This window comes from Candoia aspera, chromosome 16, assembly GCF_035149785.1.
Source record: "Candoia aspera isolate rCanAsp1 chromosome 16, rCanAsp1.hap2, whole genome shotgun sequence".
Classification (NCBI taxonomy): domain Eukaryota; kingdom Metazoa; phylum Chordata; class Lepidosauria; order Squamata; family Boidae; genus Candoia; species Candoia aspera.
The window spans coordinates 12081658-12358788 of record NC_086168.1 but is presented as its reverse complement, the minus strand read 5'-3'; the positions used below and the strand labels follow the sequence as shown (position 1 = coordinate 12358788).

General features: G+C 50.5%; 16 protein-coding genes and 1 long non-coding RNA gene across 37 annotated transcripts; 5 read left to right on the top strand and 12 right to left on the bottom strand.

The window, feature by feature from the left end:
• Window positions 1-1168: 1168 nt before the first annotated feature.
• On the bottom strand, window positions 1169-7208 carry ALAD (aminolevulinate dehydratase). The gene is made up of 11 exons (XM_063316268.1): window positions 7024-7208; window positions 6638-6688; window positions 5112-5208; window positions 4853-4988; window positions 4110-4193; window positions 3782-3870; window positions 3222-3277; window positions 2914-3001; window positions 2109-2195; window positions 1894-2023; window positions 1169-1477 (listed from the first exon to the last, which is right to left on the bottom strand). The coding sequence occupies exons 1-11, from the start codon at window positions 7134-7136 to the stop codon at window positions 1410-1412; spliced, it is 999 nt and encodes a 332-aa protein (XP_063172338.1). The 5' UTR covers window positions 7137-7208; the 3' UTR covers window positions 1169-1409.
• A 964-nt stretch (window positions 7209-8172) lies between these two features.
• ZNF618 (zinc finger protein 618) lies at window positions 8173-70876 on the bottom strand. Of its 11 annotated transcripts, none has more exons than XM_063316359.1 (14): window positions 70441-70876; window positions 43020-43072; window positions 40467-40726; window positions 35605-35682; window positions 34551-34589; window positions 33527-33616; window positions 30875-30952; window positions 29377-29466; window positions 26129-26320; window positions 22774-22857; window positions 19017-19061; window positions 16548-16625; window positions 14899-15000; window positions 8173-14059 (listed from the first exon to the last, which is right to left on the bottom strand). In XM_063316359.1, the coding sequence occupies exons 1-14, from the start codon at window positions 70768-70770 to the stop codon at window positions 12546-12548; spliced, it is 3033 nt and encodes a 1010-aa protein (XP_063172429.1). In that variant the 5' UTR covers window positions 70771-70876; the 3' UTR covers window positions 8173-12545. The 11 variants fall into 11 exon arrangements, with proteins under 11 accessions (XP_063172429.1, XP_063172427.1, XP_063172428.1 ...); XM_063316357.1 differs by having other exon boundaries at window positions 40458-40726; window positions 70441-70875; XM_063316358.1 differs by having other exon boundaries at window positions 22774-22854; window positions 40458-40726; window positions 70441-70875.
• Window positions 70877-85966: 15090 nt separating this feature from the next.
• Window positions 85967-126861, bottom strand: RGS3 (regulator of G protein signaling 3). 3 transcript variants are annotated; one of them, XM_063316265.1, is made up of 23 exons: window positions 126484-126861; window positions 122868-122918; window positions 122395-122453; window positions 120517-120611; window positions 120213-120281; window positions 119873-119933; window positions 118939-119029; window positions 117912-117985; window positions 114394-114475; window positions 113515-113620; window positions 112958-113309; window positions 112497-112536; window positions 109538-109722; window positions 108106-108189; window positions 104922-105033; window positions 103758-103801; window positions 101956-102087; window positions 95550-96200; window positions 91952-92022; window positions 90296-90397; window positions 88823-88884; window positions 87791-87957; window positions 85967-87217 (listed from the first exon to the last, which is right to left on the bottom strand). In XM_063316265.1, exons 1-23 carry the CDS (start codon window positions 126758-126760, stop codon window positions 87032-87034), a joined length of 3153 nt encoding a protein of 1050 aa, XP_063172335.1. In that variant the 5' UTR covers window positions 126761-126861; the 3' UTR covers window positions 85967-87031. The 3 variants fall into 3 exon arrangements, with proteins under 3 accessions (XP_063172335.1, XP_063172337.1, XP_063172336.1); XM_063316267.1 differs by lacking the exons at window positions 122395-122453; window positions 122868-122918; window positions 126484-126861 and having other exon boundaries at window positions 120213-120271; window positions 120517-120586; XM_063316266.1 differs by lacking the exons at window positions 117912-117985; window positions 118939-119029; window positions 119873-119933; ... (3 more) ...; window positions 122868-122918; window positions 126484-126861 and adding an exon at window positions 116586-117445.
• A 4398-nt stretch (window positions 126862-131259) lies between these two features.
• Window positions 131260-143957, bottom strand: C16H9orf43 (chromosome 16 C9orf43 homolog). Its single transcript, XM_063316482.1, has 13 exons — window positions 143924-143957; window positions 142782-143427; window positions 141904-142082; window positions 139291-139471; window positions 138928-139027; window positions 137754-137887; window positions 137121-137199; window positions 136564-136652; window positions 135410-135614; window positions 133826-133886; window positions 133630-133739; window positions 132865-132967; window positions 131260-131843 (listed from the first exon to the last, which is right to left on the bottom strand). The coding sequence occupies exons 1-13, from the start codon at window positions 143955-143957 to the stop codon at window positions 131584-131586; spliced, it is 2181 nt and encodes a 726-aa protein (XP_063172552.1). The 3' UTR covers window positions 131260-131583.
• POLE3 (DNA polymerase epsilon 3, accessory subunit) lies at window positions 143139-146319 on the top strand. The gene is made up of 5 exons (XM_063316194.1): window positions 143139-143213; window positions 143993-144067; window positions 144258-144343; window positions 144851-144969; window positions 145694-146319. Exons 2-5 carry the CDS (start codon window positions 144002-144004, stop codon window positions 145927-145929), a joined length of 507 nt encoding a protein of 168 aa, XP_063172264.1. The 5' UTR covers window positions 143139-143213; window positions 143993-144001; the 3' UTR covers window positions 145930-146319.
• Window positions 146320-146976: 657 nt separating this feature from the next.
• LOC134506353 (cholesterol 7-desaturase nvd-like) lies at window positions 146977-155228 on the bottom strand. Its single transcript, XM_063316519.1, is given in 10 exon segments — window positions 146977-147155; window positions 149745-149856; window positions 149858-149919; window positions 150183-150264; window positions 150266-150300; window positions 150788-150913; window positions 151295-151473; window positions 151988-152176; window positions 154878-155054; window positions 155057-155228. Coding segments are annotated over 10 exon segments (1281 nt in total). The 5' UTR covers window positions 155214-155228; the 3' UTR covers window positions 146977-146993.
• A 4830-nt stretch (window positions 155229-160058) lies between these two features.
• On the top strand, window positions 160059-195019 carry GRIN1 (glutamate ionotropic receptor NMDA type subunit 1). Of its 3 annotated transcripts, XM_063316522.1 has the most exons (22): window positions 160059-160692; window positions 166872-167006; window positions 168073-168249; window positions 171446-171508; window positions 172385-172485; window positions 175865-175986; window positions 176453-176627; window positions 176896-177040; window positions 177296-177379; window positions 177772-177907; window positions 178441-178568; window positions 179521-179685; window positions 180317-180435; window positions 180889-181001; window positions 181271-181419; window positions 181828-181985; window positions 182503-182664; window positions 183378-183487; window positions 184634-184779; window positions 187013-187078; window positions 187539-187649; window positions 194129-195019. In XM_063316522.1, the coding sequence occupies exons 1-22, from the start codon at window positions 160444-160446 to the stop codon at window positions 194195-194197; spliced, it is 2883 nt and encodes a 960-aa protein (XP_063172592.1). In that variant the 5' UTR covers window positions 160059-160443; the 3' UTR covers window positions 194198-195019. The 3 variants fall into 3 exon arrangements, with proteins under 3 accessions (XP_063172592.1, XP_063172593.1, XP_063172594.1); XM_063316523.1 differs by lacking the exons at window positions 187013-187078; window positions 187539-187649; XM_063316524.1 differs by lacking the exons at window positions 171446-171508; window positions 187013-187078; window positions 187539-187649; window positions 194129-195019 and having other exon boundaries at window positions 184634-185040.
• Window positions 167451-168667, bottom strand: LOC134506357 (uncharacterized). The gene is made up of 3 exons (XR_010068793.1): window positions 168554-168667; window positions 168060-168227; window positions 167451-167722 (listed from the first exon to the last, which is right to left on the bottom strand). It is a non-coding gene; the product is annotated as an uncharacterized LOC134506357 (long non-coding RNA).
• A 3544-nt stretch (window positions 195020-198563) lies between the features above and the next one.
• LRRC26 (leucine rich repeat containing 26) lies at window positions 198564-202165 on the bottom strand. Its single transcript, XM_063316186.1, has 2 exons — window positions 200958-202165; window positions 198564-199436 (listed from the first exon to the last, which is right to left on the bottom strand). Exons 1-2 carry the CDS (start codon window positions 201625-201627, stop codon window positions 199216-199218), a joined length of 891 nt encoding a protein of 296 aa, XP_063172256.1. The 5' UTR covers window positions 201628-202165; the 3' UTR covers window positions 198564-199215.
• Window positions 202166-202848: 683 nt separating this feature from the next.
• On the bottom strand, window positions 202849-222535 carry LOC134506037 (uncharacterized). Of its 6 annotated transcripts, XM_063316017.1 has the most exons (31): window positions 222436-222523; window positions 222011-222162; window positions 221605-221729; window positions 221180-221304; window positions 220595-220765; window positions 220189-220293; window positions 219512-219652; window positions 218646-219053; window positions 217982-218207; window positions 217570-217787; window positions 217142-217330; window positions 216419-216603; window positions 215966-216158; window positions 215547-215701; window positions 215135-215244; window positions 213998-214122; window positions 213219-213563; window positions 212656-212813; window positions 212367-212448; window positions 211443-211661; window positions 210651-210791; window positions 210150-210316; window positions 209496-209608; window positions 208989-209107; window positions 208531-208691; window positions 208060-208172; window positions 207388-207512; window positions 206463-206678; window positions 205610-205714; window positions 204433-204522; window positions 202849-203188 (listed from the first exon to the last, which is right to left on the bottom strand). In XM_063316017.1, exons 1-31 carry the CDS (start codon window positions 222500-222502, stop codon window positions 203040-203042), a joined length of 4998 nt encoding a protein of 1665 aa, XP_063172087.1. In that variant the 5' UTR covers window positions 222503-222523; the 3' UTR covers window positions 202849-203039. The 6 variants fall into 6 exon arrangements, 5 of the variants coding, with proteins under 5 accessions (XP_063172087.1, XP_063172088.1, XP_063172091.1 ...); XM_063316018.1 differs by lacking the exons at window positions 222011-222162; window positions 222436-222523 and adding an exon at window positions 221884-221938; XR_010068769.1 differs by lacking the exons at window positions 202849-203188; window positions 204433-204522; window positions 205610-205714; window positions 206463-206678 and having other exon boundaries at window positions 207453-207512; window positions 208531-208765; window positions 222436-222534.
• Window positions 222536-225033: 2498 nt separating this feature from the next.
• RNF224 (ring finger protein 224) lies at window positions 225034-230054 on the bottom strand. Its single transcript, XM_063316481.1, has 4 exons — window positions 229972-230054; window positions 228833-229112; window positions 228602-228677; window positions 225034-225946 (listed from the first exon to the last, which is right to left on the bottom strand). Exons 1-4 carry the CDS (start codon window positions 230052-230054, stop codon window positions 225366-225368), a joined length of 1020 nt encoding a protein of 339 aa, XP_063172551.1. The 3' UTR covers window positions 225034-225365.
• A 130-nt stretch (window positions 230055-230184) lies between these two features.
• Window positions 230185-231786, bottom strand: CYSRT1 (cysteine rich tail 1). The gene is made up of 2 exons (XM_063316175.1): window positions 231701-231786; window positions 230185-230745 (listed from the first exon to the last, which is right to left on the bottom strand). Exon 2 carries the CDS (start codon window positions 230624-230626, stop codon window positions 230231-230233), a length of 396 nt encoding a protein of 131 aa, XP_063172245.1. The 5' UTR covers window positions 230627-230745; window positions 231701-231786; the 3' UTR covers window positions 230185-230230.
• Window positions 231787-239012: 7226 nt separating this feature from the next.
• Window positions 239013-240119, top strand: RNF208 (ring finger protein 208). The gene has a single exon (XM_063316044.1). The coding sequence runs from the start codon at window positions 239190-239192 to the stop codon at window positions 239988-239990; it is 801 nt and encodes a 266-aa protein (XP_063172114.1). The 5' UTR covers window positions 239013-239189; the 3' UTR covers window positions 239991-240119.
• Window positions 240120-247416: 7297 nt separating this feature from the next.
• LOC134506262 (uncharacterized) lies at window positions 247417-248907 on the bottom strand. Its single transcript, XM_063316395.1, has one exon. It carries the CDS (start codon window positions 248644-248646, stop codon window positions 247486-247488), a length of 1161 nt encoding a protein of 386 aa, XP_063172465.1. The 5' UTR covers window positions 248647-248907; the 3' UTR covers window positions 247417-247485.
• Window positions 248908-249755: 848 nt separating this feature from the next.
• NDOR1 (NADPH dependent diflavin oxidoreductase 1) lies at window positions 249756-267623 on the bottom strand. 2 transcript variants are annotated; one of them, XM_063316392.1, is made up of 16 exons: window positions 267477-267623; window positions 267321-267379; window positions 263553-263687; window positions 263030-263107; window positions 262539-262636; window positions 261216-261314; window positions 260725-260826; window positions 259891-260100; window positions 259381-259502; window positions 258508-258728; window positions 256973-257080; window positions 255924-256038; window positions 255078-255224; window positions 254326-254447; window positions 252013-252107; window positions 249757-250283 (listed from the first exon to the last, which is right to left on the bottom strand). In XM_063316392.1, the coding sequence occupies exons 1-16, from the start codon at window positions 267529-267531 to the stop codon at window positions 250139-250141; spliced, it is 1911 nt and encodes a 636-aa protein (XP_063172462.1). In that variant the 5' UTR covers window positions 267532-267623; the 3' UTR covers window positions 249757-250138. The 2 variants fall into 2 exon arrangements, with proteins under 2 accessions (XP_063172464.1, XP_063172462.1); XM_063316394.1 differs by lacking the exon at window positions 261216-261314 and having other exon boundaries at window positions 249756-250283.
• On the top strand, window positions 265474-266370 carry TMEM203 (transmembrane protein 203). Its single transcript, XM_063316396.1, has one exon. The coding sequence runs from the start codon at window positions 265546-265548 to the stop codon at window positions 265960-265962; it is 417 nt and encodes a 138-aa protein (XP_063172466.1). The 5' UTR covers window positions 265474-265545; the 3' UTR covers window positions 265963-266370.
• An 872-nt stretch (window positions 267624-268495) lies between the features above and the next one.
• TPRN (taperin) lies at window positions 268496-275820 on the top strand. Its single transcript, XM_063316391.1, has 4 exons — window positions 268496-270538; window positions 273341-273518; window positions 274112-274239; window positions 274522-275820. The coding sequence occupies exons 1-4, from the start codon at window positions 268511-268513 to the stop codon at window positions 274582-274584; spliced, it is 2397 nt and encodes a 798-aa protein (XP_063172461.1). The 5' UTR covers window positions 268496-268510; the 3' UTR covers window positions 274585-275820.
• Window positions 275821-277131: the final 1311 nt, after the last annotated feature.

Sequence of the window (277131 nt, the reverse complement as noted above, 5' to 3'; positions counted from 1 at the left end):
GCTCTCGGACCTCTCCGAGCCTCTCGCCAAGCGCCCGCGCGGCCCCGCCCGAGGGCAGCCCGCCCGGGCCTCGCCCCCACGAGGGCCGGAGCGCCGCTGCCGGGCGACCGGGCAGGTAGAAGGCCCCTCAAGCCGCAGCACCGAGCCTCCTTACCTGGCCTGGGCGGTCCGAACAGGGCATGCGCGTCCGCGGAGCCGCTTCGGCCTCGGGCGGGGCGCCGGAAGGAGTCCAGCGACGCCGCCGAAGGTTCCGTGTCTCCCTCCGCAGCGAGGAGCCCCACCAGCGCATGCGCAGACCCGTTTGCGAGCCTTGCAGTTCATGCCTTCTAAAGCGCCAGGCTGGGTAGGCACAAAATACCTCCGGGCAGAACTCTGGCGGCGCGCGAGGCCCGCCCCTCGCCTGCTGCCCAAAAGCCCTTCCCCGACGGCCCGTTTCACGCGGCCTCCGGAGGACTCTTCCTCCAGCCTCAACGGCGGGTGTGGCAGAGCCCCAGCCCGCCCTTTGGTAACTGTGCGGGTCCCAGAGAAGTTTCCAGCCAGCCCCTGCTGTTGAAATGGGGCTGAACCAGCATTAAGTATCGAAGTGAATTCGGGTAACTGTCATACCATACGAAGGGAGTGGATCATTTGGACAGTTGTGCCTGCCCATGCTACATTCAAGTTATAAAACAGAATCTATCTTACATATATAAACCACAAAATAGGTCCCATTGAATACACCCTTTCCTCTGGTCCAGAGCAAGAGCAGCAGGCTGGCCACGGCACCCATGGATTACTTTCAGCCAGCCTCTTGGGATTCAAGCCTACCATGGGTTGACAGACAAAGCTTGGAGAGGACAGGATGAGGCAGTAATTCTTTTCCTTCATCTCTAGGCCAGTAAGAGACCATTTCTTGCACCTAAATCCTAGAAAATAAGCACCCTTGGGGGAGGATACCAAGCTGCTTAAGAGCTTACAAGTTAAAGGGAAAAAAAACTTTTCTCCTCTTTCTTCCTTTTGGCCGAGGATGAGTTTTTCTGTCCCTCACAAGGCCCGCTGCAATTGCAGGGCAGTTCTCAGGCTAATCGTTCCCTGAAGGGAGGGCTTTGCTTTTTGGCCCATACATGTCTCTGGACATTTTGCAAGTAACCAGCATGGATAGCCTGGCAGAGCAAGGAGCAGTACAGTGTTGGAAGTATTTTAAAAGGGAATTTAAAAGAGAAACTGTATTAGCAGGGGACTGGAAATTCTGTTACAGCGTCACTTGAAGTGGCAAAATCCCTTTAGTTTATCAGGGGCTTTTAAGGCAGAGCTATGCAGAGTTTGAAGCAACATCTTCTAAGAGTTGAAAAGACCCCTAGTTTCCCGCCTTTAGCCCCCCAGTCCTTTCCAACATGTTTCACGTTTCCCTCCTGGAAGGGGAGCCAGCTTCACGCCTGCTCTTCTTTCAGCCACTGCAGAAGCTGAGGCACGTAGTAGGTGATGATGATATCCGCTCCTGTAAGAGAAGCGTTTCCAAAATGAAATGCCACAAAATGCTTCCCTACTAAAAGCTCTTTCCTAGACTCACAGAGAAAGCCAGGCTCAAAGCAGATTCAGCCAGAGCAGGAATCCAGCTTCTGTTTAATACCTCCAGCGAAGGACCATTGGCTTTATCTTCCAGGAACCCAACGTGTCCCTCAGCCCTATTGGCACCCACAACTTCCTCTCTCCCTTCCTCCCCGCCCGTCTGCTGTGCACTGGTGTTGGACTGAGCTCTGATGGGACTGACCCTCAAATGTTCAGCTGTCTCCCTTTGGTCCTCCACTGTTGCACCCCCTCCTCAGAAGGGAATTCAAGGGCACCAACCAGCACTGGAACAACGCTGGCTGCATTGGCAGGATCAGCACTGGTCTCTCCTCCTTTCTCGCTCACCTGCTCGCTTGAACCCGGCCATGGCCTCCATCACCGCTGCCTTCAGGTCAAAGGCCCCGGCCTGCGCTCCGTGCCACAGCATGGCGCACTCTCCTGAGACGTGGTACACAGCCAGGGGATGGCTGGGATGCTGGGGAAACACACACCCATGTTTCTCAGCAAGGGGAGGGGAGCCTCCGCACCAATCAGCTACCACTCGCTCTCTGGTGACTTACTTTGTCCTTCACGTCCCGCACGAGGTCAAGGTAGGGCATCCCAGGCTTCACCATCAACACATCCGCCCCCTCCTGCACGTCCCGGTCCTGGGAGGGAGGGAAACGCAGCAGAGGGAGGCTGTCAGAGGGGACACGAAGCACAGCCACCTCTTTGGGAAGCCGGGAGCCGAACCCGAGGCCCTCGCTCACCGGGCAGCCATGCGATCTGGGGCAGGAGGACAGACAACATTCACATTCCTGAACTTCCAGTCTGGCCAGTCTGGCCTGGCTCTGCCAGTATGCGTGTATGTGCATACTGCTTATTTTCTGGGTTAGAGCCTACAAGCATCCTGCCCCCTTTTCTGCCCTCTCCCCTCAGCTTTTTGGGACATTGGTAACACACACCATGGGGCCTGTCCGGTAGCATTCCCTTCTTGGGGGGCAGGGGAGAGGGGATGTTGCCTGTTCCCCAACAGAAAAAGTCCACCAGTGCTTTAAAACACTTTCTCAGACAGAGCAGAGGCCTGTTCTAGTAACAAGAGGAATTATCTAATGTATTTATTTCTCTCAGCACGGCAAGATGTGTGAAGACTTTTACCCGGTCCCTTGCAGGAAACGGTCTCTCAGGGCACTTCTGGCTTTCTTTGCACAAGTTCCCAGGCCTGAACCTTCGAAGTACGGGATCTGCCCATGCCACCCCCCACTAAATGTGTCCCAAAAGGAAAACACCCTTGGAGAACATCCAGGAGGAGAAGCAGCAGCCCCGTCAGGGCCACAGGGCCCGTTTGCTCCACAAGCCCAGCCAGCCTCCCCCAAAGCCACTCACCACTGCCCGCAGAGCCAACCCTCGAGATCCCGGAGGAAGCTGGTAACACCGCCGGTCCCCAAAGGCGGGCTTGGACAAGGCCGCATCTCTACCCAAACCAGAAGGAAACAGAGGTGACTTCCCTTCACTCCCCAGCCGCCAAAGGGGCCCCGCTGAGGAGGGCAGCCTCAAAACTCAGCTGGTCGGCCCTTCCCTCGCCCCAGCCACAGGAAAGAGCCAGGGGCCCAGGGGGGCCACTGCACCTTTGGACACGGGGATCCCTCCCCCAAGCCCAGTGGACGGGCAGAAACAGCCCTGGCTGCTCTCACCTGAAAGGGCCGTAGAAGCAGGAGGCAAACTTGGCGCTGTAGCTCAGGACCGACACCTGCGGATACAACGGGGCAGCGGTAACACCCCACACCTCCCCAGGCCAGACTCACTCCTGCCAGCCCCCTCAATGCCCCCATCAGGCTAGAAACCAGGGGGCTGAGAGTTCCAGTCCCGCCTGAGGCACGAAAGCCAGCTGGGTGACCTGGGCCAGTCCCGCCCTCTCAGCCCAACCCACCTGACAGGGTTGTTGTTGTGGGGAAAGTAGGAGGAGGAGGAAGTATTAGGTTTGCTGCCTTAAGTTATTTATAAAAATAATAAAGGCGGAATTTTAAAAAATCTAAATAAAATAAAGAGCCCTTCGGCACCTTCCCCCACAGCTGCTCGCAACCCAGAAAGCCGGACTCTTGGAGCCGCAGAAAACGGCTCTGCTCCTGGATCTTGGGACTGGATCTGCATGTTCCAGCAGCTCGCCTTGGTGCTTGGATTTGCAAAAGGAAATGGGGCCTTATGCAAGGCCTGGCCACGCTCATCCGGGACTCCGCCAGCCCCCCACGCCCACCTTATTGCCCAGGTCATTCGCCAGCAAGGCCTCCTTGATAGCACGGATGCGCCCATCCATCATATCCGAGGGGGCCACGATGTGGCAGCCTGAGGGAGGGTGAAAGGAGGCATGAACTGGCAGCAGCTTCTCCGACCGGGGTTCCTCCCTCTCAACCCACAATGACAGGGAGCAGCCCCACCACTGGGGAGCAGCAATGCCAAGGGTCTTCCCAGGGTAGGGGTCTTGCGGTCAGCAGAGAGCCAGCCCCCACCTCAGCTAAGGAGCCCCCAGCTTACTCCCAGCAGCCACTCCAGAGGGCAGTGCGGAAAGAGTGGGAGAGCCTCACCTGCCTTGGCATAGGCCAGGGCCACCTCGGCTAGCCTCTGGCAGCTCGCCTCATTCTGGAGGGTGCCGTCTTGCCGAAGGAGGCCTGCAAGGGAAAGAAAGCACTACTCTCCTTTTCTTCCCATGCCCTCCATTCTTCTGCACCATCAGGCCCCCAGGTCAAAAAGGAGAAGAGGGCACCTTTCCCAAAAGCACATGTGCTTATTGCCTATGACTGCTATTAGGCTATTTGGGCATCTGAAAATCAAGCTTCTAGTCCTTGAGGCAGTAAAAATGAGAGCCAGTTTGGTGTGATGGTTAAGGTGCCAGCCTGGAACCTGGGAGACTGGGAGTTCCAGACCTCCCTTAGGCATGAAAGGCGGCTAGGTGACTTTGGGCCAGTCACTCTCTCAACCCAGCCCACCTCACAGGGTTGTTGTGGGGAAAATAGGAGGCAGGAGTGTTAGGTATGTTCACAACCTTGAGATGAATGATTGAATGAATGAATGAACAAAATCAAACAGTTGGATAAAAATCTAATAACAATAATGATAATAGCTGGGGGGGGGGGTGAAACCTAGAAGCATGCGGATGGGAGAACGAAAGGTGAACAGAACATCAGTGCACTGTCCCCCAATGAGCCTCCACTAGGCCCACTTGCACTGTTGGCCCAAAGACACTTGTCTGTAGGAACCAGGGCATTTGCATTAACAGCCCTCACAGCTTTCCAACCCGCCTTCAGGGCTTCAACACAGCAGCACTCACCGCAGTGCCCATGCGAGGTATAAGGGCAGAGGCAGACATCGCACGCAACCAGCAGCCCAGGGAACAAAGCGCGGATCATCCGTACAGCCTGGATGATGGGCGTGTCTTCGGCATCAGCTGCAGAGCCACGCTCATCCTGTGAGGCAGAGAGAGAAGCAACTATGTGCCTGCCTGCCTGGCGGAAGCTCAGTTTAGAAGGGCAGCCCGCTGCTCAGGGGCACTGGCTCAACCCATGGCTGAACCGTGGCTCAGGTCGCACCTTCGGGGCCCGGCTTGGGACGCCAAACATCAGCACGCACTTCAGCCCATTGGCCACCAGGGGGGCCAGCAGCTCCTCCAGCTTGTGGATGCCGTATCTGGGGGGGAAGAGTCAGTTGTGAGCTGAGAGGGGGCACATAGTAACAGAAGGGGGGGCAGACCCAGAAGACCCAAGGGCCCACCGAGCCAAGGGGTTTGAGGCCCTGGGACTGCGCAGGACATGCCGGCATGAGAACAGCAAGGGGCACAGAGCCTTTGCTGCATCCCTGGTCTTCCAGAGAGACCCAGTAAGACTCGGGAGCATTACAGGCTTGGCTGGCCAACTCCAGCTCTCCTCCATAGGGTTCCTCGGAATAAAAGAATAAGGACCATGATACATAGAGCAGAATCCACCCCACTCCAGTTCCTTTAGGATTTCAAGCCTGCTGGTAATTTAAAATTTAGCAAATCAATTTTGCTTTTCACATGGCTCTTGCTACTTTCAGGATACTACGTGCAACAATCTAATGTGGTTGATTGCTTTGATTATTTTACAAGCAGAGAAGCATGCTGCATGGCCTCAATTCTTAAAAAAACCATCAGCAGCAAGCAGCAGCAGGGTTCAAAGCAGTAGAGCGTGTGGCAAGGAAGAGGGTGGGAGACCTCTCTGAATACTGAGCACCTACGCACCTTTCTTGCACAAGCAGCCAAGGGAGTAACAGGCACACCCTGCCATCTCCCCAGGGCTGGGCTGGGCTGGGATTTCCACAGGCATGTTATCTCCAAAGGCCAGGCACCGGGGAGAGCTCTTCTCAGAGGAGAGAAGAGCCCCTCCAAGGCCTTTTCTCTCCCAGGCCACCCACAGGGTACAGGCCAAGGACCCCAACTTATCTCTGGTTTCAGTTGTCTTTTTGTGTGCCTCCTTTTTTCTCCCCAAAGAGCAGCAGCTTTATAGGGCAATTCAAGGAAAAGCCAAAGGAGCAGATTAGGAAAATACTTTCTGCTCCTCTACTCCCCTCCCAGGACTTCTGCTGCCTTCCTCCGGACACCAAATCCCAGTACTTTCTTCTTCTGCCTTATATTCCCCTTTCTCAACAGGCGTCCCCCCAACACAATCTCCAGCTTTACCCTGCACTCCACTCATCTTACGAACTCAACTGGGAAGTGGGCAAGCAACTTCCTATGCGCTACCTTAGCGCAGAAAAACCAGGAAGAACATAAGGCAGCGCAATTTTACACTGGTTGCCGCATACAGGAAGGGAAACCTCTTCAAGAGGGAGTCATGGCCGGTTTCGGGGAGCTGACGAGGTATGAACCACGGCCTAGACGACCACCTCTCCCCCCACCCCGCGCGCATGCTTAGGCGACAGAGCCTGGCGACGATGACCGGATGCGCCTGTGGCAGGACAGGCCTTGCCCCGAGCCCCCGCAGTCGGGGCTCTTACAGGCAAAGGGCAGCTGCCCACCTGGACAGGAGGCGCCAGGCCGAGCGACGCAAGACGCCCCCTGCACCCCCGGCCGGAGGCGCGCGCGCGCGCAGCTGCTTACCGAGCTTGGCCGGGCAGGCTGGCGATCGGCTCCACGGCATCCGGGGCGTCCCTGGAAGGGTCAAGCAGGGGAGGGGCCGTCAGAAGGCACGGCGGCCACGAAGGGGCCTCTGCGAAGTCCAAGGCCCCGCACCGCCCTGCGGGCCCGGGACAGCGGCCGGAGAGGAGAGCCGCGCGGCCCGGCGCCAAGGGACCCCTTCCGGCTGGGCGCCCGCAAGACTGAGCGGGCCTTTCGGGGCTCCCGGGGAAGCTGAAGGGCGTCGCAGCTGAAGCTGCAACCGCAATCGCGGCCGCTTCGGCTCGCCCCCCCCCCCCTCCGCCACCGCCACCGCCACCGCCACCGCCCCGGGCCTCCTCCGCGCGGAGCGGAGCTGCCGAAGCACTCACGAGACGAAGATCGGGTAGACGAGATGCCGGGCGTCGAGGGCAGCGGCCGCCGCCTGCCAGGAGCGAAGCACCGGGTGGAAGTACCCGCTGTGCAGGGGCGGCTGGGCCTGCATCGCGCGGCTCCCGGGGCTGGGCGCAGCTTGCACGGGAGCGCGAGTGGCTCAACAGAGCAGCCCCCGCCCGTTCCCGCGCGCCGCCGCGCTGGGGGCCCTCCAGGCGAGCCGGGCGGCTCCTCCTCCCCGCAGGCCCCGCCCCGAGCGCCGCGCCTGCCCGTCCCCCCCGCGGGGGACCCCGCTCAGTCTCCTTTCACCCCCCCTCCAAGCGCAGGTCGCTCCGATCGCGCGCCCCCAAGGGGCGTACAAAGCCTCCCCCGCCCGGGTCTGTTGAGCGGGAAATGGCCAAGACACGTGCACGCCGGTAGCAGCATCAAGCCGCGGGTCCCCGTGCAACCCGCGCTAACCGGGTTGCCGTCCCGATCCTCGCCGCCTTCGCTCGCGGCCGGCCCGTGAAGGCCAGCTCCCTCCCGGGCCCTGCGGCTACCGCACGCCCAGAGCGCTCCTACCAGAGGCTGGATCGCTCCCCGGCGGCTTCCAGCGCGCCGCGTCGAGCGCGGCTTCCCGAACCGCTCTCCCCCGTCCGCGGCTCTGCCCTTCCGGGAAAGCGCGACCATTTTCTGGCCACTTGATGCCTCGGAGAAACGTCACGGCGCCGTCACAGTTCGACACCATTTCTCCCACTTTTAGGCTATACATACATAAAAGCTTGCTTGTTTTTAAAACCACAGGCTCTCAGGAGCCAGGCTGCTGGGCACTGCAAGAAAAGCCCCCCCCCCCGGTCCTCTTTTAGATTTTTAAACGCCACTTCGGGCTTTGAAACCCTCCGACCATATACCCAAGTGACCGAATGGCCTTTCCGAGCCCACCGAATCTCAACACAGCATCCTCGGCAAACAGCACAATCTTCCGCAGTTACTTGGAAGTCCACCCAGCTCTCCCCAGGCGTTATGCATGGTTTGCTCCCAAACTCTTTCCTCCGTTCTGCATTCGGAGCCCTACAAGCATCCCATCTCTTTCCAAAAGAAAAATCGCCCACGTCGCCCACTCCCCATATACGCCTTGCCAGCATTTTTACAGAAGACACAACACTGCACAAGTTTCCTTTTTGTTTATTAACACACAGCAAGCGTGACAGTAGATAACTTTTCTCTTTTTAAATACAGTACATGGGTCAGCACATCGCCCTCACACAATTCCCCCCCTCACGAAGACAAGCCAGTGGTGGCATTTTTATAAAAATAGTGTGTCGCTACAAAAGTATAAATTAATGCTACCGGTATTAAGAAATATTAAACACAGTAAAACTTATGAGGATTAAGAAAAATATTCATTAATACCTGTAGAAAACTCTGGCCTAAAAAATATTTTTTGTATATACTTTTTAAACTCTTCTGTTATCTCTTCTTTAAGATGACATGTAGATTTCTGTAACTCTCCAAGGTAACAAGATGCATGCTAGGAAGCATCTCCTCATATTGCCAGGAACACCAAGCTATCAAACACAGGTGTAACGTGCATGCATCGCTGGTCTTCCTACATGCCAGGCCTGGCTTGCCTTCCTGCGCCACCACCCCCACCCCCCAATTCACAAGGGGGAGGGGGGCAGCAGGCAGGCTGACTGTTGCTGGCTTTGGCTCCTGCTAACATTTGCAACAGTTTTTACCCCCACTTCATGGAAAGCATCAAAGATGGGTGTCCACCCTAACAGAGTGGCTGAAGACCAAACCACTTTCTGTAAAGGCAGTTGGCAGTTGACAGAGGAAGCTCTCAGTAAACACTGAAGAGGTAGAAAAGGTGGGGAGGGGTCATCTGTCCAGGCTAGCATCGGACACATCCACTGATTGGGCTTTATAGTTTATGCGGTCAGAACAAGGCCTTCCATTACCCTTTCAACCCCTGCCCACAAGAACTGCTGTGAGCCCTTTCCCGTAAGCTAAGAAGTTTCTCCACCCTTCTGCTTTACCCACCCCCCTAGGGACCCACTGAAGTTCTCCCCTCTCCCATGCTGAAGATGGCTGCAGCAGCTTCAGCCCGCAAGTGACTGGTTGCTGAGGTAAGCAGTCTCCCGCTCCTTGATCACTTTGGTACCCAATCAATCAATCAATCACACTCATTTCCGTCTTAGGAAATGTGCATTATCTACAAAACTCATCAGCTCAGCCATCTTGGAAGTTGGCCGCCTAGGAGTGAGAGAAAGGGGGAAATGACTTCTCAGGGATCACCTGCAACGATGCCACCCGGCATCACCTCCACTAAGTCCTTCACCGTGATACGGAATCACCAATTTTGAGAAGCAGGGATGGGTTCAATTGGAAGGCGCCCCTCCAGCGATGGAACGTGGCTTCCGAGGAGCAACTCCCAACTCAAGCCAGGTGGCACAGAGAGAAACCCTGGGCCTGAGCCGCAGCAGGAGAAAAGCAGGCACGGCCAGCCAGTCCTGGGCAGAGCCCACTTTGGCGGTTGCTTGAGAACCGGGGCACGTGAGCCCAAGCAGATGGAGCACAAGGGGGCCTCCCGAAGCCGCTTCTCAGGCATTCTGCTCCTCTGCTTCAGAGCCCAACCAAGGTGCCTCAAGGGAGGCCCCACCCTGCAGGCACGACTGACCGCCGTCCTCTTCCGCTACTGCTGGTGGGGGGGGGCCACCTGAGGCAGACGGACCACAACTTCCTCACCAGTCAGAGGGGCTGGCTCCCCATGCCCATTTCCAAGCCACCTTCGCAAAGGCAACAGGGGCACCAACCCTGGAGTCTCCCAGAATGTTGCTCCAGATTCTGTCTGTCCCACCTTCCTCCTCAGGAGGCCACCTGAGGTTTCTCCTGATATGTTCCTGCTCTGGCATTCCTGCTGCTTGTGAAGTTGTTGCAGTGTAACACCCACACAATTGCTGTTTCAGCACAAAGACTCAATTACATTCTATCCCGAACTTGAGACGTACTCGGGGCTTCCATGCACATCTGACTGCCATCTGCCCCCAGACCCGAGTCCCTGGAGTCTCAGAGTTAATTGTAGAGGAGACAAGGCCTGTCCACCCCACAAACAGAGTGGCACCTGTGAGCATTTTGTTCTCTTGAGGATCTTGAGTGTGCATTTAAAAAAGAAATAAAAATAAACTCAGAATTCTGGAATTTTAAAACAATTCCAATGATTTGGTATGGAGTTCTCGTATCATCATACCGATTGTGATGGGTGTGTTTTGTGACAATGAAAACTCGTAATAACCAGATCCATGAGAACATCTAAGGCAGATTTAACATATTAAGTAATTGCCTTTGTGGATTAAGTTTCAAAATCACCTGCTTAGTTAATTACTGCTTTAGAAACCTTTTCCTTACTCTGGATCAGGGCTGTCATGTGGCTAGAAAACCCTAATCTACCATTTATTGGTAGATTACCCACAGGTAGGAGGATGGTGTGGCACTATCTCAAAATGGCAAAGTTCTAATAATAGGAATTCCAGAATTCCAGCATCAAAAGTTAACCATGCAAAACCCTGTGCTCACAAGAACCCCAGTGTTCCAGGGAAGGAAGGGAAGGAATACAAAGAAGAGACCAGCAGAAGAAACATATCCCATCAAATTTTCAAAAACCACCCCCTCCAATGAGAAGTCCCATCCAGGGATTTGATGCTGGAAAAGAAACAACCATGTTCAAAGGCCCTTTACCATTTAAGCCATGTGACAAACACGGTTTGGTAAGACTAGAGTTACTATAATCTAAACATCACCAAAGATCACATTAACCTCCTGGTGGAGGCGCTGCCTTGCCTGAGCAGAATATAAAGCCTAGAAGTGCACCACGGAATGGGGCAGCCCCTAACCCACACTCAGAGGGAAAAGATCTGCACAATCCGCCTTCCCTCGGTGTTAAACAGGGGGCCTCTGCAAAACCCTCACAGGCTGTATGGCAGCAAATGCTGCAGTGGACCACTCTGGGCTTTAATCGGGCGGGGGGGGGGCGACCCACTGTTCTCCGATGGCCAGCAGGGCCAGAGTACAGGCAGCTTCACACTCCAAGCCACTTTCAGTCGTCCCTGGCAGCTGGTTGGTTTCCAGCCTGGGGTCGGTGGGAGGAGTGTGCGTGTGAAAGAGAAGGGAAACAGGGCAGGTCTCTTCCAAGCCAGGCTCAACTGAAGGCCAGGCAGTGCACACTCCTCTCCAGCAAGGAAACCCCCCTCCGCTGCTGGTGAGTCCAGAGCCCCCCCAGCAGCAGCAGGTGAGCGGAGCCAAGACCAGGACAAGCCCCGTCCACTCCTCTTGCCAACATTTTTGAAGAAAAACAAAACCATGACAAAGCTACACCCTGCCTCCCCCAGCCACCAACCAACCGATGTTGCAGTTTGGACCTGCCTAACCAAAATGCCACCACCAGGTGCCATCCAAGAGAAACCACCAGGCCCCGGAGCAGGTGTGCCAGCAGCCCAGCATCTTGGCTCTGCTCTTACCTTCTGCCACCTTGCCAGGAAGAGTGAAGCCAGAAACGCGATGTGCGAAAGACAACTGCCTTGAGGTCAACTATTGCTCTGAACGTGGAGACTGGACAAGAATATCAAAAGGAAGTTCTTACATTGCAAAGTGTCTTTGGAGGTCAGGAGATGGAAAGAGGTGGCGCAGGCCGGCTGGGGGGGAAGATACTCCTATTGATGCTTCACTGCCAGCACCTCGAGGCAACGAGAAACTCCTTCCCAGGCCCCTCCCAAGCCGACAAGAGAGAGACCCAAACAGCCACCAAGTTTAGACAGAGTAGCTAACAGGGACTTTAACAGGAGGGTTGGGCATTTTTGACTGCAAAATATTATTTCAGGTTTTAACCACCACCCTTTTTTCTTTTAAGAGAAGTCAAGTCACTGGTATCAAAGTCAGGTAGCTTTTTTCCCTCCTGGATTTTTTTCTTTTTAATTCTTCAAGTCTCCATTCCTGACTTGGAGGTTTCTGAAAGACAGCTGCCTGCAAACGTGAAATGTTTTTATGTTGCCAAAGAGGAAAGCACAAATGCCCCTGTGGGGACACGCGGCTCCTAAGAGCCATCCAGTGTGGCCAGAAACTGGCGGAAATCAAGGCGGACGGTCCCCGGCATCAGGGCTCAGAAGAGGTGGGGGGGAGGGTTATTCTCAAAGAGGGTAATCGTGAAACAACCATTCAAGTTAATTTAGAAACTCAGCTGCCTAAAGACGTCAGACTAACCGGCCCGCCCTCTCGAAGAACAGGAGGGTGCTTTATCGAGTTCGTGCAGAAACCTAGAGGAAGGAGTGTGTTTCTAGCAGAGGTGTGCTTCTCACCCACATTCCTTTCCACTGAGCTTTTTATATACATATTAATATAGATATCGATATATGTATAAAAAGCACTTTTTATTTCCCAGGGCGTTCCGAACGAGGTCCACAGTGGATTCTGGGTTTGGAGCAGTGTCTGCGTGTGGCGGGGACGTGTTCCGGAAGGAGGCCGTTCCCTCCCCAACCCCACCCTAGTTCTAAAGCATGTTGGACTTCAGGAACATGAGCTTGTTCATATCCTCAGGGCTGAGCAGCCGCCGCCTCTTGATCAAGAGGGCCTGTTCACACATATTGACGCAGTTGCTCCTGGCCCCCACGGCGGGCACCGCGAGGAGCCAGAAGGCCAGCCTGGCCAGCTTGGTGTGTTTCTGCGTCACACAGGACCAGTACTGGAAGAGGTCGGGGGGGGCCTGGAAAAGGGGCTCTTGCAAGTAGTCGTAGACCTCACTTTTGCCTGACCGGTCGTCCTCCCGAGCAGGCGAATTCTCACTCGAGGTCCGGGACTTTTTGGAGGCAGGCTCAAAGTCTGGCTCCTCGGCCCAAGACTCCTTCACCTCGTGGATCAACTCACACACCTTGCTGATGATCTCCTCGTGTTGGTACGGCGGGACCGGACGCAGTTTCTGCTGAGGGTCCAGAATCATGGCCACCTTGTGTGCCGAGTGGACCTTGAAGTTCTCTTTCAGGGCTTCCAGGAAAAGGTGGCACAGCTTGCTGACAATGCCTGCATCGTTGGCCTTTGAGGTGAAGAGTTTCTCCAGTTTCACGTAGGTGGGCAGCACCAGCTGCAGCGTGGGCCGGCTCTCGTTGCTCAGTTCGATGACGGCCTGCTTCACCGGAGCCAGGATGGCCGCTAGGTTGCTCAGCAGGTGCTTGTTGAGGTTCTGGATAAGGTTCAGCTTCTTGGCCCGGCTGTAAAATTCGCAGATCTGCTCATAGCGTTCGTGGACAAGCAGCAGAGAATCTGTGATGGAGTTCCAGCAGGGGGGAGGTGAGGTCTCCTCCAGGGAGCCAAAGGTCTCCTTGGAGATCCCCGCTGAGCCCGCCAGGTCCTCACAGACATTCAACAGCTCAACGACCTCGTGCATGTTGCGTGCTTGGAGGGTGCGCTTGTTAAGCACACTCTGCACCACGGAGGTCAAGGCACACGCAGAGCAGCGCAAACACATGCCCGCCTTGGAAAACGCAGAGGAATTCACTTTGCAGTCTGTGACATACACGGTCCGGATCTCAGACATAACGAACTCGGAAAGCACGTTCTGCACCCAATGGTGGACCAAGTCCCCGTTATCACGAACGTCCACCCCCTTGATCCCCAGGACGTAACTCTTGATGCTGCTGCCTTCCGCCTGGTACGCAGTCAGAATGTAGCAGGAATCAGGGCCAACGCTCTGTGAGTGACAGGTAACGCCAATGCCCAAGCAGGCATTGCTACCGAGAGCACAGGTAACCTTCACTTTCACCTGGTTGTACATCCTGGGCAAATGCTTGAGGGCTAGCGTGTTGAAGTTGCCGAGGATCTCCGTGACAGAGAAGGCGCCGTAGCGGGCACCGTTGTCCACAAGAGTTTGCGCCAGCTTAATGAACTCTTTGCCGCTCACCACACTCAGCGTCCCCAGATCGGCACACATCACCCTCAGCAGCCTCTCCGCTATGTTCTGCCGTTCCTTCTCGGGTATTGGGCTATTCGGGAGGGAACTGCCAGTTGACGCTGCAGACAAAGAAGGGAAAATGGTGGCAGCAGGGACTGATGTGTGAGGACTGCAAATCAATTAAAATTGCCAACAAAAGCTACAGAAGATATTTTTTAAAAAAGACCAACAGTCACTTGTGACCAGAAGAGGCACATTCCATCCCTCTGGCATGAAAAAAGGGAAGTATTTCATTGGGGAGGATATACAGTAATTGTCAGTCCAATAAACCCCCACCCCCATTAAAAATATTCTGCCTTAACAGGGGTTCTTTATCAGGCAAGGAGGAGCAAATACTGCGGCCCTTTTTTTTTAATCCCCCTCCTCGAACATTAGGTTTCCCAGACTCAGACTGTTTCATCATTTCCACCCCCCCAACCCCAAGTAGCTAAGAAAAAATGGCACGCATGTGACTGCCCACCGACAAGGGCACCAACTGGTCAACCTGGGCAATGGGGAGAATGACCAGATAAATCTGTTCTAGGCAGAATGGCAAGGGAGAGGGCTGTTATCCTCAGCCCTGGCAGCATCTGAAGCGCTTTGTCAAGCCTCAAGAAGGCCTCACCTCAGAGCAAGGAGCACAGAGGGAAGTATTTTCCATAAAGGAGGGAGTCTGTGCTCCCTTTGGACTTCCGAAGAGAGATGGGGAACCTGGATCCTCCAGATGCTAGCAACCCCAGCTGGTCTATACAGTGGGGAAGGGATGCTAGGAGCCTTGGCCTGGGAGGCTAAGCAGGTAACCAGTGCATGAGAATCAAGATTCCTTGGGATCCAGTGTGATGCTACTCAGGGCACCCCAGAAACCAGCTTGCCATTTCCTCCTACTCCACTGGTTCTCCGGAGCACCGATGGTACGTACTGTTGTTGGAGTTGTTCCTCTGTGGCTGTGGCTTCCACTTCTCTTCCACCACAGCTGGAGGTGACCTGGGCTGGTTTGAGGCAATGTTGTTTTCATTGTCAGCTGAGGGGCAAAATACAGAGGAGAGGAAGTCACTGCGTACACAGACATATCACTATGTTTATGCCTCATGGCAACAGAAAGGGAGCAGCAATTCAACTCAGCCTTCCCAACCCACAAAATTCCAAACACCTCCCCAAAGTCAAAAAGCCCAACAGTTGCCAATGCCCGACGCTTCCCTTGACTGCCAGAATTCAACCGCTGGAAGCTGCCTTTGACCAGGCCCATCCCGTGTCTCGACCGAGTGTGACTACAGCCACACAGAGACGGATTTTTCCATACTCCCTTTCAAAGGGAGAAATCCAGGGCTGAAGCAGGACCCCTGGGAAGGAAAAGCAGGTCTTAACAGAAATCTGTAATAGAGGAGTGCACCATGTGCCATGTATTCCAATACTGGCAGGTTTATTATTTTTGCTTCTTTCCTTGAAATTTGAGTTTTCCATAGCAGCAACGCACACTCTAAGCTGCACTTGAACCACAGAGCATCATACTAGTGAAAGTTACTCAACTGTCTTGAGAGATGCAGATGCATTTGAAGGGAGAGACTGGAATCCTTACACCACCACCACCACCACCACCACACACAACTGTATACAGATTATAGTTTTACTTTCAACGCCCTACACCAACCATCCTAGAAAAGAGAGGATTAGCCTCTCTTGATGACCCAAATTTGCTTGTGTTAGAAACAGCCTTGCTAAAGGCCTGGGGGACATGGTTTGCTCATCATTATTCCCCATCATAATCCTTCAGGACCCCAAGTGAGCCTTGGCCATTTTTCTGCAATTTTTTTCCAAAGATGTAAAATTCAGCCTGAAAACACTGGTTTGCCTTGTGCTTTTATCGAATGATGGATTGGTCACATTTATACAGCCGCCCGTCTTACTAAAAGCAATTCTTTCCCAATCATGGCAATGTTTAAATCCAGCCTTTCCCATTCTTGTTTGAAGCCAAAGGGGGAAGCCAGCAGAGGATGCAACGGGGCCTGGAAAAGCATTTGCTACTTGGAGTTTCAATTCTCACGCCACATTCAAATATGCTACTCATGATGGTATCCTGACATTTTCCAGGGTTGCCCTGCCTTTGACATGGCACTTTTCCCAACAGGAGCTACTTAATCTTCTCTGCCAACTAGCAATCATTCAGTCCTGAACTTCTCTCCCACCATCCTCCCCTCTTGCTCGAATGTTTCCAAAAACAGGATCATCTGTTTCACCAAATTTCAATGATGCCACCCACCAAAAGTTGAAGCTTCTGACAGGTTACTTAACTAAAGGCTTCTATCTCAGCCTTAATCTCTCTGCTGGCCAACATTCACTGTTGGAAGAGAGGACAACTGCTTGGATACTGTCCTTACTTATGGAAAGGGGCAACGCACATTTTGAGGAGAGAGACAAACTTTGCCACAGACCATTCTACCAAACTGCAGAGATCATTCACCTCCAGTAAGAGATCTCTTGTGGATCTTGGCGCTCCTCCCTAAAGTACCTCACAGATGTGTTAACTTGTCCCCTGGAATGAGTGAGAATTAGAGCAACCGAGAGACTTACCTGCATGGGACTGCATGTGCTCAAGGAGATTGTTGTAGAACTGGAACTGAATGCCACAGGCCCCACAGGTGTATGGCTCTAAAAGAGGGAGGCCAAGAGAGAGCATTAGAGGACCTTAGCTTTGGCCAAGGAGCCTTGGAACTGAGCTGCATCCCACTATATTCAGGTAACAGTGGTGTGGTCTTGAACTCTAAGCCATTTAGGAACAAAATTAATACTAATTAATTAAAGACCTGTCTTCCAGGCCTTTTAAGATTCAGCTCCCACAGCCTAGCCCTGGCCACTGCCCAGGGTGGCTAGGACTTATGAGAGTCATAGTCTAAAAACATGCCCACTCAGCAAAGACAGGAGTCTCATGCAGGGGAGAGAGATGTGTATGTGCAAAAGAGAGAGTGAGACCAATCCCATCCTCCCTGGTCCTTAACTATTAGCAGAGTAAGAGAGGAAGAAGCCTCCCTCGTGACCAGAGCACCTCTCTAGCTTCCTCCTGCTCCCACCTCAAAAACCATCCTCCCAGAACTGAGAAACACATCTCTCTGCAGTCTGTTCCAGGAGCTATACTGAATCAGACCAAAAGCCCACTGAGTGCAGTACCCACCCAGGTCAGGCAGTGGGTCCTGATGCTGCCCCCCAACCAGCACACAGTCCCAAGGCAGTTTACTCAGGTATGGCCAGATGTCTCCTCCTCCGTGCATGGCTGAACCTTCCTTTGACACCACCTAGAGCTCTGGCTACCTCTGCACTGATAGCAGTCAATTCACTGATCTGCAGTTCTGTACATTCCTATTTTATCATCATTTTTTACTTATGCATGTCTTCCTGGGCCAGTCTTCTGTTACCCAGATCAGTATTACATTATTTTTGCTGTTTCTGCTATTCTGTAAAAGATCATGTATGCTGAGGAGCCCACAGTAATTATAAGAAAACGTAACTCATTAGTGTTTAATAATGGTTTCCGTGTGTTGGGGAGAAACAATGGGTCAAATAACCAATTTGCAAATATAGTATTAAATCAAATCCTGAGTTTTTGAGTGCTTTTGTTAATTCTTGTTTTGGATTTTTAATGGTTTTTGGTCCATGTTTGTTCAAGAGAAGCAAGAAAGCATTTAGACCAATGATTTGCCACATCCTGACGCTGGTTTTCAGATAAGGCCATTTTTAAGAGCTTTGACCCCAGGAGAAAGCCAAGTTCAGAATTATGAATTCACTTAGACCGGTAACATCAATGCAGCAACAACTGCATTCAGAATAGGAGCTCAAACTGAAATGTTGCTAGTCTGGCAACTGGAGAAGGAGGAAATTCAACAGACATAAAAGTAAAGCATTATGCAGAGAGGTAAAAAACCTAAAATGCCCAACACAGGACTGTAGTAAGTAGACCACCATTCAAAGTATTGAAAAGGATTTAGGACATAAACTGTACTTAAGATAAAATGCAAAGACTTGGCAGTAAAAGACCAACTCCAGGCTATATTAAGGGGAACTATGGCCTCTCAGGTTTAGACTGGCAGCATCTAAATCTAGTGTTAAGTCCTCAGGTGGTAGGACAGGACAAACCCAGAGTGCAGACTGTGGGAAGCCAAAACTGGTGTGCATGTTAGCACAGAGCAGAGCACCATGAAGACACTTCTACCAAACAACCTTGCGAATCTTCTGAAATCTACGTCCACCTACGACCGCCGTCCAGGTGCGTAAGAACGTCAGAGGCTACCCTTCTGGAAGTAATGCAAGCAAGACAGGCACGGACCTCTGAGGACGACCCTGCCCCAGCTAAAATGTCAGGCCTTGCTTTTGTGTTTTGTTTCCATTCTGGGGGAGGAGAAGCTTACAGGACTGCTAGGGAGCAGCCAGGGAAAAGGGGCACCACAGCTGCAGAGCTTTTGCAAAGCAGAGCCCAGCCCACCTGTTGGCAGGCTGATGTGAAGAAAAGGCAAAGGCTCCTTCACCAATCAACAGCTAATCCAAACTATGCCACCGATCTGTGTGACTTGGTTACTCGCTGGCACGGTTTGTCCCAGGACCTCAGGGCCTCCTGCAGACCAGCACGACTCCCCTCACGCGGCGCCCCCCCAAACCACACTCGTGACAGGCCTGCCCAAGCCAAGCGCAGACCCCGGTGGCAACCCTTGAGCACACCGGCCTCTCAGGAAACGGCCCCGCCGCTCAACTGCCCAGAGCCCACGGCGGCAGAGTCCGCTGCTTCTGAGGAAAGGGAGGGGCCTGTCTCAGAAGCCCGTGGCTGAAGAGGAAGGGGGTGCAGGGCTGACGACACCGACTCCAAGCAAGATCGCCATTCGGCTTAGGTCATTAATGCTAACCACACATCTGAGCTGAATCAGCAACTTGAGCTGAAGCAAATCGTGTGGGCAAAAGGCTCCCACGTGTGTTGGGCGGGGAGGGGTGTGATTTAAGGGGGGCCAGGCGCACGCACCCCCCGGACACAGCTGCGTGGATGTCTGTCGCACTTACTTTGCAAAAGCGGCAAAGGGTTTGAAACCAGAGGACTGGCGGTTTCTGCAAAAAAGAGAGAGATGCAGACATTGAAACCAAGGTCAGCCCTGCCCTTCCCCACTCCGGATGCCTGCTTGTTTCTCATCTGGGGCCTGAGGCAAAACCTCCAAGGAGGGGACGGAGCACACAAGGCATCGGGGCGGGTGTGGCAGTCAATCTGGCCAAGGGCTACGCGGGCTGGGTTTAGCGGTGCTCACAGACTGCCAACGTCGGGGCGGTTTGGAGGCTGTTCTAAACTGCTCTGAAGAGGGCACAGATCCGGCCAATCAGCAGGCAAAAGGCGGCAGGGGTGGCGGCGGCGGCTCTAGCAGCAGAAGGGGAGTCCCCTGGCCCTTCAGCTTCGCCCCAGCCCCTTTCGGACACAGGAGCGTTCCTTATTCCTTCCAGAGCAGGCCAAGAGGGAGTGGCAGAGCACACTGGTTCGAACCGATTCCTGTCCACCTCAGGGTGATGCCTCCTCATTCACACCAGCTCCTCGCTTTCCTGGATTCACCCTCCCAATTCGCTGCTGTAATTCAGTGCATGGATACTCTAGACAGCGCGGGGGGACAGGGGTGCCCTTGGTCCCCCCTTTTCCTATTTTCCTTCAACGGCCCAAGGGGGCACAACACACTTGCTCTTCCTTTTCCTCCCACAGTAGTAGCTCTATGGGGTGGGCGGGCTGGGCTGCCGGTTCCAAGTCACCCCGTGAATAAGGCAAGCTCTACACTGAGGACTTAAGAGCACCAGAGCCCCAAAACTACCAAGTAATTGTGCATTTCAGGAAGTGACTGATTTTAAGACCTCTGCTGAGAACTTGTCAACTGAAAAGCAATCTTGGACAAGTGCATACAAAAGCCACCTACGTCTACTAAGTCCGAAGACCTGGAAAAACTGCCTCATTCCTACATTCGCCCAAACGTTTAGAAAAATGGAAGCAGCGTGTTACAACAGGGTTATTCTAAAACTGCTGTGGGCTTCTAGAAAGATCACCCTGGCTATTGGATGGATATGGCATCTCTCAGATCTCACCAGAGCAACCAATCTGTCCTTGTCCTCTTTGAAAGACACCTAAGCCAACTGCCACACCCCACCTCTTGGGCCAACAAATTTCACAGTTATGCTGTGCATTCACCATAAAGACACACGTCCTCCTTCTTACTAAGCCATGCAACTGTCTCTTGCTCAATGCTATGGACAGTATCATTACTCCTGTGCGGAGCAACGAAGCTGGTGATAAGACTCCCCCGTGCCTGAAGATCTCCGGTAGCCAAGCCCAAGCCAAGAGACTCTTCTGCATTTAATGAGGCTTCTTGTAATGTGGAGGACTTCAAAACTGGACAAAACAGATGGATAGTGTATATCAAACTCCACCAGGTCTCCATTTCAATCTGCATTCCAGAAAGGAGTGTCAGTGTGTCACCTTCCTCTCCCCCATGGTCACACAAGAAGTGTCCACTTGTCTATCGCAAGCAACAAAGGTTCTCCACAGTGAACTTGAGAGGCCTTCTGCTTGTACTGCAGGTGTCCCACTAGAAAGCAGCAGACACCCATCTCAGCCCTATCTGTTGCAACTGCTCTTTCCTGACCCACCAAAGACGAGGTGCCGAGTGGACACTCAGGTCTCTCTGGAGCCAATTCTGTAATGGAATTTGCTGCGTTGAAAGTTTCCTTCCATTAAGATACAAGCAGCACTAAGGATCACAGTGTAATCAGGCCTCCCCAGTGCATAACAGGGAGGGGGTGCGCCCTTTAACCAAATGTACCTGGTACAAAGAGAGACCACATGATGATGGAAGCTTAGCACTGTGCTGTAGGAACTTTTGAAAAAACAGCGGGAAAGCCATACAAGCTGAAAAGCAATGGAACAGAAGGAGTAATTGAAAAGCTACTGCTGTGGTGATCAAGAGAGAACTGAGGAATGCTGGGGAGTGCCCACACTATGGGTGCTGCGGAACGAGGCAGGGCTTCCACCAAGCGTTAGACTTTGGAACGTTACTGGGGACCAACTTGTGAATCACAGAGATTACGAGGAAGAATCCTGGACTTTCCCCATTCTCCGTTTCCCTTAAACTTCACCCCCTCCCTGGCAAAGGAGCATCAGGATTTCTTGCTGCCATCTTTCCCACCTTCCCCAAGTCATAAACAGGGGTTCCCTGTGCCTAGAGTGAGGCACAATACCCATAGCAGGCAGAGAAGTCATCCTTTAAAAATCTCAAAGAAAAAGGGTTAATTTAGTGCATCTCAGTTCTAGCTCATGTTACAGCTGCTTTTGCAGAAATCACCTGGAACTCAAACAGGGTGCCGCATAAAGACGCCAAGATGGTTTTTATTTCCCAGGGAATTTAAATCCAGGGTTGCAGCATTTAGTTAACCAATCCATTTAATTTAAAAGATTCTCTTTTTTTTCCCCCCCACACTGCCACTGTTACCACCATTAACAAGCCAGTATGTTTCCATTCACTGCTTTCAGTGCAGCTGATTCCCAGGGAAGCAGACCCAGGATTACAGAACACCTCAAAATGCAGGTGGGGCTTCGCCCTCGGACAGCCACGCGTTGGAGGGGAGGCGTTTTCTGGGATATCTGCCACAACACACAGATGCATCGCCATTCTGCCAAGGAAGTGGGGGGCTAGAGATGTTTTAGTGAAAGAGTTTCTCTTTGCAACTCTCGTGCTTTGGACAGAATACCTTTCTCTGAGTATGCACCATCTCAAAACTAGGAAACTATGAGTGGTCGATCAGTAGGCTTATTTTATTGATTGGAAAGTATAACCACATTAATTAATTAAAAAGCTCAGGATTTCTTTTAGCGAGGCCAGATCATCCTTCACGCTGTTCCAGTCTTCCCTCCCCTTTCCCAGCTGGCTTCTCCCCAGATGGCTGCGGTGTGCTGGGGACGGACGGGGCAGCTGAGCAGAACATGAGCAGGTTACCGCTATCAGCACGCTGACCCATCAGCCCCACACCACATGACCCCACCGGCATATGGGATCTGCAGGGAAAGAGCAGGTTTGAGCTGCATCCTGAAGAGCAGTGCAGTTCCTGCTTCCCAAAAGGCATCTCCGCACGCACACATGCAACTCAGCCTCCCGCTGGCCAGACAGTGGCCTTGCACAGGATGTCTCCAGTGAGAGAGACCATCTTCTGATTCAGCCGGCAAAACCTCTGCACCTTGACACAGACCCACGAAGGAGGAAAAAGGCTCCGCTGCAACAGACTTGCCACAGCCTCCCACTGGGCCTTTTTCCACAGCACCTGCCCTCTCGAGTGAGATTCTCCCCAAGATCTGGATGGCCCCCACTGCTGTTTCTCAGAAGAGCTGTAAAGACCTGGCTCTTCACCCAGGCCTTTGGCAAAGGAGATGAAAACCCCTCACGCCATTGCGCTTGCCATCTTTTATCTGTAGTTTTTAATGTTGTATTGATTTTATTGAAATTTCTTCGTTTGACTGTTGCAAGCCGCCCAGAGTCACTGAGAGTGGGACGGCGTACAAGTTTAGTAAATTATTATTATATTCTACAGTTGGAAAGATCAAAAAAGAAAGAAATCCCTTGACACCAATTGACAGGGGCAACTGCAAGAAACACCAAGGAACCAGGAATGTCCCTCCTTGCCCAACTGTTGCTCGGGGTCCCCTTTAAGACCAGATCTGGATCCTCCTCTTTGCTTGTCCTTGGGGGAAAAGGGACATTTGCAACACCGCAATCGTGTCCGGGGAAGCGTGGGTACTTACCACTAGAGTTTTGGGAGCTGCTGTTAGTTTCTTCAAAGTTGTTTTGCATTTTGCTTTCCACTCTCCGACTGAAAGCGCTTTCTGCTGGGAGGGAGAATAAGGAAAGACACAAAGGGGCTGGTGAGTGCTGATCCCCAGCAGTCACATAGGGTGGGGAGCAGGAAAGGAGGAGAACTGTTCTCTTGGGCTGCTTAAAACACCTTGACATCTGGCTTCCTGGGAAATAGGACCAGGGTCATTACCAGGCTGTAAGCAGCTGGAAGGTTCTGCCAAAGACATTACCGAGCAGCCGAACAGGTGGAGAGTCCTGCTTTGGTAGAGTGTACCAACTTCAGATGCAAGTGGCAGAGGAGTATCATTTTTAAACAACTTGCAGTGTTTTTGTGTAATTTCACTGGAAGTTAAACCAGTAGTAGAGCAGTACATAAAAGTTCTAACTCATTCCAATCTCTGCGGACTGCTTTTCTACTTGAAGAACCCAGTAATCAGATCCGTCATATATCACTACCATACCTGCTTTGCCTTCACAAGTGCTACGGCCCATCTAAGCAACCCGGAATTGCTTGTGCAATTGTGCTGTGTGCAAATGCACCGCGTGAAAGTACAGACCCATGGGCTCTGGAGAGAAGTTGAGATCATCCCATCCTAACCCTCCGCAGCCTGGGCTTAATTGCAAATCAATGTTATGCTCCATTTTGGTATTGTCTTTCTGTTTTTTCAGTTTGCCGCAAGTCCAGATGACTCTCATTATTGAGAGGATTAAAAATATAACAAAGATAAAACTATATAAATGTTATTAAGGTTTGGAATGCCCTCTTAATCCTGAAGAAGAAACAACAAATCACAGTTTGATGCAATTGGTGATCATGTCCTAGGCACAAAACCAGGCCATAAACTATCTTCCCCCTCATCTCCCCCTCTGCAAAGTAAGTAAAATTTCTGAAGACATTTCGCTCACTCTTAGCTGGACACCTAAGGAATCTTTTAAATAATTTGGGTATCTTAACCAGTGTCTTCACCATCCAATCATTCCCTTCTATCCCTCACTAAGAACTTGGGCTTAGCCATCTACTGAGATCCCGGAAGGGCCATCAGAGATGAAAACCTGCTCTTTCTAGAACTCAGTCCAAATAACCTGCCTCTGGAAGGTCCACAAACATTCCAAGTATTGCTGTGACATCATCATACCCAGATTTTTCCTCACATAGCGATTTTCCACAGATGGGGAGCTGCTGTATTAAGAGCAAAATGTCTTAGAGAGTTTTTAAGGTCATGTGTTAAAGGCCCAAATCAAGGATGGTTCTGTGATGCCAAAAGGAGCTACTTTTTTTTTTTTAAGGCAGTTGTGAAATTTAGCAAGCAAACGTAATTATCACAGACCTGAATGTTCTTAAAGCAAGGAGGCTGTTCTTAAAATAATTGAGTGAGGCTTTTGGAATAGCTGAACAGACCAAGTAGGAATCCCAAAGTGTTTTTTCACAACCGCTTCCCAATTCAACACAGGACAGGCAGCACCCACTTCAGTCTTCCCAGGCATGGACATGAGACCACAGGCACAAGTGAGACGGGCCCCTCAGCAGATGCTGCCCAGGGTGCACCCTCTTCTTCCAAAACAGGTTCTACCCCAATGCCACATGATGTTGTGAGGCGCATGATGACACACTGGCTCACTCCTACGCTCAGCTTTCGGCACTGGAAGGCCACCGTCACAAGGTACAGCAGCAGACTCCCCTCTTTACAGCTTTGGTCAGGAGGATCCTTCATAATTAAGACACCAGATGCTTGAAAAAGATCAGGGCTTCTTTCGTATGATTACTGTATGCCCAGACACCCACTACCACCCTCCACTGTACAATTCCCGCCCCCGCCGTTGCCACCTCCTCTCTCGTTCTCAGGGAAACGTAGCAGTCCTCACACCAAGCCTGCCCCTTCCTTGAGTTTTTCCAAGGCGCTCTCCCACAGAAGCAGCCCCAACTCCCTACAGAAGACTGAGGGCTCCCAGAAGGCGCCTGGTTAGCCAGCTGAGAGGCCCACCGCAATTCAGTCCAGCAGCACAACCCAGGACCGCTTGAAAGCAGCCCCCAGCCAGGGCTCAGCTTGGTTGAGGAGCAGCACCAGTGACAAAGCCGCCGTTTCCTACTGCAGGGAAAGGGCCGGCCTGCCGAGAGTTCGAACCCCAGACCCCTTCCAAAAGCAGTCGCTGGAGCTGGCAGAAATTCTGGCAGTTCAGTCCCATCATGCTGAAAGAGGCCCGGATGGGAAGAGGGTTTCACCATTCTCTATCTCGTATCAGGCAAGAAAGGAGAAGGCTTCGAATCAAGGTGGGTGTACTACGAAGAAATGACCATCCCTCCGTCTTTTTCTGCTCCGTCCGCCACGTGAACACACACAGATCCCCCAAAACCTTGCATGCTCATCCTGGCCCATCACTGAAGGAGCAATTAAAAATATCTGCCCCCCACCAAAAAAAAAAAAGATGGGAAAAGGCCTTTCCCAACCCTCAACCGAAGTGGCAAGTGGCACCACTCTTACATTCAGAGAGGAAAGAGGATCCCACCATCAACCAAACCCTTTCCTCTCCTCCTTCCTCTACCCTGCTGCTAATCCTGAAAAAGAACATACAGTAGGCACTGCCCTCTACTACCTTCTTGATTCCACTACCTTCGGGTTGGTCTGGAAAGTTTCTTGGGGAAGAAATGAGAGTTCTGGGGGACACGGAAATAATACTTTTGAAATAATACTAAGTACAAGGACATAATGCCTATTTCTTTCCTGAACAGGTAGACAAAAAGGCCCAGCAAAGAATTATATACATAAACCAATTACCATAATCTTTGGGGGTTTTTTAAATATGCCTCCAGTTGAACATTATTAAAATGGCATTCAAGATTTATCAAAGATTATGCTTATATTGCTTGTATTTTTTAAGAAATACAAAACACTAAAGTAAAAGGGAATCCAACAGTATTCTGTTCTTTTTTTCCAATAAAAATAATACGGTCAATATAAAAATAATCTCAAATGTTGGATCTCTGTAACATGAGATTATTTATGAACTATTACCACTCATCTTCCCCACTCAATTTAAAAATGCCTTTTCTTCAGTCTACAGCTTCTGATATTCTGCTCCTCACCCTGCCCATATTCCTTGGCTTTGCTAAAAAAAAAGTAGTAATTTTTCTGCCAGGTTCTTTGGGGACTTATTAGACCCTTGTGGGCTCCTTTGGTGCCCAGGTACCCTGTCAAGGGGTCATGCCTCCCCAGGGAACGACTGACGCCATCCCTTTGGGGCCTGGGGGCACACAGGCAGTTAGGTGGGTTAATAAGTCGGGATGGTAGAAAGCACAATTGGTACCTGTGGTGGCCTTGCTTCCTGGGGATCCAGAATTTGGAGCGCGGAACATCTGTGACTGGGATGCCGGTGGGATACCGGAGGGAGTGCGGTGGAGGAGGGTGGAACACCGGATTATGGACGCCGTCGGCGTTTTTTTTCCCGATTGGCTCGCTTGGGTCTTCACAGCCACGAAGAGTGGAGATCGAGAGTACTCTGGATATGAACACTCAGAACTAGTGCCGGGATAGACAAGTCAATGCCCAGAACCTGCATCTGCTGGGGCGCTTTCCCCTTTCTACAAAACGTTCATACTCCCCCTACCCAAAGTCTTTTCAAAACTGGGCCCCGCTTCAGCCACCCACTGTAAATTCTCAAGCATCACATAATGCATTTGAATTTCCTGCTTCCCCTGTGGGCCAAATTCCTTCAGCTTTAGTGTCAACTGCAGACCCCCTCACTGGTCTTCACAAGACAACGGGCCTTTTGGAAAAGGGAGACAGGCTCCCTTCTGCAGGCCTCTCTTGCCTTCTGCTGTTCAATACTGAAGCTCAGTATTTGTGGAAACCTACAATGCCAACCTTACATTAATTAACTGTTAAAATACAGAGATTAAACATTTTCTTACTATACTAAATCTTCTACCGAAAAGCATTACTTTTGATAAAAATGCACAAAACATGGCACCTGACAAGAGGCCTCTCTCACAAAGGGAATGTTATCTTGACATGGGCTTGCTGTGATGTACGGTCACACTAAGAACCAAAGGAAGTGTTTTTGTTCGAAACTGTCATATTCAAATCTACGCACATAAATCATCAGTATACTGTTGACCACAAAGAATTTGATTTCTTTAGCCAGATGGAAATTCTAAAAATACCTGGGTTCATCATGTCTCTCTTGAAAAAAAGGAGTCTTCCCTCTGTCCCCATCTTAGAAAACAGTAACTTTCTGTGCCAACTCTCTCCTTTTAGGTCCTGTCAATCAGTCACGTGAACTGGGAAGGCAGAGAATCTCAAGGAATTCTCACAGCCCGATATTTTGGAAGTCAGCTACCCATAAAATTTATATTTATATTTATATATATTCATTCTTTTCTGTTTCACTAACCCAAATTTGCCTGAAAGTTAACTATTTGGGTGAATCATTAGGAACTTACAGGGTAGGTGTCCATTTTCTGCCACATCTAATCAAGAGTTACTACAGAAGACAATCCCACAGGGACATTTTTAGTTCATTATTCTATCTTTCATTGCTCCAATCAATCCACGCACATATGAAGAAAATAAAAAATATGTGTAACATTCTACACTTCAAAACATTATTTAGTACTCTATTCAGTTATTTATAGCTTGCATTTCTGCCAGCAGCCTAGACAGTACTGTCTCATCCACTTTCCCCCCCCACCCCACAACAACCATTCTATAATATGATCCAGATTCTAATCAAACCCTTAGCCATCATATCTTGATTTTTTTCCCCCAAGAAGCCACAAATAAAAGACAAGTACAAATTCGCCTTGTGATGGTATTTGTTTTTTATTTTTAAGAAACCACTGGAGATGCCCTAGTTCCTCCAAAACACAGGCTGGGTGGGAAATATCACTGTAAACAGCACAACAACGCTCCCCTCCCCAAGCTTTCCGGCACACCTTCCAGAACGCTCCCCCTTTGCGGTGCAGGAGAGCAGTGTGAGCGAGGCAGGGTGGGGCGGCCAGCCTGGCTAAGTCGCTGCTGCCTTTCCACATCCCTTCCTGCTGAACAACATGGCCCTAGCAAAGGCTTTGCACCAATCTGACATCTCAGCCATTTGGGGAATGTCAGGAGGGGGGAAAGAGAGACCAAAAGGACTGCACACAATCCTAAAGCATCATGGAAAAAACCTGGACTTTCCTCTGGGGGGAGGGGACACGCTGAGGAGGGGCTGTTCAGGAAAAAAAACTGCACAGAATAGAGCACAAAGCTGTTCTCCCTCTTACAACATTAGGGTAACTCAGAAAGCTTGGCAGAAGACGCAGGACAGGAGGGAGAACAGACATCTTCACATCGCGTGCCACTAATTTAAGGTGGCACAAATCCACAAATCTAGCAGCAGGCCTTCAACAGGAGGCGAAACAAGTCCATCAACGGCTATCGGCCACGAGGGCTAATGAGGTGGCCTCCCTCCAAAATTCCACTTGGAACGGCACAGGATGGGCAGCTTGCAGGCTCAGCGAACCCTGCCGAGTTGGCCCCCATCAAGGCACACGACTGTAGACAATCTTCTCCCCACCACAAGAAGACCGGAGGAGCGCGCTGAATCTGACGCCACCCATCTGCCCAAGAAGCTGACGCAGGCAGCTCTTCCAAACCAAACCCCAGACCAAAGGGCTGGGGCTACTCAGGCTAGAAAAAGAGTGACCGGCTGGGTGAAGAAGTGGAGAGAAAGATGCCCTTCTCCCCCTCGAGAGAGCAGCCCCAGCAGTTCAGGAAAGGCCAATGGGTGTCCTTCCTCGGGGAGATGAACGGTGACTTACAGAACTTGCTTCCTCAGGGTGAGGTGCTGGCCACCAGCCTCAAGGGACTGAAAAGCAAGCGGAGGGGACTGGTTGCCACAGGCTTCCTACTGCCTGGGGCAACGAAGGGGAGATGCTTGAGCTGAAGGGTGCAGGTGTCTTCCTGTCCTGCTTCTGGGGCTCCCCAACCGGTCACATCCAAAGCCAAGTTCCAGCAGGCTCTCACCGGCCAAGGGTGCCAAGTCTACAACTGAGATCCAGAGGGCAAAGCACCCTGGGTTGCTTACATAGAGAGGTGGTGGCGGGCAGAGGCACCAAGCTCACCCATTTGTCCGGGCACATGTCCAGAGGGGAAAGGGAACTCAGGGAATAAGTTGAGGGCTACCAAGTAGACACATGGGGTTCCCACGCCTTTAAATATCTCCATGTATTGAGACACCAGCTATGTTATGTAAGCCATAAGCAGCTGGCCAGTCCAGCTGAAATATCTACATTGTCATAAATCTCTAGACTACAAAACATGTGCATAGTTCTATTTATAGAATAATAGTATTAACAAATATGGGCAATCTGGCCTGAATAGCTGCACTGAAGTATGAACAACTACATCTGTCAAAGTATACCCCAAAGGTACAGCTATCAGGAAGACGTGCTAGAACTGGTCTGTCCCTTGCAACCTCTTCGGTTGTAAGTTTGGTCTCTGCCTGTCCAGCCTCTGCCTTGAAAGAGAGTGGATCCCAGGTTCTCCCCTGCTGCCATGTCACAGCTGGATACTCACTGATTGGTGCGTGAAGGGCCACGTGTTCCTGGTACGGAGTGTAGTACTTATACTGCTTGCCACAGAATTCACAGGTATAGTTGCCCGTTTCTGCAAAGCAAGAGAACAATTTTCAGAAGGAGAAAAGATTTTCCCATAACCTCTTGACCCAAACGTGGATCGCACTTCAGAGCAAGGCAGGGTGGACGCTTCCCACATTGCCTCATAAAATGAATTACACGTTTTCTTGACCAAAGGGGCTTCTGGGCACCATTTCAATAGCAACCGGTTTCCTCTGTTTTGCCCAGACTCTCTTTCCTGGAAAGCTGAAAAGAAACAGCTGCTGCAGAGGAACAGCCTAATGACCGATCCTGCAGACAGCGCGGAGGCCAAGACCCAGAATCTCCCTTTTGCAGAACTGGCATTTGGGAGCGGAATGTATAAACCATCATCAACAGGAAAGGCTGATACACTCTCCAATGAATATCAGTGCTTATAAGAAATAGTTATCATCTTAGATCAAGATCAGTTTCTAGTTTCAATATTCCTCCCCACCCCCAGACAATTTTCCCTCTATTCTGGAAGAAAAATTAGTAACATAAGAAGGAATACAGTAGGAATCAAATTAGAACACAGCAAATTTTAATTGACTTTTTTTTATCCTAGAGGACAATACTTAGGCAGTATCTTCCCCCTTAATGAAGAGCTCTTTGTGAGCACTAAAATTAACATGTAAGGAAAACATGTGAAATGCAAGTGGAATGTTTTTCAAGTAATGTTTTGCATATGTCTGAATATAATAATTAAAATAAATAACATGCACTTAATTCCTTCTCTCTGCCATAAAATACTTCCATCTAAATACTTCGGGCAAATTGGATTTTTTTTTTACCAGATGCTTATAAAAGTATGTAACATTAACAACATATATTTCTAAAATTCCCCAAACAAACTGTTTGTTCCTTCCCTGTGTCAAACGGGGAAGACTACTTTTTTGTTTATCTAGGAATGCTATTTGCTCGTCTCGCGCCAAACAGCCACAGTCCGAGCGTCGAGCTGTTGCTTTGCGTGCAAAAGGTCCAGGTTCACCCCCTGCACCCCCAGGGCAGGGGTGGGAAAGGCCCCTCCGCTTAAATGCCCGCAGAGCCCTGCAGCCAGTCAGCGCCAACGGTACCGGGACAGATGGACCAATGAGAGGACGTGACACCAAGCAGCTTCCAGGCATCCTAGGATTCACGCTGCTTGCTGCCCCTTGAGGAACCCAGGGCTTTCTACTGGTGCCCCTTCAGTGAGTTCTGTGGACCACGGTGAAAGATACATCAGAGGAAGATCCTCCTGGCTGTGGCACCAGCCATGCCAAGAAAAGCAGAGCTGGGGTCCCGCAGGGGTAGAGAACACGCTCCCCTCTTTGGCTACAGCGAGGGCTTCGTGCCTCTGCGGCATCTGGTCCACCCCTGGCTTGGGCCTGAGACGCTGAAAGCTAGTTAATCACTGAAGCTGCAGACTCGGCAAGCCATACTTGGACCAATCTTCTGAAAGGGTTCGGGCTCCTCTTCTTTCACCTCCTCCTTGGCAATCACTGCTTGGTCGTAGGGGTCTGCAGGGGGAGAGAAGGAGGAGAGAGCTGATCGGGGCACGTGGAAACCTCTCCCCTTCCTTCCTTCCTTCCTTCCTTCCTTCCTTCCCACTCGGGACCTACTCTCATCCTCCGACACGGATCACACCTTCAGTAGAACTTGCAGTGAAAGAGTGAGAAGCCTGACAAAGTAAACGCAAGCAATTCTTCCAGTGCTCCTGCTCCTGCTTGAAGCGTTTTAAAAGCTTGTTTAAAACTTGGGCAAAAAGCAAGAAAAGGCCAAAGAGATTATAAGCAAAAACAAGAAAAGAACCATGGTACTGTTGTGATGTTTTCTATGGGCTAACGCACATTTTGCAGATGTATAGTATTTTTCACTGATAATATTTTTCTTGATAATCTGCCTGTTAAAGTGACTAAATGACAAGCTTAGGGGCTTTTTTAAAGGGTTAGGATTAGGGTGGTTATATCCCAATGCAGGATATAAAATCTGCACTTTTTTTTTTAAAGTGTGACAACTTAATGGCAAAGAACTGCAGCCATCCTCACAAGAATCAAAACAGTTCCAAAGGAGCCACAAGCGAGACACCCCAACGCTCTCCTATCCAGAGACACTCTCTTCCCACCAGCTGAGCAGATTAAGCTCTGCACACCTGCACATGCTTCAAATCGCAGCGAGGCAGGCTTCCCAGCCTGCTCTCCGCAGCTCCATTCTCCCAGCCGCCAAATCCACAACTGAAGGCCAGAGCCCAACAGGACCAAGAGCCGGGCGGCCAGCAATGCACAGACCCAGCCTAGGAATCAGCACCTGCACAGAGCGCACGCTTCCAGGGAGCCGAAGCACAGCTGTCAACCAGCAGGGTCTGTTCTCTGTGGAGGGGCTGGAGAGGAGGAGCCGTGCTGGTGCAGGGAAGGGTTCTTGTCTCAGCTATGCATTCTTTCCTTCAACCTTAACATCCCAAGCACGGATGGGCTGGGGGTTGAAGAGAGCCACCCTGAGCCACTGCTACCCTCAGCAGCAGAACAAGTTACTTTATCCAGAAGCAGAGCTTTGATAAAAGGCAATTACCAACTGCAATCCACCGAAAGACACGAGGGGAGCTGTTGCAGCTGGAAATCTGGTCCCTGCACCCACACCAGCAGTATTCTTAGTACTGTCAGGCCTTTCCCTTCCTGAGTCACCCCCTGGGGGGTGGGGGCTGGCAATGATCCTCTGGGACTCCTTGGCTGTGACCACAGGCCCTCTGCCACAGGCAATGGGAGAGAAGGCCTGCAGGAACATCTCTTCCTGAGCTCCTGAACCCTACTGCCAGAGGCTCCTGAACTCTCGCCAATCACAGGGGTTGGTGAACTTCAACCCCCAAGCCTGGGAAAACTCACAGGCAACCACAGGCACCCCCCGGTCCTCCTGGGCCTGACTCTTCCCAGCTGTCATACATTAAAGCGGCTGGCCTCTGATTGGAGGATGGGGGGTGCTACAGCAGTCTTCTGCTGTGGCACACTCCCTTCCTGTCCGGTCAAGGCAGGGCACCTCTGGCGATACCTGCAGGATTTGGCGACAGACTAAGACGGTCCACCCCGACTGCCTCATGGATCCAGATGAATCTGCAATCTGCAAAACTTGGTCAACCACAGAATATGGAGGTGACCGCAGCCACTCTCCCTGTTTGCTGATCCTGGGTGCAAGTGCCAGCTGAGGATGACCCAAAGCCACAGATGCTCAAGTCTACACAGTGGCAACAAGGGTGGGGAAGCGATAATACTTCTCTGCCATCAGTGCAGCAACAGAATGTTTTCTAGTGGCCTGGTTTAAAGTTGCCCTGCCCCTGTTGGGAGGAGCGAGGATCCACCAACAGGCTGCTCGTGTGCAACACTGAGCTGTGCTGCCCAATTACTCCTCAGCCAGTTTTCCCAAAGTGTTGGAATACCTAGTTAATATTCTGACTTGTGAAGTGGAATTGGTTTAGCCAGAAGTCCCCACTGGGTGCAATTTTATTGCCAGAAGTTGTATGGTGCTGCGTGGTGCTTCTGCTCTGCCTCTAAACCAGCTGGGTACGTGTAGATAAAGAACAATTCTAATGGGTTGCCTTGGATTTTGGTTTTTTGCAGGTGGTACTCCGCTACAGCCTAGGACTGCACAATGGTGTCAACAACAGCAGTGCACAAACAGCTCCCCTCCCCAGCTTCTATAAAACGCTGGCCAGGTTTACCTACCGATACAGGACTACGCAATACCTCAACACTCTGAGAAAGGGTCTGGGGGGCCGGCAGGCCTGCCCGCCCCTTGCCTTCTTTCCCTTTCCTTGGGAGGAGATGAGAAGCCCTGCTCCTTACGTTGAACAACTATTATACTCAAGCCATGCTTGGCTTAAATTAAGATTTCCTTGAAACAAACCAGGCCTAAAAGGCAAACCTGGCTTGTTTTGATAAGCCGCTGCTTAAAGTTAGCTGTTAATATTTTCCAGCTCCTGCACCAAACTTCACTTGGAGGGTGGGGTGGAGGGCTGGGTGCGCTCAAGGCTGGCCGGCCAGTTGTGCTCCTGCTTAGCAGTCTTGGCACTCTTCGTGCCAAGTGATCCAGACATTGACACTCACCATCCACTGCATGCAGATCTCTGTGCTCTTGGAAGCAACTGTAGTATTTGTACTTCTTCCCACAAATGTCACACGTGTACCTAAAGTTATCTGTGGGGAGGAAAGAGCACAACGTTCGAGCAACTCCAAGAAGAACCAAGGGTTTCCCCGAGGAGTCCCCACTGACAGACCCTCAAAGAGCCTCTGTGCTTTCAACCAAGACACTCTTCTGCTGCTGTCTGCTCGTAGCACACCTCAACCCCAACAAACACCACCACCTCTAATCTGGAGCAAGGACTGGAATTGTCTCAGGGGCTCAAAATCTTCTATGGCTTTTGAAACTCTTGTCACCCCAAGGAATTTTGTAGGAGAGAAAATCCATGCTCCATATCAAGGAAAACAGTATTTCTCTTGTTCTGTTTTGATATGGGGGGGGGGAGACATGGTGGTAGAGTCACTGAAGGCTCCCCCCGCCCCCGTCCCTGTGGAGATAACCATCCCTAATAGTACCCAGATGAAAAGAGGATCAGAAGTAAGGAACACTAGTCCACTGAGTCCATGTTATCCTGATTATTGATGAGGTTGTTTCCTGCCTTCATTAAAGTATTTTTCCAACGCGGAAAACAATTTAGCAAAAAGTACAAAGCAAGGAGCGCAAGCAGTGGAAAAGAAGATCAGCATGGACACAAGACAAGAGAAAGACAAAGACAGTCGCCAAACTAGGGAGCCTGTTCTTCGCTAGCGCAGGGCGCCATGGCGCAACAGCTGCATTTCACACAGACCAGCAGGCAGCAAAGGGGGCTTTCCCAACTGGCCCCTCAGGGGTCCTCTGCAGTCGACTGGTGGCAGCTGACCTGCGGGCTTTGAGTCAGCTTTTGGTCCATCTAGCCCAAGCTGCAGACTCTGACCGGCAGCAACTCTCTGGTACCTCAGGTGAAAGGACGCCTTCCCTCTCCTCTCCCAGAAATCGGAACTGGAACCTTTTGCTTGCAAAGCATCACCTCCACCTCTGCTCTAGGTATTCAAGACGTGCGTTTGTACTTACTTCCGGGGGATGCTCCTTCGCCTGATGCCGCTTCTGTGTCTATGCGAAGAGAAAGCCCAAGATGAAGAACCCCACTGAAAATGCGTTCCTAGGAATAAGCGCCCTCCCATCCTGGTCTTTGTTTACAGGCTTGAGCCCAAAAGGCCTCCTTCCCAGATCCAAAGCCAAAGGAACTTGTCTGTTTGAGATAAACTGGCCTCAAGATCCCCATCTCATGCAGAGCCCCTCACTTGGCAGCAAAGTTCTGAGGGTGTGCCAGTTACCTTGGCAGTGCCTAGAGAGGCAACATCCGAATCCCCTCCCTTCACGATAAGCAAAACCAAAAGAAAAGGCAGAATTATGCAAAACAGGCCACGTAAATCTGTGTCATTGATTTAAGGCTCATGAAAGTGGTAGCGCCTCACATCTCACTGCAATATTCTAACTTTCAGGATGTACTATTTGGGCTGGGGGGGAGGGGTGGGGGGGGGCTTCTGTCCTCAGTGGCATTTAATATTCTGCAGTGAAGCAGAAAGAGAAGAGAAGCCGTGCTAACGAGGAGGCCCTTAAGCATGAAGGCCTCTGCCTCTACCTGCCAAAGGGGTTATGCGTTCCCATCAGTGCTGGAGGCTCATCTAAGTGAATGCCAGCTTTACACTGGGGGAGGAGATTGGTCAGTGGGAAAGGACAGGCTAACAGCAATTCTTGTAGCTTGCTCTTTGCAGCACTTGATGCAATTTAAATCTCTTTGTGAACACGCACTGTATGGCTTACATCTTAAGACTGCTCCACAACCAATGGTGGGGGGGCTTTTCTGCTTCTTCCCCGTCGTTATTTTGTTCAGTATTCTGAATGGATACTAAATTCACCGATCTGTAGCATATTTCCCTGATTTGTCTAAAAAACATTAAACTGGCGGTGGTCTCTGAGCACTGATGTGACTGGACAAAATCCTGGGAACCCCGACTTATGAATGCAAATACTATCCCAGGAACACTTTTATGGACTAACACCCTCCCACCCACGTTTCTTGATTATTCCCAGAATCCCTCGATAGTGCACAAGAGATCAGTACCTCTGTGCGCTCGAACGTGGGTCTGGAAACAATTGTAGTACTTATATTTCTTTCCACATATTCCACACTCATATGACCCTGGAAAAAAAATCACACAGACGTATTAGAGCAGCTGTAAACAGAGAGACACAAAACCCTCTACCAGATCACTCACACCTAAATCATATCTAAAGTGGCGGAGTTTTGATGAAACACGTTATCAGGTCTCTTCCTCCTCCCGGCCCTCTCCAAAAGCAGAGCACAATTCCCATCATATCCAGACCAGCCTCAGGAGGCCATCTTTGCTCCCCCTTCAAGCCTTCTGGTATATAGATCCAAACAGCAGATAAATTCACAATCCGCCTACCAGGCTGAAACTGAGGTGGATCTTAAGTCTTGGAGAACATCCTCCCACGGCTTCACTTCCTAAGGCATTGTGCACTTATCCCCTGCCCTTTAAGAGTAAAGCACTTTTAAGGCAACCCCAAGGATAAAATACAATACTGTAAACGCAGCATGCGAAAGGGCTACGATGCCCACACCCAGCCCAAAGGGCTGAGGCACTGAAAGCCCAGCTCTGCCACCTAGCAGTTTTCACCAGGACCCATGCAACAAGCATGCTGTTGGCTGTGACGGGCAAAGGCAGCCATTCAAAACCAAGGACTTGAGCCCCACCGGCAGCATGTTCAGCCTGAGCAGGGACGCACGCTCACAGAGATCTCCCCCAATGGACCACCACCTGACTGCTGCTTCCCCTCCTCTGCCTCGGTTTCCACACAGCCTCTAAGCACAGCCCCACCCAAACAGCATGAAGTCAAATGGCCTGCTCATTCTCTGGGGCTGTCTTCACCCGATGCCAGCCCCATCTTTCATCTAGGAACTCAAGGCAATGTTTGCAGCACTTACTCCTCCAGCTTTGCCCCACAACAGCAACCCTGCAAGGCAGGATGGGCTGAAAGGAAGTCCCACAGGGAGCTTCCAGGGTTCCCTGGTCCTAGTCTAACACCATATCCACCATGCTCGGCTGCTTTAATTTTTTTTTAATTCCCCCTTTCTGGCTTTCAGCTGAAAAAGTGAGATAGCCAAGTGTTTCTGTAAGTAGAGGTTTCATTATTTGCTGTTTTTTATGTATTGTTATTTTATTATATAATTTGCTGTTTTTACACTGTAAGCAGCGCTGGGAGAGCAGGGCAGAAAGCTCCTATCAGGCTTGAGAAGAGCTGGGTTCCTCTGGGAGCGGGTTTGGAAAGGCCCAGCCCAAAGCAACAACAGCCGGCTTGGGGGCCCTTGCCCGGACAAGGCCGCAGACGGACCAGACAAGAGGCTCGTGATACGAAGAGAAGGGTGGAAGACAGGGCGCAAAGAGGCAAGCACCAGATGAAAGCAGGCTGGAGAAGAGAATGACTGGGGTGCAGAACTTCTCCAGCTGTGGGTTCCCGTCTCTGAAGGCTTTCAAGAAATGACTGGACAGCTACCTATCGTGGGCAGCGGAAACCCTTCGCTGGCACACCGCAGACAACCCCCGTGCTCGGGCAGTCCCCAGTTACGAACAGCACCCATTCCAAAGTCTGTCTTTGAGTTGACTTGGTAGGTAGGTCAGAGCAGGCGCACCCAGCAGGGTTAATGGCCACGCGATCTGACTTGAAATGGTGGACGGCGGGCAGATGGCGCTCTCCTTCGGCCGACGCACCGCTGAAGCCGCGGAATGTTTTCATGGGCGTCACAAAGTAGCGTGCGTGTGCGTGCATTATTACGAACCATTGCATTTAACTCAATTTTTTAATATAATAGGCTTTATGGCAGTCTGTTCGTAAGTACGAGTTGCCTGAAAGCCAGATGTTCTTAACCCGGGGACCGCCGTAATTCTAAGAAAGCGGGGCAGCAGGAGGTCAGCAGAGAAAATGAGCATAAAGAGAGCAAGAACGGAAAAGAACCCTCCGCGCACACCAAGAGGAGGCAAACCGTCACAGGGGGAACTTCTGGACTGCCAAGGGCCCCCTGCAACAGAAGGCCAGGTCGTTGCCGACATGCTGTAAGAGCTTAAACCAGGACCTGCCTGCCGAGGCAGCTGTTTAGGCTGGAGTGGCTGAACAGATGTGCTGAAGCACCTCAGCAGTGCCCAAGAGAGCAGGGAAGGAAGAACCCACCAAGGGAAGGTGCTCGCTCGCTCACTTTCTCTCTCACACACACACACACACACACACAAAATCTTCAAAAACACCTGGATGGCTATCACGTGCCTGCTCTGGGGTAAACCCAAGAATAGCATACTTTGGAAAGTGTGGTGGGGGGAGTTCTATCTGCCAGAAGATTTGTAATACTGAGATCGCTTACGCACAGGTCCATGCCTCTATCACTGTGGCAGGAGGGGGAGCTCATGTGCAGCTTTCAAAGAAGCAGTTAATAGATCCTTCCTCCATACCAACGCTTATTTTCCCTTCTGCGCGCGCGCACACACACACACACACACACACACCTGCTCCTTTGTCTCCAAGCTATCAAAACAAAAATCTAGGATGCCAGCAATGGCTGAAAGCAATGCAGCCAAAGGGAGATGGGTTTGCCAAGCAAGGCCTCATCTCCAGACAGCCACTATAGCAAATGCTGAGTTAGAAAGTCCTAGTGGCAGCATCTCAGGTTAGGTTAGGATGACATGAACTAAAGGGAAGCCTGGCTCAGCTATGAGGCCTCTGACCCCCTCCAGTGTCACAGCCAGGGTTTCTGGCTACCAAGAGAACACCGGTGAAAACCCTCCACACTTCAATTATGCTGCTGAATCCAGCACGGAGGGCTTTTTGCATGGGGGAAAAGGACAGGGAGCTCCCTTAAAGTTCTGACAGCCAGAGCAAACTACTGCCTGCAAAATTCTGCATCTGTTTGCTTCAAGAAGACAGAGAGCACTTCTATGAAGCAATTGTTCTGCCTTAATCTCAGAATATTGTGTGACTTGGACACCATTCCATCTTATTCCACTGTTTCGTCTGTTATTTTCTTTCAAGAAAAAAGGAATTAAAAGAGGGGAATATAGAACAGTTATACCACAAGCATCCAGAATCATCTAAGCTAGTAGAGAAGGAACCTCTTCTGGGCTAGGTTTACCAAATTCCCAAGACCATTGATTTTAAATGCCAAGAACTGTCTTCTGGATAAATCTCAACTCTAGCATTATACTGTCCACACAAACACACCAGGAAGCCATAAAGGTAATAGATTATCCAAGGAAGACTGCTTCAGAACATGAAGGATGATTTACCCATGCAAGACAACAAGCCACTGGTCTTCTTCTGCCTGAAACTGTCCCATCACTGAAGGACATTAAAAAGTATTCTGATCCAACTCCTGGCTGTAGGCACCCAGAAAAGAATACGCATCTTGTTTCCAGAACAGTTGATCAATACCTCTGGAGGCTCACATGTATCTTGTAACAATGAAATCCACATGTTAATGAAGTAAGTGACTTTCTTTTTGTCTTTTGAGCACTGCCAACTGTCCTGGATCCTGGTTCAGAGGCAGCTCCCGGCAGCCCCAGCAGCCCCTCTCTCCTCAACCGGTGTGGTGGTGGTACTTTGAAGAGCCCTCCACCTGTGTTCTTGAGTCTCCCAGAGACAGAGCGAGGCACCAAGAGAAAGGAACACCCTCTCTGCAGCCTCCCGTCGTCACCAAGAAGCTGCCCCGGCTTTAGGGAAGAGAAGCTGCTGAATTCTTTGCTCCGGGCCATTTGCCTACGCAAATTCCTTCATGCACACTCCCACCTCCTTGTGTTTGTCTATTTTTTCTCCTCCAGAAGGGAACTGGAGGTCGGGGAGTGATTTTCAGGGGCTCATGGAGGAAAGGGCTCCTCTGTAACCACCCTGCATCTTCTCCTCACTCCCGAATGCACCTGCAGCTGCTTCACAAGAGACGTGCTGTGGGGGGAAAGACTCCCAGAACAACAGGGAAGGTATAACTGCACTCCAACTGAGGAAGATTCTTATATAACCACTAATGAAGGGCGCACTTGGAACTACAAAGTCCATCTAAGCCAACATTCTGGAGCACATGGGCCTGAACAGAAGCACTGAACAGAAGAAGGTCCCAAGCAGGGCAGAAAACAAGAACTCTTGTCCAGTCTTGTTCCAACAATCTGGTACTTCAGGGATGCTCCTATGAAGCAGCCTAGGGCCAGTAAGACCAGCAGCTATCGAGGGCCCTGTCCACCGTCAGTTTATTTAGCCTCTTTTATAAGTGTCCAGACTGGCTGCTAATCAGTAGATCTGGAATCAATGAATTCCGTAGTTTATCTGTTAGATAAAAAAGTTATCACCTTTATTGTTCCTGAATTGTTTTGTGTTTAATAGATGACCTTGAATTCTAACATGGTCAGAAAGGGAGAGAAACTTTATTTTCTGCTTCATGCAAGGTTTTATATGCCTCTAACATGTCTCATTGCCTCAGACTATAGGATTACGTAATACTAGTTTCCCCAGAAGTATGGCATTCTTCTCTTCCTCTCAGATAGCAAGGAATGCCTCTTGAGACGATGCCTGCTGTGATTTTCACCGGAAATATATTTTCTCCCCACTTAAAAACCATTTTAAGGCAAACACAGCCAATGCAATTTAACTGATTAATAGATTAGTTCTCATTTTACTATTTTCTTAACCTGGAAACAGCAATTACTCAGCCAGCATGCAGAGCCTGACCTGTTGTTTTTGAACTGTTTCTCTTTATGCTTATTACCTGAACTACACTCAATCAAGGGGCTCATTGGTCCTCAACCTCATATCAGCACAGCCACCAAACCCAAGAGCCCCTGCCCCCTGCCCCCACCCCGCCAACTCAATGGACTCCAACCCATCCCTGGCAAGAAAAGGTTAAGCCAATGGACCACCGACCTAGCTTACCGAGAGTCTGCTGGTTGCGGACCCCACCAATCACCACACAAATTTCTGCAGGCACCTCGGCCACCCCACCACCTTTCAAGTTCTTCTTCGGCTCTTTTGGGTCATCCTGCCAGATCACCTCCTGAATATAGTCATCTGGGACTTCTGTCTTCACCTTCACTTCAGTCATTGCTGCTGCATCCTCGTTAGGTGATGCTTGAGGCATGGCTGAATCGCAACCTTCTGCTTTCATAATTTTCTGGGTCCTCTTCAAGCGCTCTCTTGGGTGAGGAGAGAGAAAACAGAACTCTAAACCTCAAAGAGCCTATTACCACAAATTGAAGCAACTCAAGAAAACATCATATATTCAGATGGTCTGCAGCTTAGGATCATGTGACTTCTTACACTACAAACCCTGAATTATGTACAAGTGGAATACTTCTACAGATCTGTTTTTTTTCCTTTTTAAAATTGGTTTTGTATGCCAAACAAATGATTTGTCATTCTGTTTGGTAACCAAAAACTTCTGAATGTACTCCAGATTGACTCACTTGGAACTGTCTGCCTGTTCCATGACTCTAGGACTCACCGCCACGGATCTACAGAAAAGGAACAGTCTCTCGATTGCCTCTTCTGCAAAATGTAAAGAGGGCTCTGCTGTCCCCAAGTGGCTCAATTTGTGCTGGTAGGGAAAGCCAGAAGTCTTCAGCTCCAATGGAAACAGTGCTATACTTCAGCAGAGTACTGCACCACCATCAAGAAATTTGGTGTGCTAAAGGTTTACCTGAGGCAACAGAATTACCTGAAAAAATTCAACTTGCAAATTGACCATAAACACAATTTCATTTAAGTACAGAACCACATGAGCATGAAATCCATTTGGTGTTAGGAGGACTTCAAGAGGGTACACCTATTCATCAGCCATGGATTTGTTGAAAAATATTCCATGTAAGAAATAACAAAAATGGCAGGTTATAGCCCAAATTTCTAGGACTGCCCCTCAGATCAACCAATGACACTGCCTGGGAAGGAAATACTACTTCTTATAAAATGGAATTACAGTCTGGAGTTTTCATCCCCAAGTAGTGGTGGCTACCAACTTCAAAATATTCTAGAGCTCGAAACATCCAAGAAGAGAACAATTAATGGATATTAGACATGGTTGTCTGAGCCTCTATGTTCAAACAGCCTGCCTCTGAATACTATCTGTTTGGGATATAGGGAATGATGGAAGGAAGAGTATTGAATACTTCATGCCTGCTCGGGGACCACTAATAAATCATCAAGTGAATAGGCATTCAGGTATATCCCTTCCCATATCCCTTTCCAGCTATCAAAGGAAACAGGAACAAGATCAGGCAGAACCTTGGCCCAAACCAACTCTTTCGTGTATCTGAATTTTTATCCCTGTTCTGAAGTTCTTGCTTAAGAGAGTGTTACCAGAAGAGGCTGAATTTGAAGGAAAGAAAACAGAAAAATTAGGAACTTGATCCTAACTTTATCTGTAGCCAAGAAGGGGGAGTCACTATCTTTAAATGCCAGCCAATGAAGCTGGCAGGCTGGACAGCTAGGAAAAGAGCAGGCAGGAATCGCTAGGAAAGGACCATCATTCATGGAAAACCCTGCTTCCCATGCAGAAGCTTTCAGGCCCAGCCCTTCGCAGGAGCACCACGTATGTCTGGAAAGCCCTGCTGGAAACCTGGGCAAGGTGATAGAATATTTTATGATACAAATACCAAAATAAGCTCCTTAGAACCACACACCATGCCCCTTTGAAAGGGGGCATCCAATAACAAGAAGACATTTCTTCCAGCTAGGAATAACTTGTTGCGCAATTTCCAAAAGGCAACCAAGTCAACACACACTTTGAGGAGTCCAGGATTGCATACAGTTCTCACCCAGAGTGGGGCAAAAAGGGCTTTACAAGGAAAGTTTGCCTCACTGTTTTATTAATGTAATTACAAGCACTATTCTCCTCTTAAGCAGCTCACAATATTGTTGGATGCCCAACAACCTAATTCTAAAGCATTATCAAACATTTTGAAAAACACCGATCTGGGCAGAGAATAGCAACAAAGATGATCTTGATGGCTAAAAGCAAACTATTTCCTCCTTTTCATGTTTCAGATGATGAAAGGCACAAAGGATACTGTAAAGTAGGGAACAAGCAGCAAAAAAAGAAAGCGGGGGTGGGGGACAAAGAGAAGCATCAGGGAAGGTGGCTCAGAGGCAGAAATCATCTTTTAAACATTTAAATCTATTTTTAAGTCTGTTGTCTCTTGAACAGGAACCCCCTAGAGTTCAGTCATCTTTTGGGGTAGGATAAAGTGGCACGATTTGGAGCACACTCCAATTCACGCCCTATGGCAACTGACCTCTGGGGGGTGGCTCCAATCACAGAAACGGGCTTGATGCAGCTGGTCCCACACTCCAGCCAGAGTCAGAACCAGATCAAAACACCAAAAATGACCAATCATTTGGGTCACTGGGCCCCAAGATCCAATGTTTCCCAAATATCTAGCTGAGGCCTAACCACAGCGCTGATGCCGCATGGTGCTCCTGAGGTTGACCTACCTGCCCACAGAGGCTCTCGTCCCCACATTGTTGCTGCTGCCGCCGCCCTCCACCTAAAACAGAAGCAGGAGGAGAGGAAGGTCAGAGTTCTGGAGAGGCGAACACACTTAAGGAACTTGGAATAATGTGAAGGGCACAAAGCGCACATCAGAACGATTAAGACCAAACACAAACTAATGCCCATTCCCTCCCAAAACAGCGGCCTTCCGTAACAGGGTCCCTATAGTCCTTTTCAAGACGTTGAAAATCAGGAAAAGCCAAGTGCTCGTAAGCAGGAGGTAAAGACAAAGCCCCTTCCTGCCACGCCTCCACTTCGACCAGAGGTGGTACCACTGAGCCTCAGGTCTAACAGCCCATCACACATTCCTCCAATCGTCTTTTCAATCCATCCAAGCTCGTGGCCACCACTACATCTTGTGGTAATGAATCCCGCAGATTAATTCTGTGCAGTGTAAAGAAGTGTTTCCTTTTACTTGTTTTCAATCTCTTTCCAGTCGGTTTCAGCGGATGGCTTTCCCAAAAGGAAGAGGAGGATCCAATGGTGACAATGCCTGATGAAATCAGAGCCTGTGCTGCTTCCCCCCCACCAACCAGAGAGAGGTGTCCCTGCTACTGCATGGGGTGGGGAGGAGGGAAGAACCAGCTACCAGCCAGGCCAGCAGAGAAAGGCAACTGGGGCTCTCGGTGGCACTGCATAAGAGAGAGGTAAGACTGAGCTCAATGGACAGAGCTGCCGCATCACTTGTGGAAAGAGAGGAAACGCAGACGGAACTTACTGCTGTCTTCTCCACCTGGAGCCTGACTGGCTGATTTCAGAAGAGCAAGAAATGCCCCTTGTCTATCTTTACTGTGATTTCTGTAATCAATTGCATGCATATATGCAACCAAGTATGCAAAGCAGCCACGGTTGGACCTGGGTCACCCCTCGGATGGGAGACCACTGGGAACACCAAGATTAGTTTGGGAGACTTTCAGAGGTAACCACTCTGCACTGCTGCCAAGAAACCTAAGACTGTGCACCTGAGCTCAACTTGGAGACATTCCCCTTTTATGCCAGGGCTCCAAGGCAACCAGCAAGGTGCAGGGATTCCCAGCCCCAAGCAAGAGGTTGCCCATAGCGGGGGGGGGGGGGGGGTGTGCGTGTGTATGTGTGTGTGCATGCATGCATATGTGTTCTTCAGCTACCATGAGAAGTGAGCGGAGCATGTTGGCACCCAGCTGCTCCAGGGACAAGGCTGTGGCCTGAGCTGTAGCAGCTGGGTCGGGCCAAGAAGGCAAGGGGCCAAGAAAAGGATCCCTCGTGACCCTCAGAGGTGGGAGGGAGGTGACAAGGGAGAGCCACACCATCACCGAAGTGCCCCTGTAGCCTGAAATTTTACCGAGCACCACCCACCCATCCGGACAAAGCATGAGGGCTGGAAACTGGAAAGGAGAAGAAAATCACGTCACCAGGAAAAATTCTGTGAGGAAAAATTTCCGTATTTCCAGAACAGAATAATTTATATGTGGAAGCGTACCTCCCATCAAAGGCAGAAATCTGTAACTGTGTCATCATAATTGATGGAATCGTCGGCTCCCCCCCTCCAAATTGGCCACACTCCCTGGAATTCAGAAAGTCCAGCCCCCTCCTTAAATACTGACTCTGATAAAAATGCAGTTTCAAATACCTGTAATTTAAAATTCCAATGCCTTTTTAAGAATAAAAATTATGAAGCAGATTACCCATTTAAAAAGAAAATCTGAAAGAGGCTTTCCTCAAAAACAGTATTATTTCAAACCTTGAACCCCACCCCACCCCCCATGAATTTGCACAAATGTGCATTAGAAAAGATTGGCTGCATATCATGGGGGGGGACATCTATGGCAGAAACAGGCCATTTCAGAGGTTGTGGGGAGAGTGAGTTCGATAAAATAACCCCCTTTTTAATTTAAATGCTAATGCACTGAATTAAAATTTAATAACTGAGGAAATTGAAAAGCCAAGCAGGAATATTGGAAATAAATCCAAGCAGAAACAGCTAAAATTAAAAATTCTAGAGAGTAGGAGGATAGAAGCTAAGCTGTCTTATACAATTATATTTTTTTCCAGAACAATGTAGGGGAAGGGATGCTATCTATGGCCAGCCTTAGGGCAGTAAATTGAAAGCTGGGTGATTTATTGTTTAATTTTCCTAAGGGGAAAAGGGTTCTCTTTCATGCTAAAATATTTCATAAATTTCCACCTGGCATAAATTCTTAATTTAAAAGTTATGTAGGTCACGTTCAGTGCATCAGCACAATTCTGAAATCTTACAGAAATACCCATAGCAGAAAGAGAGAAAATTACAATTCTAGGTATTACTTTTAATTCCTTTATGAAGAACGTTGAAAGGAGAGATTTCCCATTTGCAGAGCAACAAAGGCTGGTAAAAACGTACAAAGAGATGAAAATGTTTTTTCATAATTTAAAAAGTTCTCCCAATTGAACAAGTTTGCCTTTCAGAATTTTCTCTTTAAGATAAATCAGAGAATTTGCAAGGGGTGGGCCACAGCAGCCACTCCCCTAGCAAACTACTTGTGCAGTCACTGACCTGCTCCCTTGTCAAGCTACAGAACCGGCCACTCAGCCCCTCCAATTCATGGCAATCTGTCAAAAACCAAGTGAGGCCTTAGGCTTTCTCAAAGAAAACCTGGCGGCTTCTGTTCTGCCCAAGTCATCAGGACATCCCGAGCGAGACTGGGATTCCATCTGAAAATGGAGTTGTACCCGCTAGTGAGCGCAGAGGTCAAGGCTGGGGCCACTGAGATCCACTGGGGTTCAAGCCCAACCTCAGTGAACACTCCCTGGATGACTCTGGATTAGGAGCTCTTCCAGTCACCCCACCTGAGAGGCCTGGATGAGGAGGAGGAAGCAAATAAAGGCCGAACAGAAATCCGACACAGCGGAGACGGAACTAGCAAAGGCCACAATACAATCTCAGCGGATAAAGCCACAAATGATGCCACGGCTACCTCACGTGTATCCAGCAAAGCCCAAGTGACAGTGCAATTTCCTCTCTTCGGGTGATAGATAACGCTGATGTCTTCCACAAAACTGTCAACCACTGGCCTTCGCCCCTTTCACAGGCATTCAGCCCCATCATCACCAGTTTCCCTCTCTGGGCTTCTTGATGAATTACAGGGACGCTGCCAAGAGCTTCTGCTAGAGAAAATCTTTCAACTATTAATGCTGGAATTCTTAGCTTTCCTCTGATGCTTCATAACATTTTAACTGCTAATTATCATGATAATTGCACCTTTTCATAAAGCTTAGGTGGAAGATCCTATTCTTCTGTTCTTACTCTAAGCCACTTTGCTTCTGCACCGGAGTGACCTATCATGGTGGCACTCAGCAGCAGGACGCCTTCTCCAGACAACCCCTTCTGTGCCAAGTCATCTTCCCTAGGCTTTTTAACCCAGCCTGTCATTTCTTTCCTGGCCATTTTTATGATGCTCTTTTAAACTTTGCCATCTTAATGCTTGGGATTTAATATACTTCTATTACGCACCATGACTGTTTCCAAGTTGCAATGCCATCTGCTAAAAAGAACAAAATAAACCAACATTAGCTTCTTTTTATTCACTCAAAACAGAAAAACAGGATGAAATGCTCTGTGACCGTCATGCATACTCCCGATGGACAGAGGCACCCTTCTGAAAGGGACTGGTGCCCTCCTTCTCCCCAAAAAGATGGTTCTATTCCAGAAGCTGAAAGTTACCTGGCTGTATCTCTTGCAGGGATCAAATGCTGCTGCCCTAAGCCCATGCTGAGCACAATTCTGTGGCCAATGTGCAACTTAAGAAAACCTGGCTCTGGGCGGCCACTAACTCCCACTCGGACACTCGAGGCAAGGCAAGCTGTAAAGAAACAAGCGTCAGAGGCTCCAAGCCGGTTTGGCCTCAGCTACCTTCAACTGACAGACAGACACTCTCCCTGCCAAGTCTTGGCAATAATCTTGGAGCAGTAACAAAATTTGAAAGCTTGCAATTATTCTGCCCACTTTTGTCATTCAGCCTCCCCAGGAAAAGCAAAATCAGCCACAACCGAGAAACTCACAGACCAAACCTTCCAAGATCTGAACAAACATTGCATAAGGCCGAGCGGGCTACCTGTCTGAGTGGCCCAGCAAGGCAGCAGCGAAGAGAACAGGCAAATGCAACAGGATAGGCCTGTCAGAAGCAGCTCTTCACACAGCCTTCTGCCCCACGCACAAAACTCCTTCAGCTCAAAAGCAGATGCAAGGCCTAGATCCACCCACCAAGGACTCAGGTCATCCTCCTCAGCCACGGAAGGGCCTGGTCAGTTGAGCATTGTGCTTCCCATTGAGTACAGTCTTCCCTCCTTCCTGCAAAGCTGCTTACACACAGGTAAAAATACTGTCTACAAAATACAAAATATTTACCAAAATGCAGTCCTAACGCTAGACTCAAGAATGAGGCTCCCTAACAGAAGCCTCTATTTGCCCAGCCACAGGCCTCAAGGCTGCCTCAGGAACAGGTATTTATCAGATCCATTATGCCCTTTTCCATGATATACGCAAATCAGCGCAAAATGGAAAGCCACAGAAAGCCACTGCAATTTTCACTTAAAAATTCACACCTAACTCCAGTTCAAGAATGAATTAACAAATTACTGCAGGAAACATTCCAATGCAAAGGTTCATACACCAAAACAGTACCCTTCCAGAAAGACAGCCCGCCTGCCCCAGCAATGCAAGTCACTCAAGCCCTCACCTGCTGAGCACACCCTTAAAGGCTTTCCAGGAACACTGCGATCAGGGGCCCTGGGAAAAGCCCCAGAGCTGACCACTTGCTCCAGCCCTCCCTTTCCCCCAATCTCTTAAACCCACCGAGGTTAACAGCAGTGCAGAAGACCCAGCACATGGATTATGCCGATAAAAATGATCCTAATAGGGGCCAATGTCCTCGATTATGGGTCCCCAACCACATTTACAAGTCCTGAACTCTGATTTTTCTGAAAAGCGACCTCTATCTGGGTTTCCAGATGCTGCCTCGAGCTATGGCATCTCCCTTCCTCCCAACAAAGCTTTGGTAACGTTCTAATCCATCTCAAAGAAAAATGGAAACTTCTGTTATTTTATGGCAGTCATGTAGGCATTGCTTTTTCATTACTCCAAGATACTCCTCTGGACACAAATAATAAAAGGTTCCTTGAATCAGGATGCAGCATTTCACCAGGTTACGTTTACGGCAGAAACACATTTCACAAGGTATGGACAGGATTACTACAACGCCGGAGAGACCGCTGGCACCATTTCAGGTTACTTAAAAAATGATTAAAGAGTCTGGTCACTGCATATGCATCTAAGCAGGAGTAAAAAAAAAATATTATTACTCACAGCTGTGGTGAAAAATAGCTGTGAGGGGGAAAATGCAAAATTATGAATTTCATATTTCACCCCATCTGAAGTCAGGGACAAGGTGAAGGGAAATGTTGCAGAACGAGCTCTACAGCTTTTATGCCACTTTTAAGAAAGATAGTGCTTCTGGCTTGGAACTAAGGCTTTGCAGCACACAGAAGCAACAGCCAAAAAGCACAGAAAGAAAAGTATGGACCAGAAATTCTATCCGGTCCTCTCCACCTAAGGCATCCTGATCATCTCAAGATGAAGCACGGAACAACTAAGACCTAGACTCAAGTCAACAGCTGAACAATTCCTTATACGCTGCATGTGGAAAACATCAACACATAAAATTTTGCAGGCTGAAGCAACTAATAATAGTATGCAGCGTTTACAATGTACAGCATATTCAAAATATAGATTAAGAATTTTTGTTAAAGAACGTATGGAAATAATGGAAGCAAGGATGGTTTCCAAGGCCAGAAAAGTACAATGAATGGTGCTACTGTAGAGGGGATTTAGCTACATTTCCTTTTCTTTTCTTGCCATGTGCCTTTAATTTCTCCAGCTCCAATATTTCTTTTTATATATATAATAGTTTTATTAAGCATTACAGTTATACAGATAAAAAGTAACACAAACTACAAAAAATAAAGGAATAAAAAGAAAAAAAGTGCAGAGGAAAAGAAGAAAAAATGAAAAATAAGAATATAGCAAAGAAAAAATATATAAAGAAGTAACTTCCCCCTTTGTCACAACAAGTATAGACAATTCTAACAACTTATCTTCTCTTAAAGTGTGACAAACAATCTCTTCATCCCATATCTCATCTCTTATCTATAAACAAAGTCCTGGTCAGCAAAAGTCCATTAAGGGTTGCCAGAGATAATAACATATGTTATTTAACCTTGATCAGATAAACCAACCTTATATTCCTTCCTCTTACTTTTAACAATCTGGGTCTTGGATCCCTTCAAATAATGTCCTAGAACTTTATTTCTTTTCCTTTTTTCTTTGTCTCTTCTCACCAAATCCTTCAAAACTTTAACAGGTATCTTTTGTAAATCCAATATATGAAAGTTATCCAAGTTACTCTTCTGGTTTGTTAATTTATGTCCCTTTTAATTATTAAGACATCAGCCAGTTTCATACATATATCCAGTATATCGTCTTTTTTCTAGATCATTCTTGTAGCATGTCATTTTTAATTCCCCGTTCAAATCGATTTCAGTGTTGTCCGGCAGAATTTGTTCCTATTCCGTAATATCATTTATACACAGTCTGTCTGTGATGGCAGATGTTCCTAAACCTAACTTCTGAGTCCATTGTGCACAAATATCCTTCAGTGCATCCAATGTTAAAGTATTTTGCCCCATTCTGTGTTAGCAAGTTGAATTTACGTGTTCTTCTCCTTTAATTGTAATGTTTAATTCCTTCTGGTTCCCTCTAGTGTCCAACCTTCGAAGTCCCATCCTATCATGTTTTTTTTCCAGAATTCAAAACAACAGCTGTTTTCCATGGGAAGGATTCTTATAATTAATTTCAAAATCTTATTTCAAATCCATCTGGACCCTTAGTCCATTTATAACTTTTCAGAAACAACACTATAATCACCCTTTTGCCATTGATTCCCCAAAAAAGAATTTTTCTAGGTCCTTAAACACATACCTAAAACTTCTTCTGTTAAGGACTGAAGGAAACTCACCCAGCGAATGCCAGAAGACTTGCAGTTCCAAAGGTTCTCAATAGGGTTAGGATTAGGGTTGAAAAGCAGTAAAAAAGTAATTCCAAAAGTGATTAAGAAATGAGGCTTGGCTGAGCTTTACATCCATACAGGCTATGACCGTGAGTTTAGTTGGAATCTCCTGACTCCCAGCCGCTCGGCTCACCAGCTGACCGCAAAGACCTCGGTGCCTGCCGTCTGCTCATGAGGTGCAGCTGTCTGGGGCACATGTGGGTGATCTCACGATCTCTCCTTTCACCGGCCAGGATCCACTCTCTGGCCGCTGATCTGCGCCGTAAGGCTGTCTCTGCTCCTTCAGGGATGGTCCCGTTTGCCACATCCTCACCGGAAGCTCTCTGGCTCTGACATTTCTTACTCCATTTCCGTGCTTTAGATAATGCTGCTTTCCCCAAAAGGTAAAGTGTCACGTATGCATGTATGCACAAAAGCTGTAATATTCTGCCCTTCAACTCCCATAACACAAAGCCCGTATCTAGATGCAGGCAAAAACAAATTAAAGGCTAAAACGACAAGGCGAGGTACCGAATGGACAGAAATAAAGGCAAAAAAACCCCACCCCCCTGCCACCCAACCATTAGGAAAGTAATTAATGTCGTATTGACTAGCTGGAATGGAAAGCCTTGCCCCTTTATGCGAGAACTGGGAAAGCCACAGCAGAGCACTGTGGAAGGGCATGAAACTCATCCAGAGGGCCTTCTGACGCCACAGCAATTTGTCCTAAACTGGGTACAAGGCTGTCTGTTTTGATTTAAATGTGTTGCCTGAATTTGTGAACTTTGCAGTTTTCTATTTTTGAGTATTATACATCCCAACTTATGTGTTCTTAGCAGGTTAGCTGTTGGGTGTGATGTGGGGGCGGTGTGACTTTGACAGCCAACGAGGCAACCATGCAGCAATCAAGAGAGCAGCAGCTCCACAACGCAGAAGAGCCTGGGACAGCAAGCCAGGCCTGGTGCTCTTCATGGGACACAGCCGCCTCCTCCGGCCAGCCCAGGGCCCCAGAGGAATGCCTTGGGCAGCGACGCACCCACCCCCCACACACACTGTGCTGGACTGTTTAAAAAAAAAAGACCGGGAAGCTGCGGAAAAGCAGAATTATTTCTTTGCCAAAGTGCCATTCTTTGGGCAAATAGTTGGGATGAAAAGTTATATCACCGCAGCAGCCCAGTTCTGCTTTATTTTCTCCTGAAGGTGCATCCACAGAATTTTGCCAAACTACGAGGGCCGAAGGACTGAGTTTTAGATATGGTAAGTTAAAAAGTAATAAGCCCCCGGGCCAGATGGCATTCACCCGGAGAGATCTCAAAATATCGTAAATGCAAGCCTGCTGAACTATTAACTAAAATATGTAACTTATCACCAAAACTAGCCTTGCTGCCAGGGGACTGGAAAGACGCCAATTTCCAAACCCGGTGCTGCTGACTCCTCCTTTGGAAAGATGCAGGAAGTTGCAGGCATTGCCCCGAGCTCAGCCCCAACCTGGTGAGATGGAAAGAATCCAGCGGTCTAGAACTCAGCCCTGAACTATAACCGTAGCTCAAATCAGACCAAGGCAATTCAGCCAAAGAATCAATCTTTTAGGTTTCTTGGAGAGTGCCAATAAGTTCACGAGTTGTGTGACAGAGTAGACCATCTATGCTTCAGATGGCAGTTAGCATCCTAAATTCTGCTTAAACAGAAGCAATACTACTAATGTCATGATTTGAAAGCACCAAAGCCTTGGGGTGAGATGGATGGATGGATGGATGGATGGGGTCTGGTATTTTGGTTTTTGTCTGTATATTGCACCCGGATCCCATCTTGTTTTTGGTTTGCATTAGTTTTTAAGTTATTATTTGTGTACCACCCAGTGACTGTTGAATTGGGCAATGCCTGTTGAAATAAACAAAACAAAACAAAATCATAATTTAAATTCTGCAAGTTTCTCATTTTGAAACTGAAATTTTGCAAGCAGGCCCACAGCCAAAACCCTCCAGCCACATAGCCTTCCTACCCACAGAACTCTCTCCTCCTAGAGATAAGAGGGAGACCCCACTTTGCTCTTTAAGTAGCTTTTCCCTGGGAGGGAGAGGTGGGCACTGTGCTAAGTCATGGACAGAAGGTCAGCCATCCGGGGAAGCCCGCCTGCTGCTAGAGTTGGTGGGTACCAGCTGACTTCTGCAGGACTTCTCCAAAGCTCTGATGGACTTCTGGACTTAAGACTGTCCAGAAGGCACACAAGGAAGCACCTTGGAAAAGAAGGGCTTACACTGAAATGTTTTACTGCAGTGTACTTAATTGGACATTATTGCCTCTTGAAAGTCTAACAGCTGTAAGGTCTAAAAGATACTGCAAACATGTTATCTCAACTTCTGAATTTTCTCATTGTGCATTGTTTTTTTTTAAACAGGAAGAAGAGTAAGCCAAATCCAAATTATGAATCCATAAAATAGAACATCCCCCACAAATCTCAAAACGGAACAATAATTATAAGGCAAAAGGCCCAAGCTTTAAAAAACAAGCAAGAAAAAACAGCAAAGTTCATGTGGAAATCTTAGAAATCTTTGTAGCAAGGTAACTCGTTTCAGCTGACCACAAAGACTATAAATACTCAAGATTAATTTCCCAAGTGGGTAAAAAAATAAACAAAGTTTACCAAAAGGGGGGGGGGGAATCAAAATTCCCTCTTACGTCAAGAAACACTGTACCTCTCTCTGTATCCTACATGAGTTAGACAAATAAGAAAAATGAAGTGCATGCAAAGAGAGAAAAAGATGTCACTGTCAAATGGATTCTTCACCGGCTAAAACTAAGACTATACAATCTGATTTACATGTACTTTTTATTCTGCATGTATAGACCACCTTCCCAGACCAAGATCACTGACACGTAAAGCAGAGCTAAGGTGATTTCACAGATCCTCAGAACAGAAAGTCCGAGTTCTGCGTTCAGTCTCAATATCCCTCATTCTTCTCAGGCTGCTGTCTACCTTCAACTTGGAAGTTACAGGAAATACAAAACAACCAGATATAAATAACGATCTGAAGAAGACAAAAATAAATTTAGGCCGCAATTATTTAAGAGGCCCCACGTGGAACAAAAGAGATGCAGAGAACTGAAACTGGAAGCCCTCCTGAGTCTAATGCAAGATGTGCTACCCACCTTTCAGTCCTCAGGGAACCTCAGGGGTCCACATATCGGGAGGAAGGACCGCCTCTAAAACAACCCATCCTTCCCTTTGCTCCTTCTTTGTTATGCTGACACCTGGCGCTGGGATGCCTTCAGGGGGGACCACGCTGTACAGTATGTTTATTTGTTCTAACCTCTAAAATAAAATTTAAAAATATACAGGAAATTGAAATCTGCACATTTAAGCCAATTGATGTAGCTTTAAGCCTCACCTTACTGATTTACATTTAAAAGGTAAAGGTAAAGGTTTCCCTTGACGTAAAGTCCAGTAGTGTCCGACTCTAGGGGGCGGTGCTCATCTCTGTTTCTAAGCCTTGAACCGGCGTTGTCCGTAGGACACTTTTGCACTGAATGATTAGTATTCTGGGAAGATTTCTCTGAGATTACCTTTTGGGAAGATGGCACAGTGTAATCAAATGGTGACAGAGAGCAGAAGGATGGTAACTTCAGCCAAAAAGAAAGGAAGAAACACCCAAACAAACAATCTTGGACTTTAAACCATGAGAAAAATCTCTCAGGCTTTCTGCCCAAGGAAGGAGAGAGCAGCAACCTGGAGGGCATCCCTGTACCCTACAGGTACAAGTCAGGAACGGTTAGCAGATGGAGAAAGTCTGATTAGCTGCTCAGGCATGTCCCAAATTTGCCTTAAAACCAGTTCAGAAAATGCAAGCAAACCTGAACATTTTGTTGTATCAAAAAGGAGGGAAAGAGACCCAAACAGAGAGAGCATGCTCCTTGACTCAGACCCAGATCCACATCCCACTGGCATTTAAACCCTAAGCCTGGAGGTCCCCCAGCAGTACAGAAGGAGCAGAAACTGAAATCCTTCAAGGGTCAGAATCCCTCCTAAAAATATACTCTCATTTTAAGAGTTTTCCAAAGAAAAAGATAAAATCATGTCACTAGATGCTATTGTCACATCCTATACTTCCCTCACCTTGTCCCACAATCCTAAGGTTGGTAAAGCATCTGATTTGCCATTTGGCACGGTCTGGAATGAACAATCTTTGGCCTTTTCATTAAAATAAAAATAAAATGAAAACAAATCCTTAAGATGTAACATCCCAGATACAAATTTGCTAATTAGGGAAGGAATGGGATTTATGATGTGCCCAATCCAAACTTATCCATGGGGTGTCTGCCCTTCCCTGTGCTGAGAAGCTCCTCTGGCTGACCAGTTTCTCCTCTCACCTGTCCCCGGCAGCAAGGATCTTCTACCTATATTAATAGCTCTCTCCACCCCAGGAATGCCCAACCTGTCTCCAGTAGACAAAGCTATTTGTTTCTGGGACTCCACAGCAGCAAACTGACAGAATAATCAACCTGGCTCATTTCCCCTCTTCCAGTAAGACAAGCAAAATTGGAACAGAACTGGGCTAAACATACACATCATCAACATGCATGCAATTTTATTCAATGCGAGGAGGTCAGACCGGTCAATCCTACAGAAATCAGCCCTGACTGCTCATTGGAAGGACAGATACTGAGGCTGAAGCTCAGATACTCTGGCCACCTCATGCGAAGAGGGGACTTGCTGGAAAAGACCCTGATGCTGGGAACGACTGAAGGCAGGAGGAGGAGGGGGCGGCAGAGGATGGGATGGTGAGATAGCATCACCGAGGCAATGAACATGAATCTGAGTAGACTCCGGGAGACAGTGGAGGACAGGAAGGCCTGGCGTGCTATGGTCCACGAGGTCTCAAAGCGTCGGGCACGACTGAACAACAAAAAAGTATTTTATTTATATGTACTTTTCTTTTAACTTTTATTCTGCAGGACTCAGTCTAATAAAAAGTCACCTTGGTCTTCATTTGGATAAAATAATCAGAACTTCATGGTTTGGGGCCTTGGAAAGAAAAGACAAATCCCTCACCCCCCACCTGATCTACCCTTCAGGAATCTAAGCAATCTGCCGAGACTTTCTGAAGACCAAAGTGCAGGAGAAGGCGAGGAAGGAGTTTGTCATTCCAGAACCTATGGTAGTTCTGCCCCATCCCATTTTCCGCGTTGTGAGATATTCTCGCTGTGTATTCCTCCTTCTCTTCCAGTGACTCTAATTTAAATTTACTGGAATGAAAACATTTAACCTTTGGGAGAATTGCTTTCTCCTAATGAATACACAGCAGCTCTCAATTCATTACAGCCATGAAGAGGAAAAAATGGCAAAATTGCGCTTGCTGCAAGCCATGCTCTAGTAAGGGAGCCAGAGCCACCCCTTCCCATAATGGAGATCGAGATGCTCAGCAGATACGCAATTCATGGAAAAAAGAAGAAAGAAAAGAGAAGTTTATATTTGGGATGCTATTTTTGGAGTTTAATGCCCTGTTCAACTTTGCCAGCAATGGAGCCAGAGACAGCAAGAAATGTGGTTATTCGATTTCCCATTTGGGCTGGAAAAGCTGCCCCTCTTACTGCCAAGACACAGCCTTCATGTATCTGCTCCAAAATCTACCTACGTGATGGAGGACACTTGCTTTCTATAGGCTTCCTGGGGTCCAAATACCACCTTTTCAAGGCCATGCAAAAATCAGACCTGGCGGAGACCTTTTCACCAGCAAGAGCCACTCCCCCCGCCTGCACACAAGAGTACAAGCTAGCAGGCAAATTAAGGAGGAGGAAGAACTGTTCAGCTGGACAGAACAATATTTCTGGCCAGGGTTAAAGGCCAGCCAGCAGTGTGACCTGCAAGTGACTGTAAACCACCATCTACCTTGTATGGATTGCAGGAAGATTCTGAGGCCCAAGCACAGACCATCCATTTGCAGGCTCAGCCACATCCCGAGGATACTAGGCACTGTAGCTATTCAACCATCTCCCAAAAAAACAGGCAGAGCCTGGGATGGAGATCCACCCCACAGATATCCAAGCAACCTGCAACATGGTAACATTCCAGCCACCCCCACCGCAACAGAGAATACAGAAAGAAAATGCAGACTCCTTGCAGGCACTTACAGAATTTCAGAAGCATGCTGAACACAGCAAGAATTAAAGCAGCAACTGCAGTTCCCCAATCGCATTCACTGTCAGGACTGCTCTTGAGGATGAGCAGTTGGCAAGGAGGGATATGCACGAAACAGAAAATGTTTTGCTTGGAATCCAAAACAAGCACATGGAGCCTCAGACATTTTGCCAAACTCCTCTGGGTGGACTGATATAGCAAGACCATCCTACTTTGCTATCCCTGTTGCAATGACACAATATATTACCGTGCCGTGCTCAAAGAACAGGAGATACTTTTTCAGAGAAGGAAAAAGAGAAAAGCAGCCACGAGCTGGTATTCTGAATGCTCAGAAATAAAATCTAAGTCAGGGTAGGAGTTATCTACTTTCAGAAGGGGAGGACTGCAACACTTTGGCATTGTGTATCCTATTTGCCACAAACCAAGGGGTTTTTTTGGCATTCTGCGTGTGTGTGCGTGCTGAAACGTATCTGGGACCCTCAGCCAGAGAAATTTACGTCAGGGACTTGGAGTGCTATTGTCCGTTGGAGCAGAAAGCTTTGGGCAAGGTAGAGCCGTGGCCTGAAGCAGAACCGGTCAGCTTCTGAAAGGTTCCAGTGCTAGTGGGGAGAAAAACTGAACCCCTCTTTCCCCCCGTCTCTCAAGAGCTGCTGGCGACAAGCACAGAGGAGATTATGCAAGAGAACAGAACAATCTGACCACAGGGCACCAACGTTTTCAACATCTGAATTTCATCTGGATTAAGCCTCAGCAACAGACAACTCCATTCTTGCTGACTGAGTCCGGCCTAGCTCCTCTCCAGCATACAAGTGTGATCTCCACCTTCCCAGGCCACAAACTACTAACAGAAGGTCCCCAAGGGGAAGGCCAAGAAACAGGCTTTTTAGACTCATTTGTTTTCCAGACTTTGCCGCATGGAGAGCACGCCAAGGCAATGCATTATATCTAGTCACTCCTTAAATGCGCCCAACAGCAATGCAAAGCGTGTTCAGGTAAGCTGCTTGGAACTCACTTCCTTTTGCCAATATATAAATACTTTTAATAAAGTTAAATTAAACCCCAAGATAACACATGCCATCTTCCTAGTACGGCAAAATTAACATCAGTTCTGACAATTCCTTTTCAAGATCAAGACGACTGTGTGGTCATATGGAAAACCAAAATCTAGTCCTAAGTGTGACGAGCCTCAGCACCATCTACCACATCTGTACAAAAGGCCGAGACACTGTTGATGGATTAATAAGGAGGTGGAAGGTTTACTCCCAGTTTCTCCTCTAGAACTGACTATAACCTCTGCTGCATGACCGGTGACAAGTCGTCTTGAGAATGCCAAGGCCGAAGTCTGCATCTTAGGTAAGGCAGAACTCAGAGGAAGGAAACGCACCCAATGCAACAAACCGGATAGCTCCCTTCTCTGGACAGCGTCTTCCAGACGATTCTTCTCTCATTCTATCAGTCTTAGTAGATACTGCACTCTCAGAAGAGAGGTCCCAATTCCAAGCAGCTTCAACCTAAATTAGTACTGCTGAGATAGGTTGAGAGAGCTGAAAGTCAACGGGAAGGACAGAAGTACCTGAATGCTGTTCGAGAAGGAGGCAAGATAGGGTCGTTGAAATCACCAGATTCTGGGTGCTGTGTCATATTACGTTGTAGCAAGACAGAGATGGGAACAGAACAGACACTTCAGGGTTTGATTCCTGTAAATCCGTGACATCATTTATTGTCAGCTAAACTATATCCAAAAGGCTGAGAGGCAGCTCTCCAGGGCCACTTTTCAGACATCCTGCCCTCAGCGGTCCTGCTGATCTCAGGATAAAATCTCTAGACACAGCCCTCTGTGTCCAGCCCAACCACAGAATTCTTAATCCACTCCCAATAATGCCCAGACTGAGAAAACGGTGCCCTATTATGTGTGTCAGTTCAGATTTCAGTCTGCATTCTCAAGCCAAACATTAGTAACACTCCCAGTTGCAGAAGGGGTAACAGGACCTTTCTGAGGAAGGCTGAAAGGCCAGCTCCCCTCCTAGCCGCCCGAGGTACTGGATCTCTCTACAGCTACCTGGCAATTATTGGAACTAAGAAAGTCAAGGTGACGAGAGGGTGGGTTTGGTCTGCAACTTCCATCAGCCCTAAATGAGAAAGCAATTGGGAAGTGGCCCAGAGTTGTCACAAACAAGCATCTTCAGATCCTTCCTTTACCCGCAAGCCTCTTCTCTGGAGGACAGCTTTGTTAAGTGAAGAGACAGGTAGGAGAGCCTGGCACCGTCACCTCAGGCCTTCCCACCAGCACCCAGTCTAGGTTAAGAGGCTCACATTTTAGACACTCCTGTGAAAATACACTCCTCTGAACTTATATGAACCGCTCTATATGGAGATTACTGACAGCTGCACAGACCTTGTAACACACCACAAAATCTATGGCTATAGCCAACTCCCATCTCCTTAGTGCAAGATCACAAGGATTTACAACAGGCTGATACCGAGACTAGGCTGCCCGCTCAGTGAAGAAAATGCAGATCCACAGAGCCAGGGTGGTTCCCCAAAGCCTCCAGGGAAATCTAGAAGACACAATATAGTAACAAGGTGCACCACTGGAGATTAAAAAGGACCATCAAAGGCCTGGAGGAAGGGAAGGGAAGGGAAGCACTGTATACAGGGTAGGCCAGCAGCTCTGCATTTTTTATTCAACCTCAAAATCTCTATATAGCAACCCCTCAAATTCTGCTTAATTCTGTAAATTAGGCTTCCCTACAGTCACCCTTCTGCTAAATTTATCAAGCATTGTCATTATGTCATTTTAAATCCCAGTCTCCTAGAACTGGATCTGAGCTGTTTCGTGGCTGTAATTTTTGCTGCTTGGCTGCAGCATGCTCTGTTAATTATGCCTCCTCCAAATAATTTAGTTCAACTATTTTCAGTATATTAATTTAACACAGTATACCTTTAAAAGTACTTTTGCTAATACAAGTCAGTGTACAGTAAATGCTAAGTGTGCTTTAGAAGAGGAGATACCTTGAGAAATCTGTAAAACTGAAATGCAATTATCAATTAAACAATTGATAAGTAAGCCAAGATGACAGCCAGTTTGGTGTAGTGGTTAAGGCATCAGACTAGAAACCGGAAGACCGGGAATTCTAGTCCTGCTTTAGGCACAAAGCCAGCTGGGTGACCTTGGGCCAGTCACTCACTCTCAGCCCTAGGAATGAGGCAAAGGCAAACCACTTCCAAAATCTTGCCAAGAAAGCTGCAGGGGCCTGTCCAGGCAGTTGCCAAGAGTCAACACTGACTCAAAGGCGCGCATGTGCGCGCACACACACACGCACAGAGTAAGCTACAGTCCAATGTTTTATGGCATCAGAAAAATATTTCCAAATGTTGGAAGCATGACTGCTTAGAGGACTACCATACCCAGGGGAGAGGGAGAGAGGGAGAGAGAAAGCCCAGAGCAACAAAACGTGTAGAATGCGACGTACCGTTATTCCTGTTGAAGCTTCTTTCAGGACCTCCAATGGAGCAATCCAAAGGAGGATACCCTTCCATCTACTTACTGTTGGCCAATAATAGCAGAAAGCCATCGTGCTTGAGCCCGGTTCATTTTCAAAGGCTAAATGGAAATCTGTCTCATTGCAACCTAGGAATTGCCATTTCTTATTTGTTTCAGGCAAATACGAGCAGCAGGAGCAACAAAAATAATCCACTGAACAGATTATAAGAGGATGCCTGCAAACATGAAAATTGGATATTGCACCTTCACAATAAACAACTAAGTTTCAAAAGTGTGAAAAAGTAGCTGTAAAAACTGTTTTCTGCCTGTTGGGTTTCAGCAAAAATGTAATGCAACAGTCAAGTTATTCTAGTATTTAAGCACCTGGACCCGCCATACAATGAAAGCATTTCCAGCAGCAAAGCTCTTATTCATTCTTCCTTGCCCTGAATTCAATTCCCAGGTACGACTGGGCCTCTAGAGCGTGAAACAATCTACAGCCAGAACTGTCTACTCTTCCTATGCAACTTTCTCCATTCCACGGTTCTTGCTATCGGATGCACACCTTCTGGGGCCTAAGCACAAGTGGCCCGATTCCTCCCAGAATTCGGAAGAGCCGCTCCAGCACATGGCCCGGCCTTACTACAAGCTGGCCTCTGAAAAACCACGAAGCGGGCTCTATTGACAAGGGCCTCCTACAGGGTCCGTGCCACTGGTGTTCCTCTTGATTTTAACAAATGAAGTGACTTGAAACTACAGGCCTTGTATTCTTACTGTTCTGTTTTTGCCAGCTGGACTGATTATCTGCAAAGAGAGTCTAGGGATCCCTAGGATGGCCACAGTGCTTCTAAGCCATCTAGAAATCTAGAATTTGCCACACACTCATTCCAAGACACATTACTCCCTGAATAAAATTGGAAAAATGGGGCATTTTTTTTTACCTCTCTCTGAGTTTGGCGTATGATGTTTGCTTACCAAAAGTAACCTTCCAGGCTGTTCGTGGGCCTGCACACACTCTTAGGAAGGAGTTCTGTAACGTCTTTCAGCTTCAGCTGGGGGGACACAGGGCTCCTATTCATAGCCAAGAATGTGTATATAAGCTTGAAAAGTGCAAGTTGAAATGCTTAAATTTTTGCAAGCAAGCACAATGCATGACCCAAAGTATCAGAAAGTCACCCAGTTCGTTTCCTTCCAGTTTTTATAAAAGTCAGGATTTTCAACGCCTCTTTAATTAAAAATAAAAAGTTCATGTACACTTAAGTATGGCTCATACAAAAAGCCTGCAACTCTTTAACTGATTTGATTAAACATATCTTGTGAACTCAGCCATTAAAGAACACTAGGGAATGGGGCATAAATAAATAAAGCATGCATAAATAAATAAACGGGGCATGCATACATACATACATACATACATACATACATAAATAAAGTTATAGCTTCAAGTCCTCAGATGATAAATGCGTGCTTCAAACATTTAAAGTTCTTGTTTCCATTGATGTCATAGCAGACTCCCAAACCTGTGTAATCAAAAATGTATTTAAGACTGAAGCTTTGAGTTAACACTCAAAAGTGAGTGAAAAGAAAGCCAAATCTCTACAATTTCAGGATCAGTCCAATTCTTCCCCCTATAGTTGCAACATCGAAAGATTCACAACAGCTCCCTTATTTGGAGTTTAGCTACCAAAAGGATCCCAAGTAGATAGGGTTGCCAAGATTGCTCCTGCCTCTCCTTCTGGCCTTTGCAGCAACTTTATTTACAGATGCTAGAACAGGTGTGTCGAACCCACAGCCTGCGGGCCACACGCGGGCCTGAACAGCTAGAAATGCGCCCCCCCCAAATTGTAAACTTTTAACATTTTGCGATTTTTTTCGTGACTCGATCGCGCAGTGCTCGAGCGCAGACTGCATAGGTAGAAACCACAGAATGCTGTGTAGGGGAGGGGGCGGAGCAGTGCTAACGCCGCCGCCACCCGCTACACACGTCAGCTTGTGGCGACTTGGCGTTATACGTAACATTTCAACTACCTACATGTGTTCTGTGACAGGCGTTTATTGTTATTACTATTAAGTAGACATGTAAGTTTTCTTATTTGATTATTAAACTTCGCTTTATTTTCCTACCTAACAACTTACGATGGGCTTGTTATTTCTTAAAACATATATTTATTCCTAAATAAATTTATTCCAGCATGGCTTCAAAGTCATTTCAACAGAAAACAGAACCCAAAAAAGAAAATTAAAAAAAAATTGCAGATGAAGAAAGAGTATTCAGTGAAAAATGGACAGATGAGTACTTTTTTGTCGAGACAAATACTAAGGCACTATGCTTAATTTGTAGGGAAAATGTGTCAGTTTTCAAAGACTACAATTTGAAAAGGCATTATACGGAAAAACATGCTGCCAAATTCAAAGTGTATCAAGCAATTTGTCATAAAGATAAATTAGCAGAACTGAAAAAAAAATCTGTTGTCTCAACAATTTTTTTTTAAAAAGTCACAATTTAAAAGGACTCTATCATAAAAGCTAGTTATTTGGTAGCAAATCTGATTGCAAAAAAATCAAAACCATTTACCAATGGTGAGTTTATTAAGCAATGTATGGAAAGTGTGGCAGATACAGTTTGTCCTGATTAAAAAAAAAAGATTTTTCTAAAATCAGTTTGTCTCACCAGACTATGGCCAGGCGAATTGAAGGAATAGGAAAATCTATCGAAAGAGGTTTGAAGAGTAAAGCTTTGGCGATGGATGAAAGTACTGATGCTACAGATACGGTTCAACTTGCCATCTTTATTAGAGGTATTGATAACGAATATAATGTCACTGAAGAAATGGCTTCTTTGGTGCCATCAAAAGACACAACTAAATCTCTTGATTTGTACAAAGCAGTAAAAATGACATTAAAGTGATTTTCTTTAACCATTGTCAACATATCTGGGATGGCGCCCTGGCGATGCTTGGTAAAAGTGAGGGACTTACAAAATTGATAGAAGACGATGCAAGTGCTGCCGGCAACTCACATTTGATGAAGTATCACTGCATTCTACATCAAGAAAATTTATGCGCAAAAGCTTTAAAAATGGATAATGTCATGCAAATTGTCATCAAAGCAGTAGGGCCAAGGGACTGAATCATCGCCAATTCCAGGAGTTCCTTAAAAGTATGGATGCTGATTATGGGGACATCATTTACTTTTTTGAAGTACGGTGGCTAAGTCGGGGTAAAATGCTGAAAAGATTTTATGATTTGCAAAATGAAATCAAGTCGTTTACAGAATCAAAAAGAAAATTTGTGCGAGAACTTGAAGATGAAAAATGGCTCACAGATTTTTGGTGGATTTGACCACTCATTTAAATGAGTTAAACATGCTCTTGCAAGGTAAAAACCAACTTATCACTGCAATGTTTCAAACCATGAGAGTTTGAAATGAAACTTCAAGTATGGCAAGCTCAAGTTATGGAAAATAATTTTATACATTTTAATACATTGGCTAAACACAGTCCTGTGAACAGCGAGAAATATGCAGCCTTGCTTTTTGGTTTGATACAGGAATTTGAGAACAGGTTTCAAGATTTCTGGAAAAATCATCAATATTTTAGCATATTTTCGACTCCATTTTCAGTCAACATAACTACATTACCTCCAAATTTTCAAATGAGATGCAGAGAGTTGCAATCAGACATTCAACTCAAAGAAAAATTTGATCATCTCTCTCTACTGGACTTTTATAAGACCCATCTTCCCAGAGAAAAATATCCCTCACTTCACAATCATGCCTTATTCATGACATCGCTTTTTGGCAGCACATACATTTGTGAGCAACTATTTTCAAGGATGAAGCACACGAAATTAGAATTAAAATTTCTGACAAGCACCTTGAGAACTCACTGAGAATTGCAACCACTTTCATTGAACCAGACATTGATGCGTTAGTTTCACAAAAACAAGGTCAAATATCCCACTAGTTTTATGTTGCCCTTTAAAAAAATAATAATCAAAAGTATTAAAAAATAAATGAAGTTTTATTACTTATATACAATAACTATATTACATATTTTATGTGTGGCCCAAGACAATTCCTCTTCACTCAGTGTGGCCCAGGGAAGCCAAAAGGTTGGACACCCAAGTGCTAGAAGATGATCTCTGCCCGTGAAAGCCTGATTGCGCCATACAAAGCTATTAAATCAAGTCAGGGACCTGTGGCCTTCCAGATGTTCCTGTTCACCTCTTAAAGGCACAGATGAGTCTTCTGCTATAGTATGGTTCCAATGTTGTTGCTTAAGGTCAGGATGAGGCTGCCAACCCATGACGGCACACAACCATTTAAATAACAATTTGAAATATTTGTTAATCATATTATTCAACCCCACACCCAAACTGCAAGCCAGCAGCTTGCAATCGAACACTGATAGACAAAGCAGAATAGCTAAATATGAGCAACCACAGGGTTGCTACACTAGAATGGGGGGGGGGGGGGAGCAGGGAAATCAAAGGACACAGGTCAAAGGTATTCAAGGGCTCAAACAAGGGAAATGGGGAGACTCAAGAAGCAGCAGCACCAGCAAAGGGGCTGTCCTCCTACTCGCCAAATGAGCTAAAGGAACTGGGGGGGCAGGCAGGCAGTCATCTGCAGTCAGTCCATACCAGCTGCAAACTACTAGGGTACATCTGAATCGGGAAATCTTCCAGTGCCCTAGATCAATTTGGCATGTTCAAGCAAAGTGCTTATTTAAAATATATATATATTTGTACAAAGATATGTTTTGGTTTACAACACTGTAATACAGCAGTTAGAATGCCAGTTTAGGACCCTTCCGGTCATAAGGTATCTTAAAACACTTGCAATCTCTTAGCCAAATTTTCCTTACAGGATAATGGAGGAAGAAAAAGAAATGCACACAGATTTTCTCTCTCCCTCCTTTTTATCTACACTGCACATTTTTAGTAAACAGAACAATTCTAAAATTATAAATAGAAAAATTTCCTATGCAAATTCACACAGAAAATTTCCAGTTTGCAATGGGAAATGTACAGATCCATATTGTATTTATTTCTCTTACATACTTGATGAGGATAGTCATTTGATAAACATTAAACTTTTTAACTGCCACATTTGCCTGACCGATTTGCATTTTTCACCCATATAATCAGGCACAGTAAGGCAAACAAATATGACACAATGTATTTGCAGGCAGAAATTTTCCTGTGGGGGGAAAGTCACCATCACAGATGTTTTCTGCCCCATGTTCACAGCCAAGGCAAATGGAACTGGAAGACACCACCACATCCACGAAGTCACTTGCAGAATCGTGGAATGTCAGGGTTGGAAGGAGCTTTAAAGATCATCTAGTCCAGCCACTGCCTACTGCAGGAATATACTACTATTACAGCATCCTGTTTAAATTAAATTAATTAAATCCCATGTCAGGAACTAAGTCTGGAGAGCCAGTTGCCAGATTTAAGCACCAATTCTGAAAAATGACCACAGAAAATAAAAGAATTCAGTTTCTTGGCATTTTCCATCTATCAATTCTAAAGCCAAAAAGCTGGGAGAAAGTGTTGCTCTTCACAAGCCCACCAGAAAAGGGGCTTTTTAAAAAATGGGACTTGGAGAATTAAATAAATATTCCGATTACAGTGGCTCTAACAGGGCTAGAAATGGACTAAGTGTGCCACTGGTGTGGACTGAGAGGGTTAGACTGATTGTGCCCCTCACTCTCAGTACTTCCTCTTCTTGCTGCCCAAACAAAGTCCTAGAGTGGTCTACAAAACAAGTCTTCTCTAGGAACTGTCTCTATTTTCCCCACGCCCATGCTATATCAGAAATTAGAGGTAGAAAATGGGGAAAAGGAGTGAGGAAGGGTCCCAATGCTATCTGGATTAAGCCACTCTGGATTTTATTGTTCTTTTGCCACAGGTGGGTTACAACCACTTGTTCAGTGACCACTCAAACTTGCAACAACACTGAACAAGGGGACTTACAATGGGTCGTCAGAGCTCCGGCCATCGCAGCATCCTTGGGGTCACATGATCACGAAGCAAGCCACAGTCACATGACTGCGATTTCCGACATTCTCTGCCAGTTTCCCACAAGCAAAGTCAATGGGGAAGCTGGCAGGAAGTCAGAAGTCAGGGTTAGGGTTAGGGTCACGTGAGGTCCTGGCAACTGGGACTGCCATAGCTGAGCGACATGGTCACCCGCCATCACGCTTTCTGACCACATCACTTAACGATGGCAATTCCAGTCCTAATTGCCATCATAACCCAAGGACTACCTGTATTATTGTGTTCCAGGAGGAGACTCGGAAAATGACTGCTTTTAGCCCCATTTGCAGAACATGAAAGAGCTCAAAAGTGGCCACCCTTCAACCAAGACAGTGATGACTTTATGCTCTTTACTCTTTACTGCCACTGTGAAAATCAACAGCCAACTGCAATTAACTAAAGTCTGCAAACTTACATGAAAATGAAACATTTTTAAGGGATAAATCCTAATGAAGAAAATAAGATATATTTTTGAGTTCTAAAAACACAAAGCCCCATTCTCATTTTGTTATTTAAGTCATGGAAAAGAAATGTGGCATAGTAGTGAGGTATGGCACCGCAGAGTGCAGTGGTTAATGTAAAGAAGATCCAGTCCAAAATCTCCACACATACAGCTCAGCTTTCAAGCTCAACATAACCCGATCCTATGCACATTTGCTCTAAAATCATCCAAATTCCCCTGGAGGTTTTACGACTACCACCTTACGGAACACATGCTCTTGGCAGCATATCCTCCCACGTTCTGGGAAGCTGACTCTCAGAAAGTGCCCAAGAGGCTGCAGCTGTAGACAGCTTGGTCCAATCCGTCCCTCTCAGCCTATTTCCCTCACAGGGTCGTTGTGAGTATAACACAATGAAGAAGAAGCATGGCCGTCGCCGTAAGCACTCTAGAGACAGGTAAGAACAGGACGGGAAACCCCGCCAGCCTCGAGGTCTCGTCCCAAGAGTTCAAGAACAGACAGGGGTTCTCTCTCCCGCTGCACCAATAGCCTGGAAAGCCTCCCGACAAATTCAACCCGCCACCTACGGAGAGAAAGATGCCGGAAGCGCCAGCCAAACCACCACCCCAGAAAATGAGCCCCACCAAGCCCCGCAGCCCTGCACAGAGCACAACCGAGAGGCGGCTGATCCTAATGGCCCTGGCACCATCTCTGCTCCGCCGAGGCTGGCTGGGTCACACCCTGGGGGGTCCGCAGAAAAGTGGGATTTCTGCTTTTTCATTTTCAGTGTGCTATTAATCACCCCTTAATTCTTTTCCAAAGGAGTGATGGGTATGGCAGGGCACTGGTCTCTCCGCTTCTGCTTGATGTAACTGAAATAACAAACTTTGTGATACCCCTCAAAATGTTAATTACCCCTTTATTAATAATCATTAGTAATAGCCCTTTTAATATATTTGACTAATTGTATTAGCGCAAACACTGCTAATATTTGTAATATGAACATTATTAATGGCAAGATTTACACTAGGTGAATTCATAATATTTTTGCAACATTAGTAGCTGTAGTCATAAATGCATTAACACAGCTAAAAGTAGCAATCACATATTCAAAATATTTTACAGGGATTGTATCCTAGCAAATGTTACAACAAGCCTGTAAAATAGGCCAGTTATCTGCCAGGCACTCCAGGGTTGATGTCCCTTTCACCTAGACTTTCTAACACTTCCATTAGAACTACGACAACAATTTGAACCAACATGCAGACTCTGGGCCAAACCCTGGAAATGAAAACCAGAGGAGGTGACGAACATCAAGCACAAGAAAAGTATGACCCCAGGCAATGCAGAGCACAAATTGCAAGACTGCACTGTGTGTAGTGCAGGTGGCAACTAGCTTTGCCAAAGCCTGCCCTGAGAAAAGGGCAGTGCCAAGCCAGGGGCCCAGCATCATTTCAAAGACTCGTCCAGGTCCCACACCCAAGCCATCCCCCTCTGCCTTGGAAAATGGGGATGGGTGCACACAACACCCCGCACAAGGTCCCCCAAGTGCTCATCTGTCCTTCTAGGGCTCCGTTACTTCTGGGTGCAGACCAGACCATTCCCCCTCTTGGGATTCCCTTGGCTTCAGCCACTAAGAACAGCCAAGACAGACTAATCACTGGAGCCAAACTCTGCTTGAGATCAGAATGACCAACACTGACTCTCCAAAACCAAGCAAGGATCTCTTCCCTTCCCCTCCCTCGAAGAGATTTAAAAAGATAGACAAGCAAAACTAACAAAGTAACTGATCATGTGACATATAATTTTATTTTAAATGGAAATAGTTAGAAATTTGAGACCTCTTTATCATTATAAAATTACTTTGCCTCTGTAGTCCATCCAGAAAATCTCCTATGAGAATCAGCCACTGAGCCTGCTTAGTCCAGTTTAACACAGTAAACATATCAACTGTTAATCTGTGACCAGTTAAATTTAATTGCAACCCCATTATCATTAACATTCTTAAAAGTATCAGCCTCCTTTCTTGCACAAAAATTCTGCAGAACATACTATTCCTAACTACTACAAAAATTAAAGTTTTCTGAGCTGTTTGGAAAATTGCTTGTTTTATTATTGTTCCAGAATCTTCCAAAAAATCCAAATACTCCCCTTCCATTTTGATGGGGGAGGAAGGAAATGGGATTGGTTAGAGATGGAATCTCTAATTGCACCCCTCCCACCATTCCCTTATGAATAACATCCCCTGAATTTTCAATTCAATAATCAACTGCAGTTTAGATGACAATTAAATACTGTTAACAATCCAAATCCCCCCCCAGGGAATATTTTTTTTTTGAAATTCTGAATTTTTTTAAAAAAAATTCAGCTTAGAAAAAGTTTTAAATTTTCAAAAACATTTTTTTTCCTGAACTGAGGTTCTTGGAATGGGGGAAAGTATTTTATGCTGCAGAAACCGGTTCTGTTCCAGCACAGAAATGTCCTTTTCAGATTCCCTGCTGCAGCTGTGGAGTCGGCCATCTTGATATTTTGTTCCCATTTTAAAGTGGAGACTCTGCAAGATTTGCTCTTTCCTTTCCTTTTTTTTCCTTCAAATTCAGTGTTGTTGTTTTTCTGATTCCTTTGCCTCAGATGCAGAAGCTGCACATAGCTTTCCACAGAGATTTAAGTAAAAAATTCTGTGAATTAGTTACTTGGTCTTTTTAAAATGCAAATCAAAACAGAAAAGGAAGAAGAGACAGAAACAACGACCAAAACTCAAAAGGCAATTTTACTACCCACAAACCCATGTGAGAAATTCAAAGCAATATTGCTAACAACAAACTCATCAGTAGTTGTTAGAAAGATTTTCAGTTAAGTTAGAGCAAAAAAGGATTTTTAAAAATTTCTTAGGAAAGCATGATTTGATTTTGCGATTTTTTTGTTACTTTTAAAAATCTGCAACTTCACATCTGCAGTTTCCTCAACTAACTGTATTTTGCATACACAATTAGCCTAATAGTGCCTTTTATGCATAAAGTGTTGCAGTGAACGCTGGAGACAGTATCTAGAGATATTATCTAGTTATGTGAGGTGGAGGCAAAACATCGACCCCCCTCCAGTTCTATATGGATTGTAAATTAAACGCTAGAATCGTTGTTTTAATTGTGCAAACAACGCAAAGCTTTCAGAAAATATGTCTTTTCAGAACAAAAGGCTTCTCTGTAATCTAAACTTGAGCTTCTCTGACGTTGCAGGATTGGCTCATGTTTAAAAACAAAGCTCTTTCAAATCAGATTTGAGTAAAACTTAAAAGTCATCCCCCATGAAAAAAAAATTGGGGTGTGTCCACAGAAATTTTCATATAATGCACACATTTATTTAAAAATCGTTGAGACTGTTTCATTTCATGAGAAAATAAATACAACAGTATTTAACTGTGAAATCAGTTCAAATTTGCAATAAGTACAATTCTTAATTGCTTTGCAACAATTCTTCCACCTTTTCCAAAACTGATTTCTTTCAAATTGCTCTTTTTCTCCTTAATTTTGTTTCTTGTTATCTCCTGTAAAGCAGCTATTTTTCACTTTAAAAGATGGGGGAGGGAAACGTCGATTTCACCAAATTCAGGTTTAATTTGCATATTAAGGACTCCCGTTTAAAACAAAAATTTGCTGACATCCAAGAGGTGGCGATGCTTTGCTGCTTCCAGCATTGCTCTGATTAAGAAAATTCCAGAAAGAACGAAAGAATCTCTCAAAAACAACCCAACGATTTAAACTTTCCCTTCGAAAACAACAAAAAGAAAAAAATATTTCTCTTTTTTCTCAATTTTAATTTTTTTCCTATTTATGGAATAGTCTCCTCTAGGTGGCGTCGTTTTAATAAGAGAAAACTCGTTTGGAGAAAATTAGGGGGAAAAAACCGCACACACACGCAGAGACACAGAAGCCGAGAACTGGAGAGAAAACCCTCCGGCCCTCGAGAAAAGCAGGGCTGCGGCGCCAAGGCACATGCCGGGCCGCGGAGCACGGGGGCCGGGCAGGATCCGCGGAAGGCAGCGCGGCCGGGGCCGCCGGTTAGGGAGGGCGATGCGCCTCGGCCGAGCCGACATGGCTGCTGCGAGAACCCGAGCGGAGAGAGGGGACGGGACGGGACGGCGCAGCAGCCACGCACCCCGCGGACGGGGCTGCAACCGGCGCACCCGGGCGATCGCGCTTACCTGCGCGTCGGCGGCGGCGGCGGCGGCGGCGGCCCCTCCTGCGCCCTCGTTGTCTTCCGGAGAAGGGGCGGCGGCGGCGGCGGCGGCGGCTCCCTCCCCACCGCCGCCTGCTGCTCCGGGGCCGCCCGGCTCCTTCATGGGGCTAGGCTCGCGGGAGAGGGGCAGCAGACGCCGCTCCTCCCGGGCCGGGCCGCCGCTCTCGCTCCCCGAGCTGTTCCCGCTGCTGCTGCTGCGGCGCGGCGCACAATGCGGAGCGCCCGCCGCCGGAGCCACCTCCCTCGCCGCAGCACGGGTGGGCGGCTCGGGCTCCTCCGCCCCCTGGGAGGACATGGGCCGCGCCGGCCGCTCCCCAGGCCGCGTTAGCGGTGCCGGGCCGCGCTCGGCCGGGGCGGAGAGCGCGCCGCGGTCGGCGCAGACACGAGCGCCGCCATCGCTGGCGGGGGCGGGGGGGCGGCACCGACGGAAGGGCGGGGGCGGCGGCGAGCGAACGAGCACTCGGCTGAGCCTGCCGGCCCGCACGCCGCACCGCGCTGCGCCCAGGGCGCGCCGCTTCTCGCGCGCCGCCGACTCGGGGCCCGGCCCCGCCGCCCGCTTTCGCCACGCGTTATTGTTGTGGTTACTCCTCCGGCGCGCACCGAGGCGCCGCTGATCGGGGGCCGGTCCACCGCGGGCCCATTCCGGCGCGAGATCCCGCCCGCGCTGCGCCAAGCGCGCCGAAAGGGACCGGCCTCCCAGCGGCGGCTGGAAGCACGCGTGGGGGGGCTCGCCGCCTCCCGGGAGTCCCGAGCAAAGGGCCGCCCCGCACCTGCCGCGACGCCCCGGTTCGGAGCCCTCTGGCGCGGACGGAGGCGATCTGATGCGGCGAAGGGCCTTGCTTCCGCGGGCCTGCCCGGTGGCGCCCTGTTGCCAAAGGCCCGGCACGGTGTTAGGGGTCATCCTTCTCCAGGAGGGTCCTCGACCTGTGTTCCCTGATGTTTGGGTTTGCAGCAGACGCATCGCACTACACAACGCTACCCCACACAACACGTACCCCACCTCCAATATTCCACCGCACCTACAGCATGTTTTCTTCTCAAGTGACAGTATGAAGTCAGACAGCCAGCCTTACGTGGGCCACCAGCTCCCGTTCCCTCAGAAGGCAGGGTGGCAGACACATAACCTGGGCCCGACAGAGGCATCCCGGCGGCCGCGCTCCCCCTTTGAAGTGGGACCCAAACCAAACAAGCTGTGCCAATGCCCACCAACCCGGCAGAGCAGGAGAACCAAGGTGGGACATTCTCCCAGCCATCTCCAGCTGTCCCATCACCTTTTCTAGACCACTTCTCTCAGCTGATCTCTGCCCAGGGTGTCTTTGCACTCTTCCCCGTAGCTTCCTTGGCAGTGCTAGGAAGTCAGGCTATGATTAATAAGGCACAGAGCATAGCTTTGCACAGCACAAATTTAAGGGCCAGGTCACCCCCTCAAGCAGACTCTAAAACCCAGATGTCACCACAGAGGTAAGTGAAGCAGTTCCAGCTTAAGGCGTGGAGTCTACCTTGGGCCTGGAGGTACGAGAAGCTGCTCTCCGCACACAGGGCCGCAACTAGGGCCTGTGTCACCTGGGGCAAACATGGATTCCACGCCCATTTTGGCACCCCCCCAGCGCTCATTTTGGCGCCCCCCAGTTCAGCACCCAGGGCACATGCCCCACTTGCCCCCCCCCCCAGTTGCAGCCCTGTCTGCACAACAGAGGTGATGCCAAGCAGGAAGACAAGGCTCACCCGGCCATCTTACACGCCATACCATTCTAGGCAGCAGACAAGTGGCTCCCAGCCAGACTAGGAAACATCGTCCCTGACTACTTACTGCCCCCTTTTCGTCAAAAATAACCCCAAAGCAAGTACAAGAAGACAAATCAGTAAAACCAGAAACAATTACAAAATTTTAAAACATAAAACAGCACCATAAGAAAAACACATTAAGTGACTGAACAGCCCAAATTCGGTCCACTAACTTGGGCAAGCAGGAAGATTTGTAGCACCCTAACCTGCTTATGGCAAACGCACAGGTCCATCATCAGTTTCCTGCAGGAATCGTGCTGCATTCAGGCGCCAAACCCTTTGAAAATGATTTGGGGTCACAGTGTTGGTATGATAGATGCAACCACACATTTGATTCCCCTTATAACCTCTCCGTTTCTTTGGCGCCTTTTAACTTCCTTTTGTACCAGCAAGCAAGCCCCACAGCATGGAGGACTTGCTGCCAAGGAGATGTGCTTCATGGTCAATGGTACAGTTTAAGCATCACCCTGCCTTTCTGCCATAAAGTGAGAGCAATGCTAGACCTGTCTAGGCCTCCTCTCCACCATTTTAGCTTAACAACTACGAGGCAGACAGCCAAGAGGAAATCCGGAGCCTCACAGCCAAGCAAGTGTGTAAATCCCAAAGAGGCCACAGACCAAGGCCAACACGCCAGCCAACACAGCTTCGTGTCATCTTGGCAGACCTGAAGATGTTATGGTAGTTCTACATCCCACTTGCATTGGGGCAAACACCACAGAGATGTGTTGACACTTCTGTGTGGAACGAAGGAAATATGAAGAAATGCTACTCTGTTACAATAAAACCCAGTGGGGCCACTACTCAGGCAAGTGACATGATGCGAAACTCGAATACATAACAAGGACTTTTTCACGTAGCACATAATTAAGTTGTGCAATCATTTACCAAAGACGCAGTGACAGCTGACAACCTGCATAGTTTTTTAACAGGAAGAAGCAAATGCACAAAGGCTAGCAGTGGTTACTCATGATGGTACCTTCAGTAGTAACCCACCTTAAATGCCACTTGCTGGAAAGACAAGTTCCAGGATACTACTGTGATGACGACCTCTCAGTGAGCTTCTCAAAGGTGTTAGGCTGGGCACTGGAGTATGAAGCCTGGAATCTGTTCTACTGCAGCTGTTCCTTATACATTTAGTTACTCCAGTTCAACACTAGAGTTCTAACAAGCAGGAGGCCTTAAAATCAAAAAGATTAACATACTCCTATACTTATTATCAGGAAGCTCTGGCATGGGCTGGTCCGTGAAGTCACGAAGAGTCGGAAGCGACTAAACGAATAAACAACAAAATACTTATTCTTAGTAATAAACAGAGAAAGAGGTAATAAAGGAAGGACATAACTATTCAAATCCTATTTGGCTTGGTAAGAGCACATGTGAAAAGGACCTGTGAATTGATATTCTATGATAACCTATGAGCTGATCATCACAAGCTGATAAGGAATCAACAACGTAGTGAGGCTGCTAAAAGGGGGGATTTAATTTTAGACTACACCAGTAGAAGTTTAGTTTCCAAATCATGGGAAGTAGTAATCCAGGATATTCTGCACTGGTCAGACCTTATCTCAAATTCTATGCCAGTTCTATACAGCATAGCAAGGAGGAGTCAAGACAAATTTGAGCAGGTCCAGAGAAAGGCAACGAGGCAGCATTCTTCAAATACATCTGTACCTACCACTGTGGTGTAAAGCTTCTTAAACAAAACTCATGTAGACACGTGTCTTCTGTTCATGTGTCCCTTGAGCAATAACCAAGACTTCATTACTGTAGCTCTGTTATTTGCATAAAAGCAGTTGGCTTACTGGATTGACTTACGATTTTTGTTTTTTTCCTGCTGAACACTCACACGCAGCCTCAGCACAAAAGAGATGCAATCTCAGGTCCTGACAAGATCACATGGGAACCCATAAATCATTATGTGCATTGTTTCTTGACTAGACAACTCTCATGAGCTAAGAGTTTCATGGATACAACAAGAATTAAAAACGATGAAGAGTGGGCACGCTCAACATTTTAGCTTGTTTTTAACTGACAAAAAATAAATAAATAAAGCATTTGTCTGACTCTAAGCAAGCCCATCATACTAGTTTTCATACTAGCCAACAGGCAAATGCTGCCCTCAGCAAATGTTGGAGCTTCTGTGCAGGAAATGCAAGGTCTTCAGACTGGAAGACCAGAAGCTGCAGGACACGAGAAAGTCATTATTTGAGACACCCTGTTTTATGCCTCCTGTTGCCCTATATGGACAATGCAGCTGCCTGATAATGAAGCTAATGAATTTTGAAACTCTTTTAAAATATAAGCTAGTGTGTTCCGGGGTGTTTTGCAAGGAAAATGAACAGATGGTAATCAATGCCACAGCCAAGGCTACTAACCTACCTTGGGCAAGTCACCAGGCTGGGATTCATGCTGAATAGTAACATTACACAAATACAGGGTGCAAGGATCTCACAAAACATAAGGCAACGTGCTGCTCTTGGTTCTGCCTGGACTGAATGAAGTTGAATTCCTCGGCTGCAATTTAATTTCAATTAAAGAGCAATTAAAGGTATATGCATAGGGCAATTCTGCTCAGGGAAACAACTTCAAAATATTACAGTATTATTAAATGGAGGGGTAAAAAAATCTATTGTTCAGCATATTTGGAAGTTGGCATTGACACACCTCTCTAAGTACCCTAAAAGACACAATTTCTGCTGAAAAAAGGAAGAGTGATTGATTTGCACCAAAAACTAGCTGACAATATTCAAACCTGCAAGCTGGATTTCCCAGCAAGTCTTGGCACTTCCTTCCTCTGCAAGCCACTCTACCTACGTTAACAGGAAGCTTGTGGAATAAGTCCATCGTTCGTCTGGAGCTAGGGAGTTGTCCAACAGCTGTTTTATTCCTACCTTTGACCTCAACCAATCCTAACCCTTGTCTGAGAGAGAAAAAAATCACATTCTTGATTTATTTCTAATTTCACAGAACTATTTGGAACTCTAAATGCAATCCAAAGCTGAATTTTTCCAGCTCCTTACATTCCTTCTCCATAGTGAACAAGTATAAACTTTTTTTCATGAGCACAATATGAAATAAAATAGTAATCCAAGTCCACTCAATTCTTGAAACAGAATGCAAGTAGCACCCTCTGCTACTGACCACTGTATCAAACCCCCTTCCTTTTAAGCACAAACTACAATTTCAATTCATCGTCTTGACTTGAAAACAATACTCAATATATTGTACTTATTTAAAAATTACCTTATATTATGAACATAGCTTTTTTATTACTTAAAATAGCAATAACTTAAAAAGTAAATGGCAGAAGGAAATATTTCCCCAGAATATTGAAACTATCTATCTCCTCTTTTGGGGGAGTTGGGAGGTAATTAAATTTGAATGATAGATAGATAGATAGATAGATAGATAGATAGATAGATAGATAGATAGATAGAAAGAAAGAAAGAAAGAAAGAAAGAAAGAAAGAAAGAAAGAAAGAAAGAAAGAAAGAAAGGCAGCAGCAAACTGTGGTCTATATTCTGCGAAAAATCTGTCACAGTATCCACCTCATTAATGCTATACTGTAATTAAACAAAACTAAAGCTTTACTCTCACACATACAGAATAAGCTTTATTTCCCACAGAAGGTAATTCCATCATATTTTGAGCTATCCTTAACATCGTTTTCTTTAATGAACCATGCAACTGGAAACTATTCAGGTAACTATCATCTAAGTTAGGATTATTACTTACGAGTGTACCATGTTAGGGAGCAATTTCATGCTGCAAAATCCAGGCTTTTAAGCACTAAGAGCTTAGTATCCTACACCACAGTTTATATCACAGGATTAGCGTCAACCTTACTGGCAGCTTCCTTGGCAACCTCTCTGTTCCCTGGTTCACACACATACACATACCCCAATCCACTCTACAAACAAGCAAGCATCTTCCTTGCAATAGCTAGACAATAGTTATCTTGCTGCTAGACTCCCAGTCTCCCCTGCCAGACCATGTTCCGGGACTGACGCAAGGTGGTACTTCTGGATTTCTCCTGCCTCACAGCCAGGGCGCTCAAGGACCTTCAGTGCAGACCCTTGAGCTCTCTGAGATGCACTCTCTTCCCACAGAGGAGGCCCCCCTGCTCTGAGGAACATTGAACAGTTGGGGCATCCAATGAAATGACCTTGTTTTTCATAGCAGATTTAGTAATCCATGAGTGCAGCCAGAGCAGGAAATCCTATTTGAGAAATGAACATTTCCCCTGTAGGAAAAAAGGGGAAGCCTTATGCCTGTAATTTGATAGAAAAGCATAGGCAGTTACTCCCATATGGACAAAGAGGAGAGCATCATTTTCCTCCTCGTCATATATTAGAATCCTGGAGAAGTGAACTAATTAAGAAAGCAGGATATCTTTGTGGAACACGGAACATTTATTTATTTATTAAATTTAGCCATCACCCACCTCCCCCCAAAGGGACGGTTTACAACAAAAATAAAAACATTAAAATACTCTAATAGATATAAATACAGATATGAGATAGACATAAATACAATATACAATTCGCAACATACCCAATTCTGACAATGACTGCCTCTCTACATGGCTTTATCATGAAGGGTGAGACCAGCAACAGCTGTTATGAGGGCCACTGAGCTCAGAACCCAGTGGCTGGTCAGCAGGCACATGAAAAGGGTTTCCTTCTCAAGAGGCTTAATTTCACCCCACTCCAGGGCTCCCAGATCTCTTGTGCTGCAGCAAGCAGGCGGGCAGGGCTCCTCCAGCCCATCTCCCTTTGACCAAATCATGAATCCAAGGGGAGCCCAAGCAGGGGAGTTCAGAGTGCTGCGATGCGCTTGGTCCAACGTTTCAGCGAGCCTCTATTGGGAAGGGGTGTTCCGTATCCAAGAGGTAAAAGAACAGCTGGTTCTCCTAGAACCAACAAACTTTCCCTCCTTATTGCATTACACCAAAGGAAAGGCTATCCAGCAGGAGTGGGTTTACACACACGACTTTGGATGTTCCTCCGTATCAGGGACGGCCTCACTAGCAGATTGGTCCTAGACACTACCATTGCCCTGCAAATACACACTGCATATGAAATATGCTGGGATGGTTCACAGATGAGCACACAAACTACCAATATTTAAAAGTGCGGCACCCAGCCAACCCAAAGCCATCAAGTTATGTACGGTGCTTGCACACTTGACTCAGGGCAGAGGGAAGAAAAAACAAAACAGACCCAGAGCACCCATCAAAATCATACAGAGCTAGAACCTTGGGGGAAAAAAAGGCGAGATGACAACACACAGCCTGCATCGCTTCCTTTTCAGTGAACAATGTTACAGTACGTATTCTGAGTAGATAGCTTGGGCAACTGGCATCTAGCAGAGCTGTATTTCCCAGCATGCCTTGCTGTGCCAGTTTGTTTACTGCTTACATGGCCAAAAGTCAGCTTCTTTGGGGGGGGGGGGAGAGTTACAAGCCTATATTCTGCTGAGCAGAAAACAGAAATGCTGCCCTCTTGTGGTCACAAGTCTCCTATAATGCAGAACATCACCAGGAGGTGAATTCTATTTAAGCTCTGCACAGGGTGACATTTTGAAAACAGAAACAGAGGAAGTGCTATCACTGAAACCCTCTTTGAAGTCATCTCCAATCCATCTCCAACTTGTAGGCTCCGAAGACAATGAAATGCAACAAAGATACAGTATTTCCTGGACTGTCACAGTACAGTAACTCCCAAAGAATCACACAATCCAGTCCAGCCCAGTTGTAAATGATTTTAAGGAAACCCCTGGACACAATACTATCTGATATGGTAGCTGAAACATCTAATTGGTGACTGAAGGTGATGCTCCCTTGCCTCCTAAATACAGGGCAGAGTGGAACAAAACAGATCCTTCAGCTATTAATAACCAATGGATTAAAATACATCTTGACAGTCTAAATAGGGGCACCTAATTCAGCAACTAATTAAAAAATGACTGCAAATACTTAGAAAAATTACCAGTGGCAAAAAGAGGAAAAAGAGCAGGCATTCCCTGTTGGGCATATGACATACTATAATAGGGAATGCCTCTCTTAAGGAGATGCCTAGCAACACACACAGGAATGCATCACCTAAGAGGAGGTCTTCCAAGAATTTGTTCCCATATGCAAGTCTAGATAATCCCATGACAAGTCTGTGCATATTTATTCAGAAGCCTTTCCAGACACATTCACCAAGCCCAGAGCTCAAACTCTTCACTTTGAGTTAGGCGGGCTGTGGGGTCAAGCGCATATCCCTCTAGGGCTTGAGCCGGTGTATTTGTCCGCCCTGCCTAGAGGGGATGGTATTGGGGCACGGAGAAGTGGGAGCTACGGACGCTCGACAAGGGTCCCAAACTGGTCTGCCAGTTCTCCATTTTCCCCATCAGCCACCTGAGGTTCCCTCACTGGGGACAATACTGGAGGTTAACCTCCCCCTTCCCCATAAAGAGCACCCTCTAGTACTCTGATCCAAGGGTCGCCCACCCAGGAGGATGGGGCTGAGCAGGAAGGCTGAAAGGCACCTTGTCAGCAGACTCCCACCCACCCACCCACCCACCCAACTGAAAGAAGGCTCTCCAGCGGTTTCACTCCTCTACCTTCCCATATTCCACTGAGGGCTTCGTTTTCCCTTCCAGATTCTCCCTAAGCTCCACAGGCTACGAGGGGGTTCTGGCAAGTGTTGGCTCTTTTTAGTTTTGTTCGGGGTTTATGTTCCTGTTGCTCTGTGTGCTGTCGTACACAATGTTATAATTTGTAATGCTGTATTGCTGCATTATTTATATTTTAAAGTGAGCTAGGACAGGAAAGGGATAAAAAACCGTACATAAATGAACATTAAGTGGCTGACTTTCACCAATCTGTTAACCTGAGTGGCCAGTTGCATTTTGCATTTATTAACTCAAAGGTACATTTGCCTTTGAGCATGCAGATCATTCTGGTAAATGGCCCTGTGGGGTGAAGAAGCAACTTACTCACCCTCAAGCTGCTATTTAGAACCTGTGTCTCCACAGCCACTATTTTGTATTTGCTGAGTAGGTCTCCAAAGTTCTGGTAAAAAGGCTTGTCCTTCTCCTTCAGAAATCCCAAGGATTTCTGGAATTCCTCCTTAAGACCAAGTCAAGTCAAATGGAGGGCCATCAAAAACATTAGTTTGGATACATGCCAAATTGTGGCAATGGCATCCATGGTGTGAAAAGACTGCCATCCTACTTTCTCAAAACTCAGCTATCTCAGTTATCCACCATGAAAACATACATTACCTCTGTGAGGTAAACAGCCCTCCAGCCCAAGAAAGAAACATATTGTATTTCAGCATGTAATGTCACCATGTTTTTATTTTCTTTTACATGCCAATTAAATAAACCAACAGTAAATAAAACCCTAGTTAACTTTCTTCCCGCAGAAAGCAATCAGGAGACTGAAGCTGATAATTGTGAGAACCCTTGTCCTCTTCAAAGAACCATAGAACAGATGTAGGAGGATCACCCTGGCAGCACAGACTGCAGGAGACAGTGTCTTCATAATGCTTTTTTGAAAACCTTGGTGGGCCGTGAGAATAACTGGGGCGGGCCTTTCAGAGTCTGTTTACCACTCAGCACTTCAATTCACACCTGGGCTACATTCCCCAAGCATGAAGCCGGACTAGAGTACAGTTCCACTGCATCCCCTAACATCTCCATGGGCTACAGTGAGAAGCATTCTCTGGGCCAGGATTGGAGGGCTGGCTGTAAAGGAGAAGACAAGGGGCTGAAACAATCACCTGATGGAATAAAGGCCTTAAGAACACTGCTGTCCATTAAGGGTTACCAGAGATAACAACATATCTAATTTAACTTTGATCAAATAAACCAACTTTATATTCCTTCCTTTCGCTTTTAACAATCTTGATCTTTAGTCCCTTCAAATGTCCTAAAACTTGATCTCTTCTCTTTTTTTAATCCCTTCTCACAAAATTCTTCAAAGCTTTAACAAGTCTCTTTTATAAATCCAATATAGTAAAGTTATCCAAGTCCCTCTTTTGGTTTGTTACTTGCATACCCCTTTTAATTATTAAGACATCAGCTGGTTTCTTTTGTATGTCCAGTGTAGCATCTTTTTCCATATCATTCTTGTAGGCTGTCATCTTTAAATCCACTTTCAGATCAGTCTCAGTCGTGTCGGGTAAAATTTGTTCCTCTTCCATAACATCTTTTAAACACAGTCTATCTATAGAGGCAGACGTTCTTAAAATTAACTTCTGGATCCACTGTTCAAAAATACCCTTCAATATGTCCAATGTTAAAATATTGAAGGATTGACAGAAACTCACCTGGTGCTGTAAAACATGTCGATCCAAAGGTTCCTAATAGCTGAAAACAGTTAAGCAATTTCTGAAAGTGATTAGAAACGGAAGTATACAAACCCACGTTTTGAAGCCACTGACCGCGGTTTGAGCAGGATGGTTATTCCCTCATCTCCCAGAACTCTAAACCCACCAGAGACCACTGTCTTGCAGTCTCCTCGTGAGAAGCAAATGTATGGAGCACTCGTGGGCGATCTCGAGTCCTCTCCTGGTCCGGAGAGGAATTATGAAGAGCCGGTCTACTCACCAGCTCTTCATTCTGCTGCAATCTTTGGTTTCGCTTTTAGCAGAGCCATCTTCAGTTTGCCATTTCTTCCCTGGAAGTCAAAAGATCTGGTTTATTCACTCATTACCTCTTTGACAATTCAAGTTCTCCTTGGTAAATGCTTCTCACATTCCATGTTCCAATGGAATGTTTCCTGTATAACAAGGGTCACCGGACCCCTCCCATCAAATCCAGTGGTATTCTTGGGGAGGACAGAATGTAATGCTGTTGTTCTTGGAGAGTTTACCCAGGCATCCTATTCAGCAGCTGAGATGCTCACTCTCTCCTATGTTTTGGAATTTCTTCTGCAGATCTCCCTTGGCCTTTCAGGAAAACCGAATCCTCAAGCTCATAAAAAGATAAAGCTGTTTTCTCTGGCTGTAGTATTTCTGGTGACCATAAGATGGCACTCCAACTTTACTCCTCCTGCAAAAAGGGGGCAAGGGAGGCCTCCCATGGAGGTCTTGAGGAGAAGGGCCCTGTAACAATCGCAGCAAGAGAAAGCAGGCCATTCGCTCCAGCTGCCTGGGCACTTCCAGGGAGTGAGGGTCAGGGCCATCAAGAGTTCTCTCCTGTTTTCTGGAAGCAGGTTTCAAACTTAATACTGCTTTTGTTGTGTAAAGACTGGGGCTTTACCCTGCCATAAGCAGCAAGGTGACTGTCCATGTAAAGTCTATTAAGTTGTCAATTAGAATTCAGCTACATTAAGCAAAACAGTGATGGCTTGCCACAAAACAAGCAAGGAATCAGAATTTATCATTTACCACATCCCACACTTCAAAAAAAGCAAGGACTGCACAGACTGACTTCTCGACTGAGCGGCAAAGATGTGGAGAGGGCTGAAATGACGCACACAGTTCTAAAAATCTCGGTCAGGACTTTGGACAGAGCGGCAGCACGATTGCAGAAGTGAAGCCACTTTACAGAAGCCCGGAGAAGTAGATTCCCAGCTGCCTTTCCAGGCACTGCTTCACCATTAGCGGTTGACCTAAAATTGCAACACCGTCTCCCCAACCACAGTGAGCCACCATAAAATGTTCCCAGGCGCCACTTCTCTGTCTGGCTGTGAGGGCATGTCTGCCCCACAGGCTAAGAGCCCAGTGCTTTATTTCTTCACCAGGGGATAACAACAACCCTACAGAAGTCATTAGCAGTTGGAGCAACAATTCACCTGTGTCTTTATCCTCAGGAGCTGGTTTTGAAGAAGGAGACGATCCCGGTTCCCAGGATGAGGTGGGGCAGGGCCCGGGAGGGCTTTGGCACCACCCCTGCACACGGTGCTCCCACAGGTAGGACTGGCCTTTATGGAAACATCTCCCTCCTTTTCCTTTTGTTATAATTTTTACTGAAGAAATTTTTAACAAAGTAAAAAGCATGAAAGAAAATAAAAGCTAATAAAGAAAAATAGTAAATAGTGAAAAAGGAAAATAGAAAAAAGAATAAAAGAAAAAGAAAAAGAAAAAGAAAAAATGATAAACAAGTGCCTTCCAATCTTCTTGACAGCAGTTACAGATATGTTTAGGTACAAATGTGTAACAGAAACACCTCTCTCCCTCTTGGGATACACGGGGTAGGGGACCAGCTTCCAGAAATTCAAGGGAAGAGCACATTGGGCTTTTAGTAACAGGAGACAGGTAGAAAGAGTGACAGTGCAGAAGTTTACAAAGAGAGTGACAGTACTGAAAGAATCTTACCTTTATTATTTTATTGATTAAAATTGTGATGGGCAGATTTGGGACCATTAGAACATGAACGAGCCGGTTCTTGTTCAGAGGCAAATTATTAAGCAACCTACTGAGGCAACATTACACCGCCATTCTGAACTGTGAAATCTTCCCCCCAGGAGGAGGAGGCAATATCACCTGAAGGGTTTGCTTCTCAGACCTCTCTGCTCTAAGGATAGTTATTAAGTTCCAGTAAACCCAGAGCTTGACTGAGAATATATTCTAAGTATCACTAAGGGAAGATTTTACCTTTGGACAGGCTGTGCATTCTCAGATAGGAGCAAAATTAGAGAGCTCTGGCCCTTACTAAAGAGAAACATCACAGGATCTCTGGATAGGAAACGCTGAAGTCAAATGCACCAACACGCCGGAGAGAATCTTTGCTCCTTCTAAAATAAGTTCTGTTGGATGTTTAAAGCAGTTTTGTCCTCAGTCTCGCACTTTTCTCCAACCCTCCTCCAGGAGAGAGATGTTTTCCTGAGGGAAAAGAATTACAGAACTCTCCCCCACAGTGATCAAAGACAAATTCAGCTGGGGAATACTTACGGTTACTCACTTGCTTGCGTTGCTGGCTGTGATTGGAACCACCAAAGCTCTAGCAGAGTGTTCAGGCTGAGAGAGGGGGGAAAAAGGCAGGACAAATTTAGTCCGAGTGTTTGTGAAAGGGCCGGATCCCGTGGAAGCTATTCACACCTGGAAGAACTCTCCTCCACCCACCCTCAAAGCATACACTTGTTCCACCTGCTCAGAAACAGGTAGTCGCTCACCAGGTCCTGGACTGACCCCCAAAGGAAAGACAAGATCAATTTCTATTTTGAAAATTGTATGTTACTTGGAGTTTGGAGCACACTTACCACCAGTCTCTGGGTTGTTTTATCCAGCAACCCCTCTGGCTTCCCTATGTGCTCTCAAGTGTCCTTTGCAGCAGTAAGCTTTCTTCCTATCTCTACCACATGCATTTATAACTTGAGGTGGAATTCTCCACCTAGCTCCATGTTCTTCTATTTCTTTGCTGTGCTTTTCCTGAATTGTGACCATGACAATGACAACGTATATCTCACCTTTATTTCATACAGCTCAAGGCGGTATACGTAATGGTCCCATTTATTTTACCAACAGCACCACGAGCAACTGGCCCAACTGACTTTCATGCCTAAGGGAAGACTAGAATTCACAGTCTCCTGGCTTCTTGTCCAGCACCTTAACCACTGCACCAAACATGGCTCTAGGTTGTTTATTTTAAAGCCAAGGTGCAGAAACTGGAGAGCCCTACATCTCTTTTCATATTACTTTGGCAAAAGTGTTTAATCTAAGCCAATCCATTCATGCACCTCCACTTCAGTCTGTGGAGTCATTCAGAGCCTTCAGGAATGGGCAGCACGTGATAAAGCTAAGCAAACTGAAGTGTATGGTGCTTCACAACAGTAAGTCACAGAAGACTGCTGCTGGTACTGTATGTGCAAAGGCATCAACTGACCACCCACGCACAAAGCCCAGCTTCATTTCTCAAAAAGAAAATGCAAGTCTTCCCAATATTTTTCAACTCTTGAGAAAATCAAACATGATTTTCTTTCAGGAAAATAGTCCCTTTCCAATGGTATGAAATAGCCTCCCCAACTTGGTGTTTGCAAGACAGGAAAGAATGTCAGAAAAGTTATCTTCAAATGGTTTCAGCTACCAAAATCTTCCATAAGAAAACTTTGTTTTGGGGAAAAATTCAGGAAAAGAAAAACACAAGTGGAAACTTTAATTTGTACCAAGCAGGCAGCGTAGGACAGTGCTCAGAGAGCCGCACAAGGAATGAGGCAATCCAAGTTCCAAACATAGGTTGCTCATAAAGTTCCCTCAGCGACTTTGGATATATTATTTCTCCCGTAACAGTAAATGCACTAAAACAAGTATCACCAGCAGCACATTATATATTCAAGCTACTAATTAAAATGCCCCCATGTACATGCACAGTACATTTAATCAGTTTATTATTGTCTGACTGACTGAATTGTTTACTAAATTCTTATTTGTATTCCCAAGTGATGCTTGGTTCATCCCACTTCTCCCAATCGTAGTAGTTTCTCTGCTTGTGTATTCTCTTTTCCAACACCTCTTCCCTGGTTTATACTTTACCTGCCAGAGAACAATTACTTTTCTCCCTTATTTCAAGTGTCGAGCACAGGAAAAAGAAGTGGCCTCCCCGCACCCGTCTTCTCTTTCTTCCAGGCAGCAACTGTGCCTACTTACCGGAGGCACCAGTGGCTTTGAAACTCAGGACCGAGAAACCCAACAAGTTCAACGAAGGGTCTCATGCACCCAGACGCAGCGCCGGGCCCGCTCTTCCTGCGAAGAGGAGGAGGAGGGGCGGACAACCAGCTCCAGACCCGCACTCTGCCCGGGAGCTCCCTTCGCAGCACTGCAGCTGCGAATCGCAACCACCGAACGAACAATCCGTACAACACTCCTACACCGGATGCGTCTTAGTCTGCCACGGCGGCGCATGAGGGAGAGGCGCGGTACGGCAAAGCGCCCATCCGCAGCAGCGGCATCGCACCTCCCGTCCAGCCGCGTCGCTTCGCAGCTCCCCACAGCCTCTACTCCCGCTCTGGCTCTGGCAGCTACGCAGGACCCCTCGCTCCCCACCCAGGCGCCAAACTGGCCCAGCGCGCGAAACCGGCCCAGCCTGCGGCCCCGAACTGGCTGCGCCGGGCCCCAGCTTACCCGCGCGGGCGGCGGGCGGGCCTCGGTCTCTTGGACTGCCGAGGGGCTTCCCACGTAACGCCTGGCTCCGGGGAGAGGAGAACAGCTGGAAGAGCAGCATCTCACCGAAGGGCCCCCGGAGGCCCCCCCGTCCAGCCCTTGCCCAGGGCAGAAGCCCGAGACCATCCGGCGCGGCGCTTCCCTCAGGCCGCCCTCGGCCGAGCGGCTCCTCGCGCGGGGTCAGGCGGCGGCCGCGGGCGCGCGCGCACATGCGCGAGCGGCCGGCGAGGCGGGAGCTGCGGCACGAGCCGGGGGGCCGCGGGCGGGGCGGGGCGGGGCGGCCGGCCCGTCCCCAAATCTGCCCCTCGCGACGAAAAGCAAGAAGCGCTTGGGGGAGGGGGCGCTGAGGCGGCGGTTTCCTTTGTGGAAAAGGGGAAACCTGAGACAGACTTACCTGGGAATGTGGGTGGGGAGAATCATAGTTCGAGGTGGCCTCCGAGGTCATCTAGTCCAACCCCTACATTACATCCCTCATTTCAGAGCATCTGCGCATGTTCAATATTTTTTAGAAAATCCTTCTTGATAGCTGCCCATTTTTGCCTGACAACACAACCAATCTGCCTGGGAAATTAATGCAGCAGCAAAGAAACAGGAAAAAGAGGAAGAGACAGCTGAACTTGCATTGTCTCTTTATTTATTCTAAATAGACATGATGTAGTAAAAAAACAAAACCAACAGAAATATTTTAAACTGCAGAGATAGGCTTGAGAAGTAAACCAGGCACTTGGCCAAATGTCTCCCTGGAGGAGATTTAACCTTTCTGGACCCAAATATTAACAGTCACATGGATACGAATACAAACCCAGTTGCATTCCTGTCTCACACATCCCTTTATGACACGGCAAGGAAACATACGGCTATTCTTCTATCTCTACAAAGTATGCTACTGTTGCAACAAGATGCAGTATCCTTTTTTTTTATACCTCTGCTGCTGGAGCAGATGTTAAAGGCCAAATGACACTGAGAACTGACTTGCATTCATTTTGCTGGACACTCCGAGGGTCAGAGAGAAAACCAGAGCCTGACAAATAATAGCAGTAGGAGTAATAAAAAAATAATATTGCACTTAAATTAAAAAAGAAACTCAGCAGGAAGACCTCTCACAGACACGGCCTATCAAGTATCCCACTAGAAGGCTTCAATAAATAAACCTAGAAAGGACTATGCCTCTCAGGCCGTTGAAGAGAAGCAGGAGAATTCCACGTTAGTGGGAAGGACAATTCAGAAGGGCTCTTTGTCAAGAGGAGACATGCCAAGATGCTACTGTCCCCCCAAAAAGTCCGCATGTGACCTCCGTCTATCCTGGCCTCAGGAAGATGCAGCAGTCTTGGCAATCCCATTCATGAAAGCCACATTTGTCCCAGCACAGGTCTGCGTGCAGGAAGAATCTACAGCCGTGCCACCTCCAGAACAGCCTGGTGGGAGAAAAGCTCTGGATTTTCCAGTGGAGGGTTGGAGCGTCTAATCCTTTGCTGCTTTGGTTGCTGGGACTTCATCGTACCAGGGAAAAAAGCAGGTTCGTGGGAAGAAGGAGTTGTAGGCTGCTCAGTTCTCTAACCCCAAGGCCCCTTCAGGTGGGAAGACAGGTTTGTTTGTCTAGACAATCCCTTAACCAAAAAGACAATTATTTGTAAACATACAGCTCCCCAGAAATACCCTGGAGAGACCTAGCTCCGTCTACAGTGAAAGGCTAGGCTTCTTCAGGTTAATGAGGTCCAAGTACAGCTCTGAGCGCAGGAAGCGGGGGTAGGAGTCCTTCTCCATCAAGCCATAAATCCGTCTCTGGGCAAGGTCAAAGCAGCCCCGGCTGATGTTTTGCAAGTTCTCTTTGGTGTGTTCCCGGGTATAGGAGTCCAGGTTGACCTAGAGCAGGAGGTACAGACACTGGTCACTGTCAGGCTGCCTATTCAGGTAGCTCAAGGGTGACATTAGAGGGACAGAGGAACAAGTACCTGGCCAAATGCTGGCAGAATTGCAGTTCATTGTATCGTACGCTAAGCTGGAGACAATTTCATTTTTAAGCAGTGGCATAATGTCCTCTAGAGCATCTAGTCATAAAGTATGCTTCAAAAACCTGCCACACCTATTCTGAGCTTACGGTGCACAGAAGGCAAAAGCAGACAAGTTGGAATAATTGATGCCTCCACCAGCATCTTTCAAGATTTCACAGGATAAAGTCGCATTACAAACCCGGAACCGATTTAAGAGTCTCTCTCTTTTCCAAAAGGGTCCTCAGCCTTGTCATTCTGATGGGGTAGAGCAAGGGATCCCAGCTTATCAGTTTTGAAAATCTGCTTCAAATTCAGCAGTCCTTTCTGTTCCAGACTTGAACTGAGTAGACTCTCTACAAATCACCAGCATCCCAACCCAGCTGGCACCAGCACTCAGACCGTTCTCATCCTCCAGCAAAAGCCAACCATCCCTTCTGCTACTTACTTCCTTGCAGGACTGGACAGCAACATATTCTGTGAAAATCTTCTTGGCTTTGGATATCATCTTGGACTGGGACCTGATGTTCTTATACTCCTCGCACGCCAGCCAGAACTCCAGGTTCTCCTCACTGAACTCGGTGCGCAGGAAAGCCTGGAAGGCAGCCACTCCGTCTGAGCAAGGGCGAGAGGACACAGTGGTGGCTGCGACTGCAGGCAGGGAGGGGCCTCTGCAACACAGGCACTGAGGCCTCTCTGGCAGACGAGTTAAACAGGAGAGAGGAACCCAAATGGGCAACTTTTATGTCAAGAAGCACGTTCTCTCTGAAGTAAACATGACGGGCTTTGTATCCAGATCAGAGGTTGGATTGCTGGGTCTTCTGATCTGGAGTTCTTCTGATACGGTATCGCTGGGGATATGAGAGGAGGCTGTTCCAAAACTCACAGAGATTTCTTAAAATCAAGCCTCTCCAGTACAGACACACAGACAGTTGGGCAGATACAAATGTCTTCCTAGAGAAGCTGCAAAGTTGTTTTTAGGTATGTGTACAAAGCCTGCAGCTTGATCACCTGGCACGCAAAAGCCCTCTGGCTGAGTTGCTGCACCTTCCGTTCAGTGGGGATCAGGTGGACAGTAAAGGGAAAGTATCCTTTGGGCGTCCTGCTGCTAGTGAGAGCGTGCAATACTTGGCTATTCTCTGCTGTCAAGTCATCCAGGTGCTTGGCAATATTATTTTCAACAAAAGTTATCATCTACTGTACTTTAAAAGTTCTATGCCGACCCAGGCAAGTACCAAGCTCCCGTGAACCAAGAAGGAAAGGGAGAGAGCAGGAGGGGAGGGAAGGAACTCCTACCCTAAAGTTTCGGTTATTCCCATCTCTTAAACATCTGAATTTGGGATTAACAGATAAGGGCTTGCTCAACAGCTTAGAAAAGGGAAAGGGGAAAGAAAAAGAGCTGTCAGATCTTTGACAGTGTTAATTCAAACACTTTCAGCAATCTGACTTTTGAAACTCAGCACCAGAAAAGGCTCCTTACATTTATGCTGCAGCAGCTTTTCCAGTGAATCTCCCCACTTGAGAGCTTCTTCAGGAGGTGGCCTACAGAAGGCAAGAGGTAGGGAAGAGTGAGTACTTGAATGATCACATTTCAAAATAGCCCAAGGAAAGATGCAACAACTGGCAAAAAACAACTCCCCACCACAGGAGTTTATGAAAACCTCTCCTCATTAGAACTGGAAGCAATTCTCGAGCAAAAAGAAATACTTTGGGCAAACTAACTCAAAATTTGTTATTTTATTTAACCTACCCATCACACTGTTTTCTTCTGCTGTAAGCAATGTTCTGCAGAGCACATAGAAGGATTAAGAAATAATAGGCAAAGGAGCAAGATAAGAAAAAACCCTGGAAACAGAGCCAAATTTAGTTTTCACCAACGCCAATCACTCGCGGGTGCTCTCTCTCTCTCGCTCTCTGAATGTGCACTGTCTCCAGGCAAGTGAGTGATCCCAGCTTGCACAAAACAGTCAAATGTGCCCGGGGTAAAATTGGGCTTTGGTTGGGCTTGTTGGTCAAAATGTGCCCCAATAGGCTGGACCATCTTTCCCACTGGCAGGCAATGCTACATGTGGCATGGATATGACTAAGCTAGTAATCTCGCCTGTACCCCTTCTATCTTAGCTTTTCAATCAAGTTTTCTCCTAAAGAATGGAGGTTTCTATTTTCAGGGACTGCATCATCACCACCACCGTGTATGTAAAATTCCAGATAGAAATCCATTAACCATTTTCTATTACTTTATACTTCCATTAAATGTACAGCAAAGTCCAGTATACAAAATTTAAAAACCATCCAGCAAATCAAAAATGCAAGCACCAACTTTGCATTTATATAAAATTCTTTTTCTCAGAAACATTTGCATGTATAAAAATATAAGAAAGGTTGTAAAATATAAATTACACAAGACCCGGAATATATGAAGCTTTTTTCTTTATCTATAATACCAGAATATAGCGCAAAGATCCCATTCTATTTTATACCTTTACTGCAGTTAAACGCACATCAACATGTCCTCCGCTCCATAGCGCAGGGCAGCTTAGTGTTCCTGCCCCTCAGAACTCTCCATCCAAACAGACCTGCGGTTTTTACTGCCTTCTTCAAAGTTATTGTGCTGGGGCTGTCATTTTGTGGCAGGGGGAAGGGCAAGCTGTTCCACAGTGAGGGGCTACAATGCAGAGCATTTCCTCCAAGCCCCAAATCTCAAACCTCCCAGGCAGTGGGGCCCACAGCAGTCCCTCTCAGGAACGTGCAGATTTCACTGGAGTCCCAAAGGCAACGAAGCTGAATGATGGACCCTCAAAGGCATCTCATTCTCGCAACTTGCCTAGCGCTGCCACCCTGTCGCCTGGGAAGAAAGTGGTCAGGGAGCATTTAAGACTAAACAAAGCCCCGCGAGTTTTCTCCTAGAGAGAGAGAAGAAACGAGCAAGTCAGGTTTACTCCCCATCACTTACTTCAGAGGCTTCACCATTTTGTCGATCTTGCTCACCGGCTGGCCCCCCGGGACTTCATTCCGCTTCCGAAAGAGTCCCAATCGGTTCTTCACATCTTTGGCCCTGCAAGGCGAAGCCGGGAGGGATGAGCGTCCAGGTCAGGAGCTCCAGCCACGGTCAAAGAACTGGGGAGTAAGGCGGCTCGAAGACCGAGCCGTACAATGGAAAACCGGGAACAGGCCGGCGGACCTGCGGGGGCAGTGCCTCTGCCCAGCTCCCAACGCCGCAGCGGTTACCACCCCTCTTAACGCCGCCAAAGAGGCAGTAAGCCCACCCTCTAATTCCAGGCACCACTTTTTTCAGACAAGCGACTGGCACTCTGCACGTGCTCGGACCCGAGCAGCCCTGGAAACCCGCAGCAAGACCAACGAGAAACGAAAACCAGCCGGAGGGGGAGGCGGGGGGCGGGGGGGCATTTCCGAGCGGTGCGACGGGGGACCAACGTACTCCTTCGTGGTGTGCCTTCGCTGCAGGCCCCGCCCCGCGACTGCTTCGGCCGGGAGCGCCCAACAAGCCCTCCGCCTGGAACGCCGCGGGCGGCGGCCTGCCCGGGTCGCGAAAGAAAGACATGGCCCGGCCGGAGGACTCAGGCGGCCAGCCGCCTCCCAGAGCCGCCCGCGCGCCCGCCGCTTGGAAGAAGATGCCGCACGTGTGACTCACGACTCCTATTTCTGGCGGCCGCCGCCGCCGCAGCCGGCAGACACCAAACCGCGGCTATTTTTAGCCCGCCCGGGAAGGGAGCCGGGGCTGCGCGGGAGGCAGGGGGAGGCGGGCCGAGGGGGCTGCGCCGGCCCGCCCGAGACTCAACGCCCTCCGCCGGGGAAGCCAAGAGGCCACGCTGGCTTTCGGCTGCAGGGACAGAGCCGGTCCGGAGACGCGCCTGAAAGCCGGGGAGCAACCCCCGCCCCCGATCCCTCCTCCGTCGCTCGAGCCTTGGGGAACCGCGGCGCGGCGGCAGGCTGGGCTGGGCGGGAGAAGACGCGCCGTCCCTCTGCCCTCCGCCCCGTCCCGGCCGGACTCAGCAGGAACACAGCTCGCACCTCCTCCGCCTCCTCGTGTCACCGAAGGCCGCTGGCCCAACACTCCCTGCAAAGCCAGCGACATGTCCGCCCCAGTCCTCGAGGCGTTCGGGACAAGCAGGCAAGTTCCTCTCCGCGGGGCCTGGCCAACCCCTTGCTGCGGTCAGTCCAGCTGCCGCCGCTGCAGACACTACACCCCAGAATTAAGGGGTGTCCAGAGCAGGAGGAGGAAGCCTGTGGGAGGTCCCAGGTCCCCTGCTAAGCCCACCAAGCTCCCCCTCAAGGCAGATGCTCCCCAGGCAGGCAAACGAAGGCACCCTGTGTGCCAGCAGCACACAAGCACAGAAGAGCCTGGCCTGACAGGCTAAAGCCATTTTGGACCCCAGCCCATCCTCCGTTCGGGACAACAGGCATTGCAGTCCCCAACTCCTGGCCACGGGAGCTGTGGCCTGAAGAAAGTGTGTTTGAAACCATCTGGGGGCACCACCGCGGCACCTGCTTTAACAGCAGCTCAGATAAACACGGAACTCGCTCAGGCCATTTAGGAAAAGGATTCTTCAGTGGACCCGCTGCTCAATCAAAGCACAATTGCACTTACATCGCCTTGTTCATCTTGTGGGCTGCTCCTGAGTCACAAACACCGTCAGGATCCGGCGTCTGCTGCTGCCGCTGCCGCCGCCACCACCATCACAAGGGGGGGGGGAGGACAAAAGCCAGATAATTCAAGTGAGAGGGACCCAAAGGAACATGAACAGAGTTACAATTTCAATAATTTTGTTACTGTTCTCTTTGGCTTACTTCATTGTTCACTGACAAGAATCTGAATGGATTGGGGCAGCTTACAAACACTGTAAAACCAACCAACCATCCTCTCCAGAACAGCATGTATTTGCCAGACAGAACTGCGCCCTTTTTGCCAGTTCTCCAGGGGAACTTGCTTGGGAATCTCTCTGCTGTGCCACCCCCCACCCACCCCCGGCACCAAGACAAATCGTGGGAAACCCTGCCTTGGCCAAGAGCCGCCAGCCAAAGCTCTCCGACGCTTCTGCTGCTGCCAGGGTTTTATCGGGCCCAGTGCGCACTCTGCCTGGCAACGCACTCCTGGGCCTCCTGGGTGCGCCAGACCGGCTCAAGCATGCTTCCTCCCATTGTTGTGGGGGGGTGTCCTCCGCTTCCAGACCAGAGCTGGCCAGGGTTGGCCTCTTCCAGCAGCAGGCAGCCACCACAATCGGCCTCACTAGCGTGGAAGGCAGACCATTCTGCCTGGCACGTGGGATCATTCTGCTCACAGTCCACATTGTGGTGTGGGCTCCACAGGAAATGGCAGGAAGGGGGCTGGTCCCTGCAGTTTCATTCTGCTTCACTGCTGAACGAAACCTGGCAGGACTTCTCATGACAAGAGACCTTGTCTGTATTTCATAACAGCCAGCTCTGTTGGCACCAGGCAGTTTCCTTCCTTCTTCAGTCTGGAGCCTCTGATGAATCCAGCTAAGGAAAGGTCCACAGCTTACTGCCAGAGACGTGCCTGCCATATGATGGGTATAATAAATCCTACTCAGAGCACCTCATGGGAAAGACTTTTTTTTCTGCCTAGGGCCCAAAGCCCTACACTGGAAGTGCTGTGACTCTCTGTCCCTGCCACTCCACCTCTCCCCAATTCTCTTCTGCTCTGGAAGACCAAAGCACTGTACCACCAGCAGGGGGTAGCCACGCACACCTGCTGAATCCCCCTCCAGAAGCCAAGCAAGCATGTCTTGGCATTTTGGAGCAAACTCTACCAGAGAAGCAAAATGCCCAACAATCTTCCTCAGAAAGAGCTCTTCCCTGCATCTATTCGGAATGGCCAGTCATTTCAGACACACCCACTAGGGGGCAGCCAGAACACACTGTGTGTGCAAACTAAGGATGAGGGTGATGGAGACAAGGCAGCCCTTCCTCGGGAGGAAAGACAGGGGAGGAAAGATAGCAGGCCGGGAGTTTTGCGAAGGGTCCTCCCCTTCCTCCAAGAGCCCCCTCACATGTGCTGCATCACATCGACTTCAGGTCCTGTTGCTCCTGTCCTGCTTTAGCAGCAGCCCGACAAGTGAGCAAAGCTTGACTGAGAGGCTGTTGTTAACAAGAATGGCCAGGTTGAAAATGGAAGCTGTACATTTATCTTGCAATTCAAACTGCTGGCCTCTGGGGTTTCCCTGGCAGACCCAGTCAAGTGCTAATCAGGTCCACCCTGCCTCACTTTTTGAGGTCAACCAAGATTGACTAGGGGTTGCCATCTAGCTGGCTTTCTAAAGATGCTCCGGGTGCCACTGACTGTCGCCGCCAGTGTTTCGTATAGGAATGTCCTGCTGCTTCTGAGCCAGGGGGTCTCCCATGGAAGTGCTAACCAGACTTGGCTCTGCTCAGCTTCCCAGCCCAGACAAGTTGGGCGGGTGCGACTACCTGTTGAGATTTCAGAAAGTACACCAAGGAGCTGTGAAGATGCATACTAGCTGGGCTCAGTGTGTTGTGCAAATGCAACCAGTCAATCTGAAACTGGCTTGTGTGAACTTCTGGGCAGGGTGGAAACTGATGAAACTATATGATTTACATCCCAGCTAGTCATGGACTTGTTAACTTCATCAATCACCCTTGACCTCAGTTTCTCTGCCTAGAAAATGGGAATCCTACGAATGACCTGAGAGGAGCAGGCGAGATCATAAAGCATTCAGTGCTCGCAAATGTCTGCTTCTCTTTCCATGGCGCTCTCCACAACGGTAAGGAATCAGCAAAGACATCAAAAAGCAAACTCAAAGGCAAAAAAAAAAATCTCACATCAAACAGGTTCACTGGGCCATTTGTGCTCCAAATACGTGAACCACAAAAAACGTTTCCTTCAATTAACAATGCAACATTCAGGCAACATCCTACATCCCACAGACATTTTTAACAGCTACTTCATGTGCTTTTTAAACAGAAATGAGATAAATTATTTTAAATAAATTGATGCACTGAAATATTTTAAATAGACACTAATAGTATGAAGAGCTGAGCAAAACAAATTAGTTCAGATCATGAAGGGCTGAGCAGAACAAAATGAAGTCAAAATTTACTAGGCATTTTTGAGGGAGGGAGCACTGTCTATCAGTTTCCCTTGGGTAGGGCCTCTCTACTAACAGCTTCTTTCACCTTTTCCCCCTAAGAGTTTTGTTTTACTGAATAGGAAGTTAATTCTCAGGCAAACCTTTCAAGCTGTTCTTTACATTTGTCTCTGTGCACTTCCTGCCAAGTCTCCTGCCTCCGCTGGAGGTCAGAAGCAGACTTCTAGTCCCTTTTAAGAGGGGTGAGGCGGAATTTCCATTTGTAACATTACAGGCTCATCTGCAAATCAGTGTGGTAAGTTCCAGGCACTGGCCATTTCTTGAAGCTTCCTGTTGTTAATTGGGTTAGATGCTTAGAAGCCTGGGGCCAGGAGTCCTACCAAGGCCAGGTTTCAGCCGATGGATCCGCTGCATAATGTAGGGAGATTAACTGCTGCCATCCATGCCCTGCAAGAGTCTATAGTTGCCATTCTAGACAGAGTAAGAGAATCGCTCAGTTTTGTCTCTGGTCAGGATGATCAGCTGCTCTATTTGCATTATCCAGAACAAATAATGGAAGGTGATATATATGTAAAACTCTGTAGCTTCCAACTGACGCCAGGAAAGAAGACCACATCGTATGGAAAAGGACCTGCTTCTGAGAAGGTCCAGCAAATCTGTCGTCACCACTCGAAAGACTAGAAATGCATTCTTCAAACCAGCTCTCTAAATAAACTTGAAAACTGAGGTTCCCAGTATCCTGAGAAAGCCCACTGGAGTTTTCCTTCTGCTCTCCTGTGGCACCGGCCAATGCATGGCACCCACGTCTCAGGCATGAGGTCCAAAGGCCTTGCCCAGCCCTTCACGCCAAGCCCTGGCTGTCTCCCTGAATCCCTGGAAGGAGGCAGCCACACATGTAGCGCAAGGCCTGGCAGACCCAGCAGGACAGCGGCACAGCGCCAACACTCAAGAGGACCCCCACCCTGAACCTTCCATGACCACTGCTTGCACAGCTGTCCCCAAAGTGCTCCCAGCTGCCCCCATCATCGCACCAATATGGAAATGGGGAGATTGCGTGTTTTTCCAAGCTTTCCCTCCTCTCCACACACACACACATGCATACCCATGCTCCAGCTCGCCTACCTTCCGATTCCCAACAAAGAGCAGGGTGAGTTGGTGGATGGAGCCCCCATCCCTCGTAAGCTGTTTCTTGAGGGTCTGGGGGGATGGCAGGGTCCAGCCAGGGGTGGGGCCTTGCACCTCGGCATAATTCAGGCTGGTGTCAGAGGCAAAGCAGTGGCCAGCCCGGGGCTCCTGGAGGAGGCTGCTTTCGCTGTGAGTCCGACGGCGCAGCGAGTTCTGCACGCTCAGGCTGCAAGCTGACTTGCACCCTGATGTTTCAAACAAGCTGCAGCGTTTCCTCTCCCACTGGGTCAGGTAGGCCTCATCATTGTCCTCCTCTTCCTCTTCCTCCTCCTCTTCATCCTCGGCCAATTCCACTGGACCATTGAGCTTGAGGCTGGTGAGGCATGTCAGGTCTTGGCTAAAAGTACTGTCCACCTGCAGCGTTGGGACTGCAAAGGCAGCAGAGCTGTTGCAGGGCACGGCCCGTTCCTTCCCCTCGAGGCGGGATGTCTGCTTCCCCTGTTCCATAGGGATGCCCTGGAGGTCTGCCACAGCTTCCTCTGTCAGCCCCACTACTGAGTCCTCTCTCACAGGATAGGTGAGGCGGCTGCTGTTATCCTCCTCCACAGACAGCACTGCCCCTAATTCCTCAGCTTCTGGCTCAAGCATCTGGGGAAAACAAAGAGGAAGGAAAAAGGGCCAACTGTGTGCTTGGAAATGGGGTAGAAAGATTCCAGTGTGCCAAATAATACTGGAAAGGTGAAGCAGAGGCTGATGCCTTAGAACAACAGATGCTTAAGTACATGGGGACGACCTATCCCTTGAATCCCAAATACATCAGGAGCATTTCCTTCAAATAAGGGACATACTGTAGCTGATGAGACCACGAAGACTATTTCTTCAGAGACACCCATCCCCCACCCCAGACTTTGCACAGAACACCCCCCCCCGCCCAATTCCATATTTTGGAACCATAAAAATGTGACACAGATCATTAACTAACCAGCATACAGGCCAGCATATATTGCACTTTACATACATGTAATAGGCCAGCAGCATTTGTTCTGAGTGCAAGCAGTGATCCTCTGATACTGTAGTATTTGCTCCCAAATTTTTTGTGAAAAAGCCTCCTGCTTCCAAATTACTTTCTGGAGAGGCACCTTTTTTGCCCAATGCCTTGCAAACCACTGTCAAAAGACCATCAGGAGGAAGGCCCTCCCCTTTCTGATCAACAGCATGGTAGGAAAAGAAACAACTGGCAAGGAAGCTGCAGTAGGACAGGGATGCTCCCCAGCAGGGCCTGGGAGCAGTCTGGTCTTTTAAGTTTCTAGCCTATACTCCTGATGCCCGCTTCTGCAACCTCACAGCAGTCAAGCCACCCACTTTGCAAGCAACCTGTGCCTGACTCAACCACAGAGGCAAGCACTGTGGACTGTTTGCCGGCAGGCAAATTCTGTACCCGCCCAGCCTGAGGAATTCAGAAACTTTCTCTTAATCATGCCCCCCCATGAATTCCTTCTCAGAGATAGCACTTCGCAATAGTTCATAATGGGGTATTTCCATATTCCCTAACCAAAGTGGAGAAAATGAGAGAGAAGGCAAGCTGCTGGGCAGCAACCAGAATGGGCTGGGGGGCGGGGGGGAGAGGAGAGGCACCTTTTTTCACCCTTTGTACCAAGGTCTGCTGAGAAGAACGGAGAGGCCTGCCTTTGCCTGGCCCTCCGTCCTTCCTTCCCTTGGCAGCAGTAGCACGTTCGCCCTGAAAGGGGAGGAGTCAGAGGATGAGCCCAGAGGATGAGCAGCCCGATGGGTCCGTAGGCAGGCAGACTGGCGAGAGTGCTTTCAGAGGCAGAGATGCAGCATCTGCTCGTGCTTCCCGTCAAGCAGCTGGTAAAAGGAACAGGGTCCTTCGGACGGCACAGGCCCCTGCTTCTTGCCCAGCAGAGGGATTCCCAGATTTCCTCTACCAGCGGAAAGGTCATTCTTTCCATTCAGGCCCACTAGAGCCACGCCCCACACTTCACCAGGCTACAGAAATGGCATCAAGGAGGGTTCGCTGCAGAAGGTCCTGTCTGGTAACCAACAGCTCTGCTGGGTAGCAGAAACAAATGGCTGGCACACAGTCCCTTGGCTGCAAAGGCCCTCCCCCTTCCACAAGAAAGCCATGAGAAGCGCAGCTCTTTCCTGCTGATACAGCCTGTCCTGTCCCATCCCATCCCTCTCTTGATTACCCATCTGTTTCTGGGGGTCTTTGTGCCAGATGTTAGAAATACCTACCCAATGCCTCCAGAAAGAGGCCATGTTCCCCAGCCACGTACCTGTGCCACAACTACTGTATGGCTTCCTTCCTGCAGGCAGCCGACCCTTCTACAGCAAGTAAGTCTGAGGACAGACATGCTGCTCTCTAGGTAATAAGCCTCTCCTCCTACTTCTAGCACTCTGCAACTCCCAAGAGCCTCCCAAGCCTGAAAGCAAGGAGTGGGGGGGGGCGGGGGGGGCTGGAAGATGACTTCCCTACCTAACAGGGTTATTCCTGCTGTCTGCTCCTCCTTTCATCAGTTTGTTTAGGGCTGACAAAGGCTCCCAGCCTCTCCTGGTCACAGGAGGATCAAAGGAGGGGGGAGTGGGGGCGCCCTGGTCCGATCTGCATCCTTCAAGGTGCTTAAGCCACAAACCCCCTATTGCTCTCCACTCAACATTAGGCTATTAGAAAAACTTGCCATCCATCTGCAGTCACAGTCACTTTCAATGCTGTTGATAGCTACCAGCCTTTCAAACATCCGGCTGCATCGTGCTTACTGTATATCATGACCCAGAGGGGTGTTGTTGGCCTTCTGCAAATCCTGCTAGGAGATCTGATATCCATGCGGCTCCCACCCTGTTGCCATCCCAGAAAGCCCTGAAGACCCAGCTGTTCTCCTGGCCCTTGGGATGGGGTGGTAGAGGCCTGAGCCAGATGGTGTGTGGGTGTCGTAAGCTGGATTCGCCATCAGTTCTTGTTGCTTATTCTTTTATAATGATTGTATTCTGTTTTTATTCTGTTGGCTTTATTGTACACCACCCAGAGTCATTTGGACAGTGTCTAAATTGAATGAATTAAATTAAAGAGTTTTTGACCCCAAATAGTTCAATGGTAGCAAACCTCACCTCCAAAGGAGGACTGCTGAAATTTTAAGGAAAATCAGGACTGCAAGCTCTGGTACCGAAAGGTGGTACTAACATCTGCTGGGACTGGGGAGCACTTCCAAGCATGCTGCTCTATCAAGTTACAGTCCTATAATAAGACCATGGGGCCATCCATGACTGAGGAGCAGTTGCAGAGACAGGTGGCCCTGAAGGTTGACTATGCAGAGATCGCTGAACCCAGAGTCCTTTCAGCCCCAGAATTTGCTCACAAACAGGATGGAAAATAAGAGGGCTGAATGCGAGCAGGAAGCCTGCCATAACTTTTTAAACTGGCAGTTAAGTCCTGCCCACAAATCTGCCACTCCTGCCTACTGCATGACAGGAACCTAGAGGAAGGGATTCAACAAGGGGCCACACTCCACACATTTGAGATTAATTTGTTGAGAAAAGGATTGTGTCTCTGTCGTACATCACGTAGTCGCTCCCTCACATCACATCACATGACCTGCAAGTCACTCACCCTTAAATGGCAGCCAGAAGCACCTACAGTCTGTCAGTCCTGAACCTGAGAGTGGCCCCACCCATTTCTCTACAAGCCGCTTGACTAGCATTGCCTTGCCCAAATGAGCTGGCTGACTTTCAGGCCTCAGCAAATGTTTCTCAGGAGTCCAAAGCTAATTGAGATCTACTGCTGGTATTACCCACCCCTGACAGAGGGCTCCTGTTCCCTGTCTTGGCTCCTTGTCCCACACCAGCCGAAATGCTTGATTGAGCAACCAAGGTTCAGATGTAAATAAGGCTTTAGCTCAGGAAACAAACAAAGCTGGTCAGGTTCCAACATGTCGCCTGTGCTCAGCAGGAGCAAATTACAAGAGATATTCCTTCCCATGGGGAGAGGGGGCCAGGAGAAAGAAAAGAGGGATGTAAACACCCTGTTGCTCAAGCGGCCGTCGTGCCACATCACAGAAGGGACCCGGTGACTTCCCCTTGGAATAGACACAGATAGTACACAAAATATCCCATTTTTCCACTGAGCTAAGCCAGGCAGGCAATGGAACCCTGACTCATAGGGTTGGCCTTTTGATGAAGCAGATGCCACAGGGGGTAGATTTTATACACTTCATATTCTCCCCAAATTACCAGAGCACATGAAAGTTAAAATCTGTCTGCTCCCTGTCCAGTGAATGAACTTTTAGGAGAGATGAGGAAAGAGAATGAAATCTGGTAAAATCGGGAGTGCAATTTTCTGCTTCCTATTTCCCCAGAAATTTAGCAATGGGCAACCAAAGATTAATGCTGGTGGTAAATATGTAAATAGGCTCAGAAACTGTTGGTTTCAATAAAGGGTTCGCGTCCACAGTTTCAAGGTGAGAAGACTCAACTCTGGCCTGGCACAGCCAAAACACATGGCATCTTCACCATTTGTAGCAAATAGGTAAATGAGGTTGCAATGCTTAACTGAGTGTTCAATTATATCCATTTCAAAGCTGTTAAGAGACAAAAAAGTGCCCAAACTGACTGACAGACCTAAGCCAAATTAAGCAGAGGGTTAAGCCTAGTGCTCTTGTCTGGCTTTGGCCTTAGAATGCTCAATGTAGTCACAAAGGGCACCCACCACCTAGAAAGGGCATGTTGTGAGACACGTTCTTATGCCCTCCAGATGTTATACCAGCACAGCACGAGCAGAAAAGCCACACTCCTGCCTCAGCTACCCCATCCCTGTCATGAGACACCCCATCCCTTCTGGCATCCCTGGAGGCTGCTTGGGTGACCAGTCCCGCTCCTCCTGCCTTCAGCTCCCGCCTGCACAGAGAAATTATGCCTTCTTAGCATGGCAACCAAGCAAACAGAAGTAGCTTCTCCTCCTTTACTTTGGTGCCGGGACCAGAGTCAGGCCAAAGGAAGGATGAAGCCCATTCAGTGTCACGGCATGAGGGTTAAGCCCCCCATCTTCAGCCATGCGACATCGCTTCTTCCACAAGGCACGAATTCAGAAAGGATCACCACACACCCTGTTCTCTTACTGCCATTAAATATTCTTGCCCAGACTAAGCACAAAACACCAAACCCCCCTCTTTTAACCTTAGTAGGGATGGGCAATATCGTTCAATTTCTTAAGAAACCGGGGGGGGGGGGGGTAGCAGGAACTGAGGCATACTACAAACCCGTAAGAAACATTACAGCAGTCCATGATCACAACGCAACATCTACAAGATGAGAAACATCCAGGGACCCTGACCGAGTGTTTACCTCGTACCCGGGCAAGAGATGTCCTGGAGCCCCTTCCAATTCACAGGCCAAGAAGCAGGTACCCCGGAGCTGCCAATGCCTTCCCCGAAGGGATGGCAAGGGAAGAAAGGCCACCCAGGCCTGGCTTTCCCAGTGAGGCTGGCAGGAGTACAGGAGAGGAAGTGACAGCTGCCTGGGCTGGACCGCAGGAGCTGCTTCGGAGGGTGTCCAGTCGGAGGGGAGGGGAGGGGTCCCCAAATAGGGGCCGCCACCCAGAGAGGCGGCTATCAAGGGCTGCTCACCAGCCCTGCCTTCTCTTGTGTGCGGGCACCTGAGAGAAAGCAACACTTGCGGAGGATTTTATTGGCCTCCCTAAATCATATCATCGTTGGATTAAGTGCAGTCAGGAACTCTGCCAGAAAGCAGCCAATTCCGATTATTCTCTAAAGCGCCGGAGGCAGGATGGATATTGGCTGGACAGAGGCAGGCACTGCTTGCTCCCACCCTCCCTGGGAACAAAGGCCGGCCTTCAGCGTTGGCCAGGCTCGAGAAACAAAGCCTGCATGTTGCCCAAGGCCTCAGATGTACTTCAGCTCCTCTCCACCGCCCCCCCACCCCCCACCGCCGGACAAACAAGCTCAGGGAGGCCCTCCAAGGACAGGCGAGTGCCCGCTCCCCCAAGACCGCAGCGCAAAAACAAGCTGGAGGAGCCACCTCTTTTCGAGGGAGTGAGGTGCTCTCGGGAAGGTGCTCTCTTCTCCCCTTCAGGAGTCCCTGGGAGGCGTCTGCCAGACCACCGGGGGAAGGGGGTTGCTGATGCTGAGCTGACCTGAACCAGAGCAGGGCTCTTCTTGGGCCCGTGCGCCCCCTTTGCCATTTGGCACCCCCATCACACACCAGGGTCCCTAACGGACCATTCGGCTCGTGGGCTGAGGCCAGTCCTCTTCGGCCACCTCTGCCGCTCCCAGTCAAGCAGTGACCCCTTGCACTAACTGAGCACACTCAGTCACGTGACTCCCTCCGTCACCATTTCAGCAGGCCAGAAGAGCCCCTCCCCAACCGGGCTTACCTTGCTTTCAGCTGGGGGGGCTGTCGGAGTCATTCGTGGCTGCTGTTTCAAGATGTTATCACTCAGACACCAGCACACCCTGGTCTTCTGCTCGCTGGAGTGAGCCTGCAGGCTGAGCACACACTCCAACTCCTGGCACACAAAGACACAGAAGCGAGGATGAGTCTGGAAGGTGCATGGCAAAAGGCCCACATTCAACCATGGACCAGTTCCGTGGCCTCACCTTCCTCGCTGCAGCGTTCACTTATGGGTTGGCCAGCCCACCCGGGATACCAGCTGACAAGCAGCCCTTTTAACAAAGCCAGTTAAATGCACCTATTCTTGAACCAAGACCGTGGGAAAGGGGTTCTGGAAGTGGATGTGCAAAAACCCCAGCACAAGAGCCTGCCTGGGTTGACCTCTGAGGCGAACAGGAAAGGAGCTGCAGGGAGAGAGACGTCAGCGAAGCATACGTTTTATTCAGCTCTGCTGGACGGTTTACACATTGTTTGTTTCTGCCAACCTGCAGAGTCAGCGTCCTCCTTCCCCAACTTCAGCTTGTCCTTCCACAGCATCCACGCATGTTATTTTAAAAGAAGCTCAGTGCCCCAAACCAAATGATGCCTCTGCAAAGGGGGAAGGCACTAAGACCCTCACCCTTGCAGCCACCTCCCCACCAATGTCCTGATGGGGTTCCCCACATCCATGCTTTAGCAAGGAAAGGACCCATCATCAGCAGGCCCATCGTTCCCTTATTTCTCTAGGTTCCATCGCTCTCCAGTGGCAAGGGGGCGGGTTAACCATGACGCAGAGAGAGCTCAGCCGAGAGCACCAGGCCCAGGGTGATGTCGGATGGGACATTTTAGTTTGTTCTTTTTGTAAGCAGAAATGGAGGGTATAAAGTCAGCTTGGGACACTGCTACTCAATCCTTCTGCTTCTTCCTGGGGAAAATAGGGTGTCCCCTTTGCCCCACCAGAAGCTGATGGCTGTCATTCAGGGCAGAATTCCGAGTATGGATCCCCTTCTATCTCAGCTGGACCCTCTGAAGAGCAGCATCCCTGAGCGAGGGGTGCATTCTCCTCCGAAAGGACCATGATTGAGAAAACAGGCGCTGCACACCCTCCTACGCAAAAGACACACGTGTGTTATTAGTGGCCTCTAGCATCTGCACCTTCTTAGCTTGGAGCAATTAAAAGGGGTGATTTACAAGAAATGGATTCAGGGTTATATGGCCTACACACAGCCCTGACAAAGCTGTAGGTACAGAAAATACAGCGGTTATTGCAGAATGTCCCCAAGAGGATGAAGGAAAGATCCCGAGTACTCTCCATCGAAAGCAATCCCAAAGCCCGTCCCTGAACCCTCCGCCCATGCCACGGATAATGGAATTAACGGCTTGCATCAATTCAATTAGGCTGGCCAGGAGCAACACTCTGCAAATCGACTGCTAGCAAAGTGGGAGAGGATGCTTCGCAAGGAGAGCCTTCTCCATGGGCGAGGACGGACATCTCCCCCCACATCAGGTAAAACGTCGAAACCCAACACGCAGCCTGTAAAGAAAGGGCTGGTCTGGAACTAACATGGGCAAGTCAGAGGTTTAAAAAACTCCACTGCTCAGATTCAGCTTTCTTCTGTGATATTCTGAGAGGCTTTCTACCAGGTGGAATTCAGTCTGCTGCCCCCACGTGACCCTCCTGGTTGAGCAGTTTCTAGTCATATTTCTCCTGCCCTCAACCACCAGCTACAGGAGGAAGCTGAAGGATGCAGTAAGTCATAAATATCTGGAATTGTGTCTGGAAGCTAATTTGTCAGTGACACTCACCTCTGCCAGATAAAGGATGCAGAATTTCAGATCCTCGGAGGAATCTGCAAGAAAAATAGGTCATTAAAGGGGTCATTTAACTTTTCCTGACTTCAACAACTGAAAAAAAAATTGGGGGGCCAAGTGCTCAATACACTTTTGTTATTTTCATGGAAAAGGAGAAGCAGGTAAATGAGATATTACTGAACTTAAGAAGCTCCAGACAGGAGCACCAAAAGCTGCCCTACCAATTAGCCGGTCCAAGGAGACATCCAGCCCAGTGTTCTCTGCTCTTGCTGGCTGGAGAAGGACCTAGGACTAGGTTTTGGATGGAAACACTCCTCTGTGGATCTCCTGATAAAACATATGACTACTTGACAACAGATTCTCATGTGGGCCAGATGGTCTGAAACAGAAAGGTCTCCTGTCCCACTCCTCCTGGCCAGTGCTGCTAAGACTCACTAATTCCGCAGGCCAAGGAGACACTCTTGGTGACAGCAGCTGCTGGGCTCTTATTGCGAGACGAATTAATAAAAGATGCCAAAATTACTGTTGAGCCTGACCATCTTTGAGGAAAGGCAGGAAGGCAGGCAGGGATTCTGGCTGCCAGGCAGCATCTGGGCCCTTAAGCATTTTATGCATCTAGTCTAGAAAAACGATACCCAAGGCAGAGCCACAGGGAATGGCGTGAAGTGGGGAGGCAGACTATTTTCCTGTCCCTCATGCTCTCTCTTCACTCAACAGGCAATAAACCTCTGAAAATCGTCACCAGATAGTGTGCCAGTGCCACTTAAAGGGCTCTCTTTAAAGGGGGACTGCTAGATTCAGAGAGGAGGGAAGGTCCCTCCTTGGTCAGGGCCCCGCGGCTTTATGCCACCACAGCTTTCCATCCTTCAGGTGCAAGTCCCTCAGGAGTATGGACCCAATGCGATGGAGTGGAGAACAGAAGAAAAAGCCCTGTTGGCCTTCAGCTCCCTGGACGAAGGGACAGCGTGCTGCAAGCAGTGAATGCAGACCCTAATGGGGCTTCCCTGAGCACAGGCCTTCAGAACCAGCTGCCAGCGATGGGGGCCTATCGCTTCCTGACAGCCCGAGGACGGGCTTCCAGGAGGCACCCCTTGGGCCCAGACGGTGGGCCAGCCCATCACAGAAGGGGGTAATTCATTCATAGGTGTCTGGACTCACCTTCTTGCAGCCGAACATCCCGCAGGTAAAGGGGGTTGCGAAAGACATTACATCGTCCGGGCTCATCTTCCTGGGTGAACAGCAGTAAGTCTGAATAGACAAAGAGGGTCACCTGGACAAGGCAGGAGGAAGAAAAGAGTCTCACAGGGCTCAAGAACTGCACTGTGAAGCAAACTAAGAACTCTGGATGTCAGTCTCAAAGTCTGTTGCCTTTGGTTTAGTACAGCAAGAGTTCACCCAGGCTAATTTGCAACCAGACGCCAGTTATCCAACCTGCCCCTCTTGGTTCAGGAACCAGGCTAATTCCCTCCTACGGCTTGTTCAGTTAAAGGTTAACATTAAGTGCTGTGCCTGCAGGTTCCATAACCAAGTCGGATTGTTTTTGTCTGCCCCAGATCCCGTGCCAAGATGTTTCCCTGACACAGGGTGCGAGCCTTTGTTCTGCCTACACCACCGTTTCCAAGCATGGCCAGTTCCAGATACGTGAACTTCAACACTCAGAATCAATGGAGGCCCTGCCGCTGGGGAGCTCTGGGAGCTGAAAACCATTTCAGGTGCCCTTGAGGTGTCACTACCCTGTTCTTTCTGAGTCAGCCTGACAGGAGTTGAAATCCTTAAGGCATCTGTTACCTACGTCAGAGTTACACAAAGTTATTCTTGAAAAGCTTTATTAAAAAAGAAAGAAAACAAAACTTTAAGACCTACTGTAAATCATTGCAATCTTTGGAAACTCTGGCAGAATCTGATTAAGAGATTTACAGAACACTTTTTAGGGCAGGTTGTAAGAAAGCAAAAACCTCTAAGGATCCAAACTAAAGGCATCTCTTATCACCACCCTAAATGTTAGGGCCCCAAAGGCCAGCCAGAGTTGACTCAATAATGTAGCAAACTAAGTTCTCCAAGTGTCGCTGCTTATCTGGCCACCCACGGATAAGAGGAAGGTTACCAGCCCATCCAGGAAGCTCTGAGGTTTGCAGAAGAAGAAAAATCCCTGAACAACCCAGTGCCAACTGAGTAGACAGTGGCATGCAGTGCTGCCCTCTGGGGGGCAATGGAATAGAAGACTAGGGAGAGAGATAATTTAATGGGGAGCTGTGGAGCAACATGAGGCAGGTTGGCTGGAACACTAGCCAGGATAATGGCACGCTTAAGTGTTTTGCTGCGGGTGCTATTTGCTCGCTGCTATTAGCTGCAGAGTTAGTAATGGAACTGCATGTTTGAAGACCATCCCTGGGCCGCAGGCGCTGCGGACAAAAAAAGGGGGAAGGGCTGCCCTGATTGTGGGTTTCAAGGAGATGCTTCTTAGCTGGGGGGAAAGCCCCAGCAAGGGATTCTGGTGCTCTGTTCACGTCTGTTTCTGGATATGCAGCAGTCAAATCTCAGCTCTCTTCAGCTTTGTCCTCGTGCTGCTGCGCCCTGACAGGTACTTGCATCCACCTGCAGAGAGCCTCTAGCGCTATCCTTTTGCATCTCGGCCTAAAACTCCTCTTGCAACACAGTTCCAAAAACTTCCCGGGTCTCCCAGAGTTTGGAAGATTATGACTGTGGGAACAAAAATCAAGTCTAGACAGGATGTGATTGAAACTAGCATATGATTCAGGGAATGGGCATTTCTGGCAGGATACTGCACGCTGCACACCCAACTGCCCCTTTCCCTTCTCTTCCTTTCTTAGTGAAAAAAATACTGTGTTATCACAATTCTGAGCAAAACTCTGGAAGCAGCTTCTCTACAACATACAATGCCACCAAAATCAGTTGAAGACCACCACACTTGACAAACTTGGAACTTGCCAGACATATCCCAGCCAAATTCAGGAATTACAGTAACAGCAAAAGATCCACCATTTTTGTTTCGGAAATACCAACCAAGAAATAACAAGGAGCGGTTAGTGGAGGTGAAAGGGGAAAAGTGTCCAGACAGGCTCTTACAAATGAGGAGAGCTCTAAAGAAGGAATTCTGCTATTCCAGACCCCAAGCCACATTGTTTAATTCAGGTGGCAAAAGAGTACCTGTCACAGGACCTCCTTGGGACGCGTTCCCTCACCCCAGGCCTTAGGATCTATTTGATGGCCTGAAACCTGTTGCAGTACAGCCTCTTCTGGAACTGATCACATCTGCAGGTGGTGCATATTTGGATCATCTCTCCAAGAAAAAGGCATGCTAGGTTCTACGGGCTGGCTACCAACTGAGGCAGCAGTCAGCAGCCTTAAGGCAAAATGGGCAAGGTAAACCAACAGATCCTCATTCATTCATGCCTCCAAAGGTCATGTGCAGCTTGGAAAAAAACAGCTGCCTTCAGATCAAGACACGCTTGCAGTGCAGTCTGATGCATGTCCACTGAGAAGGGAGTCCCAACTGAGTCAATGCATATCTTCCCACAACAACGTGCATGAGGCAATATGAACAGCATCTCATCTTACTAATCACTAGCAACTCAAAATGGAAACTGCACATTCAAAACAAGACATCTCATCCATCAGCCAGTAGCAGAAATCATCCCTCCGTGCAGCAATGCATGTCTGTTCAAAAGCAAAGGGTTAAAACTGCAAGCTCTATAGATATGAGGAGGGTTTACCATGCGACTACTTACTGGTGGACGTGTGGGGTTCAGAAGGAAAATGTTGAGTGGGAGCCCCTGAACTTGCAGAACAGCTCCAGAAAACAACTGCCCCAAACAAGCCATTTGAGAAAGAGGAAACAGTACTTCCAAAGGAAGGCCAGGCCTGCACAGCACCGGAGAAGAACTGGGATGTCTTCTGCAGAAGGGGCGGTGCTGTTCCCAAGCACTGTCCGTCCCTGGGCCAGGCCCCTCGCGCAGTTAGAGGGGTAGGCCCTAAATCCGGTCTCCGCGGCCAAGAAATGCCCCTAACGAATCTGCTTTTCCAGAGAAGCTGGGCGTGGCGCAGAAGGGAGACGGCCCCCTTTCTGTATCTATTTAAATGAATACTTATTTATAAATTAAGTAAATTATTTGGATAAATTATTTAAATGACCTCTATTGTTGCCCCCAATCTCAACATAGTGACTGTGCATGCCCCAGTAGGTCACCCGTGCGCCCCTAGCGATCTGGAATGCTGGGCAGGGGGCGCCCTGTGGCCCTTGGTGGCGTGGGGCTCTCCTTCCTCCCGGCCAGGGGGTGGCTCCTACCACCTGCCCTTCCCTGGGATGCGCCCAGACACTTACCTCGGTCGGTTTGTTCCGCGCCTCATGGAGAAGCAGCTCTTCTGACAGGATCAGGGTCCGGGCTGGGCTGCAGAGGTCCAGCGGCTGAGGGAGGGAGAGACACAGGCCCAGAGGCATGGCTCAGAGACTCTGGCTGAGGGCGAGAAAACTCTCTGGAGGGCACCATCAATTCCCTGCTTGACAGCCACAAGCCCCTGATGACCAGCGGAGAGTCCAGAGTCCAGGAAATCAGAGGCAAAACAAGAGGGAACGCCAGCAGGGTCACGCCATAGCTATGAGGAGGACTCACTCTTTGGAGAGGCGATCATCATCCTTTTGCTCTTCAGCACAGACTGAGACTGAGCAGTTTAAACCAGTCCTGGCATGTGGCTGAGCAGAAAATGTGGCAAGGTGGCAGGCGCAGGAGGAGGGAGGCAAGGGATTTGCGTGCAGGCGTCTTCCTGCCCCCCAGCACCTCCCCCCAAGACATGGGAACTCTCTCTGCCCGGCGGCCCTGACACAGCCTGCCTTCCCGGTGCCACAGCTCCACTGGGGCCAGCCCAAGTGCCCAACCTGAGGCAGAGGAGGCGGAAGCCGCTCAACGTTGCTAAACTAAACCAAGCTGGCAAGGGCTGGAACAGCACGTGAGCCCGGCCCCTTCCCTGAGCGCTTCTGGACAAGCAGGGCTTCTGAGGAGCAGCTCCCACCCCCAGGGGCAAGACCCATTGCCCCGCCTTTGCATCCTCCCATTGAACTTTCCAGCTACCTCCTGCCGCAGCACTCCTCTTCGGGGCTTGATCCTCACCTTGCTCTCCCTGGCTGCTTCTACCCCCTGCCCAAAGTCTGCTGCTCTGGCAAAGGGCCCCAATCAACTGGCATTAACCTGGCAATTACATGGTACTTCCAGAATCCAAATGCCGCTGATGACCAGCTGCTGGAGGCTGTGCCATGGCGAGGTCTATTCACTGTTTTTTTTGCAGCACATACAGGCCACTTGACCACAAAGTTCTCATAAGGGCTCACGTTGGGGAATGAAGACAATTTAAAAATCAGCCACCGGGGAAAGGATCCCACCTTCACAGCCTTGCAGGGAGTCTCCTGGGGCACACGGGGGGCCATGAGAGGAAAGACAGGTGCCTGGATGACCTGTTGCTTGCCCTGCCCTGCCCAGCCCCTCCTCCGTGATAATGCTTCCTGCACCCTCTTTCCAATGACCCGAAGTGCCACCACCCTGGCACCCAGGGCTTCCCGAAAGCTCCTTGCAGCTGGAGGGGAGGTGGCAGTCTGCATCCAGCGGGCACAGGCCACCAGGTTTGGTATGCAACCCGGACTCTGAATCACACATCTGGATGGTTGACAGGATCCAAACACTGACTGATGATGGGTAGGCCAGGGAAAGCACACAGTTCAGGGAAAAAGCGTCTGCCCAGGCGTGGGCCCTTCTGAGACTCACCTGCACAAAGATGGGGAAGACCAGCACTTTGGGAGCGAGCGTCACATATGTGCCGTAACTGGAGTACGGGATGCGGGGCCCTGACAGAGGGCAGCTCCGGGGGCTGCTTCCCTGGCCTTTTATGGTCTGCACCGTCTTCATGAGCCGGGATTTCTTGCCATGAGATTCTCCTTTGCACACATTGCCTGGATGTGAGAAGCAAAGGGGGAAGGATGCTGCTGGACTCTATTCTTAAGCCTACCAAAGGTCTGTGTAAAGTCCAGTCTCGTTAGGACACCCAAATGCAACCAGAATTACCAGTTCAGCAGACAACACAATACCCTTTGTGGCATTTTATCGAGTAAAAGGCACCAGAAGGTCCAGCCCGTATCAGTTCGGCTTGGCCCTGGCGTCACAGAGTCATCAGCATTCTTCTTCAGGTTGGATATTAAAGGAAGAAAAAACTCTTGAGAAGAAATTAAGGGTCAGGATGGCACTCTGCTCATCGCAGCGGTCTTAAGATGGAGGGGAGAAATGGCACCCACACGACCGTCCTGTGCCTCTTTACCCAGAGGTCTGCCTGTCACAGGAGGGTGTTTACCTCAGGCAAAGGTTCTCAAGGAGCACCAAAGCAACCAGGGCAAAGCAGCAACAGCCCCTCGAATTGGCTACCCCATAAGCTAGTGGGGCACAAAATTAGAGCACTTGGGCTGCATTAGCAAGCATGCAGAAAATTTGCAAAATAGACGGTGATATAATACATTTAATAAATAAATAACTTTATGCATATTTATCAAGGAGGTGTTTGTTTATTCACCTCTTTCCACGGCTGCAGCGGAAGAGTTTTCCAAGAGTCTACAGTATAGGAAGTGGAGCCTAATGGAAACGTTGAGTCAATCCTGCTGATGGTTGGCTAGTCATTATGGCAAATTCCCTACACAGACATCTTTGCAAAACAACACTGCTTGGCTGGCCCTGTTTCCACTGCTCGCTGTTTCCAGGCTTGTTGTGACAGGATGAGAGTGCAAACAACATCGCTTTTGTCCCTTCCCTTCTTTCAGTAGCAAGGTGGGAACAACAGGGGCTGATAAGGTTGCCATTCCTCTGGGCCACCACTGGCCACACCAGGAGAAGCTAAACCCCGAGAGACTGGACAACACTGAGCTACGGAGCCTGTGGGCTGGCTTGGTTGTAAGACACTGGCACCCTATTGTCCGAACAGAGGACTGGGAGAGAATGCCTGTTTTACCTGCCAAAGATCACTGGCAACTTCCAGGACTCTCACCTACTAGGAACACACAAGGTACCATGCCAATCCATCCTGAGAGCATCAGACTAGGCAGATTTATAGTTTGATTTTAGTTCAAGCTCTTCTAGAATAATGTTGTATATCTACCTCCTCCCCTTCAGTCGATCTGCTGGTATAGACAAGAACGGGATTATGACAGCTGAGGTCAAAGGCTGCATCCTATGGCTCTCCATGTGGCACTAACTCATGAAAGAGTCCCCCTTTTTGTCTCAAGGAACTGCAACAGAAAGGGCCAACCTGGCATCAGCAGCTGTTTGCACTGACGTCCACCAACTTTGGCTTTGGTCTGCCTGATATCTGGTACTTAAGCCGCCCAGGGCAATACATGACCTTCCTCGGCTGAAGGACTCCAGTATATGAAGGCTTACTGAAAGCCAGCATGGTGGGAAAAGGTTAAAACAAGAACCACTTTCCAATCCATATTCATCCCTGAACCAGAAATTGCCCTTGGAGAGGTCACTACTCTCTCTCAGCCTTATCTGGTTCATAGGCATGAAAGGGGGAAGAGGCGGGATATAAATAATAAAGAAATTTAAAAATGGACGTTAAGAGAAGCAAAAAATCCTTTTTAGAAAGACAACTGAATAACTGTGCAGGACCGAAGCTGCATTTTCCCCATGAAAGCATTCAGCTTCTCCACCAGCCTAGCTGCACAGAAAATTCAAGTCAAGGCGCTGGAACATGCCAGGAGAGCGGGCAAGCATTCTGCCTTGGAACTGGAGCAGACACCCAGGGCATTTCTCTCCCACACTGAAAACACGGCTGGGGAAACAGATAAGAAGGCTCCAAAGTCAACAGGGCTGGCCTACTGCATGAAGTTGTCAGGAAGAGCTCTCTTGCCCCTGGAGGAATAACACCTCGGAACAAGCGCTGCTTGCTGTTTCTGCTACGGAGGTGGCAGTGGCTGGGACCCAGAGGCTCCCTGACCAGTGGCAAGACAGCTCTCCGCACTTCCAAGTGGTCAAAGGCCCTTCTGACCACTGTTCTCGCAGGAACGCAGACCAGTGCTGACAAACTGTTCCTGTGACGCTTCCTCCTTGCTGCTGCCGCTGCTGCCGCCAGGGCTCAAAGGCCACAGTCAGGGTAAACTACAAGGCCAAATCCAAACCGGACGTGCCCAACTCAGAGCCCATAATTCAGCCTTAAACATTTAGGCACACTCAACTAATCTGTGTCAGCCTTCATCACAGATGCCCTCTTGCTGGCCTGCCTCTCCAAGGGAGTCTCTGATGTCCCCGGACTGGCCCCTCCCTGATAACAGAGCACCAGGTGCGTTCAGCCTGCCTGGGAGTAGACCTCCTCTTCTGGTTCAAATTCCCATTCAGCCATGCAGTTCACTAGGTGACTCAGTACTCTCGCTCCCGCTCTCATCCTAGGCTGCCTCACCAGGTGGTTATCAGAAACAAATGGGGAAAGATAGCCATGTATGCTACTGTCAATGTTTTAAAAGAAAGATGGGATAAAAACATAACCCATTAATCATACAAAAACAAACAAGCTGCAATTATCTTGCAAGGTTCATGCTTTCTGTACAAAACACTGTTCAATATTTACAGCACAGTACACCAGTAATAACAGAGATACACAAAGCAAACTTCTTATGCTTCCCCCAACCCCTTCTGCCTCCCTCTGGCCTGTCCATGAAGGGACAAACATCAAGAAGCCACTTACCTTCGGGAGCTTTGTTCTCCTGGTAGACTTGCCTCAGAAGCTGAAAGACACAAAGCACAGGGCCACGTTCATCCCCTCTCCTGTCTTTTGCTTTCATCAGGGTTATGAAACAGAACGATGGCCTTCGACACCTAGCAGGCCAGGGCGATGATTTAGCTGGATTTTTGCCCCCCACCCCATCTGGTTTTCTGCCCACGATCACACTGGAGAACGTTCAGTCGCCTGAAGTCTCAACTGAGACTTTCCAGAAACACTTTTAATCACTTGCTAAACTCTTCCTTCGATGGGGCTCTCATTTTGATATATGCCGGGCAGTCAAAAGGATAAACATGGCTCTTAGTCAGCTGAATTCCAACTATTCTCTTTTCTGAAGGTGCCAGCAAGTGAGAGATCCCTTTCAGCAGTGCAGAAACTGCTGGGGCCAACCAGCAATCAGGTCCCCACTTTCAGAATGCCCATACCTGGCCTCCTGGGTTAAGTGGGGTCAGGATAATGTAGTTCTTGTCTGCTCCACCGGAGGAAGGAGGCCGGGAAGACGGAGGCATGGTGTGCTGCCGGGGAGCCTTCCCGAGCTCGGTGTATCGCTCCCAGCCATCAAGCGTGAAACCCTCATTCCCATCATACAACACGTGGCAGCTCTGCCGATGCTCAGGGGGCCGTGATCGCCCTGTGCTGCTCTTCTCCCGCCCGGTGGGGGAGCACTGCGAATCATACGATGATTTGCAAGAGGGACGGCGGATGACCCCTCGTAGGCTGGGTTTGGCCTGTGGGGCGATGCGCCAAACTAGCAGGATGATCTCCTGGGGACAGTTCCTAGAAGCGAGGACGGTGTTATCACAGATCAGTTGAGGTTGCTATCCCCATTCTTTTCTGAATTAACTACCCAAAGCCATTTACATGGGGGAGTGCACAGACAGCCATATAAAACAAACCGGAGCCTAACCCCAACCCCACCACCCAGCAGACTCAGGGGCACTGCATCCCTGCCGTCCCTCTCCCACACACAGTTGGTAGTCACCGAATCTCATGGGCCAGTTCCACACATTTCCAGTCTTCCACAGACTGCTGATTGAGCCGAAGGACTGTGTCCAGTTGCCGCAAGCCAGCCTTCTCTGCCGGGCCACCTGAAAGAAGGGAGAGGGGCTAACCATCATGGCCAATCTCCTGCAGGATTAGAAGACATGGAACAGGAGACCTGTCATTCTTGAGCAGCAATCGCCCACTGCCCTGTTACGCAGCAGTTTTGGACCTGCATCTCCTCGGAGAGATCTTTTCCATTAAGGGCAATGTTTTGCCACAGTTTCCACATAACGCAGCTTAAAAATTGATATAGCTTACAGGCATGGCATAGGCCCAGTCATTTGAGGGATGACCTCTCTCTCCTGGTTTCTGCCTGGCTGGTACAATCGGACAAGAGTGGTTGTGCTCCAGGTCCCCTCGATCAAATGGGGTCATCTTTCAGGACCCAGGAAGTGAGCCTTCTGTCATGGTGCTGACCCTCTGGAACCAGGTCACCCTTGAGATCCGGATGGCTTCTACCCTGATGGCATTCCAGAGGACCTTGAAAATCTGGCTGTCCCCCCAGACCTTGGGGTAAGGTGGATGGAACCCCCCATTTCAGATCTTTGTGATGTCTGGATTACCATCTTGTAACTATTCTGTAATTCTTTATGAATTAATTTTCATTGCATTCTTATCTGTTTGGTGGTTTTGTGTTGCTTTTTACTTTGTGAGCACTCAGAACCAGCTGGAGTGGAGCAGTATCACAAACAGAATGGAACAAAAGCAAAAAAAACCACAAGTCCCTTTACTAGAGGGCACCTGCCAGGAATTGAGAGGAATGAAAGCGGAAGGAAGCAACTGGTCTCCTTTGCCAACTACATCAACCTATCCTTACCAGAATCAACAGCTTGGACCCGGACAGGGGAGTCACAGCAGATGGTAAAGCCAAACCCATGCTTCCCACGTGGGATTGTAATCTGAAACCAAAAAGCAGATTTACCCATTTTTAAAGAATCAAAACATATGAGCTATCAAAACTGCTAACTAAGCACCAGCAAGGGTAAGGGGAAAAGGGTCCAGTAAGTAACCCCATGGATGTTCCAGACTCCACCAAGGGAGGTGCAACCATGGCCAGACCACAATACTTCCACTGAACCAAGCTTGCACGTGTGCAGAAGGCCTCCTCTGGGCCAAACAATGGGCTCCAGTCAGAAGTGGTCAACACATTCAACAACTATTTTGCATAACCGGTGATTTTCTACGGGTTGAATATGGACAATGAGCCTCGGTATTAAATCAATCCTATAAAGTCTAAGGCAAAACCCTAACCCTAACCTCAACTCTAAGACAAAAGTTGCATTGACACAATAAAGGACCTTCAAAGAACACTTGATGTGGTTAGCTGACATTCTTCCTATGGTGGGCAGGGAAGATAACAGCAAAAAAGAATCTGCTGGACAAAGAAATAATTAGATCCTAGACACCTTTACCCATTCTAGGCAAACTGGCAAAAAACATTATTAAACATAAAATTATCAAGCGTTTATGAATTAGACTCATATTTTGTTGGTAACTAGCTATCTTCTATTAGAAAAAGGGATGTAAATCATAGAGTTTACTCAGGCTGCCAAAAGAAACAGAAGAAATGCTGTGTGGCTCTCCATCAAACCAATGAGGCGTTTTTATTTTCACACAGAACAAACTCAGGATGATATTCCATGTGAAATCCTCCCAATCCCAGAGATATCCACTGAGCTTCCTGTTTGGCCAGCAAAAGGGAAAGAACTGCCCTTCCGGTTTCCAAGAAAGGCAGTCTGGAGGAGGATCTGCACAGTGCTTCCAGGAAGGTCTCTCCTAAGGAAGCGACCATCCAAAGGAGCCGCCATCAGAGACAAGTAGGGCTCCTCCCACTTTCCTACCTGCAGCTTCTGTGGACCAACCACAGGTAGGATAGAAGCATGACAGATTCAAGTTACTCATTTTCACTTAATGCACATATTAAAAGGATATTAACCTGTGTAAATACCTCCAGTGAACTCTGTACAACTGGAAGCTTGTAGCTGGATGAATGTTGCAATCCCACTGCCAACCCCATGGAACACAACAGATTTTATTTAGACGTGTACAGGATTGTATTGTACACTGAATGCTTTAGACCCAGAGCTCAGGAGGATGCGCTGTCTGCAATAAGTGGGCAGGCGCTTTCTTTAGCCCTCGAAAAGCCAATGGCTTGAATGCCCCTCACCCCAAGACCACGGAAACAGGAAACAGTAGAAATTCTGCATAAATGGTAGCAACTCTTCCTTCCAATAAACCCTTGTTCGACCGGCACACCATCAAAAACCGTAAGTTGTCAGGAGGCCAAGAGGATCAGCCCCTGCCTAAGGCTGCCCAAGCCTGCCCACACCCATGTGCAGAGCACTACCCATCCCCTGAGAGCATCTATACTATTCAGAAAACAATCCGTCAGGCCACGCTTAGCAGGGGGACATCCCCAGAAACCTTGTCCTTAAGACCAGCCCTTGAGAAAATAATGGAACGAGGGAAGGGGCACCTCCGGGAAAGTGGCAGCAGCCAAGGGTGCCCTTGAGCTCGGTGGGTGGCGAGAGACCTGCCTGCTTCCACTGGGGACCAAGAGAGGAGGGACGCCTCCCAGGAGCTTTGGGGACGAGGCCCAGGACGGGAGCTGGTCCAGAGTCGTCAGAGGCACCGATACACCAGTCCGTTTGCAGGTCTCCACAAGCCCCTGTGTAGCCGCTGCAAACCCACCCCAGCCAGAGGGGGCTGCCTGGCCCATTGGTCTGCCTGAACACTCGGTCACAGACTGCCCTCCAAGGCAGGACTTCTCCTTCAGAACCCCAGGGGGGCTGCTCTTCCCAACCTCTCCACCCTGCAACCATGTGGAGACCCTCCTGGCTGGAAAGCCAGGCCGGCCGCTGGTCCAAGGGAAGTCAGATCTCACTGGCTTCCCTCCGGGAGCTCAGGCCGCCTCTCACAGACCATGCGGCACCCTCAGCAGACCTCCCCGCCCCATCTGCAGAGCCAGGTGCACAAGAGAAGGGAGCCTCACGCCCAGCCGCAACCGACCTGCCGGTAGCGCCGCTCCGAACATGCTCTGCACGGTCCGCTGAAATGGCTCATGTCCGAAGCCTCGGGGCTCGCAGCTAGCCCATAAAGGCACAAAGATTCCCGCTCTCCCTGGCGAGTGAGCGAGCGTGGGGAGGAGAGACTCCCTGGCCTCCTGGCAGCAGCAGCAGCGGGCAGCCAGAAGCCAGCCTCTGCGGCCCAGCGGGGCTGCCCTGGGAACTCAGAAGCCTGCAGAAGAATGGCAGGAAGCCTCCCCCCGCCTCCCAGGCTGCTGCAGCCATGTGCAGCTTTGCGATAAGCCTGGAGGTTTCCTGAGAAGCTGGAGGGAGAAGGAAGGCGGGAGAGTTCAGAGTCGAGTTCCTGCCAGCTCGTTTGGGAGGCAGTCCTCGTCCTGCCCCGCCACAGACAAGCGCCCGGAGAAGGCACCAGCAGACCTTTCCCAGCCCTGCCTCTTCCACTAGGAAAGGGGGGCACCTTCGCACTCATGAGGAAGGAAGAGGGCAGCAAATAATGAAGGCGCACAGTTTCACACAACCCCCCTTCGGCCTCTCGAGCACCTCACATAGTAAAAATGTGAAGGCCTACTCGACACCCTGATCCCATCAGTGCAACTGAGGAGCCGACTCCTTTCTTTCCTCAGAGGTGCAGAGAGGGAAAGAGAAGTTTCTCTCCTCCTTTCCACGGCTGCTTAGTCGCAGGGAAGACCTTCACTAGGCTGCCTTCCTTTAATCTGGGAATTAAAGCTCCCCAGCCTGCCATTGTTATGCAGGCCGATTGAAGGCAGAGTGTGTATGGGGGAGGGGGGGCTTTTCTACAAAATTGGGACAGGTGGTGACACGAGAACAGTCTAGAGCTTCCAGTTCTCCATTCCAACCTAACCCTGGGCACCCCAACCAACCAAAGGAAAAGCGCGGGGGGGGGAGGTGTCTTATTCCGCAGGAGCGGGATGACCAACAGACCTCTCTTATATATTTTATTTATTTATATATCAAATGTATATAGCCACCCATCTCACAGGAAGGGACTCTCTTGGTCATTGGTCATGAACTGTGCTCTCCTCCGACCGCTTGTCAAGCAGAGGCTGCGCATTCGTTCCCTCTGACCTTACCACCAGTGTGTCCAGCTGGGCAGCTCCACCCCTTCTAGTGCCTCGTCCCAGAGAATGGGCCTCCTTCCCGTCCGATCCCTTCCTTCCCCAGCCCTCCTGGATGATGAACGGCAATGCCTTCCCGGCACACTCTTTCATTCAGCTAAAGAAAGGGCCTGGTGCCCACGGGCTAGAAGGCGCCCAGCTCCGCTCTGCCCCCCCGGCTGGCGCACACACACCTTGACCTGCCGCATGTCCTCCTCTTGCTGCTGCTGCTCCCTCAGTAACGCAGCTGGCTTGGCCAGCATCAGGTCTGGTGAAAAAGAGAAAGGGAAGGGAAGGAGAAGGAAGGAAGGAAGGAAGGAAGGAAGGAAGGAAGGGAGGAAGGAAGGAAGGGAGGAAGGAAGGAAGGAAGGAAGGAAGGGAGGGTGGACAGGTCCTTCTGGCCTTTGGCAGCAGGTGGCCCATTGTGTCCTGCCCCCCAACAGGGATGGGTACACTCCAGCCTTCTTAGTCCTGCTGCCGCCCACTGACCATACAACTGGTAACAGCTTACAAATCTAAAAGCATCCCACATGATAGAAGCCAGAAGAATGAAGCAAAACTACTGAAAAGGATTAAACAACAATACTAAAATGGTTATACTATTAAAATCAGTGGATTTACGTTTCATGCAACTGTTGATCCCCATGCAGTTTACAGTAACATTTTGCTGTTTTTTTCCCCAAGTCTTCTGATTTCCATCTTGAAACAGAGAAAAGGCCAACAGAACAAGGCAACATTTCGGGTTGTTGGTGCCACCAGTACAAGGTCTCTTTCCTCTAACCTCATGACAAACTGGGCAATGCAGCACAGCATGTCCTTAAAACTTGCACAGGCCCACACAGGAACATGAGCTGGTATCAGCTGGACAGAAAGGACGGCCCCCTTTCTCTGTGTGCAGCAGCACCAGTGGCAATGCTGTAAGTCAACGGTTCCGGAGGCTCCCAGTCTTAGACACATCATTGTCCCTGAGCTTCCTGATGGGGAGGCGGGGGCATCTGTGCTTTTGGTCCCAAAAAGATTCCACCCCACGTAAGGCTGGCTGGCTGCCTTCCAGGGGAGGCTTAAATTCCTCACCCAGCAGGAAGCCTTTGCCTCTATCCCGGCGACCCTGCCTTGACCTGACTGAAGGGACTGGCTCAGCACAAGGTGGGCCAAAGCCTGAGAACGTCTCTCTCCGAGAAAGAGGGAGCCCTCAAAATCCTCCCTCCGGGACAGACCCACCTTGGCCTTGCTGTAGCCGCCGGGCGCCCACCTTCAGGTGCTTTGTCCTGCCCAGATCTTCTCCCAGTAAGTAATACCAGCCACAAATCTTCTGAAGTTACAACAGGAAAGAAGAAAGACAACCACTGCAGTATTTGCACATTCCCTCCTTTTTGCTGTCAATGTGCTACTAAAACATCCCCATGAAAGATGATGTGCCTGCATAGAAACTTGAGAGTTCTAGCCTGAGAACCAAAAATCTACATGTTTTGCTACACACCTTGCTACACATTTTATAGGCCTTGCTTTCAAAACAGACAGCAGAGGGCAGTGTTTGTCTACCAACCTCATTTTCTCCAAATTATACAGTAATTATACTGTGAATGAAAAGAAAGAAAATGAGAGTCCCTCAAACAAATTTGCTTACCTGAAGATCTCTCTCTAGAAGCTTTTTTAAAAGTTATCTCAGTTAAGATTGGTGTTAGCTTTAAGAATTTTAGAGGGGAATACAGTATTCTAAAATGTGATGGCATTTTACAAGTTGATGTTTTAAGCCACTGACTTCATTTTACTAACAGGAATGTCATCTTCGGACGTTGCAATTAAACGTAATTTGAACCCAGCCCCTGCTAGGAAGGTATGCAGGCCTTAGACAAGTCCCCTCCCAGTTCTCACCCATCAAATGGGGAATATAATATGCAGGATTGCTATCAAGACCCCCCTAACATTATAAATATGAAGCACTCTGGAAAATAAGTCTCCACTGAGCATTTCTGGCCGATGGAGCGCTGTCTCCTGAAGAAGATCGAGTTCCAAGTCCCTGCAGGCAGTAGTCAGGATCGCCATTCTTGGTTCAGCTACCAGTCTCTTTGGGCTGCTCCCCAGCCATTCCTTTTGCCACAGGGCAGCCCTTGCAGCTGGGCCACATCACTCCCAACCCAAGGCACGTCCATACCTTGTCTGGACCCAGCAGGGTCTTCACGCCAAAGCTCATGCAGCCAATGAGCCTGCTCTGCCTGGGCAGGAAACAGTAAGAAAGTAAGAGAGAGTGCGGAAAGCAGGGATACAAATGGTAGTTGCCAGCACGAGCGGCTCTTCCATCGCGAAGCCGCAGCGCCTCTTCCCTCCATCTTGCTGCTGCCTGCTCTGCCCTCTCATCCTTGGGAAAGTCTCTCACCTCCCTGACCCTCACCCTACAAAGGTGACCCAGCCCCAGCCAAGCAATGTCTCGGAAGCCATGCTGGAGTGCTGCACACGAGGCTCACCGCGTTGTCGCCTCAGGGTGCCACCTTTACCTGGAATCCTTTGGTTGGTTCCAGACTGTGACCAGGAGACGCTTTTGCTCATCTTCCTCCTGCAAAGAGCTGGAATATCAGCAGAGGGAAAGCGGCCCTCAGCTCCTGGAAGTCACCAAGGCCGTACTCTGGTAATTGAGGGCCCTGCCCAGCCTCTCTCACACTCTCTTGCAGCTGGCAGAAACCCTGAGACTTCCTGCCCTAGACAGCCTTGCCCTGGGAGACACACCAGCGAGTTCAATGCCTCGGGCCAAAAGCTGTGGGATGTGGGGAGGCAGAAGCTGGCAACCCACCCCATACTCACAACATAAAGTGCTCATGGAAGATAGGGTTTTTACTGCCCAGAACCATCTTGGTCTTTTGCCTGCACTTCCGAGATGTATCTGGCACAATGGACACCTTGGTTAGGAGGGGGAACAAACATGCTGTCAATCCTCTGTTGGACAGAACACCAACCAACCAGCAAAGCTGCAGCTTTTAAACAAGAGGGGAAATCATGTGGATTCAAGTGCGAAAGGAAGAAGCCTCCAACATAATACTCATGGGGCCGTTTCAAATTCTGCATTAATTTGGGTGGACAAGGGAAAGAAGACCAGGGAACAAACTGGGCTCCATTCCCACATTTCCCAAAGCTGGAGGAAAACAGGTTAACAAGCCGAGAGACAGAAAGTCCAGGCAACAACAGAAGAACATTACAGGTAGCCTCGCTTAGTGACCACTCATTCCACGCCCACTCGAAGTGGTGACGGCACTGAACAAGCGGTACTTACGACCAGTCCTTGAAGTTCTGGCCATTGCACCAACCCCATGGTCACGTGATCACTATCTGGGTGCTTGGCAACTGGCTCGCACTTACAATGGTTGCAGCACCCCATGGTTATGTGATTGTCATTTGTGACCTTCCCTGCTAGCTTCCCATAACCAAAGTAAATGGGGAAGCCATCCGGGAAGGTCACAGGTCACTCCAGTAAGTCTCCCCCAACTAGCAGCAGCCACCCCTGGCCCCATCACACTCACACCGCACCTCGCTGGCTGCCTGTGCAACCTCCCCCACCCAGCAGCAGCCACCTCCGGACCCAAAAGGGCTCACGCACGCAGCCGCCCACGCACCCTTCCTCATCTGGCAGCAACCATCTACCTGTGAGCCACCTGGGACTTGCAACTTCCTGCCGGCTTCCCCACTGACTTTGGGTGTTGGGTTAGGGTTAGGGTTAGGGTTAGGGAAATCCATGCTTAACAACCCAAGATCCTCGCTTAACAATGGCAACGGGGCTGCCATCACTAAGCAATGCGGTCACATGACATCACGCTTCACGACCACATCACTTAGTGACAGAAATTCTGGTCCCAATTACTTTCGTTAAGCAGTAAAGGTAAAGGTTTCCCTTGACGTAAAGTCCAGTCGTGTCCGACTCTAGGGGGCGGTGCTCATCTCCGTTTCAAAGCCTTGGAGCCGGCGTTGTCCATAGGACACTTCCGGGTCATGTGGCCAGCATGACTCACGGAACGCCGTTACCTTCCCGCCGAAGCGGTACCAATTAATCTACTCACATTTGCATGTTTTCGAACTGCTTGGTGTGCAGGAGCTGGGACGAGCAACGGGAGCTCACCCCGCCGCGCGGTTTCGAACCGCCGACCTTCCGATCGACAGCTCAGCGGTTTAACCCGCAGCGCCACCGCGTCCCTGCTTCGTTAAGCAAGGACTACTTATAATCAGAAAGAGCCGCTTCTGGTGCACCTCTCAGGGCAGGGCTACAGCGCACACTGCAGCTTCTGGAGAATCAATGTGCTATTCCAGATCATGAGGAAACAGCTGGCAATGGCCTCAGCTGTCTTAACTGCAGGCTACTGTGCACTTCCCGGCTAACACTAAGGGCCAGTACGGATCACTTCAACCCAGACCTGCTCAGCACTCTTGGTCTCCCTCAGGTCTCAAATCGCTGTGGGCATATAGACGAAAGAGTTTCATTTCTTTATATACACAGTGTATATACTTTATAGACACTGAAAAAAAAATCAGTTCTACAGACAGTGTAGTCAGCAGTTTAGAAGATTTAATGGCGGTCCTGAGCTCAGAGGGGAAAGAGGATGAGAAGACTTCATGCCTGCTCCCCTTAATGATGTCAGACCACCACCAAGTAACCCCCAGCACAGGCATTCCTCTAGATGACAGTGGGCGTACCTTGACAAAGGAGTCACAAATCCGATTCTCCTTTCCCATTAGGCCTTTGGCTTCCATGACTGAGCAGGTGGAGAAAGAAAAGAAGAAGAAACTGCATTTTAACAGGAATGGAGAAAATGGTAACATTACTGAAAGCAAAAGGAAAGGCCTCCTCCAAAGCTGACTTGGTTATACTGGCTGCTACACACACTGCCACATTACCACTTTCTGCCTGTCTCACTTGCTCAGTTCCCAGTATTCGCAGGACTCCGCTGACGCCACACACTTCCCCTTTGGAATGCAGCTCTCGCTGCCCAGTTAGTTTGAAGCGCGCTTGGGCAAGAGCCAGGCGCTTAACGTATTCCACTGCACTTCCCAAAATCCCTAACCTTAGCATACAAATATAGTGCACCACAGAATCCTGATATGATATGGATTCTGACAAACAATTGGCTTTTCCTCAAATTTATTTGTTCCCAAATTCATGTACTTACCATAAAGTTTAAGGTTTCTGCCTTGCATATGGATGGAGATCTTCAGCTGTCCTAGAGCAGACAAGGAAAGCAATTGCAAAGTTGACTAGTGGCAAATGATTTGGCTTTGCGACCCACTTTGGCACAGCCTAAGTAGCTTCCCTCCTCCATCTGTGAAATGGGAACTCCATTTAATAGAGAGATGAGCCACAAGATGCCACATCTGGTGGCAAAAGGCTTTTTATCTGGCTCCTATCAGAATCCTAAGGATATTCCTTTTCTTTCACTTCCCCACACATGCACGACAATCTCCTTACATTTATTTACTTTAGCATGTATTATGTTGCTCACGCCAACTTGTGGCTCTAAGCAGCTTACAAATACAGGTAGTCCTCGCTTAGCAACCACTTGTTCAGCCAGCTTCCCAGAAGCAAAATCAATGGGGAAGCTGGCAGGGAAGGTCACAAGTTGCTTGGTAAGTCCCTTTGACCTTCCTACGCTTGTGCTGTGCTGTCCACCCCCAGCCTTCCTGCACTCACGCTGCACCATGCTGTCCATCTCCCAGACTTCCTATGCTCGTGCCAAGCCGTCCACCCTACAGCCTTCCTGTGCTCACACCCTGCCACACCATCTATCCCCCGGCCTTCCTGCGCTTGTGCCCTGCCATGCCAGGCCTCCCAAGCCCTCCCCTGGCCTCCCGCAACTCACATGCAGCCTGCATCAGCCTCTTCCCCTAACCCCCGCAGCACCCCCGCAGCACCCCCACACTCTTTACCTGGGACTCCCACCACTTCCCGTTTAACGACCCACGCATCTTGGGGTTATGACAGCAACCGGGACTGCCAGGATTGTTGTTGCTAAGCGATGCAGTCACATAACGTTGTGCTTAATGACTGCATCGCTTAGTGACAGCAGTCCCGGTCCCAATTGCCATCACAACCAGAGGACTACCTGTATTGACAGACAATAAAGCATACTTAAAGCCTGAGTTTTAAAAAATCTCTCAATTTCAGTTTTCTGGAAGTTTTAGCAGCAATAGAAATAGCCTTCGTAATGTTATTATTTTTGCAGATACGTTGTAGACCTTCTTTGGTATTTGATAGCAAAGTTTGTTTGTTTGTTTATTAAATTTATATGGCTGCCCATCTCACTGACAGGTAGATGTGATCAGGAAGTGGCGGTCCCTCAAATAGCCTGGTCCTGTGCCTTGTTGGGCTTTATGAGTTAAAACCAGCACCTTGTATTGCACCTGGAAGCAGACCAGCAGCCAATGCAGCTCTGCCATCCTAGGGGCTCACGTAACTGGCCGCGCAGCCACATTCTGCACCAGCTGAAGCTTCCAGATACTCTTCAAGGGCAGTTAAAGAGGACTACAGCGTTTTACTTATATTGTGCTATTTTTTAAAACCATATTCTTATGTTTTGAGTGTGGCTGCAGTATGCAACGTTTTAAGCTTTAATAAAACTTACTAAAATTGCAAGACAGAAGGCCAAAGAAATGGCAGAGATCCAGATCCACCCAACCCAGCAGCTCCTTCCACAGGGACCCTCACAGGTGGCAAGACAAGACCTCCCTGGAAATGAGCCCAGTGGCTGCCTTTACTCCCTAGGCAACAGCCACTAAACATTCTCTCTTCCTCAGAGAGACTTTCTTAACCGTTTTCAAAAGCATCTCATCCAGTGGCCACTGTCCTGTCACATTCCAGCTCATATTCCTCCACTTGGAAATCAGTGCAACGCCATCAAGAGTTGCCTTTCTTTCAAGCCAGGAACAGCAAATGGCAGCTTTCATTCAACCAGGGAAGCATCTCCAGCAAGGAAATGCTCAGGTTCCTGTCCCCAATCAAGAAACTCCACAAACCGTACACTGTCACCACAGCCCTCCACCCCATATCGGAAGCCGTGACTGCCTGTGGCTCTGCTGCCCATGAAGAAGATGTGAAGAATCCTACGTCTGCGCCGCAAGGGATAGAGCGGGAGAAGGACTGTGGCCAGCTGCTACTTGTGCAAAATGTCTAGTGATTGAAAAGACTGCTTTCTTCCCCTCTTGCAAGACTGCCCAGTCCTGACCCCGGGCCTGAAGCAGGGGCTGAGTCACACAGAAGCTGGCTCTGCATCAGCCTCGCTGCACCCGCTGCCTCCCCCCTCCTGTCCCCCGCCACCCCGTGGAAGACTCACCAAACGTTGCCAGACAGAAAGGAAACTGCACACGGTTAGCTGACTTGGCACAGAGAGAGACTCGGGGGAAATGCCTGAGCTCCATGGTTCCCTCAGCTCCTCAGCTGAGAAGAGCACAGGCCTGTTTTTCCAGCGGCCCAACGGAGGAGCTTCCAAAAACAATTTTTCTCCCAGGCAGCTGGCCTTGCCTTCTAACCGCCACCGTTTGAACAGGACAAAAGGCGCTGGAAGCCCATTGGTGGATTTGAAAGTTCATCTGCACCCGACTGCAACAGCAATCAAGCCCTCGGCTTCACACCCAACATGCATCATTGCCTCCAACGGCGTTCCCTGAATGACTACCGTCATTATTTTCTCTCAGCAGTGCTGAATGTCGGCTTTCCCTCCAGGCTGGGGAGCGTTGTGCCCTTCCACAAATCTTTCCTTGTCTGCCTTGCTGCCACATATGGACATTTGTCCTGATGCAGTGCAGAATACAGTAGAAGCAAGCGTAGGTGTAGCACATAATCCTACTTAAAGCTTGTTTGCTAAAGCAAGTAATTCAGAACATGCATAAGCTCAGTTTGACTCAGAGGAATTGACATCTGATTATTTTTCCTTCTAAGCTAGCACTGCCTCCATGGTCTTAGCCAGAGGACTTGACCAACATGCACCATCCTGACCATTTCAAGAGATCAGATGATCTATTATGCATTTTATCCGACATATAAACAAACCCTGAAGGCCAACAGGCACCCTCTCATTACAGGCAATCCCTCCCATGAAGGACTCAAGTCCATACATATCTATCATTTAGTATCCCACTGAAATATCTCTAACATTACATTTTATTGGGAAGGGAAGCCCTAATGAGCTGCGTGGCATTTATCTGCAGGTAAGCTCGCTTACTTTCTAGGAAGAAAAGCTGTTCCCCTTACGAAAACTCCGCCAGAATTTTTTTTCAAATGGCAATGCTCCTACCAGGAACATTCCCTATCATACCCTCCCCACACCGTGCCAGTGTCCTGCCCTCTACCTATGGCCACCGGGAAAGGGCCTTCTCTATAGCAAGAATGCCTTTCCCAGGAGGGTTCCTGGCACTGACCCTATCTGCCCTGCAGTGCAGTTTTCTCTCTCACGTTTGAGACACAGCATCCGCACCCTAACCACATTTCTTTTCCCCCAAATGCCTCTTCGCCAGTGTCACCACGAGTACTATTACAGGGTGCCGTTCTTCCATTTTCCTTAGTTTTATTGTTCGGCAGATTGTAACAACCTGTTAAATAGTGGGTTAGTTGCACCCAGGCGGGAGGGAGAACGGGCACCCTGGAAATGGAAACACTGTTTTGCTTTGCATCCAGAGACTGGCTGGGTGCTTACAGAGCCACCTCCCAGTCTTCTGCTAAGAGCGGTGCTCCCAGGCCTGCCTCCATGTAGCAGCCCGCCAGCCCCTTCCTCACCATCCTTCACATATACTTACCCCTGCCTTTAACACAGGTCTGGCTGATCTTCCTCCGTCGCTTTAGGAAGAACGCCGGCGGCATCTTCGGAGGAGTCCATACTTGGGAGATGCCTCCATTCAGAAATCGTCCTGGTACACGTCCCTTGGCACTGACCCTGAACTCCATTCCTGCCACAAAAAGGAAGCCTGGAGAAGTGTGCTCGCTGGAGGTGGATGGATGCCTATCAAGTCTACAGCCCTCACTGTATTTCAGAGCGGGGTCAAGTGAGACAGTGAACCTGTCACTCCAGCCCATATTAGTTTCCTTCAGGGTCCCAAAGAGACGCTCGTCTAGCACTGTGCACACTCAGTCCTGTGCTTTAACTCTTTTAAATCTACTTCCTTTATGCTTGCTGGTTCTTATGTTATATCAGATCATTGATTTTCTGAACTGCTGAAAACCACTATGTGCATACTGCATTAGCACTGAAAAGCAGAGTGTAAATTCAGGAAACAAGAACCCTGTAGGAGACCAGGGAATGGGCAACCCTAATTCCCCAGGAAAGTTTACAGATGGTCCATTGGTCAAGATACTACATGAAAAGTACCACCCATAACCAATAGAACTGTTATTAAAATGAAATCAGTGCTTCGCATCTTAGTAACTACTAGAGGTATCCCTCCAGAGTAATTGTTTTTATGTCTAGTTCTTCCTCTGTAGGAGAATAACTTAGAAAATGTCCTAATTTTCTTGAGGAAAAGTGCTTACATTAGCTGCCACTGTTACAGCTTGCAAGATCCTCCTAAATCTTGACACCACTCAATTCCCCATCCTCAGGGCTAGTCTGGAGCCCTGCAGTTCCATTCACCCTCATCTCCCCAGAGCAGCAGAGGGTGGCCGCTCATCCCCTTCTCCTCTTGGAGGGGAACAGGCCTGCCCTTGCAAAGCAGAGAACAGCTGTGCTCCCAAGAGCCGCTCTCTCCCTCTCTGAGGTCCTCCGATGAACAGGATGAGGCCCTCCCCTGCTGAGCTTCGAGAGCTTGTGCTCCGCATTGGCATGAAGAGGGTCAAAGGATCAACGGTCAGAGAAGCCGCCTCAGGACGCCATGAAGGGGTCTCCAGGACAGCCCCCTCCGAAAAGGCCCTGGCTGGCCTGTTTGTTTCCTCAGCCTGGGAAGGGACGGGCAGGGCGGGGCCGGAAGAAGAGACCTTCCTTGGCCACCCCAACCCTCTGGGAAGGGGCCCCATGAGGTCCAGGTGGCCCCAACAGGCTTTCGGAAACTAAGGCCTAGTGCTTCATACGCTCCTCTGTAATTTGATTTTGTCCTATATTTATTATACTTTGAAGATGTTTTATTAAGCTATAGGACTGCTTTTGTGAATCACTTGAGGTTTTTATAATTTGGTGGTATATAAATGCAGGAAATAAACAATAAAATAAAAAGTGCCATGAACTACTAGACTGAGAATCTGTGTTTCTCTGAATACCATTTTTTGAAATGGTTAATCAAAATCCCTCCTGGCCCAGGCAAAAATGTCAAAGCAGTTTTGAAGTTCGGTTCAGACTGGAAAACCGAGGCTGGCCTGACCCTGTATTCCAAAGACCAGTCCAGGGTGCAGCAATTCCTCACACGTGGCAAGAAGTGTGACTATAGCAACGGACTGGGCCGATTAACACAATTTTTTTAAAAACACATTTTGTTTCATATTGTTTTTAACTGCTTTAAGCTGCTCAGAGTCATGTATTTGAGATGGGTGGCTATATAAATCAAAGTATTAAATGAACAAAGTGAGAGGGAAGCACTTTTTGACCCACACTTAGGAAGAAGGAAAGGCGTAACTTTCTTAAGTTCAAAAGAATACAGAACTAAGCCCTCCTCTTGCTCTACTGAAGTTAATCAGTTGCAGAGTTGGAACTGTTAGCTTGCAAACATTCCTGCTCCAATGTAATGAGTAACTGTCCCTCATCCTCTGAAAAGATTTGGTGGCAGGGTAGTGTTTTTCAAGTCCTATTTTCCCCGGAAAGGAAGATGCCTCCCTTACTGCCTTTTAGTACACCCAACTACAGTTGCGTTCATGTGCCAAACTAAGGGTGGAACCATCTACTTCCCAGTGCCCGCTGCCAATGGGGCTGTGTCTGGAGATCTTTTAAAAGTTGGCACTATTTTCCACTGCCACCAATCCACCTGGCAAGGGCTACCTGTCACCCGGCTCCTCCCACATTCTCCTGCAACTGGGCTTCCTTCAGCTTCAGTGACTGCTTGGAAGAAAGAGTAAAAGAGCAGGGATGGATCAACAAAAGCCCACCCGGCCCAGCGTCATCCACCTGGCAACAGGTAGCCAGGCACGCCCAGGAAGCATGCAGGCCCAGCATGGATGCAACCATCCTCTCCTGCTGCTGCCTCCGAAGTCAGTAAGCGACATCCAGATGTGGCCTCTGAACACCAAGGGACTTCAGACATAATCATTCTTATCCCTTTCAAAATCCATTAAGACTGTGGCCATTGCCACCTTTGGCAAGTTGCTGGAAAAGCTCTCCCTTCCAGCTAACTTGAACAACCAGCCTGCAGAATTGGAGACAAAGAACAGAAAGCTAGATGTGTTGTGAAGCCCCATTCTGGCATAGTTTTACCGAAGAAAAAGAAACACTTTTCATATTCAAAAGCCACAGAGAAAGCAGCATCAAGGGTCTGAAAACAACCTCATTGCTCTAGAATATTAGATGCAAAAATTGTATGGCTTTCTATGACTAAATGTGAATAAACCCAGCCTCTCAGGGTTAAGAGTCAGACGCACTGAAGCACCACGCTCTCTTCCTATACCATGGCTGGTCTGAAGTAGGATCACCCTTTTCCTCCCTGGGGCGAGAGATAAGCCACCTACACGCAGAACTCCTGATTTTCTCAGCAGATACCCCAAGACAGCGTGTAGCCCAGCACCATCAATCAAATGCAACAGCGGGAATCCATAGTTCCAGATAATTATTTTCTCAAATTGCTATAGCACATAGAGAAAAGTGTGCAATCCTGAGACATGTAACATCTTTCTCCAAATCCTGCATTGGATCTTATTAGATCTTGTATCTCTTGAATGAGCACACTGGAATTATTTTGCTCCTTCCAGTATCTTATGGGTGGTTTACACTGCAGAATAACACCCAATGAAGGAAGAGAATCACATATTCCCCAAAATATTCTCCCTCCTTTCTTTGAGGACCGGGCCCAGGAGAAGCAAGCCAGTAAGCTGGGGCTACAAAGGAAAAGAGGGAGGGAAGGAGGGGGGCTCATGACAACTTCATGCCCAAGGACCACCAAACTTAAGACTGAATCTTTACATTGGGAGAAAGCGTGCATATTTTATTTTAAATGTTGGAGAAAACCAAACCTGACTATTTCATAGACATAATTAACTGTTTTACTGTATAAAAACCACTCTTCGGGTCTTTACAACTGGCTTTTCTCAGCCCCATTTTTTTAAAAAATAGGTATATTGTTGCATTCAGTGGTGACCCTGTTCTTCTCCCCAGAACTTAGCTTCAAGACAAAGTAAACCGAGTACAGCCTGGCACCCACCTTCACCTTCAGGGAAAGATGTCACCCTCAGAAGAAACTGGAGGAGGCTGTTTATGGAGCCACGGTAGAGCCGCTATGAATGAAAGCTGGGGAGAACACAGGGACGATTAACATCAAGGGGGAGGAGTCACACCAATTCTCTTCTTCTTGAAAGTCAAGGGTTGCCAAGAGAATGCCAGCAAGCAATAAAAACTTTGCCCCAAAGCGCCATTGTAGTGACAGAAAAGCATACTAGTTAATTACTCCTCCTTGGCAGACAATTTTGGACTACCAGCCTCTTACCCCAGAAACATCCTCAGACAAGACCTCCCTTGCAGTGCCCCCAACCTCTTTACGGCAGAGGCAGTACAACCCCTGGATTCCATCCGGGGGATTATCAAAGCCAGAGACTCTGGGGACCACCACCTCCACATAGCAAGAGCCGGAATTGGCAGCAGGAGGTTCTCTTTAGATATACTCATTGGCAGACATTACTGTCTAAATTTATCTAGACCTCTGAACTGAGTAATGAACCAAGAGGGCAAATTAAGAACAAGGAACCAACCTGAGTTCTATTTGCAATAGGTAACCCAAGCAGGGAACTGTGGGGAAGTAGGAATTCATATCTGAAGACGGTGATTCTTTCATTCAGCAAAGTTGAAGTTGAGAGGAAGCCCAGGCAGCAATCAGGATATTGCCTTTTATACACACTTCTCTGCCAAGGCCAATATATTTTGGGGAGATAGCCAAAAGGAAAAACTGCCATGTTTTATCTTCTCCCAAGGAGTCCTATTGAAGTTTATTAGGGATGGTCACATTTCTAAAAGGCACTAAATTATTTAGATCATGAATCCAAAGCTAAGTGAGCCCTGAATGTTTGTTTCCACACAAGGCCGACTCATTTCAAAATAAACTTAGAGGGGAAAGAAATAGGCAGCCATCTCTGATGGCTTCAGAAGGCCTGGCCTAACTGAACGTGATGAGGTACTTCTGCTCACTTTTACAGCTGAGGAAGACTGTCTTTCTTCCTGTACATTTGTGCGACTCAGAAATAGGATGGGCAGGCAGACAAAACATTTACATCCTTCACAGGCTCACCTGGGAGGCAGCATCTAACCACTCCATGAGGACTAAGAGTGTTGCCCAGGGGAGGGATGTTGAGGGGTAATTCCATCTAGAGGGAGTGCACGTTCCCACAGAACGGCTGTGCCCTTTCCCTCTCACATAATTGTCTGCTCCAGTAGCTGTCCTCTAGCAAAACAGAACGTGCTTTGCTTTTGAATTATCTTCTGTTCTAATGCATAAAATTGAGTTGTCTTCAGGTGCGCCTTAATCCAAGCACTGCATCTGTCTTCTTACAGCCTGTGTTGTGTTTCTGGCCATCAACCATCCCACCTTTGGATTATTAGAAAAAGCTATTCTTACGACACTTTCTTTTGGAGACAAGGGTCAGAGAGGCACGGAGTGAGGAAGCTGGAATTTTAATGGTTCTAAGCTCAAGAGTCTGCCCCCCCTTTTTTTAAATAGAAACAACCATCCCTGGAGTTGGCTACTGATTACACAGCTGCCCCATCCCACCCGTTGGATTCAAGTGCAACCGAGAGGAGAATCATTGCTGCTCTCAAAGAGGGGGGAGGGGGGAGGGGGAGGGGGGTCTGGGGACCGCAGCCGAGCAAACGTCTTCTGTGCTGCCCGAGAGCCGCCGTCTCCTTCGGGCCAAGGCTCCCTGCCGACTTCTGAAGCTTCACCCCGAGCCAGGGCGGCCTCCTTCCGGCTTGCCACATGCTTGCAGTACTGCCTGTACCTGCACTCGGCTTTCGATAGGCAGGGGGCAAAGGGATTGCAGCCTGAGTAAAACCAAGCCAAGACAGGGCAACATGAGGGCAAAGTTTTGAGTGCTAGAAGCAGGGAAGGGAACTGGTCCCTGAGGATCTCAGAGCCCAGTCCAGGCCCCTGAGAATCACCCATATGGGGCAGAAAAGGTACAGGGTTTGCTGTGTTGTATTGGGTCTCCAGAGAGACGGGGAATTTATCTGCAAAACCACATCAGTGAGCTCCAGCCTTTGGTTGCACACTGTCTGCTAGTTAAGAGGCTTGCTGCTGGCAGCATACTGGTGCTAAGATTTAAACTCTTTGGATCAATGGCTTACTCTCTCCTGCACTTGGCTACCATTTTTTTAGTTTATTTTGTCCATTCTGGGGGAATGGATGGGTGATCAGACCATTGTTACTATGGTTACTTAATACATGAAATAGCCTCCACGCTGGCTTCGGGGGGCCCTTTTCTCCAAGTCATACGGAAAGTACCAAGCAAAGGCCCTTCCGCGGCAAGAGCAGTGCTGATTTTCTCCCGAGAGTCTTCATACTTGAAGCCGATTAATTTTGTAAGTTGTTTGGCTCCACTGCGGCTCCACAGGAGACAGAGAAAGCACGAGGTACCTACAGGAACAGGCACTTCCTCCTCGTCCAGCCTCCGGGGGCTTCCTCCCCTTCCCCTCCTGGCCCAGAGGCAACGGGACCCCCTGCTACTGCTCCCCCACTCTTCTCTGGCTGCCCTCAAGACCAGCCCAGCAGCCCCCTCAACCTTTCTTCCTGGTTGAGGAGAAGGTAACACTCCAGCCTGTGGAGGCCTCCTGCCAGCAAGCTGGAAGGGCTCTTGGCTGGCTCAAGCGGGGGAGAGGTGAGCACACGCTCATCAGGAGAGCTGCACCAGGGCTCTGCTGGGGGTGGGGAGGGGGGAACTATGGCAACAGAAATGCCGAACCTCCATTTTGCCCCTCCAAGTATTTCACTCACCTCAGCTCCTTAGATACAGGCTTCAATTACACCGTAAGGCAGACCCCTGGAATAAAAGTCCATGGCACTCACCCTCCATGACCAGCCTCGCTGTATTATATTCCACAAACTTCATACAAGGTTTTCTCTTGGCGACAGTTCCTTGGGGTGTCTGCAGCTTGCAGTTCCCTGCAGCCTGGAGGAAAACACCCACAAAACTAGACAGGCTGTTTTCCCAAAATTGCTCCCAAAGTTTTTTTGGGACCATCAAAAACAATAGAGAGGAATAATACAAGAATCAGGAATCCGTGTTGGAGAGACAGCACAATAGTTAAACGACCTGAGTTTCCTGCCTCTTTTCCCAGGGAAAGGAGGAAAGGGAGAAAGGGCTGCCCACCTTTTTCTAGCCAGGCAGGACCCCCTACAGCTCCTAGGCCAGGACCAGCATACCTCCAGATGGAACGTGCCCACGCTGGCCCGCTGCAGAGCTGATGGAAGTGTGGAGGGGCTCCTTCCAGGCTGTCCTGCCCCCCACACTACCCTTCACTGCAGCAGTTTCATCCCCTGCTAGAGATGGGCTCAACCCTGCATAGCCAGCCACCACTGAGGTGGAGACAGCTAGTCCTACTGGCAGACCCTGCTACCTGTCCACAGGGCTTTGGGCAACCAACCCCTGCTGCTCCGAGCACCTCTGAAAGCCCAAGAGCCCGCTGCCCTCTCCCTCTCCTCAGCCTCTGTCCAGCCAAGGCAGGGCTGGGGCTGGCCACTCAGTCAAGAATGCAGGAGCCACCTCTGGGGATGTGAGCGGCAAGGAGGGGGAAAGAAGTTGCTCTGCACTGGACGGGCAGCAGCACTTACAGATTCTGGGGGCATCTGGCTGTGTTCAAGGAGGCCTGCTCCTCTCTTGTCTTGACTGCTACCAGCACCATGCAGGTGCTCTGCCATCAGACGCCTCAGGACCAGCGAGCCTGTGGCTGGTCAGAAGAGATGAGTCAGCCGCAGCTAGAAAGTCTCCTAGCTAGAGCCGCTAAAGCTAGAAGGGAAAGAGCCAAACCTCCTGAGGCGATCTTGGGCTGGCCTGGGCTTCCTCTTGAATCTTTGCCTTTCGCAGGGATCTAAAGAAAAGATGGGGTGGAAAGGAAGGAGAGAGAGGCCATTCCAAGCCTGCTATTTCTCCGAAGCCACCTTGCCCCGTTGCTTTATGCCCCCCGGGGTCAAGTGGTCAGCATGGCTCTCTCCCACACGCCGCAGAGCACAGGGCCCAGGTGACTGAAAGACAACCAGATGGGTTCAGGAACCACCGGCTGGTGCTAAAGCTTCGCCTCCTAACAGCACGCTAAGTCCTGTTGGTAAGTTTCCCCACACCCTCGGAAGCACGACCCACTCCTCTTCTGCCGTAAAAATGGGGGAGTCCAGCTACAAAAGTCGTACTTGAAGGCCTGAGCAGACTGAGCCTCCCCCCCCCCCCCCCCGTGGCCTCTGCACATCAGCCAAGGAGTGGCCAAGGTGGGTGGAAGGGCTGGCACGCTAGCCTTGTAGCCACCGCCCAACTGGGTCCAGACTAGCTGTTGCCAGTGGGTAGGACGGGATCAGCCCCACCAGGTGGACCAGACCAGAGACTCAGCTCCACAGGAACTAGAAGTACACTTTACTGAGATAGACTATAATGAGAGAACATCACACATTTGATTGCGCTGTGTCCCCCATCCTCCTTATTAGGGCGGCATTTGGTCAAGCCACTTCTGAATATTATCTCGTTTTCCAGACTTCAAGAATGTTTCAGCCCTCTTTGCCTAGGTAACGTTTCTTGCATATTTCTTCCAAGGTCACTTCCCTTACTCTCTACAGACAGGAAGTCCAGAACACTGTTAGAACCCAGATTGCCTCCCCCCATCTAAAGCAGGGGTCTACTCTCAAGTCACAGGATGCAACAAGCGGACTTGCAGGGTCACAGAAACTGGGAGCCAGTCATTATAGGGCACAGTGCTGGAACCCTAGACAACCTCAGAAACAACCAGCAGGAAAAATCCCAGGAGGACAAGTCAGAAGGGCCGGCCTCCTTTCTCTTTAATTCTACCTCTCCAGTGATTTCCAGCCAGCTTGGTCCAGTGGTTAAGGCACCAGGCTAGAGACCAAGAGACCATGAGTTCTAGTCCCGCCTCAGGCGCAAAAGCTGGCTGGGTGACTTTGGGCCAGTCCTTCTCACTCAGCCCAACTCACCTCACAGGGTTGTTGTTGTGGGGAAAACAGGAGGGAGTAGAAGGTATGTACCCCACCTTGAGTTATTTACAAAAGATAATAAAGGCAGGATAAAAAAAATGTATTATTATTTTATCCCACTTAGCCACCGCCAGTTGACACTGGGTGGCTCACAGCACAAAAACAGAACAAGCGTACAATCAAGAGAGAATGTAAAACAGGAAATATGACGGCAAAGCCAGTCAACAATCGCGCTCGGCCAGGGGCTCCAACCCCCCTCGCCCAAAGCCCTCCAGAGCACCATGAAGGGCCTGGCTCTCCAGGGTGGCTGGAACCCCTGGCTGGGCACCCGATATACCGCTATACGTAAGCATTCAGAAGCCAAGCTCAGGCCAGGCAGCAAATGAAGACGGCCGCAGTCCTCCAGGCTCTTGCCTACCTTGGCTTCAGACCTGACGGAACCAGGGGCCTTCTGCACAGTAAAGGGGGCCGCTAACGTCTCCCTGTTCTCCAGCAGTGCCCCTCCTCTCTTGCTCTTCAGGCTCGCACTTCCTTCGTTTGGGAGCGACAGGTGCAGAGAGGACATGGAGCACCGCCTTGTCCTGAGGAAGCCGTCACCAGCGTTCCCTTCCTGGCCTACAGAACTTTGGCAGAGCACAACGTCAGTGTCACCCTCGCTGCCAAGCACTTCAAAACAAGCCCGCTAACAGGAGCCCCAAAGTAGGGCCACTCCTTCTGCCTGGGCCCAAAGGGGTGCCTGTCTTTGCTCAGGCGTTGGAACGAGGTGGCAACGCCTTGAAGGGAGCCCCTATCCTTCGAATGGGGTCCAGGCCGCCTGCTTCAAGGGACACCACCTTTGGCTATTTCCCTAACCCAGTTAGAAATGTCCCCCTTTAGGGGAGATGGGCGGTGACAGAAATTGAAAGAAAGAAAGAGAAAAAGAAAGAAAGAAAGAAAGAAAGAAAGAAAGAAAGAAAGAAAGAAAGAGAAAGGAAGGAAGGAAGGAAGGAAGGAAGGAAGGAAGGAAGGAAGGAAGGAAGGAAGGAAGAAAGAAAGAAAGAAAGAAAGAAAGAAAGAAAGAAAGAAAGAAAGAAAGAAAGAAAGATGATTGGATAGGTTTAGGGCAAGCAAGTGGGTCTGCGGTTGAGGCACATCTCCACCAGGAGTCCCATGAAAAGTAGCATTTTAAAATGTTTAATTGTGACTTTTTCTCTTTTCCTTTTTTATACTCACGTTTTTTTTCCTTTTCATGTGACTATGGATTTTTCCATATTCAGGAGAGCATTACTCTTATGTTTAATGCTATTTTTTATTCAAGTATTACGGTTTTTCCTTTAAATTGGTTATTTATCAGCATAATGGAAAGGCTGCACCATATGATTTCATGTGATAAAGGTTTACTTTGTTGTTTAAAAACTAAGATGCAGTAATTTTTATATAGAAGTAACTATTATTTTATTTCTACTGCTACAGTTTGTTTTTTGTTAGCTTTATATTTTTTAAATTTTCTCAGTTGCATCTGCATTCATATTTTCCCCTTTTTTGCACTTGTATTTTTGTTTTAAAAAAATAATGTTGCTTTCTACGACTGACCTTGGTTTGTTGCCAGACTTTTGACTCTGCCTTAGATGAAGAAAGTAAGGCTGACCCCCTGTAGGAACTTTATTCGATATTTTTCTTTTCTGTGAAAGGAGATCATTCAAATAAGAAAGCAAAAGATAGCCCAGACAGACGTGAATCCCATCCAAGCCCAGCTTGTGCTGCCCCTCAATGCCCAAATCGATCTCCCTCGAGTCCGAAGCTCCTGGTACCAAGGGCTTAGCTGAGAGGGATACCACAGAACAGGCACCCTAGGCGGCAGGCTGTATATCCTCTTCCAGCGGTGCCATTCTGCTCAGTGTTTTCAAGTCTCCCTTGTCAAGATGTTTCTGTCTGGAAGGTGGACAACCTCCCCTATTTCTCAGGAGGCCCCAATCTCTGCTTTGACCAGCAGTCCCCCAAAACTTCCAAGATTCAGTCTAGGCCAGGAAAGCGCTCACCTGCTAGATTTCTCTACTTCAGGCTAGTAATAAAATAATGGGGGAGAACCAGCCAGTCAAGCAAACAAAAAGCAGCAACCAAATTTGAGTAGGTCAATAGGCACAACTCACCATCCCTTGATTTTCCTTGAGAGAGAGGATGCTTTCCAAAGCAAGATCCTTCACGCACACTTTTTGAGGGGGTGCCATTCTAAAAAAAGGTACAGTTGATTTCTTATACAGTGATTCATCATCAGTTAAAAAGAGAAGGAAAATACTAGAGCCAGTACAGAACAACCTCCTCTAGCTACTAATTCGAAGTTAGTTAGTTAGTTAGTTAGTTAGTTAGTTAGTAAGGAAGGAAGGAAGGAAGGAAGGAAGGAAGGAAGGAAGGGAGCGAGCAGCACCCAGACCAGCTCCAGCTCCTCCCTCCCACCAAGGCTGCCTTAACGAAAGCTCCTCTATGAAGGTTGGGTGCTTCACCGGCAAGTGCCTCTCCCTCCTGTAGGATTCTGCAAGAACTTTAGGCTCCCCCTCCTCCCAAAACATAATTACTGCAAGATGTTCTGCAAGGTGAGAAAAAGAGAACGAATAAAATAGGCAGCGGCCAAGAATTCCCATCAGAGCAAGCAGAGTGAGGTCCTTAGGAACAGAGCCACTGCTCACATCCACCTCCAACGCTCAATGGGTGACTGATGGCAGCAAGGGGAGGCCATTACTTGCTGCTCAGCAACACTCTGAAATGATACTTATGGCACTACTTACGCTCTTAGGTCAGGCTTCTCAGGCTGCAGGAATCTGGGCCGCGTGTCTGGAACCCACCTGACAACTGTGTTTCCGCAGGAAGGCTGGCAACCCAGTCTGCGCACCGCAAACTCGGTGAGATTTGTCACCTGTATCTAACACATCCACAGGAAAAAGGAAAGACCCTTCAGCCACTTGGCAAAAGAGTAGCTAAGGGTCACACAGGAACCCTGTGATGGATTTTTCAAGGGTTAACAGTTCCAAGCGCAACTCCAGTTCCAGAAGGCAGACAAGATTCTCTTACTGTCTTGGCTGCCCTCTGGGGTATCTGGCTAGCTGAGCACCCCAAGCGGCTGTTACTGTTAACCAGCAGTGAGAAATAGGGTTTTGCCTACGCATCTGCATAGTTTTATTGATGATTTAGAAGATTACAGGAGACGATAAGCTCTTCATTAGACAGATCTACAAAATCAGGCGAAAATGTTTATTTCTTGCAGGTAGTCCTCACTTAATTACAGTAAGTGGGTCCTTCAGCGCTGTCTCTAAGCAACGTGGTTGTAAAGCGCAATGTCACGTGACTGCACCAACTTACAACGGCAGTTGTAGCAGTTCCAGTTGCCGTCGTCAGCTGAACCCTGCATGGTTGCAGCGTCCCCCGGTCACGTGATCGCCATTTGCAACCTCCCACCGGCTTCCCTGTTGACTTTGGTTGTCGGAAGCTTTCAGTGAAGGTCACAAATGGTGATCACCTGATGGGGGGACACTGCAACCATTGTACTTGCAAGCTGGTTGCCAAGCGCCCGAATCTTGGTCACATGACTGCAGAGATGCTGCGACAGCCGCAACTACAAGGAACGGTTGTAAGTCCATAACAGTAACTTCAACAACACTACAGGTTGCATTTTTCCTTAGACAGTACGAACTGCATTTCTGTTGACTGAGGGGAAGCCACCACTCAGCAGCACAGAAGGGCCGAGGTGTGCATCAATCCTTAATGGACAGGACTGAGAGACCCCAGTTGGCAGGGTTTCCTCTAATTTCATTGCATGATTTATAGTCTTTAGCCATGTTGCAGAACACAAAATAAAAGAAATTTGAAGCAGTTGGGCATTGAATACTCCTTCAAGGCCCAAGAAAGCACTCATATTCCTCCCCTTGCTTCCCCCCTTCCAAACAATCCACTGAATTCACTCACCTTCTCAGCTTGCCTCAAGCAGGTGAAACTTATTGGTGAGAAGTGGGAAGAATGAGATTCCCTTCTCGAGTTCAGACCTGGGAAAGAGTTCCTTTCTGAACTGAAATGCACACAAAGACAAAAACACAATGGAGGGCCTGCAGAAGGCACAGACCCTGACCAAGAATTCTGCCTTGCTTTTGCTCAGCTGCAGACATATGCAGAAACAGCTTGCACTGCCCCATCTACTAGGTGAGCCTGAGGGGGGACAGTAGTGTAAAATAAAACCTTGCAAATGCTTATAGCTAGGAAGGCTTCTTACATAATGTTGCTCTAGGCCTCTAATTCCAGAAACGCACAGGTGGGAAATCCAAGTTTGCTGACCTCAATACCGAAATGGGGGGTATCCAACCATCATTCAAAGTGGAATTTGAAAAGTAACTTCTGGCATCTTTGCTACTGGAAATTGTCTTGGAGATGGAACCCAACCTTTCAGCACATTTAACCCTTTCTCTCTGAGGATAATTGAAGGGAAGGTCAATAATCTTCAGGGTTGGCAGTTTGTCTGAAACAAGGAGAAAGCAAAGAAGACTTTGACCTCAGGAAAAAAGGGGGGCATTTCTTTCATGCACATTGGTTGGTCTGCTGTCAGCACAATGACGATGAATCTGACACCATATTTGCTTATTGATGAAACAAGAGAAAGAGAGTTCCATTTCACTCTTAATCTTTTCCATTCATGTATCTTAAAGTATGTTAATTAACATAAATATCAAAAAGTGACTTTAAGAACAATTTTTTTCTTATCAAATGTGGAAAACTACAAGGAATATAATGCATACTAGCATCGAAAATAAAACTCCCCAAAATGTTTGAAATACAGATTGACTGCTACCCAAATGAAGAATAAAATCTGTTAACAACCCACTTGTTCAAATTAAGCCTTTTTAGAACTGCTTTTTAGTCAGCACTGGCTACGAAACCCAGTATGCTACTAAGGACAGAGCTAGATTTAAGAGAATAACAATGGCCCGAGGGCTGGATCAGCAATTGGCACCCATTCCTAACCAGGAAGATGGCCACATGATGAAGCGTATGTTGCACCATCATGACAGAAGTGCCGTCCTTTTGCAGAGGCATCCCTCGCTTTATGCCAGAGTTATGTTCCCCAAAACCTCACATCAAACAAATTTACCTAAAGCAAAACACCAAACCTGTGGAAAAAAGAGGGTTCAGCTACAGCTTCAGCTCCAGCGTGAGGTAATACATCCAACTTTGTTTCTAGTGCTAGAAAGGCCCTTTTCGTTTTGGATAAGGGGGTTGGACAAGATGATGGCTGCTTTGAACCCAGAGTAGCTGAAGTAGCTATTGCAGGTACAAAAGTAAGTGGGGGACAGGGCACACAACTACAACCAATAAAATAGTAAGTGATCATGATCATGATCATGATCATCTCCTGCCTTTATTCGTAGAACTCAAGGCAGCGTTCACAATGCTCCTACTACCTTTTTTCCTCACAACATCCCTGTAAGGAGGGCTGGGCTGAGAGGGAGGGACCAGCCAGCTGCGGGAGGGCAGAACAGGGTTTGGGTGAGAAAACATTCAAGTGGTTTGGCAGGAAGGGTTCTTGGTGCAAACTGACTACACTGGCACAAATTGCATACAGTAATGGCAATCTCCTTTTGCACAAAGTGCAGGAAACCCGTATCTGTGCTGTGATGTAGGGGCAGAGCTTGAACAGCAATTCCCAAGTCATCCTTTTCTCTCCCCCCAGAAGATGCCTTTGGATCAGCTTCCAGTTCACCTCTAGGAACTGGAGGACATGACAGGGCGGGGCAGGAGTTTGCATTGCCTGTCCAAACCCTCAGTCTGGCGTATTGTGAGGGCAAAGGGTGGGGCTGGCTGCACACTCCTGCTCCATCAATTAAGCAAACTGTGCCCTGAGAGGAAGCCCAAGAACAGGGCAAAATCCACCTACCCTCAGATAAGAAGAAATGGCGGGGGGGTGTTCTGTGGTGACCAACCTCACCAGAGATCAGAGGCTGAAAACAGGGACCTTTGGAGGGGCTTATATGCCAGGTCTTCTATTACTGAAGTGAATTTTTTCTGGTTATTGTTTTGTTAGTTTACTATAGTATTTGTGCCCCCCCATGAGTTCTCGGGAGTGTGGAAGCTCAGAAATATGTAAATCAATAGAGAGATTGATTATCAATAAATAAAATGCTTTAGGACCATGTGTCACTTTCTCCATTTCCCTCCCTCTAACCCAGATTGTGTGAAGAGCCCTGTAGGTTAGGTCCACCAGACAGTAGAACAAATAGCCAACTGTCCTGTGATGCACCTTCCCTTCCTCTCCTGCCCCCCAGAACATCTGAGCATGGAAGGAAGAACAGCTACAGCGGCCACTGATCCCAGTGCAAGAACCCAAAGAAGCAGCAGTTCAGCTTTCGCTTAAATGTGTTTGATGAAAAGGAGGTTGCCATCTCTCTCTCGGTGCCCCCTACCTCTAACCTTAACTTAATCCACTGCCGGAATGCTCTGTTGGGGCATTTTGTTCTCTAAATTCAACAGGAATCTGACAGTGGAACTTAAGGTTCATTATTCTTTGCCCTGCCTGGAGGGTCTTCTGGTATTTGAAGACTGCATTCCCACTCCCATGCCCTCACCCCGGGAGGCAGCCCGAGCACCGTCCCCTTTCCCTTACCAAGACCAGCCATCTTGGTCCATCAGGGCAGCAAGGAGAAAATCCCTCAGAAGCATCTCTCTCTGCAACTGAATGGGATGCGGGGGAATCAGCAGAGAAAGTCTGCAGCTGGAATTCCAAAACTGGCACGAGATCATGTCTTGGCCATGCCACCCACAGGTGCATTTTTGCTTACTTCAGTCCCGCTTTTATAAAGCTCTTTCTTATTGCACGGCCAGGAACATTTCCAGCTACCTACCGTTCAGCTTTAGTGGCCTGGCATCTGATTCGAGTTTCTACAGCGCACCTCTTACCTTCAAATTCTGGGGAATCTCTTTGAGGCATGACTATTTTTTTCAGCAAAATTCGAGGACGTCCACTTTCGATTCTCCACATTGACTGCCAGCAGGGTGGATGCTGACAAGCGATCATATCGCAAATGGTTTCATCCCACTGGCCAATATTGGTGGTCCCCATTGCTGGCAACAACTTTCTGCAACAAGATAGAGTGAAACAACTGCCCTAAAGTGGCAGATTACGAGAGGAGTGTCCAGAAGTTCCCCTATCCTTCTGAAAACTGCCACAGGTGCTTGTTCCTTCTGGGTATCCTTCAGTGTTGATGCTGACTCCTCACAAAGCTCCTAAAGCAGGCCTGGGTCTCAGGAGGCATCCTCTCTTTGCAAGGCTGCTGGGGAGGCAGCCAAAAAGAGTTCAGTTTTTAATTGGGCATCTCGGAAGGGCCGCGGGGAGGGCAGCACCGGGATATAGAGAGAGGCAGGAGCTGCTCCCTTTCGGCCCTAACCTAAATTATTCCACACTGTTGCCTGAGCACCCGTGTCTGTGGATGTAACCCCCCTCCCCCTTGAGCTTCTTGGAAGAAACACCCTCAATAAGCGAAAATAATTATGGCCATTATTATTGTAATGGTCATAATTCGAGCACGAGGGGAATGCGTGGCCTGCTCCGCCGCTTTTGTTGACCCAGGCCACATCCAGCCACCCTCCTAAACCGTAAGAGAGGCCCCTCGCCCGGGGTGAGGCGCTGGCCGGGCGCCGGCCCGCCATGTCCACCGTCCCCTCCGCCCAGCAGCGCGGCCCGGGCAGGCGAGGGGCCCCTCTCCGCGACGCCCGACGCCCGCCCGCCGGCCGGCCGGCCCGCCGGGAACGAAGCAGGCGGCGCCCCGCCACCCCACCTGGCCGAGGCAAGCCTGGCGCTATCGCTAGGCAACGAGAAGCGTCTCTCGTTTCCCAGGGCGCACTGCGCCGGGAGGCGGGCACCGGATGTGCCGTCATGCCTGGCGTGAGAGCAGGGCCGCGCCTCCCTTGCTGCGGCTGGAATCTCGCACTCGCCGTGGAGCGGCCTAAGCCCCGCTAATGGCGCCTCGCCCCACGTCCGGTTCCCTTTCCAATGCGCCGCCATTGTGGGGGCGGCGCGAGCGGGGACCAAGCCGCCGCCTTCTCGCCTCTGCGGGGCGGAAGCGCTTGTGCTCGCAGGTCCCTGCCGCCCCGCAAATGGCTGCCCCCCGGAAGCGCTCCCTAGGGGCGCGTTCTCCGGGCGCAGTGTATGCTGGGCGAGGTGCGGCGGCCACTGGCCCGGCTCCGCGCGTCTTTCGCGCTCCCCGCCGGTGAGCGGCAACGGGGGAGTCGGGAGGGCGCGGGGTGTCCGTGGCGCGCGGGGGCCGCTCGGCCTCTCGGGGGAGCCGAGGAGCCTCCCTCCCTCGACCCGGCGGGCCCGCACCGTGCAGGCACCGGAGCGCCGTCTCCTCGGGCCCTGCCCGATCTCGGCCCGGGGAGCGCGGCCGTCAGAGTGCGCGGGTTGCCTGTTGCTCAGCCGCGGGGCTTAGTTTTGTCCCGCGGGCTTCCCGGGGCCCGAGGCTACGCGGGACGTTAGTTAAAGGGGGCGTAAGCGTCTTTAGGGGGGACGCGGTGGCGCTGCGGGTTAAACCGCTGAGCCGCTGAGCTTGCCGATCGGAAGGTCGGCGGTTCGAATCCGCGTGACGGGGTGAGCTCCCGTGGCTAGTCCCAGCTCCTGCCAACCTAGCAGTTTGAAAACATGCCAATGTGAGTAGATTAATAGGTACCGCTTTGGCGGGCAGGTAACGGCGTTCCGTTTAGTCATGCTCGCGGCATGAGCACGGAAGTGTCTACGGACAAACGCCGGCTCTCCGGCTTTGAAACGGAGATGAGCACCGCCCCCTAGAGTCGGACACGACTGGACATAATATCAAGGGAAACCTTTACCTTTACTAAGTGTCTTTAAATGGGGAAGCGGCTCGGAAAACCGGCCCGTGAATAGCGCGCCTGCCGGGGTCAGAAGTCCCCCCCCCCCCCCGACCGCGGATGGCGAGGATGCTCCCGCTCGTTGTCATCCCGCCCCCATTTCATCAGCCCGCCTTTCCCCCAGGCTCGCAGGATGGCTGAACGGCCGGAGGACCTGAACCTGCCCAACGCGGTCATCACCCGCATCATCAAGGATGCCGTGAGTGGGGGAGCCCCGTCCTTGCTGCTCCACTCGGGTGCGAGGGAGGGAGGAAAAGTGCCTTTGCCTGGCAGGGCTAGAAGTTGGGGCCAGGCCGAAACAGGGCAAAAAGGCTTTTCCTGGTGGGGCTCCGCTGAGGAATTTCCGGTGACGCCGAAGACATTTCAGCCAACCCACTTACCCCCATCAGCTTCCCGATGGAGTGAACGTTTCCAAAGAAGCCCGGAGCGCGATCTCCCGAGCTGCCAGCGTGTTTGTGCTGTACGCCACGTCGTGGTGAGTCGGTTGCTGGTGAAACACAGGCAGAGAAACCAGGCTCTTCCTTTGCATTCTGGAGCAGTCATTGCGCTAATTTTGATGGCTTCCTGACTTCCCTTCAGAGTTCATGCTGCTTCCTCATATTTCTACAATTCTGTGCCCTTATCTAGAGTGACCGTGTGTTTGTTATACAGTAAGAAAAATATGCTAGTTTAAGCAGATTTTTAAAGCACTTTGGAATAGAGAAGTGTTTCTTCTCCAAAAAAAAAAAAAGACACTGATCATCTGTTAATTTTGTGCGTAGACTATCTATCTAACAATCATCTATCTATATTGATAGTTACAGCCTGGGGGCTGGAAGCTTGGAAACTGCCTAATTTGGCCTGTCCGATTTCCATTCACGTAGACTGTAATTAGTTTAATGGGAGAAGGTATTCTTAGAACTCAGTTTTTATCAAAATACCATTGTGGAAAAGTTTCCCCTATAATGGAGAATGTTTATTTGCTTTTATCTTTTTTAATTAGTGCCAATAATTTTGCAAGGAAAGGGAAGAGGAAAACACTGAATGCTGGAGATGTTATTTCTGCTATGGAAGAGATGGAATTCCAGCGATTTGTAGGACCTCTAAAGGAATCCTTAGAAGGTAAGCGTCCAGCAGCCTGTGGTCAATCGTTGTGGAAAGGTGCACCCGGGCTGCATTTTGATCCGCAGCCCACTTCAGCCTTCTGCACTCTCATCTGACACCACTCCCTTCCCATCATTTGCTTCTTTGAACTTAATTCTAGTTGCTTGCAAAAGGCCAATGCAAAGTTCTGAACATAATTGCCATTTTTCTGTTTAAAAATTCTCCCAACCAAAACAAAATCAGGAAAGATACCAATATTATACCAAAATGTGATTTGGTATCAAAACCAAAGAATCAGAATAAAGTCTGCCTGCAGGGATTATCCTGGTCTGAAGGTTGCTGTATCATCATGGCAGCTTTATTGCTGGAATGCTGGCTCCACTGTTTCGAGATCTTCTTTTCTTCCTTAAGAAAATGTTTGTTGTTAAATGACTTACAGATTAAGGGAAGGGATTCAGTTCTGACTCACTCTTTGACCTGATCACCCCTAAGGGATCCACTCATACTTGGCCACAGACAATAGTGAGCTCCCCAGAGCCACACTTCTACAGAAGCTGCAACAAAGCATAACAACATTCCCTCGCCCCCTAAAAATGGCTCTCACGCACAACACCAGCTATGCTCTTCTTTGCATCACTTTAATTCAGCGGCGTGCGGAACAGAACGCACAGCACCCATCAGCCTCCTGCTTTAGTATATAACAAATCTTTTAATGCGGTGCGCCTTGGTGTTGGTCTTCTAGCTTACAGGAATGAGCAGAAGGGCAAAAGGGGAGCATCAGAGCTCAAGAAAAAAGACAAAGAGAAGAAGGAAGATTCCGAAGACCCCGATAAGAGTCGGGAAGAAGAAAATGAGGAGGGAGACAGAATAGAGGAAGAGGAGGAGGAGGAGGAGGAGGAAGAGCAGCAGCAAAACGAAGAGGAGGAGGAGGAGGAGGAAGAGCAGCAGCAAAACGAGGAGGAAGAAGTGGTGAGCTGAGTTGCCGGGGGGGGGGGTGTTGAGGGGAGAAGCAAACGGCTGTGTCTAGATGGACTTTGCAAACAGAAGGAAACCCAGCGGTCTCCTTTTCTGCGAAAACTGCTCAGCTGGTTCCAGGGGCACCTCAGTGAAACCGTCAGGCTGCCGTTCCCGACTCCTCCTCTCCTCAGTTGGGGGGAAAGGCTTACAGTGCGGCAATGTCTCCACCACCCCTTGCGGCCCCTTTTGGAGAGTGCAAACGCTGCTTGGAAAGGGCGCTGCTCATCTTTTGTTGTGGTGCTGGGGATTCTGTGAGTTAGGCTTAAAAGAGGCAGGCTTCCTTCACACTCCGGGTGTGTTTTTCTTCAGCGCTTAGTTGGACAGGGTTAAATAAAAGTCGTACCTACAGAACTGCTTTGGTTTTTGACCGATTTATGCTCGGCTGAGTGGGGGGCTGGTGGGGGGCCTTATTTCTGAGCATGCTTTCTTTTTAACAAAGCAGGCAGCGAAAGAAGAATTGGGTCGATTTGCTCCTATTCCATTAGCGTAACAAAAGGGACGAGAGGTTTGAAAAATCCTTCCTTGTTGATTTCTGGACGGGTGCTGTTTCCTCCCACCAGCAAATCTCTCTCAGTCTCTCCTACCCCACCCCCACTGGTGGAGCAAAATGCTCCGCAGATGAGTGGAAGCCTCCTCCCCAAGCGAACAGAAGCACCTGAGCCCGAAAAGCAGGACCCTGGGAAGAGTTTGTGTTCTTGGTTTTGTCAAGAGGCGGAGAAGCAAAAGGCACCCGCTGCCATCATTAGCGCCAGCAAAAAAACCCGTGCTGGGGTCTTCTCCACGGGGGGCACCTGCTCCAGATGCCCCAGGAGACTGTCTTTGGCCAGGAATGAACGGGGGCCTGACCCAACCCATGGGAGCATTACACGAGCCAAGTGCCCACCCATATCAGCTTGAACCGGCCCAGGAACATCCCTTGCTCCCCAAACTAAGATTCGCCCCCTCCCTCCCCCATGCAAGATCCAGGGGTTTGTGGACCCTACCAGTGGAAGGGGGTATTGGGGGGCTCTGAAACAAGTGGGGAGTCACCAGTCCAGCTCACACTTCTGAGCACTGAGCTTCCTGCTGTTCTCGCTGTAGAACTGGGAGGACCAGCGCTGGTGCCCCTGGATCGCAGCATCTTCCTTCACCAGCAGCGGCTTGGAGAGGAACTTCTTGTTATTCCAGATCATGACGTCCCGCTCAAACTGGCTCAGGAGGGTGGGACGGAAGGGAAGGACAAAAGGTCAGGAGGCAACAAAAAAAACCCCAGTAGCCTAAAATACCAAGAGTGTACGCTCAACCACATGTCTGTCCATCCCCAGACAACAAGGGAATCACTTGGCAGTCCTCTGCCCAGAGGTCTCAATGACTCTCTTGCCGTGGAGGCTGTAAATTTGCTGTTGCTTCTTTAGGAAGCTCAGTCTGTTTCATGTATTAACAAACAGGTGGTGCCTCGATCACAAGGTCATTTGCAAGAACTTGGGTCTCCCTGTTTTGCACACTGTTCTATCTTTGTTGTTGTTGTTGTTTATTCGTTTAGTCGCTTCCGACTCTTCGTGACTTCATGGACCAGCCCACGCCAGAGCTTCCTGTCGGTCGTCAACACCCCCAGCTCCCCCAGGGACGAGTCCGTCACCTCTAGAATATCATCCATCCATCTTGCCCTTGGTCGGCCCCTCTTCCTTTTGCCTTCCACTCTCCCCAGCATCAGCATCTTCTCCAGGGTGTCCTGTCTTCTCATTATGTGGCCAAAGTATTTCAGTTTTGCCTTTAATATCATTCCCTCAAGTGAGCAGTCTGGCTTTATTTCCTGGAGGATGGACTGGTTTGATCTTCTTGCAGTCCAAGGCACTCTCAGAATTTTCCTCCAACACCACAGTTCAAAAGCATCGATCTTCCTTCTCTCAGCCTTCCTTATGGTCCAGCTCTCGCAGCCATATGTTACTACAGGGAACACCATTGCTTTAACTATGCGGGCCTTTGTTGTCAGTGTGATGTCTCTGCTCTTAACTATTTTATCGAGATTTGTCATTGCTCTTCTCCCAAGGATTAAGCGTCTTCTGATTTCCTGACTGCAGTCAGCATCTGCAGTAATCTTTGCACCTAGGAATACAAAGTCTTTCACTGCTTCTACATTTTCTCCCTCTATTTGCCAGTTACCAATCAAGCTGGTTGCCATAATCTTGGTTTTTTTGAGGTTTAGCTGCAAGCCAGCTTTTGCACTTTCTTCTTTCACCTTCATCATAAGGCTCCTCAGTTCCTCTTCACTTTCAGCCATCAAAGTGGTATCATCTGCATATCTGAGATTGTTAATGTTTCTTCCAGAGATTTTAACTCCAGCCTTGGATTCCTCAAGGCCAGCTTGTCGCATGATGTGTTCTGCATACAAGTTGAATAGGTAAGGTGAGAGGATACAGCCCTGCCGTACTCCTTTCCCAATCTTAAACCAGTCCGTTGTTCCGTGGTCTGTTCTTACTGTTGCTACTTGGTCGTTATACAGATTCTTCAGGAGGCAGATGACTTGGTATCCCCATACCACTAAGAACTTGCCACAATTTGTTATGGTCCACACAGTCAAAGGCTTTAGAATAGTCAATAAAACAGAAATAGATGTTTTTCTGAAACTCCCTGGCTTTTTCCATTATCCAGCGGATATTGGCAATTTGGTCTCTAGTTCCTCTGCCTTTTCTAAACCCAGCTTGTACATCTGGCAATTCTCACTCCATGAATTGCTGAAGTCTACCTTGCAGGATCTTGAGCATTACCTTACTGGCATGTGAAATGAGTGCCACTGTTCGATAGTTTGAACATTCTTTAGTGTTTCCCTTTTTTGGTATGGGGATATAAGTTGATTTTTTTCCAATCTGATGGCCATTCTTGTGTTTTCCAAATTTGCTGGCATATAGCATGCATTACCTTGACAGCATCATCTTGCAAGATTTTGAACAGTTCAGCTGGGATGCCGTCGTCTCCTGCTGCCTTGTTATTAGCAATGCTTCTTAAGGCCCACTCAACCTCACTCTTCAGGATGTCTGGCTCTAGCTCACTGACCACACCGTCAAAGCTATCCCCGATATTGTTATCCTTCCTATACAGGTCTTCTGTATATTCTTGCCACCTTTTCTTGATCTCTTCTTCTTCTGTTAGGTCCTTGCCATCTTTGTTTTTGATCATACCCATTTTGGCCTGGAATTTACCTCCAATGTTTCTAATTTTCTGGAAGAGGTCTCTTGTCCTTCCTATTCTATTGTCTTCTTCCACTTCCGCGCATTGCTTGTTTAAAAATAATTCCTTATCTCTTCTGGCTAACCTCTGGAATTTTGCATTTAATTGGGCATATCTCCCCCTATCACTGTTGCCTTTTGCTTTCCTTCTTTCTTGGGCTACTTCTAGTGTCTCAGCAGACAGCCATTTTGCCTTCTTGGTTTTCTCTTTCTTTGGGATGTATTTTGTTGCCGCCTCCTGAACAATGCTGCCAACTTCTGTCCATAATTTGCAAGAACTTGGGTCTCCCCGTTTTGCACACTGTTCTATCTACGTTTGTACTTAAAAATGCAGCTGTAGAAACGTGGACTGCACTTGGTCTCTACTCTCCCTGGTATCTACAAAAAACCAATTAGCGAAATGGATGTTGGAAGGCCAAGAATTTCTGGAAGGCAGAGTTGCCTAGACCCTTGTCGCCCCCACAGCATCTGCACTCCCCTGTCCCACAAACAGAAGCAGGAGGAACAGGCAAGCAGCCCCAAGGGGCCAGGAGCTTGCCCCCCAGCGCCATGTTCTGCAGCTCCTCTCACCTGGACACCCTCAGCCCATAGGATCAACCTGGTGATGAAGGAGGGCACGTTCTGTGGGTAGTATATCTGGTGGACCACATGCTGGAGAAGAGGCTCTATCGGCGTAACACTCAACGATCAACCCCTTGCCCAGGAATGCGTGATTGAGGGTCATGAAGACTAACCCGGGACCCACCTGAATGGCAGAAGACAATCTGAACGCCTCGGTTAAGAGTACATTTTCCCCTTCAAACTGAATTCAAACCAAATGTGGACTAAACAAACCCAACAGACCACGAGTGACTATTATGTACAGCTTCCCTTTCCCACCCCTTTTTTGCGGGGTGGGGGAGGCAATCAATTCAAATACATTCTTCTGCATCACACAATACTCAGGGCAATCCTTGGCTTGGGACAAACCATCTTCCTCTTCCCCCTCTGGAAACAAGGATCTCATACCTGCCTGGCTGAAACATGCAGATCCAGAAAAGCAACAGGCTTGCCAAAGAGCAGCACATGGTGGGTCAGGAGCATGCAGGAACTGGCTGGTGGGCTCCAGTTCTGGTTGCCACTCCGCCTGGAAAAGGAGCCCTATACAGACCAGGGACACTCATGCTTTGGCAGCCCCCTTTTTTTCGTAGCATTACCCATGTTTAGAGCAGGAGGAAACATAAGGAAAGGGAAAAAAATAGATTTCACCTCCCCATGCATGTTGGAAGTAGTAATCGGGGAGCAGGGGCTGCCAAATGGAGCATTTTCACCTCCAGTACCTCTGTTCCCAATAAAGCTTCCAGCATGCTTTCTTATCAGCAGGGACCTATTCCTATCCACACCTGGGAGATGCAGAGAATTGGATCTAAACCTTCTGAATGCAACGCAGTATCCCTTCCATTATGATATAGAAGTGAGTCTTCACACCTGCCCTCCTTCCCTTAGTAGCTGAGGTATTTTGCATAATGGGGGTGGTGGTAATGTTTTCCTTCCAAACATACCCAGCTTTATCCAATTATTTATTTATTTTATTTATCAAATTTATATGGCCGCCCATCTCACGAGTACATTACCTCCCAGCTGTGCCTGAAAAATGCCCAGCGGCGGTTGTCGATAAAGCGCAGGTCATTTCCATTCATGACCATGGGACTGTGGAGAAAGGAGAGGTGGGCTGCATCAGCAGCATTCTCTGGAATTTCCTGGCGGAAGGAAAAAGAACCATTCACTACCAAGCCAGGGCCCTGGTTGGCAAGTGACAAAGCAGCAGCAGGCATTTCCCCAAGCACATTCAGACAGCAAAGGAATGGGGGTTTCTAACTGAGAACAAACTGGGAAGGCACATTTACACACACAGCTGTTCTTTCCATGCAGTTTCTGTGTAAGAGACATCAAGGATGTGGGGTGGGGGGCATTGGAGGGCCATCTAACTTCCAAACCAGGGCCAGAAGCACCAAAGAAGCTGCCCTATGCATTCTGCCACCTCCCCCATTCAGCCCTGCCCTGCCATCCAGATCTCCAACATCCAGGTTCAGTTTGAAAAGTCGCTACCCAAAGGAGCTGGCCTCACTCATGCAGACTACCTCAATGTGTGCGCTGACAAAGTGCTCCGTTTTAGCCTGGAAGACCCACTTGCGCGATGACAGCTCTTCTTGATCGGCGACTTGCCACGCTGGGCTGATGCCATCACAGTGATACCATACCATGATCATGTCATTAACCTCACATGATGGCCAAACTTTGGTCTTTGCAAATTCAGGTACTGGAAGACACAGAGCATGACCAGGTAAAAAGACAGCACAGGTGTGTTTATGGACTTACCATCCCCTGCGTATCAGATTTTCTATTATCAATGCATACAAACTAACATCGAGCCAAGAGTTCATTAATTTGTCACAGGGATTACATTGTAAAAAGAGGACTGAAATGGTTTAGCAATTTATAAATGCTTTAAAAAAAATGAGCCAAATAGAATAGCGCCCCAAATTCGGGTGTCTGTTACAAGCTACATTTTCAGGAGAGAATTTAGAGGAACAAGATCCATCCTGGTGCCCTGCTGCCAGGCAGGACTCGCCTGGGCACCAAGACAGCTTCTCCTCTGGAGAGTCCATGTGAGAAGCTGGATGCTGCCTCCCCCCTCCAAGCTAACAAAGACCCCCCATGACGCTCAGGAGAACTCTTGGTGGGACACAGCGGCTTTTGAGCCAGCCACGTCCACTTGGGCACACAGTCCCTGGCTCTCCTCTGAGCACAAGTGGAGAAGAATACCCTGTGACCTTTTTCAGCATACGGAATCTTGGTGCAGCGCCCATCCTTTCCAGAGAACATCCAGCCATGGAAGGGACACTCTATGCAACTGCCCACCACGTGGCCCCCGACTGCAAGGTTGGCCCCAAGGTGTGGACAGTATGCGTCCACAACATACGCTTTCCCATCCAAGCCTCGAAACACAGCAAACTGTTCCCCTGTAACAGGAAGAGAATGACAAAATCAAGCTGCTTTCTCTCTGCTAGGAGAAACAAAGAGCCTATTCCACAGAGGTGTTGGCACAAAGTGAGTTCGGATCACAACTGTTTAACCAGCCGCTGAGACGGGCCTGCACACCCTGTATGAAATTCACAGTAGGAATGGGCGTAGAGATGGTAGAGGGAGAGAAATGGTGCCATTGAAGTGGCTGCCAAGTTTGGGGAAGGCTGTTTCCTCTGGGAAGCTCACAAGCAGATTGGGAAGGCATTTGCTGCTGGTGCACGAAATGCCAGTTGAGACAGCCAGCAGCAGCTCCCCAGAATCTTGAGGGTGACTGGAGGAAGAGAGGAGCCTTCTCCTCACCTGACACATGGCCAGGTTTAATTGCAGTGTGCAGCTGAGTCTGGCAAGGCCAGGAATGGACCCATCAGCTTTGCCAACCATAACTCAGTTCCTGCAACCTCAGGGTACCTGGGCAGGTCACACAGGAAACTGCAAAGAAGAGCAGTATCCTGCCCAAGTCCTGCTGGCTCCCACCAGACAGAGCCTGGCCTCCCCCCTCAGTGCTCCTGCCAGGCAGCTGCATTAGGGAGCTTCGCCCCATGCGAAAGAACCAACAGAATCAACCCCCGCAAGGCACTGGCAAGGTCTCCTAACCCCACCCTGTCTCTTATTGGCTGAACTGTATCTGCCAGCATTTTCCACACTTGTTTGGGAACACTGGCAGGTCTCCCAACTCCTTTCCTAGATGAAAAAAGATGGCATGACTTCCATATCTGAAGAAGGCGTAGGAGTCTTTCATTGCTGCAGAAAGTGGTGTTACTGTGCATTGCCTAACAGGAGCTGACACCTTCAAGGCGTATTGCACACAGACCTCAGTCCAGCCTTCTCCAACCGGATGCCCTCTGGATGTGTGGGCTCGAGTCTCAGAATCCTTAGACGGCTGAGAAATTCCGGGAGTGGGTCCATGTGTCTGATGGCCACCTGTTTTGGGAGCTGTCATGCTCTGGACAGTAAGCAAGATTCTCAGAGAGGCTCCTTCAGCCAGAGCAAGCCACCAAGCCAACTCAGGTGCCGATGCATTCCAGAGATGCTGGTGCACGTGACACCAAGTGTGAGAGGGAAGGACATGAACACTCCATAACATTTAGCCCACGCTGCCCTACCTACGGAAGCAGGCACCAGTCTAGGGCCCTGCTTGGGCCAAAGTGGAAAACCAGACTAAGCAGAGAGGCCCACTTTTCTTGTTTGCTACATGGGGGAAAGCTTTAGTGAAAGGGCTACAGGAGAACCTACGGATACTTCCCATTGGGCTTGGCAGCCAGAGTTGTCCAGCTTTGGAGCAGGGCACCGCACAGAAAGTAGGCATAAAGACCTAGAAAAATGAACTTCAGGGATGACAAGGCGAAGCTGAAGCACTTGAGAAATCACAGGACAGTTTTCATTTGCACGGCACACAAAGTGATGGTCCAAAAAAAATTCAACAGATTTCCGGGTGGGTTTAGGGTGGTAAGAGAAAGAACCCCTGCAGGCAAACTTGAATCATTACAGTGATATTCATCATGGCACCGGAATGTAATCTACATAATACATTTCGAAGCGTGTTTGCATTGTGTCATGGGGAGGGAGGGGACTAATTCTGAGAATTGTTTGCTTTTCCTATTAATCTTACATATAGAGAGAGGATAAGCTGTTACTTAAAGGAAGTAAATTAAAGGGTTACAGTGCCTCTGAAAGGCTGCCTGGTTCCAAGAGGGATGGCGCTAAGCAAGTTTTAAGGGGAGGTACATCAAGGAACAAGCTCTCAGTGAAAGAAAAGGGATTGTTCCCTTCTTTGGAGGAGCAGGTTAAAGCCAGACCGACTGGCGAGAAAGCTTTGTGGCCGGGTTCTCCTCGGCTTCAGAATTTTACAGAATGTGAGTAGTGATTAAAGTTACACATTAAAACTGGTTTGATTCAACTTCTCAACATTTGCAACTGCAGATTTTATTTTGAAAATAAACTTGGTTGGTGTTACAGTGTCAGTGACACACAATCAATCAATCAATCATGTTATGTCAGAGCATCCATGCATTTTGAGCACAGCAGTAGCAGCCCAGAGGCTGAAGAACAAAATCAGATGCATTTTTCCAGATCTGCAGAACACTAGTGGCAGGGAAGGAAAAGTAGGACTTCTCAGATCACCAGCTAGGCCCGTTTGTTATTGTTATTATTAGATTTTTATCCCGCCTTTAAAACAAAATTGGTCAACTGAAGACAGTGAACATGCCCAATCCTCCTGCCTCCTATTTACCCCACAAAAGCAACCCTGGGAGGTGGGCTGGGCTGAGAGAGAGAGAGGCCAAGATCACCCATCTCCTGTTTCTAGGCCAGCACCTTCACGGCTGCACCAAACGTTGGCAGTTCTGGAGTCCCCCCCTTTTTCAAAAAGCCAAGCTGTACCAGGGCAGGGCAGGGCAGGGCAGGGGAGACTTCCAGCCTTTTCCATTAAGGGGTGCAGTGTGGCTGCCCTCCTTTGAGAGGACAGCGGTTCCTCCAGCAAGGCCTAGTCTCGGGATCTGCACCTGCTCCGAGGGAGACAGCCAGATACCCCGGTTACTTCACCCCACGTTTTCCCGGACCTCTTGCCTACTCTCCGGAGCCCACCTGCCTGTTCTGAGAGGGGGGGGGGAGCGCCGCCCTACCGCAGGATCGACTCACCCAGCGCAGCCACGTTGCGCACCTCCCGGAGGGCCAGCTCAGCTGAGCCAAGGAGCCGGAACCAGCCGTTGGGGTAAACGGGCAGCAGCTGGCCGGTACGCCGGTTCTTACGCACCCGGCCGGCGCTCTGCGCGCGGGTCCAGCCGGGCTCCGTCAGGTAGCCCACCTGGTCCGGGGGCGGATCAGCCGCTTGGGCCGCAGCGCCAGCACCGCCACGCCAAGGCCAGCCGCGGCCAGCGGCGGTAGCAGCAGCGACGGCGGCAGGAGCGGGGCGCGCAGCAGGAGGGCAGCGGCGGCGGCAAAGCCCGCCAGGAGCGCGGCCAGCCTCAGCCTCATCCCGGAAAGCCTGTCCGCAGAGCGCCCGCTGCGCCGCGCCCTCGCGCCTCTTATAGCTAGTGCCGGGCGGGGCGGCCCCACTCCCAGCCGCCTGCTGCCGGTGCCTCCTCCGGCCCCGGCCTCCCCTGTTGTCCCTCCGGCGCGAGTCCCTTGCAACCTGCTGGGAGGCGACCGCGAAGGCGGCGGCGGCGGCGAGATGCTTCTGGGCTCAGAGGCTCCCTAAGCGCACCGTTGGAACTCTCCGCCACTGGCAGCTCTAGCAGCAATAAATCCGAGCAGAGCGAGGCACAGGCCCACCTGCAGCAGGTGCCCGCTTGCCCCTCCAGTGAGGCCAGGAGCACATGGGGTGGCCGCCCTTGACAGACTGGGCCAGCCCAGAAGCCTTTGCAACACCACACAGGGGATCCCAGCTCCCCTCATCCTGTGCTGAGCAGAGCTAAAGGAGGCTCTGGGTCAAGGGAAGGGCTGGCAAGAATAACGGTGGCCCTGCCTTCTGCCAGCCACGCCACCCCCAATCTCTGCATAGGAAGCTACAGCAGCTGAGTTGGAACCCTATCTTTCCTGTGAAAGACTGAAAATAATTTTGCAAGAATTTATTCACGAGGATCAATGTGAACATAATGAACACAATGAAAGGCAAGCTGCAACTATCTTTTTTGATGCAGAGAAGGCCTGTGACAATTTGAACTGGACTTTCCTGTTTAAAGTTTGGAAGAGATGAATTTTGGAAAGAATGTTCTAAAATTGATTTATACTTCACAGAAAGCATACATAATTGCTAATGGGCATTTAACAACCATGTGACATATGAAAAGGAACAAGACAAGGCTGTCCATTTTCCCCTCTCCGGTTTATTTTAGTTCTTGGAATACTGAATAGAGTTATAAGACAGGAAGTGAGGATTGTGGGAGTGAAGAATAAAAAGAGATAAGAGCTTTTGCAGATGACCTGGTGTTAGTTCTGGAAGATCCTTTAAGGGGAATTGAAATATTAACGGGTAAATTAAAAGAATTTGGTGCACTTGCAGGTTTTAAGATTAATAAGTAGAAGACAAAGATGTTAAAAAATAGTATGAGAATACAAGATCAAACAGAATTGTTTGAAAACGCCAGGTGAGTCTACCTTCAGTCCTGAATGAAAGAAAATTTTAATCATAAGAATTTAAAGAATCTAAAATAAACAGCAAAAAGATAAATAAGATTTTGAAAAGTTACAAATGGACTAAGGGTCCAGGTAAAATTGGAATATTGAAACTTTTAGAATAATATTTGGAATTAATTGTAAAGAACAAACAGTTTCTCATGGGAAATAGATTCTGTTTTGGTTTTTACAAGATACAACAAAGATAAGCTATTTCGTGATTTCAAAAACTGGACACTAGACAGGACTAAAGTTTTTAGGAAGAAGAAAGATTTACAAGCCTGTAAAATGCTGCAAAACATTATATCAATGAAAATACTGGAGACTTTTGAGGAATGGAATCAGAAATTAGCAGCCACAATATCAACAATGTCAGTAATGATGTCTGCTTCTATGGATAGACTATGTCCAAATGATGCTATTGAAGAAATTACAGATGTAGAACACATTTTATCTGACAAGATAGGTATCAAAAGTGGATTTACAACTGACAGGCCAAGAGAATGACTTAGAAAAGGATGTTTCACTGGATCTACAAAGGAAACTAGCCGAGGGTTTAAAATTTAAAAGGGAAATACAAATGACAAACCATGAGAGTGACCTGGACATTTTTTTCCTATTGGATTTACAAAAGAAGCTTGTTAAAACCTTGAGGAACTCTGTGATGGGACAAAGAAGAAATGAAGAGAAATCAAATCCTACAACAATATTTGAATGAATTAATGGTTAAGACTGTTAGAAGTAAAAGGAAGGAATATAAAGTTGGTTTATTTGATCAAGGTTAAAACAAGATATGTTGTTACTTCTGGTAATCCTTTATGGACTTTCTGCTGACACCAGGACTAAAAAGAAGACGTTTTACAGATTTGATTATAGCTAAGAGATGGGATGAGATGAGATAGGGACGCGGTGGCGCTGTGGGTTAAACCGCTGAGCTGCCGATCGGAAGGTCGGCGGTTCGAAACCGCGCGGCGGGGTGAGCTCCCGTTGCTCGTCCCAGCTCCTGCTCACCTAGCAGTTCGAAAACATGCAAATGTGAGTAGATCAATAGGTACCGCTTCGGCGGGAAGGTAACGGCGTTCCGTGTCGTCATGCTGGCCACATGACCCGGAAGTGTCTATGACAACGCCGGCTCTAAGGCTTAGAAACGGAGATGAGCACCGCCCCCTAGAGTCGGACACGACTGGACTTTACGTCGAGGGAAACCTTTACCTTTAAGAGATGGGATATGGGATGAAGAGTAAATGTTTGCAACCTTAGAGGGGGGTAGAGTCACTAAATTTGTTTATACTTGTGATGAAGGTTGGAAGTCACTTCCTTGTATATTTCTTTTCTCTTTATTATATTCTTATGTTTTTCTTCTCTTTTTTTCTTGCACTTTTTATTTCTTTCTATTCTCTTTTCTTTCTTTAAGTTTAGTTTGTACCAGATTTTACTACTATAATTGAAATTCTTAAAATTTTAAAATTCCCTTCTCATCCCTCTGGGTGGTATGTGTCTTCCTCCACCTTGGGTCCTGCATCAGAAGCCTGCAAGTTTGAGGGTTCTGCGCAGGATCTGAGCTGTTCCTAGCACTGCACTCTTCTGGACAGAGAGCTCTGATTCTGGACAGAGAGCTCTGATGTCACTCCTGGGTTCTGTTGCAGCCACTCTCCCAGCTGTGGAGTTACAGCCCCAAGTGGGACCACTTTGGCCTTCACTTTCCACACCCACATATATATTGCAGGGAATAGTTTAGGAAGTCACTAAGAATTAAAAACTGACTTGAAGGCATCGCAAAAAAATAAAAATAAAAATCCACTATATGGGAAGCTGAATGTGACAGCTGGATGTTTTTCTGATTTGTGCAGGTCACAGGAGAAGTGGAATAGCTGGTTCAGTTTTCTAACTTACCAACAGAACCATATCAATCAAGAGGGAACAACAGCATAGCGCAACTACTGCTTTCTCTTCTAATTTTCCCTAGCCTCGCTTTCAAAGCTGCAAGAGTTTTTGCTTGTGCCACAGAATCCCCTGGTTGTGCTGTTGTTGTTTTCATTCCCATTCTCAAAGCATATTTGGCGGATGTGGGACACCAATATACTGAAGTGTTACTATAGCAACATGCACTTTTTAAAGACGTCAGCAGGACCAGTTTGCATTGCTGGATTCTGGGGCTGATGGTGGGGGGGAGAGAAAAAAAACTTCGGTTCTTTTGTTCTGAACAAGGAAGGAGGGCTTAATCTTTAGTAAGATTTGTGGGTTGCAAAGTGAGGATATTTATAGGAATCCACTCCCACCCACCCCTTTAGCAGCATTTGTCACTTTATATACTGCCTGCCTGCCTGCGTGCTTCTTTACAAAACCTTTAATTTGCTGGTGGCAATAAAAGCTGTCAAGAGGAAAGCAGCGGAATGCTCATCCTGGGTTTGTTGAAGGAGGATGGGCACCTTAAATGAGAATAACGAACCAGCATTTATTACCACCAGAAGCATGAGGGCATCCAGTTTAGGTGGCTTTTTTAGGGAGGGAGAGGGCTACTCGTTTGACAGCCTTCCAGCTGCCTGCAGTTCCTCAGGAGCAACAACAGGAATATGGTCTGCTCTTTGGGGTTATGCAGGGGCTCGGGGAGGGGGGCGGTCAGGATCAGGAAGGTCTCACTGCACATGCTGGGGGAGACTGGCCAAGCAGAGCAACACGGGACCACTGCCCGGTCTGCACTGCCTGCCAGGTGCGTCGGCAGCCCTGTCCAGCACCCTAGTGCTCGTGCAGAGAATTCTCTCTCCTCCCTTAGCAGGGGGACGCGGTGGCGCTGCGGGTTAAACCGCTGAGCTGTCGATCGGAAGGTCGGCGGTTCGAAACCGCGCGGCGGGGTGAGCTCCCGTTGCTCGTCCCAGCTTCTGCACACCAAGCAGTTCAAAAACATGCAAATGTGAGTAGATTAATTGGTACCGCTTCGGCGGGAAGGTAACGGCGTTCCGTGAGTCATGCTGGCCACATGACCCGGAAGTGTCCTATGGACAACGCCGGCTCCAAGGCTTTGAAACGGAGATGAGCACCGCCCCCTAGAGTCGGACACGACTGGACTTTACGTCAAGGGAAACCTTTACCTTTACCTTTACCCTTAGCAGGGGGGCTTAGGATCTCAGGATTTCACAATCCCCTCTTATTGGAAAGGAAGGAGACCCACGCGACACATTTCTGAATTCTCCACTTGCTTCCCAGTTAAAAGCACAGGTGCGCCCTCTCTCACCCATCCCCCCAACTGCCCAGCAGGTCTGTCCAGTGTATCCGGAAATAATTATCTTCTCCACCCCTTTGCCTTTGGATCCCTCCTGCGCCCCTCCTGCACCCGTCCAGCACTACCGTAGTCTCTACCCTCAGACTAGCGAGCTGTCCACCTGCTTGCCAGCCCCCCTGGCCATCTTCTTTAGCTTTGCTAGGTCGCTCTCCCTCTTCTGCCGCGATCAGCCTATTCCTTCCGCCTCCTTTTCTCTTCCCTTTTCGATCTCTCCTTCCTTCGGGCTGGGCTGCACCCCCAAGTAGCCGAGGGATCACCTCCTTTCCTTCACGCCTAAAAACAGATCACCTGCCAGCATTGCTTTCGGGTCCGTTGGCTGGCAAAAGCTGAGAACTGGGGAGGCATGGGGGGGGGGGGAAGCTGCAGAACGGGAGGATGGACTTCCATCCTTGGGAGGAGGGAGGGGGTCTGCGTTAGGTGGCTCTTTCCTCGCACCCTTGAGAAGCCCGAAGGTGACCACGCACCTTGCTGCTTCGACTCGCTCGCGCCCCCCACCCAGCCGATCCTTTCTCTCCGAATAGAAGAGATAAATTCGGGGGGCGGGGGGCGGTATTCTAGAAGCTGCTGGCTCAGAAAGTGGGGGGTGGGCTCCCTTAGGAGCTGGAGGGTTTGGCCGGCCGGGGCTGGCTTTCCACGGCCCCTCCCTCCCTCGCTCGCTCGCTCAGCCCAGGGCCCCCCCCGCCCCCGCCCCAGACGACGTGCCGCTGCCGCAGTGGCAGGTCGGTGGAGCCGCCAGGCGCCTCTGCCGCGCGTCCGACCGCAGGGGGGATTCAGCACCGCGGAGAGCGGCACGCCCGGGGCGCGGGCGCGATGCGGCTCCTGCCGCTGGCCGTGCTGGTCTGGTTCTCGGTGGCTCGCGCGGGCTGCGAGCCCAAGATCATCAACATCGGCGCGGTGCTGAGCACCAAGAAGCACGAGCAGGTCTTCCGCGACGCCATCAGCCAGGCCAACAAGCGGCACGGAACGTGGAAGATCCAGCTCAATGCCACCTCCGTCACCCACAAGCCCAACGCCATCCAGATGGCTCTCTCCGTCTGCGAGGACCTCATCTCCAGCCAGGTAGGCGCCCAGCCGGCCACCCTCCCGCCCTCCCCACGCGCCACCGCAGGGCATCCCGGTGCCCCTTTCAGACCAGTCTGGCGGCCAGTCCGCCCGCCTCCCCGCCCGCCGGCGCCTGGACCTCTGCCCCTTCTTCCCAGCCCCTTTCTCCAAGATGCCCGTTCTCCCCCGGGAATCCTCGCCTCCCTCCTCACCTGCGACCTCTTCGCCCGACCCCCCCCCCCCAACCACGGGCAGCAAGGGAGCGGTGGTGGAGAAATGCCTCCGATGCCAAGGAGCGGGGTGGGGGGGAGCCTTTCCAGGAAAGCATCCTGAAGCCCCCTTCCTCACCCCAGAATAAGCTTTAGGAGCATTATAGGGAAAAACCGAGGGAGGTCGGGATAGTCAATCTGGATCACATAATGCGCCAAGGCAGGCACTGGCTGCTCTTGAAAGGCCGAGGGGGACTGGAAAGGCAGGGAAACCACTGAATGGGGAAGGGAAGATAAGTGCGTTGCCTGCCACCCCCACTTGCTTTGCAGGATCGATCTGGAGTGAGCGCTCCCCTCTTTCTTTCCAAGTGCCTCCCTGCATCCTTGAACGTGCACACCAGATCCAAAGCAGCTTGACAGCTGTGGGCACAAGCACAAGCTTTCTCGTAAACAGGGAGGGAGGATCACAAAACCACAACTACACACACACACAAACACACCTTGCAGGTTTACAGGTGGACATTTTTCCCTCTTAGAAAATTGGGTCCAGAAATTTGAAAGGGGTAATGAAATGTTCCTTCAAGACAAATAGGCCACCCTCTTAGAGAAGAAGATGGGGACCTAATTCCAAGATCTAATTTTTAGGCAACTGTCCTCAGGCTACGAAGACATCCCCACACACTTCAGTGGCACCCCTTGCTGTTTTCTTCCCCTTTTGTGTAAGGGCCAAGGAAGAGGCAGGCAATAGGAAAAGAGGGGAAGGGGTAAGGCAATGGGTGCAACTCCCCACCAAACCAGCGGAAGAGCCCAGATCAACTGGACAATCAGCTGCCAGCCCAACCTCAGCCAGGGTATCCCAACCAACCTCTTGCCTGCCTGCCTGCCTGCCTGCCTGCCTGCCTGCCTGCCGCCTGCCCCAGAATCTGCTCTGCATCTTCTCTTTCTCAAAACCCAAGGGCCACTTTTCTTCCACCTGCACTGAACTCAGTTGTAACTGCTAAGGGAATCCCAGGAAGCAGGCCAGGAAAGGCTCTCCTGAAGAGCCCAGGATGGACTCAGCAGAGGATCTGACTCAAGGACGGGAAGCAGAGAGTAGGAATGGGGTCAAGCTCTTGCAGTAAGTGTGTGTGTGTGTGTGTGTGTAAACTGTGGGCTCCCCCATGGACTGAGGATAGATCCTGAGCTGTGAGGACATGGTTGACCCCGGTTGGATGGTTAAAACAAAGACCCTTCCACACTTGGGCTGGATGTGCAGCTGTGGAGGAACATAAGTACACTTACCACAATCAATATATTGGGGTAAGAAGACCTCTAGTTTTACATACACTCAAGAGAGATCATGGGATGAGCTGGACAGCTTGAATGACAACGTCAACCCCACGCACTCTGGTGAAAAAAGTTGGTCATGTGGTGGGAAGCGAAAGGAAACCGATGTGTTTGTGCAAATCGAGGATGTTCGCATCCCACATCCTATTCTAGCCACCACTCCTTAAACAGCACATGGTATGCCATTAAAAAAAATGGAGAAAAGCACCAAACGCCAAGAACCAAGGGTGAATTCTCCTCTGAGAAAAAGCCTGGTTTGCAGAGTTTTAGCTGAGACTGCTCATAATGATGGTAAGACTTAGATTCTTGGAAGGCAAGAGCCATCGGAGAAGAAAAACCAAAGCAACTGAAAAAGGGGCTGGCAACAAAGTCCGGAGTTAGGTGCTGCCACCGATGACCCAACAGCCAAGAGCGTAGATAGAAGAAGCCGTTGCCGACAGACAGTCCTGGTGAAGTGATGTTCCTCGCGTCATGACTGAGTGACCGAACAGCAGTAAGAGAACCAATCAGGCAGGCTATGACGTGATCTATACAACTGTATGCGGGGCTAAATAAGGACCTCTTCCCACAGAGCAAAGTTTGCCTGTGGAATTTGCTGGTGGCTTTCAGTATGAAGAGAACCTGAAGAGAAATTCCTGAAGGAAAAGGCCATCTGCAGCTATTAGTCAGGAGAGCTATACACTCCCTCCAGTATCGCAGGCAGAATGCCTATGAAGGCCAGTTGCTAGGGAACGCCAGTGGGAGCAAGAGATCTCCCCGGTTCTGCTTGTGAGCTCAGCACAGGCACCCAGTCAGATCAGCTGTTTTGGTGACAGAATATTTGATTTGACAGGCCTGAAGTTGAGGAAGAAGGACAATCACGCAGCAGATGGAGACAACAGGAAAGCCAGGAAGTGCATGTGCAGAGAAGAGGACATTCTGCCTTTCATACAGCACCAGGAAAGAGTTGCGTGGGGAAACAGGATGTTCTGCAAATTACTTAAGGCTGCGGCAGCCATTGCCTTTTGCCAAGGCTTGAACGTTGCTCGGCCACACCAGAGCCACCGCTCTGCAACCCAGTTTAGCCTTGTGCAGCAAGCCACACAGCACTGCTAACTGGAGGCACAACCCACTCGTCTTTTTTACAGGGAATTGGAAAAAATAGCAGAGCCATTGCTACCTGGACACACCTGTACCTCCATTGCATCTCTGCTCTTCACCACAGGGCCCAGCTTAAAGCAATGTTCTATTCTTCAGCTGGGAAAGGGAAGGGAAGAGAAAGAGGGGAATGGCTAGCTGGTGGAGAGGGCTGTGGGGCCTCGCCCTAAAGCAAGCCTCACTGTCTCAGCTCCTTCTTGCACAAAAGGCGATGAACAGCACCGCCACCCACGCCCCACTTCCAGGTTCACCACAGGAGCACACAGTAGCCTTCAGACAACAGGGCTCTGGAAGTTTGGGCACGTCAAGCTGCCACTTCCTTCACAAGCAGAACTGTCCCTGTCGTTCCTCACATCATGCTACTCCCTCCACTCTTCATTGAGAACCTGCCTCTGGAAGCCCTTCACAGGTTCAGTTCATTAATCAGGCAAGCGTTTATTGATGAGGTCCTGCAGTTCCTAAGAACACAGGGAGACTCAGTTCAGAGGCTCCCCTAGAGTCCAGCAACCTGCTTCCCTAAGAAGGCCCTCTGTTGGGAAGCACATGGCCCTCCACCCTGGAGGTAAGCAACCCTAACTGGCAGCCGCTGACAGCTTCATCTGCTTAAGGCAGGGAACCCCCTCTTTGATGAGGTGCTGTGCAAATAAGTCCTCCTGCTGCCTGTCCAGAATTCCCTGTAATTCAGCTTCACTGGAGGACTCTGGGGTTCTCGCATCTTGAGAGATACTTCCAGGTCCCTGCCAACTCAAATTCTTTCGGTAATTACAGCTGACTGATTAGTCTGCATCAAGGCATATTACCTTATAGTGTGTTTGCCTCAACCATGTTTGCCATTTTAATGCCATTCCCCAATGTGAAGAGATTCTTTGGAGCTCTCTGCAAATTCATCTAATACTATGACTCTAAGTAACTTGGTGCCACCATCCCACATCAATTTCAATTCCATATGATTTATGAACAAGTGAGGGACCTTACATACTCTCCTCTATTGTGAGAATTGTCCACTGATTCCTATTCTCTTCTTCCTGTTCCTTCACCAGCTGCCTCTTTCTGGAGGTGTAATTATCACTATCATTCCTCACGGTTAACCATGGTTAACCTGACCCCACAGAGAACAGTCACTGGTGCAACTGACACTTCAGGGTGCCCAGTTCGAAGGCTATCAGACAACCAAGGTTGGGAAAGGCCTCTTCTGCTGGACAGGGTTAAATGGACAAATGGTAAAAGCAGCTGAATATATTCCCAATAATATCGATGGTCCAATCTCAGGCCAAGGTTTAATCCCAAGCAGAATCTCCATTTTAAATCTCCATGGCAGGTAACAAACAACTGGAAAATCTTATTCCTCAACCCCACTTCAGTCTCTCTAGCATTTGAGAGCCATTTCCCGTCAGAGCAGACACTTATGGGCTAGACAAACCAGTGGTTGGTTGATAGTCGTTTCTGATGTTCATGGGTGGTTCTAAACCTAATTTATGTATTATGCTAATCAGGGACTATTTTACAAATCGGTCCGCCAAAGCAGCTGGACTGTATACATCAGAGAAAGAAAAAAATCTGCATACATTTGTTAATTCAGCCCATTGCAAATCAAGGGGACCCTGCTTAATGGTCACTCAAATGTTAGCTACCCACAAGCTCCAAGCATTTGGAGGAGAGATGGGCGGTAACAGAATTTGAATAATAAATAAATAATATAAATAAATAAATTTGAATAGCACTTTCCTTGAGGTTGGGGCCAATTTTTCCACAGAGTTTGGAAGAGAAGAAAAACAAGCCCTCTGACCTCGCCCACTGCCACGGACTCTGAAACAGCGATCAGATCACCTCCGTTTTTGCATTGCCTGCTCCCTTTGCAATTCTCCCTTCTCTCTCCCAATCTTCCCCAGAATCGCAACAGACTGTTTCACCTGAAACAGCCCTTGGAGAAAAATTATACTTCCATATTAAATGTGCAGTTAAATAAATGATACTATCTAGCGTGCCTGTTCCACAGGGGCTCCTTTTGACCCCGTAAATGCCTTGAAAAAATTTATGCAAGTCAGTACAAGCAAAACATGTCTCAGTAGAACCGACACTTGCCATGCAGGACTGATGCAATCGATGCTAATAAGCATCAGCTCCTGCTTGCCCCAATCCAGTACCCAAGGAGCTGTAGTCCAAAACGTCCAGTGGGCACCACATTGGAGAAGTTGGTTTTACAATCAGCCACCAGAATTTTATCCCAAGGATACAACTTACCTTCCAAATTATGCCAGCAGATTTAGTTCCTCTCACCTGCTTCTAGCCCTAGATACATGTTTCCTTCCAGTCCAAGAGATTTTTCCTCTGCGTGCAATTGAAAAAATGTTACTGGATAATTTAATTGAACGCAGTCTTGAGCAGTCCTGAGCGCTGACACGAGACTTACTGAACATTACTTAGAGCTTTTTCCAAAATTCTACCTTTGCTAGCATGCAAATAAAATAAGCATACAGGTAGTCCTCATTTAGTGACCACAATTGGGACCAGCAATTTGGTCGTTAAGAGAAGCAGACACTAAGTGAAATTGTGACTGTGCTTATGATCTTACTTCACCTTTCCTTTGTTTTAAGACCTGCGAAGGTCGTAAATGCGAAGACTGGTCATAAAGTTACTTTTTCATCACCGCCTTAACTGCAAACAGTCACTAAATGAGGCAGTTGCTAAATGAGGACATTATCAGCCTGGAGAAAAATACTGTATAGCCTGAAGTATTTCTAACATTTTAGTTACTAAGTGGGATGACCCCGTTTAGTTTGGACAACCCAGGATCAGGGTCTCTGCAAGGCAAAGATGGAATACAATCATAACTTGTTCTTCAAAGCAGCTTATAGCAGCTAATAAAGCACATACTGTACCAATCCTGCTCAGAAACAGTGACCATTCTCAAGTCCCCAAGCATATATTCTGTGTATTGCAGGAAAAAGAAGAAACTGAACTGGTTCAAACAAGAAGGACAACGCTAAGCCCTCAGCACTCTACATTGGTTATATGAATGCTTTTAAACATACCAGTCTCACACCAACAGAGGTTGTCTGCTTTGTAAATGCTCATAATTAGCCCTAATGCAAGCTTTTAAAAGTAAAATGGTTCTGCATGCTTAAATGGGAAGGTTTTTCCAATGGAGAGAGTGATTGGTGAATGGCTGTGCAGTCTCACAAAGTATCTCCTTCTCTCTTTTAAAAATATTTTTCTGTGTTTTAAACAAGAACTGATAAATGGATAATCCTTTCTGTGGCATTTTGAACATACATTTTTTAAAGCTGGGAAATATAGAAAAATCTCTATACAAGATTTGCTCATCTTGTAATAGAGAAGTAGTGAAATCAGATAGAAGTCACGTAAAGGCGTGCTTGAAGAACTTAGTTGTCCAACCCTATTCTCAGTTTTGTAGGCCACTGTCCATTTCATCAGTCCTGTTATAAGGGACAGCAACAGTGGATGTTCCTGGGGCACAGATGAGGTCACAGGTGTGAATCAGCATTGGTGTGCTGTGCCCTACAGGTGTATGCCATCTTAGTGAGCCACCCACCAGCTCCAAATGACCACTTGACACCAACACCTGTGTCATACACAGCTGGCTTCTATCGGATTCCTGTCCTTGGGCTGACTACGCGCATGTCCATATATTCAGATAAGGTAACTAACTCACTCATTATTATCATGACTACTACTACTGTTATTACTTCTACTAATACTAGTGTGCATATATTATGGCAAGGCGTAGTACATTCTCTCCCTTCCTCATTCCTTGTAATTTAAGCTCCTCGTTTCTTGTCTCTCCCCTGGAACAATTCTGACCCCTCTTCTTCACAACACTCCTTCAGATATTTGAAGACAACTATCATGTCTCCCTGCAGTCCTCCCTTCCCTAGGAAAAACACAAATGCCACCAACCTTTTCTTTTAATTTTTTTTCTCCTTCCAAGCCCTCTATCATCTTAACTGTTGTCCTCTAGACATGCTCATTTGTCAATGACCTTCCCAAAATGTGCTGCCCGGAATTGGACACAATAGTCTAGGTATAGTCTGGCCAATACAGGCTAGAGATGAAGAACGGCTCCTCTGGACCTTGTCACTATATTTCCATTGATGCAGACCAAGACTGCATTTGCTTTTCTTGCAGTTGCATCACACTGCTGACTCATGTTCAGCTTGTTATCCACCCAGACATCTAGGCAAACCACTTCTGAAATCTTGCCAAGAAAACTGCAGGGACTTGTCCAGACAGTCCCCAGGAGTCAACAGTGACTTGAAGGCACACACACACAGCATGAGCCACACACAGGCACACATGGCAGGAGGAACAGGAAATCAACAGCAAGACAATTAGAAGAGTTACTGTGGAGTACAGAGCTTCAGACAAATAAGACAGGCAATTCAAAGACAAATTAAGAAGATTCCTTGCTTAGCTTCTCACTGTGATCTATGGACCTTCAGCAGTTGGCACATGCAAACAGGATCTTTTCAAAAGCAGTTAAGCTTTAGAAAGAGCCAATGAGTAAAGTAAAAGGCTTGCAGAGTAGTTCGCGGAGGGGCGGGGCGGGGCAGGGGACCCCGGAGGACAACACAAAAATCTGGAGTTTATTTTCTGGATTCACCATAAAGATGAGCATTTGTGTGGAAATGATATAACCTTAAAATCACCCGACAGTGTCGCCCTTTTCCTTTCAGACTTTTGGTTTGCTCATACCCTTTTTCTGCAGAGTATTCACCTGTCCTTCCTACGCACAGTCCCCCCCTACTCCCACCAGTCCAACGTCTGGTTTGAGATGATGCGCTTTTACAAGTGGAACCACATCATCCTCATTGTCAGCGATGACCACGAAGGGCGGGCTGCCCAAAAGAAACTGGAGACCCTCTTAGAAGAGAAGGAATCCAAGGTCAGTATTGCCCACGTTCTGCTGTGTAAACTTCTGTGGATGCAGCAGAACCCTTAAAAGTCTCAGGCTTGTTATATGTACGTAGAGCCATGTATGTAAAACACCTTCTTTCTTCCCATTGTTAACATGACTAACATTACGCTTTAAGCATCAACGGTGTCTCTTGAGTAGTACCTAACGAAACTTTGTACTCTTATTCATTTCACTTGCTTTACCATGGTCGAAAATCCCCTGCATTAAAAAAACAAAAGCAAAAACATGCAAACAAATCCTGCAACAGCTGTGAAATGAGGAGGAACATAACCTGGAGCTCTGCAAATCCCCATCTCTCAAGGGCGAGTGTGCAGATAAGAAACGCTCCCCAGAGCAGCAAGGGAGCCATCCGGGGCCTCCCGGCCTCCCGTGGGCCGGCTGAGGCCGCAGAGAGGGAAGGAGGGAGGGAGGGAGGGAGATGGCGACCGGTTAGCTCAGCATCTCAGGGGCTAGCACTGCTTGTCCTGCCCAGGGCCCCACTGATTCCTCCTGGCTCAGTCTTGCTCAGATGCTTTGGGGCCAGGCTTGGTCTTTGTCTGGACCGCAGCACAATCCTTGCCATGTGGATTTGGCTCTCTTTAGGATACTTCCACTTACGTTCCCGCCCCAGCTTCCTTCCATGTCTTTCTCCCTAAACCTCCTTTTACATTCCTTCCGAGCTCTGATCCCTTTCTGCAAGAATTTATACAGCCAGTCAACTGGCATCATCACACTGAAGCACCCTCTTTCATGATCAAGCTCAGCAAAGCTTAGAAAGAGCATCGTCTTCTTCCCTGCAAGGCATAAGGAAACCACCTTTATGTTGACACAATGGCTTGTAAGACAAAAGGGTTTTTTCTGTATTCAAAAAATGTTAAGTTGTGGTACAGATACTATGCCATAGTCTTTTTCTACTAAGTCCTCTCTGGCTGCTATTAACACACCCTGGCTTCACAGTCTTCACTGGAGGAGTGCACAGTTAATACATTCCCCAGATACAAAAATCAGAGCTGGTTGACATTTGCAGAAGGTTCCCTTCACAGTTCCCTACCACGCAGGCAGGAGACATATTTCTGTAAGTAAGGGTGGAGAGGGAGAAATCAAATCAAAAATATTCCCCTCATAAAAGAAATCTCTCTGCAGACACAGACAACTAGCACAGCAGGCAGAAGCCTAAGAATTCCTACTTCTCTATGTGTAGGTTGGTTTTGTTTCAATAAATGGACATTCCATTATGAGATCCTCCCCTCACCTAGAAATGCAGAAATCCTGCAAATGTCTAGCCATCACCTCCTGCTCTGACATACCAATAAAGAGCCGCCCAGGTCTCTCCTTACAAGCTGACCTACATACATGAGTCTGACTCCTGGACAGCGTAGAATTGGATCCTATTTGATCTACAGCGCTGGCAAAAAGGGCCTTGAAGCCACCTGGGCAGAGGACGTGGCGTGATCGGAAGCTGCCTGGGGTTGGTTCTGCAGCCCTCTCGGGGAGCCAGTACAGTGTTGATAAAATGACTGATCTGATAAAGCGGTAGGACGGCTAGGACGGCAGCCTGTGGCGAAGCGGCTCCTCTCTCTTCCAGCTCTGCTCTTCGGTCACTGACTTCGGCCGGATTGGCCCCTCTCTAAGCCCTGGACGGCAGCTGCAGAGCTGGTGGCCCCCGAAGCCTTTTCTGTCTGACCTACTCTCCGAGGGCAGCCTGACCAGCCGTCAGCAGCCACGTCAGCCGCACATGATAGAACAAACAGCAGGACGTCCTGGTCCTGGCTCCACCTGGGGTCAGAAAAAGCTGTTAATTTAGACTGAGCCTCAGTCTTGAAGTCACCCTGAACGGTGCACAGAATCTCATCTGTATGGAAAGGTCTTACTTAAAACTTTGTTTCCATACCCTATAAGAGAAACAAACCAAAACCAAAGCCGCTCTAAACTAAGCCCGTAGTTGCACCAATTTTAGAAAATGCTCTCCCAGATTAGAATCGGGAGGATATTTTCAAAATGTGTCCTGACTTCTGCCCAAAGCTCGGAGGGGAGGGCAGAAGGCCAGAGCAGCGGGTCCTGCAAAGGCTGGGGAACCCCTTCCTTCATTGCTGCTCTGAACGCACAGTCATAGCCAGGCCTACTCCAAGGGACAGCTTCGTTTGGCAGAGTTTAGCCAGTCCCGGCAGGACGGCAACCTTCGCAATTGCTTTGGAACGTCAGCTGTTCCCTCATGGTGTCTGGCTCAGCTCAGAGATCTCATACGAGCCCTGCTATGATGCATGGCATGGCATGGCATGGCATGGCATGGCATGGCATGGCATGGCATGGCATTTCAAAGGCATTTAAATGGCTTTGATTTACTTTTAATAACAGAGGGATTAGACAAATTCATGTAGTGGGGGAGTAGATCTGTCAGCCACAGTAGCTCAGTAGAGACTCCATTTTCAGAATCAGGATCCTTATAGATTCTGGAACCAACTGTACGGGAGGATGGTTTGCCTTAGGAATTCCAGACATAGCTGATGTGGGAAACGTGGACTCCCTTCAGTTTAATCCATAAAAGCTCTTCTCATGCTCCCCTCTCTCTCCAAAAGCTGGAGAAGATGATAAGAAGGAATGTTCCATTTCATCTTTGATACATTTATGCATCCACCCCTCTTACATCTGTATGCATCTGGCCACCTTTTAACCAGTGAGGTCTTATCTGATGTCTGCACAGCCATGTGGAAAGCTGGTTATCCAGATCACCTAGCCAGGCACCAAAAGAATCTTATCTTCTCCTCTGGCTTCCAATCGGATGTGGGGCCAAGACAAATTATTACGGTTAATAAACCAGGCTGTACGTGCATATTATGGAAACTCGGCACTTTCTAAATACATGTCATATACGCAAATACTCAACAGCTTGGGAAGCAAGAAAGATGGAGAAAAGGATGTAGCAAGTGAGATGGGAGGCAAGACGGTTCCTCTTCAGGAGCCAGGTTCAGCTGGAGAGGTGCCAAATGGTTCCATCCTGGCCCAGTGCAAGAACGCATAGTTCCCTCTCTTGTGGGTTTTGCGTGCTCCAGAGTTATAACGTTCCCTTTTCACAAACAGTGGAGAAAGAGTTGGATATTGGATTGCTTTACTACACGTCATTTTTTCAACTGTTTATAATATTCTTCTGTGTCTACATATTTTTTCTGTGCACATTATTCATCAGAGTAAAAAAAGGAACTATGACAGCCTCGAACAACTATCCTATGACAGCAAGCGAGGACCCAAGGTATATTTGCATGGACAATGCACGCCGCCCACCAACCTAACTAGCAAAATGATGAACTTGGCCACAGGCACAAGGAAAAATTAATTAAAAAATCAGAATCAGAATCAAAAAAAATACGTACCAAGCAAGCGAGCAAACTCCATGTTTTTGGTAGCACGTTATTTTATGTTGGGATAAGTTTGGTTTGACCCTGAGAATGGAAATGTAGCAAGCCAGCCCTGGAGATATTTGTTTTGGAGACATGCATGTTAAAGCAATAATTAACTTGCAAGTATTTTTTTCTTTCTTTCTTTTTTGAAAAATTGAACCAATCCCTTCCTGCTGTCCTTTCCTTTCCTTTCCTCTTCTCCCACCCACCCCCCGCCAAAAAGAAATGGTTCCTTGGTGTGAAACTCTCACTTTGATTCCCCACGCCCCCAAGATGAACCTTGTGCATTTTCAAAATTTTTTAGTTCCCATGGTTTATTGTTTGGTTTTGTTTCCCTGAAAAACAACACTGGTTTGAATTTTCAATTGCATTGCAAATAAATCAGTATATATCTATGATACTTATATATGCCTTTTTTCCTCTTTTCTCTACAAATGCACGCCTCTCTTTGAGTCTTGAGTGACTGCATGCACGGTGCAAAACATTTTTAAAAATTAAAGCGAAAACAGTACCAATTACTATCAAAGAAAGGGGAAAAAACCCTAGGAGAAAAAGAAAAGAAAGGAAAAAGAAAGAGAAAAGAAAAGAAAAACAACTCCCCTCTGCCCTTCCTCTCCGTACCTAGCAGTGCTTTGAAAGGGTTACGGAGGCCTCTTTCCCAGAAAGCACGGTTCTGGCCCCGGCTTCTCGGCCACCGCACTGATCAGTGTCGCTCGTACCAATTGCAGGCCGAGAAAGTGCTTCAGTTCGAACCAGGAACAAAAAACGTGACTTCGCTGCTATTGGAAGCTAAAGAACTGGAGGCTCGGGTTATTATCCTTTCGGCCAGGTAAGTCCTGGCCCTAACGCCACGCCTTTCAGCGTTCGGGCCACAAGCGCAGATGCCGGAGTCGGATGCTGGGTCAGAGGTTCCTGGTTGCTGTTCTTTTCTACAGCACTGAAAAGCCGTAGAAGTGAGGTAAATGAAGCATCAGGCAGGAATCGGCCAAAGTCATATTTGTTCAAATGACTACACAGTACAGGTAGTCCTCCTTAACAATCGTTCATTGAGTGGCTGTTTGGACTTACAGCAGTGGTGAAAAAAACCAACTTATGACAGGTCCTCACACCTATGACCATCACAGCGTCCCCCTGGTCACATGATCATGATTTGGGCGCTTGGCAACCAGTTCACATTTATGACCATTGCAGCGTCCTGTGGTCATGCAATCACCATTTTCGACCTTCCCAGCCAGCTTCTGGCAAGCAAAATCAATGGGGAACTGCATGAGTCACTTAATGACCATATGGTTTGTTTAACGCCCAGAATAATTTGCTTAACAACCACCACAAAAAAGGTCATAAAATTGGGTCAGATTCGCTTAAAGACTGCTTCGCTTAGCAACCAAAATTCCAGTCCCAATTGTGGTTGTTAAGCGAGGACTACCTGTACTTTCTTCCTGGCACGGTCACAAGGGAAATCCCAAAGCACAGAACACAGACAGGACATAAGAAAGCTGCAGAGCTGATCAAATTTGGCCAGGTGACAACCACTTAGTTCACACCAAAGAGGAGCTTTAGAACAGGAGTAGGCCTTCCGGTATCAGCACAGGCATCCTTTTCAGCCAGCAAACCCTTTGAGTTCCTTTCAGGCCTTCTTCCTCCCCTCTCCCTCTCCCTCCCCTTTGCCACTCTCAGAAAATTGCAAAGTGCAAGGTGGGGGATGCTTTCTATACTACCTGACAATATCAACAGAAAGCACTTCTCTCCCCGCACCCCAGCCAGATCTGAATCCAGCTTCAGCAAATGATACCCCCTGCCTAATGTCAGTTCTTACTGTCTTGATCTGACACAACACAAGGTCTCTGTGCTGAGGTAGGACAAGCCAGGTGCACAGGCACAGGGCGGGTGGCAGCAGTACTTGTGAGACAGACCTGGCTGTCCTGGTAGGCCACAGATTAACCCCGAGTCAGCAGCGGTTGGTTGCAGCTGCCCAAAGAGCCAACGCATCAACAGGGATAGACTGTTGAGATCACAGGAATTGACCGTTCCCCTCCCTGCTCTGCCGGTCAGACCACACCTGGAATGCTGTGTCCAGTGCTGGTCATCACAATACCAGAAGGTGGAATTGGAAAGAATGCCGATAAAGGCAACCCAGATGGTGAGGGGCTCGAAGGCCAAATCCTATGAAGAGCGGTTAAAGGGACTGGGCATGTTTAGCCCACAGGAGGCCAAGGGAGGGAGGCTTCCACTATTTGAAGGGCTGCCACAGAGAAGAAGGCGTGCATTTATTCTCCACAATTCCTGAGGCTAGGCCGGAACCCATGGGTCGAGTACCAAACACAAAATCAAGAGTAATTTTCTGATGGTTAAGAGCCATCACCCAAGGCACAGCCTGCCACTGGGAATTAGGGTGGTCCCTCCCTGGAGGATTTCAAGCCAAGGCTGGACAGCCATTTGCCTGGGATGGTCTGACGATTCCTGCCTGGAGCAGGGGGTTGGACTATAAGATCCCCAAGGACCCTTCAACTGTACACAATGACTCTATGACTCTAAGCCTAGTTCTCAAGATCTGGATTTCTACTGGAGCTAAAATAAATGTTGCCCAAGCTTATTTTTAAGAAATGTATAGCAATCCTCTGCATGTTTACTCAGAATGAAGCCCCACTGTATTTAATAGGCTTACTTTCTCATAAATTTAGGATTTTAGCTCCAGTTATGTGAACATTTTAACTCCAACTCTAAAATTCTAAGTTGAGGACCCAAGTCTTAGGTTTTTGTCAGCTGTAAGGCTACAAAAGTTATTTAGAAATAAATTACTAAATGGAACATACAATCCTGTGCTTTGCAATTAGAATTAACCTAATTTATGCAAACACTGTCACCCATCCAGCAACTTTGCACTGATTGAATAGAAGACTGGAAGTTGAGAGCAGAATGACTTTTCCATAAACAACGGGATGAAAAGCCATCTAGCCAAAATTAGGCTTTTGTCGGATCACCCTTTATAGAAACTTATGGGGATCCACACACACGTTGTTCTCTCTTTATGTTGTTCTCTCTCTGTTTCTCTCTTGTGTTTCCAACCTACTTTTTGTTTCTCTCCACAAAAAGAAAACATTAAGAGACAGACCTTTAAGAGAACCCTCCCTTTCCCCAATGCAAGGAATATTCCACGAGAAAGCAAAATCTTTAGGAGGCTTACCCCTCCATCCCCCGGGCACAATGACTCAATTTGCACCTGGGATCAGGGACCATCCCATACTTTGCCCATCCATTTGGTCATTTTTTTTCTTGGATTCACTAGCAGGCATTTTGTGAAATGAAGCATTCTGTACCTGCGTGAGGTTCAAAAATCTGTTTTCCCCCCAACAGTTGCAGTGGGGGGAGGGAACAGGGCTCCTTCCCCTTCGGACTCGCCCAGAAATTCACCAGGCCCACCCCAAGTGCCCCTTCTCCACCTGACGTGCCCCTTCTTCTGCCCACCAACCAGCCTCTCAAAGCCACCCCAGGCAACCTGGTCGTGCCCCCAGGCCCCCCTGGCCCCCCCATATTGTCCACTGGGTCCCTCTTCCGTATACCTTTGGCTCCAGCCCCCCTTGCCTGCCCTCTGCCTGCTCTGCCTCCTCCTCTCCCTTGTTGCCCCTGAAATTGTCCATCAGCACCATGGAGGATGCACCCATTTTCTGCCGCGTGTGTGACACACTTGCACACCCTCCTGCTTCTGCTTCCATCCCTTCCACCTGTTACGCTCTCCACCACTCTTTGCAGGCCACAACTCGGTAAAGCTTGGAGCTTACGCTGAATGAGCTGGGCATTTCGGGACTTTCCTTCTCAAATGGCATTTCCTGCTCTTTCCCTTTTTGGGGAATGCTGCCGGTGGTGTCAGCGCACGGGGGGTGGGATGTGTGTGTGCTCCTCCCTCATGACTCCCTCCTGAAGGGGACCCAAGCCAGACAAACAGATGTGGACAATTAACAAGGGTCTCTGCTGAGCCACGCAACACTCCAGCTTTGAACACTGGCCTTCCGAACTAAGGAAGCCATCGGGAGCTTCCCTCCACCCTGCTGCTATCGGTCTGGGTCTCTCTGGGTCTTCCGCAGGAGCTCCCTTGCTCACTTCCAGGGACCTGCCGGGGTCCTCTCAGACTCTGGTGGAAGGGTCTGTTGAGGTGAGCGCTAAGGAAGGGCAGGAGATTCCTTGCCGGCACCATCTTGGTTCTTTTCCAGTGAGGATGATGCCACCACCGTGTACATGGCCGCAGCCAAGGAAAACATGACCGGTCCGGGTTACGTGTGGCTGGTGGGAGAAAGGGAGATCTCAGGCAACGCCTTGCGCAACGCCCCAGAAGGTACCCCCGTCCCCGTTCTGACTAGACTCTCGAGCCACAAAGTCTCTGTTCCTGGGTGCCGTTCTCTTTGCCTCTAGCATGCCCTGCTGGTGTTCCTGGGTTGCCAGAAATGCCAATGAGAAGGTTTACAGGAGTGGGGCTCAGCAGTAATGTGGCAGGCTAGAGCACTGCCATGCCCAGTGTGGAGAGAATGGCTTCAGAGAGGGATTCATCTTCCCCTGTTATAAAAGTGAAATTGGGGTCATCCAAAAAGTTGCTTGACAGTCACTGCAGAATGGGGTAAGGACTACCAGCTAGCTTAGAAATTCATTGGAGGCTCCAAGGAGCCTCGGAGTTCAAAGGCAGCCCAGCTCAGACAAGCAGATTCTGGGGATAAATGGGAGGGAGGTGCTGTCCCCTGGGCACCAGAGGCCCTGGCCAGCAGGAATAGGTCTTCTCTGACTCCTTTCTCTTCGACTCTTTTCAGGGCTGATTGGCCTGCAGCTCATGAACGGGAAGAACGAGTCTGCTCACATTAGAGACGCGGTCGCTGTGGTGGCCCAGGCTGTGCACGACTTGTTTGAGAAAGAGAACATCACAGACCCGCCCCGGGGCTGTGTGGGGAACACCAACATCTGGAAGACAGGGCCTCTCTTTAAAAGGTAGTGGCTTTCCTGCTGCTGCTCTTCACCCCAGGGGCCAGCAGGAAGGCTGCTTGCTGGGGGGCAGGCCAATATCCCGAGAGAGGAGCGAGGGCCGGCTCCGGTGGGCTTACAGAGCTGCTGTCTGAATTGGGCAGCCGTCCCGCAGCGCTCACCTGTCTCCCTAAGGTCACCCAGAGTGCATCGCCCCATCCCTCCCAGGAGGCAAACGCGGCTGAAACACTTCTGCCTCGAGGTACATGAGCCTAAACGAGGCAACTTCTCTTAGGGTGCTGATGCAGACCAAGTATGCAGAAGGGGTGACTGGCAGGGTGGAGTTCAACGAAGACGGGGACAGGAAATACGCCAACTACAGCGTCATGAATCTCCAGAACAACAAGCTGGTGCAGGTCGGAGTCTACAACGGGAGCCATGTACGTAGACCAAGCTTCTTTCGCCTTCCTGTCCCGTATACGCCAGCCCCGGTGAGGAAGGCCCTGAACTGCGTGCCTCCTGGGAACTTCTGGAGTGTAAAATGCAGCGTAGATAAATGCAGCCCCACAGACATGGATCCCCAGTCAAGGGGAAAGAGCACACCCTTCTCTGCCCTGTAGTTGACGGTCACAGCCTCTGCCCAGGTCAGCAGGAGCAGATTATAACGTTCCTCCCCCCAAACTGCACCTCCACAGTTTCTGCCCAATGACCGGAAGATCGTCTGGCCCGGAGGAGAGACAGAAACACCCCAGGGCTATGAGATGTCTACGAAACTAAAGGTAGGCACTGCCTAATGGCGATGCACATGCACTTTCAGCCTGGTTCAGATTGCAGGGGCTGAACTTGGGAAATGCCTTGGGGCGTTGCCTCAATTCCACTAAAAGAATTAAAATCTGAGCCCTCTGGAGGGAGCAGGGGGTGACTCTCCCAGAAGAGTACTCTGGCAGAGTACCTAAGCAGTGTTTTTAGGAGGTGCCCCTGCCATGCTCCCAGCAAAAGGTGGGAGGAAGGGGGAGCAGCCAAGGGCTGTCCCGGAGACCCAGCAGAGGGACTTGGTTGCGACTGCCGCCTGCCCTCAGGATGCTTCTTCCCCAGAGTTGCTTCAGAGCAGCCCCTAGGAACTGGCTGGCTGCCCCCCGGCCAAAGGGCTTTCCGGTGTCTCTTTCCACAGATAGTCACAATCCACCAGGAGCCATTTGTCTATGTGAAGCCCACCCTGGCCGACGGGAAGTGCAAGCAGCTCCTCAACAGCACAGGGGGGCTGGTGCAGCAGGTGCTCTGCACGGGGCCCAACGAGACCATGCCAGGTGAACCCCTCGGCCGGAAAGCTAAGCCTAGACTGGAGCCTCAAACATCTCCCCCAAAAGGCCAGAAGTTCCTTCCAGGTGAAGGGCTGCAGTTCCCACTTTTTGGAATGCCTTGGCTCTTCCTTGGCAGCTTTCACCTTGTGGTGAAAATTCACTGCCAGCAGCTTAATAAGTTGAATAGTGAGGGAGCTCAAAGGTACTTTCTTTATTTGCTTCCACCAACTTTTCATAGTTATTTCGTTTTTCTTTGGAACTAAAGAAAAGGTAATAGCAGTACTTTAAATAAACAAGTAAAGTATTTACGTGGATGTCAAATCTCTCACTGAGCAGCATAGTTTTGCCAACATTTGCCCACCATCTTCTTCTTAACCACAGGAAAGACATTAAGAAGGGAAACAGGGAATAGCTGTGCAACTATTTTGAAAGCCCTCTGCTGTACATGGAAACTGGAGCCCAAATCTGAGACACAGCAAAGTAAACTCTTCGGAGTGTGAATGGTTTTACCTTTTCCTTATCTCCTCATTGTAACATAGGCCGCCCCAGTGTGATGCTGTGTTGCTATGGCTTCTGCATTGACTTACTCATCAAGCTTGCAAAGACAATGAATTTTACCTATGAAGTTCATCTAGTGGGTGATGGTAAATTTGGCACACAAGAACGGGTAAGAATATTGCCTTCCTCTCGCTCTGATATAAGTGAAACTGAGCCCAAATACATGAAGTTGGCAATAATTCTCAATTTGCTTTGAATTTATAACCGTCACTTATTTTTTTCTCCATTAAAAAAAGGGGGTGGTTCTTTAAGACTATGTTACCACCATGGCCAACCACCTTGGTGTCAACATCTGGATGCTGTACCTTTGTCAGGATTCAGCCGAGCTCAGAAACAGCTGCTAAAGGACTAGTGTCAGTGGACAGAGAGGGACGGGGCAGACAACACGGTTTAAGGCCAAAGGAAGACCAGCTTCCAGGACAAGCAGATAAGGAACCTAAACCAAGGCAAGGGAGCCTGTGCTGCTAGCAGTCAGCGGTTTATATCAAGCAGCTAGCACGGAGGTGAGGTGTTGTATAGCCTTGTAGGTCCCAAATGGGACATGGTGGCAGCTGAGTGAGCTAGCAAGGTATTGCTGGCACACAGAAGTTAGCCTACCTGGTTTGGAAATGGTGATGCAGCAGGCATTCTCCAAAGAAAGGAAGCTGAAGGCCTTGGCTTGAGATCCCACCCAACTTGCAGCTAGGAGTGCTGGGCCAGCAGCCTGAGCAATTACCCTGAAGTTCAGAAAAGAAACAGGGGTGGGGAGGTCACCTGCATCCTTTCTCAGCTGGCTAAGCAAAGGCCAAGAGATTTCCGATATTTGTACCAGATCAAACATTCTTGAGGCTAACTAATCACTATAGTCAGTATGATATACCTCCATTCCCTTCTTTGCTCAGAGTTCCTAAACAGATCATGAATAGACTAGATTCACACCTCAGAGAAAGGAGCTCAGGCATTAACTGAAGAGCTTAAAGGGCTCTACGTTCAGATAAACCGGTTAAGCAAAATTTGGAGCGAACATCTCTTTTGGACAGACACATGCAACAGAATGACCTTGGCCTGGTCTCTGACTGCAGGTGAACAACAGCAACAAGAAGGAGTGGAACGGGATGATGGGGGAACTGCTGAGTGGCCAGGCTGACATGATTGTGGCGCCACTCACCATTAACAACGAGCGGGCTCAGTACATTGAGTTTTCCAAGCCTTTTAAGTACCAAGGACTTACAATCCTAGTCAAAAAGGTAATGCATGAACACATGCAGGGCAAAATGCTATGCAACAGGTAGCCAAGAATATGAAGAGCAGTCAGAGCAAATCCCAGGCCCTGAGCTAGGAAGGAAAGATGGAGGATTGCGCAAAAGAGCCTGAGTTAAGGGTCAACAGCTGGCTGCCCTGAGGCAACATCTGCCTCCTCTGGGATGGAAGCAATATTTGCCCAATCATACCCAGCCAAAATTAATCATGATCATAATCATAGTTATAATAAGTGAAGGGGAGCTACAGAAATGAAATTTAACAGCAACCCTCTCTGATACAGTGTGGAAGGTTCTTGCTTTTGATTTCCAGCTGATCATGATAAACATGCCTCTTGAATTGATCCTCCATGTTTGGAGGCAGCCAGTCCCTGAATTTCTCTTGCTCTGTGAGGGGACAACAGTGGCAGGGTAAGAGTTTTTACTTTCCTGCCCTGCTTGTGGATTTCCCAGCAGCATTTGATTGGTAATCATCAGAAGCCAGCCTAGACCACTTTGGTCTAATCCAGGAATTCCACACTGTTTTAAGCAGATCTCCTGATTCCTGGCTGGAGACTGCCCACCCATCAAGTGACTCATGCCAGGCTCTTCCCACCTGTGATTTCCTTCTGTGTTCTAGGAAATTCCCCGCAGCACCCTGGACTCATTCATGCAACCATTCCAGAGCACACTGTGGCTCCTGGTGGGACTGTCAGTGCATGTGGTGGCTGTGATGTTGTATCTGCTGGACCGTTTCAGGTACCTGAATGCTCTGAGTGGCGAGGGAGACACGGTGCATTGGGACCAGTCATGAAAAGTCTCTGCAAATGGAGATGATGCTGGGACCCAGAATGTTGATGAGGATGCTCAAGATGGGAAATCCAAAGGCCATCACACCACGTACCCAACAAATCCACTGAGCAGTTATTTAACAACTTAATGAAACTGGATGTACTTCCTTTGCATGATTTATTCCATATCCAGCTGGGTGGAAGAGCAAGGGAATCCTGAAGCTCCATCTTCCAGCTTATATTCTGCTCAGCCCATTCCCATCATCTGAGTTTTCATCCCAGTCAGAAGGTCTAAATACTTGTTTCTCTTTGGTAGTGTTCAGAATTTCAGGAGCCAGAATCTGGTCTTGAATGGACAGGCACATATGGTGCTGATAGGTGGTGCAGAACCTAGCGAGTGCTCTTGCTTGCTCTTTTGCAGTCCCTTTGGCCGATTTAAAGTGAATAGTGAAGAAGAGGAAGAGGATGCCCTGACCCTTTCATCAGCCATGTGGTTTTCCTGGGGGGTCCTTCTGAATTCTGGCATTGGAGAAGGTGAGTGTCAGACACACAGGAAGGAAAATTGATTCGATTGTTTCTGTGTCATCAGAGGGCAGAATACATTTATCACAGAGGAGTAACAAGGCATCAGTAGAAGGATCTCCCTGTGAGTGTCCCCCTTGACCAGCAGCCATAAGCTGATCATGAGAAGCCTCATTTTTCTTTTGGGTCATTAAGTTCCACTTCAACCACATGAAAAACTTTCCGTCCCTTATCCTCCAACTCCAACTGATTCTTCTTTCCCGCTGTCTTTGCCCTATCAGGTGCCCCACGAAGTTTCTCAGCTCGAATCCTTGGCATGGTCTGGGCTGGTTTTGCCATGATTATTGTGGCCTCCTACACAGCCAACCTGGCTGCTTTCCTGGTGTTAGACAGACCTGAGGAACGAATCACTGGCATCAACGACCCGCGGGTAATGAGAACAGCAAATGACCTCCACAGAAATTCCGCTCAGCATGTGCTCTGTGACTCAGGAGATGGCACTCAAGGGGGGCAGAAGGAATGTGTAGGACTAGGCCAGTCTGGTCCCCCCACCCCCACTTTTATGTTTTATGGCAGATGCCCATGTTTACTTGCAAACTCAGAATTTATCCTAGTAATAGGACTTGGTCCCCAAATATTTCAATGGATATAACTGAAAGGAGGTTCCAGTAGGTGAGAGTGTGTTTCTAATCAACAATGTGGGAGAGGCAAAAAGCAATAATTGTCATTAAGGAAGGCTCCACAGCCCTAACCATCCAATATACCCCCGGTTCAGATACGTCTGAGGGCAATGGGGGGCAAGCAAAGAGGGCAAAATCCTCTTGTTCCTGTTTTCCAGTTGCGAAACCCTTCGGATAAGTTTATCTATGCCACGGTGAAGCAGAGTTCGGTGGACATTTATTTCCGGAGGCAGGTGGAGCTAAGCACCATGTACCGGCACATGGAGAAACACAATTATGAAAGTGCTGCTGAAGCCATCCAGGCTGTTCGGGACAAGTAAGTACTGGCTCTGCAATGTCCACCATTTGCAGCCCTCCCATCTTTCCCACCACTTCTTCTTTCAGGTCTATTTCCTGGAGTAAGAGATGGATTAGCTGCATTCGCCTTTCCGCTGATAATGCTCAGAGCATTCTGACTCTTCCAACAGGGCCAGTCCAGTTGCACTTTAGAGTAGAAAAAGAGCTCTGCTGGACTGGGAAAGGAAGCCTACCCAGTCCTCCCCGGCACAAGGAGCCAGGCCAGACACAGAGGCTTCCCGCAGCCAGCTTAAGCCCACCGGTCTTTTGGATGATCTGACAACAGCAGAGACAGCAAGCTGCAGCACGTTCTTTCCATCAGCTGTACTGGTGGCATCCAAGGACAGAAACGAGCGAGCAGACAGTTCCCTCTTCTGATGAGTGGGCCCAGGGGTCAACTGGCTGAGTTTCTCTGCAAGGGAGCTTTGTTCTCTTGTGACTCATGTTTTAATCTCCTCTATATTTGCCTTATTGCTATTCTTCCATCTCCTCCACAGCAAGCTCCATGCGTTCATCTGGGACTCAGCGGTGCTGGAGTTCGAAGCCTCACAGAAGTGTGACCTGGTGACCACAGGGGAGCTTTTCTTCCGCTCTGGCTTTGGCATTGGGATGCGCAAGGACAGTCCCTGGAAGCAGAACGTCTCTCTTGCCATCCTCAAGTCTGTACCGTATTTCTCCCAGGGGGAGGGCTGAGTACCCCACAACCGCACGCAGGGCTTTGGGAAGGAGGGCGGCTGGGATCCTGGCCAGCGCAGTTCCTTGAGAGGCATGGGGAAGACAAGAGAAAGGGAGCGTGCCTCTCAAAGTGCTAGGCTTCAAGGACACACTTTCTGGAGTCCAGTAGTTGACAAGTTTCTGTATCAGAGCTCCAAGTGCACCCCACTCTGGATGATTCACTAAGGGTGCTAAATCAGGGGTGCAAAAATCCAGACCACAACCAAATGGCAGCAAAGAGGCAGTGCTTCTGTATCCCCTTGCCTCACTCCAGTCCACTTCTGTTGACTACGTGGCTTGTGCCTGGATAATTCAGTCCATCCTGATACAGGAAGCATGGGGGAGCACACAGCAGTCAGAGGAGGTTCCCAGTTACTTTCTGCATGAGTCCTTAATTCAGACTCAGCTGCCTCCTATCAGCAGGGACGCTCATTCTAGTGGTTCCTATAGAAGCGCTGTGGCAGCGCCCTTCTGAGGGTAGGCGATCCTCTCTTTTGCGGGTAAGAGCGGAGTGCGGCTCACAGTTTAAATCTCACCCCGGGGAAAGCTTAGCTTAGGTTACGCTACGACACAAGAGAAAGCCATGCCATTCTCCCCTCGCAGCAGGAGCTCCTTTCTTGCCCCAGTGACTCATTTGCACCCCTTCCTCTGCTTCCAGCCTCCACGAGAATGGCTTTATGGAAGAACTTGACAAGACTTGGGTGAGATATCAGGAGTGTGATTCCCGTAGCAATGCTCCGGCAACACTCACCTTCGAAAACATGGCAGGTGGGTTGGCTTCTTCCTGCCTGCCTTACAATTCTCTAATTTTTCTTTGGGCTTCCCCCAACTTTTCAAAAGGCCCTCCCTAAATTCTTCCAATTTGGTGCATGTTTGCCTTTGGTAACATGTCAGCTGTGTTCATGCAAGGTATTTACTAAGGTTGTAGTGAATTAGCCTTTTTCTGGATCAGCATAATGCACTGAGCAATGAGCAAGTTGGGTTGGGTTTGCACACTGAAAGCCCTATCGGTTTAAAAGCTAAGCAACCGTAACGAAGGTGTGAATATAACCACGAGGTTTCCAGCTGGCAGGGATACGTCTATAGGGTGGTAGCAGGGGGTGAGATAGAACCCTGGTGGTGCACCAAAGAGCCACTAATGTAACTGGGGCAAGTTTGTTCTTTCAATTACCCATTATTGGAGGAGGGGTAGGCTTGCCACCCCATGCTACCCTAAAGTTATCCTTTATTTCTAAGAGCCAGTCTTGTACCTCAGGCTGGCTGTGCCATTTGCAACTTTGAAAAGTGGCATGGAAGGGTTCATTCTGGCCAAGGGCCATGACTAAGATGGTAGAATCCTTCACCCACAGAGACTGCATGACTGAAACCATCTGCAGCTAAGAGCAGCTTGAAAGCAGGACGATTCAGTCTAAGGAGCTGTCATGGGGGCAAGTGAGCTCTGCTCCTTCCTCCTAGCTGAACCATGGAACTATCTTACAAAATGGGGCTTGCTCTAATGTTTAGTCATCACAGAGCAAACTATTTCTTGAGTTTGCTGCTTCAGCCCCTATATAAGTGAGGAGATTTGCATGCTTAAATGCTTCATTCGGGAAAGAAAATCCCTTTCTACCTGGAACATATCACCAGGGGTGCTCTCCTCATTCCCTATTGCTACTGAGAAAAGGAGCACAACCCAAGGAAGCAGCAGGAATCCTCATCTGAGCAATGACTGGCCCAAGAGAATTTGCACCACGGCTCTGGAAACTAGGGAAACACCGGACTGCTCATTCCATCATCAACCAAAGCTGGTAGAACAGAGATTTCTGTGAGAGAGAGGGGCGCTTCCACATCTGTCTTTATGGGAGGGATCTAGAGAAGGCACTTCAGGCCTCCATCCTGATTTCTCCTTGGGGTTAACCTTCCTGCTTGTTTCAGGTGTATTCATGCTGGTGGCTGGAGGTATTGTGGCCGGGATATTTTTAATATTCATAGAAATAGCATACAAAAGGCATAAAGACGCCCGGAGGAAGCAGATGCAACTGGCGTTTGCAGCAGTTAATGTGTGGCGGAAAAACCTGCAGGTAGGACAGACCGTTTTTAGAGAAACACCTCCAAAACAGGTGCGGTTTTTTTTGTTTCCCATTACTTCACCCAACCAGTGACTACCGTGCTATGTGGGAATAGCACAGGGACAGATGCCCAGCAGCCTCCCTTCCCGCATGCCACCGACTGCAGTTCCGCTGGGAGGTTACACACACGTCCCCATCCCATATCCTGCTTTCCAGGGAGGCAAGTTCCGCACTCTGCAAATCCAGGCTTCAGACAGGCATGGGCCTGCCAGCCAGGCTTCCCCTCCCTGCCAGGTTCAAGCCATGCTATGAGCGGACTGCTGCTCTGGCAGGCACGGCCTTTTTTCCGTTTCTGTTCTGCCCATGCAGGATTCTAATTCTGGGAAAGATGATTGCATCACAAGGCTAAGATCCTGGAGCACCTCTAGGAAGAAGGCCTTAGGCGACCCAGTTTTGCTGTCCGCTGCTTCCAATTAAGTAGCTAAAGATATTCAGGCAACCAGTAGCCCTATTTCCATACCAAGTTCCCATAGTATCACCTGTTGCTGGAAGGCAAGACTAGAAGTGCTTGAAATTTCTCCTCACGCCCTAGAAGGGGCTGTCCTATCCACAGCATTGAGGCACCCGAGGCAACATGTAATTAAGAACCCTCCAAACACACACGTGTGCACACGCACATTTTGCCCATCCTTTGGCATTCCAAAAAACCAGATCTGATCAGTGACTCACTTTGCTGATGACTTTTCCCTGCAGTCTGTACAGGACTTAAGCCAGAAATTGCCAGACCCCACTTGCAAACCTCTCGTGCCAATCCCAACTGTAAAACCAATCCAGTTCTAACCATAAAAATGAAGGATCCTCAGCAAAAGGCCTGCTGCTGAGCAAGTGCGCCAGCAGCCACCCTCAGTATCACAGACCAGGCATCCCAGCAATTGGTTTGCCACACCATTTTCTACACATAGCCTATCCATGGGCTACCCTGACATTTTACTGAGAAGCATTAACACCCTTTTCTTTACAAGGCAGCCAAAAGAAGTCCATTGTACAGAGAAGGAAAAGAGAAGAGAATCTGGCAGGCATATTTCCAAGGGAATATTTTAGTGACCTGCAATGCCTGGTGCTACTAAAGCATCTGCAAGCCTCTGAGGCACAGGGGAAAGGAGAAGGCAACTGGCATGTTGGTTAGCTAGGCGACCGGGAAGCAGTTCACTCACACAATAATCAATGAGCCGTTCCTGATCTCCCTCTTCCCTCCCCCCGCAGCAATGCAGAAGGGGTTAATCCGGAACAAGAGCACATTAGTCACTGCCATTTTTCACTTGCCAACTTTCTAGAAAAAGTCCTGCCCTGGGTCATGGGGGAGGGGGAAAGAATCTTGGGGGCTGTCAGTCAAGCATGCCACCCCATGGGTTATAAATAAACAGAGAAATATGCTAAGAGATCCGTTTGACAATGTAAGACTTTTTCACAGGAGGATTCCTCAGACCACTAGTATCTGGTACATTGCTAGAAGGTAGGCAAGTGGAAAGATTTCTTTGTTCAAGAAAAAACAAAAAGCAAATATATCTATAACTTTTTTTGTTTGGTTTTATTTTGCTACCTGGGGAAATCACAGTTTTGCCATGGCTATTTTTGGCAATGCCATGGGAAGGCACAAAAAAAAAACCAACCCCCAAAACAAAAACCCCTCCCATCCCATCCCATCCTCTTGCTAGCTTTTCTTTTTCTGTGCATGCGCGTAAAAGTAATTGAGAATAACTGAAAAGGAGGAGGAAATGTATCCCCCGTGCATGCTCCGTGCACCAGTGGGATACATTTTTGGTCACCCCATCACAGGCTGGTAGAACCATACCTGGTTTCACCTTTTCCTCTCCCAAAGGGGTTAAAGTAAAAAAGAATGGGAAGAACTTGGATTGGCTGGGTTCCCCACTCACCCCACCCCACAAGAAAAGCAAGAGTTCCCTGTGGTGCTGACCAGGTTTGACTGCCTACCACCTAACAGCTATCTTTTTTTTCCCCTCTTCATCCTGTTTCTTTGAGTTCCTGGCATCCTTAATACCATCCAGAATTGTAATGCTTTGCTTCTTCCCTTTCTTTTCCTTGTTTCAGTTTTAATTTCAATAGATTCTGTTGTTTTATTTAATTTTGTTTTACGTTGAAAAACAGTTCAAGTTTTACGCCAAGCATCACTGAAATTTTTGGAATACATTTTTTTAACATACAATGACCTTCTCTTCCAATGCAGTCCTCTCTCTCTCTTGTGGCCGTAGGATTCACCTTCAGAAAAGGCCCCGAGCATTTTTTTTTAGTGGTAGGTGAAAGTGTCTCACCTCTCTCTCTAGTTAGACCAGCTGTGGCAGGAAGGGGCAGGGAGCGATGTCTTCCCCTAGGGAGCCATGAGGCTGTGGCCATGTTTCTCACAGGGAGGCCAGCTGAGCAACCCAGGCCTCTGGAACGTATAAACTGGCAGGAATTTGGCTGCTGACCCTGCCCACCGCGCCCTTCCTAAGGGGATCCCTTCCACCATACCTTAACTTAGTTCCAAAGGAGACATCCAGATTTCTCAGCCCTTGCATAATTCCTAAGCCAAGCATCAGGGCCACACCTGTGCCTGGGACTGACAGCCATCAGGAGGTGGTAGGCATTGTCTTGGCCATATAAGACAGACAAGAGACATACCCAGGATTGTGACATGGGGCTGTGTTCATCTAGGTGTAGAGATCCAAGCCACCCACTGGAGATCTAATCACTTATATACATATTCATTTTAGGATAGAAAAAGTGGTAGAGCAGAACCAGACCCTAAAAAGAAAGCCACTTTTAGGTCCATCACCTCTACCCTGGCCTCCAGCTTCAAGAGACGTAGGTCATCCAAAGACACGGTAAGAGGAAGAAAAACAATTGTGCCCTCTTTCTTTCTTTTTCTCACTCTCTCTTTCTTCTACCATCCCATCAACTACCACACACCCATCCCGAAGCTGCCAGTGTGGCCTACCATAGCCTCATGTCCGTCCAGAGTCAGTTGGTCGGTCAGTCAGTCAGTCAGTCAGTCCCGTGTCCCTTGACAAATTTCAAAGCCGAGGAGGGCAAAGGAGGTTTTGAATGCTTTGCAGTGTTCTGTGAAGAGTTTGGAGATAACTGCAATGAGTTTCTTGTTCTGGTTTTATTTATTTATTTACTTTGATCTGGATTCTTTTATTTCATTCTGTTTAGAATTGTGGCTTAAGTTTTGCTCACTTTACTGATACCAACAAAAATCAGCTTTCCCCCCTCCCACTGTTTTCTGAGTGTTCCTGTACCTGTTTGTCCTATATGCCTAAAAGCAGTTACTGACCCCTCCTGCGCTTACAATCCCCCCTCCCCAAATTCTGCCCCACTCAATCTGGGCAATGTCTCACCTCACGCTGGACCATATGTTCATTGTATTCTTTACTTGTAACTTCTGTTTGTGTTTCTCAAAGAGAGAGGACTTTTTTTATTTTATTTTACTTTATTTTTTTGTGTGAATAAGTGACAATAGTAGTCTCTGCTTGTAACACTCTGGACAGAGCTGTGCAGGCCAGCAATCAATCATTCTTTGGAGTGGTACCGTTCTAGAAAGCAAAAGTTGTTGCTGTGTGTTGGTGTGTATCTAACTTCCTGCCCTGCCCCAAACCCTAGCAATCCATCCCAATTACGAAAAATGCTATTCTGTTTTGACCCCAAATATCCTGCAGAAGGGAAGACTCCTGGAAACGCTTGCTCTAAGCTTTTTGCATTTCAACATCCCCCTCTGGGGTAGGGGCACAGGGCTGCATGTACAAACGGAACAAGAGAGGGCATCTCCCATCTGCATGAACTGGATTGGATCCCATATACTGCATGTTTCAATGTTTGGGAAGTAGGAAATGGAATTTCTCTTTTCTGCTCTGCAGCACAAGGAATTGGCTCACAAAACTATTTCTTGCAGTGAGCTTAAATGAACGTTTTAAATATTTACTTTTATTTACACCTTTTAATTTCCTTTTAGGGGAGGTTGTAGTTCATAATTTTGTTTTTTAAAATGTAGGAAGCTACCAGGAAGGGGGGGAGACCATTCTCTTCCCCACCCCTCAAGGGTAAGGCAGGAAAAGTCAGAATGTCTTCCCTGCCGCCTGCACACCTGCAGGTCCAGGGTGGGTGGACTCAGCAGCGGAACACAGAAACCTGAACTGACACTTGGTCAGAAAAAGAAAATTCAAGACAGTCTCTAAAGGGGGAAGAACATTCAGATCCCAAAACTATCTACGTCGAATCTCGCCATGAAGTAAAGCCCCGTGAGATTTAGGGGGTTCCTCTTTCCTCCCTTTGCCCCGTCTGTCTTTCGCTAAGGGCCAGTTGTTGCGCAGCACCGAAAGCCTAGTGCCAGCTTATGTTCGGTGCTCTCCCAGAAGGAGTGGGGCCAAGATTTGGGCCCTTTTTTGCCTTTGGGAGGGTTTCACCTCCAAACCTGCCCCTCAGAACAGCCCCCGGCCCAGGCTGTAAAATGCCTCCTTCAACAGGCCACGCAGAGCTGCTTCGTGCAACATCCAGTCCAGCAGGGGTTCCACAAGCCAGTTTGAGGCGGAACGTCTCCTGGCCCCTCCACCTGCCTCACAGTTAATGGATAGGTGTGTCCCTGGAAAAAGCTACAATGGCATTCCTGGCAAGCAACCACCTGCTCGCAAACTGAGGCCAGTTCCAAAGCAGCCTGCCTGGAAGCGGCGCCACCCCAGTCACTGTTCCTGCAGCTCTTTGGGGAACTAAGCAACCAGTCCGAATCCCTGTGTTCGTCTGTAGGACGGCTACGGCCCCCTCACAGAGGATCCTAAAGCCCTGGGCCCAACTGAACAGAGAGGGAAAGATGACCATGGTCGAACAGTGCGGCCTCCCCATCGCGTGCAGCCACTTCCCTATCAGCGCCTTAGAAAATGCCCGTTCCCTGGCAACAAGGCTGCTGCATTACAGTGATGGTGTTGGGGGCCAAGACGGCCTTTTCCTCCTGATCCAGGCGGCTCCAGATCTGTGGCTACGCTCCTGCTCGGCTTGCCCCTGGGGAGGCTTCCTGGGCCCCCTCGGCAGCGGGCAGCTGACAAGTTCCGAACGCCCAGAGCCCAAACTCACCAAGCCATCCCGCTGGCGCCCGAGTCTCCTGGGCCAGGGGCTTCTCTGGCAGGAGCTGGAGCAGGCCGTCAGGCTCTGAGAGACCCTCTTGAGCAGCCTCCAGCTGTGAGGGCACATCTGGGGGAAAGACTCGCGCCACCCATCAAGCACTGCCCCAGCTGTTCCATGGCATACCCGGAAGTGTGATTTAGCGCCAGCTGGGCATTTTCTGAGGGAGAGGCTACTCTCCCACGGAACTGGCACTGCGTTAATCCCCGTTACATCTGGAGCCAGGGAATGCTGCCAGACCCAAAGTTTGGGGGAGGCCTGTACGTCTTCCAGGCCACAGGCCGGCCTGCCCCCCCAGCTAAAAACCGCACTGAGGCAAGCAGGCCCCTCTGGTCCTCCGCCTAAATCAGACAATTGGCCTCAGCTTCCCACTCAGTCACTGAGGGAAAGGCAGAGCCACTGCACAATGGCAGCTGGCCAATGCAGCCCCCATTCCCTCTGAGACGCGTGCCCCGTCCCCCTCCCTCCCGCCAAGGGGATTGATCAGGCTGCCCTCAGAAGGCCCGCTGCCAGGGAACACAACTACCCCAGAGCACCATCTGGGCATCGGGGAGTGCCAGGAAGGCCAGGGCAAGGCCCGAAGAGGTGGCCTTGGCCTCTCAGGCAGGCCCACTGGAAACCCTTCTCCTGAGCCAGCCAGCACCCACCCCCTTCCCTGCCGCCCCCCAAGCCAGGTCTTTATGATGCAACTGAAGCCATTTGTCTCTGTAGTCATGGGGGGGGGGGCAGGTGAATTCTTGGGGGGCAAAAGATAACATCTCCCAGGAAGGTAAAGCCAGGCCAAAAGGGCTCCCTCATCTTCAATCCCATCTCTCCACAGTGGCGGCTCTGCCTGTCGAGAACAAACAGGTGTCCATTGGACGCCCCCCCAGGAGATCCAAGGCAGTGCGGCGGGGGCCTTGGGCTTCCCTCCCTCCCCAGGGGGCCCCCAGCACCGGAGCTCTCTCAGTGTGGGGGGCCTCAGTGGCCCAGGGGGGGGGGGCTTGGATCTCCCTTCGTCCGTCCATCCGTCCATCTCTGGGAAGGCCCGGACACTTCCTCCCTGGCATGGCATAAGGGAGGGGGCCCTGCTCCTCCACATGAGGGAAACCGGACACCAGCCTGGCTCTGCCCGCCCACAAGCACCCACTTGACCCCTGCCATTGCAAGGTGGAGGGCGCAGCAGCTGCCACGCCCTGCGGGGAAGGCGCCCCAAGCAGCCCCCCTCAGGGGCGCAGACTATGACTCCCAGAAGCCTCCCTGTTGGGCTGGGGATGAGGGCCCTGCAGGGCCCTGCAGGAAAGGGCACCTGGCTCCTGGCCCCAGGGGCAGAGAGCACCTGCAAGGAAGATAGGCCCATGGCCTCCGGGCTATCTCCGAGGGCCAAGGAAAGCCACCAGGCCCCTGGGACTAGCCTTCTGCCCCCAAGGCCCTCCCTGGGGAGGGGGCCTGGCATCCACGGGGCATCACACGTCTTGGGCTTCCCCTCCCAAGGCTGGGTATTGGTGCAGAGTCCAGCCACACCTGTTCTACCCACGACAAACAAATAAAAAGATGGACGCCACCGGGAGAAAACCTTCACCTCCAGGGCCAAGCCATCTGTTCAGTTCCAATCTAGCCAGGCCTCCCCTGGACAGTTTACAACGGTGCCCAGGCACAGACCGTGCGCCGGTGCACCACCAAAATGCCCAACTGCTGTGCCTGCAATGCCCGGGGCTTAGCCCAGTGTTTTTAAAGGAGGCAGGGTTGTGTCCAGTGCTGGCTTCCGGGTAAGGCTGCCACCAGCAATCGGCCCAGGGCAGAGCAGGCCCCCCTGGACTCAGAAAGCCTGTGGGCTGGGTGCTGTTTCAGGAAGAGCTGATAGTCCACTGGTTGCGTGTGCTCACGTATCAAGCGTTTATAAATAGGTTTTCCTCCTCCATCCTACCAGACTGCAGGAACCGCAGATTACAGTGATCTGCGTGGCAGGCTCTGGACTGGGGAAAAACATCGCAAACACCACAAAATTGGCCTGTAGCTTTCACAGCCATGAGGCCCTCCGATCATTGCTAGCTTTCAACCCCAAAGGCCTAGATGGAACCCCAAAGAAGGGCCTTCCCAAATGGTGATTAAGCTGAGGGGCACCACTGTATGGGGGTTCCTGTGGGTGCGGATGACTCCCCCGAGGCCTCTGCCCAGCCACAACTGGAACTGGGTGCCGGACTGGGTGGACCTGCCTGGATCTAATCCAGTGAGCCTCCTGGGCTTTCGTTAGGTACAAAATCAGCATCAACCAGGGCAAGAAACAGTTATTACCACAGCTAGGTCAGAAGGGACCCTGGGCAGATACACGGCTGCCATTTGGGGACCATGAAAGGTCAGGCAGGTTAAAAATCGTTCCTTTTAAATTCCAGTCTTGGCGGAATAAGATGAACATGCAATGAGGGGAAGGAACGTTTTGGATGGGCTGCTCAGGCTTCTCCAGGGCAAAATGCAGCAGGTTTGTTGGGCGGGCGAGGTGGCGTTCTCTGGGGCGCTGTGGTGAGGGTCGATGCTGTTTGCAAAGCTGGGTTTTGCCTTTAACTCTGGAACTGCAGCCAATGCCTCTGTAATAGACCATATGCCACTGATGCGCCTGCTCCCTACAGACAGCCCCGCGATGCCACCACGCCCAGAATCCGTGAGCCGCAGTGCAGATAGCCCTGTAGAGACTCCCCGGCTTCAGGAGCTGCTCAGCACAGGGTGGGCTCTTGTCCTGAATGTTGATTGACTTTTGTCCTGTACCCAAATCCTGTATTGCGGGGATCTGTGATGGGCAAGGAGCGTGAGGGCCCAGGCAGGGATGGTAAGGGACGGGGAGCGGGCAGGCCCAAGAGACCCCAGGAGGGGCCAGGAGGAGGGGGCAGGAGGGGACGAGGCGGGCACCAGCCTTCTCCGGAGTGCCTGGAGCCCGCAGAGGAGAGATGCGGACTAGCCAGGACTTGGAAGGGGACTCCCGGCCACCACCGGCTGGAACCTCCCAGGAGGGGATTAGTGCTCTCCAAGCAGTTTGGAAGAAGGGCCGCAGACGCCGTCATATAACACGTCCACCCACCCCACCCACCCCGTCCCCTGGCGGGGAATCCCTGAGAGATGATGCAGGTCTCTGCTGTCCGGGCAGGGAGGCAGGGAAGGCGCAAGCCGAGAACCCAGGCAGAAAGGGAAGCGAGTGGGAGGGCCAGCTGTCTGCAGCTCTGCCATGTGGCGAGGAACGGCAGAAAGTGACGGGATGAGGGCACGGACTTCCCTCTGGGCATTCCCTTGGCACTCAGCTTAGTTCATGTGCTGTGGGGCAGTCTCACTGTTCTGATCACTGCTTTTTTTAAAAAATGCTGCTACCACCACACTTTTTTTAATCCCTGGGGCAATCTGACACTTGTATTCAGCAAAGTTTATTTTGCCATGAGCTATCGCTACAGGGCAGAGCAAGTAGCTTTCAACTGTCTAATAAGTGGGGGGAAAAGGCGAAAGGCCCCCTGTGCCAGCACCGAGTCACGTCTGACCCTTTGGGGGGACGCCGCTTTTGCAACGTTTTCTTGGCAGACTATAGCAGGGTGGTTCGCCATTGCCTTCCCCAGTCTAATAAATGGACCCATTAATCAAGGGGGATACGCTGTCGTTCTCCCAAAGGTTTCCATCAGAGAGACAAAACAAGGTCCGATATTGGGAGCAGACTGGCCTTTCCTAAGCACCAGCCCTCCTCCAGCAGGGACAGCAGAGACCCTTTCAGAGGCCTTGTCTCTATATGACATGTTGGCATTTTCACCTTGATTATCTTCCCAATTTATCCCAAACCAAGCAAACAGAGTTGCCTATTCCTTTACTTGCTGGCCAGCGAAGCTGAGTCCTTGGGTGCTAAAGCTAAAAGGGGGAGGAATGCGCCCCACTAACTGCCAATGGCTATGGGGTGTGGGGAGAGATCTTCCCCCAGCCCTTGCCAGGCCTCCCTCCATGGGCCGGTCTCAAGCAGTTCCGGGGAGCGTCCGACTTGCAACCAGCACATGCAGGTTCCGATTCTGCAGAGCACGCTGTCACCAGACGCGGGTGGCAGAGACGCCTCTCAGACCCATGGCCAGTGCATCATCCCTGAGTGATCTCCCGTTGGGGCGTGCGTCTCAGTTGCATCAGCTGCTCTCAGCCAGCTCCGCCCCACCTAACAGCTTGCCCCTTCTGTCTGTCTGTTTGTCTCTTGCAGCAGTATCACCCCACAGACATCACCGGGCAACTCAATCTCTCTGACCCCTCGGTCAGCACCGTGGTGTGATATCCGGGTGCCGCTGCAGACTCCCTCGGGACAGACCAGTGGAGACTCTGATGGGCCCTTCTGGAGACACCAAAGGGAAGCCTTTGACATCCCTCCACAGCATCTGCATTGCTTTCTTCCCTCCCAGCCATTACCGATCCCTGCTTTCTCCAAGGGTGACCAATATCACTTGTGGCCTTGGGATGAACCACTGAACAGGAGGCCTCAGAGCACCTACATTTTTTCTAGAGTGATGGCCTCCGTTTACTTCTCCTCTGAGACCTGCAGAGAAGGTAGTCCTGAGGGATACTTCCACCAAGGAGAGGCTGGACTGCACATTCAGCTGAGCGGACTGGGTCTCTTGCAGAGGGGAGAGTCTTTCCTTCATTGCATGCATGCACAGAACCTCATACACCCAACCTATTTCACACTACGGTTTCCAGGCTGTGTTAGAGGGCTGTGAAGGGGCACCTTGCCCCAGTGATCATGGCTCACTATGTATAGCATTCTGTAAAGAAAGCCTGTCTGCCCTCCACCTACCATCCACAGAGCACTCTGGCACGGCCTTTTCTTTGGCTGTTACAGTGAGGGTGCCCATGCTCCTTCAGGGCACCCTAGGTTTTCTCTGATGTGGGGGAGAAGTCTCCCCCATTTCTGTTCCGACTACTACTTAGCTCATCTGTGAAACGGCGCTTTAGCCAACCCCCTCCATACCTCCCATCTGATGAAGCAGCATCTCCAGGAGAACAGGAACAGGCACCGGACCGGAGGGAGATCGAGGACGCCTCTCTCCTTCTCCTGGCGGCTGCTGATCCAGGCGTTCGGCCCTGCTCCTGCTGCTTGGGATGCGGAAGAGCTCCCAGCCTCCGCTCCTTTTCGGATGGCTCTGTTCCTCTCCAGGGCTGAGGTCGGGAGTGGGGGACATTAGATCAGTTCCTCTGTCCCGTTCTCACCTTATTTATGGCTGCACACGTCAAGATTTCTCACAAATCTCCTTTGGTGGCAGAGAGAGAGCCCAAAACCCCCTGGTGAACCTTCCTGGGCAAAACAGAGCTGCATCTGGCTCTGCTTCCAAACCAGCCCCTTCCTTTGTGGAGATGCCCCTTGTAGGCTCCCACAGCGATAGTGTCCCCAGAGGGCAGCCAGACCTCGGGAAGATGCTTGGTCTTGGGCCCCCTCAGCCAGCCAGATGCTCCCGGGCAGCTGCCCCCACGCTCTGTTGGCCCTTCAGACAGAGAGAAACCTGATTTCCCCCCACCCCAGCCCCATTTTTAAACAGAAGATGCTCCCACAGACTGACGTTCTTCCGTGCAAAGCCGCTGATCTCTCCCTAGGCTGAATCTAAAGGCACCCCAACCGCAAGTGATGCTTTCCTGGTCTGCCTAGTCTGGCATCCTCTGGCTTGAGGTGAAGCAGCAGCACCCGTGGTGACAATGTGTGTGTGCCCCTTCCCCCGCGCTGCATCTTGTGCTGACTTTTCTCCCCTCCTGCTCACAAGCAAAAGTCAGCATCCCCCGGATACGCCAGGCATTGCTCTTAGCTCCTCTGATCCCACCGTCAGCTGGGACTCTGGGTGCTGGGGTCCAACGCATCTAGCAAAGGCCAGGTTGGGGAAGATTGTTAGGAGACCCATAGGCCATTGTGCTGGCTCACCTGCCCAGATGTTCTTGGCCTAGACTTGCTGGCAGAGGCTCCCCTGAGGTCCCCCTGGCTGCCCCTTTCGAAGGAGGAGCCAGAGACTACAGACATGGGCAGTCCCACCATGGCAGTCTGTCCTTCGCCTTACCCCACACTGAGATGCAACTCACCTGGCACTCTGCGAAGCAAGCGGCTGTTTCTCCAGGGGGCGATGCAAAAACACAGTTCCCAACAAGGAGCTTCTCAGAAGAATCACCCCACTCTTTTAGAACACACACAAGAAATTATCCTGCAGTTCAGTGTGTGCCTTCTGGAAAGAAAGCCAAACCTCTTAACTTTCCAGCTGAGATTTAAGTTGTTTCCAGAGCTTATATCTCTGACCTTTGATCTTCACAATATTTTTCATCCTGCCCCCCCCCAACAAAGCAGAGCCTTACCGCTACTCCACCAGCTATCTGCACTACGACAATTGTAACCCAGGCCTGTCTTCTAGGATTGTTGTGAGTTTGACTGAGGTAACTGTAAAAACCCTTCAGATGTTAAACTTGGGCTCCAAATTCATTTTTGCAATTGTGGGTGCAGAATCTTAATCTAGATTAAGATAATCTCACATTGTCCATAGACTATCCATTCTGTGGAGAAGCAGAAGCACCCTTAATCTGCTCACTTCCATGCAGCAAGGTCAGAATTCAAAACCCCAAGGGAGGTTGCAGTAAGAACATGCTGGCTGGCCTGGAGAGCTTGCTTTACAATGCAGCAATAAAACCTGGGCAGATCTGAGCAAGCTACAGCCATCAGGAGGCCAGGTGCTTCACTCTGATGCAGCCAGCGCTTCCAAGGGGTCAGCAAACCCAGACTCTGTGGTTCACGTCACAACATCCAACAGATCCTCTGGCCCCCGATGACGTGTGGCAGAGCAGCACTAACCTGGGATGCATCTGCAGGAACTCCAATATGGATAAGGCACCTCAACATACAACCACCACCTGCTTCTTCTACTGGATCGTTTCCCCCCTCCAACCATCCTGATCTACCCCTTAACCTAGATCCTAATTTACAGAACTGGCACATGCTCAGCCACACACATACTGTACGTGCTTACTCAGAAGTAGGCCCCACTGCGTTCATTGGGACCTTCTCCTAGGTAAGTATATATGGAACTGTAAATCTAGCCAGGCCTTTTGAACTAAGGTATATGAACATGTGCCCAGAGCTGCACTGGATTCTTCCATGAATAAGTATTTACATGTGTGTATTTATGGAATTTTTAAGTGAGCATCAGTGTTCAATAATTATGAGTTATCATATTTATTTATAGTTCTGTGGGTTTTTGTAATACTGAAATTTAAATCAATTCATTTAAAATGACATCTTCTTGCACACGTGTGCATGTGTGTGTGTGTGTATGTGTCTGCAAGGATACTTCTCCCTTCTTTAAATTCAGAGTGAGGAGGAAAAACAGGCTACTTCTTATTGTCTCCACAAAAGTCTTTGCTTCTCACAGGCACTAAGAAAAACTGGAAATGTTGGTTTGCAGATTTGCATCCGGTTCCCCAGACCCAGCACAGTTTGGGGAACGTTTAGAACGTGCAGCTGTAAAATGAGGGCCCAACAGTGTTCAGAGCAACTGTTGAATCCCCAGGAGCCTTGGGTGTTCAGCAAGAACAAATATTGAAAATACCTGGCAGGTTGCAGCAGCCGGAAGTACAGGATGCCACCTGAGGTGGAATTGGAAGCCACCTGCAGATGCTGGAGAAGGTGCCCCTCTGAAGACACAGAAGGATCAGAAGGGTTGCCTGGGGTGGGCTCTGGAAGCAAAGGAAACACAGAAAGCGGTGCTTGCCCATGAAGAAGGACAGGCAGGCAGGCAGACCAGGCTGGCTTCTGGGGGGATACAGGAAGTAGGCCTCTGTTAATTCTGCCCACCTGAAAAAATAGTGGTGGAACAGAGCAGTCGATGGGATTGGGTCTCCCAGGTCACATGAGTCCAGCTATCAGGAAGGCACCTGCTGCATCCTGGCTGGAACTGCTGAACCCAAGACCTAGCCTAGGTATGGGTTTGTCGTTCTGCCTTTGGGCTTCAGAAAACACAAGTGTCTGCCACGTAGTCACATCCATCCACCTGGCCCAACCACAGTGCTTGTTCTGCAGTTTCGGGGGGGCAGGGACCAGAGACAGAGCTCCTTTCTCTCAGCTTCCTCCCAAGCCAGCCCAAGGTTGGCAACCCAGATGCCTGGCTGTCCCCATCCCTCCAGCACAGAGCCAGTTCACACTGAGCCAATCTCAGGCAAGGAGGTGAGCGCACCGATGCCCCACTGGCTCCCTTGATGGGCTGAGCTTCACACTGCACGTTAATCCTCCCTGCCCTTGTTTAGACTTGGAAGCTGCCTCAGTACCCCTCCCCCAGACTAGGACACCATTTGGAAGCACTGGCTCTTCTCTTGCCTTTTCCTTTCCAAGAAGAATGAAGGGCAGTCCCTGGCTCTGAAAATAGCGCACGGGATGTTTCATAAGAGCTGTGTGTGAGGGGGGTGGGGGAAGCAGCGTCCCTTGGTATTCAGATCTCACCTTGCTGAGGGCAAAGGGTCCAGCATTGCTCTTCCCACTGGGCAGCATTTCCCAGAATGGCTGTAAACTTCCCCAGGCAGACCCACATGTTCAAAGACAGACTCCTGTCCTCAGTGCACCCTGTGCCTCACCCACATCCTGGCTGGCACTCACCCAGCAAGGAACAACAGAGCCAGCACGGGACGTTTGCAACTGCGGCAGAGAGCGTAATGGGCACAGAGCACACCAGGGAAACTTCCAGGGGCACTAAGATGCCATGGTCATCCTTCAGTTGGCAGCCGCCATTTTATCTTATCTCTCTTTCTGAGGAGAACTGATAAGGCACCAAGACGGTGAACAGAAATAGAAATCCCAAAGGGGTGATTGTTGCATAAACTTTACTCCAGGTTTAGGAAGAAAATAGAAGAGTGCACCGCTCTTTTCAGAAAACACAAATATTCTGCCACACACTCATATGGAAAGGGTGCTTCAGGATCAGCATGAGCCTCATGCCCCACCTTGGTGGCAGAATGGGCACAGGCCTTTCCTCTATTGGACCACCTTTTTTACAAATACACACTGCTCTTACACCAGAATTCCTAACTTTGCTCTTTGGATGGGGACAAATATGTACAAGTTCAAATCCATCCCATCAAGGACCACTCACTGGCTGAGATAGGATTTGGGTTTTTATGCACAAAACACTTGAAACAGAAACAAATTATGCAGCTAATCCTGCCATTCTGCAAGCAAAGAGATGGGGAAAGAGGGCAAAAGAATGACTGTTGGGAAGCAAAACCTGCTTACTGCAGGGGGTTCCCCACACACCTCACCAGAGCCCATGGCCAAATGTACTAGGCTGCCCTAAGTTTCATGCGGGCCACCGCCAGTGAGCCAGCAAGGATGCAGACACAAATGCTGGCCAGGAAAGTGGAGGGGCCGATGAGGAGGAAGAAGGTGTGGTCTTGGAGATGCATCCAGAGCTCCTGACAATGTGCAAAAGATTTGTTCCCAAGTGTAGAGATAGGACACTGGGCGAGGTAGGCTGGGTGCGCGCAAGTCACTGAATTCACCTCTGGAAGAAAGAGGAACAGAGACACACTCATAGCATGACAGTCCTGGTCACAGAGCCGGTGGAGAAGGTGGCCCAGAGGATTTCCCCACTATATGGGTAAACCAGTCGGAGCCTGGCTGAAGGTACAGCGACTGCTCCAAAAGGTGCACTAAGAGATATCAAGTCTCTGCTTTTCCAGAATTAAAACTGGTTCCATGTAGGAGAGCCATTTCTTTCGCAATTGCTCTTCCACGTGGCCAAAGTCCTTTTCTAACGTTTGGTAAGAAGGCCTGCTCAGCAGAGAGACACTGCAGGGCCAATTAGGAGCTCTTCCCCCACCCCCACCCCACCCCCATGTAGCCCTTGTTCCTTTTATTCCCTCTTGAGTGGCTCAGCATGGCTGGGGGCTAATGATCCACTGGCCCTTAGCTGTGCTCCCATCATTCCCTCCCAGGGATGCTTCAACGCCATCATCCGGAGGGGCAGAGCAGAATTCCTTTGGTCTCTTTCGGGGGCGTTTGAAGGGTAGGAACGGCAGGAACGGCAGAAGGGAGCTTCCAGGAGAAACACCCCCAAGTCCCCACAAATGGTCTGGATTTGCACTGTCCGAGTGTGTTCTGGAGCTAATGGAATTGGATGGTGAATCTTAGAATGCTGAGGGGGTTGAGGGGGCCCGGGGTTGCTGCCCCCTGCTCTAGTCACCCATTCCGCCTTCCCAAGTCATCCAAAGATGTGCCTATGCCCACAACTCCACCCCTGAACGCTGCGCCTCAGTCCCCTTGTGCGATGCCACCTCCTGTGCCTCCTTCAGATCCCTCCTGGAAGTTTACCTGTGAAGCCCTGACCACAACTCCTAGGCCTCCTACCATAATGCCAGTAAACTGAGAACTAGGGAGTAACTGAATATTCTTCCATTTCCCACCTTGCCTCTGTTTTTTCTCTTGTTTGCAGAAACTGTGGAATACACAGTATTAATCCTAACTATGGTGGAAAAACACCCCCCAAGTAACAAGTCTCTGTCCCACTTGTGGTAAAAATAAACAAACAAACCAGCCTTCCTTTGGAAGCCAACAACATTACCTAAGATCTGCTCCTAACATGGCAAGCAAAAGCAAAGAATGGGAATGAGCAAAAGGAGGACAATGGGAGGGCTGATCAAAGCTGCCCACAGAATGAGCCAGGAAGGGGGAAACTGCCTGTGCAAACAGGCTATGGGGAGAAACAGCCCAGGACTTCTTTCACCATTAAGGGCTGGTTGCAGAGCCAAGCCAAGATAGCAGAGCAACCTCTGGGATAACAGCCCAAGCGCCTGTTGCTTTCCTACGCTGGCATGAGACATGCAAACTGCCAGGCGAGCGGCAGCAGAATGCAGCCACATTGCCTCCGCCATCTCAGATGTGCAGGGCACCTTGTTCCCAGCTAAACGGTGTATGCCCACGACGTTCTAGAGCAGCTCAAACTCAGAAAGGGCTGTGCTAACCCAGAGCTAGGACAGTGGCTGCCAGCTGGCTCTTCCCCGGGCTTTCCCAGGGCCCGGCTTACCTGGCACTTTGTCCGTGTTCTGAACGAGCCACCGGAAGAGGGGCCAGATGCCGCAGGAGCACGTCCAGGGGTTGTCCTCGAGTGTCAGGTGCGACAAGGAGGGCAGGTTTTCGAAGAAGCCAGGGGAGAGGGAGGCCAAAGCGTTGCCGTGGACAAAGAGTGCCTCGAGGCGGGGAAGGGCACCCAGGAGCTCTGGATCCAGCTTCAGCAGCTTGTTGTTCCCCAGCTTCAGTGTCCTCAGGCCGGGCACAGGGAGAAAGGCCTCCGGGTGCAAGAGGCCGAGGCAGTTGTCACTCAGGTCCAGTTCCTGCAGCTCGCTGAGGCCCACCAGGGCCAGGCGGTGGATCCTGGCCAGGACGTTGCTGCATAGACTCAAGTGGCACAAGCCTCTCTGGGCCACAAAGGCGCGGTCTCGGAGGGCAGCAAGGCAGTTGCGGTCCAGCAGAAGGGAGGTGGCATTCATTGGCACCCGGACGGGTACAAAACGCAGCCGACGGTCCCTACAGTTTACTTCCCCTGAGGAGCAGCTGCAAACATCCGGACAGCTGGAAGCAAGAGAGGGTGGCCAGAAGAGGAGGATGGCGAGGACCACAAGGGCTCTTGGGCAACCAGAAAAGCTGCCATTGGCAGCTGTCGAGGAGAAAGCCCGGTCCCCGCTGCTTGAGGCCATGAAGGCTGCTCGGCACCCTAGGAAAGAGTAATCTCTCCAGCCCCTGGAGCGGCCCCAGGATCAGACCGTACCTTGGCCCCACCGCAAGGCCCTTTGAGCAGAGGGAGGCTCAGGGACCAGCAAGCATCTGCAGCTGACAGTCCCTTCTCCACAACTTTTCCTCCCGAAGGCAAAGGTTCCTCTGTTCTGAGCAACTTTCAGCACAACTTCTTGGGTGTGTGGTTGACCTGAGTCAAGCTTCTGCACTTCCTTGGCAAATATTTTGACAGAGCAGCCTTGGCAAGGGGCAAAGCTGCCACTCCCTTATGGGCCCAGCCAGCTGTCCTGGCCCAAGAAATCACCTGATGATGGTCCCTCCTAGCTTGGCTGCGTTCCGTACACAGACTGTCCTGATGAATGGCAGGGAAGTTTCTCGTGAGGACGTTGCCTCTCCTCTGTTTCCCACCAAGGAGCATCTTGGAGACACAAAATCTGCAGGGCACGTGAGGATGGCAGAGGCAGTGCTGAGCTCAAGGAGAGCCCCTCACGTCAAGCCCAACAAGCTGCAGGGTCAGCCACACGGGGCAGTGACTGGCAGCAGCCGTTCGGGGCTGGGCTGCGGGGAAACCTCTCTCCAGTGGCCAGCATGAGATGACCGGAGCCTCTACCTCGGAGGGAGTCTGTGGGTGACAACGTGCAAGGAAGCTGCTGTTAAAGGCTGGGGGAGTACGCAAATGCTGGGCTTGATCCAGCAAGGCAGCTTTCTCCTACAAGGAAAGCCAGCAGCAAGCAGCCATCCTTGGGACGTTTCTCCTTCACCAGGGGTGGCACCCAAACCACCCATTGCCAGCCTGAGAAGGGCGCTCTGGCAATTGCCCTACGAAAATGGCTCCCTTGGGACCTTGACCAACTCCCCGGAGAAGCCCCAGAAGCAGCAACGAGAGTTCCTGGCAGCCCGTCTTCCCTCTCCCAGGGGGGCAGACCAGCTGATCCAGATGCTGGCTTGGTCTCCCCTCTAACAGGTCTGCTCTCCTTTCCAAAGAAGGCTGAGAATGGCCTCGCATTTACCTGTTACCCCTTGCCATATTAGTGAAAAAAGAGGAAAATGCAGAACTGCAAGGGGATCCCAGAAGGCGGGGAGGTATTTTGGACAGACCACAGAGAACCCTCAGTCCACCAGCTGCACAGGGCTTATGCTCTGAACTTAGAAAACGGTTTGCCGGAGCCACCAAACAGAACTGCTACAGAGAAAATCCCATGCTTGGCAAAGCAACCCCTGCTTTTTGAGTAAGAGTCCATGGCATCTGTGCGCCAGGAGCACTCCTCCCCAAACAGAAGAACAAATGAAGCACGATCCTCAGCGACCCGCAAAGCCTCCTTTATTGGCCCCTTCCTTCCTTCCTTCCTTCCCTCCCTCCCTTCCCCCCCCCCCATCAGGGGTATTTGGTGTCATATATGATCTTGGACGAGGCTGCTCGGTCCCTTTCATCCTCAGTTGTCAGATTGAGTGAATGTGACATCTTGAACTGGATCATTGTGACGAGAGCAAACTCTTCAGGGTCCAGAAAGCTCATGCTGGCCTCTGCAAGGGAAGAAACAAGGACTTCATGGCCACGGTTACCACGTGGTAGGATCCTACCAGGGCAAAAGAGTTTGACCTGGCGCTGTGGCCCTTCCCCCAACAGCCAAAGGGGCCAGGGAGGGCATGTCAGAAGATCAACGGGAGCCGCCTCCAGAGCAAGGTGCTGAACATGGGCAGTGGCAAGTTTTGCCAGGAGAAAGCCCATCACGTTTGGCTGGCAAGGCGACTTGGTGCCAATCAACAGAGAAGCATTGGTGTGCTGAGGAACTAGGCAGTGCCAGCAGTTCCAAAGGGCCCAATGTTGCTTTTTTTAATAGGCTGGCAGGCTGTCTTGGCGTCCTTGCCACTAAACCCAAGAATGCGCCCATTCAGATCATATTGCATCCATCAACTTGAGTGCCTCACCCTGAGTTTACCAGCAGTGTAGCTGAAGTCTACACATGTACAAAAGAAAATGAAGCCTGTCAGCTCGGGTTTAACGAAGTCCCTCCCCATAAGCAACTGGCACTATCATTACACAAAAGTGCTATGCTTGGACCAGGTAACTTAGATTTATAAACTCTGTTTTTAGTGAAGTGTGGGCATCTATGGGTCCCATTCCCATAATATTTATTGTGTATAAATTCTGGAATATAGAATATTCTATATATATTCTGTATACCCTGGACAAAACTAGCATCATATTTAACCACTGCATGGGATTCTGGTATAAAAAATAGTAGATGCGTACCATGGCCTGGGAATATATGTGGAGGTAATGCCAGGCACCGTGACACTGAGGAGTTCGCAGGGAAGGCGTTTCACAGGCTGGTAAGTCAGTTTCTCACACACTTTTAATTGAAATCTGTTTTGCGCCCATAATTAATGAATGCTCAGTGTGTTGGGTGTAAAAGCTCTACAAGCCTGCCCCCCGGCATGGACACGCCTTGGAGGAACATTGCATGCATACCTGGTGTCTGTCCCAGGAAGCAATGCGTGTTTACTCCTGTAAGTATTTGCCTTTAACAAAACTTGTGAGGATCACGCTCGCTTTCAGCTCCACTTCCTTGGAAATCTCTCATGGATATTGGCCCTGGGGCATTTACATTTGCATTTATGTCTGGGGAAACAGTACCAGGCTGGTAAAACCTGAGGGAGATGGTCTGAAGAAGACTTCTCTGAAAGCAAGTTTTAGCTGAAGGATGCTCCGGCAAGAGGTGATCTACAACTGTGGGGCCTTCCCACATGCTTCTAACCTAACTCACCAGTGCAGGCGGGGACGCAAAATGAGCAATTATTCCAAGTAGTCATCTGCTGGCAGTCTTCCACACATGTCTGCACTGGGACACCACAAACTGCGACAAGGTAAACCACACGGCCACCTTAGTGGAGGTCACGTTTCCACTCATGCTCATACTCTTTGCTCTGAGGCAGCCTAGAGAAATCTGGGAACTGGAGTTTTGAAAGAGAGTTGCCAGCCTCTACTTTTTCCAGACAAACTGATAGAAATAGATAATATCTACCCATCTTTCTGGATGTATTTTTGATGGGACCGAGGGCGGAAAGAAGAGCAGAACATTATTTCAAACAGGACTCAACACCAACGTTTACACCGTTGTCTGATTAGCAGACATAAGATATGCGAGGACAAAGAACCAAAGAACAACCTCCTTTGAGGTTTGTGGTTGCACCTGCTGGGGACCATAGGTATTACAACCATTGGGAGTCCCAAAAGACCAGGTCAGGGATGCATCGTCATGGAGCAAATCCATCTGTGTGGTTGTTATGAGTCAAAGACAACTTGATGGCACATAATCAATCAGTCTTGCAATTCAACGCATCTGAAGGACGGCAGGTTGCAGAAGGCTGCCTAGCTCCACCAACTGGCAAGCCCGCATCCCTTCCACTGAGCCTTTTCTTCCCTGCAACAGTATGGGCTCCCAACAGGGAAACTATTTTTATGTTTATTTGTACCATATAGAGCACTTAAGGCACTTTATTACAATGTAAATTCCTAGAGGCATCAGAAAGCAGAAAACAATGGAGAAAAGAAGCAAAGTATGGAAGGATTTAAATCCTGTGGCAGGAAAAAAATGGTCTCAGACTGAGTTTACATCAGGGCACTTTCAAGTCCTGTCAGAAAAGGAAAGCCGCCTTTTTCTCCACAGGATCCTGTGAACAGAATTGTCTCAGAGACCTGGCAGAAACCAGCTGGGCCACCTGCTGCTTCTGCAGCTACAGCCATTCTTTTTCTGCTGGGAAGTTGCTCCAGACAGGCCAGATTGTTTCAGGAATCTGGAACATGCAGACTTTGGGGCAAGGAGAAACATCGGAGTCGGACATGGCAGCCACCCCTCCACCACCACCACCACCCCAGATTACTGAGCCTCTGCTGGCCTCCAACAGAGACTCTACAGGTTGTCTGCCACCCCGCTCCCTTACCTTTCTCTGCCGTTGTCTCAAATTTGCCACTGCAATCACAGGCTGGCTGGGGTGAGTGTGCCAAGGTCCTGCGGCAGGCCAGGCCGCTGAACCCTTCCGCACAAACTGAAAGAAAGCAGAGCCCAGGCATGATGGGCGAGCATGTCAAGACCTAAGCCCCACTTCTGGAAAACTCTGAGATGATTGTGACAACTGCGGGAACCAGCGTCGGATGTGATCTGTTATACTTTTTTTTTTCCAGATGACTCTCAAGCAGCCAGAAATCTCTGAAGCTGATGAGAGCCAGAGGAGAACTGCAAAATGGCAGAGGAAGGGCAAGGAGATCGGTCCTTACACCTTTTAAGACCGACTACCTGAAACAGCTCTTCAGCCTTTCCTAGATTTCTGATATACCAAAACCCAGTTGGTGAAGCTTTTAACACCAGTTTATATTAGGAAATATTACAGCCAGGTTAAATACCAGGGTATCTGCCGAGGCTTAGAGGCTCAGGAGCACACCAGGGAAGGAGAATTCCCCCCTTAGCCAAAGCCAGGATGCTCTGGGGCAAGTTGTCCCCTAGCAGACGGCAAATCTGTCTGTGTGCAGGGGGTGCTAGTTACAGCGTCCCAAGGAACCATGATACTTCAGTAGGGCCTGGGGATCAGAATCCTGTCTTGCGCAACATATACAACCACAACCTGAGCGAGAAGCCCATAAGCAGGACGCCTCCCTTCCCAGCCGAAAGAGGAGACATGTGCCTTTGCGCATGGAGGTTCCTTTTGAACCCCTAGAGCCATTGCTGGCTCTGGCCTCTTGAAGGAGACTCGAAAAAGCCCCTTCCTCTGCCCCTTGGGTGCCCAGCCACACACTTACTGGTCCAGACATGAAGCACTGAGTCTGCCCTGGAGATGACATCATCCTTGCTGCTGAGCAAATAGAAGCCTGACCTTGTCTCGAGGACAGCCACACACACCGGACGCTCCAGCAGGCACTCCCGCTTGGCTTCCTCCAAGGTCTCAGCGGAGGGGTACAGCAGGGATGGCTCTCCAGCCACGCTGTGGCCAGTCCATTGATCAAACCACTCTGTGGCTGGAAAGGAAAGGAAGACCAGAGAGCTCAAACCAGCCAACTCAAGGAACACTTCAAAATTATTCATCGTGCATATAAAAACTTAGTTACAAAGCTGCTTTTCAAAGCTAAGAAGAAATGCCTAAAGTGGCTCACAAAACATAAATGCAGTTCTTGGAAACCACAATCCAAAGAAAAAAAGAAGCTTAGCAGAAGATCCAAAGTTTAGGAAGAAGGAAAGGTGAAGTTATCATTTCTTGCGGGCTCCAGCCTTCCCATTTGATAACATCCACCTCTAATTCTCCAGAATCCCCTCTGGGGTTTCCTGCAGGCACTAAGCAGGAAGAGAGACCTGAGAGGGCCCAGAAGTCGAGAGACAGCCTTCCTCTAGGAGCCCCCGGGATCTGCCCCCTTGGAAACAAACCGTCGGTCCCTGTATAATCACAGGGTTCTACCACAGCAGCCTGGGGGGGCAACAGGACCCTGGAAAGGCCCACTGGAGACTTGGTTGAGCAGCCTATCGAGGGCAGCACCTCCAGGTCACAACAAGCACGTCCACCGCTGCTCCCCAAACTGGGCAAATGCAGCAAAGCTAAGAGGGAACACAGGAAGGAAGCTGATGCCTGTCTGGAGAACCGGCCAACCTCCTGCCCCGCCCCCTGGAGGCCCCCCCAGGAAAGGAAAGGAAGGGGGCCGCTCCTTTCAATGGCTACCAGCCACCGACTCTCACCTTCGTGGCATTTGCACAGGAAAGGCCTCTCCTCCACACAGCTGGCATCGCTCAGAAGTCCGGTTGCCGAGTCAAACCACACACAGTCCTTCAGCCCCCCGTTTGCTGTGTCATCTCGCAAGTATCTTTTCCATCCAAAAGGGCAAAAGGGTCACACGTGGGTTTCCCCCAGCCGGCAATGCCCCTTTACGGAGTGGGCATCAGCTGGCCACATGTGGTGGGAGGCAGCCAGCTGGCCTGAAGCAATGCCCTTTGGCCACCAGAAAAGTCCAGCCAAGTCTCTTACGGTCCGGCCACCAAGATGAACCCCACAGCTCCCCCCCCCCCTTCAACTCCCTCCCTGCACCCTCCCAGCTATGTCTTGCCTTCTAATTGCTGCTCTGGCAACAGCAGCAGGCGGGAGGGTTCAAAGCCCTTGTAATGGCAGTGGGGGGGCGGCTGGAGGGGCTTCCAGGGCTGCAGGAGAGGGCCTGGGCTTCATCTCATCCCTGATCGGGGTTGGTGGGCTGCCCCGAGCCTGGCAGACACTCCCTATTAAGCCAGGCGGGCTATGGTGCCATTCGAGACAGGGGGGAGAGGTACCTCGTCATGTGCTTGGGGGCCCATCCGGCTGCAGGGAAGTCATTTTGGGGGGGAAGCGGCACCGAGCACACCCGTCCCACAGCCACTCACTGTGCTACCGGCTTGCTGAGGGGCTCCCGGGCTGTCCAGCGGAAGACCGACTCCTCCTCCCGATCATTCAAGCCTGTCCAGAACGAGCCTTGGAAGCGTGAGCGGACCCAGTCCTGGATGGAAGAAAAGGGGCCTACAGTCTAACCCAGGCTCACAGAGCTCTCCCAGGAGCAGAAGCGCCCTTCCTCCCCCGCACTCCCACGATCCCCCCGGACCAAAATAGAGCAACTGGCCCAAAGTGGGGAGCTTCAAGGCTGGTTCTTCACACACGAAGAAGGGGAAACGCTTCCTGAAGCACAAGAGGACAAAGGGCGCTTCATTTCCTCGGCAGGAGCCTTGCCTGTGCAGCGAGAGGGCGCTGGCTCCCGCTTGCCATCCACCTGCTGAAATCACAGCAGCCCTGCTCCCAGTCAGCAGTCAGGAGACTCCCCTGTGCCCGGCGTGGGAAGGAGGTTTAGGCCTGGAGCATACCATCTCCCAAAGTGAGGCCAGGAACAGCAGCTCTGTCTTTCGGAACCGCCGGCAAGCCTCTCGGGCCTTTGGCCACGTGGCAGCAGAGGAAGGGTCCCAGAAGTAGCAGCTGCCGTTCCAGTGACTCCAGCCAGGCTCCGTTGGACAGGAACTCCGAGGTGCTGAGGCAGAGAGGTGAGATGCCATCCCAGAAGGGGTACAAGCGAAGGAGATACCCACGAGGCCCAGAGGGTGCCTGCCAAACCAATGTTTCAGCCCCCATATGCATCCCTCATTTCCCAAATCAGGACTGATGGGTCAGCATCCATGCCAAAAGACGTGCAGCTTGTCATCTTCCCTACCCAGGAAGCTGGCTGCACCCGGGGGTGTCAGACAGATGCTGTTGCTGCAGGACCCCCCGCCGGGCTGAGGGAGATCCTGGCTACCCTGACCTCACCACGGCCCGGCAAGCCACTTACCCCAGATCCCTTCGCACACCCAGGGCTTGAGGTGGGAGCATGGGGAGGCTGCCAAATCCTGGTCTCCCGTGTGACGAATCTCCAAGCAGCCTCCGGTCACAAGCGGCACATCAGGGAGCCTATGGGGGAAGCAAGGCGGGTTGCACACGGTTGGGATCTCCTGGGGATCGAACGGTCAATGTCCGGACCAGGGAGGCTGTGCCTTCCGGCAGGTGCCATTCCAGAGAGAAGTTGACTGGGGGTCGGGCTGGCAGGAAACAGCAAACCCGGCAAACGAGTGGACGCCGCGACCTGGCTTTTCTCTCTGTTCATCGTCAGCTGGAAGAAGGGATTCAGGGGACCAGGGCCGGCTACTCCAGAGTTTGGGGATGAGCCCAAGGGTCCGGAGGAAGGGTCTAGAGTGAGGGGCAGAGCACTGTGGAGAAGCCCCAGCTTCCGACTTCCACAGGACGATCAAAATGGTGACCAACTTTTCCCAAGGGGCACTTCCTACTCCAAGGTGCTCACCAAGGTGGAGAGGGACTGTCTGCTTGGCCTCCTCCCCATCTCCATGCTCCACCTTCATCTGCACCACTCAGCCCTGTCCAGCTGCCCCTCTGCACCATGGCTGCCACCCAGGCCTGTGAGGGAAAAGGGGTCTTGCTCACGCTCAAGCCTTCAGCAGCCCCGTGGGTCTGAATCAAGCAGGAAGGAAGGAAGGTCTGTCTTGCCAAGGAAGGGCCCTGTCCTCCTCCCTCAGAGACTGAGGAGCTTGGGGGCCCCACAGGGCCCTCCGTGGGAATGCTTGCAGCAAGCATCTGCCTCTCCAGGGGCTGGCACAGAGGGGGAGGAAAAGCAGGCCTGAGCTTCGGGTAGCCATCCTGCTGTCACCCAAAAGGATCAAGGGGGCAGACAACCTTGTTAAAAGCAACTTGCCTTGCTTGCCTTTATGCTTTCCCTGCTTGTTTATATATAAGTATCTTGTTGTATTTAGACTTTTAACCTGAGCTGACAGATGAACTAAAACAATAGACGCAAGCATTCCAAAATTAGCATTAGCCATGTAGCCAAGAGGATGCAGCTTGAGCAGAGAATGCCCAGCAGGTCTCTCTTGGGCTGAGAAAGCATCTCCTTCCCCGGCAAAGATCCCCCACTATTAAAGAGAGAGCCAAACGTTCTCGCCTTTTCCTTGGGACTACTCAGAACCAGGAGGTCCACGTTTTCACCATAAGCCTGGCAGGCAGCTTTTGCCTCTTGCCAGCTCTTGCTGCTCCGTTCCTCCACGTAATAGCAGTGGCCGCCCCAGAACCACCAGCCAGGATCCCTTGGACATCTGGAATGCACCAGGCCTAAGAAGAACACCGATGGGAAAATGCACTAGCTCTGCCAGCTGGGCAGTGCTCCAATCTCCCTGCCCCTGCTGCTTCCTTACTCAGGGTTAAGCGTCTGGTAGCCCAGGGCCAGGACCTCCAACTTTGCAGGTGGTGCCTAATGCCCCGGGGTCACTGGTTAGGTTTTCACAATCACAATCAACTCTTGCTTTCAAAATCAGTCTTTTGGGAGAATTTCAGGGGCACCTAAAGGTAGTAACTCTCTGCAGCGGATACTTGAGGGCAGCGCCTCCCCTCCAGAATGTTTTGATGATGATGTAAAGTAACCACAAAACAAAACCGTGCACTTTACCATGAAGACACGAAGGGCTGAAGCGATCCATGCAGCTCAGGAGGCCGTCACACTGGCCCGTCAGCGGGTTGTACGTGCGTGTGCCCAGGCAAGGAGAGCAGCGCCTCTGGCAGCGCCTTCCGCAGAACCCTGGGGAACAAGCTGCGAGCAGAGGCGGCATTGGGAAGGCTGTCACTTCCCTCCAAAGGAGGCTGCGCTTCTTCTAAAGAGCCAGCCTTGTTATCATTGCTGCTACTGGCTCCTGCAGAACCACGGTTTGTTCTACGGATTCTGAGGCAGAGGCCATACAGGGTTCACAACTCAGATTAATACACGAAACCCTGCCAGCCTCGAACGGCCCTCCCTCTAATGAAGAACACCCTTCCAAACCAGCCAGCAGGCTTTGGAGCCGCCCCTGTGCCTGGCCATTATGGGAACAGGGAGGCTGCGTTGGGCGGCCCAACTGTCAAGTGTGATCAACCAATGCAAATTTTACAGTCTTCACAAGGAGGGTTTATCGGCCACGGTGTGAAAGGAAGGCCATGTTTGGGTGGCAGCTTGCCTCTGAAGACCCCACGCTGAGAGCCAAAAACAAGGAAGTCTACTTCTCGCTCCCGGGCCTGTCTGTGGGCTTCCGGAGAGCATCTGAGCAGCCAAGGTTGGAATCGAGGGACCGGGGTGACCAGCCTCTGACCCACCAGGACTCTTCTCTGCAGCACTGTGGGTTAAGGGGGGCGGGAAGCCCAGACAGCCCTGAAATGCCAGCAGAGGGAAGCCCCTCACTCCTGCCTTTCAAGACAGGCAGGCACTGACCTGCCTTCACGAAGAGGAGAGCCCCCGAGCCAGGGCTGTCCACCAGCACTGTCCCGGCCACTGTGTAAGTTGCTCCTTTCAGGCTCAGCAGCCCCGTGCAGCGCTCCTTCTGCAGGTAGCAGGCATCCTCGGCTTCCTGCAGCGATGCGTGCCTCTGCCCGGGAGTGGTATTCTGGGGGGAAATCAGCAACTTCTCCCTAAATGAAGGCAGCTCCACATCTGTAGGAAAAGAGTGCGAAAGATTGAAGCAACTTCTGCCTTTGCAACCAAAGAAAGCTCAGGACCCCAAGTTTGGACACAGCCTCCGCACAACAGCATGAGCGCTGCTGCTCACAAGGTTTCAGAGCGGCACAAAGCTTGGGCACATCTCAAAGGTCTCTCTCTCTCCTTTGTTTTTTCCACATCAACCACAACTGGATGTGAAATAACAGTGGGCGAGAGGCTCAAAAATAACCAAAGAAGAAAAGGAGAGAATGCGTACAAGAGGAGGCTGAGCCACAGTACCCGGTAGCCATGAGGGCAAAGGGCTGCCTCAGGTGTTCCAGGCTCTTGGCCTCTCTAATTATCAGCTGCTTGGGGAGCACACCTCCTGGGTTGGTTGGGGCTTCCCACTGGGGCATTGGGTTAGCCGCAAGAGGAAGCCAGATGCTGGGCTACATAGCCTGTGGAGGCTAAATTCAGCCCAAGTTCCTCTGAATAAAAAATTTTCTGAAGACACTCCAGTAAAACTAAGCTGTAAAACTAATGTGTAAAATGTTCTATCCTTGCCAAACACTATTCCGCATAGGAAGGAAGCTCAGAGGAAGCAGCTCACCTCCTGGTGATTTTACAGTAAAGCATCTGTGTGTGAAAACTGGTGCCCACCTCCCGTTCTCATCCCCCAGGCTGGCGCTTGTCGGGTTGTGGGGACAACAACAACCCTACCTTCGTCTCGCTGACAAGCCCAAAGCGAACCACTTGGCTGTTGAAAACCTCTCCTTCCATCTGCAGAAAGATCAGCTGGGATCTGAGAGAGAGAGCGAGGAGAGCTTGACAGATTATGCATTTCACATCCTAAAGGCTCCAGATAGGCAAGAAATCCTTGCAAGAATTCTTTAGGTGGAGCAATCTTATTGTGCCTATTTCACAGGTAGGGCTCAAAGCACCAAAGAGGAGATGACAACTCCAAAGGATGTGAGGAAGATCCAGCAGCCCCTCCAGGAAGGCCCCTCACCTTGCTTGGGGGTTGAACCTTCCGCACCATGCTGCCCAGATACCTCTGGCAAACGGCATTGGCTTCAACCTGGCTACTGTAGCGCTCGTAAGACCAGCAACTTCCTCGCTCAAAAATCCAAACATCGAGCGGGAGGCACTTCAGGGAGGCAACGACACCTGGAAGAAGAGGATTAACTGTGATGGGAGATACAAAGTGGTTACGCAGGAGTCCCTAAATGGGAGCTGGGGCAAAAATCTGAGCTAGACGTCACCTGTCTGGAAGATCTCCCACTTTATGCCCCAAGCCATCCTCCTTCCTCCAGACTTGGCCCTTGGGGCTGGGCCCCTTGCCTGTCTTTCTGGGCCCAAGGGAGAGGGCCCTGCTGCAAAGAAGGGGCACCGATGAGGAGCAGGGGTGGCCATGAGGCCACCCCCAGCTGCACCAGGACAGCACCAGCGCCAGACCCAGCTGTGCCCAGCCCAGCGTCTCGTGCTGAGCTGCAGGAGATGCCAAGCTAGAGCTAAAGAAGCCTCCGGGCCAGACAGACCAGTCCCAGGTTATGCGCCCCCCGGTTCACATACCTGAAGCCTCTCGGTAATAGAGAAAGCCATCGCAGAGGCCCGTCAGCGGGTTGCAGCTCAAGCTGGGCTCACACCGAAGACACATCGATTGGCAGTCCTGCCCAGAGTAGCCAGGGGAGCATCTTGTTTTGACATGCACAGCCGCCGCAGCCGCCCCTCCAGGATCCTCCAGGGTGACAAAGCGCCTCCCCACCATAAGGTGATGGCCTGCCACAGTGCTGACCACGACATTGCAGCCCTTGCCCAGTGCACTGCACTGCTGCTTAGCAGCCTGCAGCGAAGGAAAGCTCAGATCTGCAGACTTGGTGCCATCAAAGGACTTCCCTGGGAATGTCATGTATAAATCTGGAGGGGGAGATCACAACATGACAGTCAGAGGAACAAAGGCAGCAAAGCAAGGGAGGTTCAGAGAATGCATCGGCTGACCAGCAGACAAAGGCAAATATTGTCCACAGCCAGAGGCTGAGGCTTCGTCCCAGGCACCACTTACAACACCAGTGGAACAGCCAGTTCTGCCTCCCGCTCCACGTTGCTAGCTTGGTCTCCTCCCTGGCCATGGTCTATGCGTCCTGCCCTCTTCCTCCCCTTTTCTCCACTTCAAAACACCCAACAGCCACAAAACCCCACGGGCGAGGAAGAGAGCCTGCAGCTTTTCTCCTGCCACAAGAGGGCTGGGTTCCTCTAAGTATCATCTGTGTGGAAAAGCTGTTCGCCTCACTGCAGAACTGGGGGATGGAGAGCAGAGCCATCTCTTCCCCACCAGCCCCTCTTGCTCTTACCACTTTGGCGTGGGGCCTGGCAGACCCACCGGTGAGGCCTGTGGCATGGCTCAGCCTTCAGGAAGCCAGAGGTCAGGGCAAGCATGCAGACCGCCATGCTGGAAGGCCCCGGGGAGAACATGAAGCTACAGTGAGAAGGAATTAGACAACGAGGAGGAGATGTGGAAGAAAACAGTTAGCTCCACAACATGTTTAGCTGGGTCAGAGAAGATTCTAGGGGCTGTATATACCCAACATGCTAAGTTTGGATAATCTTGGCTATTTTGCTGGTGGAGTAGAATGTTTGCAATCCATTTGCTGCATTTTTGGTCCAAACCAAAGTAACCCATTTTTGTGCTCTACTACTTGTCCTCTAGATATTCAAATGCTGTGATGTATCCCTATCCCCAAAGATCAGAATCGTGCAAGCCATGGTATTCCCTGTGACACTCTACGGAAGCGAAAGTTGGACTTTAAAGAAGCAGGGTAGGAAGAGTATTGACACCTTTGAACTTTGATGTTGAAGAAGACTCCTGAGAATATAGTGGACAGTCAAGAAAACAAACCAATGGATCATTGAACAAATCAACCCAGAGTTCTCCCTCGAGGCACAAATGACCAGGCTCAAATGACCCTACTTCAGTCATATTATGGGAAGACCCAGCTCTCTGGAGACGGCTCTGATGCTGGGAAAGGTGGAAGGAGAGAGAAGAGGACAACCAGAAGCAAAGTGGAAAGGCTCGGTTACAGGGGTGAGCAGTGCACCATTGGGAGACTTGAAAGAACAGGTTAGGGATAGATCATCTTGGAGAAAATCTATCTACGTGGCCACTAGGAGTCAAAAACACCTTGATGGCACATAATCAATCAGCCTGTCCTCTACTTGGCATCACTTTATCACTTTTCTGTTACTTTATTAATTTAACATTGTTGTTGGCATTATGGTATTATTATTGTCATTGTTATTTGCTTTATATGTTGTCCTGAGAGCTCAGGGACAGAGCAAGATAAATTCAGTAAATCGATACACTGTGCTTTGCAGAAGGAGTCTTGAGACCTGCTTCCCAGGGAGGAGCGAAGGGCTGCGGCCTTAACACGGAGGGCAGACCTTCCGCTACGTAGTCAGAGGGGAGCCTCAGGGGTGGGAAGGCATCTTACCGGCGCAAGGCTTGGTTGAATTGCGACCCATCAGCCCAGCTCCACAGATCTCTCCCATTGCCATGCAGACCAGTCCAGATGCTCCCCGGCAACTCCCCCTGCAGCCAGATCTGGGATGCACACACAGAGACAGCGCATCCTGTACTCTGTGATGGGATTCACTGCCAACTGGCTATTGGTTCACACAGCTGGAGGTGAAAGAGACAAGCCAAGCCCGCAGACTGCCTGTGGCTGCTAGTCCAACCACCCAAATTCCTGGCAGCAGCTCCGCAACGTACCAGCCTCAGGGAAGGAAGGGCCCTCATCTCCTGCCATCTTGGGAGCTTCCCAGAGAAAGCTGTGGGACAGGGGGGGCCCTGGGCCGCCTTCTTTCTAGAAGCACCTGTCCCCAAGCTCAACACTCGGCACTCACGAGGTCCTGTGGGCTGTTCAGCGAGAGCAGGCTCCCCCCATGGAACCTCTGGCAGAACCTCTGAGCCCGGCTCCACTCCAGAGCAGCATCCAACACGAAGAAGAGGCATTTGTCCTTCCAAGACCTCCAGCCCCTGGAGTGGGGGCAGTGCACATCTGGGTGAGAGAAGAGCAGGCCAGGACAGTGCTATGAGTGCAGCTGCCTTCCTTCTACCCAGGACCGTGGTGTAGACTTGATGGCACAAGCGAGTAGCCCCAATCCTTGCAGAGCTTGAGGGGTCCTGGAAAATGCATCCAATTCACCCCAGCTTTCTCTCTCCATCACAGGGTTCTTTGGGGCATCAAAGGAGGCAGAGGGAAGACAGAGAGCCTCCCGGGCAACAGGAAAAGCAGGACCAGGTGCTTCTGTAAAAGACATACCCCAATCCAGAAAAAAGTACAAAGCTTGTGGAGTGCATTTCCCCAGATTCAGCTTGGAATGCATGACGTCTTGAAACAAGCAGAGCCCCGAGTGCAGATTCTGCAGACGCAGGTCCGGCAGGAGGCGGAAGGTGCTCCCAGGATCAGGGGAACAGTCCGAGCTGCTCAGTGCAGAGAAGCCATCAGGGGCAACCTGCACAGTGCAAAGAGTGGTTTACGTGCTGATGGAGCTGGACATGATTTGTGCACTTATGGAAGCTGTAACTTAGAACTGGTTTTTCAAATTAGCTTAGCGCATTTGGCTCATGAATCCAGTAGTACTTTTCTGAAGGGCTCGGGAGTGCCAGCACCCTTACTATAGCCTTCAGACTTATCTAGGGTGTGCGGGGACAAAAAAGATGAACCCTAAATGAAATATAGAGTTAAAAATCAAAATCAGCCACCACCACTGACCAGAAGACAGGCAGGAGGGTCTGCGACGTTGCGGAGTCGACCGTTCAGCTGCAGTCCCCAGAAGGCACGTGTGGTGCACTGGCCGGACAGGGGCCCGGTGTGGAGGACGGGCCGCTCTGAGTCTGTGCAGAGAACCAAAGCCTTCCCTCTGAGTCGGAGGAGGCCAAACCACACAAAAGCACGTGCTGGGGGAGAGAGGAAGAAAGGAGAAGCAAAATGCTCCAGTTTGCAATTTATTTCCAAAGGCACCAGACTGAACTTAACCCTCGCCTCTGGAAAGCTCTGAAAGCTGACAATGAGCCGCAGCAACAAAGAAACCCCCACTGCCTCAGTCACCACGGGGCTCATTCCCAGGCCAAGGGACCTTGTTGAACAGGGGTTGGACTAGGCACTAGGCAGGAGCCCAAGACAAATGCAGCAAAGAAGGAAGTGAGGAAGGAGATACCAGTGGTTGGGAAGTGACCCAGTGCACGTATGTCGCCCATTTCTCTTGTGGACAGAGGCAGCAGCTCAGCCAGACTTTCACTAGCAAAGGGATACGAACAAAGAGGCCAGCTGGCATGTGCAAAGGATGAGTGAGAAAGCAGGAGCAGCCGAGGACCCTGCAGCTGGATCACACCCAACCCAGCCCATCTAGATGCCCCAGCAGAAGCTCCCCCATCAGGGCAGCCATAGTTGGCACGCACCCACCCAACCCCTTGGAATCCTACCCCGGAGCTTCACCTGGCTCTTCGCTGGGAGGGCTGATCTGCACGCTTGGAGGCTTCTTCGTAACCAGCTGGTTCCAGCTCACCACGTTCCCGGGGAACTTCCACCTGGTCCTCAAGGCTGCCAGTTGTTTCACTGAAAACTCAGAAAGGGCCTGGTCCCACAGATTCATCTCATTCAGATCACCTACATAGAAGCTGGTCCCTGCAAGGCAACCCTTGTTAGCAAAACCCTTGTCTCATGCAATAAATAAACAAATAAAAGTGAAAACAGGCAGGCAGGCAGGCAGGCAGGCAGGTGGGATGCTTCTCTCCCTTGGATACAGGCCTGGGGGGGGAGGGCACTTGAGTGCAGGCCATTCCTTAAACTCCTGCACTGATGGTGGCACTGATGCAGCTCTCCCACGGATGCCGCTTCTCCCCAAGAGACACAGCAAGACTCACCTCTGGGGCCCACCTGCAGCTGCCCCACGCTCAGCTGTCCTCCCAGGGACAGCCCCTTCCACAGGAAGCTGCTGCTCTCAGAAACATCTGGCTCCCAGGTCTCGCCATCCACAAAGACCTCGAAGGGAGGGATGCCCAGAGAGCTGGAGACAGAAACAGCCACGTGGTGCCAAGATCCATCCAGAAGGGAGACCCGGGTGCCCCTGAACAGCACAGCCCTGCAAGGAGAGTCACAGCAGGAGGTGGGAAAAGCACCTCGATGCCGCCCGTCGCCCTCCAACATTGCTAATTCAAAGGCAAGGCCATGTGGCTGCAGTTGAGAGGGTGGCCCTTTGGCTGTCAGAGGAATGTGCTCCGTGTTCGTCGTGGCCACAGGTAGGGACAGTAGATGGCAAAACCCTGCCTGCCTCACCCCTTGATGTGGAATTCCAGTCCAGAAGGGGAGAGAAGGAAGAGGGCAAACTCTGCCTGCTGCCGCCACGCCAAGGAGTAGCTGACCACACACATCCGAGGCGAGTCCAGGAAGGTGCTTCGAATCCACAGCCCGATGGTGAAATTGCCCAGGTAGCGGTGGATGGCATTCACCAGCTGCAGGCTGCTCCCGTAGGGGAAGTGCAAGTCAGAGGAGAGCCGATACTCTGGAAGGAGAGGCCAGGAGGTGAAGGCATCCCACGGGTGGCCACAGAAACTCCACGCCTCTTCAAGTCGCTCAGAAAAGCCACAACCATAAAACTTCAATCCTGTTTCTTCCTCAGAACTGCTCTGATTTGGAGACATGCATCCTTGATCAAAGACGCAGAGCCACAGGACTGAAAGGGAACCTCTTGCCTTAGCAGTGGCCTCATGAACTCTGGCGTGTCGCCAGTAGCTTGGCTGTCACAGCAGAGCTTCCTCTGCGAGCAGAGCAGAATGGCCCCCAAGCTTCCCTGAGAAGCAGCAGGCCCATTCTCAGGGCCCGCTCCCAGCAGAGTGGGCATCAGGATTGGCCAGGCCAGGCTAGGCCAGGCCTGCCACCCACAAGGGCACTGGGTGGGCTCCCTTGCTGTGCCTGATGTTGGCTTGCTGGACCAACCTACCTAGGGAAGCATTGGCTACGGTCACTCCGCTTATCTGCAAGGAGCTGACATTTGCAAGGAAGACATCTTGGCTGTCAGACAGCCGGAAGTGCTCCTGGTGGTTGAAGAAGCATGCAAAGCCATCGGGGTAGGTGACGAAGCTCCACGTGTTGAGTCCGGGGGAAAAGGGTGCATGAGGGTAATTCCTGCGCACCAAAAATCTGCCCTGCTCAGTAAAGATGCTGCCATGCATGTGGGTGGCATTGTACTCAAAGATGATCCAGAAAAGGGTGCCATTAGGATGAAAGCAGGTCAAAGCCAGGGAGCAGGTGGCATGGTCAGACAAAGAGAACGTGACATCAGCTGTGGCATAAATATCCATCCCACCCAGGAGGGGAAACCGCACAGACTCCGGAGGGTCACAGAAATCTGCCAACAAAGAACAGAATGAATTAGGCCACCTTCAAATAAATCCAGGAAAAACAACCTACAGAGGGAATTCACAGCTGGATTCTGAAATAATATTCGAATCACCTCTTGAAGAGGATGTGAGGCTCCCAGTCCCTGAAAAGGTATGGCTTTTCTAGAGCGGCTCAATTGTTATCAGGGAGAAAGGATTTAGGTAAAAGTAAATTCAACAGACCAGAGGCATAATCTAGCCTACAGGGCTGTTCGCACACAAGAATTCTCTTAGCTTCATGAATCACAGCTTCATGGCTTTGTGGGAGCCACCACCGTTGTTCCACAACAAGACATGGGTACACTCTTATTCTACAGGCTTTCACACTGTCCTGGTTATTTAGAAGCCATCAGCTTGAGGACTATTAGAAAAGGCCAGCATGGATGTGGATCTCCCTGGCATTTCCACCTGGATTCATTGCACTCACCATATTGGAGCTGGCAGATGAAACCAGTGACCTCGGCTGCAGGACGCACACTGCAAGGTCTGGTCTTCCATGTCCCGTGTTGCTCGACATCCAGGGGCTGAAGACTAAGCACTGCACACTGGTCCCGCCCTGTCGACGGGGCTGAAGGGAGAGGGACCGGTGGAATGCTGGAGTCAGTGGGCCTCCCACACTTCCCATACACTCTGCAGCTGGTGCCAACTTTATCCCACATTTACTTATTTTTAGCCATTCTTACAAATAGGATTAAAACCTTTTTCCAGTCTCTATGTTAACATAAAATAAAAACATCATGAAATGCCACTTGAAAAAGTGTGATCTTAACTACATCCCTGTAATGTAAAAAACCCTCTCCGTTCATTGTCATTTTAACATTTTAATGGTGTGACGGGAAAGTTCTAAAATCTTTTAATGGGGTCATAGGTTGTAACACAATCCCTCTGTAATACTCTAATACTGTTTTCATTAAAACAGCACGATAATATTATAGAAGTGCTGTAACACGATAATGCTTTTTTGTTCTGCCCTTTATTTGTTCATTTTAAATTATAACCAGAAACTGCTCTTGAAAAAGAGGAAACGTCAAGACAAATGATGAACACCCAAGAAGATCTCAGCCGTGCCACGGAGTTCATACAAAGCAGGGGCCCAGGAAGTACCTGAGTGCCATCGGAGGTAGGTAGGGGGGGAGGAATCACTCCACTTCCACAGGGCTCCCAAGCGCAGGCCAATCCACATGTGCCAGCCATCCTCAGGAAAGGCATCTGGAGGACATTGGGCAGAAGCAGCAGGGATGAGTCCTTGATAGCCTGGAGAGCACTGACCACCTACGTCTTTCTCAGGGCCTGTCTGACTTCTCCACAAAATGTTCACAGGGTGGATATATACTCTTAGAAGAGCAAAAGCAGAAAACTGAAGGAGAGGGGATGGCTGAGTCTTAAAATTCCAACCTCTTTTTCAAGAACTAGGTTGCTTTCGATCAGCCTATGCAACTTAGAAGACTGACCTTGACAGGCCAAATTAGAAATCTAAACAAAGCCCCTGGGGAAGTGCCGAATCTCTTACTTGAGAGAAAATCATTCTCCTCTTCATCGTGGACAATTGCTAAGTTACCCCCAAGTTCCTGGCAGAAAGACTGGGCCTCTCTCCACGACCTTTGTTCCCGGAAGGATGGGAAATGGAAGGCATAGCAGTGAGAGCGGAAATGCGCTTTTCTCATGGTGCTGGAAAAGGCATCTGGACAAGAGAGAGAAAGGGACTACAGCTCCAAAAAAGGAACCAGTTTCACATCAAGGGAAAGAAATCTAGCAATACCTTCTATTCTGGAAAGAGTAAATGAATTCTTCATGTTCAGGGCACTCCATGACCATGTAGCAGTAATGTGGGAACCGCAACAGGAAGCATCTCTTGCTTTCGTGTCCCGATGGTGAGTTCCCCTAAGATTGTCTAGTGTGTGTAACAGACGTGGACTGAGTGAAGTTAACTTGGATTCAGGAGGGGTCCAATGATGCCTTTCTCTTCATTTCCACAGTGTATACACCCCTAATTCAATTTTATTTCCCATAGTATCTATTGTGCGTTATTGCTCCCCCTGGGTTTTGAGGTTGGGAGAGAAAAAGAGAGCCAGAAGGAATGTTTTACTTGCCATACCTTTTATAGGCATCTCACAGATAAATGAGGTGCTGGCGTCACAGTCCCAGTCTCTCCACTGCCCAGCGTAGATGCCCACAAGCTGCACACAGAGGTCCTTCCTGGGGTGGCCCTGGAGCCAGTAGCTAGTGAAATTGAAGCATCCAAAACCTAGGCATGAGCTGGAGGAGGGGTGCCTTTCCCAAGGCTGCATTCAGGATGCCATGCGAAAAGAGCTTCACTGGATGTTCTAGGGCATGGACACCACCTTGGGAGGCCTTCCCCAGCCAGAGGGTGGTGGGAGATGGAAGGCAGATTTGCCTCTCCCACCAATTTGCCTCCTAGCCTCCTCTGCACGTACCTGTGTGTGCTTTGCATACGTCAACCAAACACTCCCTTCTCTTGAGACACGCACCAGCCACACACCACATTCCGTCCTCCCTCACCTATACCAACTCTGTGATATCGGGGTGCCATCCACCCAGGTGAGCTGAGCCTCTTGCCATGCCAGCCCGATCCAAAAGTACGACGTGTGACCCCTGGCACCTTCTGTAAGGTCCCTCAGGAACATCTGTGCCAAGGCAAGTTTCAGAGGGAAGGCTGAGACCATAGCAGCATTTCCTCCAGTTGCGGCCCTCACAAGCTTTCTAGAACATTGCCAGGGTCGCAACAGCTTCACATCAAAAAGCAGATGGGCTAAAGCCCATTCACAATCTAACTCCTACCTATGGCTGGCGCAGCTGCTGCCTTATCTGTGACCAGGCTGGCTTGAGGGCAGCTGGGCCCAAGCCAAGCCCTCCTGCTCCTTTTCCAATCCCCAGAAGAGTACAGATGGCGAAAACCACCTCTTACTTGCTTGCTGTAATCCTTGATGACCACTAAATCTGCTTTTTGGCCCTGACAGAAGATTCTGGCCTCCTTCCAGGAGAGAGCAGGAGCAGCTCGGAGATAGAGGCAGAGTTCATCTCTGTAGGGGATCCATCTTGGGGGGCACAACCCCAGCCCTGCGTGGAGAAATAGTGAGGGTGCATCTTGGAGTGGTATTTCTGTGGCTCCCGCTTTTGTCCTGCAGTATTTAGTTCCACTCAATCCTACAACAGCTCCTGAATCTCAGACATATTAGGTCAAGGTCCAACCTCCCCAAGAAGTGCCATCAATCATAGGGTATGCCGGATGGGTGACTTGGCACGCAGATGATTGTCCTCCTAAGCACCAAGATGATAGCAAGGAATATCCCAGTTTGCATATGTTCAAGATTAAATAAAGTATCCTCTCACCAGAACTTATGCAGAGCAATGCCAATGGCCCCCAGACTACCTTCCAGGGCGATTCTGCTCTGCCCATTTCAGCTAGTCCTAAAATCAGAGGAAAGCCATCGTTGTTCTTCAGCAGCGTCTGGGATGTGAAAACGCCACCCTGTGGACCCATTTCCAGCCTTGATAAAGCCAAGCTTTGCTCCCACTTGAGCACTACTATGCTGTTCAATCACACAGTAATGCAGCACATCTGGAACCACCGTCAGCAAAAGGAGGACCAATGTTTGAATGGGCCTAGGACCCCCACCTCAGAAACTGCTATAGGGGCCCAGAGACATCTGCCCTGATGGCTGCCCAGAGCCAGCTGGCAAAGGAGCTGCTCCAGCAACCTCTAGAAAGTGCAGACGCTACAGGAGTCTCGCCAGTGGCCCCCATCTGCCCTGGAAGAGCAGGGATGGATGGAGATGCGCGAAATGTGGGGTTCCCTCAGCCGGCCAGCCAAGGGAGGCCACGATCGAGAGCCGTCTGCTTCAGTCAGGGCAGACCACGGCAGACAGGAGATCTTAAAGGCAGGGGGCACGTGAGGGCAGGCCCAGGGAAGAGACAGCAGGCTTATCTCATAAGTGCCCCTCAGCCCGGGTGGGAGAAAACATTTCAGTTGTTCAAACAGACTTTGCCTTCCTGAACTCCCGAAAAACGAGGGTTGTCCTTTCCTAATGCTGGCGTCACCCCCGCCCAACTGGGTGTGAGCAGCTCTTGAGTTCTTCATCTTGCCCAGCCACCTGGGCCTTGACAGGACAGACCCAAATTTGGCCCCAGCAAATGGAGAGGAGCTGCTACCCGGTGGGGCCAGACAACCCAGGCAGGACCGGTCCCCACGCCTTGACCCAGAGGAGCTTTTCCTCCGTCCAGCAAGGGATGAGGGGTCCCGCCACAAAGCCGGGCCTCTCCCCGGGGAGCACATCTCTGGGCATTTGCAGACACCCTCCACACATCAATTGGCACAGCAGGAGCATCAATTCCCCTGGGTCTGCTCCTCCCGCACTTCACCCCCTGCTTCTCTGCAACTTGGCTCGAGAGCTCCCAGGGACCCCTTCGCGCCTGGGCTCCTTCGCCCTCCAGGCCCACCTGGCCGCCGCCAACTCGAGGCAGGCTTCTCTGGCAAGGCGCCTCCCACTAGGCCTCGGCAAGCCTCACCCTGGAAACAGGCAACAGTAGGGAATGGGCGGGGGTGGGGAAGGGGGGACAAGCGATCCGGAAATAGAAAGATGTGGCATCTGAAAACCTCCCTTCAAGTTTGCCCTCAGAGGCATTGGGGCCTCACCCACTTGGTGGGCACCCCCTACAGAAGCCACCAGGCGCAAACATCTCCTTTCTGCTGGGGGAGAAAGACGGCGTTGGCCAGAACAATGGAGGGAAGGCAAGGGCAGCACCGTTCCTCAACCCGGATGAAGAGAACGAACTGCCTGCGGCACACGTGCCCAAAGGCTTCCTGCACAGGCCTCCGTCTTCTCACCCGGACCCCGAGCCACTCCGGTCTGGCTCGGGGGGCCACTGAGTGGGAGCAACTGGGACCATGTGCCTAAAACTAGGCTTAGGTCTTTAAGGGTGGCAGCCACTTATTAAAAAATCAATAAATATTGAGGCAGGGAAAATTCACGAGCAGGTTCATATTTGCAAAGACAGGTTTGTGGCTTTTAATTAAAAACAGTCAAAGCATCTCAGTCTAAAATATGAGTTGATACATTAAGTAATGGTGCATCAGGAAAGCAAAAGCAGTCAGACCTTTTGGATCACTGCATGATTAGATGTGACACCTGCTGCTTGTCATTCAAACATTGCAAGAGGGCTAAGTTCAGTATTTTCACTTGTACCAAACTCAGAGAATGAAATTAAGGGGATGAAGATGAGAAATACACTATTAAGCAAAACAACATTTTTATGAAGCGTCTGGGAAGCGTTTGGGTACCACAGATTTGAAAATCAAAATTTACTGTCCAGTAGTGGCTCCTCGTGAAATTAGCACCTCTGCAGATCATCAATTTTAACATTTTTCTTCTAATTATGATATAATACATACCAGAAAAGATATTTTTAATATGACTATTGCAGCAGCATAGCAGTATGATATTCCTTCATTTATGAACCTTTGTCAGAAAGGTATTTTAGTTCCACCAAAGAGACTGATTTAAAAAAATAAATATACAGGGGTAAGAAAATACATCTTTTACAAAATTTATAGAGGCAATGAGTGCTGGCCTGCTGAATTCAGCGCCCCCCACCTGCACCTGATAAAGTCACCACCAAAGCATGTTCCCTAAAACAGAAAACGGAGAAGTCCTAAGGCTGTTTGCGCAATGTACGCCTGGGCTGTTATACCCAACACAGCAAAAAGCCAGGAGGGAATCGGGGGGGGGGGGAACAAATAGGGGACGAGAGCATGCAGGGCCCTCCCTCCTTCATAAAACTGGCAGCAATTCCAGAACCAGTGCTTCTCTGGAAGCAGCCTGTGACAATATCCAACTGAACGAAAGAGACTAGATGAAGAGACCGAGCTCGGGATCCATTCTGAAATGCACTGGAGATAGGTTTATCAGCAGAACTCTAAACTCTCAAGGGAAGTCCGGGAGGCGTGACTGAGAAAAACATGACACCGTGCTAAGAATGCAGCTCTGGAGCAGGACCAGCCGGCTACAGTCTATAGCAATGCCCAACTTGCCATCGCCAAGCAAGCACTGAGGAGCTGGCGCAGGATTTGGGCCTGGTGGGTTTAGACACAGCTCGGAGCTGGTCAGGAGACTGTGCTAGAAAACCATCACAGCGGGGAAGTCCCGCAAGATGCAGCAAAGACGGAAACATTTTCAGAAAACTCTGGAATTTCAAGTTCAGCCACGGACAAACGCGTCACCTCTCTGTTACGAGACGCTGCACCACACAGGCAGAAGCCTAATTCAGCTCTGAAAAGCCGCTGTGGTCCCACAGCAAAAAGGGGGCTCGCAGCGGCAGCAGCCGTTCTGGGGAAAACAGGGCTGGGGCTCAGGCAGGATTTCCTGGCGCGAGCCCGCCGGCTGCTCCGTGATGACCGGCTTCTCCTTGGGGAACAGCTCCGGATGCGGTCTACCTCCCGGCCGCGGAGCATCCTTCTCAGACTTGACCACTAGGAAGGCTGCGAGGTCCAAATCAAGCATTGTCACCCCTCCACGCGGGGTGGGGGTGTTTTGGCGGCACTGGGGGCACGGGATCCACCACTGTTCGTTGGCCACCACATTCAGGCGCCGGATGCAGGCCTGACAAAACGTGTGGCCACAGTAGAGGCGGCGAGGGAGGTGGGCAGAGAGGTCATAGCAGCAGTAACAGATGACACAGTCAATCTTGGGGCTGCTGGGACGATGGGCCGCAGCCCCCAGGCCAGGCTTGGCAGCCTCCCAGCTCTCAGGCCCTGAAGTCAGAGGAACCCTAGAGGGAAGAACCAAAGAGAAGGGCCATTCAACGCCGGATGCAGACCAGATCTTGGACTGTGGCTCCGGTTGGTCTCAGTCGGTCTATTTCTTCAAATACACCTGTTGCAGAAGGCAGTGAGCTCAGGGGCAGCCTTTCAACACTCTGAATGCGCCTCAGTCCAAAACTCCTAACTCTGATCCTGAAGCCCTGAACTAAAGTAAAAAAAGAAGGCCACAACTTTCCAGGCACATCATGATCTGGACCAGTTAGGTTGCTGGCAAAGGAGTTAAAGGGTCTGGGGGGCTGCCTTATTCCTTTGGTGGATCCTAGGCAGCCCTATCTGCCCCTGGCTCTGCAGATTTTCATGCAAAACTGACCCCTTAAGAGCCGGGGACAGCAAGCTGACCAAGCAACTTATTTAAGAGGCTTAGTTCAGGTGAAAAACAAGAGAGAATTAGATGAAAACCCCTGCCAATTTCAGCACCCCAAACGGGGAGCTCGCAAGTTGAATGTGGCTGTCTCCTACGAATTGCCTCAAGGTTGTGGTTCTGTCATCTCATCCGCAGGCCAGAATGCCTGGCAAGAGCTCACCTTATCCAAAGCAAAAGAGGGAGACAGATAGGGCTCTGTGGCTACACAATCAGCATGCCGATTTCTGCGGGTAGGAAACTTACATTTCCTGCTCTTGCTGCATTCTCACTCTTCTCAAGAGGAAGAAATGGAGGCTGACAGCTTCTGGATGCAGCCTCCCACTGTTATATTGTATGAGGTTCACATTTCAGGCACAGTTGCAGTACTGTATCTACCATGAGGAGGCTAAGTTCACAAGATAGAGTTACGGTTGTCCTGGCTGCCAATAGCCACAGAAATGCAGTAATATGCTCCCTCCCTGCCTGTCTCCTCCAGTGGAGCCCTGCATTCATCTCTCCCACCCTGCCCTGGATGTCAGCAGTGAAATCACCTTTCTGCACAAATGCCCGGAGTTTTCAGATCCTACCGGCATGAGAAACAATCCCCAGGATTTCAAATATTCCTGGACCTCAGGAGCCCTCCATGGTCCCTCCTGGACATCGGGGCCTCTGTATCCCTGCCTCTCCCTGCACCCTCCCCAACCCTTCATCAGGGCTCAATATCTTCTGCGGCTTGGGCATCTACTAGTGCCAAAGGGACAGACTTCTCTACCCTGAGACTAAGTCCAAGACGTTTAGTCCTCCCAAGAGGCATCCGGCTGGCTGCAGGGAGAACAGGACATGGAAGAGGGGGACTGCTGGTTGGACCCAGCCCCAGGTTCTTCCGAGGCGCGTCAGGTGGACCTGCCAAAGAATCCCCTTGTGCCATGTGGAGAAGGGACCTGGGTCAGACTGCTGCAACAAGAGGCAGATGCCTCGGGAGGCCTGGGCTGCCGGCAGAGTTGCTCCTTTTCCATTGGTGATGTTTCTTCTCCAGGTTCGATGGAAAGACCGATTCGGATTAGCCACAGAGATGCTGTTCTCGGGCCTGGTACCACCACCTTGGCCAGTGGCTTGTAGGGGACTTTTCTCTGGCAGTCCCACACCTGGGACTCCTTCTTCTGGAGGAACAATGCTCTTCTCTCGGTGACATTCACCAGACTGCTTAAAAAATCCCACTCGGCCTTTTAAAGTTGGCTTTAGGCAGCCTCGCAGTTTAGTTCCTGCTATTTTAACCGTCAATCTACTAGCTTTGCTGATATGGTGTATTAAGCATCTATTGTAAACTGCCTCGTGAAAGAATGATAAGAAAGTTAAATAACAATTCTTTATTTCTAAAAAGCTCAGAATCGGACCATTGTTCCATCATACAGCACCTATTTTTCATACAGAAAGTCCCCGTAATTTCCAATTGGGCTGAACAATAAAAGGAAGCAAGAGAATACAACTGTTGTAAAACAACAGATGCTTTGCCCATCACTTAAATTTCTTCTCTTCCCACTGCCAAATCCTGATAATTGGCTACCAGAAAGTGTTCCTGGAGAGGACTCCAAACAGGGGCACTTCCCCCCCCACCCCCCAGGAAGTCAGACCCTACGAAGAGGGTAACAAAAGGGCCGTGCTGAACAGAGGCTGCTCTTCCCAAGTGCTGTCTTGACGGTTGCCCACAGATGTTTTTACACCATGTTGCTCTGCATTCTGGCCTGGAGTAACTAAGACCGGGGGGGGGGCAGAATAAATCAGTGCCAACTCAGCAGAGCCTTGCCCACACGGGGCACAGAAATTCTACCTTCCAATGGTACCATCATTTCATGAAGCAGACTCGTCATGAGTCAAGAAGTGGGGTTGAAGAAGGAAATACAGATGGAAGAATGCTGCTGTGGACACAGCGGCCCCGGAGCCCAGATGGACGAGTGGGCCAGACCCAGAGCAAGACCTCTCTTGCTCTGTTTCCTCCCAAAAAAGCCCCACTGCATAAGAACACACAGTGGTGGGGCCGGCACCAGCCTGACCACATCGCTCAACCCTTCACAAAAAGAGAGAGGTGTTTACATGAGCTTGGTGGAGGGAGGCTAGTTCCCATGAGGCTGAGCCTTGGGGAGAAGAGAGAGAGTCAGCCCTTCTCCCCAGGGGGAAAAAAAGCATTAAGGTGGTTAATCCCTTTCTTCTGCTGGTTGCTTGCGTGCTGACAACGCTTGCAGCCAGACAAGTAGTTGGCTGATTTCTGCCTCCGCAGGCTGGAGCGGCACCTGAACGCAGGAGACAGAACTTGCCCAGCGACTAAGAAGGGACGCTACCCGTGGACGGCCTGCTGTGCCCACTGCTCTTTGAGTGCTGGAACGAGGGCTTCCGTGGCTCCCTCAGAGGCTTCTCCTTGGTCAGGAAACACAAGAGCACCACTGCTTTAGATACGTTGCAGCAACCCCTTCAATTCTTACACTTCCACTGGGGCTAGAGGTGCCAACAAAAGCAGTGCCAGAGTGGCAAGAAGGGGGGACTGCTACCGGCAACCTCCGGCCGCATCTTACCCATGCCCTGCCCTCGCCACGAGCAGGAGCTAAAGAGGCCTCATCTCCCCTGGCCCTGGGCAATGTGAGCAGCGGCCTCAGGGCCCCGGTAGGACCCCCAGATGCGGGAATCAAATGCCATGCCAGTCCCCTCATTGCTCCTCCACATTCTTTATCATGAGCCAGCAGGGTGCACTGCCCAGTCGGCCTCCACAATGACGTTGGCATCTCCTCCTTGGCGTAGAGCGGGAGCCACTTTCCAGGCCCCGGGAAGCCAGGCAGGCAGCTCTCAGGCAGCAGCCTTCACGGAGCAGCCCCACAGCCGAGCAAGAGGGTGCGTGCCGCCACGTGCACCGGCACCTCCATCACCAGTGAACCCAAAAAGGTGGCCAGGCAGGGCTGTCGGGGGAGCGGCAGGGAAAGGGGCAGGGCACCGCACACGGGAAGCCGCGGCAGGGCAAGGTTGGCAAGGGACACTTGTCAACACACGGAATCTCGTCCTGCTGGGGCTGTGCCAAGAAACGCCCAAGGGCGACCTTCGGAGTGTGTGTCCTTGGAAGGCGCGTGAAGCAAGTCACAGGCCAGACTCTCTGGCTTAAGCTAAGAAAAATGGCAAAGCCTCCACAGAATGCAGAAAAACAGGGCGGAGACTCCAGGATGTGGGGGCAGGCGGGGAGGCGGCTGTGGAGCTAGCCTCTCCAACAGATAAAGGGAAGACAGACTGGCTGGGCAAGGGAAAGTTTTATTACGCTTGCTATTTATGGAGAACCTTCCCCACACCCCTGTTCGAAGGGCAGAGGCCAAGGCACCCCACCCTGACTGAGGACTGCCTTCCGCCCAGGCAGCAGGTGACGGTGTGTGCTTCCTTCCCCACCCCCCACAATCCAGGGCCAGGCCTGCCGGCACCCCCTGCCCTGCCCAGTTTTCCTTCCACCCACCTGCCCGCCAGGTCTGTCCTCGATTCTGCTTCCAGAGTAAGGGGGCGAGAGGTGCCAAGGCAGCCACTGCTCCTGCCCAAACTGCAGCCACAGCCAGGCCGCCTTTCTGCCCCCACCCTGGGTGGTCCTCGCAGAAGGTAGGGAGCACGTCTGGCTACCAGCCCAGTTCAGGTTCAGAGTTAAACAGCAAGAAGGGCCAAGTCAACGCATCTTGATCCTTGCCAGGGCAACATCTTCCCCCTTCCCTTTGTTTCTTGCTCCTCTTCACCAAATCCCGGCTGAGACCCTCCTCCTCCGCTGCCCATGGTGCCTCAACAGGGAAGGTGGGAGAGAAAGATTTGCCACCCCACCGGGCCCTCCAGGAATCGCGGCACACCCACTCCGGTGAGGCGAAGGCAAACGTCCCGGCAGCCCGACTGGGGGCTCAGAGCAGCACGGCCACATCCCAGCCTCCCCTGCTCTTCGGGGGATCGCCGGGGGATCAGGAGACAATGCAGCAGAGCTTCCTGCAACACGGGCTGCACTTGGGGCAGCAAGGCGAGCAGCAGCCACCGCCACGGTCCGGAGCGGCCCCTTTGTCGCTTTTCCAACGGAAGGGCTCCGGAGCGTCCGCCCTGGGCATCTTGAGGCTGGCGTAGGGGTTAGTGGGCTGGGCCTGCAACTCCTCCTGCGCCTGGGCTCTCTGGCCGTTCGAAGCCGGAGCCACCCCCCCCTTCTCTGGGGCCGCCGAGTACGTGGGCAAGATGCTGGGGCTGAAGAGGACGGTGCCGGAGGTGAGGTCATCCCCCAGGTAGTATCGCAGGAAGCCATCATTCAGTTGCGCCTGGGGGATGGTGACACTGGCATAGGGGTTCTCGATGGTGAGCCCGCGGTCCATGGCTGCCTGCTCCGGCAGACGCTTGTGGCAGAGCAGCAGCTAAGGTGCCCCCCCCACCGGGGTGCACTCTGCCTGCCCAGCTGCTGCTTCTCGTCCAGTCGGTTACCAAAGAACCAACGCTTGGAGACAAAAAGGAGATTTTACCATCAGCGATTTCCCTGTGCTACTGAGCAAGAAAGGAGGCTTTTTAAAAAATTAATTTTGCTAAACTTACAGGGGAAGTCAGGAACCAGTGATCCCCCTCCTTCCAAGGAGGGATGAGAGGAGGCTGGCAGCCCACCAGAAAGGGGTGTTGGGGGGGGGGGAGGCTGGATCCCAGACCCTGTTCCAAAGCACCACCTCCCTTGTGGACAGCTGCCTTGGCCTCCTCCTGCAGCCCGGACAGCAGCCCAAACCAACAGAGCTGGTTTTCCCAACTGTGGCTTGCCGCTCCTCTGGCGACAGCAATGCAAAACGACAAGAGCGCCAAGAAAGTAAAAAATTAGGAAGCGTGGGGCAGTGGGGCAGCCTGGCTGCCACCCAGTCTCCCACCCAGGCTCCAGGATTTGGTCAAAGCTTTCAACAGGCTGAATTTCAACCGTAGACCTCAGTTACCTGGCTCCTGGCTATTCCTTTTGGGAGGCCAGCCCCTAGAGACTCTCCTCCAAGAGAACGGCCTCCAATGCCCAGGGCTTTCTTCGGAAATCCTGGGTGCCACGTTTGGGACCAGGAAGACCCTTGGGTACCAGGCTTCTCATGGGGGGGTGGGGACAGCTGCACCAGTGGAACTTCTTCCTACCAAAGGCAAGGGCCATGCTTCAGTCTCAGACTTTCGCCTGCCCCCAAATGAAAAGCTCCTGGCAATGGAACCCCTTCCCAGCGTGCCGGACTGCCCCAGGCTGCCAGGCCAGCGCCTCGGCCCGCTTCCCTCCGGGACAGGCAGGTGCGCGCAGGTGGACTCCAGAGCCTCCCCCCGGCTACCAGCCCGGGGCCTTCTTCGAGCCAGAATCGAGCCGCAGCGCCACCCTGACCCAAGCCTTGCCGTCGCTGCCCCGGGAGAAGAGAGTCGACTTCAGCGCGCCCCGCCCGACCTACCTGGCAGGTCTTTCGTCCCCTCAACCCGCCGCACTCCCGGCCAAGGCTCGCCCCCTTTGTGAACGGGTCCGCTCCGCCTGTAGCCAGGGAGGGGCCGGCGGGCGCACCCTTCTCTCCGGCCGCCCTGCGCCTCCCCGCGCGTCCACAGGCCGACATTCACCCGGAGGAGCCTCCTGGTCTGCCTGCCAAGGCGGCAGCACCGCCCAGGAAGCCTCCGGCCGGCCCCGGCACAGCCACGCGTCAGCTCGCCTTCTTGACCGCCCTCCCACGGCTCCGGGGTTGGTTACGGCGGTCCCTCCCTCATGGACACCTGAAACTGATTTCGGTTCGCCCTCCGAGGTGAAAAGGAACCAAACACCAAACCTCAAGGCGGCGCTCGCGCAAGTCGGATCCCGAGAGTGAGCCAGAGCTACCCGCCCCGCCGGCCCAGTGGCCGACCCCCGAAGTCGCGAGGAAGCCCACTCAGGAGAAAGCGGCTACGGCGGCAGTCTTCCCCAACCGGGCGCCCTCTGGAGACCCGGGAATCCCTCGCCCGTGCGTCGCCATCGACCGGAGGGACTCGGCGGCGGCAAAAGATCCGCCAAAGCGTGGTCTTTGCTGACCCTCTGCTGTCCCCACCGCCAGCGTTTCCGCCAACCCTGGCTGCCCTCCCAGCCCGCTCACCCCTGGGGAATAGAGCGCGACTCTTGCTGCCCTGAGGCTGGATCGAGGGGGAAAGAGCGCTTCGACGGGGCACTGCCTAGGCGACTCAGGGCTTTCTCCCTGCTGGGCTGCAGGAGAGGAAGGCGCGGTCGGGGGTGGGGGCGGGGGCGGGGTGGGGGCGGGGGCGGGGGTGGGGTGGGGGCTGCCTGGGCACCTTTGCCCGAGGGACAGGACAGGGCAAGGGAGGAGGAGCTTGGGGCCCGGCAGGTGCTGTTCCCAAGAGCCAACACTAGGGGTCAGCCCTGCCTTAGCCCTGGCCTGCTTCTCCCCGCTTCTTTCCAATGTTTAAAGTTCCAAGAGGATTTGGTTGAATGGTACCAAAGAGGCATCCGTAAGTAATCTGATAGGTAAACTAGAAACGATATGACTGTCTTGCTAGTGTATAAACAACGACATATTTTAAAAAACCTAAACTATTACACGTAAGCTATACACTTTTTAAAAAGAAGAAAAAGTATATGTATAGGCCTGTGTGTGTACATATGTAAATAAAATGAAGAGAAAATTCAACTTTCCCCCAGTGCTTCCCAAAGTGACCTATGCAGAGCCAGGCCACGTCCTTCTCACAACTACCTGGCCCGGGTGAGGTCTGAACCCAGGCCTCCTCGAAGGCCCAGCTCAGCTCAAAGGGACTGTTGGACCGCTTGGGTCAGGTCCAGCATTAGGACCCGGCCAATGGTCGCTTCATTCTGATAGCTTGGTACAGCTCTCTATCAGCTCTTGTTGGTGCTTTCAGATAAAGGAGGGTTTTATCTCTGGAGTTCTGGGCCAATCTGTTGCCTCTTACCAGCAGCGGCTTCGCTGGCCTCAGCCCCCGAAGCGCCTGTCCACTTGCCCTCCAGGAGAAAGGTTGGCGGGAGCAGGGGAAAGCCAACCATTGTGACTGCCCACTGAGCATCTGGCTGGAGGAGAAGCCACGGATTTCCTGCCCTGGAACAAGCACTTCCGCCTCCTGGGCCCCTCTCTGTGGTTATCACCCCCCAGCAGGAAGGGCTCCACCCTGGTCCTGCCTCTTATTCATACTTAGCAAAGAACCCAGTCCAAGCCATTATCAGGATATCTTCATTATCATTGTTATCATACACTATACCTCTGAGCAAGTTCCCTTGGAATGCAAATAGCTCACTTGGCCACCCCAGGGAAGCAGGTGGAAGTTTCTGGCTGGAAAGGTTGTGCCCTCCAGCCCTTTACCATCCTCCAATCCTGTCAGGGGCCCAATTAACCCTGCACAGACCTCCTTGAATTAAATGGGCACAATCTTGTGCCCTCCCTTGGTTATTCCAATCAGTTTCAGTTAACTCAGTGCATATCTGCATTTGATTAAGGCTATTAGAATTATTTGAAGGAAAATAACACATTCGATAGCGCATAAAGCTATGAGAACTATTTGAAGGGAAAAGATAACACATCTTTCACGGATAGGGCCTCTCCTGCTCTCAGCCGAAACACTGCAGACAACAGGCCCTTCCCCATATGGCAAGGTACCTCTTCGAAGAGGGTGTTTTCCGCAGCAGCCTCTGAAAGCACTCTTTAAAAGCCCTCCTGCCTGCAGCCCCCACTGTCCCTCCCCCCCCCAGGCAGAATTGCTATGGGTCCCTCTCCACCCTCATTGGGGTGGGGCATGGGGCAGTTGGCTGCCAAGGGAGACCAAGGGGCTGGAGAAAACAAGGCAGCTTTGTGCAAAGAAAAGGTCCAAAACAAAGGGAGGGGAAAGGGAGGGGATGCCGAGACCCCAGACCCGGAGAGAAGGGCAGGCAGGCGCTCTTCTGTTGGGAGGGAGCTGAATTCTTGGTATCCTCTTCCACTGGGGCCAGTGAGTTTAGCAACCTTTTCCTTAAAAGTGGGGCAGAGAGACAGGAACTCCTTCACCACTGTCCCCAGGACCGGGTACTCACAGTCTGCTGCCTCTGGAACTGAAGGTGCCATTTAGCAAACAAGTTGGGCAGGCCAGTGGTGGTGGTCCTCGCTTGCCTCCTTTACCAGGCACCTGCTTTGCCAGGCACCTCGGGCCATCTCTGGAGGCAGGAGATTCCACAGAGTGTTTTTAGGCTGTCTGAAGAAACAGTTGAAAGCCATGTGAAGCACCAGCTTTTTATTTCAGAACAGGGTCCAGAAAATGCTGAACAAAAGGACGTCATCCTGCCAGGTGACCCAGGAGACCAGTTCGTGGTAGGACCCGTAAGCACTCAAGGGAGCATTTGGTGGCTGGGTGTGTGTCTGTGAATCCAATGCTCCCCAGTGCCACTTTAATGCTCTGTCCAGAAGATCACACTGTGATCTTAGGAGAGGCCCTTCTCAGCAAAGAGCTTGGGCTAAAAAAACCAAACAGGCTGTTGGGAAGGAAGGGGACAGAGGACAGGGAACCAGGTACAATATTTCCCAGGAAAGTTCTGATGATCTCCCTGAAGGGAAGCACAGACAGCCACGCTGTGATGCAGATGCAAATTAATCCTGACATTTGTTCCTTGGATGTCCTGAAGCAAACAGGAGTTAGGGTTGGGGGGGGGCACCAAAATGGGGGTGGAATCCATGTTTGCCTCGGGTGACAGACCCTAGTTGCGGCCCTGGTTGCCTGTATGTTTCCACTGGGTAGGGATGTGCAAGCTGGTCAAGCAAGTTTGGGATGGCTGTGTGAAGCGGGTGTGGGGGCTCAAAGAAGGGGTGTGTGTTGACCTTGGCTCCAGCTGAGCAACAGCAGATGTAAGCCTCAAGGAACTGCCTCTGGGCTGGTGCAGGGTGCCTTCCATCTACCGCACCTCTGCATTTCTACCCTCTTTGGCAGCCGCCTGCAACTGGGATGGGCTTCCCGGCTTCCCATCCCAACCGCTAACCCCCCTCGAGCAGCCGGGCTGGGGGTCAATTGGCCTCTGCCTTGCCCTGTCGGGTCCAGAACGGCCTACCCCGCAGGGCTCTTGTACAAGCGTGCAAGGGAAGGAACTCTGGAACCGCTGCAATAGAAGACCCACCCGGGAGCCGGAAGGAAGCTGCTGCAACTGTCGCCGCCGCCGCCGCCGCCGCCTTGGAGGGTAACTTCGCAACGGCCGGGCCGGGCCGGGCGGAGGAAGGCGGAGCAGAGGCTGCCTCTCTTCCTGCGCGACCTGCCGACAGAACCTGCTCCGCAGCGCGGCTGGCAGGAGCCGGCGGGCGCTAAGGCAGCGCAGCCCGCGAGATCGGGCCGGCGGCGGCGGCGGCGGCGGCTGCTGATTGAGGGAAACGTGAGCCTTGCCGAGCGGGCTGCCTACATCACTGCAGTGCTCTCACTGCGGAAAGAGAGGGGGACGGAGAGAGGCGGCGGCGGGCGAGCGGCGCTCCAGCACCGGGCAGCAGGAGGGCAGCGAGACTTCCCGATCTATCAGAAGCGAACGGCCTCGCCGCCCGCGGGCCGAGGCGACTCCGCGAGCCCGCGCATCTCCGGGCTTGGCCCACCCGCTCGCTCGCCGGAGAAGAATAGGCGAATCCGCCTCCGCGGCCTCTCTGGGTACCACTCGCGCCCGGGTGCAGCTTAGCATCCTCCGCCTCCGGGCCGCCAGGCAGCAGCTCGGCCGCGCGCCGCGTGCTGGAGGCAGGAGAGAGGACCCGCCGGCCGGGCGCTTCCCGTCGCCGCCTCCCTGCGGTCCCGGCACCGGAGCCCCCGGGCGCACCGGCTAAACGAGAGGACGCGGCGCTCACCGTCCCGCGCACCTGCTCAGCGGCTGAACAGCTGGAGCGGGGCCAGCCTGTGGGGGAGCCGAGCTGCGAAGGGCGACGCGGGGAAGACGCCTGGAGGCTCCTGGACAGCCGGAAGGGATCTGCTGGAGGTGAGGATGAGGGGGCGCAGCCGGGGGTGGGGGAGAATGCCCGTGAGCGATTGGTTGAGCATACGCACCAGGCAAAGCAACATGAGCACCAGAATAGCGAGGTCCTGCTAGCAGCCTAGCCTGGGAAGGTTTGGGGTGAGCCTTGATGGGGCTTGCCAGAGAGGGAGCAGGCCGTGGGCTTCTAGGCCTCTGCAAGCAGAACAGCGAGTAGAACCTCCTTGGCCTCAATTTGCCAGGCAATTTCCCTAAAAAGACACCCTTCCTCCTCCAATACCAATACCCGGAACCCTGTTGTTCCTTCATCACCTGGCCTTTTTCAGCACTAAAGCGTTTGCCCCTCGGCCTCACAAGTAAAGTTTCTGCAGACCAGAATGGGAAGGAAGGCAAGGGCGTTCTTTGGCCAGCCGGGTCAGTCTCTTTTGGAATTGGACTTGCAAACAGGCGCTCCTGGGACGGGCACCCTGGCAGCCAGGACGGGCTGGCCTCAAGTCTGCTCCAGAATGATGCGGGGCCTTTGAGCATCCTGGAGCTGCTCAGGTGGCAGCTGATGATGATACGTGAGATCTGGCAGAGCGGAAATGCCAGCCCTTCTGATTCCCTCTTGAGTACGTCCTGCCTGTCCTTGCCAGCACAGCTCATCCATCATAGCCCAAAGGCATCTTTCAACTCAAGTGGTCGGCAGATAAGAACTCTCCTTTCCCTCCTTCACTCCTGGCCATGGGCCACCTCCTCCTTCCTTTGCAAAACAGGCTTTCCCGGCTGTGCTTGGATTCGGCTGGTCAGCAGGACAAAAGGTGGATTGGTGCTCTCTCCTCCTGGCACTGGTTCTTCCTGAGGCCCCTTTAGGCTACCCTGAGAAGGCACCGTCCACCACTGCCCTTGGATCATTGCTCCTGAGAGGCCCATGGGCAACTCTTAGCTCAGCACGGGTGCAACTGCATTGCCATATGAAGTTTTCTGAAGCAAGAATCTGACTCACAAGCTTCCATCCTGAAAAGTTGGTCCACGTCAATGCCTCCTGGCTTGTGGTGGACAAACCGTAACCAGCTGCCCCAGTTGCTTATGTTTCTATTTGGGTGACGTTATACAAGATATACAAGTATTCCCATAGACCACAAATACCCCAGCCTTTTAGGGCAGGCTAGCTTCTTCAGTGAGGGTCTACCACTTCTGGTCTCCACATGACCCCTTGCCTCAGCCCTAGAAGAGCACTGCTGTGAAAGAGCCTTCAGTCTGACTTCAGCCTCTTGGGTTCCCAGACTCTCTCGAGACAGCGGCAGTTCCCGGGCTCCCCTGAGAAGAGGAAGTGACTGCACTTGCAAACTGCATCTGCGGTCAAGCTGTGGCTTGAGAGCAAGAGGAGCTGCGATGCAGGGCAGAGGCGAGGTCCTGTGCCTCTCAAATGCAGAAGGACCAGCAGCTCTTTAGGGGGTTTAGAAACCTGGCCCACGCTGCTTGAGTAGGCTGCTGCTTGGAGCTGTGGATGGAGGGATTCACACAGCCAGAAGCCACAGCCCTTGCCTGATCCTATCTTAAGTCGGGGCGGGGGGGAGGCCTGCCCACAGAGTCCAGCACTCACTTTGAAACAATTCTGTGCGGCCACCAAGGCAGCCTTGCAGGGGCAGTTCAGTTCTCCTTCCCCTTAGATGCCTGGACCCTGTGTACCAGCCCACCCCCCCGCCCAGGTTTCAAAAATGAAAGATCAGCTTACAGAGCACCAGACCCAGCAGAGAGCTACTGGCTCCCTCAGACCTCTCTCCACGGCAGGGTGGTAGCTGAAGCCCAGATAAAATGCTTGGCACAGAGAAGGTGCCCAATTCTGTCCCTGCTATCTCTGGGTAGGAAAGTCGCTGACAATCAGTGCTGAGCTCAGAAGGACCCCCATTCTCACACAGCGCTGTTGCTTCAGAGCAGAGAGCAGAGGAGAATAAAAATGTTCCTAGCCCCCAACAAATAAATATACAAAAAAAGGAGAGGTGTTAGGGCACTGAACAATTCAGCAGACGAATGGGGAAAGAACTGGCAGTCCCCAGTGCAGAGTTGAGCAAACCCATCACAGCACAGGGAAGACGGCTGGATGGGACAGTGGGTGTTTTTAAGGGAGGCCCTGTTTCCGAGTGCCTTTTGGAGGACCAGTCTTTGAAGGTATTTGCTCACGTGAGCCAATGGGTGGCTTTTATTGCACTCATTCTGCTGCTTTAGGGGGTGAGGGCACACTCAAATGCTGTCCAGTGATTTCAACTGTTCTGTTTGGTTTTCCAGAGGGGCTGAAAGGCCAGGCTGTTCCCTGTGAAGAAGGGGCAACTCTCCTGGAGGAAACCCACCCGCCGCCTGGCACCTGAGCAGGACCTGCTACACCTGGGGGCCTTTTTTCTGGGACCTAATCTCCAGGGAAGAGCTCTGAGAGAGGTGCACGTCAGAGCTCAGGAATTTGGAAAACACATTCTTGAGCATTGGTAGGATCTCCTCACATGTAAACAGGAATCAAGGCCCCAAAGGGAGGGAGAGCTCCAGGCTTGGCACCGGATGCTCCAATCACATTCCAGCGGGAGACGCGGCTTCAGCTCAACTCCTCTGCACCTGAGTGGGCTCAGCCACACGGGGCGGGAAAACAGCCAGCCAGCCAGCCAGAGCTCTTCCTGTGCTCATTTCCTTGCCGCTTGCCCAGCCAGCCTGCGGCATGTGATCCTGCCGGTGGAGTACTCTTCCCAGGAACAAGGCCAATGCCCTGCCACCCAGGAGAGCTGGACCGGTGGGCATAATCCCGAAAGACTTGTGTGACCAGTGACGTGGAACAGCACCCCTCTTCTTGCGACCTGCCTTTCGCCGGCAGTGTGGACAGCCCAGGCCGCGACGAGCATGACGGTGTGAGCCGTTTTGGCAGCAGCGCTCCGGGATGTGTCTCTGCCCTGCTATCATCCTCCAGCACCACCCCTTCATGGTCCGCACCCGGTTCAAAGCCTGGCTTGCTGCAAGCGCCATCTAGCCTCATGCAGGAGACCTTCGGAGAAACCAAAACTGCGGACAGGAACGTGAAGAGCCTCCTCATGTCATGTCTGAAAGGGCAGCAGGTCATCATCAAAATGGAGGCCATGAAGATTATCCACCCGGAGAAGTTCTCGGAGCTGCAGAGCTCCCAGTCACGCTACATGCCGGCAGCCCGCCGGGACCCTCCCCTGGTCGCCAAGCGGGCCTGGCCTTCAGAATCTGAGATCATCGTTAATCAGGCCTGCGGTGACATCCCAGCCCTAGACAACAATCCAGGACCCCTGGGGCTATCCCGGACCCCGCCCTTGCCCCGGCGCGAGAGGCCGTATCAAGGGCAGCGCAAGGGCGGCTCCGACATCTGCTACCACCGCCAAACGCCAGCCTCGGATGAGGTGATCGTCAACCAGTACGTCCTGCACCCTTCCACTCCGTGTGAACCACTGGAGTGCCCCACCTGTGGCCACACGTACAACTTCACCAACAAACGTCCACGCATCCTCTCCTGCCTGCACTCGGTGTGTGAGGAGTGCCTGCAGATCCTCTATGAGTCCTGTCCAAAGTATAAGTTCATCTCCTGCCCCACGTGCAAGAGGGAAACGGTGCTCTTCACTGACTACGGGCTGGCCGCCCTGGCGGTGAACACCAGCATCCTCAACAGGCTGCCGGCCGAAGCCCTCTCGGCCAACCAGGTGCAGTGGAGCAGTGAGACGGACCGCAGCTGCTATCAGACCTTCCGTCAGTACTGTGGGGCAGCCTGCACTTGCCACATCCGGAACCCGCTGTCTTCTTGTGCCATCATGTAAGCCACACGTTTCCGACCCTGCCCCTGGCCTGCCGCCCGAAGTCTTTCACCGGCCTCAGCAGTGGGACTGCATGAGAGAGAACAGCGTGGCTTCCGTAGGCCCTGGGAGGTGCTGAAGCAGACCAGAATAGCCCCCCATTGGTTCTCCGGGATCTGTTGCTACCCGGCTGTGGACTCCCCTTGTACTTTGAGGGCTAGGACGGAACGGCCGCTGCTCCGGGGAGAGATGCATCGCAGGATCGACATTGGGGCCAGACCCGGCAGGGAGGGCGTGCTCCCAGTTGTGGCTGTCAGAAGAACCATCTGGAAGTGTTGTAGAGACCTCACAGCCCACTGCCACCCCTTCCGTCCAGCGCCCCTCCCTCCATGCATCCTGAGAGACCCCACACCACACTTGGGTGGGATCTTCGAGGGCTGGATCTGATCTCTTTCTTTTCGGCTCACGGCTCGGTCCCAGCAGATTATGCTTGTACTGGCGGTGAGAACAGGGCAGTTGTTGGGAGAAGAGCCAAGGCAGGATCCTGGAACAACACAGAAACGCCAGGCAGGGCCTGTGCTGGAAGCCAATGCAGACACTGGTTTTAAGTTATTTGCCAAAGCTCCTGACTCTGTGGCCAAGTGCTGTAGACTTACTCAGTGCTGCCGAGTCCAGTTGCAAACAGGAGTCCCCTATGGAATCACCCTGTTTCCCCGACGCAAACCCTTTGAGGAAATGGAAGATAAATGTGCATTTAGATCCTCATTTTGGAGGATGTGCACCTCACCACTGTTTCAGAAACACATCTTGTTTGGGCCCTCGCTGCTGAATAGAGTGGACTGAGATCTCTGTGGCCTTGGGTTGTGTCCCTTTGGGGAGGAGAAAAGGTGCACCCACAGCAGCAGAAGCCCACAGACCTGGCAGGCAGCACCTTCCTGCCTGGGACATTGAGCCTCCTCCTGGGAAAAGGAAGGTGGACCCTGGTCTCTCCCGTCCAGGGCAATTTCAGGTGGACAGGGTGTGGGCCACTCCCCAGTGCTAGCCAGCTCCTGCCTCCCGATGACAGCACTGTGTATGAAGACCTCTCAGCTCACGGAAAAGACCTTCCTGGATGAAGGGGCAAGTTCTTGGCGGCCCGTGCGGCTTGGTCATTTGAGTGCCGTGGCGGTATCGGGCTGGGGGCGGGGAAGAATACCTATTTCCTCTGGCAGAGCTTGGTCTTGGGGAAGGTACCACTCTTGCAAAACAGTCTCTGCCAAGTTAGAAATAAAAAAAAAAGCCATAACTTGACCCGTGTCCGATCAGCATCTGAGGCCAGACTCACAGAAAGGGGCATCCCTTGGCAGCCCATCTCTTGAGGCGCAGCCCCGCGTGTCCAGGCCCGGGGGAGAAGGGGACACTGGGGCTCTGGCTTTCTCAAGCAATCCGGGCAGGCTTAGGTTCAGTTTAAGCTGCCAGAGGGTCTTTCCAGAAGCAAGCAGAAAGGCTGCTCGTGGCCGGCAGTGAGGCATAAGGGAACATTACCAGGTCACACTGGATCTAGGGATGCTGCAGCATGAGGAGGTTGGGACCAAATCTGGAGGCAGGGCCTCGCGGTACTCTGACAAGTCCTCATGGTAGAGTTCAGAGCTACCTCAGAGGAGGGATGCTCGACTCCTGCCCACCAGGGTCGCGGACATGGGACAAAAGGGCGGAGCTGCCTTATCCAGGCCTTTCTGCTTCACTTCTGCAGGGCTGGGAAGGGTGAACTGAGTCCCCTGGATCAATCTCAAGGGATGAGCGGTGAAGCGCAAAGTTTCTCGGTGGCCTGGGGACTTCCAGTCCAACCACCCAGGAACACCTCGGCTCAGGAAATGTCTGGAATTGTCTTGGCCAAAGGCCCATAGCCGCCTATACCTCCAGTAGGTTGTTGAGCCTCGGCCGGAGCCCAGATGGACAGTCTTCAGTGGGCACCGGAGCGGGAAGGAGGCAGCTGCAGCAGCCAACCCAGAAAACAAGGTTGCTGATGATGAAGATCCTGTTTTATACCTGGTGGTCTTGTTAACCCTCAGCCAAATCTCCTAAATAAATAATGCTCCTGAACCAAAACGGACACACGCTCTCCATTCAAAAGATATGTCTGTGTGTGTGTAGAGAGGGGCCAGCCCGCAAGGAGTCCTTGCAGTGGATTGAGGTGCTGGAACAACGTATGGCAGGAATAGGGTGGGAGCACAAGAAATCACGCAGAGCCGGCTCAGGCTTAAGCCAGCTAAGCAGCTGCTCCCCACCCCACAGAACCAGTGCAGTGAACCTCTGGGAGGGGGGATCTTAGCAGACTTGTGCCAGCATTTGTGGTACAGGGAGGGAGGCCGGCCGAGCGGCACAGTGACCCTGCAAACATCTTGAGCCTTGGCTGTACCTGAGGATCAGAGCTGTGGCATTTCCTGCCCTGCTCCTTCTCCTCAGTGGCCCTCTGTAGCTCAGAGAGGCCACTCCTCTCCCTGGCGCATGAATTCCCTTTTAACAAGACCACTCATGCACTGCTAGTTGAAAGACTGTGCTTGGCATGCAGATACGAGAGCACTTGGGGCAAGGGGGGCATGAGGGAGGAGGCATGGACTCTGCTCTGGATTCTCTGCTGGAGCCAACAAAATCTGGTTCCTTGCCATGCCAAGTCTCGGTGGTGGCGGTGGGGAGGCCGTGGTCCATTGCTGCCTCCTCTCTTCCTCCACTCTCTATCAGCATCAACGGAGGAAAAGGCTACGCTATCAACGCACCCATTTGACGGCAACTGTTTTTCAAAGCAAACAAAAAGGCAGAAGAAACGCTTCATTCAAACCATACAAGAGAAGTCCAGTTCAAAGGAGACCTTACGGGGAAGCAGCGCCCACCTCGTTCACGTCGGCTCTTTGCGAACTCCTCGTTCAAAATGCAAAAGGACTAGCAAGTCCAGGTAGGCCGCAGTGGTAACATGCACATTTACTTGAGAACTGGGGAACCTTCTGCGGTCTCCGGTGCAGAACTGGTGCCCGGCATCTAATCTCTGAGCAACTGCAGTGTGTATTGTCTTTTCACCAGGGCCGCCTCAAAGATCCGGACTGCAGGCAGACTCAGCTGAGTTCTGGGCCACAGGCTTCTGGTCAGACTTCCTCAGCTGAGTTCTCCGTCTGCAGCCAGAGACCCCTAGCAGATGGCTCAGACTGACTCGATTAGGGCACCTTCATTATCCTCATAAACAAACACAACATGAAAGCCTGCAGGCAAGACGGAATTTCATTTCCTTATCCAGAACCACTTTAAAAACATTGAACCACCAACTGAAGGAAAAGCTTTGTGAAACCTGGGCTCATCCAGCGGGTCTCCAAGAGGTCAAATTTTCATCTCCTTGAGGAGGCGGTCACCTGCCACCCAAGAGACGCGAGGAGCCTGGGGCAAGAACAACCCTCAGGGGCAAAACAGGAAAGCAAACCAGTTTCTCTGGACAGTCTGAGAGATGCAACTGGCTGGCAAGGGGGGGAAGGAGGAAGGAGAGCAGCGATGTTGTTTCTGGCACCACAGCTCCCTTTTCTGGGGAAGCATCCCCCCCTATTCTTTTCCTGACTTGTTGCTGCAAAGAGGCCAAGGCAGGCTTGGGCTTCATCAGATCTTCCTCTTCTGCATCAGCCCCCACTTCTGGAAAAACACTTCCTCCTGTTTTTGAATTATTTGCTGAAATCTTGCTAATCTCTCCCAAGAGATTGTTTCCGAGGGGGTGTAAGATGGTGGGTGAATTTGCACACATGGATGCTAAAGCCCCACACAATGGACCCCACAGTCTCCCATCTATTCTCAGAGACACCCCCCCCCCCGTTTTAATGTCCATGCAGGTCATTGCAGGCTGTTAATGTCCATGCATGGGCATGGGAGGAGTGGGAGCAGGCAAGGCTGGTGAAGCCATCTGGCATATGCATGCATGTTGCTGCATCTTCATTCTCACCAACAGGTTTCTGAAGCAGCTTGTGTTATGTTCTGCAGCCTCAACCCCAGGAAAACAAATGGATGCTGAGCATGGCATTCCCTTTTGCAAACACGTGGGCTATTGTTTAGGACCAAAGAACGTTCCCGGCGTTCAAGCTGGAAAGAGACTGGCTACCACTAATTGCCCCTTTGACACTGGATGAGCCCAAAGGGGTCATCTCAGGCTTCCAGGGAACCGCAGCAACAGATCTGGAGCACAAAAGAGCCCGTTCCGGGTGACAGGGCCCATTACATACACTGTTCCACTGGGTGGGAAAGAGGGACAGGAACGTCCTGTGGTGAGCAAAGCAAGAGGCCAAGTGGGCAGAGAAGGCAGGCCTGGGGATGCCAGTGCGCAGCCAGGAGCCACAGAAATCAGCAGCACACAAAGCACAACCCAGATTGCACATGGAAGCAGACAAACCGGACCATCCATCTTCAGCTAAGCACCCAGGCTGGGGTAAAACGAGAGCCCAAGGCCACCACTGTGACACACCCATTGCTTGGGAATTTCTAATCCAGTCCCAAAGGGAGCTCTCAAAACACACGACAGAGCCCTTTAAGGGAAGGGGCAGTGAATATGTCTGGCCATGCAAATTCACTGGCCAGAAGCTCCTTCCCACTGCCCAACTTCCTGTGTTGTTCAAGGTACCCAGCTAGACCCTGATGCTAAACCTGCAGCTTCAACAGAAGACCTTCAGTGTTTTCAAGTGGGGAAAAGTGGTCGTTTGCTTTGCCTCCTCCACACACCTCTGCAATCTGTTCCTCCACATGGTTCTTGTGACATGGTGGAAAGAGGAAGTGGTTCTTTTGATGAAGCTGCAGGTTTTGATGAAGCTGATGTATCTGCAACAAGGTGAGAAATGCTTCAAAAGGGGAGAAACAGTCTAGAAGAGAGCAGGCAGTCAGGGCTGAGGTAGGGCAAAAAAAAAAAGTGACTGGCAATAAGTTTAGACACACGGGTAGGAAAAAAGTACTTCCCAGTGTCATGGGAGCTGGGTGGTGCATTCAATTTGTGTTGTAAGTAACCCTTCTGCACACAACGCATCATGAACTGATGGAATTCATTGCTACATGGCACAATCTGCATGCTCACCGCCTTTGTTCCCTAGCTCAAAGCATCATTTTTCTAAACCCTGGAAACCACATGTATCACCAGAACAGCCTTCAAGCCAGCCGTGCACCTGATGCGTTCTTCTGACAGAGTCTGGCATGTGGAGTCCCTGGTGCTCTCTGAGCCTCATTGTTTTCTTGCAGACATTTCATTGCCAGACTAGGCAACATCTTCAGAGTCAAGCATGCCGAGCAAGTTCAGAGGACAGGAGAAAGGCCCAGGAACCCTTGCAAACACTTCACACGCTTCGGGCCATGAGGGGAACAGCAGCATGACCCCCACCATAGCATACAGAGCTGAAACTAAAGGGACGGCAACGTGGAGGCCCCTCTCCCCATGGTAAGGGTCCTGGGCCTCTTCTGGCAGGGTTCCCAGATGCCATCCCCTTTTAGAAGAAACAGACAAACCAAGGCTGCCCTCTGCGACACAAGACCTGTCCCACAGGCTGGATTTCACGGTTGTGGAGGAAGCATTCTTCATTTTTGTCTTCCTTTCTGAATGTGTGTCTGGAAACAAAGCAGCCACACTGAAAATACATTTGGACGTGGCGAAGGCTCTGCTCTTAGCCCTCCTTCTTTGGGAGGGCGGGGTGCACAGTCCTGTTTCTGCTATTTCAGCAACACCCTTTCAAACAAGACTCTCAAGATGGAAGATGCCGGTACCAGGCACGGAATGGGTTCTCTGGGTCCGAGTGAGGAAGCTGAGGGGATGGGGACAGGGAGGGGGGCGTGAGCACCCTTGGAAATATAGCTAAAAGGGGCTGAGAAGGATGAGTATTTGGCCACGTTCCTATTTTTCCCTACAGAAAATGAAGACACCCAAACGTGGGAGTCAGCTGGTAACTAGGGAGTGCCCAGGAGCACCCAAAAGAGGATGACCAGCGACAGACCAGTGTGTGTGTGTGGGGGGGGGTGTTCTGCTTTTCCTGTGTGTGTGTGTGTGTGTATGGACTGAGAATAGGCTCCAGGATAAGTGTCGGCTGGATGGCGATGGCCAGCTGGCACCACCCGATTTCTCCCTCTCCTGCTCTGCAGGGCAAGGCAGCCTCTCTCTTCCCATCCTTCCTGACACACCACAAAGCTCGTGTGTGTTGCCAAGCAACAAGCATGAGAAGCACCGCTCCCCCAGCCGTGCCCCCTCCTCTTTCCTGACCACACTCCATGTGTGGGCTTCTGCTGGTCTGTGGGAGCCTGCTGACCCTGGGGGAGGTGCTCATGAGCCCCCACCCTGCCCCCAAGAAGGGGCTCACACTGAAGGGCCCCGAGCAGGCAACACCTCAAGTGCTCACTAAGCAGAATCACTTCCAGGACAGTGTGGAAACCCTGACGAAAAGGGAAGCCACACACCTCGCTGGCAACAAGCACGGAAGGGACTGAAAGCGAGGCAGCCATTCTCAGAAAGCCTTTATATGCACAACGCAGGGTATTTCGCCTTCAAGCGGGGCAGCCGGGAGGCCACAGATGTCTTCCATTCCTCTTCCCAATGCGCAGGTGGACAGACTGGCTGAGCAGTTGCTCCGAAGCCTCCTGGCCTGATACAGTCCACAGATGCAGCAGGGCCAGGAGAGAGAGCAAAGGGGCTTCTGGGCGGCTGCCGACCGGCCTGGCTCTCTCCCCCTGCCCTCAGGGCAGGCCGTGCCAGCCTCTCTCCCTGTCCTCTGCCTGGCCTCCTCGGCGGCTCCTCCGCATGGCAAGCAGAGGGCGCCTGGCACCTGCTGAGTCACGCCAAGCCAGAAACCCGATGCGCTTGCTCAAGCAGAGTGCCTGGCAGCTCCCAGCACCAAGGGGATGGGCCTTCTTCAGCAGCAACCATGCCCTGCGTCACCCAGCTCTGCCGCTCATGCTGCTGGGCAAGAGGGCTCTCCAATTTGCCAGCACCCGCACGTGGGCCAAACGATGCGTCCAGGGAAGGAACGTCAGGGTCATCCAAAAGCACAGGATGCTCTGCTGCCAAAGTGCTCACCCTGCGGGGCACCGGGGACCAGCCCCTCCCTCTGCTGCACCCTCAGGGCTGGGATAGCTCCTGCAGGGGCTCGGGCCATTGGGCACTCGCAGCCAGGGCACCAAGAAGCAGAGCAGCCATGCTGCGGCCCACTTTCTTTCCTCCTGCTCACTTCCCTGGGTGTTCAGGACCAACATCTTAGGCGCTGCAGGAGGCATCAGCAGCAGCCCCGATGCTGCGCCCCTGGCATGTGCCCCGTCCTCTGCTTTTCACAAGCCTCCTTCCCGAGGAACCTAGCTCTTTCCGGCTGGAGCAGAGAGTGGGAAGCAGGCCACGGCAGCTCTCGGTTCCCAAGGAGGCGACGGCAGGACTGGCAGGGGCGCTCAGGCCCTCCCTTGGTTAGGAGGCTGTGCTGGGGGTCTTCCACCTTGCTCGGCCCCAGCCCCCTCCACAGAGCAACGGGCGAGCCAGGCCACGTCAGCACCAGTCCTATTTGTCCAGGATGAGGAACAGCAGCAGCAGCAAGAAAATGGGCAGAAAGACCAGCAGGAGGCTCAGCATCTCCGCGGCAGCCAGGCCCAACAGGGCTGCCCGGTAGCCCCAGCGGCAACGGCACTCCAGCCGGGCCAGGCCACCAATCAGGCAGGCCGGGTAGCGGAGGCAGGGGAAGAAGCCCATCACACGGCTGGTGTGAAAGCGGACCTGAAAGCGGTGCTCCAGGCCCCCCCAGAACCCCGGCTGCTGGGGTGGCAGCGGGCCGAAGGCCGGAGGCACCACAGTGGGGCCCTGGGTGGAGCTCAGCAGCAGCAGCTCCTCCTGGAGCCTGCAGATCTCCCACTCCATCATAGGCGTCTTCTGGCGACAGATGGGGCAGCGCACACGGCCGATGTCAGCGGAGCTGGCCGCCTCCAGGATGGCCCGCAGGCACCGGCCGCAGAGCACGTGGCTGCAGTTGAGCAAGGCTGGCTTGCAGCGGTCGTGGTCGTAGACCTCCGTGCAGATGGGGCACTCCTGCTCTTCACCTGCGGCACCCTCGGCCTGGATACAACAGGACTGCGGTGGGGCCCTGTGGGCCTTGCTCCCCAGCAGGGAATCCTGTTCCATCCTGCCCACCTCTTCCCCCAAGGGGAGCTCGCACCTGCTTCCGGCCTGGGAGCCCTCCTCCTCCTCCTCCCCCGCTGCAGGGGCTGCACGCCCAGCTTCGTCCCGTGCCTCTTCGGTCACAGAAGAAAGCCTCCCGGGGTCAGGGGAGTCTCCAGGATCCACACAGAGCAGTCCCAGAACTCCTTTCAGGTGCCAAATGGCGAGCACGCTGCTTGGCTCCTCCTCTGGAGGACCCAACTGGTCCTCTGCAGTTGGCCCGGTCCTCGCCCACTCACCTTCACCGCCATCCTCCTCGTCCTCTATAAGGAGGGGGCCAGTCCACTCTTCCTCTGGCAAGTCCTGCTGAAAGTTGTCTGAAGAGTGGGCAGCCCTGGACTCAAACAACTCCTCCTCAGGGTGAACCGCCACAGCTGGTCCTGCCCCGAGGGCCAACTCTGAGGGGATTGTCCCCATCCCAATCTTGCTACCAGCTTCGAGGTAATGTAATCCCGAGGACCAGCAGCTGCAGTCTTCTGCTTCCTGTGGCCAAAGCTGCCCACGGGACATGGCATGCTCCCATCTCACCTGCCTCAAAACTCCTGCCCAAGGAAGGGCCACTGCCTCGTGCGTCGTCGGAGGACAGGGCTCCACGGCCCTCCACTCTGCAGCTACCCAAGCCCAGCGAGCAGCCCAAATGTCCAGCTGCCAACCAACCGGAAGGCTGGCAACAGCTGGGATCCTCAGTCAACTTGGGAGGCTCTCAGCAGCTCCCAGCCCAGAGCAAAGCAGCTCCCAATCGGCTGCGGAGGCGGGGCCAGGGGGCGGGGCGCAGGTAAAGCCACCCAGGTTGCTCCACGGGCAGGCACAGCTTCTGTCCTCCGCACTGACATGGCGCAACAGTGAGCCCAAGGCTGGGTTTCTGTGGGAGGAGGGGGCTCTCCATCTCAAAGCTTGGTTTCCTCCCTTCTTTGGGTGGGCCATCTTTTTCTGGATGAGGAAACAGCATTGCTCCAAGCAGCAACCCGTTCCAAGCGCAGATGTGCTCCCTTTTTAAAAGGAGGCAGCACTTTGCGTCTAGTTCGACAGAGAACACCGCTCAGAATACGATTAAGGCCATATTAAGGTACCATCCAAGAGCATTCCCCCCTTTCCCCTTCTTCCGCCAGGCCCACGTTGATGCGGCCTCGTGTGGATGCCCCCGAGCAGCGTCTCTGTGGAGGGAGGAATCCAGGCCCAGAATGCCAGTTCCGAGGACAAAAAACCCAGGAGGCTGATGCCTGTGGAAGCCGACTGTGCCCTCGTTCCCTGACAATCCATGTTCCCCAGCTCTTGGAGGGGAGAGAGCAGAAGGCAGAGCCAGGCTGGCTCGGAAGCGACGGTCCCATCCTGGCAACCCCCATCTCCTCTGGGACCTGCTCTGGCCCTGTGGGCAGCCACTCAAGCTGAAAGACATTTTTCCTCTGCCTATCCCTCTGTCTCTTGACTGTTGACCCTCAAATTTAAGAAGAAACTGTTATACCCCTCCTTGCACACCGTGCAGAACTTCCACTTCCGTTACTGTGAGAAAAGAACCAATTCTCTGGGCAGCCAACATTTTTATGAACCCTGTCAGGGCAAAGGGGATCAGATGCGACGGGACCCTTGGAGAACACAAAGGGGAATTCCAAGACAGCATCGTTTAGGCCGATTCGGTAGAGCTCCTCTGTGTCTTCTCTTGCAAGACCAAAACCACTGCAGTCCCGCCACTACCAGGGCACCCCTCAGATGCCACAGGGCGAGGGGCTTCCCAGTCCATGTCCTGACTACAGCTGGGGAGCTTCCCAGGATTCTCTTGCTCACGGCCCAAGGCTCAACTGCCAGCCCCATTCGGAGGAAGAGAAAAACGATCTGTGGACACCGACAAAGCATTCCCACCAACCCTCCTCGCACCGAAGGGCACAAGCCAAGCTGTGGATGGCTCAGATGGCCTGGCTTGATTACAGGTGGTGGCCACCCCTCTGGCTACACTGGTTCAGTCCTTGGTGAGAAGCTTCCCCATCCATCCCCGATCCATGGCAGCTCAAGACCAGGTCTCAGCTTGGAAGCGGTGGGTCTGTGCCAAGCGGGCAAGATACTCCTCCGCTTCTGGAGCAGAGAGGCCTCCTTCTGACTGGAAGACAAACTTCAGTGCTTCTGCCACTGCCTCCGGCATCTGCTTGGCATTTCTGGAAGAGAGGGATTGCTGTTACAGGACGAGAAAGCTGTGACTGCAAAGAATTTGCAGATTATCAGGACCCGGTGGGCGAGCAGCAGCTACTGAAGGGCTGGCAGCAACACGGAAAGTTTTCGTCCTGCCCAACCCATTGCCACACATACTCAAATTGGGAGAACAGAGCTGATACCATAGAATCAGATTGTATGCGAACCACCGATTGAACTACGCCCTGGTGCGGGTCAAGCTCGAATCTCTGTTCAGTCATGGGTCTGCTGCTTGGTCAAGGCGGAGCCAGTCTTTCCCTCGGATTAAACTACTTTACAAGCTGTTGGGAAGATGAGACAAGGATCCAATCCACATACACCGATCCCCACATGCTACTTCCATACAGACACTTACACAGCCATGAAATTAAACCAAACTCTAATACAAATTCCAAGTGTAAAAAAATACTAAGTGTAAAAAAATACTAAGTATCAAATGTCAGAACAGCAGGTGTTACTGCCTTTTTTTTAGTTGTAAAAAACACGCTAGAAACTTATATTTAAAAATTGGGGGTGGGGGGTAAAGGGAAGCTGACAAGTCAGGAAAGTGTTCTGGAAAATCCTGGGATAGACTTTCTTTCTCCACAGGCTTTTTTTTTTCATCATGAGTGAAGTTGCTTTGACGGTTTGATTGTTACTATTTTTAAAACTTCAAATAACTTTGAGGAGACAGCTCCAGATGTGCAAAATACCATCTAGGCTAACAATGCAACACCCAGTTGATCCCCCGAGGCTGGTTTGTGCTTCCAGAAATGTGAAAAAACTAGTTTTACCCCAAGAACTGGCTTGACGCTGCCTCCACCCTGGGGCAGGAAGATGAACCAACTGTTTCCGCCCAGGATTCTCCAGGATACATACAGAGGTGCATGCTCTGCATGCAAACAGGCCACACATTGGGGAAATCACATGCTTAAAAAAGAGGAAAGCCCCCCCCCCATTGGATTCAATACAAGTATAACACCAAGGCTGGAGCCCAAGAGGGGAAGAAGGCAGGGCATTAGCCAGATTCAGAAAGCAGCTCTTCCCATCAGGGAAGATCAACCCTCTGCCCAGAAGCCCGTGGCCATCAATTCAGCACTGCTGCCTTACACTCAGACCTTCTGCCCCAGAAAACCACCATACAACGCTCGTGCCAAGGTTTCCTCAAGGTCTATTTCCAGAGGGGGAGATGGGTTTGGCTGCAATTCCAAACACACGTACTGGGGGGTAAACCCAGCTAGAGCTTTGTGTGTGGGGAGAAGGTGGAACACGCCACAGGACTCAGCGCTGGGTGAATAAGAACTGCCTTTAGCTCTACCCAAAACCTAGCAAGTTTATTACAGAAAAAACCTTTTGGGGCCTGAGCCTACACCATGGCGTACGTGTTAAGTTGCTCCGAAGTCTAGCATTGCTTGATGCTATGAATTGGCTCCCAGTCGCTGGGTAGCAGGAATACTTTGCTTAGACTTAATCCAACAGGAATTGCCAGCAGGAATGGGGGAAAGTTCACCCTTTGGCAGTTGCCGAGGGCCAGGCCTGGCCCCGAGGAACCCTGTGGAGCAGCCGTCACAGACTCCAGATGCCATGGGATGTATTCCGTGCACTGCCATTTAAGCAGCTGGATATGCTAAAACCTTTTAAAGGAAGCCAGAGTTTGTTACTTGCTGAGGATGACCAGAAAACATCTTAACCCTCTGGCAGCTTCCTGGCACTCACCCGGCTAGGTAGATCTGGGCCTTCCTGTGCTTCACCAGTTCCCACACAAGCTCCTTGTTCTCTCTGATACGGTGCTGGACATAAATCTTCTCTTCCTGTGGGGAGACCACATGGGGGTCATGCAACCTCGTGCTGTGTGTGGGTTTAGGCCCCAGTAACTGGCACAATAAGCAGAGGGAAAGCGGGACGGCTGCTCTGAGCAATTACACAGTCTCCTTCAGGAGCCCTTGAACCTGGCACACTCCAAATCAGGTTTGGGGGTGCACTTTCATAGGAGCACAGATAGTGGTATCTGGAACCAAGTGAAGCTTCTCAAGAATGATTATTCCATGAAGGCACACACTGCTCCTCATCCTTACTGCTGTGGAGAGGCGCTGGTGTTCAGGAGTTGCACAATAAGAAGATACAGTACAAAGCAGGAGGAAAAAACAGTCTCTCTTCCTCTTTCTTGTGCAAACACAGGAATCTGGCTTTCCTCATACTATAATCTGGATGTGTCTAAGCACGATCTGTCATTTCTCTTTTCCCTGGACAAAATGAACATGTTGCTAAGGAGCATTTAACAATTTAGGAAACCAAATCCAGCTCTGGGTGAAGCAAACAACGGGAGCAGTTTGCATGTGCACCTGTACAGCGATTCCTTAGGAGCCCAGCCTCAGTGCCAGATTCGCTGGGAAGGGGGCAAGGAAGGGAAGGGAAGAATTTCTAAGGTGTGGCCTAACAAGGGTTACTCAGGCAACTTCAGAATAAGGTCACGTCAACTGAGCGTTCCTCAAGCAACTACCCGCAGGAAGCTGGGTGTGGACACAGGGCTGGTCCTGTAATTGTTTTCTTCCTGGCCTTCCTCCGAAGACATCGTTCTGCCTGTTTTGTCAGAGCCGAGCTGCACGTTCAGGAGCAGCACATTGTACCACCCCTTCCTGGGAGTGAGCCACATCAAAACACCAGTTTAACAAGAGACCACAGGCCTGAATATTTCTCTGTGTTTTAAAAGAATCCTGCAAGGGGAGGGAGGTGGCTGGGAGTCCCTTTTGCGGGCTGAGAATTCATGAACGAGAAGGAACTGTTCCAGCCATGCAGTTCCCCCATCTGCTTCCTGAAGTGGGACAGAAGTAAAGCCAGAGGTGATGGGCTCAGGCTGGATGATTTCACCACCCGATCCAACATTATTCCCTTTTCATGTTCCCTAGAGCCTTGAGAAGGGCCTTTCCCGTAACACGTTTGTTTTTTTTAAATCTAAAGATGCCACTAGGAGGGAACTGGAGACCTTCTGCCCACAGAGTTCCAGCATTGAACTACAGATTCTCCGTCAGTTAATGCTGGAGGAAACCAGAGCCAGACCCAGCCTGGCACCAAAAACAGGCATAACTCGTGGCATATCCAGCTTGGATTTACTCAGTGCTAGAGTAACATGAATCAAAACATTAGGCTAAGCTTATCTTGCAGATATAATGCCCCTTCTGCTTCAGAAGAAGAAAGAGATGTGGGGATAGTTGTATCTTGGGACCAAGACTACCATGCTCTGTACTTTTCTGCTCTCTTCTGCCACCATGGCACAGCTCTGACTGTACACCACGACAAAAGAACTGGAGGTCACCAGCCAAAGGCCAGGCAGGGGGTGGAGCCTGTCCTCCTTCAGCAAGAACCTGCCACCAGGGAGGCCACATGCCTGCTTTTTCAAGGCGAGACAGCACGCCAGAGTCAACAGAAGGAGCCAAGCTGATCAAGGCACAGAAGCACGTGGTACAGAGAAAAAGCAGCTGATACACACACACACCCAGTGCAAACATGGCTCCTGCTTCCAACCTTCTAAAGGATGGTTTCAGAGCTCTCCTCAGTCTGGTGCATAGCAATTTCATGGGTTTGAAGTCCAAGGCTGCTGGATGGCACTAGGGAGGGGACAGCCACATTAAAGTGACGTGAAGCTGTATTGTGACACATCTACAAATATGGCACCCTCATTTGGGTGGTGGGGCTGGGGAAGGATCCCCTTCTCTGTATTCTTTGCTCAAACTTCTCAGCCAGAGATGCCCCAGTCTGTAGGCTTCAGAACCCTTTGCCAAAATGGAATGGAGGAAGGGTGTCCACATCAACCTTTGAGCTGCCCAGAGCCATAAAAACTTTGCATCAGCCAGTCCTGCTATCAACACCAGAGTAGCCTGTTCTGCAGAACTGTACATTTTGCCCACTCTACCTTTCTGTTTTGGCTCCTCAGTCCCCATTTCAGGATCTTGGCTAAGAAACACACACTTGCATCCTGGGTTCGGTAGCGCCTGCATACGGCCCAAACAAAGCTGCACGCGCAGGATTTACCTGATCCCGGGAAAAGGCCACAAAGACCGTTAGGAGTCCCCTCTTCACCAGTTCCTCCCATTCTGCCTGGCAGTAAAAATCTTTAGCTTTCTTTCGACAGCCAAAGAACAGACAGTTCCCTCCTGAGGAAAGACAGATGGGGAGAACATCAGGAGCTGCAACAGCCCAAGTGGCAAAGCTGGGCAGGCAGAAGGGTTGGTTGTTCAGTGATGCACCTGTAGTTCAAGAGCAACTTTGTTTGATAAAAGCTCTTTTAATTCCAGGGCAGAGCCATTTTCCACATCATCTAAGGGTGAGCACGACAATCAAACGTTACGCTTGGCAGGGAACCCAGCCAATCCCAGTTCCTGTCTGATAAAATGTGAATAGGGCAAATAACTGAATCCTTTTAGGGCACATTGTGCATTAACTGGCCAACAACTGGACTAAAAGTAGCTGGATGGTCAGCACTTCTAACAGCAGCAGCTACTCATGGTGCTGCCAACAAACTGGGAGGTGAACATATACCCCGACATCTGACTCAGCCCACAAGCAGAGATGGATAAGCTACTGAGTTCTTCCACATGCCATCTGTCTTTCCCAAGAGCATTTCAGAAAGTCCACCACCACCACCACCAGTGCCATCTCCTGAAAATTACAGGTGAGATCACCCAGTACACTTCAGTGCTGTTCAATTTGCTCTTGAAAGATTGATTTAAATACCAACTGACCAGACCTTTAGAAGGTTACCTTCCCCCACACAACTGCTTCACCTGTTTTGCCCTGGGCAACTCGCTCCTGTATCGCTGCTCTAAAAACAGCCACTCCAGTGCCAGGCCCAATCATGACTACTGGAGTGCCAGGGTCCACTGGGAATTTCAGCATCCCTTTCTTCACCCACAGAGGAACCCGTACCATCTCTGGAAGAGGAAAAAAGAGCCCAAGTTAAATGAAAGGAAACATGTGCCTGGGATGTGTACAGCGCCTGGGCCTTACCCAGCATCAGTTCTGGTTCTTCAGACAGGACTCTGTCTGATGGCTCTGATGGCTAAGATTCAAGCTGGAAAGTCCAAGGGACGGGGACCAGCCTGCTGTATGAATTAGCTGGGTTCACACTTTGCTCTAAACAATATGCCTCTGTTGTTAGTAAGGGATGGTTTATGGTCGAGAACTATGTGCGAACCCAGTGGTTGAGGGTACAACAGAGATCCCAGAGATGAGCTGTGGGGAGACTGTGGGCAGCAGAACTCCAGCCTTCCTAGCGATGCAGCCCCTCGTGAATAAGCCAGATGGCGCCCCCTTTGAGGTTGCTCAAAGGGGCTGTGAAGACCTGGCTCTTCATCCAGGCCTTTGGGAAGGGAGAGTGAGACCCCATTGCTTTATTTCCATGAGGTCATTCTTGCCATCTTTTATCTTATTTTTGACTGGTTTTAATGCAATTTCCTTGTTCCAATGGTTGTGGGCCACCCAGAGTTGTTGGGAGTCGGGCGGCATACAAATTTGATAGACAGATAAATAACCCTGCCCCCACCCCTTCCAGCTTATTCTGCAAAGCAAGGCTTCCCTCCAGTGTCTCCACTGGTGATGGTTTTTGATGATGAAAAAGCAGGATAACTTACCATTCTGTGGACTGAGAGAGGCCAGCCACGTGGAACACAGGCCATGCCGAGCTTTACTGAGACAAGTCTTGTAATGCACCACGGCCAGGAGGATCTGAATTCGATTGGGATGCATCTGGGGAGGGGGAGGGAGAGAGCACTGGAGTCAGGATGGAGTGACTTGGGAAGAACTGAACTCAGGCAGGGATCAAGGCAGAGAAAGTAATTGCTGCCCCAAACAGCAGGAGAAGAACGTCCTTTCTGAAAACCCAGTGCCTGTGAGCCATGAGCTGTTTTGGGGACTTGCCAGACACAGGCAGAAGAACCCTGTCTGTGTCACAGTTTCGTTTCTCAATTCCATGCCAGAAGCGAGGGAACAGCAGCACCCCTTTATGTTTCTGAGCTCCATGGACTCCAGAGGCTCCTTTGGGAGAGGAGTCAGTTGCCCTTGGCCAGCGCCACTTTCAGGACTGAGACAGAAGCGCAGGGGAAGTAAGAGGTTAACCAAAAAGGAGACCTCCCTCTCCCAAGCACTTACTCACAGGTAATCTATCCGCAGCTGTTTATAGGCCACCGAAAGGAGCCAAAAAGCCCCCATCCCCACCCCTGGGGAGGGCAGGTCAGCTTTCCTGACCACAACAAAAAGCCAGCAGTCATCCTGCTTATTCACAGAAACTAGGAAACTTCAGGATTTCAGTTCCTGCTATGAAAGAATCAAGGCCAGCTTTGCTCAGCCTGAATTCCAGAACAGCTCAGGCCTAGAATCCTTGCAAAGTTTGATCTCCTTATTCAGGAAGATACACCCCAACTTGTTTGTATTCTTCTTACTAGACTTTGGATTTGCTAAAAGAAGCCCTTACAAATGAGGAAAAGACTGACAGTCTGGAATTATCTCAGGACAATTGCTTGTTACCACGCAAAGCACAGACCAAACCATCGAGTAGGGCAGATACAGAATCAGTGAGGGGGTGAGGAGGCATCAATTTATTTCAAAGCTGTTTAGCATCAGCTCCAAGCACACAGCAAACACGCGCTTCCAATGAACTTCGGCACTACCCGCACTCCCTTACCAGCATTGAGGAAGCAATTGAAAAAGCACGGGGTCTGATCCGCGGAATGAGGTCTAGCAGATAATTGCATGGAATGGCACAAGTCGTGTGAGGGAAGTCGCAGAGGACCTTGGGGAAGGAGGGTAAGAAAGAGCTTGACTCAGATAATACTTCAAGCACAATAAAAAAACAAAGCTTAGAGAGCAGGATGCAGAAAGGGAAGCAGAATACTTCAAATATTGCTATCTGAAAGGGCTTTTCTGAAGCAGCCCCTCCTGAAAGAGAACTTGCAGCAGAGGATTCTGAGGGATTTTTAATAGAACTTGCTCAGCTGGGGCACAGCCCCCTTCAGGCCTCATCAACTGCTTCCCCCCATGAACCAAGGGGGCACCCTGAATACACCTCCATACCAGGAGTAACAGTGCTAACGGCAGGCAAGATAGGGAAGTACACCGGTCCCGTCTGTATCTCCAGACTTCCTTGGCCATGGTGGCTGACGCATACTTTGCATCGCTCAAGACAGTGGTTCCTGGTCAACACCCCTGCTTTGTCAGGAATGCAGGGAGAATATTTTCTGCTGATAAATTTCTGAATAGAAAAGTGTCCACTTCTAATAACCCTTTGCTTCAAATAATAAATTTTAACATTTACATTTTATTGTAAACTGCCCAGAGTCCCCCTTTTGGGAGAGATAGACGGTAATAGAAATTTGAAAAACAAACAAACAAACAAACAAAATGGATACTATGCCAATCAGATTTGGCAAGTGCTAAGTTATTATTATTATTATTAATTAAATTTATATCATTAATATATAAATTTATATATTAACCATATTATATCAAGTTGTAATCCTTTTCAATAATCTGATTGCTTCAGCTAACAATGAACATTCTAGCGCCTGTTTCTTGAGGCATGCTCAGATGAGGTTGTGTCCTGTTGTGTCAGTGCTTTGGCGGTTTTTCTTAGAATCTAGTAACTTGAAGGCAAGGGTTTTTTAGTGCAAAGGTAAAGCTTTGATGACACGCTAATAACTCTTCAACTCTATCCACTCAGAAGGCAGACTGTTGATGCCAGATAAATGTCCATTAACCTTGAGCTGCAATCCTATAATCTTTTTACACCCGTACCACAAACCAGCAAACAGGTGGAGAAGTGCCAGATAGGTCACTGAGTCTAGAATGCTTGAGAAAAAAAGTTTTTGTTTCTATGCATGTGCAGTTAGGCTAGAAAGCGTGTGCGGGGGATGTGGGCAAGAGATTCCGAGATCTCAAAAGCCGGGGTTGAGTGGATATGCTTTCTCCCAACTCAGAGTTAGCAGAGGAAGGAATTACATCTATGTAAGAAAAAGGTGCAATGCTGTTTAAAGGGGAATGAACCCCGGGGGCTCTGAGCTTCACTGATGAGATTCTGACTTATCGAGGAACACGGCTATGGAGTCCATTTGCTGACACAAAGCCAAGACAAGGCGACCCCCACAGAGTCTTCCAACCAGCACCCAGCAGCCCTTCTCCATGCCCAGGTACAGACCCACAAAGGAAGCTGGTCTGGCCTACCTCGAGGATGGTCCTGCGGGGCCGGTTGCAGTAAGCGTAAAGCTCCTCCTGGCCTTGGGCTGAGCTGAATTCCTGCAGCTTACTTCGCTCTAGCTCATTTGGAGAGAAGTGGGACAGAAACTCAAAGAAGGAGCGACGGGGGACGCAGGTTATGTCAAGGTAGTGGGCCACCAGGTGATGGACTGTGAATGGCTGGGGCAGATGAGCAGGTAGAGGAGTACCTGGAATGCAGAAGTCCAACAAATCAGTAGGACTGTGGTTGCTGCAAGACTACTGGATTAAAGCTCCTTGTAAAATGGTGCTAATTTCCCCTGTTTAAACACCATCATAAAAACCACCAAGGGCGATTGGTCTTTCTTTATCACTTCCATACACTGTGTCTAACCACCACCTTGAACTCAAGATGACAGCCTTTTGTCCCATTCAAAATGGCTGATGTATGACTGTGTTCCTTTCTGCAGATTTTACCAATTAATTGGTTAAAATTGGTTGGTTCATTCCCTAGGATTTCTTTAATCAGGCACTGTCCAGCAAACTGCAAGGTGTCCAAGATGGCAGGATTCAGATGGGATCCCTCAGAACAAGAACTAGCCTGGCACCTGGAGGCACTAAAACACTGCAGGGGCTCCCAGGACACTCAAGACCCCCTGCCAGCAGTTATGTTTCAGCCTTCCTCATAGTGTGCTCTTGCCCCGCCAGGAAGATGGTTCGCTTTGCTCCTCCTGGTTGATGTGGGCAGCCAGAGGTAATTCCCAATCTTGTTCATCAGCTAAGAGACCTGTGGAAGGCAGGGGAAGGCTGTGGAAGGCTGCCAACCAGGAGGAGGGGAGGGGCTCCCACTTGCCTTGTGACCAGGTTGGGAACGCTTTGTACCTGCCTCTGTCGGCCTCAGCACGAAGCAGGCATCTGGGTCCAGGTGCAGGAGATTACAGAAAAGGCGTACCTCCTCAAGACCATTGCGGGGCTGGATCATCACAACATCACCTGCAACATACCTGCCGGGAAGAGGCAATGCCTGAAATCTGGGCTCCTTGCTGGAGATCAGTTTCAGAGGCCCTCAGATTTTCTGCTTTCTTCTCAGTGAACAGGAGCAGCCAGGCTGCTCCTGGAAAGCTTGTTTGGGACCCAGGAAGCTGCCTGTGGTCTGCTCAGTCTCAACTCCTCTCCAAGGACCAGGCTGGGCAGGGTGGGGGGGCGGACATGTTCCCTTGCCCGTCGCTTACCCTCTTTTGCCAGGCGATGCTACCAGGGATGAACCTGGGTACTAAGTAATGGACCCTCCCTTCTTCAGACAACCACAAGTACATCCTCTTCTAGCTCTTTCTCAGTGCACTCCACTTGAAGCACCCAGGAAACAGCACAACACAATCCAAGGAAACTCACTCGATTCCAGAGCCAGTGACATCAAATTCAATGAGACGCACATCTTGGAAATGGGATTCTGATGTCACCCTCTGATTGGACACCATCTGGGCAGAGAAAGAGTTTGCCTCTGAGGGAACACCGCTAAATGCATCATCTGGTTGCAGAAATGTCCTGCTGAGGTCACCAGAGGCCTCATCCACTTGCTGAAAGGTGTACTTGGGTGGCAATCTGCAGAAAAGTACAGAAAACAGCAGATATCAGAACTGGGGTGGTGAGTTCTCTTTCCTTAGCATGTGGGGCAGGCAGGGAGATGGCTGAGTAGCTGCGGGAAACCCTTCCCTTTTCTCCAGCTGCCTTGCACAGGCAACCTGGTTCTGTTTGGCCATTCAGGAAGGGAAAAGACAGCATTTGCACAGCACATTCAACAGCTGAAAGCATTTCACACACATGATGTAGCCCTTCAACTGCCTGTATGGCCCACACTGCAGATAGATGAGGGAGGTCAAGGGAGAGCAGTAGCTTGCTGAGAGGCATCTCATGACCTCATAGCAGAAGCAAGAGTCCAACTGGGAATCTTTGGATTGCTAGCTTAAGTCTTTTAACCTCTGAGCTACATCATTTTTACTTTACTGTTTCTTTGCTGTTCTTATTTTTACAGCTTTTATTTTGCAATACTTGTAGCATAATCCTTCACTTGTCTATTCAGAAGTAATCCATACAGGATTGCATTTAATCTATGAAACCCTAACCTATTAATGTTTCTATTTTATTTTAATTAATTCTGTCAGAGAAATAACATCCATGAAAGTAACCCACTTTTTGCCTCAACTGCCAACTTTTCTTGCTACTTACAGGATATCGGGACTAATCACATGGAGGCCAGAATGAAGAGGATACAGTGCTAAGATCTTTTCCCATAAGCTCAACAGCCAGGGGTCAATAACTGCATCTGGTCTACAGAAAGAGAAAAGAATGAGTTTCAGAACAGAAAGTGGTATGGGCTGAACCCTAATGTTACTTGAAGTGCCAACAGCCATTTGAAAGAGCTCTCAGAGTGCCCACATTCCCTCCCTGGCATCTCCAGGTAGGGTGGGGAAAGATGCCCTCTGGAGTTCCTGCTGGTCACTGCAGACAACAAGCTATGCAAGGCAGTCATGTAACTGGGCACGAGGCACCTTCTGAGGCCTCCATGAAATTGGCGCTTGGATGTGAAGCTTTTGACAAGGACCAGAAGAAGAATAAAGTGAGGGAGAGGCCTCAAATTCCCTGCGGTTTTTAAGAGTTCCCCGAGTCCAACAAGGAAAAGCCACCCATATTCATGCCAGGTCCTTTTGACCTCTTACCCCAAGTCATGCTGGTCATCTCCCAATGCAGCTGGCGCAAGGGGGCTGCCCCCAAGCTGAAGAAGCCGCCTGTGCAGTTTTTTGGCAATAAAGTTGAACCTGGACCAGGAAGCAGTCAAAACAGAACAGCACACTGAGCAGGAACTGGTGAACCAGGAGGCAACTTCCAGAACTTCCATTCCCACAAGCAAACACCAGCAACTCCAAATCCAGACAGCTCTGGAAAAAGTCTTCCTGAGCAGCAGAGAGGCTGAGGCAGCGAGGAGCATCTTTTTTTCACTCCTGAGCTGACTGCCTCTGCATCCACCCCAATGCCCTCCCTCGTTCTGCTCCCCTCAACAGGAATCAAGTGCGCCCTAAGTCCATTCTGAAGCCTAGGAATTAACTTCTATAGACACCTGTGTTATATTTACATGTAATTCTACATGAGAGCTGCGGGTGTAAGATATATACACACATATACACACACAAAACACACTCACCCATAAATTTATAAATAATCTTTTGATTCAAAAACTCAGAAAGCTTTCAAGTTGTTTTTAGATATCTTAAATCTCTCCCACGTTTGTGGACACACAATCTCCCAAACTTCCTTCTCCCAGAGGGTGGGGCTTTGCCGAAAAGAGTTACATCGCGGGAAGGGTCTTTTGGATGAAGCTCCTTGCTGGCTAGAACACCTCACTGTGGACAACCACCTTGCTGAAAGCCTCTAGCTCCCACTGCGTTCGGCAGGATAAACAACTCTGATATTTAGTCTTACAGGAAAATGCAGAATGCTACAACGGGCAGGGCGGTGGAATGGCAGTATGTTGTGTGTGTCCATGTGGGAGAAAGAGCGAGACAGATGGGGGAAGGAATCTGTTCACCAGCATCCTTAGCAACCTACTGGCACAGCTGGACAAGACGCCCAAGCAGCCAGCACAGTTTGTAGCGATAAGCACAAGGAAATCTAAAGGCACCACCATTCAATGGATAAAATTCACAGCCACATGACAGGATTTTTTTTTTAATGGAAGAGCAAAGATGGTCTGTAAATCTTACTCAGAACATAGTAAATGCTTTTATTCAAAGACAAACAAAAAAGGAAGATGTCCCATTTCAGCTACTTGTTTCTGTACAACTATACAGTTGCCTATAGCTAACAGAATTTAGATCAGCCCTTGAGCTGATTCTGCCCCACAGTTCTTCTGACAAAGATCTAGGGCCCCAAAGCCTAGGGAGCAGTAGCTCAGAGCAGTCAGGCGGCTGGAATTTCGGCATGACGAAGAACTCCAACTGTTATGCTTGGCCAGTTAATTTCCCAGAAAGAGAAGTGAGACTTACTTGGGATATGAGGAATCGCCAAGCCCCAGAACAGCATAGTCCATCTGACACAGGGAAGTGGGAGGCAAGTTCTTCCTGAATATGAACTTCCAGAAATTCTGGAAAATTAAATAAGCCGCAAAGCAAGGCATTACATGGAAGCTTTCTCGCAAAGAAACCTTATCCTCCCTGCTGCCAGGGAATTTGGTTTGGGCCCCACTAGAGGAGGTACTAAAGGACATTGGTGGAGTGACCCCCAAGTGGCCAGGTGGCTCAGCAAGGATAATTTCTGCCTAAGACAGAGATGGATTAGCAACGTCAGCTTCAACAGTTAAGCAGTTTCTTATGTTCAAAGGAGAGACAGGAGGCTTTGCTGCAGAAAGATTTGAGCCCCGATCAAGTGGTACTGCTGGGGATGGTGGGGACTCAGCTTTGTTCATGGCTGTCAGGCTACCTATGCCCCCTTCCCCTCCCCCAGTCCCAAGGAACAAGCAGAAGGTTTCTGAACTGACCTTCATATTATCTGGCGGGTCTCCTTGTCCTGTGGTCGCACAAACAAATACCACCAGTGGCTCATGGACCAGGTTTGCCTTCGAAGAAGCCATGCAACACAGAGAGGTTCATAATTAGTTCCCAACAAACGCCACCAATGTTATTTTTCTTCAGGAGCATTGATTTCATTGACGACCCACCTTTCCACCAACAAATGGTACTTGGGGCAACTAAAAACGGTAAGAGTCGAACAAAAAGGCTGAAAACATAATTTTAAAAATCAAAAATGAATAAATGGGAAAGGCAGCTGCCACCCAATTCAGGAAAAACCATGAAAGGCCTGCCTGACCTCCTCTGGCTCAAAGTCCTCTCCCATGCCCCAGCCAAGGGTGCATTGATGTGGACTGAGGGAGGGAGGTCTTCTGCAGATTCGGGAGCTTAGGCAGAGTCATAAAGTCTAAGTCAGGACGATTTTTCTACAGATACAGCCATTTGCACACACATAGGCTGAAAGCACTGTTAAGACCCTGAGCTGCTACTCACCACCTGGTAGTTGTCCAGGGCCTCAACCTTACACTGAAAATGGTGTCGCTTGGCTTCCCGACCAAGCCTCTCAGCAGCGTCTTGGGCAGTTCCTGTCTGGCTGCCGTAAAGCACAAGCATGTTCCGTGCTGCCATCTGAAGGGGAGCAGGATGATGAAATCCAATCATCAGAAGAAAGGCACAACTTTCCCAATTTAAGACCATCACAGTGGAGCAAACAAGATGCAGAGGTCAGGGGAAGCAGGGGGAAGAGGAAGCTGAACGTTCTTTCGTCTCCAGGTCAGCTTGTCCCAGGCAGAGTGAGCCACCCTGAGGGGTGGGGGTTGGTTGGCCAGAGACTGCAAAGGTGTTTCTCTACTCAAGAGTATCCCCATAATATCCAAGGCAGCACTCGGCATGCATGCTCTTGACACAGAGCCTATGCGAACTAGAATAGACCCATGTGGTACCTTTTTCTCAGCTGGAACTGAACCCCTCAACTAGGTGGATTTGGCCATGCCTTGTTGGAGAGTCCAGTGTCTTAAACTACTTAGTGCAATACTATGGCAACCAGTTCAGGAAGGCAAAACTTTTCTGTAACTATTTGCAGCGAGTCTTCCAGGTTTTTGCATCCAGAACCTGGTGGCAACACTAGGCAAAATAACCACTGATCTGAGAATCTAGGCCTTCCTGTCATAGGAACTTAGCCTCTTGCAGACAAAAGATTTGTCCTGCCAGATTACTGCCTTTGATAACGTTGATATTGATTTATTGTAATGTTTGACATGTACTGTACGTTATGCTGTAAGCCACCTAGTCATAGAATTAGAATGGTGTAGAAGTACTTGTATAAAGGAAAGGAAAGGAAGGTGAAGTAGAAGTAGAGCTGTGTCCTTCATACAGGGACCAGCCCTACACGTCTCTAGAATGGCCCTGTGTGGCCCAAGAGGCTGCTAGAACCCTGTTATTGGTAGAATCTGCTCTCTTCCGAGGAATGTCTTGAGTGGATGTGCTTGGCACAGAGTCAAAGCTCTTCACAGTCTGAAAGCAAAGAGGGGGAGGAGCTTCCTCTTCTTATTTGCTGCCAGCAAGCCAGCACCACACCCCCAAGAATTTGAATCAAACTGGACGTAAGACCACTTTGCACGAAGTGTCAAGAGTTCATGGAACTATGGTCATCTTAGCGACCCTTACGTCAACACAAGTCAATCTTACATCCAGCAACTCCAGCCTAGAGGCTGAATGTTTTGCAAGGCTGTCCTCCAGATTCCTGTCACCTGAACTCCAGCTCGCTTGGGGGTACACGCTCACATTTTCCTACAGCTTTTTGTCAAGGGAACTTAAGTAGTGTGCAAAGCTACAGATCCGCTCCCTTCCTCTCGCGCATATACCCCATGTCTGCACAGTAAAAGCCCCCCAGAAGAGCCCTGACCCTCCTGGCTCTGGGGACCAAAAGGCACCAGTCTGGCAATGGGGTGCCGTGTTAGCGCCCGGGTTTTGCGCACGGCGCGCGGAAGGGTCGTGGGAAAAGCAGCCTGGCGGCCTTGCCTCCCCCCTGACCTTGAAAACTGTTCTCTTCGGCCGTGTCACTTGTGCTGAGACGAAAACAACGGTCCGCTGGAGATGGCGGGGCTGGTTCAGCCCCCCCCCCCAGCTTAGCCTGCCCCGCTGCAGCGCTCCCGACGCGCGGAACGGAGGGCGACGGCTGGCAGGGGACGAGCGGGGCCGGAGGGCGCAAGGGCAGAGCGGGTGGGGGGCGCACGTTGCACACGCCCACAGTGAGTCTCACCCGGCCGGCGGCGACCGCGGCCGCTGTTCCTCAGGTCTCGCCGAGCGCACGTGCCAATCAGCCGAGCGGCCCCGCCCTCCCCCCTCCCCCTCCCGGAGAGAGCCCTGCTTCCGCTTCCGCTTCCGCCTCCGTCAGCGGAGTGCGCCGGACCGTCCTGCCGCCGCGGAGCGCCGGAGCTTCTGGGCGGGGGCGCCGCTGGCCCTCCGCCGCCCTCGCGCGCCGGGGATGCTGTTCTCGCTGCGGGAGCTGGTGCAGTGGCTGGGCTTCGCGCCGTTCGAGCTGCTGCTGCAGGCGGCGGCGCTGCTGGCGACGTCGGTGCTGCTGGCGCTGAAGGCGGACGGCGTGGCAGCCGCCGGGCTGAGCTGGTGGACCGTCTTCGCGCCGCTCTTCGCCGCCGACGGGCTGAGCACCTACTTCACGGCCATCGTGTCAGTGCGCCTCTTCCAGGACGGCGAGAAGCGCCTGGCCGTGCTGCGCCTCTTCTGGATCCTGACGCTGCTCAGCCTCAAGTTCGTCTTCGAGATGCTGCTCTGCCAGAAGCTGGGCGAGCAGAGTCAGGAGCCCCTCTGGTACGGACTCATCATGTCTCCCGTCTTCATCCTCCTCCAGCTCCTCATGATCCGCGCCTGCCGAGTCAATTAGGAAGGGGGGAGGAGGAGGGGCAGGAGTTGGAGGATGATCATCATCACCATCTTCATCATCCTGGCAGGGCCTCCTGCTGGCAGCCCTGGCACCTGGCCGCAGCTCAGTCCGGGAGCAATGACTGGGCACCTCTTCTGGCAGCAAGCTGAACTGGACTGCTCCAGAAGAATCTCTGGGCTGGCTGCAGCTGCTGACTTCCTTCCTAAAGTGGAGGGTTTAAGAGAAAGAGATGCAAGGCCTCTCCCCGCTCACAGCAGTAACACAATTTTTGTGCTCTGGTGGTATTGAAGATCCATACACAGCTCCTCATCCTGGTCTGCCATTGGACTCCAATCTCTGGGAAGCCGGAAGATCTGAGCCAGCTATGACTCCAACTATTATTTAAGAATAAAAAATGTAGAGCCAGTATTTGGGCCTCCTGCTTTCCCCCAGGAAAGCCTTTTTTTCCCAACGCTGAGGTTTGCCTTTTGTAGATCGAAAGAAAAGCTGCGTGTATGCCAAGAGCTATTTTGGAAAATAGAGGATAGCGATGGTTGAAAAATGGCAATTTTATGCATGATTGCTCGGAAGTGAGACCTGCTGGATGCAGTGTGGTATGCTCCAGGCAAGCGGGGTAGGTCTGCAGCCTTGGAACCTTGCCTCTAATTGACAGGGAAAGGGGCCCTTTTGTACCCGTTCAGACGCTTGCAGGGAACACTTCCAAGTTAATCGCTAACTGCGCACATATTCAGAGTAAGCAGGAGTTCATGGGTGGATTCCCCTGTAAGAGTGCCCTGTCCAATGAAAATGATGGCAGCAAAGTTACAAAGATGTAGCTGAAAATGAAGCATTCAGTCAGGATGCATCGCTGGGTAGCAGTCCAGGCAACAGGGATTGAAAGCCCCTGGCCTTTGCTACCCTTCTAAGGTTGCACATGGTCAGGTGAGTGAAACAATGAAGGTATTAAGAATTTTGGTTTTGCCAGTCATAGGATTTTGCTCCAGTGGGCAGCTTGGTGAGACTTAGCCAATAAATGCCATGATCTGGATTGCTGGAAGAGTGCCAGTATAAAAATGACAATAAAAGAGATGAACATGGATCGCAGCTTTAAATATAGATACTGAACATGGACAGTTCACTCCTATATGTAATTTTAATGCAAGAGACAGCCTCTTGTGTTAGGGCAATATGCTGACTCATGGTCCACTGGAACAGGGTATACTTAATTAAACCAACTGCCCGGATTCACACCACACACTGACCCTAAACACAAACTAATCATATTTTAACTTAGCCTGTTCTAGTCTTGCAGGCAACCCCGGGTGGAATTTAAATCCCACAAGCCTCTCATCTTCCACATTGTGCAGCTTTGTACTCACATGGCAGCATTGGGTAAGTTGTGTTCTCTCAGCTTCCCACCAAGGAGCCAGGCCCAGCGCTGAAAGAAAGGTGTAATTAAGTATTAATCCTTGCTATACGATCAGAAACACAAACAGGCTATGCTTTGGTTAGCGTAAATCTTCCGCACTACTTACAAGAGGAGTTCACGCCGGCCATCGAACCACAAACTAGCCCACCACGTGTTAGCATAGCACGCTGCGCTGTTCTGGTCTTGTGGTTTGGAATCTCTTGTGAACTTAGGAAATCAGGATCACCCAAAGGTTGGGTGAGCGAATGGCACAGATGTGCTCATGGGGGTTCCAGGGTGGCATCTGGCTAATCTGAAAGGTGCATTCTGAGGGAACTTTTTGAAAAGCATTCCTGCTCGGTGGCAGGACATGTGTGGGAAGAGCCTTTCGGAGATGAACTCAGAGGCCCCCAAGGAGGCGCCCTCACGAACAAAGTCCTTAGAATGGCCGGCCTTGGCTCTGGGGACACCTCCGGCAAGGGTGTCCGCACTCTGCGGGGGAGGCTGGACGGAGGTCCTGATCCCTAGAGAGGTCTCAGCTGGGCAGTCTTCCTCTGGGCTCCTCAAGGGGCCCCTGTGCCTGCCTAACGGCCTGCGGGAATGACCTTGGGGGACTTAGTGGAGCCTTGCAGTAAAGTAGAATTAGCTCATCTGGCCGTGTTTCCGGTCTGGACGACTTTGCAAGGCTGACAGCCTGCCTGCTGAGGAAGGCGGCAAAAGGCGCGCTTGGCCCCAGAAGGGCTGCGGCTGAGGCGGGAAAGGCGCCTCTGGGCTTCCTGAGGAGAGAAAGCTGCGAAGCGCGCCCCCAGCCGTCCCCCTTGCCCGATTGGCATTCCCAGAATCCCCGGCCAGCTGCAGGAAGGCCTCCGGCCAATGGGAGCGAGATTCTCCGAGAGACACGGCTCCCGCCCAATAGAAAGGGGGAAGGCGGGGCTTCCTGACTGAGGACCTGCCCAGGGCAGAGCAGAGAGGACGGAGCGCCGCTCTAGGCCGGGGGAGGCTTCTGGCTTAGCGCCGTCCCGCTCCTGAAGCTCCTTTCGCCCGAAGAGCGCCATTCCAGGCGAAACCCTCAGGCGCGAGCTTTCCGCTTCCCGAGCTGCGTGGCCAATGGCAGCCCTCCGCAGCCGGCCGGGCGGAGCCACCCCGCCTCCTATCCAATGAATGGCGGCGGCGGCGCCGACCGGGGCGGCCGCGGCTTTCCCCTTGAAATTCAGAAACGCCCCGAGAGCTCGCGGGCGGCCAATCGAGACCGCCTTTCACTCGCCGAGGCGGAACTCCGCCGCGACAGCCAATCGGCGCGGCCGCTCCCTCAGGGCGCTCACCGCAGCGGCCGATGGGCGGCGCTATCGCCGGCGGGGCCAGGAAGTCGCTGGCGGCGGCGGCGGCGGCCGCTTGGCCGGGTCGGAGGCTGCCGCGCCCGCAGGTCCCCGCCCGCCCGCCATGAGCAGCCCCCGGGAGGGCGCGGCGGCCGAGGCGCCGGCCTGGAAGCGGGCCCTCCTCGAGCGAAAGCGGGCCAAGCTGGCGGCCGGCATGGGTCTGGAGCGTGGCCCGGCGCCGCGGCCCGGCGAGGCCCCCGACGGGCGCGAGCCGGGGGCAGTGGTGGCCGAGAGCCTGGGCCCGCTGCGGGAAAACCCCTTCATGCGCCTGGAGAGCGAGCGCCGGCGGCGGCGGCGGCGGCGGCGGGACGCCTGCGAGCCGGCGGCGGCTTCCCCCTCGGCTCCCGCGGAGCCCCCGGCCTTGTCGCAGCTGCTGCAGCTGTACGGCGCCATGCCCGGCATCCGCACCATCCGCGCCGACAACATTCTCATCATCGAGTCGTGCGACGCGGCCGCGCCCGCGGGGCCTCCCCGGCAAGAGGGCAGTGGAAGAGCAGAAGCCGGAGACGCCCGCGGCGGGACCCCACTGCGGGACCTGCTCTCCCGCGGCGGCGATCCCGTCACCGAGATCCGCGCGGCCCAAGTCGTCGTCTACGAACCCGCAGCGCCCCCGCCCGCTGCCAGCCCCGATTCCGGTCGGGTCAGCCGGCTGCTGCAGAAGTTCGACCGCGCTGCGAAAGGGAAGGGGCGAGGGGGCGATGCCCCCGCCCTGTCGGTGCCTCCCCCGCCTGGCTCGCGCGCCGCCCGGCCCGCCTCCCCGCCGGTGGTCCCGGGCAGCGGCAGTAATTTCATGCAGAAGATCGGCTCCAACTCGTTTATGGTGAACCCCCGGGGGCGACCCCCTAGAATGGGAGCCGCCTCTGGGCTCAGTAATGGGCTGGTGAAGCCGGCCGACGCTCCCCCTCCGTCTCCCTCCGGGAGTCTCGGTCAGCTTGGGGCCACCACCATCCCTGAAGCCGTGCCATCCTCCAGGACGTCCGTGGCTTCGTCTCTGCTGGAAGCCAGGGTAGGGAAGCCAAAGCCCGAGGCTGCCGTTGAGACCTTGCCACAGCCGCTCCCACCGTCCAGTGCCAGTCCGGACAGCCGTGCCTCCGCTGGTCCAGCCCGGCCCACACCGCTCTTCAGCTCCAGGTGCTCCTTTGAGATCCGCCCAGCGCCCAAGCCTGATCTAACTGCCATTCCTGCTCATGATGTCCAGGCGCGGGCCTTGGCCAGTCTGCGTCTCAACTCCCGTAACTCTTTTCTTTTTGTGCCCTGTCGGAAAGAGGAGGCCCCCAATCAGCCTGGACCCCCAGAAGCTCTCTCATCTTTGCCCGGAGAGGCCCTTCCGGTTGTCCCTGAGAAGCCAGCTGAGGCGCTGGTCCCCGTGACGAACATCGATGAGGATTTAGTAGCGCTGGTGCCCGCAAACATGGCTCCCTTGAAAGTCTTGAGCCCGAGACTGGAGGGCTTTGATGTGCCCCGAGAAGGTGCCTTGGCTCTTGAGAGGGAGGAGTCTGCTTTACCCATGTACCGGCCCCTTTCTGCTGGTTCTGTCCTTCTGTCTCGGAAAAGTACCAGAACCTTCACCGTAGTGCCCCAAAAGAAGCCCCCCGCTGCTGACTCAGAGACCTTCAACAGAGCATGGCTGTGGGAGGAGGAGGAGGGGGAGGAAGAGGACAGAAGCCAAACTGAAGCCAAGGCAGGAGCCCTCCGCCGGGAATTGGAGCACGTCAAAAAGCGCTATCCCACCGTGAATGAGATTGAAGTGATAGGGGGCTACCTCTCTCTGGATAAGTCCTGCATGAGCAAATCAGGTTTTCGGCGCAAAAAGGTAACTAGTTCACACGAGTGTTGATTGGTCATGTCTCTGTGGCCCTGCTGCTGAATTTTTGCAGAGAGAAGAGGTGAGAAGCTCCTGACTGAAGAGGGCCGAACAGCTGTGGTGCAATTGCTGTAGGCCTTCTCATCCCTTACGTTCCTGAGGTGGCCTTAGAATAGTTCATGCTGGCAGTGGATGAACCTGCAGGCAAGCATTCAGTGAACAGAATGCACTGCTGCTGTTCCCACTGAGTAGCTCATGGTGTAAACATGGCAGACATTCCTAATACGAATTAGCTGGCTTGTGAAACAGCAAACGGAAACTTGGAAAGGTTCCGCACACTTGATGTCATCCATCAATTTTGGATTGTAAGAAGGGGACCCTGCTTGTTCTGGGATATTTCCCTGCTTCGGTCCTGTGCTGCAGCATTCTGGCAGCTGGTGACTTGATGGTGGGTTTGATCCAGACAAGCATTTTTTATGTTTAGAAGATTTTTTTAACTTTGGAACTTTTAAAATTGTGAACTGCCTTTATCAGAGTTTTACTTTGACATACAAATCTTTGTGGTAGGAGGACAAGTTTTCACTTGCTACTTAAGGAGGTTTGCCATAGTGGTCCTACCAGAAAGATTTGTTCTTCAGGGTAAACCTCTGATTCTATAGTATTCAGGTCCCTGTACAATGGGTAAGAAATGTATGATCCCCTCCTCCCCTAACAGCTCTGGGAAGCTGACCCAGTAAAATAGCATTAAAAGTTAACATAAAAGTATAAAACTACAGCATTCATCAGTAACACTGCACTTGGTTCCTGAAATGTAATATGGAAGAGCACATTTCCTTCTGGTTTGTGCAGTTGGCTTACCATTGGTACCAATTCCCCTAATGGGGTGCGGCAGATGCAGGGATAGGAGAGTGAGGTCAAGTGACCAAATTATTACACAACATCAAGGGTGAGGCTGAGGAGGTGAAGAAATGGCAATTATTTCTGTATACGCTTCCTTGTAGCTCCGGTTTCCTTTGAGGTGTTGCCGCTCTGCTTCTCAGCTGGCAGCGTCCATTTCTTTTGGTGCACTGAGGCTCCCTTTCCTAGGCAGACCTTGCCAAGGACTGGCACCTGCTTTCCTGAAACCTGGTCCTTCTGACCAGCCAGGTGCCTGCTGAGCTCCCACCTGCTTTCCAGCTGCTGAAGGGCTTCCCCTGGGGAAATCTGCCCCTGAAGAACTGTTGGGCTGTTTTTGTTCAGCTCCCGCAAGGCTCCTTGGAAGCTCGGGTGGCTGTGAACGAAGAAAATGCAAAGGAGTGTCCTGCTGGAGGAAGAGGGGCTGTTGTGAGGTCCGTGGCACTGGCATGTAGGGTGAGCAAAGGATGCTGCTGTTCCCGTCAGAGTAAAATATTCCTGGAAATTAATTCATGTCCACAAGATGCCTGTCAGCCAAAAATGAGTCTGCCAACTCCAAAGGGGACAAGTTTCAAAGAACGGTAGTTATTGCTTGATTGTTAGATTCGGATCCTGCCTTTCTCCCAGGAGTTTCTCCCTGAGAACAACCCTGTGAACTAGGTTAAGCTGAGAGGGAGAGACTGTCCAAAGTCTTCCAGGGCTTGAACCTGGGACTCCTCACTCCAGGTTGATCCCCTTAACCTCCAGGCCACACTGGCATAAGAGGGTTTAAAGTAAAATTGGGTGGACTCTGGAAGTTGGCCAGGTGTCTTTTTAAAAACAGTTTTCACTGGCTTGCTGTTCAGTTTTAATCTGAACTGCAAGCATCTTCCCTTTTTGGGAGATACGTTTGGAGTTGTCTGAGGAAAGAAAACATCCATCCATACATACATGTTTTCTATGTCAGCAAACTTTCTTGAGGTGTGTGAAACTTGGATCTGCCTGGTGGCAGCTGGTATTATGATCCTGCTCTACTTGCAGGACACCTCAGGGTGTTGATTACAGACAGAAAGGCAATAGTTTTATGGTCGGTCTTTCTTGTACAGGGACATTCTGGCATTTTGGTCCAGTGTCAACAATTTGTATGTCCTGTTTGCATTTTGATTGCAAAATCAAGAGCCAGGGAGATAAATAAGGAATCTCCTAGAAGTGGTGAAAGATACCAAAAAAAATTAGCTTCTACTGTTATGAAGATGAAATATTTTCCTACAGACTCCTCAGATGCCACACATACTGAAAAGCTTTTCGTCCATGTGGATTTCACTGGCTTTAAGCTGAGCCTTTAGGCTGCTTTGCTAAAGCTCTAGTTCTGTCTTGTCAAAATACTGTAAATGGGACTGTAAGGCAGTTGCTATTGCTACAAGAACTGTCCCGTAACCTCAGACGGACTGCAGTTTGTAATGTATTTTTCATAGCTAAGTAGAGTCTGTTGGGTGTCTTGGTTTTTGCTTTTCTTTTCAATGCTTGAAATTGGTTTAAAAGGTTAAATGGGCGTTAGGGAGCATTGTAGTCTCAGCTTCATTGTTGATATTTCTTTTAGACAACATTGCCTTTGTTTGAAACATAGTTCCTTTAGTAATTGTTGTAAAACAGGACCCTTAGTGATGGTGGTGATGACGATGGGTAGTTCTAAAATGGAACAAAAGTTATATATGGCAGGGTTGCCCAAGCATCTGCTTTGTATCCTCTCAGGAAACTTCCTGAACCGTTCTAATGTCTTCTGTCTACTGATTCCCCAGCGAAAAGTGAGGCTTCACCTTGGTTTGACTAAAATTCTTTTAATGGGTGGCTTGAAGGATTCCAGCTGGAACAAGCTAGAAATTTACCTCACTGAAACTTGAGGCAGGGTTGCAAAGCAGTTTCTCACGGTTCTTTCAGATGAAGATATCTTTCAATGAGGCCAGCTTGCAAACAATGTTTGAATATCCATCTGAGAGCTCCTTCATGGAGGAGGAGGAGGAGGAGGAGGAGGAATATGCCACAGAAGTAGATGAGAAGCTTGCCTTTTTCATTCCTCGCCCAAGCAGTACCATGAACTCAAGCACAATAGACTCAGGTAAGCCTCTCATATTCCATCCCATTTCAAAATCCTTCTAGCTGAAGTTATGGCATGACGCAACATTTTTGGAACTGGGGTTGGGTGAGGCAATGACACTGTTATCCTTAACTTTCCATATTCAGGAATGGAGTGGATGCTAAACACCTGTGGTTAAAACAGCAGCGTCCCAAGAGGATAGAAGGAAAGGAAGTAAAAATTCTGGAAGGTTGAAATTTTAAACTTCCGTTTCCTTTTTGGTGCCCAGTAGTGATTTACCAGAGGATAATTCTTCTTTCTAGCCTTAATGCTGACAAAATAAAGTCCCGTGAATACGTTTGACCATTTTTTCAGTGATGCCAAGACATGCCTGCTTCTCCCTGTAGGCCCTGGATTACTCTGGATAAAATTGGTCAGGCCTTCGTCTTTGGCAGAAGGGGGGAGCTGAACCTTTGCGCTCCTCCTTGGGCTGCCAGCTGGGATGCTGCGCTGGAAAGACTGGATGCCTCAAGGGGTAGCCTTAGAGAACAAAGGGCAGTCCCTGCTGATCCACCCCATCTTATCCTGGTTGGTTGTTGTTTTCGTGACTCCAGGCACCCATGCTTGTTTGATAGGTTTGTCGAGTCACACTCCAAAGCACCCCCTAGGCCTCAGCAAGTGGCAGGAGCAGCAGCACGAGACACAGCCTCTGAGCGTCGGATCCCTTCCACCGGAGACTGACCTGTCGGATCAGCAAGTCATGGTAAGACTCGGGAAGGTGTGCGCTTGTCCGTGGGCCTGCAGCCTTGGAGGGGAACCAGCGGGTGGCAGCTTCCTAGCGTGCAAAGTTAACAGACTTTGTTTACCGTAACAAAAAGCAGAGGTGGCACTACTCAAAAGAAAGAGGGTGCTACGGATAAAGAGCCACTGTCAGAGCCACTCCTGCTTCGAATGACTGCCCTTTGTGGGAAATGGGGCATGGCATGCGGCTTCCCTGTCTCTGGAAGGAGAGCAGCCTGGCAGCCCTCTCTGTATCTCCTCACAGCTCACCCCTGCCGAGAAGAGCCACCTCTCTGATTTCAGCAGCGAACCTGCACTCTACTTCTAACGAGTCTGGAGTGGATGCCGAAGAGAGATGTTCCAGGTACCCCTGCGCCCCCCACCCCCAGGTATCTGTGGAGGAGCTTTGAGAGACAAAGGCGGCCTGTGAAGCCAAACCTCTCTTCCCTCATCAGGTATTGAGACGCCCTGGAGGGCCTCATGTCCAAAAGCACGTCTTGTTTTGGCAGCGTGAGTTCCTTACCTGCAGCCTTACTGGTCTGAAAAGAAATGCCCGAAGAGCAACTCCTGAGGTGTCAGATGCCAGACACTTGGAGTGCTTTTGGGCACTAGGCCGAGCTGCTCCCTCCAGCCAGATGTGTGAGCTGGCTCAGTGATGAGCGTGGTGCCAAGCAAGCGAGCCGTGATTTGGCAGCTGTGACCTAATGGAAGATATTACGCTGGAGTTCACCTTGGGGAAATCACACTCCGGGCACTTGCAGCAGCAGCCTTTGGGTCGTTCAGCTGGGCAATTAACGGCAAACGCTGTTGTCTTTAGGAGACTCGTCAAACGAGTGGATTCTGTGGCTTAAACGTTCCAGCCCTCAAAGGGCCAATCACAAATCAGTGCCCTAATTGGATGCTGGTATTTCCGTGACCAAATCAGGCAGAAGCTGGGCCCTGCAGCAGATTCTTATATGCATCTTGTGGCAACTGGAATCCTGTAGAAAGCTGGCAGTTTGTGATCTTTAGTCTTTCTTGAGCTGATCCTCGGTGCACACATTTTCTTTGCCAGATCCAAAATTTCGGTAACTTGAGGCTTAAGAGTTCCTGTGTCTGAATGAAGCTCTAGGCAAGGTGGCCAACCCTTCATTTGCAGTGCCACTGAGTACCGTTCCACTGCTGGGGGCATCTTCCCCCGCACAGCTCTTAGAATCAGGTTTTCCAGGGTGGCACAGTAAATGACTCTGAATCCTGGGAGAATGGATGGAGGTGACAATTTTACTTCAGAGGAAGGATCAGAGAGCCATGGAGACTCACGGCTCTCTGATCCTTCCCCTCTGAAGTAAAATTATCACCTTTTGCTGCCATGTTTTCCAGAAAGCAGCTGGTCCGATCATCTGGAGGAGGATTATGCTGTCTGACTGGCTAGTGCTGCATTCACATTGTGGAAACCAGAGCAAACACTATCTTTAGCGTGTCAGCAGCACTCCCAGCAACAGCAGCAGGTTGTGTGTTTATGTATGTGACTCAGCCGCACGGTTAGCCGCCTACGAAAGGACCAAGTTTTAAACCTCCTGGAGAGAGAGAGAGTGTCTTTCTGTTTAGTACCTAAAATCAAAGCAAGCTAACTTACTGTTGTGTATTTTGCACTTACTAAGTGTTTGCTAATGGAGGAGCTTGGGGCTTCGGAGCTTACACTCAGCTAGCCACTCTTCCTGGACCTAACTGCAGAAACCGGACTGCTGTATACGTTCCCCTTCCCGTCACTTCAGGCTTTCCAGGTTCATTAAACCACACAGGTGATTTCTTCACGACTGTTGTTGGGTGATTCATTTGGCCGCTTTGTGCAACTGGAATATCAGCATGTGCAGAATTGCAATACGAACCTGCAGTGGGTGCTTCCTATCTATCAACTCTAACCCTAGCCCTGTGGTTTTCCCTTTCGCTGGACGCTCCAGCTGTGGACTCCCATGCTTGGTAAAGTTCCCTCAGCGCCTGGCCATTTGGCTGGATTCATGTTCGGGGGGGTGAGGGGCGGGTTCAGCGTTGTTGGATGGGGAAGATGTGAAAGCACAGGAGAAAAAGAAAGCGGGATGGCAGAGGTTATTTCAGCAGGCGAGAGAAGTTGGGCTTCCTATGTCCTTGTTCATTAAACCTTCTGGGAATGTGGCTCCGTGTTTTACTAAAGCCACAGTCATGCCACTTTTTTTAACCTGATTCCAAGTTCTGGGCAGGAAGTGGGGTTAAGTGTGGGCAGCCTGTTGCAATGCACGTGCTATTTTGGCTCACCATTTATCATTTGCTAAACTACCTCAAGGTTTTACTGCATTTTATGCCTTTAAACTCTTACTCCATCCGTTCCCGAGAAAGCCACACTCATTTTAGCCCTGTGTGGAAGGCGATGCTGAAGGTGAGTGGGTCAAGGTTGCCTAGTGAAGTTCAAAGGCAAAGAGGAATTCGAAGCTGGCTCTAATTAGAGTAGCTGCCCAATACTACTTAGAGACAAAGAAATCTGACGCAGCCATTTTGGCTAGCTGTCTTTACCTGGTTAATTTTTTGCTGTTTTAAGAAAGATAAAAAAAAAAATCTCTGGCAGCTCAGTTGGCTTCAGAACAACTGGAGGAGGTGGGGGAAGGCTCCTCCACCTCCTGCTTCCATTGCTCCCCAACCCAGTTCATCCAGGAGCACAAAGGACGGAGATCTCCATTGTGATGCATTCCCCAGTCCCTTGCTGTTCCTATTTACCTTCATCTGCTGTGAGGGAAGACCTTGGCCACAGCCTCTGCCTCCTGCACCTTAAACCACCCTTTGTTCTCCCTGCGCCAGGGCAGCCTCCCACCGTCTCCAGATCAGGTCCCCTCTTGCCCAGAGCATAGATGCTGGACCTGCCAGC

Coding starts and splice junctions, on each gene's coding strand:
- NDOR1 (XM_063316392.1), bottom strand. CDS start 267,531: ATGCTAACACGTGGTGGGCTAGTTTGTGGTTCGATGGCCGGCGTGAAC. Junction 256,039..256,972: donor CAATTGCTTCCTCAATGCTG/GTAAGGGAGTGC, acceptor CCCCCTCCCCAG/ATGCATCCCAATCGAATTCA. Junction 252,108..254,325: donor TGGCCTTTTCCCGGGATCAG/GTAAATCCTGCG, acceptor GTCTCCCCACAG/GAAGAGAAGATTTATGTCCA.
- RNF224 (XM_063316481.1), bottom strand. CDS start 230,054: ATGGGCAGCGGAGGAGGAGGGTCTCAGCCGGGATTTGGTGAAGAGGAG. Junction 228,678..228,832: donor GTGGCGAGGGCAGGGCATGG/GTAAGATGCGGC, acceptor TTCCTGACCAAG/GAGAAGCCTCTGAGGGAGCC. Junction 225,947..228,601: donor GCACAGCAGGCCGTCCACGG/GTAGCGTCCCTT, acceptor AGACCGACTGAG/ACCAACCGGAGCCACAGTCC.
- RGS3 (XM_063316265.1), bottom strand. CDS start 126,760: ATGGGCTGGAGTGACAGGTTCACTGTCTCACTTGACCCCGCTCTGAAA. Junction 119,934..120,212: donor AACCAACCAAAGGATTCCAG/GTAAAGGTGGCA, acceptor TTTCCTGCCCAG/GCAGAGCAGGCTCATTGGCT. Junction 108,190..109,537: donor TCTTCCCCATCTTTGTGCAG/GTGAGTCTCAGA, acceptor TCCCTCCCTCAG/CCGCTGGACCTCTGCAGCCC.
- LOC134506262 (XM_063316395.1), bottom strand. CDS start 248,646: ATGTCCCGTGGGCAGCTTTGGCCACAGGAAGCAGAAGACTGCAGCTGC.
- POLE3 (XM_063316194.1), top strand. CDS start 144,002: ATGGCTGAACGGCCGGAGGACCTGAACCTGCCCAACGCGGTCATCACC. Junction 144,068..144,257: donor CCCGCATCATCAAGGATGCC/GTGAGTGGGGGA, acceptor TACCCCCATCAG/CTTCCCGATGGAGTGAACGT. Junction 144,344..144,850: donor GTGCTGTACGCCACGTCGTG/GTGAGTCGGTTG, acceptor TTTTTTAATTAG/TGCCAATAATTTTGCAAGGA.
- TMEM203 (XM_063316396.1), top strand. CDS start 265,546: ATGCTGTTCTCGCTGCGGGAGCTGGTGCAGTGGCTGGGCTTCGCGCCG.
- LOC134506037 (XM_063316017.1), bottom strand. CDS start 222,502: ATGGGCAGAGCAGAATCGCCCTGGAAGGTAGTCTGGGGGCCATTGGCA. Junction 221,730..222,010: donor TCAAGGATTACAGCAAGCAA/GTAAGAGGTGGT, acceptor GCCTTGGCACAG/ATGTTCCTGAGGGACCTTAC. Junction 209,609..210,149: donor TGAGTAGTCCCAAGGAAAAG/GCGAGAACGTTT, acceptor TTTCCCTCACAG/GCCTGGGTGGCAGCCATGGT.
- C16H9orf43 (XM_063316482.1), bottom strand. CDS start 143,957: ATGACAACGAGCGGGAGCATCCTCGCCATCCGCG. Junction 137,888..138,927: donor GCTTGAGGCAAGCTGAGAAG/GTGAGTGAATTC, acceptor TGGATGTGTTAG/ATACAGGTGACAAATCTCAC. Junction 137,200..137,753: donor GAGAAGCCTGACCTAAGAGC/GTAAGTAGTGCC, acceptor ACCTTTTTTTAG/AATGGCACCCCCTCAAAAAG.
- LRRC26 (XM_063316186.1), bottom strand. CDS start 201,627: ATGGCCTCAAGCAGCGGGGACCGGGCTTTCTCCTCGACAGCTGCCAAT. Junction 199,437..200,957: donor GAACACGGACAAAGTGCCAG/GTAAGCCGGGCC, acceptor TCTTTCTTCCAG/AGGTGAATTCAGTGACTTGC.
- ALAD (XM_063316268.1), bottom strand. CDS start 7,136: ATGCAGGCCCAGCCGCCCCTGCACAGCGGGTACTTCCACCCGGTGCTT. Junction 6,689..7,023: donor GTCTACCCGATCTTCGTCTC/GTGAGTGCTTCG, acceptor TGACCCTTCCAG/GGACGCCCCGGATGCCGTGG. Junction 3,002..3,221: donor TGCTTCTACGGCCCTTTCAG/GTGAGAGCAGCC, acceptor TGGTTTGGGTAG/AGATGCGGCCTTGTCCAAGC.
- ZNF618 (XM_063316357.1), bottom strand. CDS start 70,770: ATGTCCTCCCAGGGGGCGGAGGAGCCCGAGCCGCCCACCCGTGCTGCG. Junction 35,683..40,457: donor GCAGACTCTCGGTAAGCTAG/GTCGGTGGTCCA, acceptor TTTTTTTTCCAG/GGTCATATGAGTGTGGAATA. Junction 14,060..14,898: donor GAGGAACAACTCCAACAACA/GTACGTACCATC, acceptor CTTTGTCTGCAG/CGTCAACTGGCAGTTCCCTC.
- TPRN (XM_063316391.1), top strand. CDS start 268,511: ATGGCGGCGGCGGCGCCGACCGGGGCGGCCGCGGCTTTCCCCTTGAAA. Junction 270,539..273,340: donor CAGGTTTTCGGCGCAAAAAG/GTAACTAGTTCA, acceptor CGGTTCTTTCAG/ATGAAGATATCTTTCAATGA. Junction 274,240..274,521: donor TGTCGGATCAGCAAGTCATG/GTAAGACTCGGG, acceptor ATCTCCTCACAG/CTCACCCCTGCCGAGAAGAG.
- RNF208 (XM_063316044.1), top strand. CDS start 239,190: ATGCAGGAGACCTTCGGAGAAACCAAAACTGCGGACAGGAACGTGAAG.
- CYSRT1 (XM_063316175.1), bottom strand. CDS start 230,626: ATGGACCGCGGGCTCACCATCGAGAACCCCTATGCCAGTGTCACCATC.
- GRIN1 (XM_063316522.1), top strand. CDS start 160,444: ATGCGGCTCCTGCCGCTGGCCGTGCTGGTCTGGTTCTCGGTGGCTCGC. Junction 179,686..180,316: donor TTACAATCCTAGTCAAAAAG/GTAATGCATGAA, acceptor TCTGTGTTCTAG/GAAATTCCCCGCAGCACCCT. Junction 180,436..180,888: donor TATCTGCTGGACCGTTTCAG/GTACCTGAATGC, acceptor GCTCTTTTGCAG/TCCCTTTGGCCGATTTAAAG.